At 48.4% G+C, this 288,358-nt stretch overlaps 1 protein-coding gene and 1 non-coding gene across 2 annotated transcripts; both read right to left on the bottom strand.

Moving 5' to 3' along the window:
* Positions 1-55,498: 55,498 nt before the first annotated feature.
* Positions 55,499-268,155, bottom strand: PLXNA2 (plexin A2). Its single transcript, XM_004424854.2, has 32 exons — positions 267,496-268,155; positions 241,555-242,822; positions 236,152-236,334; positions 171,203-171,337; positions 134,308-134,408; positions 130,934-131,057; positions 129,010-129,163; positions 128,293-128,389; positions 125,048-125,162; positions 116,885-117,085; positions 114,798-114,894; positions 111,175-111,365; positions 94,680-94,831; positions 88,023-88,140; positions 85,998-86,134; positions 84,896-85,063; positions 84,656-84,749; positions 80,209-80,448; positions 79,415-79,558; positions 78,897-79,131; positions 76,593-76,735; positions 75,621-75,889; positions 73,632-73,698; positions 73,293-73,439; positions 72,473-72,632; positions 71,983-72,086; positions 67,603-67,702; positions 66,450-66,640; positions 64,882-65,051; positions 62,182-62,394; positions 61,341-61,491; positions 55,499-60,591 (listed from the first exon to the last, which is right to left on the bottom strand). The coding sequence occupies exons 2-32, from the start codon at positions 242,740-242,742 to the stop codon at positions 60,496-60,498; spliced, it is 5,685 nt and encodes a 1,894-aa protein (XP_004424911.2). The 5' UTR covers positions 242,743-242,822; positions 267,496-268,155; the 3' UTR covers positions 55,499-60,495.
* On the bottom strand, positions 113,898-114,001 carry LOC147917783 (U6 spliceosomal RNA). Its single transcript, XR_015549335.1, has one exon. It is a non-coding gene; the product is annotated as a U6 spliceosomal RNA (small nuclear RNA).
* Positions 268,156-288,358: the final 20,203 nt, after the last annotated feature.

Genomic DNA, 288,358 nt, shown 5'->3' with positions numbered 1-288,358 from the left:
ACCTCTGTCATATAGCATAGGCTCTTCTATGCCATAAACCTGCTTCTTTTAGTTACAAGGTTAACAGAGCCAGGCAGCAATTTGGTGAAAGGTACACCGGCCCAGTAATTGGAGCCTAGATGGGCCGGCTCTTACCCATTCATTCACTCACCCCATATTCACGGAGTCCCTATCCTGAGCCCAGAACTGGTTTAGAGGCAGGGGACATAATGTTAACCAGGAGCTAGTGTGCCCTTTCATAGTCTGGGGGGAGAAGGGGACTACGGGACTGCCCTGTGTGGACCACCAGGAACACCGTCTCGGATAGGATGCTATGTGAGAGGCACGGGGAAGGCCCGGAAAGCTTTCTAGAGGCAATGGTATGTACGCCAGGACCTAAAGATAAGGAGTTAGCCAGCCGGCACAGGTTGGGTCTGGCAGAGGCTGGGATCCTGGAGCCGGATGTGCAAGGCCAAGAGACTGGAGAAGAGCTGGAGTAGAAAAGGGGCTACACTGGAGAGTGAGCAGGAGCAGATGATACTGGCGGGCCCTGAGGCCATTTTAAGGAGCTCTGACTTTCTCCCCAAAGCTAGGGAAGCCATTGCAGGGTCCTAAGTGGGGACTGACATGGTCTGATTTGCTCCTCACTGGCAAACTCCGTGACCTTGGACCATGTACTTCCCGTTTTCTCCTCGGTGCCTGGCTGATCCCCCAAGTCCTTTCCTGCTCTGGCCTTGAAACTCTTTAAGGAGAGGAAGAGCAGGTGGTCACAGCCCGTTCCTGGGGCGCTCTGCAAACTGCACGTTCCCAGGGGTCCTTCCCCACGCCCCGGGGCCTCCTGTCAGTGCGATTTCTGAATATAAACGGTCTTGAGATCTCGCTCCAAGCGGACCAGATGGACGAAGGGTGGGCAGAGGAGGGGCTTGGGGCGGTCAGCACGAGAGCGGCCGGCGGCCCAGAAAGCCGCTGGGGATTTAAGGCGCGGCGAGTGCGGCCGCTGCGTTGCCCGCAGCCAGCCGGGAATTAGTCCTAACCCCCCGGCCACAACCGCAGCTCACTGCCTCTTATCGCGTCTCCGGGACCTCAGAGGAAGGCTGCCGGGCCGGGAAGGCTGAAATCCGCCCATTGTTCCCTCCCGGGACGACAGAACTGCAGCTCGGCACAGGCGGCAGCCGGCAGGTCAGGCCGGGCGCGGGGCCAGGGCGGCCTCCGCTGTGCGCAGGCGCAGGCCGAGCCTGCTCCTGGAAGACGGGCGCGGTTGGAGGTTCTGCGGCCCGCGGCTGCCCTCTCGTGGCAGTTGGGCGCCACGGCGTGGTCGCTTCCGCCTAGCCCAGGCCGGCGCTGGCCAGGAGGGGACCGGCAAACCCAGCCCAGGGAGCCCTTTTCCAGCTCCGCGCAGGGCCAGGAGAACCTTGCGTGTTTATTTGGTGGGAGTGGATTACTGGAAAACTAGACGGAAGGTACCCTGTAAACCGGCATGTACTGTATTGTTTGGGAATCAACAGCCTGTCAAGTCAATGTCAGGTGATAGCAGTGCTGGGAACCACCGCCCCTTCCTCCTGGCCTTTGCTGCTCCCTGACCTTGAGCAAGGCACTGAAGGCAAACAACTCTGCTGCGGGGGTAGGGGGAGGAGGCGGCAGGGGAAGCAAGACTTGGAAATCAGAGCTAGCGTGCCCAGCCTACAAATTCCACCACCTGCGTCTCTAAACAGGTGAATTCCAACCCTTTGCCGACCCCACAAAGACATAATATATATGGACTAGTAACACTTCCAGAGAGGATAGCTTTCTACAAGGCGGGACTGAAGGTGGAGGGGTCGCTGGGGACCCACCCGGTCATAACAATGTCTGAAGGTTTAGCTGGGAAGACTGAATCCCCGCTGTGGAATGACGATTATGTGCGCTGGTTGGCTTAGGGAACCACACCACATACAGTTCTCTTTAAATTCTCTTCGCCAGCTGGGTGGGCTGAGCCCTCCCCTAATTCCTGATTCTGAGTTGTCCTTGATCTTCTCGGGTCCACCCTGCTCTTATCTCAAGCAGTCGCTGTGGAATGTGTTTCCTCCACTCTGAGATTTAAAGATGAGTCATGAAAGTCGTCACTGGACTCTGCCCCTGCTCAATGACACCTGTATTTCTAGGGCTGTCTGCTGGGGAATGGCTTCTTTAGGGCGTCTCCTCTTTTTCATGCCCTCCCAGCTCCTGACTCCTTCCCATTAAGGGATATCATCCAGTGCCATTGGAGGGGGTTTTAGTGCCTGGATTTTTGGTGGGAGGCGAACAACTTCAGGAATATCCATTAGAGGATATTTCCTTTCTCTAGCCTCTGAACATTCACCCAGGCTGCAGATACTGGGGTTTTAGTCTATGAACCCACCACAGTTATTCTGCATAGGTCATCAGAGCTCTTGGTGACAGAGGTCACCATAAAGATTTCCTGTGGAGGAAGATGCCAGGGACAGAACATGGGTCTGGAAGGCTCATGACGTGGACTCTGTGTGGTGACACCGATGTTTCATGTTCTTCAAGAAATGTCTAGACTGGGTGACCTCATTGGAAATCTGGCACAAAGCCCTTGTTACACAGAGGGGCAAACTGAGACCCAGAGAGGGGTAGTGACTGGCCCAGGTCATTCAGCAAGCTGGTGGCCAAGCTGGAATTAGATCCCAGGTCTCCTGACATCCAGTTCATTCATTTATTGCACACGTTTGTTGAGGACCTACTATATGCCAGGCACCCTGCTGGGTGCTGGGACACAGCTGTGAACGAAAGGATGGGCCTGCATACAGCTTATATCCTCAGGTGTGTGGGGAGATGGTGGGTAAACAAACAAATTTATTTCATAATGCCATGTAGATAGGGGCACTATGAAGCTTGGTGCTCCGGTTCCTCTGTCTTTGGAGGGAATGGGTTAGAGGCTTTGGAGATGCTCACTCATGTGTTCACTCGCTGAGTAAATATTAGTGATGCCTCACTGTGCGTCGGGTGCTAGGGGAGACACACATATGTAAGAGCAGGACCTGCCTTCAAAAGCATGCCACTCAGTGGGGCAGACAAGACACGCCTCTTAGCATCATCTTTACCTGTACGGCTATAACTTTTATCTTCATTGTTTTCCTCTCCTGATCTCTACCAAAGAGGAGGCTTGTAGAAAACTCTGATTCTGACATGGTGCAAATCCCTTCCCCAAACGGCGTCTCAAATCCAGTCGCTGCTACCGGCTTATTGATGGACAGCATCCAGTGGCCTTGGAGAGGCGGTGGGCAGCCCAGCCACGGCCTGTAATGAGGAGAGACAGCCCAGCATCCGCCCTGCGGTGAGTAATAGAACAAAAAGCTGCCAGTGCCTGAGGTTCAAAGCACAGGAGTGGTAGTGTCTCCGGGTTAAAGAAATCAGCAGAGGGGGCTGGGGCAGAGGGCCTGGGGCAGGCGGCGGACACTGTGGACTTTCTGGGAGGGAAGTCTGGGCTGCAGGGAAACCTTCAGCTGGAGAGAAGATGTCTTACAAGATGCTATCCTGTGGCTCTCTTCTGTGTCTTCCCTGGAGACTGGGGACTCTTCCCTCCATCCCCCCTCTCCACCACCACCGGCCCCAAAGCCTAAAGAGATGGAATGACTGAGGCAGGAGGTGAGGGGGAGAAGAATACTGCACTAGGAGGCAGGAGACACTGGACCCCTTAGCTTAGGCAATGCTGAAGGACTTCCTAGGCCTCAGTCTCTCCTTCTGTAAAATGAGGAGATTGAAATATGGTCATGAGCTGTCTTCTTGCTTTCATAAACTGTATTTTTCTGAAAAGAGGCAGAGAAGATCTATTGCTTAGGGTCCCTGTCCAGTTACTTCTAGGGCAGGCAGAGAGATCGCCATAGCTGTCCTGGGCCCGTCCTCAAACTCAGTCTGCAAACCCTCATTTCTCCGGGGGGCGGGAGGGGGGGGACCAGTAAGAGGGCAGGCAAGAGAACTGTATTATTTATTCCCTCATCCTGCCTGCCAGTGAAGAAACCAGAAGAGTCTTAGAGTCATTTTTTTTGGATGAATTTTTACTGGGATTTTTGCCTTAAAAGAATATTTTAAGATGTTAATATTAATATTTGTGCCTTTAAATATATACGTAGTTCTAGAGTGGAAGACCTTGGTGGTGTGTGCTGCTCTGGGGATCTTTGAAGATGTTTATCTCAGTCAAGAAGACCCCCAGGGCTCTTAACACACTTTGAGAACCACACCCTAACTGCTCCTTGTGAAAGTGTGTGTGCGTGCGTGTGAGTGTTCATGCACGTGTGTGTGTGCATGCGCCCTGAGTCAGCCTGAGTCCTGGGCCTTTTGTCTTTCCTCCTGAGTAAGCCAAAGGAGGAGGTAAGTGTATAATTAGAGGAAGAAATGTGTCAGTCAGGAAATAACTCATTTTACTAGTGGAAAGTTATTAGAAACTCTTCCTTTTTGTGTGAGCACAGGGGCCTGGAGGCAGGTGAAGAATCTGAGAACAGAGTGGGGAGAAAACTAGACAGATAGTAAAGACAGAAACCCCCATGTTTGATATAAACCCAGGACTCACGCACGGAACCCAATGCGCGGGTCCACCCAGACAGAGCACGTAGGCGTGCACACACGCGCACAGCTCCACAAGGGCACTGCACTGTGATGGCAATCTGCACACACATGTACACTGAACATCCTCGCAGATACATTCAGTATAGGGTAGAGACCCAGGGTTATGGGTTGAACTGTGTCACCCAAAATGATACGCTCAAGTTCTAACCCCTGGTACTGGTGAATGTGACCCTATTTGGAAATTGGGTCTTTGTGGTGTAAACAGGTTTAGATGAGGTCATACTGGAGTAGGGGGGTCCGCAATCCAATGTGATTGGTGTCCTTATATGAAGAGGAAAATTAGGACACAGACAGAGGCACAGAGGGCAGACGGCCATGTGAAGATGGACGCAGAGACTGGAGCGATGCTGCCACCAGCCAAGGAACGCCTGGGGCTCCCAGAAGCTGGAGGAAGGAAGGAGGGATCCTTCCCTAGGGAAGGATTGTGGTCCTACAACACCTTAATTTTGCACTTCTAGCTGCAGAACTATGAGAGAATAAATCTCTGTTGTTTTAAACCACTCAATCTGTGCTGCTTTGTCCTAGGAGATGAAGACAACAGATACGTAGACTGTGTGGGGCATGCTCACACCCAGGGTGCACAGGACCTTTGGCACAGGCAGCAAGAGATACTCAGGTCAGATGGACTTCCCCTGCTCCTCTGCTCCCTCCTGGCAGCCTTGGCCTTCTTCCCTCTTGAGCTCATTCCCCTCAGGGGTTTTACACCACCCCCACCATCACCACAGCAGCCCAGATTTATTGTGCGCTTTCCTCTCTGCTGAGCTCTAGTCTAAATGCTTAAGGTTAGTTAACTGAATCTTCACAACAACGCTCGGTGTCATTCCCATTCACAGATGAGGAAACTGAATCACAGAGAAATTGAATAACTTGCCCAGGTAAGTAGGGGCAGAGAACTTGGAATTTGGTATAGATTCTGCTTGCGTCTGCTGCACCTGGGAAATGACCCTTTTCCCAGAGTTCCGTTAAGGACTGTGTCCCAAGTAATGCCTGGACTGTCTGTCGCCTGCTTTATGGGTCATGGGCTGTGATGTCCACAGCTAGGCCTCCTGTCCACTTCCACCTCGGTCTGTTAGACCTACAGTGCGCTGTTTGAAGAAGTGAGAGCAGGACAGGGGCAACGTGGGCTCACAGTGTCCATCACCCTCCTCCTCGACTACTTGTTTTGATTGAGGAATATTTATTCACTGAGGAATATTTTACATACCATAATATGCACACATTTGAAGCGTACAGTTGGATGAGATTTGGCAAATATGTCCAGGAATATAACCACTACTCCGATTACAAAATAGCATTTTCATCACCACAGAAAGTTCCCTTGTGCCCCTTCATAGTCAACTCCCATCGGCAGCCCAGGCGACCCTTGATCCCATTTCTACCACCATATTTTAACTTTGCCTGTTCTCTAACTTCATATACATGGAAATATGTAATATGTACTTTTTTGCATATGTGGCTCCTTTTACTCAGCATAATGTTTTTGAGATTGAGGCTTGTAGTTACACATGCCGACAGTTCATTCTTTTCCTATGGCTGAGTCATATTCCATTGGATGGATGTACTACCGTTTGTTTATCCATCCACCTGTTGATAGACATTTAGGTTGCTTATAGTTTTGGGTACTACAAATAAAGTTGCTGTGGATATTCGCATATTCGTGTGGACATGTGTTTTTATTTCTCTTGGGTAAATGCTTAATAGTTGAATGGCTGTTGTACGTTTAAGCCAGTGGTTGTACTATTTTACGCTCCCACTAGCTACATAAGAGAGTTCTAGTTCCTCCACATCCTCCCCAGTGCTTGGTATTGTCTGTTTTGAATGTTTTAGTTGTTCTATTGGGCATAAAGTGGTATCTCGTTGTGGTTTTAATGTGTATTTCTCTGACAACTAAAGATGTTGGCCATCTTTTAATGTGCTTATTGGACATTTCTAGACCTTCTTTTGTTTTTTTGTTTTTTTTTTGTGAGGAAGATCATCCCTGAGCAAACATCCATGCTAATCCTCCTCTTTTTTGCTGAGGAAGACTGGCTCTGAGCTAACATCTATTGCCAATCCTCGTCCTTTTTTTCCCCCCCAAAGCCCCAGTAGATAGTTGTATGTCATAGTTGCACATTCTAGTTGCTGTATGTGGGACGTGGCCTCAGCATGGCCAGAGAAGCGGTGCGTCGGTGTGCGTCCGGGATCCAAACCCGGGCCGCCAGTAGCAGAGCGCGTGCACTTAACCGCTATGCCATGGGGCCGGCCCTAGACCTTCTTTTGTGATTTAAGTCTTTTGCCAATTTTAAAGTTGAATTCTTTGTTTTCTTGTTAATGAGTTGTAAGAGTTCTTTACATATTCTGGATATGAGTCTTATGTCAGATATATAAATTGTGACTATTGTCTCCCAGTCTGTGGCTTGCCTTTTCATTTTTTAAGACAATGATTTTGAATTCTTTTTCGGGCAGTTGGTAGACGTTCATTTCTTCAGGGTCGGTTACTGAGCTTTATTGTTTCTCTGGTGGGGTCGTGTTTCCCCGATTTTTTGTGGTCCTTGTAGCCTTGCGTTGGTGTCTGTGCATTTGAAGAAGTGGTCACCTCTTCGGGTCTTTGCAGATTGGCTTCAGCAGGGAAAGCCCTTCACTGGTCAGCCCAGCCAGAGATTCTGGGCAGGCCAGTTGGCGAGGACCACAGTTGGTGAGGTGGGTCTGCTCTTGGGGTCCTGAAGGGGACGTGGTGCCAGGGCAGGACACACAATTAAGGAAGTAAACACCACATTTATGTCATCCTTGTCTGTATCTCAACAACCATGGTTGTAAGTCCCCTCGGTCCTCTTTTGGTAGAAGATGGGGTCTGAATAAATGATAACGTAAAGCCAGCTGAAGTTACCAAGCAGAACCTCTCAGACTCTGCAAACTCAAGGAGTCCTGTTTGCTCAGACCTCTAGTCTCTTTTTCTCATCCTGTAATCTGCAGCATATGTGCTATTTTGGCCGTCCCTCCCTCTGAAATCCCCCATAAACCCAAGATCACACTCAGATGCACATAAACACATGGATACCCTCAAACCACCAGACTCCGTATCAGACACCTGAACCAGAAGTTGACGGACACAAAGAAGACCTAGAAGTGGTTGCCCTCCCTGTCCCCAGGGAGTCTGCGATTATTGATGGAGACAAAAGTCATTAGGAAGAGGGTAGGAGAAACCTTACAAAACCAGTAAGGGGAAACACATCTGTCAGCATATGTACAAATAATAATAAGGAAGGGGGGGATTTAATAGAAGAGGGGCATCTGGGGCCTGGAAGGGTCCCACAAAGCAGTAAACCCAACTCCTGTTGAGATTCAGGAGGACACCCCAGCTCCCAATCCTTCCTTGACAAACATTTTGAATTTGTGAGATGAAGTTTGAGGATGTGGTGGAGGTGCTATTTGTAGCCTATATCAATGAGGTTTTGTATGACAGGATCACAACTCATACTACCAAGCAAAAAGGGAATATTTTGGCTCATGTAACTGAAAAGTCTAGAGGGTATGTCTGCTACCAGCATGGCTGGGTTCAGGACTTCCACAGTGTCATCAGGGCTTTGTCTCTCCATGTTGTGGTCAGGTGCTCTCCTCATGGTGAGCATGGTGGCCACCAGTAGCCTAAGGCTCACATGCCACCAGATTAGCAACTCCAGGGACACTAAAGCTTCTTTCCCGATAACTTTGGCAGAAAAGTTCTATGGAAGGATCTGATTGGCTGGGTTTGGGTCACATGACCATCCCTGATCCAGTTACTGTGGCAAAGGGCACAAACTATTCTGGTTGGCCAGGCCAGGCCAGAGTCTTATGCACATCCCTGAAGAAGGGCACCCACAGGCCCATCCAAACTGCTTGGAGTGGATTCCCCCCAGAAAAGAGTTTTTTTTTTTTTTTGAGGAAGATTGGCCCTGTGTTAACATCTGTTGCCAATCTTCCTCTTTTTCTTATTTTTTTTTCACTCCCCAAAGCCCTAGTACATAGTTGTGTATCATAGTTGTAGGATTGTAGCTGTTCTATGTGGGACGCTGCCTCAGCATGGCTTGACGAGCCGTGAGTAGGTCTGCACCCAGGATCCGAAATGGCAAACCCCGGGCTGCCAAAGCAGAACGCGTGAACTTAACTGCTGCGCCACAGGACCAGCCCAGAAGAGAGTTCTTTTACCAGAAGAAGTGGGGAGGTGGGTTCCGGACAGGGAACACCGTAGCAGCCCACTACACAGTCCAAACCCTAACTCCGTGTATGACTATATGAAGCAAATTACTTAACCTAGTTATGCATTAGTTTCCAAAAGAGGAATAACATTCCTGTCATATGTAGTAACTACACATGGATAACATGGGGTCGATGGTCAAGCATACACTCTGAGATAAAAAGGGAGTATGTAGTCTACTCAGATGTTGCCCATGGCACAGACTTTGTGGGAATCTGCAGAGATAGTGGCTCCGCTCCCTGAGCCTCTTTATCTTGGTAACTAACTGAGGTAACAGAGAGCCGTCCGTGGAAAGACAAAGGCACAGAGATCACAAGAAAGAACAAGCAATAAGGGTTCCAATCCTGCCCCTTGTCTCTCCCTGCATGGGGTCCCATGACCCCACGATTGTACCCAGAACTCAAGGATGGGCATCAGGTAGGTTGGCCTTGAGGACACACACTGTGTGGCCTTCTTTCTTCCACCCACTCCCACCCCAGCACAAGTGGCAAATAAGATTACAGGAGCCATGGAAGGCGGCATTCGGAAATTTAAAAGATAAACGCGCACAGGGTAATTGAATAGCATCCTGCTGAAAAACGAGCTCTCAGAGCTTGTAATCAAGACTCTGCTATACCACAGGGGTGCTCCCCTGCCTCCCTTTGCAAACCCAGCAGCATTAACCCTTTGGGGGTTCTGCTAGAGGAAGGCAGGTTTTGTCTTTATTTGAAGACTCACTGGGACAGTCCGATGATGGAGCCAGCCCACTTGAGTGGTAGGTAGGGAGCTCCGTGTCCCTGGCAGTATTCAAGCAGGGGATGGAAGGGAGGGGTGAACCCTCTGATTGCTAAGGGGCCTATCAGCACTGAGATTCTGATTTTACCATTCTGATTTTTTAGACTGAACCGTCAGGTATCTATTGAGAGCGTACTATATCGGCAGCAGCAGGCTCACTACTGCGGGATCAAAACACAAATAAATAATAACAATGCAGCAAACAGTTTATATAGCACTTAGTAGGCACCGAGCATAATTTTAAGTGCTTTTCATATAGGAGCTACTTTGATCCTGACAACAACCATAGGAGTGAGAACCTACTACTGTCCGGATTTTACAGTTGAAGAGACTGAGGCACCGAGTTTAAGTAACTTACCCAAGTTCACACAGCTAGTGAGGAGAGCATGAGATTCAGACCCAGGTGACAGGAGAAAGAATATAATACACATATTGATAACACAGGCCCCACTCGAATTCACTGTCTTGTTGGGGAGAGCAGAGAGTCTGGAGGTTTGAAGACGGAAGTGGGGGTTAATGGATGAGATCCAGAGTTGAAGGACTCTCTGGGCCCATTCTTCAATCCTCTGCCTCCAAGGCCGGGCCTTCTCCAGCCACCCTCGGGCGAGGATGGACGCTGTCCCGTGGAACCATCACTCACAAAAGTGCTGGCAACCCCCACCCATCCAATCCCACATCCCTGTCTCCTTTTTCTCCCTCTCTCTGGTGATTGTAATTATTTGGGAATTTACAGAATAATCCGTCACCAAGTCCTCCAGAACAAATTGAATGTCAGGTTTATAAAACAACCTAATAAAGCAGATGGCATTACCCACTGGTAAATCTCTTCCTCATTTCCTGCCCCACCCCCTCCCCACTTCAGTGTCTCGGAAAGCTGACAGATTATCCATTTACGGGCAGATTAATCCTGAGCAGTATAAACATAGGGAGAAAATTACACTTTCTTGTCTCCATAATTGATAAGAAGGGCGCATTAATCTATAAAACCCAGGGGGAAAGGCCCATCTGTCTGCCCAGGCAGATGTGGGGGTGTCTGGGAAGGAAGGAGACCAGTCCATCTCTCTGTCTGTCTGTCTGTCTGCCTTTTTATCAGAAACCACTTTCCCAGGGGCTGATCTCCTCTCCCTGGCCCTGGCAGCTGGGCACCTGCAACCTTAGACAGCCCCCCTCCTTGTTCACGAGGCACGCAGGGTTCAAGGGCCAACAATTCAGGATTCCAGGCCAGGAGCAGAGGCTCTGCCACCCGCTTTCTTCTTTCCAAAAGCTCCAACAATTGAGAAGTCTATCAGCCTTGCTCTGTGGTGATTCCATAAGTTTGCCTCAGGTGTCCGCTGACGGGCCTTTGAGGAGATTCCAAGAGGAATTTGTTCAATAAGATTTCGATTCAATTTGCTCCCTACTCTCTACTATTGCTTTAAAACTTTTTGCAAATTTACACACTTCCCTCCCCTCCTTTCCCCCTCTTCTGGCACCTTCCCTTGTAGAAGCAGCTGTGAGGCGTTAATTGTCTCCTTGAGACCTGTCAGTGCTGTCAGGAAATGTCACATTGGCCGAATCCTCTCTCTGGGGAGGGATGGGGGTGGAGAGAGGGTTTCTGAGGAGACTGCTCCAGAAATGCCTGTCTCCCTCCCAACTCGGAGATGGACAGTGGAATGGACAACAAACAGCCACCCCCTCACCCCACCCCCAACCCCATTTGAACAGTTTAGGACAGCCTTCTTCTGTCATTGCACCTGAGATGGCTTGAGGTGGGGATGGAGGGAGCGCGGTAGGTGGGGTGGATTTATCTACAGTGGGAGAGAGGATCGAGGGGAAGTCCTGACACATCCCCTTTTGACCAGTACGACCCTGTTGGCCAGTAAGAGCTTGCATGAGAAAAGGAGGAGATAAAAATGAGGATGGGGAGGGAGATAGGCAGAGGAGACAGCCAGAAAACACTGAGAGATCAGGAGAAAGGGAAGATGGGTGATGGCATAAAGGAGAAGTAGAGAAGTCTATGGCAAGAGCTTGTAATGCTTGCCTTCAGGATGGATGGGCATCTCTTATGATCTGGGAATCTCTGTTCCCTTAGCCTCTACTGTGCGAGGCTGTTGGCCTCCAGACAAGTGGGCACATTCCTAGCACATCCCCCCAACTTTGTGTGGAGGTGCACTGTGTGCCGAGAGTTTGAATGAAGAGCAGAAACTTCTCATGGGCATATTGAGCTTCACAAAACACTTCACACCCACCCCCTACACTGCAGACTAGCTTTAGTGAGGCTTCTCCAAAGAGGTGGACTGTGGAAGAAAGGGCCATGGACCGAATTGTAGTCACCCAGAACCACTTCTCTCTGTTGGAAGATGGTGCTCCTAACAAGTGTTCCAGTCTTTGCCTTTGGACTCCGAGCTCTTAGCACAAATGACAGGTGCTACTCCTGGCTGGAGTTTGAGGATGGCGATAACCAGGATTTCCCAGACTGTGTCCCTAGGAGCACTAATGGTGCTTGAGCTGTTCTCTGGGCTCCACAGTTAAATAAATTTGGAAGATACTGGGCTAGCAAAGTTAAACAATGTCATTTCCTCTGTCTCATTTTTGGTATTTTTTACTTTTCTCAACTCTGGCTGATTATTCTCTGCTTCTTTCTGTTTTTTCTTCTCACCCTCCATATTATAAAGCATTGATTGCAGGTTTGATACAACCCCAGTGAAACTGTAAATATTAATTCATTTTGGTTTCATGCTTTCCTTTTTAAAATAAATGGTTAAGTTCTACATATATATTTTTTAATTTGACAATTATAATTTTAAAGGAGAAAAAAATTAGTGACTCTGACCCTAGGGTCATAAAAGCTTGGTGCTAATATTATTCCATTTTCATTTACTAATATTAATAAAAATCATTGCAACATGAATTGTAAAGTAATGATATGTAAATTATCTAGAGAAACCAACAAAGCACTTAATTTTAGCCCCTTAAATGTAGTAATTAACGCTGGATGAACATCTAAGGTTTGGAGGGTTAGTTTTAATAGGTATAAGCTGGGTGATAAAATGAAATTTTTCACTTATTCTGTTTCTAAGAGTCTCAAACTGCTTCAACCAATTAACTTATTACCATCTCCAGAGGCAGCTTTTGTGCCTTTTTAGTGGGGAAAACTGAGTTTCTTCGTTTTGCCGCTGTATCTCCATAAAGTAACAAACCAGAATCAGTCCCTCACATGGGGTCCAAAGAGCAGGCTTTTTTTTTTTTTTTTTTAATTTGCAAAGCCCTTTGTTAGACACCCTCAGAAAATATAGGAAAAGAGAGAAATGCTATTCCTTGCCTTAGAAAGACAAGACAGAGTGAGAAAACGTGTCCCTCCTGAAGACATCATTAAGAACTTCAGAAAACAAAGACAGGCGGTTAAAAAAAAAAAACAACAGGTGATGTGAAGCGGAAGAACACTGGAAGATGAAGAGCTGGGTTCTGCGTGTGTTACGTCTTATGGTTTTGCTCACACTGTCCCCTTTGCCTAGACTGCCTCTCCCATACTCTGTATACCTTCTTAAGTCCATTCCTGGCATCTCCTTCCCTTCACCAACTTGGTAGAACTGACTCCTCCTCTTTTGAGCCCTCAGTGTATCTGCTCCATACTTCTATTAACGTCTGATCGAATTTTTATGTTATTCCATGATGGCAGATTCAAGAGTCAAGAAGCTTAATGAACTCCAAACAAGATAAACACAAAGAAAACCACATCTAGACTCATCATAATCAAAATGGTGAAAATTAAAGCAAAGAAAAACCTTTGAAAGAAGCTAGTGGAAAAATTACACTTTTTTGTAGTAGAATGACTGGATATTTCTCATTAGAAACCCTGAAGGTCAGAAGACAGTAGAACATCATCTTTAAAGTGCTGAAAGAAAAGAACTGTCAACCCAGAATTTCATATCTACCAAAAATATCCTCGAGGTATGAAGTAAAAATTAAGCTATTCTCAGATGAAGGAAAAATAAGAGAACTTGTCACTAGAATACCTGTTCTGTAAGAATTGTTGAAGGAAACTCATCAGCCTGGAGGAAAATGATAACAAAAGAAAATTGAGTCTTGAGGAATCAAGGAAGAGAAACAGAAATGGTAAATGTCTGGCTAAATATAAGACCTTTTTTTTTTTTTTTGCTTTTAAGTTCTTTAAAACACATACGACTATTGAAATCAAAGATTATAAAATTATCTGGTGAAATTTTCAATGTATGAGGATATAATACAAATGACAATGATAACATAAAGTTCATTTAAGAGGAATAGTAAAGGAACTTATATAATTTCAAAGCTTTTACATTTTACTTGAATATTAAAGTATATATACTGTAATCTCTAGAGCAAATACTACAAAGTAATGCAAAGAGATTTAGCCAAAATGCCAATGATAAATTAAAACAGAATACTAAAAATTATTTAAATAATTCCAAAGAAGGCTGGAAAGGGAGGATAGAGGTAAAAAATAGAGAGACAAAATAGAAAACAAATAGTAAAATGGTAGAACAAAATCCAACAATATCAATAATTACATTAAGTGCTAATGGTCTAAATCTTTCAATTAACAGGGAGAGATGGGCAGGGTGGATTAAAAAGCAAGTCCCTACTATATACTGCTTTAAATAAAAAGACTCAGATAGATTGAAAATGAATAGATACTATGCAAATAATAAGCATGAGAAGGCTAGAATGGCTATTTTAAAATCAGATAAAATAGGCTTCAAGATAAAAGGTATCACTAGAGATAAAGAGGGACATTTCATAATGATAAAAGGGACAATTCATTAGGAAGCCATAGCAATTATAAATTTATATGAATCTAATAACACAGTAACTCCAATCTTAGGAATAAAAACAATAAAAAGGAATGAACTTTGATACACAACGTGGATGAATGCCAAATCATTATACCAAATGAAAGAAGCCAGGCAAAAAAAATACATGCTATATACTCCTACACATATATAAATTTTCAGAAAATGCACACTAATCTACAATGACAGAAAAAAGATCAGTGGTTTCATGGAGATGGAGGTGGAGGGAGGGATGGATGGATGTTGCAGAGCACAAAGACGCTTTTGGGAGTGAGGGAAATGTTTGTTAACTTCACTGTGCTGATGGTTTTATTTGTTGTACATTTGTCAAAAAAAGAACAAATTGCACACTTTAAATGTGCCTAGTGTATTTCAGTTATATCTCAGTTATATCTCAATATTTATTTGTATTTATATATAAATATATATTTCAGTTGTATCTCAATAAGATTGGAGAAAAATGAATGCTTAAAAAAAATCATGTACTAACACCTCTAATTCCAATTCAAACTACAGGATTCTTCCTCTCATTTTCCCATTCCTTATGCGTATGTCATTCTTCCACAATGATTCTCCAACAGATTCTCCACCTCCCTGGTTCTCAACAACATCAATATGTTTACCCATTTGCTCATTGCCATAATACATGCAAAATAATTTTGAAATTGCTATACCCATACCACTACCAAAATAATACTATTAAAGTTCAAAATTTCTTTGCAGTTCTTATTTTTAGAATATATGTCACTGAGAATGTACAGTCCAAATACTATGCCCAGAAATTTAGTTGGATTGATTTTTTTTCCTTCTATATAGGAATTTGATATATAGATAGGTTCATTTGTTTCTTTTTATATTCAGTTTTATGGCCTTTCCCCCATGTATGATGATTTAATTTTATTTTTCTTATAGTAAAATATTTACATGGGCCCAAACTCAAAAGTATACAAACAGTACATTTAGAGAAAGAAGTTTCTGTCCCTTTCTTAGTATTTCTTCCTTGTTTCAACTCACTCCCTGCAGGTAACCAATTTCACTAGCTTCTGATTTATCTTTCTTATGTTTCTTTTGCAAAAATGAGTATGTATTCTTATTTCACCTTCTTTATTACAAAAATATAACATACTATCTATGTCTCTTACTCAAAAATATCCTGGAAATCACTTTATATCAATTTATAGAGGTATTTCTCAATTTTATAGGTGCATATTATGCCATTGTATGGATATACAATGACTTATTCTACCAATGACTTATTCTGCTTTGCACATATGCATATAGATTGTTCCCCATATTTTGTTATTATAAATAATACTACAATGAATAACCTTGTGCATATTTTGTTTCATATTTTTGGAGATGGATCTTCAAAGTAATTAATATAAGTAGGATACTGGGCGAAAGGTTAAATGTATATGTAGTTGTGTTAGATATTGCCAAATCCCTTCTGTGGGATTGTACTGTTTTGCCTTCTTACCAGCACTGATTTTGAGGGCCTATTTCCTCATATTCTTGAAATTTTGCTTATTTTGCAGTTGCAAATGGTATCAGTGTAATTTTAATTGGCATTTCTCTTATTCTGATTATCTTTTTGTATATTTAAGGACCCTTTGTATATCTTCTCTCTGTCTCTTTCTTTTCATTTAGTTTCTGTTTGGACTTTTTCCCCCTGATGTTTATGGGTTGTTTACATACTAGGGATATTCGCCCTTTATCTGTGATATGCATTGAAAATATTTTCCAAGTACATGATGTGTCTTTTGACTTTGTTTATGGTGATTTTAGCTATGCAAAATGTTTATTTATGTAGTTGAATTATCTTTTATTGATTTTGGATTTTGAGCCATAATGAGAAATCCCAATCCCAAATTACAAGGTAAGTCCTCTGTTTTCCTCTAATACCTGTATGGTTTCATTGATGCATCGTACATCTCTGATCCATTTGCAATTTATTCTGGAGTGGGATGTGAGGTATAATTCCAATTTTATCCTTTTCCAAATGGTTGTCCAGTTGTCTCATCATCATTTATTTAAAATTACATTTTTTGGCAATGATTTGGGATGCCACCTTTATCATATAATAAATTTCCTTATGAACTTGGGCCTGTTTCTGTACCTTCTAATTTATTTTATTGGTCTGCCTACTAGTGCAGCAGTACTATACTGATTTAATTTTAGAGAGACCCTCTGTGTTTTAATTGGTAAGCTAAACCCCCTTATGTGTATTGTAATATTACTAAAGAGTTATTTCTGCCATATTATTTCATATTTTCCAGTTACTCAACATTCCTTTTGTTTTTTATTTTTTCTCCCCTTATTGTTTTCATTGCATAGATAAATTTTCTTATGCTTATTTAAAAATTGTATCTTCTGTTTTTATTATTATGGTGATTGCCTTTAATTTCAGACCTACGCTTATATTTATTTGCTTGAAAATGTCTAAAATATTTGTTTTGAGGGTTATAAATATGCATTTTCTTTCTTAATCTTTTGTTTGCTTTTTTAGACAACAAAAAGCTTTACTAAGAAATTTGATCATTCTTCCATCAAATTTTTCTTACAGCACTTTCCTGGATTTATTTCTCTTTTTATTTGAGCGTTCTTCCAAGAGAGTTATCAAAACGGGATTTTGTGTGGTAAACCTCATATGCCTGAAGATATCTTAATGGCACTCTTGCATATAAATGACACTTTGGCTGTACATAAAATCCTAGATTCAATGTTCTTTTCCTTTAATACTTTGAAAACATTTCTCTCTGTTTTCCTAAATGCAATGTACTATTGAGAAATCAGATAAAATCTGAGTCTTTACCTTTTTAGATGACTTCTTTTTCTTCCCGGAAACTGTTAGAAATTTTTTTGTCTTCACTTTCTTAATTTCACTAAAATATGTCTAGATGTGGGTTTTTCTTTATTATCCTTCTTGGCACTTTATAAATCCTTTCCATCTGAGGTCTTCCATCTTTCATTCTCATTTCTTCAACTATTTCCTTTCCTCTATTTTTTTCTCACTTCCTTGGAATTTCATTATTTGGATATTAGCACCTCCATTTACTTACAGTGTGTCTTAGATTTCTTTAAAATTTAAAAAATTTTTTATCTTCTGCTGCCTTCCAGGAGAATTCCTCCACATGATCTTCCAGCTTACATATTCTGTCTTCAGGGTTATCCATCCAGCTATTTATCTCTTCTATTTACTTCAATTATCAATCATTTACAATATTTCTATTTGTTTGTTTTTCATAACTTATTCTACCTACTTCATACTTCAATACTGTCTCTTTTGTTGAGAATATTTATTACGCTTATTTTAAACTCTTGTCTCAGTTATTCTGCTTCATGGGACACATGATGTTCAGTTTGTTATCTTTCTTTTAAGGTGGTTTTATTTCTTGAGGTCAAATTATTTTGACCTGTAAACTTACGTTCCCTTGGGGATACAGTTATCCTGTCTGTAATGTGTAGTGGGGGAGGGCCTGAAATCCTACTCTGTTACCTCCTGGTGAATTTAAAGAAGAGGGGATAGGATGAGCTCCAAGGCAGAGGACCCAGGTTTGCAGAAACCCTCTTGATTTGTCCCAGCAACCTGCTGCCCCCTTCGCAATTTAGAGTCCCTTTTAGATGCTGTTCCCTCACTGTGCAACTCCCCTGTCTGGCATTCTCCTTTGAAAGAAGCTGACGTGAGAGGTAGCCTTACCCTTGGTGGATATACCAGCCTTGATGGTTGGAGGGTGAGGGGGGGTGTTGAATGGATGAGTGAACACCCAAGGGCAACTGGAAGCAGCCTTCTGGTCCCATTAGCTCTTATCCAGCAGTGTTAGGATTTCTTGAATACTCTTGGAATCCTGGAGGCCTGGGTTGTGGACGGTGCTTGTTCTAGGTAGATGATGGTCATCTCAAGGTAGCTGTGTGTGTCTACAAGTGTGTGTGTGTGGAGGGGCAGCACAAAACCAGAGCTTTAGAGCCAACCTAACCTTCCACTGAGGCGTCTCCCACTGTATTCCCATTCACCCCCCCACCCATCCCCTCCACACACACAACTGTTCTCAGTTTTTGGGAGCCTTCTGTCTCCTAGGGATTTCTCACAGTTTTGTGTTTAGATCTTCAGATCCATGACTTATTTTCTCTGCTGTAGTTTCTCCAAGATTAATTTTGGGGCAGGGAGCTGGCGGCTTATGATAGTATGCCATTTTTTCAGGAACTGGTGACTCATTCTTTTTGGGTAAATGCTCAGTCTTGGAGATGTCTTCTCCCTCTCTCTGGTCGCCTTTCATTGTGGTAGAGGGTTTACAAGACCTTGTGCTGCCATGGGGAGAAGGATGTCCTGGATTCACACATCATTTCAGATTGCCTGCTCTCTCCTGCAGAATGGCTCAGCTGGGCTGGTGCCTGGCCTGCTGACCCCTGAGGTCCTGTCTGGCTGTTTGTGGCATTGTGCTGGCATCCACTGATAGAGTACATGGTCCAGTATGTCATCCTGGCAGGCCATAAGCGGACAGAGCAGGGACCCAAGGGCATGGCCTCAGGCTCATTGATGTAGCAAGTACCTTCCACAATGGCTGTTCTCGTGCTCTGTGCCAAGCCGGCTGCCTCTGTGCTGGGCTTCTCTTAGACTGAGGCTTCCAGCCTCCCTAAACCTACTCCGTGGAGAGGGCACTGCCGTCCTTCTAATATTCTTGATCTCCGCACATCTATCTAGATATTTCCATTGTGCGTCCTTTAATCAGAACCCATAGAATTTTGTATAAACTTCTGTTACGACCTCTTTCCCTTTGCATCTTAAGTATTTATATTTCTGTCTCCCCAGCGAGAGTGTGGGCTCCCCTAGGGCAGGTAGTGTCTAATATTTTTCCTTGCACTGCTCTGTGTCTGGCTTACAGCTTGACATAAAATAAGCACTGGATAAAAGTGTGTTGAATAAAATCGAATAATACAAGTTAAAAGTGCTTTAAAAGAGGTGTTTGGGGGAGAAAGACATTATGTAAGGTTGGGAGATATGGAAAGTTTTCTTAAAAAGGTGACATCTGAGGGTTTTGACTGATGGAAAGAGAAGAACACTCGAGGTGCAGGGAACATCAGGAGCAAAGGCATAAAGATGGGAAAGCACAGGGTGCTTGTTCCTTTTCTTGAGCTGCTTTGCAAACCCCTTGTGCAGCGCCTTGGTGTAAGTGGTGCTTGGGAATAAACTGCATTGTGTGGAATAAAATTCCTGTCTCCTCCTGCCTCCTAGGAAGGTGAGCCGGGAGTTGGGGATGCCCAGTGGTCATAGAAGACTGTAGATCAGAAAGAAAAGGACCTTTTTTTGGTACCAACACGTCCAAGATTACAGTGTTTCACACTCTGTATTGATCAGTCAGGGTGCCTGTAGGAACTAAATGGCACACCCAGGCAACATGGCAAAGGAGAGTTTAAGGGAGGAGCTATTCACAAAGGTGTGGGCTGTTAAGGAAACCAACAAGGGGTGGTCAGGCACCTCGGGGCCAACAAAGACCCATTCCTAGGCCTTAAGGACAAAGGCAGGAGGAGATACCCTGTGTAAGGGAACTGTGCAACAGGAGCTCTGCTTCCTCTACGGACACTGCCAAACTCTGGGTGTGTACATGTGTACGTACACTTGTATACATGTGTGTACATGTAGGAGGGTGCCAAGCTCTCCAACCTCTTCTCCTCCTGCCCTCTGGTGGCTCCCACCAGTGCCTTCCATTGGCCAAACCCAACCCGAGGCCTTCAGGGGCACAGAGCAAGCTGTGGAAATGTGGAGAGTGGTCTGCAGATGGAGAATATCTAGTGTACACCCATTGTCTCATTAAATTCTCACAACAGCCCAATGAGGATGGCTTTAACTATTAACATCTGTGTATTAGTGTTGAAGAAAACAAAGCCTGAGAAGTTGAGTTTTCTAGGATCAAAAAGCTACTCCAAGAAAGACTTGGGTCTTTACCATCTACAGGAGTAATTGTCCTGTGTATGTGTTAGTGTGTCGGCAGAGGGGGGTGGTGAGGACAGGGGACACACAGCAGATTGGAGCCCCCGTAGGCCACCCTAAAATGGAATCCCTGGAAGGGGCCAGGGGAGGCATTATGGATCTGGGGTTGACATTATGAATGAGGAATTGGACCCTGGGGCGTGGATGCAGAAGGAACACCAGGGCCCCAGGCCCAAGGAGAGGAGACAGTGGTGACGGGGAGCAGTGAGCTAGAGAGGAATTCTCAAACCTTTTGGTCTCAAGAGTCCTTTACCCTCTTAAAAATTATTGAGGACTCCAAAGAGCATCTGTTTATGTGGGTTGTATTTCTAACACAATATTTCCTGTATTAGAAATTAAAACAGAAATTCAAAAATACTATTTTCAATTTATTTAAAAATAAGAGTAATAGAGCTATTACATGTTAACATAAATAACATATTTTTGTGAAAAAATATTTTCCAAAACAAAAAAAAATTTGTGAAAAGAGTGGCATTGTTTTACATTTTTGCAAATCTCTTTAACGTCTGACTGGATCCCATCTGCTTCTGCAATCAGTCTGTTGGGATATGTTGTTTTGGTTGAAAAATGTGAAGAAAATCCAGCCTCATCCAAATATGTGGTTGGAAAAGGTAGGAGTTTTTAATAGTTTCTTCAGATAATTATGGCTATTCATCTTTGATACTACACTAAAACTCAATATATGATAGTTTCTTGAAGGTTATTTGCAAGGTGGAATTTGAAACCATATCAATGAATCTTTTTTTTTTTTGCTGAGGAAGATTCACTAACATCTGTTGCCAATCTTCCTCTTTTTTTTTTTTTTTTGCTTGAGGAAGATTAGCCCTGAGCTAACATTTGTGCCAATCTTTCTCTATGTTGTATGTGGGTCACCACCACAGCATGGCTGATGAGTGGTGTAGGTCCGCGCCTGGGATCCGAACCTGTGAACCTGGGCCACCATAGAGGAGTGCACCGAACTTAACCACTATGCCACGGGGCTGGAGCCTCAATGAATCTTTTATACTCTATTGTATGTATTGTATGAAAATACATTGGTGATTCTTCTACTTCCAATGGCTTTTTTACCCATGCATGATCTTGTAGAATCGTGCATTGGACATTTGAAAAAATATTATTTCATTGAGTTACGTAGATCTTCCAAATTTCATTATACAAAATTAAAAAAAAAAAAATCACCAGATTTGTTACTATCACCACTGACCTCATCAGGGAAGATTTTAAATGTTGAGAAACTATTGAGTTCATGATGGTGAGTACAAATTTTGCAATATCCTCATTTTCAAATGAAAGTCAAATTTAATCATTGACCACAAATCTGTCAATTGTTTTATGTGACAAGCTCACTTTGTTCATTTTCGAGAAAATGTCTACCACAACACAAGTCTGAATAACCAGAGCTTGTCAGTGGTTCTTTCAAATAAAAATTGTGTTCCATGAAAGGAGTAACCAGTTCAGTTCACGACTCAGTCACACAAGTGCTTTTTGCTTGAGACGAGGATTGGGTTTCAGATGCAGCAGTGATGCTTTCTGTGTACTTCCCAGTTAGTCACACAGAATATTAAAAAGATATGTACTCAAGGGTTGAGGTTTAATAAAGTTAATGATTTCTATTGCTTCATAAAGAACATTCATAAGTAAAAGTGGCCTTTTTTTTTAAACTGTGACTGTGTAGTGAGGAAAAAATAAAATAACAATTATTAGTTCAATTTGGTGCTATTATTTTGGTTCATGTGGCTGTCAGCAGTGTTACCCACCATTGCCTTCACACCATTGTGCAAGTGTCAACAGAGGAAAAAGATAAATAATGTCTTCATATTATTATAAAAATATTTTGACCTTGTGGACCCCTAAAAGTCCAGGGAACCCCAGGGGCCCATGGACCACAGTTTAAGTGTCGAGCTAGAGAACCAGGAATAGGTGGTAATGAGGACTGGGAAGGCTTGGCCCCACCTGCTGGAGGAGCTGCTTCCAGCCACTTCCCCACTCCCTTCCCAGGGCTGCCCACCCAGACTGCAGTGTCCCAGGGGCTGGGGGATGGCTGAGGTGGGGTGGTGTATGTGTCAGGGGTGGGGGAATCTGAAGCTTAAGTCACTTTTCCTGGTTAGACGGTGCAGCCTTCGGAGAGTGGGGACTGAAAACCAGGCAGAAATTGTGTGGGCAGCAGTTGCTAAAAGAAGGAGACCCAGAAGGGCCGATGGGTGAGCTGTCTTTTTAGAAGACACTCCAAGGAGAGAACTGGCTCTACGTGTGCTGAGGTGGTGCTGGGCTCGAGCCCTGGTCCCTGCCTGCCTGCCCGGTCCCTCACCACACAGCCTCTTGGAGCCTTTTAGGCTCAAAGTTCTTCCTGCTTTAGGTGCATAGAAGGGGAGAGTTTGCAAATGGGGGAAAAAAAATCTCCCAATCTAGGCTCACAGATCTGAAGAGGAGTCAGGAATTAGTTTTGAGGATCTGGATTTGGTTCTATTTTAGTTTAAAATCCTACATACTTCTTACTTGTGTATGAAGAAGAATCCTCAAATATGCAACCCTACTTGATTCCTAGTCTGATGACTCACAGTTCCCACCTCCAAACTTATGTTTGGCCCATTCCCTTCTGCCTCCCAGCAGAAATTCCTGACACCCTCCTCCTTCACCCCCACGTTAGTCTACTTGCCTCCTCCGCTTTAAACTTGGCTCAAAATTCACCTCCTCCAGAATCTTTCTCCACTGCTCTTGCCCTCCTCTGTAGAAACTTCACTCTCATTCATTTCCACTTCCCTCAGCACTCATAATATGTGAAGCTACCATTTTTGAGCACCAGTATGTGCTAGGTACTGTGCCGAGTACCTTATGTAGGTTGTTTCTAATTTTTACAAGAGGGGTCACTCTTTTTCCAATCTTTCTGCTGGTTCTACCATTGAATCTATCAGCAGGTCCTGTTGATTTTACCTCTAGTACATACCTTTCATCCATTCTCTTCTCTCCATCTCCACACCACCACCCTAATCCAAGAATTTGTTGTCTCCTGCCTACACTACATCACAGCCTCTTTCTAGTCTTCCTCTCAGACCCCATCCCCCTAGAATATAAGCTTCTTGAGGGCAGACCTTGCATGTCGTGTTCAGCACGCTATTGCCAGTGCCCAGCACAATGCCTGACTCATACTATCTGTTCAGTATTTACTTTTGAATAAATGAATGGATAGGAGGAGCAAATAAATGAAGAAATGATAGCCATTTTACCAATGAAGATATTGAGGCTTATTACATAATGTACCCATGATCTCATGATCTCACCATGGGAAGGGGCCATAATGAGATTCCAGCCATGTCTGTGGATCACTAAAGCTTGTGCTCTCTCTACCCTCCCAACTGCCTTGGTGTGAACTCATTTCACACCAGCATCAGATATGCACTGTCCATTTTACCTATGTGAGTTTTTGATCAGCCTAAAGTGATTGTGAACTCGTTGGGGAAGGGAATGATGGCAAATGTTCTCATAAGTCCTTGCACCCGAGGATTGCCCTGGTTTTGAGTTGGGAGAATCAGGTTCCTGAATAGGGTCCACCAGTATTAGTTATGCAGGCCTTTTAATAAGTAATTCCACGTCATGAAACCTAGTTTCCTAATTAGTATATTGGGGATGATAATGTACTTATCTGTCACTCAGCGAAGCCACAGGAAAGCAGAGGGCTATGCCTTGGACTGGGGTGGAGGCAACGGAGTTGGAGAAAAGCTCATGGGTTCTAGATATGTATTGGAGAATGTATCTACATGTATTGGAGAATGTATCTACACATCTAGATATGTATATGTATTCTAGATATGTATTGCAGAATCAACAAGACCCACTAACATAAGGGATGGCTATTATCATCCTGATTGGGGGACAGAGGACTGAGCTGCAGGCCAGGATGAAATGCCTCTTCCACCATTCGCTTTCCCTCTCACACGGGCTGTCACCTCTGTTTCAAGTGTCCATGATGCTGCCACATTCCTGTTTTTGCATCAATAAAGCTTGAAGTCACCTTTTGTCTTCTTTTTGCTCTCTCATCCAGTGTATGCTCCAAGAGCAGCTGCTTCTTCCTGTGTGAGGCCTGTGTGAGGTCTCTCTCTCCTTCTCATTCTCTACTTCTTACTCTGTTGCCTACCATCTCACCTCCACCTCTGTCGGAGCAGTCTCTTCAAGCCTGAAGATCCACCTGCCACTCCCTGCTCAGCCCTGCAAGGGCTCCCCGTTGCCTGTGGATATTCAAACCCCTTAGCTTGGGCTCAGCTCCCCCATCCTAGTCTCCTTTCTGGTCTTAGTGGCCTCTTTCCTCCGCAGTCCCCTACACTTCAGCCAGACTCATTTGCTCACTTCCATCTTCAAAAGGGGCTTTGCTGTCCTTGGAAGTCTTGAAATCTTCACTCTGGAAGAGATCTGAATGAAATCTAATGCAACCTCTCACTCAATTCAGATATCCTTTCTAGAATCATCGCTAATGAAATGGTTTCCTCTAGATTGAAATGGTCTCCACAGGTCCCCTCCTCCAAGGAGGTATGATTTTCTCTTGTGCATTTTGTTTGGTATTTTGCGAACTCCTACCCCCAACTCCTGCCATTCAAGTCCTCCCCTCCCTTCTGGGCCCCACTCAAATTCCACTCCTTCATGCAGCTTGGCCACCCAGCCCAGTGATCTTTCCTCGTTCCCTGCTTCCTTGGCATGGTAGTTAACAATGGGAATGATTTTTAATTATTGTTTTTTTAATCGTGATAAAATACATACGACATAAAATTTACCATCTTAACCATTTTTAAGTGTATAGTTCAGTGGCGTTAAGTACATTCACATTGTTATGCAGTCATCACAACCATCCATCTCTGGAACTTTTTCATCTTCCCAAACTGAAACTTTGTACCCATTACATACTAACTCCCTATCCTCCCAGGCCCTGCAACCACCATTCTATGTTTTGTCTCTGTGGATTTGACTACTCTAGGTACCTCATATAAGAATCACACAGTATTTGTCCTTTTGTGATTGACTTATTCACTTAGCATAATGTCCTCAAGATTCATCCATATTGTACCACGTGTCAGAACTTCCTTTTTAAGCCTGAATAATACAGTATTCCATTGTGTGTGTATACGCCATTTTGTTTATCCACTCATCTTTGGCTGGATGCTTGAGTCGCTTTTAGCTTTTGACTATTGCGAATAAGCAACATGAGTTTTGCATCAGGCAAAGAGTTTAAATCTCAGCTCTGTTAACTTTCTAACTTGGGAAAGATGCCTAACCTCCAGGAGTTTCAGATTTCTTAGATGTACAATGCAATGGCATCCTGTGTCTTTTAGGATTTTTACAGGCAATGAATGAGATAAGGGATGTGATGTTGTTGGTGAGCATACCTGACAACTTGTAAGTGCTCAGAGCATGCTAAGAAGCTACTTGTATTACACAAGTGTCACTTCCCAGTCATTGCTTTGTAGTGTTAGTTCCTTTTTTTAAAAAAATCTAAAACACAGTTCTATCTCCATAACTCATGCTAGAATCTCAGGGGGCAGGAACTTGGACATAAGAGTCACGAAGTCTTTGCTGATTGACTTGGAAGTGGTTGTGAGTGTGAGTGCATAAAAGCGTGAGTGTGTGTGTGTGTGCACTTGGGGTCACTGGGGAGCACAAGAGAAGGTGTGAGGATGTGTGTTGGTGGTGGGCAGGGTCGGCATATAAATATTGCCCCAACTGGCAGCATATGAATCGTAGGAGTAGGGGGGCCCAGGTGGATGCTTGGTGCCCACCTGCCCCCAGCCCCTTGTGGTTCTGCATGCTGCCCCCTCAGCCGGGTTGGAAATGTGTGCGAAGTGCATGAGGGAGCTGGGATTTGGGGAAGAGAGCAGGAGGGCCACTAAAGAGCGTGATCAGTTGCAGATTCTTTGTTCTGTCCAATGGTCCCCCTACCCCCACTCCACACACCCCCAAAAGAGTTGTTTTTTGTGCCAGCCTGGCCTGCCCATTCCTACAGCCCAACAGAAGGACTGTCCCCATTTGGCTTTTGCACACTCTGGAAGTGTGACAACGCAGTTGCCTTCCCAGCGCCTCCCCCTCCCCTGGCCACTTTGCTTTGGCAGGTGTGAAATATTAATTGCCTCACTGGGGACTGGGCTCTTTCTGTCTGTCATGTCTGACCAGAATGTCATTCTCTCTTGCAAATATAATTACCGGGGTGGGGGGAGGGGGTGGAGTGAGGGGGTGGGCTGCGAGGGAGGGAAGGGGAGTGTGTGTGGGAGGGGTGCTGAGAGGGGGCTGGGGCTTTTTTTTCCTAATCGCCTCTCGCCTGTCTGTTAATTAGGAGCCGTGCTTTGCTACATGCTGAGATATTTTGGTTAATTATGAAAGAGAAAAGGACAAATTTGTCACATCTTTTGTTTTCATTCCACCAGTCTCATAGTGACAGCGGTGTGAAGGCTGATGGACTGCTCAGGCAGGCGGCAGTGCCAGATGCTCACACACCCCCCGCGGGGAGAGGCGAGGAGGGGTCCGCAGGGCCAGGAGGCGGGTAGGGGGCGCCCAGGCAGACATGGGCATGGGGCCTGTCTGGGCTGGGTTGCTAGGGGTCAAATGGAAAGATTCAGATTCTTGAATGTGAATGTGAAGCAGATGCCAGAGAGGAGAGCGTTTCTGCAGGAGCTCTGAGCCCACTGAAGAGGGAGAGGGGAGACATTCATTGCTGTGCTGGCCGGTCTGGGGTGTTGGCCTTAAGTAAATGCCTGGTGGGTCAAGGCTGAACTTGCAGTTAGCAATCAGAACAGACAGAAGGCTTGTGGCCCTTCCTAGGGTCTTGAGGAAGTGTGGGGGGGGGCACGTTCATGTTGGAGGGTAGGGCTGAGTATAACACGGTAGAAGGAGGTGTTAGTTCTCTCTGCCACTGTTCACCTGGCTGAGGCCTATTTCAACTCTCAGCTTGTACCTTCTTCCCCTAGACCCGGAGAGGAGCCCCACTTTTGGCTGTATGGCTCACTGAGTTTGTACCGTATGATGGGTAATTTTCTGTGTCAACTCGGCTAAGCTATGGTGCCCAGTTGTTTGTGCAAACACCAGTCTAGATGTTGCTGCAAAGATACTTTTTAGATGTGATTAGTATAGACACAGATTACCTTTCACAATGTGGGTGGGCTTCATCAATCAGTTGAAGGCCATAAGAGCAAAGACAGATTTCCTAAAGAAGAAGAAATTCTGCCTCAAGACTACAACATAGAAATCTCCCCTGAGTTCTCACCTTCTAGCTGCCATACAGATTTCAGACTCAAGACTGCATCAACTTTTATCTGAATTTCCAGCCCACGGGCCTACCCTACAGATTTCAGACTCCCTGCCCCCATAATCACATGAGCCAGTTCTTTAAAATAAATCTCTTTCTCTCTCTCTCGATTATATATATCTATAGATCTATGTAGATAGCTTCTATCGGCTCTGTTTCTCTGGTAAACCCTGACTAACACATACCCCAGTGCAGCCTTTACCTGCACTCTAGTCTTGGACTTGCCTGCTTCCCTGCCCATCTCCTCCACTCATCTGTGAGGATAGAAACTAAACTGGGTCCCGTAACATCCCTGGGCCTGGCATAGGGCTGCCTGTAATAGGCCTGCCTGTGTATTTGTTGCATATTGAATGAGTTCATTTGGGAAACAAGAAAGACCTACATCCCCCAAACCAATCAAATAACCATCCAAGGCAGCACGGGCTGTTCCTGACTTATAAATGGGTTGAGTTGCAAAAATTCAGTTGAGTTAGTTGTCTGAAGCTTTTTCCCATAACAACAAGGATATCAGTGCTGGCAAGGCTCCCGGGCCAGCTGCCAAAAACCTATTTAACCCATAGGATAGATTAAGTACTGTGCATTTGCCATGAAAAATAGTAGAAAACAATACTCCTGCAAGACTAGTAATTAAAAGAGAAATATGAATAAAAATATTGAATAAAAATAGGTGACATTTTTCATTTTGGATATCGGAGTTTGAGGAAAAATGGTTAGAACAGGATGAGCAAGTAGAAAGAGATGTATGGAAAATCTGAATGGCATTTCTGAGTATTTTCAGGGGTTTTAGAAGTCAATGGGACTGAGTCTTTATTTGATCTAATTTCTGCACAAAACTCAGGGTTGTTCCTCCTGTTTCCTGATTGCTATATAATGAGGCCAGCTCTTGATTGGTCTCGATTAAGGTCATTAGTTTGTTCACAGATATAACAAAAAGAGGGAGTAAAGGAATCCTGGGGAGCTTGGGCAAGAGTTAGAGAGAGAGAAAGGCAGCGTAGAACTGATACAGCGTGTACGCGTATGTGGGAATGAGGTGCCTGCGGTGAAATGCACTGAGCCGTGAGCGGTGATGAAAGAGAAGGAATCAGGATGGAGCAGCGGATGCTCCTACTCTGCAGGGTGTGTGGGGAATAGGGAGAAGAGACGCCGAGTAAGCAGTTCCCCATACAGTCACCAGGAGGTGCTATTGTCCTGCTCTGGCTGAGGGCAGGTGGGAGGTGGGGTAGGGTGGGTGGTAGGCAGCCTTTGAGGAGTTTGGTGGCGAAAGTGCGAGGGAGAGTGTAGTGAACGTTCCAAGTTGGGTGTTACTCCTGCAAAGGGACTCTGGTTAGAAAGATTCAAATAAGTGATGCAGACAACAAATGCCCTGAGATCTAGAGGAGGGAGTGTGGACCCGGGGAGAATCCCAGACGAGGTGAGCCTGGACAGGAAGAGCAGGAAGGCAGGGGGCAGCCTTCGTGGCTAAAAGGGCCAGTGTGAGCAAAGTTGCTGAGGCAAGAGGGAGCCCGCTGTATCGAGGAAGAGAAATAACACCAAGGCATTGACTTTGTGAAATCAAGTGACATAAATGGGGATGTTAGGATGGAGGGTTTTTTTGTGGGTGGGGAGAAAAGTGAGATGAGTTGTTTTTTAAAAAACAAAATCTTTTGATTTTGAAATAATCTCAGATTTACAGAAAAGTTGCAAAGAGTGCAGAGTTCCTTGTACCCTTCACCCAGCTTCCCCTGATGTTTACAACTTACACGATCACGGTACATTTCTCAAAACTGAGAAATTAACATTGGCCCAATACTAGTAAGTAAACTATAGACTTTATTCTCATTTCACCAGTTTTCTCACTAATGCTATTTTTCTGTTCCAGGATCCCATTCAGGATACCATGTTACATTTAGTCACCCTTCATCTCCTGCCATCTGTGACGGTTTCTCAACTTACCGTTATTTTTCATGATCTTGACAGTTCTGAGGAGTACTAGTCAGGCATTTAGCAGACTGTCCCCCAATTTGGGTTTGTGTGACATGTTTTCGTGATTTGAGTGAGGTTATGGGTTTTTAGGAAGACTACACAGAGGTGACATGCCTTTCTCATAGACTTATATCAGGAGGCACAAGATCTCAACATGACTTGTTACTGGGGAAGTAAGTCCTTCAAGGCTCTCTCCTTGGGTAGCTTTAGCCTAATGTTATGGAATAATCTAGCATTCCTGCCTACATGTACCTTATTATCCAGATGAACTAGAACAGGCTTCCTGCTCCGGACAAGCTGCACACTTTACCCCCTCTGGGTGATTGCTCATCAGGATTCTCTACTGAAACATCACTATGTTTCCCTTCCCATACTCTGTTTGTTAGAAGTAGGTCACTAAGTCCAGCCCGCACTCAAGGGGTTGGAAATTAAGCTCCACCTTCTGGAGGAAAGAGTAGCAAGGAATTTACGGAGATATGCTAAAACCACCAAGTAAAAATACCCCTTTGGGAGGAGATGCTTTGAAGCTATGCAAGTATCTTATTTTGATGAATTCATCATTGGGTAAGTTGATTTGCTGTAACTACGGGACAGAGGACATATTTAGGTGGGAGATAGAGACACAGGACGAGAGCTCTGGGGGTCCCTAGGACTGGAGATTTGTGTGTGAGAGCCAGAGAAGTTCATTCTTTTGCTTGTGGTCAGTCACCCAGCAACCGGGGCTAGCTGAGTGTTGAGAACCTGGCCAGGGCCCCTACAGACGTGGTCATGGTGATGGGGGAAGTGGTGAGGGTGCAGCGTGGGAGGAGAAAGGAGCAATTAGCATGGGTGCCTAGTAATGAATTTGGGGCCATCTTTTGCAGAGGAGGACTTAGGAACTCAGTCAGCTGTAAGAATTCAGCTTAATTCCTTCAGCAGGAAGGAATGGCCCTTCCTGCTTGGCCCTGGGACGGACAGGAGTGGAGGAGATGTCCCCCAGCTTTGAGGGTCTTACTTCTGAGCTGTGACAGGAACCTGCTTCCCAGCCTGCTCAGGAACTGTTGACAACCTCCTCTTCAGGGCTGCAGCCTGACACAGTCCAGCTTGCTGGCCCGCTGATTCTGGTCAGTTCTTGATCAACCTGCCCTACCCCACCTCCTCCCCAGATTCAGGGAGTCAGTCTACAACTGGGACTCACTCTAGCTTTGCTGGTATGCAGGGAGCAGCAATGCACCATTACAGGAGCCGATGTCCCAGTCTATGTTTTCCTCCACGTCTCAGCTTTAAAGACAGTTGCCCGAATTCGGGAGCTGTTTGTTTCTGCAGAGCTGGGGTTTGGATCGGCCGCAGAGTGTCCCACAGGCTGGTTAGGACCCCCTTTCTCCTTCACTCCGAGTCATCTCTGCCACTGTCCAGCCTTTGAGAGACAGGCTGACATGGTGGGATCCAAGCAGATTACCCCCAAATATCTCCTGGGATTCACCAAGCCTGGCTCCTAATGTCCTGGTTTGACCACTTGTTGCTTCAGCTACACAGCCGATTCTCACTGTGTGTGTATATGTGTGTGTGCATGTGTGCTAAATAAACTGTGCATTGTCTTCACAGCATCTTCAACCTGTCTTTGATTGATCTGATTCCATCGATCTGTGACTTGGCTTCATCTCACCTCTTCCAAAAAGCCTTCCTGGACTAAGTTTACATCAATCTCATTTTAATTTAGCTAGTCTAACCTCAGTTCTATGCTGTCTGTAAGTGCTACTGAGTAGTTTCAAATGTGAACACTCAGACTCCCCATCTAGAGCAGAAGCTCCTTCAGGGTCTCTCCTGCCTCCCCGAGTCTGTACTATTGACAGGTGGACTGAAGGATGAAAATGGAAGGGTGTTTATCTTATATGGTCCCTAATGACTTGTAACTCAGTTCGTTCTCTGGAATGGTTGAAGATCTGGATCAAACTTGCAGGAATCTAGGGTTGTCCTGTCGGTTCCTGTATGTGTGCGGGAGTGGGGGTGGGTGGGGAAAAATGCCTCTTATTCTAACCCTATGGCCAGGCCTCGGTACTGCAGCTTCTCCAATTCCAAAGGAAATTAGCAGGAGGCAGAATTACCCTTCCTCGAAGGGGTTCAAAGAATCCCCCCTACCCTGAGGCAACACTCCCTCCCTCCCCACCTCCTACAGAGAATGCCCAGTACCTAGAATAATGATACCAGGGACAGACATCTCCCATCTGTCAAGAAGGGGAAAAACTCACTGGTTCTACCCAGGTGTTTCATTTTTTTCCTTGCCTCCTTATTTGCATTCAGTAAGGAGGTGACACATTCTAGAACATAACCTCCCTTTTTCATTCCAGGAATCGCACTGTTATTTCTGTGTTTGTGAAAGATAAAGGATTAGCAAGAATGCTTTGCATTAAGGGGCCATTTGTAAATGCTTTATAATTATTTATGAAATTATCTCGCATTTTATAGCATGGGAGATAACTTAAACTGATGTATTAAACATGCACAATCATTATTTTAACAATATTAAATGCACCTCTGTAGAATAATCATTTCATAAATACGAAGGAAGCGTTCAGAAGTGGCACCTTAATTTACTACGTTACAGGATTCGTGACACCCAAATCCACGACCCTTTCTCTTGAAGACAGATGAAGTTTCTTATCTGGCTGCAGCGTTCCTCTCTATTGAAGTGAAAATGAATTCTTAAACTAAAAAATATATTATCGAGGTAATTTTGGCAAGGCGATGAAGCAACGGGAGAGGAGATAAGAAGCAGAATTTCCAGGGACCAGAACAAAGTGGACGAACCTTTATTTTTGCTGGTTTTCGTCTTCCCCACGCCCAGGGTCCTGGAAGAGTCATCTGGTCTCGGGGTACCCTGCAGGGCTCTGGGGAGGAGTTAAGGACTGACTGACGGTAGAGACCGTTACATTACTGCCCTCTAATGCCGGGACTTGGGGGCTGTTTCAAGCAAGAGAAAGTCCAAAATAGAAGATCCATCTTGCACAGCAGTGAGTCTCTGCAGTGAGGGGGAAAATCCAGGAAAGACGTGAAATTTGGCAAATAGAGGTGAGAAGAAAGAGGAGAGAGAAAATACATAAATCCCATTCTATGATTTGTGTGCAGCTAGTCAGTTAATTTTTTAGCCAGGTTCGTGGATCCCTAGCCGTGCGGCTCCGCCTCATTCTGCTAGTGGTGCCCTCTGCCGGTCACTGTGAGAATTTCAACACGACACGGTCGAAGAGGGTGTCCAATACCAGTGAGGACGCGCTTTCCAGGGTCTAGGCCCTGTGCTGTTTTGTGAACATGATCTTATTCAGTTCTCACCACAATCATTGGATGAGAAAACTGAGCCTCGGAGAGTTGAGTGCAGACCCAGCCTCTTAACCGCTGGACTATGCTGAGTCAGCAGGCTAGAGAGCTGACCTTCCGGGGCCCCTTATCCAGCCCAGGCCCAGGGGTGAACGCAAGTCTATTCTGCATTTATAGACCATACTCTAGAGTCATAATGATCCTATCTGGAAGTGCATCTTAGTCTCTAACTTAAATCCAGCAATATCTCAAGTGCGTGTCCTTTGGGGTAGAATGAGTCTTTGGAATTTATATGACTCGTCTAAGATCTAGTCATGGCCCCTGCGTGTTCAAATACTGGAAGTCATGCTGACTCTTCTTTTTCTCTCCCGCCTCATACCCAATCCCCATCAGGAAAATCTGTCAACTTCACCTTCAAAATATGTCCAGAATCCAGCCTCTCCTGGCCACCTCCACCATCACCACCTTGGTCTAGGGCACTGTCATTGCTTATTCGTGCTGTTGCAGCAGCCTCCCAATTGGTCTTCCTGCTCCTCCCCTCCCCCTCTCTCCGCACACAGTCTCTTAACATGGCGGTCAGAGCAAGTCCATTAGAACGTCCTTGCCTCCATCTCACTCCAGGTAAAAGCCAGCTGGCCTCCCAATGAGCTGTAGAACCCTACAAAATTGGCCTCTCTGACCACATTTGCCACTTCTGCCTCCTTTTCTTACTCTTTGCTCACTCTACTCCAGCCCCACAGGCCTCTGTGGAATTCCTTGAATATGCAAGGCAAGCTCTGCCTCTGAACCTTCACACTGGCTGATCCCTCTGTCTGGAATGCCCTTCCCCCAGATATCCTTATAACTTACTCCCTCCCCTCCTTCAAATTTCTGTTCAAATGCTACCTTCTTCATGAGGCCTTCCCCGACTGACCTCTCTAAAATTACAACCCTCTGCCGCTCATCGTCAATCTTCTTTCCATTTTATTTTTCTCCGCCGCACATATTTTCTAGTTCGTTATATAATGGGTTGTTTATTATGGTTACTGTTTGTCTCACCCACTACAGTGTAAGCTCCCTGAGGGCAGGTGTTGTCTGCTTTGTGGTCTGCTTGTTCCCCAGCAATCTGGACAAGCGCCTGGGACATTGCAGGTACTTAACAAATATTGCTGAATTGTTAAATGCACGATGCTGCTCCTTTTGTCCCCAGCTGGTGGCAGGTAGGGTGACTGTCCTGGTTTGCCCAGTACTGACCTGATTTTAGCACTGACAGTCCAGCATCCCGGAAGACCCTAGTCCCCAGCAAATTGGGACGGTTGGTCACCCAAGTGGCAGGCAAGAAGAAGGGACAGCTGTCCTCAGGGGTGAATTAGGCCTTTCCCCCAGTCCAGGGGTCTGGAGAACCTGTCTTGACCCACATCCCTGGAGGATGGGAGAATAGCTCCAGCTCAGAAAAAGACTTTTGAGTTATTGAAATTGCAGCTTATTATTAAGAAGAAAGTGAGTTTCTATGTCCCTGTAAGTGGCCCAGGAGTAGAAAAATGATAGTGTAATGATGTTCCAGTGGAACAATTATTTTCCTGATAAAGTATCACTTTGATTATGCTCTGCCTTCTTACCCCACCTCCTCTGGCTGAGTTTAGTGGCCAATAAATCTTCCCGGAACCTCCCTGACCTGTGGCTGCCGTCTCCACGGGGACTCACAGGCTGGCCTGGTCCTCATCTGCCCCACTGCACCCTGCTTCTCTTCGCTGTGGTTTAGGATGATTAGCCTGGGCCAGAGCCGAGGGCAGAGGTGAGAGGAGAGTGAGGGAGAGAGGGCAGCTCAAAGGCTTGGGGTGTGACCTTGAACCAGAGATGAAGGCCTCGGATGGGGGCTGTGGTGGAAAGATGGAGAGAGGAGCAGGGATCAGAACGAGCTTTCCAAGGCAGCTCCTTAGGATTGTTTGGGCATGAGGCCAAAGGAGAAGGATCCGTTAGAAGGTGAGGATGGGTTTGAAAGAGCAGAAAATCGTAATGGGGTTCATCTGTGCTGCCAGCTGAGGGGGCACATGTGGAGACCTCTTTCTCTCTTTTTAGAACATCTCAGTGTTTACTCAGGTTGTTTGGTCCCTGAGTCTGCCCGTATTAGTCTCCTTGAGCTGCCCTAAGAAAACACCACAGACTGGGGGGCTTAAACAACAGAAATTTATTTCTTACAGTTCTGGAGGCTGGAAGTCCAACATCAAGGTACTGGTTGATTTGGTTTCTGGTGAGAGCTCTCTTTCTGGCTCTCAGAAGGCCTTCTTGCTGTGTCCTTACAAGGCAGAGAGAGAGAGAGAGGGAGAGAGGGAGGGAGAGAGGGAGGGAGAGAGGGAGAGAGAGAGGGAGAGAGAGAGGGAGAGAGAGAGGGAGAGAGAGAGGGAGAGAGGAGGAGGGGCGCAGAGAAGAGAGAGCATGAGCTGGTGTTTCTTCCTCTTCTTATAAAGGGACCAGCCCTATCGGATTAGGGTTCCCCCTTATGACCTCATTTAACCTTTATCACCTCCTCATAGGTCTTATCTCCAAATACAGTCACATTGGGGGTTAGGGCTTCAACATATGAATTTGAGGGGGGTGGGCACAAACGTTCAGTCCATAACATTGCCTAATTGCTCACTTTCAGCCTGAAGATTATATCTTGTCCCCAGATATTTAACTCAGTGGTTCTCAAAGTGTGGTTCTTGGACCAGCAACATCAGCATCACCAGGGAACTACTCAGAAATGCAAATTCTCAGGCCACGCCCCAGACTTTCTCAATCAGGGCCTCCAGCAGTCTGTGTTTTAACAAACCCTCTGTGGAATTCTGATGCAAGGGAGAATTGGAGAACAACTACTGTGAATAAAAACATAAGCATGCCATCTCTGAGAATGATGCCTTGAGATTTTCAAACTTTAGAATCAGAATCACCTGGAGAGCTTATAAAAACACAGATTGCCGGGCCCCACCTGCAGAGTTTCTGATCCGGGGGTTCTGAGGTGAGGCTTGAGGATCTGCATTTCCAGCAAGTTCCCAGGGGCTGCTGCTGCTGGTGGTCTTGGAACCACTGTTTTCAGTGGACTCTCTGGGCACCTTCTGGAAAGCTGTTCTTCTGGCTACGTAGGACCTTCCCTTTGGACCTAGTTCCAAAGTGTTCTCTGTCTCCTTCACTCCAGACTTGACTGATCCCTGCATCCTCAGGTGACGTTGCCTTGGGGTCCTGCTCATCCCCCATGGTCTGGTGTCGAGGGTTGGGGAGTTTGCCGAAGCACCTGCTGCCTCAATATAGGCTCACGCTGGAGACGGAGAGTAGGTCCGAGTAACCGCATGTCTCTGTCTCTGACGGGGCCTCTTTCACCACCTCTATTTCTGGACAGGGCGCCCAAGCCCAGCCTCTGATCTCAGTCCTATTCCCACTGCTGGTGGAGCCTTGCCTTGACTGTGCTTTGATCTCTTTCTCTAGCACCCAGGTCTTGTGCATCACTGGATCCTTGTGTTAATTTCTGCTCCTGAACCTGGAGGCTCAAGCCAGGGCCCTCCTGCTGGTAGCTAGCCTTACTCCTTCCCGAATTTCATGAGTATGGCCTGCGGGGAGGTGATTCCCAGGCACTGAGTTGCCCACGTGTGACTTCCCTCCTCAGGGCCTGGGCCACCAACTGCTGCAGTTCCCTTCACGTACCTCTGTGTCCACACCAGCGCCAGCAATGGTCCTCGTGGGGCTAGCCCCACCCAGTGGGCAGTCCTCCCACCATGAGCCTGCCCACCCAGCTGCCGTCCTTCTTCCAGGCTGGACCATGTCCTGCGATACGACAGGTTCGGGTTGTTCCTGGGGTGATGCTGGCACTTGGAGATGCAGCATTGCTAAATTCCATGATGCTGTGGCCACGGAGGGATGGGCTGAGCTGCTGGCTGGGCACCCCTGTCCTTAGGATTAAGGACAGGTGGTGGGTTTTTACTGCATTGTTATCAATTATAGGGGTCTTTCAGCAATTACTGGCTGGGAATGAGAGGAATGAAGAAGCCTGTGGTTTTTGTCCTAATTTGTTTGGTTTGGGGCTGGACCCCAAGCTCAGGAACCACAGTAATTAGCCCAGCTGCAGAATTGGGCAAACGCAGCACATGGCTGTCGTTGCTCCAAGGGGCTGGGCTGGCACCAGAGCCATTGGCTGTAACAAGGGCTTTTGTCAGCTGAGGGGGCCATGATTGCTGCAGCGGATGTGGAGGGGGCCAGGGCCATGAGTCCCAGCCTCTCCCTCCTGCTCCCTCTTTTGGCTTGTGGAGCTGCCCCATGGCTGAGTCTGGGGGTGAGGGTTAGGGAGGGAGGGAGCCCTGGCTTAGGAGGGCAGAAGAGAAGGGATGGCACAGCCTCTCAGTGGCATGGAGGCTCATTTGATATAGAGGTTGGGGTTTGGTGCTCCCTGAGTGAGAGAATGCAGAGAGAAGGGAGCATGGTAGCCACATGCAAATAGAAGTGGTACATAGGCCTAGAGCTCTGGGGAGGGGGCACCTGCAATTTGCCAAGCCAACCAGAAAATTTAAAAGATGGCTCAACATGCATTCTGGAGCTCTGGTGGGGAGAAGGGTAAGCAAGAGTCAGAGAAGTGAGGGGCCCTGAGACTGCTGAGAGGGGCTCTGTGTCAACTGCTGACAGGGATGGGGCTGGGGGGCGTCTTCCCACGGTGGAGCTCATCAGTTTCATCTGGAAGTGCATTCACAAGGCCTGTCACTGGGGCTCCAAGCTGTGGGAGATGTGGGCACTGGGATACGTCCCACAGATTTCATGGGGGCTCCAGGGCTGCTGGGGGAGCCTTCCCCACCCTGGCTTTGAACTGAGGCATCCAGCAAAGACATGCTCAGCCTCCTGATCCAGAGAAACTGGGAGATAGTAAATGTTTGTTGTTTTAGGCCACTACATTCTGCGGTGGTTTGTTACACAGCAATAGATGACTAACACACCCAGATATCACCAATTCTTGATCTCTGCGATTCCCTCAGACTCGCTCCACTCCCTGTTGTCCCTACTTCCCATTCTTTTTTTTTTTTTTTTTTGTGAGGAAGATCAGCCCTGAGCTAACATCCATGCCAATCCTCCTCTTTTTGCTGAGGAAGACCAGCTCTGAGCTAACATCTATTGCCAATCCTCCTCCTTTTATTCCCCAAAGCCCCGGTAGGTAGTTGCATGTCATAGTTGCACATCCTTCTAGTTGCTGTATGTGGGACACTGCCTCAGCATGGCTGGAGAAGTGGTGTGTCGGTGTGCGCCCGGGATCCGAACTCGGGCCGCCAGCAGCGGAGCACGTGCACCCAACTGCTAAGCCACGGGGCCGGCCCCCCTACTTCCCGTTCTTTAGCTTCCTGACTCTATCCCTGACCCCTGACCTCTTGTTTTTTAGTTTTTTTTTGTGAGGAAGACTAGCCCTGAGCTAACATCCGTTGCCAATCCTCCTTTTTTTGCTGAGGAAGATTGGTGCTGTGCTAACATCCGTGCCCATCTTCTTCTACTTTATATGTGGGACGCCTGCCACAGCATGGCTTGACAAGTGGTGAATGGTCCGCGCCTGGGATCCAAACCTGAGAACCTGAGGCTGCCAAAGAGGAGCACGGGAACTTAACAGCTATGCCCTTGGGCCGGCCCCCTGACCTCTTATTTTGATTCCACGTATTCAGTTCCTTCTCTAGATGCTTGGGTTGATGGTCAGGTCTTGGATCTGATCGTGTGGCTTTAATCTTGGTGCTTCTCTAGATGCAATGTTGCGGATCTGCCTTCTGACTTCACACTTCGTAATCTTCTGTAAGAAACAACCTCCTGATCTCCACCCTGGCCAGGCTTGCCTCTCACCTGCCCCAGGTCTGACCCAGAAGCAGGATCTGAAAATCAGCCAAGTTACTCGAGCAGGAAAGCTCAACCAGACACTCTGGAGAGATTTTCAACGAAAGCTGAAACAACCTCCTTATCACGAGAAAATCCACTGTGTTGTAGCCTTCACCCCATTCTCTTAGAGTCCTATCAATCTGGACTTTCCTGCGTTTGTTAATTGATGGATGGCCAATGGCTGGCTCATTACTTTGTAAAAACAAGATGTTGTTTTCAGATATTTTTCTTTCCTCCCTCTCCCTCCCACCACCAGCACATTTAAGAGCTTTCATTCTTTAAGTATAGTCAGTATTTCATTCATTATTATCATTATTTTTGCAATTTAGACATTAAAATGATTGGGTCTGGGTTCCATTACAGGGCTCTGGTGACTTAGGGTAAATATTCTCTGAGACTGAGAAAGTGTTTGGGTACTTTTTCTCAGTCATTCTGGTCTCATGATAAATCAGAGTAAATAAATCCTGGTCTTAGAGTAAATCAGAGGCCAACCCAAGGTTGGGCATAGAGCTGGAATTCAATTCGTGTTCACTGGATTGCCAATAGATACTGATGACTCACATTAGATTCAGTGTTTCTGTGTGGGTTGGAGGACATCTAGCCTAGGTTGGAAATTGGATATGATCTTCCTCATCTCTTGTCACCAAGGAAATAATATCCTCATAGATGGAAATGCTTGGTAACAAGAGATGAGTGCTTTGCCTATAGAGGATGCATGGTAAATGTTTGCTGAAATGATGAACAAAGATTGTTAACACCCACTGAGGACCGGTCTGGCCACTCTGCCCACTCTCCCTGGATGATTTCATCTATGATCATACTGTAATCATCATCTATGACCTGATAATTCCCAAAGCATTATCTCCAGGCCGTTATCTCTCTTGAAGTTCAGACCCATGTATCTGGCAGCTCACTAGACAATCACCCTTGAAAGTCCCTCGGAAACTGAAAGCTCTTCATGTCCAAAATTGAACTTATTATCTTTCACCCAAAGCTGCTCCTCATCCTCTCTTTCCCATCTTCTGGAATCCCTCCACTTTGCTCAAGCCAGAAAACTAGGGTCAGATGTGGCTCCTCCTTCTTGCTCACACTGTACTTGTGGTCAGTCACTGAATTAATCTCTTGCATATCTCTTGAATGGACTTCTCTCCATCTCCATGGTCACCCTCATATCTTTCCTGCTTTACTCTTTTTTTTTTTTTATTTTTTTTTTTAAAGATTTTATTTATTTTATTTTTTCCCCCCAAAGCCCCAGTAGATAGTTGTATGTCATAGCTGCACATCCTTCTAGTTGCTGTATGTGGGACTCGGCCTCAGGATGGAGGGAGAAGTGGTGCCTCGATGCGCACCCGGGATCCGAACCCGGGCCACCAGCATTGCAGCGCGCGCACTTAACCACCAAGCCACAGGGCCGGCCCTCCTGCTTTACTCTTAACGGGCCCTTTGCTTCCAGGGTGGCCTGTGGCCAGTTCATCTCCACATTCCGGCCAGAGAGATGAGCACAACATGCAGTTCTATTCACATCATCCCTGGTTAAAACCATTCAAAGACTTTTTATCACCCTTGGGTAAACTGCCCAAGCTGTGAGCAGAGGGGTCAAGGCCCCACCTGATCTGATCTGGCCCCACTTCTTTCTGCAGCCTTATCATTTTTTCATTACACACCTTGAATTTTATGTTTCAGGCACAGTGAATACCTTATGGCTATTCTCTCATGCCTTCGAACACAGGATTTCTTTACCTGGGAATCTCCTCCCCCTTGGCTCACCGCTTGGCCTGGGTTTCTTCTCTTTGTCCTTCCAAACTCAGCTTAGATGCCATCCCCCCTGAGAAATCTCCCCTAGCCCCCAAGTCTGTCTTGGCTATTTCCTGGTGTTCTCCTGTTGCACCTTATGCTACTCTGCCATGATAAATACTTACTTGCCCCCTGGAGAGCAGGGATGGCCATTGTGTCCAGTGCCCTGGACAGTTGCCCAGGCCACAGGTGGGGATTAGTAAATAAGTCAAAGAAATCTATTGAGGGAAAATTTCCCACCTTCTAGGTACTAGTACATAGTAAAAACCTCCCACCCGCCCAACACATCCAGCAAGGAAAATTTGTTGGTATAATGTGATGAGCGCTAGACTCAGGGTCCTGAGGCTGCAGGTTCGAATCCTACCTCTGCCTCTTATTAGGGGAAGTTACTGAACATCTAAGCCTCAGCTTGCTCAACTGCAAAGCAGGAACCATAACACATACCAGAGACGGTTGGTGTGAGGATCCCACGAGGCAGTGTTTGCTAAGGCGCCCATCTCAGTAAATGGCTGGCTAGGATGGAGTCATCCCCTTTGTTCCCACAGGAGCCTGTACCCAGGGCAATGAACTTGTGCTTTCAAGAGCAAGGCTGACAGAGCCAACTTGATAAGGGCCCTGGTTGTCGGATATGATAATAATAGTCTAATTTATTAATATAAAGGCCCGCTAATAGAGGCGGCACTTTTAATTAGCCAACATGGCCACGATATTAATTTTTATCCAGAGTTATTTAAATCCGGGAGCCTTCCTCCCCTCTTCTGTTAGCACTTAGCTGGAGGGGGATTGAGAACATTTGTAATTGGATTTCTGTGCAGGACTTAATTATAAGGAGACAATAAAGCCCATGAAAAGCGGCAGGTTCTATACCCGCTGACTATTATTTTCCAGAGACACCCTCAGGCCAATGAATGCACAGATTTATCTAAATTATAATTTTTAAACTTAACAAAGCTTTCCTCCCCCCACCCCCGAAGACTGAGTGGTATCTGCTGGGAGTACAGATTTGCAGGGAGGAGGGAACAGAGGCGGAATGCTTCATTCCTGTAATCAAGTCTTCCGCTCCATGGGCCACTGAGCGACTTCCCCAGGCCCCTCGGGATCTCAGAAGTGTATTTTCTTCCCTTGGCCAAATGGCTTATTAATAGAATTGGCTTATTTATATCTCACCCGGAAAATCCCAAAGTGAGACAGCAACAGGGAGATATCGAGCCTATTAGTTGTTGGGCTTGTTGTCGTGGGGGGAAATCTAGTTATTAATTTACTGCCCTTCACCAGTGGTGGAATCGATTCAGAGGAAACCAAAAGGAAAAGAAGAAGAAGAAGAAGAAGAAGGAAAAAGCCACGTTTCAGACCATCTGGGAAAACTCACAGAGACAAGGCTAAACCATTTATACCTTTAGCAAAGCTGTCTAACCTTAGGAGAGTGGGGAGCCCATGCCTTGTCTGTGGTCAGCCAGGTGTGGTGTGAGCACCAGCATTCACAAAGCGTCTACAGTGGTCCTGCCTGTTTGCATACATCATTGCATTTGACTCTCACAACCACTCTGGGAAATGGGCTTATTTTACCCACTTCACAGAAGAAACGTTGTTCATTCATTCATTCTGCATCTGTTGAATCCCCTTGGGAGAGATGATTGTGGACAAGATAGAGTCCGCCCTCCTGGAGCATACTTTCCAGTTCAGTTGGAGAGACTTGCCCAAGGTTACCAGCCAGCATATATACTTGGCAGGACTAAGATATGAACCTAGGTAGGTTCTGCCGATGCCAAAGATGGAGGAATCACTTTGCCTTCTCCTGAGGGCCAGGTTCTGTGGGTGGCGTGGCCTGCTACAAAGCATATGATGTGAGGGTCCATCTACAGTCCTAGCTGGGCAACCTCAGGGGAGGAAAAGAGGCCACCAACCAGTATAGTTTAGTTTAGGACCTGGAAGAAAAGTGTACGCTGAGATGAGGGCATGGGAGAGTACTTTTGCTTCACCACAAGAGTGATGAGTTCAGGAGTACATGTGTTTTTCTTTAAGAAAAAAAGTTACAAGCATCATTACACTTGTAGAAATTTGGGGGAGGGTGGGAAATGAAATAAGTAAGAAATAAAATAAAATTCACCCACAACCCCACTGCCCTGTTCAGATCGCACTGTAACATATTGTGAACAGTTTTCCAAATCATTAAAAATTCTTTATGGGCACAATTTTAGGTGATAATATAATATTCCATCTTGTGGATATGCTGTAAGTTATTTAACTTTCCAAACCTTGCTGGATATCCAAAAACATGGATGTATTTAATCTGTTTCTACTTATTATTATAAATAAAATTGATGAACATACAGTTATGTGCCACGTAACAACGTTTCAGTCAACAATGAACTGCATATACGACGGTGGTCCTATAAGGTTAGTACCATATAGGCTAGGTGTGCAGTAGGCTATACCATCTAGGTTTGTGTAAATACACTCTATGATGTTCGCACAATGACAAAATCTCCTTAGGATGCATTTCTCAGAACGTGTCCCCGTCGTTAAGCGATGCATGGCTGTATATGTTTGTTCTCACTTTTACTTGCTCAAAATCGCAGTGGAAATATTGCAACAAAGAGAATGAATATTTTATAGACTCTTGAGGCTTATTGCCGTATTGCATTCTAGAAATATCGTACAAATTTCTATCATGCCAGCAGTGTGTGAGTGGCCCATCATTGTACCATACCTTCATCAATACTCTGCATTGACTTTTACAAGTACTTGTTAATTTGATAGGGAAAAAAATGTATTCCATTATTGTGTTTTCTTCACATATATTGATTGCTAGTGAGGTTCAACGTTTCTTTGTATGTTTAAACCACTATTTGTATTTCTTCTGCAAATAGCCTATGCTCGTTCTTTGCACATTTTTCTTTTGGGTTTAGTGGTTTTGTTATGTATAAATGCTATTTTATATTTTAAGAACATTAATTTTTTGATGTTTTTGTTGCCGACATTTTTCTCAGGTTGATTTTGCTGTTTATTTTTACTTTCTATGATGTTTTTTATAGAGATGGTTTGAATTTTTATGCAGCCAAATATATCTATTTTTAATTTGTGATTTTTCCGATTGCTTTTATGCTTAGAAATTCCATCTCCACACTGAGATAGAAATAGTAATCTATACTATTCTAAGTATTTTATGGTTTCATTTTTTTACTTCTGAAATTCATCTTTAATCCATCTGAAATGTTTTGTTCTATGTTATGTGATAAGGATTTAAATAGATTTTTCCCCCTAAATACTTAACCATTTAGCCCAGGATCATGTGTTAAAGAATGCTTTCTTTCCCCTTTGGCTTGGGTGCCACCTTTATCACACACTACATTTCTTTTTTAATGTACAGTAGACTATTCTGACCTGTCTTATTCTGTTCAATCGGTTCTTTCATGATAATCACACTGTTTTAATTATTGTATCTTTATACATTCACATATTTTAAAATATGACATATTCGTATATGAAATGTAGCATTTTATTATCCAGTGGAACAAATCTCCCACAATTATTCTGTTTTTTTAAAAAAAATTGGCTATTCTTGCTCATTTTCCAGATGAATTTTAGAATCACGCTGTCTAGTTCAAGAAAAAAACAATACCATTTGGGACTTTGAAAAGGATTGGAGTCAACATATATCTTAATTCATGAACCATTTGCATCTTTAGACTGTTCAGTCTCACCATGCAGGAAAATGACACGTTCTGGGTTTTTTACCCTTTCCTTTGCTTTTGCAGGTTTAACTCTTTGGTCTAAGTGCAATTCTGATGTGTACCACGAGGTGAGGATCAAAATGGATTCCTTATCAAATAGCCATTTGTCCCAAATCCCAGTTTTTGCATAACTCACACCTTCTTCAATGATTTACGATGCTCTGTTACCATTTATTAAGTCCTTATGTATATATTAGGGTCTGTTTCTAGGCTGTCTAATCCCACTAATCTGTCTATTCGTGTGCTAATGCCACACTATTTTGATTGTTTTCTGGTCTTTTCCAGCACTAGTTGGAAACACCACCCCTTCCAGATGGCTCTTGGAGTCACTGCCTGCTTTCTCCCAAACCGGGATTCGTTTCCGGAATACAGAGTCAGCCCCGTGATCAGATCCTCTAGTCGGAAGATTTTCAGCTCCCCCAGGGACTTGGATGGAACAGTCTGATGCCAGGTTTCAGTTTTTAGGTGAGAAAACACCAAGGCTGGTGGAGACTGAGGCCTGCCCCCTGCCTCAGCTCTTCTCTCAGTACAGCACAGCTAGATGCTGGTTGTGGGAGAGTTCCAGTCTCCAGACTCCCCAGGGAAGAGTGAGGGAGAAAGAGGGGCCAAAACATTTCAGGGAGGTGGTGCAAGATAATAATGCTAGGATAGAAACCTCCTCATGTCTTGAGAGCCTGCTACGTGCCAGGCCTGTGCAAAGGACGTTACATACATTAGTCCAATTTTCGCCAGAACCACTGAAGCTAATACCACATTTCACACATTAGAATACAGCTCAGAGGGAGGAAGAAACACCTAATATCAGCCAGCTACTAAGTGGCAGAGCCTATTTTTCACCCCAGTTGTGTCTAATTCCAAACCCTGAGATTATTCTGAGCTGTGTTGACTCAGCCAGAAGCAGAACTGCAGCCCTTCCCCCAAGGACTCCTCTCATTAGGGAATTTGTCTTCTGGAGAAAATGCTTTAGGCTACTGGAGCTTTGAGGGGTCTCTAACTCCAGCTCTCATGGTAATAGAATCTGGTGATATGAGGTCCAGGGTTTGGAAGCCGGTTGCCTGAGCCAGGGCTCTGTGGTCGCCTCTCTACCTAGGCCACCCTAGGGTCCAGCCATCCTCAGTCGTGGCAGAGGTTCTGCCTGCACGTCCTGCCTTCCCCTCCCTCCCTCTCCCCAGTCTGCTGCTGCCCCCTCCTCCCAGCCAGGCAGGCAAGTTGGCCTTTTTACCTGCTGACTTCCAAGGTTGAGTGTGTATGTGGGAGAGTCTGGTGCCCAGTGAGGATGGGAAGCAGAGTGTGGGGCACAGGGAAGAAGAGGAGAGGGGAAGCTCATTATTTTAAAAAGGATTCTGTGGACCTGGTTTCATTCTGTCTGAAACAATGGCTGAGATGGCTAAAACGGCAATAATTTTAACATAATCAGCCTTCACTTATTGAATCTCTGCTAATAAAAAAGTACAATCTAACTTTGCCTCTAATCTTGGTCAATAAACAGTAAGCAGATGGTTGCCTTTCCACCCATGTAATCCGTGTGTCCTAGGCCTCGGGGAGCCTCCTTTTTGCCTTTGGAAGTTAGTGCATATTCACATATCCATGTGTTAACATAGCTCCCACATTCAGTTTTCACGGCCTATAGCATTCTATCATGTGGATAATCCATAATTTAAAAAAACGTACTTCGAATGCTGTCTGGAAGGGGCAATGCATGAATAGACTGATAGTGAAGGATCTGGTCATGAGAAGATAAAGCACATTTGCGTTTGTGGGGGGATTTTGCTTTTGGGGGGGCATGGGAAATGTAATAGTGAAAACTATTATTCTGAAGCCTTCCTCTGATGCAGGTAGAGCCCTGGGCTAGGAACCTGGGCTCTTGGGTTCTGAGCTTGGCTTTTTCTTTTCTTTACTTTGTGTGTCTTGGTAAGATACTTCCTTCCCTGGTTCTCAGATTTTGCTTGCTCTGTTCTGATAGTCATAGAAATCATGAAACCACAGAGATGGAGGGACAAGGGAGATGACTTCATCTAACCCTCTTATTTTACAGATGAGAAGAAATGAGCCGCGGAGGTCAAGTGACTTGCCCAAGGTCGCAAAGTGAGCTGTTGCCTTTGCAGATGCCACCTCCACCAGCCTCGTGTTCTGGGAATCACATCAGAGACGGAGGGCTGGGCACTCCCTTGGAGAAAGGCCTGGTGAGACCCTTTGTTGTTATTCACGCCAGCCCAGCTTTGAACTTTCGGGGTGTTTTCCCATCTAACGTGCTAACATGTACCTCCTGGACTTCACCTCTCCTCTGGATGCCCAGCAGGGCTGACCTGACCAGGCTCTAAAGGAAGAAGGAGGAGAGGGCCACGAGGCTCCCACTAGAGCCCTGAGGCTGTTCTGTTTCCTTCCAGGACCCTTGCCTCACGTCTCTTGTCTTTTCCATCTGTACGAACCGTCCTTCAGCTGCTCTTGGAACCGGCCAAAGCAGTCTCAGCGTTGCTCTGCTGTGCTGGCAGCCTGGGAATGGTTTGGCTTGTCATAATTCTCTCACCATCTTGCTATATTTCTGTCTCAGTTCACGGAAAGCTCAAAGTGAACCAAGTCACAGGCCCGGGGGCTGGGATAACAGGGGCTGGGTGGGGCCTTGAGGCCCCGGAGATCTGGTCTGATGGGTGAATCCACAGCTAGGACGTCTCTGGTTCCAGTGGAGCTTCCCCTAGGGACACTGTTTTGCTGTGTGGTGGGGACTGGAATGAGACCCCGGGAGCTGGTTTTGTCCATGTAACGTTATCACTGAACAATACCCAGTTGGCGATGTTACTGACGCAGAGATGGAGGAGATCCAGGAAGGATGAGACCAGCTCAAGGCTGAGGAGGAGGGAAGCCTGGGTGTCTGTGGTATGTGGGTCCAAGTCCTTTCCCCTCCCCTACAGGGACCAGAGCAAGGGGTCCCTGAAAGGAGAGATGGGCAGCCTGGAGGGAGTAGGGGTGGAGCGCAGGGGGAAGAGAGAATCCCATCACAGTTTTCCAAGTTCAGAATTTTCTAAAGACTAAGATCAGAGAACATCAGAGGAAGGTTCCTCAAAGGTGGTGTGTTGAACAAGGGCTCGCTGAGCTGGGCTCATTGTCCCATGTCTGTATGGCTGTTTCTTGTGTCTCTGATTAAACACAATTTTAATTCGGTGCAAAGGCACACAGAAGGAGGAGGAAAATGGCAATGGGAGTGTAGGCACAGGGAAGGAGCAGCAGAGGATGCGCTGGTGGGAAGGGCTGGCCTCCAGCCTCCCTAACATCTGGACTCTAGGGCTGTGTGCTGAGTCCCTCCTGTCCAGGGATTCCTGAGATGGTGACGTGGAGTTGTTGCCTCTGGAAGTTCTTCCATGGCCTGGGTGGACCGAGAAATGGAAGGGGTAAAAAGAATAGGAAAGGTGCTAAGTTTAGTCTCCATGTCCACTTGGCATCACAAAAGGTCCTGTGTGTCTTTTTCCCTTTCCTTTCTCTCTTTGTTTTTTAGGGTAGAGATTTGGCCTACTCATCACTCTTCTCCCCAGCTGTCCTGTCTCCAGGTCAACTCTGAAGTAGGAGCCTGGTTCTTGAGCCAGCACAATCCCTTTTCGTTTTTAAGATCTTCTCAACTCTTTGCCAGATGGGGTTTACAATATAACAAACCCCGGGGCAGGTAAAAGCTAAATAAATCTCAAATCATATTGGGTAATCCTGGTCTTCATTCAAGTATAAATGGATTAAGTCCACAATCTCATAGTCTGCTTTTCTCCGTCTTCCCCCTGGGGATCCCTCCCATTCATTCCATCACTCTTTTATCCTGGGATGGGGCTCCCTCCACATCCAGCACCACCTCTAGGCCTCTCCTTTGTCTCTTAGTCTAGCAGAAATCTTGTTGGTCCTCTGTCAGTGGAAAACAAGTGCCTCAAGACTCAGGTGACTTTTGTTATGTTCTTCAGGAATGCTTAAGAATCTCTGCCCCGGGGCTGCCCGGTGGCGCAGAGGTTAAGTGCACACGATCCGCTGTGGCGGCCCCGGGGTTCGCAGTTCGGATCCCGGGCGCGCACCGACGCACCGCTTGTTAAGCCATGCTGTGGCGGCGTCCCATATAAAGTAGAGGAAGATGGGCACAGATGTTAGCTCAGGGCCAATCTTCCTCAAAAAAAAAAAAAAAGAAACTTTGCCCCCATGCTCTATGGATTATTTCCTGATACAGGGATACCAGTGGAGGCTTAAGAGAAAAGAGCTAAGGGTGGGTCTGGGTGAAGGGATGTTTACCCAGGGCAGCTCCTTAAAGGAATGCAGAATGCCCTCTCCTACAGGCTGGAACTCTGTAAAAAGCGCCTGCATACTCCATCAACTCTGGAAATGCTCCAGGCCACTTGTACTGTTGCCTCTTTGTTACTTCACATTTACCCATCCCTATGGTGGTGCCATATTTGGCCCTTGCTCTCCCCATACTTCCTGGGATCTGAGGCTGAGTTTTGCACTTGGATTCCAGTTTGACCATTGGCGTTTCTCTCTACCTGGTCTACAATGCAGCTGTGGGTTGGTGGCACCCCTGTCTGATATGGAGGGTAGCCCCTAGGTGGACCTTAGGGGACCACTGGGTACAACCCAGGGTGGTAGTGGTGGGGGAGACCTGGGCCAGAAGGGGATGCAGAGTGGGTTGGTTCTTGGCTTCCTCTCTCTGTCTCCGCTAGGGTAACTTCACTAGGATCTGGATTCTGTATGAGCAGTTCTTTGATAAAAAGCTGAAAACTACTGATCTTTTCTAAGCCCTTTCAATTTATAAAGGAGAAAGCTAAGATTGAACAAGGAGAAGAGATTTGTCAAGGCCACCCAAAGTGGTTTAGTGGCAGATTAGGGCTTTAGGAGGAGACAGGCCCAATGGCTGGAGCAGGTTCCTGAGGACGTTGACCCAGTGGCAAAACCCATCCCTCCAAACATCTTGTGGATTTTAGCATCTTGGCCCAGCTCTGGCTGGGAGACACTTGAAGGCCCAGGAAGCTTGAGTGCTGCTGTTGCAGGCTGGCTCTGAGCAGTAAGGCCCTTCTACCCCTCTGCTTTGAGTACCGTGTGCCGAAGAGGCGAGGCCGCTTCCCTGAGCCCCAAAGAGCAATGGGCCTTTCTCTGAGGCCACTGACACCACAGCTTGTGAAGATCTGGGGTCAAACTCTGATGAAGTCACTAACCTCTGTATGATTTTGAATTGTTATATAATCACTCTGAGCCTCAGTTTCCTCATCTCAAAAATGGGAGTAAATAATATTTGCTTCCTTAGGCTTTTATAGGAGTCAATTAGATCATGTGTGTGTAGCCCTAACAATAGGAAGTGTACACTAGACACAAGATCGTTGCTGCCAGATGAACATAACAGCCTGGGAAGCTCACAAGATTAGGATGTCAGGCACCAGGTCCTAGACTTTTCCAGGTGCTTAGCACAGAGTATAGCATATAGACGGCTCCCAATAAATATTTGATTAAACAAACAAATGAACAGGGACAGGCTTGTCCTGGAGAAGAATCCCTGTCCAGCTCCCCTACGCATGCATACACTCCCCACATTCTACCTTCCTCCTTAAGGTTGAAGAAGAACTTAGGACCTCATCATCTTGGGGGAAATGGCCAAGAGGAGTGACAGTGGGTGTTTCTGTTCTTGCTCGGCATCCTCACTCTTCTAACAGGGGAATGGAGCTGAAGTGAAAATGAAGGCCCGCCTCTAATGCAGAGGAAGAGGCGGGTTCCTGCAGTCCCTGAAGCTCAACGTTCACTGCCATCAGCTGGGACTTAGCTCCAACAATGGTTTTGTGGCCTTTAAAGTCACTGAAGGGGGCCAGCCCAGTGGCGCAAGGAGTTAAGTGCGCACTCCGCTGCTGCAGCCCGGGGTTCGCCGGTTCGGATCCCGGGCGCGCACCGACGAACTGCTTGGCAAGCCATGCTATGACGCCGTCCCATATAAAGTGGAGGAAGATGGGCATGGATGTTAGCCCAGGGCCAGTCTTCCTCAGCAAAAAAGAGGAGGATTGGCAGATGTTAGCACAGGGCTGATCTCCTCACACACACAAAAAATAAAGTCACTGAGGGTGTCCCAGGTGGAGGTGGAGTGAGGCACTGCGAGGATGGAGAGCTCCTTGTGTATTCTCTGTGTCTGATGCTTCAGGCTCTTCTCCTGTGTGGCTGGGGGCACTTTGAGACACTGCATCAGAATTCCAGGTTGAGCTTTTCAAAGACAGGTCATCAAAGTTTGGAGGACTTGAGGTGACCATCAGGAACTGAGAAATGGAGCCAAACGAAGATGGGACAACCAAGAACAGATGAGACTGGGGAGATGGATCAGGAAGGTTGGATTCTGCATGATTCTTGGGAATTAAACAGCCAAATTTTCTTTTTCTACCCGTTTCTGGTGTATGCTTCTTGGGTGGGCCTCTTGTAAATGGGCTACAATAATACAGACATTTATGAGTTTGGGAGAAAAACCAGAGGAGGAAATGGTTGCCAGTCTTTTCCACTCCTTATTGTTACCCATGATGAGCCCAAGAGTCAGCCCCTCTTCCCTGATCTGGAGCTGGAGCCCTCCCTGTCCCTCCATCATTCCTGTCCTCAAAGACACTCCATTCATCATGGATGTCTGTCCCTTTTCTTCTTGGGTTAGCTAGCAAAGGTTGGGATTTTTCAAAAGCATTATCTACTAGGAAACTAAGGGTGAAAGATGAAAAAGCATCAAAGTGTAGAATGGTGGATGCTAGGGGCTGGGAGGAGGGGAGAATAGGGAGTTATTGCTTAATGAGTACAGTTTCAGTTTTACCAGATGAAAAGAGTTCTGGGGATGGATGGTGGTGATGGTGCACAACAATGTGAATGTATTTAATAACACTGAACTCTAAAGAGTTAAGATGGTAAATTGTATATTGTGTGTATTTTACCACAACAGAAAAAAAACACATCCAAGTGGATGGATTTGCAGATCACATGCATGGAGTTTAGCTTCAGTGTTTGATTTGTCTTTTCCTCACTGTGGTGGTTAATTTTATGTGTCAACTTGTCTAGGCTGTTTGGTCAAACACCAAGACTGGTGTTGCTGCAAAGGTATTTTTTAGATGTGAGTAACATTTCAATCAGTAGACTTTGAGCAAAGCAGATGACCCTCCATAATGTGGGTGGGCCTCATCTAACAGTTGAAGGCATTAAGAGCAAAACTGAGGTTTTCCAAAGAAGAAATTCTGCCTCTAGACCTTTGGACTCAAGACTGCAAGGTCTACTCTTGCTGGAGTCACTAGCCTGTCAGCTTGCCTGCAGATTTCAGACTTGCCAGCCTCCATACCACGTGAGCCAATTCCACAAAGTCTCTCTCTTTCTCTATCTACTCTCCATACATACACACACACACTAACACTCCCTATTGGTCTATTGGTTCTGTTTCTCTGGAAACTCTGAGTAATACACTCACCTGAAACCAGTTGGGGATAGAGATGCCCAGACTTCTCCCCGAGGGGAGGCAGATAAGTCCCCCTCGAAGGTCTGGTGAGCGCTCCGTTCCCTTTCCTACTCTGCTCTCCTGGCTTCCTACTGGGAATCGGCCCTCCTGGGGTCTGTGCCCTCTGCCTCCAGCCCCCTTGCCCTTCTCTGTTGCCCCTGCCCTGGGCCTGTGTACCTGACTTACCCCTGGCTCTCTGAGTGAAGGGGTATCTTTCCTATTAGGTTCCAAGCACTTTTTGGCCCCTAGTCCTGGTCAGGATTTCAGGAAGCCATCTACTGACTTGGCTGAACGGGCTCTGTTTGTGGTGTTAGCACACGGAGATTTGGCCTGATCCACTTTTCTCTGCTACTTTCCATTTTCCTGCAGCATATTTACTGGCTGGTTCATAGCTGGCTCTGCCTTTGGGTGAAGCCTTAATTCCTCTCCCATTTTTCTTGGTCAGCATCCATGTCTAGTCTCCTAAGGGCTTAACTCTCAGGTACCAACTGTCATTTCTGAAACCTATGAGCATTAATTCAGCTTCTTCCCACAGCCAGATAGAGACTCTCATGTCCTCTGCCTGTGGGTCCTGCCTATAAAAGAAGGATGTATGGTTAATTCTCTCTCTCTCTTCTTTACCTATTGTAATATTTATGGAGTCCATTATATACATTATCTTATTTAACCCCTACAAAAACCCTGTTTAATATATGGTATCCCCATTTTATAGATTTGCAAATTGATACACAGAGAAATTATGTAACTTGTCCCAGACACAGCTTGGGAATGGAATTCAGCCCCAGGCCATCTGAATCCAAGGCCTGTGCTCTTAGCCAGGGATACATGACACCTAACAGTTAGAAAGGAACAGGGAGTGAAATAAAGATAAATGAGGCAGAGACATCAAGCGAAGCCAGGAATAAGATGAATATTATAATAACACGCAGCAGAAAGTCCTGCCTCTGTGCTACTGGTGGGCCCCCAATTTGCCTCCAAGCTTCCAGCAGCCAATGCAAACCCAGGTGGGAGCCTCCTCCATCCTTCAGCTCACTTGCTGAGCAGAGAAGTTTGACAAGTCGTGGTGTCACTGTGATCAAGCACAGATTACCAGCAGCACCCATGTCCCTAAATTGTCTCGAGTAGATTATCATACAGGTTTTCCCTCAAATTGAGGGGCCCAGCTCTCTGAGACCCCTGTTGCTGCAGATTGGCAAAATTATTTTGTACTTGTAGTAAAAACGATATGTAAGTTTCACTAAGAAAAGGGGTGAGACTTTCTCTCTTAGAATAATGATTTGGTTTTGACATTAGATTGTAAATTCTGAGAAAGCTGCAACTTTAAGACTTAGCTTCCCCGCCCTTTAGATGTCTAATGGTGCCTAGTCTAGTGTCATGCTCACCACAAGTGATGAATAGGTAGCAATTGTGTTGGACACATATGAGCATTAGTGAATGCTGAGGAGTGCTCCCATAGCACCTGCTTGTCACAAGAGGAAGGATCCGTTTCTGGGAAAGACTTCCCAGTATTAAATGGTTCTAGAGCAAATGAAAGGCAGTGGAGTGCGGTGGAAAGAGCATGCAATCTCAACCCTGGAGTAGCTGGGTGACCTTAAGCAAACTCCTTAACCTCTCTGAGCCTCAGACCATAAAAATGGAATATGCCTGTCATATGAAATTGAGAGGCCTAAAAGAAAGGATGTTCCAATGCCTGGACTATGGTAGGTGGTTCACAAAATTCATTTGTTCGATCATTCCTTTATTCAGATCATTCTTATCGGGCATCTGCTGTTGGCCAGGCGCTCACTGTGCTCTGTCCTGGGGCTGTAACAGTGAACAGGACAGACAGGCGCCTGGTAGATTCCCCCCGCCCCCATCTCTTCCTTCCCTGAGAATGATAGTTCATGTAACAGATATAATAGAAGTGCCCCAAGTCCAAGTTGCTGAGGGGAGAGATGGAGAGAGGCAAGAAGATCAGAGAAACCCGGGGGTGCAAGGACCCCATACAGAGAAATGGCCTCCTCCATCCAGTCCGTGTGGCCCTGCGTCCCAGCCCAGCCGACTCCAGGGGCCCCATCAGGCACTGACAGAGGCCAGTCTCATCTAACTGCCCCCGCCCCACATTATTAACAGGCCTGGAGCTCGCTGGGGCCACATTATTGCTTTTACTGAGAAACGATTATGCCTTTTTTTACTGTGGTAGAACACAGTGCCTTCAGTGCTCTAGGTCTGCATTTAAAAGAGAAGTGAAGGCTGGTTTGTGTTGGTTTGTGCACTCACAAACAAGATCCTCCGTGCAATTGAGAATGATGCACTAATTACATACAGGCCACAGCAACGTGCTCCTCTCCAGGCTCTTCAGGGTGTTGTGTTTGCATTTTTTCTCCCCCTCAGGACCAGCATTTGCATCTCTCCAGTCTCTCAGGGAACGGAGTGTGTGTGTGTGCGTGCGTGCATGCACAAACACCATAAACTCAGAGGCTGTGAAGTTAGGACTGAAAAATCTTCACAGGAATTCTCTCTTTGAATCTACGATAATTCTACCACTTTAGCACACACTGTATTTATTAATATGCACTCGTTTACATGCTTTTGTTTTTCTACTCCAGGCCCAATTCTGACACGTGCTGGCTGTCCATTTAAGACTGACCTAGAGAGCAGGGTCTGTGTCTCCCATCAGGTTGGAGGTACCCTGAAGGCAGGGGCTAGCTCCCCCATCAGACTGGAGGCTCTCCAAGGGCAAGGGCTGTAGCGCATCCTTCAGAAGCCTCTACTCTTTATGTCGGGTGCAAGACTGTGGGCCCATAAAACAATTCCAACCTCATTACCATGAAGGGAATGATCAGCAGTTTACCGGCATGCTCAGTGATGTCTGATGGACAGGTTCTCAACTTATCCTCATCTACTCCCTTTACCAGCTGAGAGTGGAAGCGTCACCCACATGCTTTGGGATACGAGAAAGAAAAATAGAAAAATAAAAGTACAGAAGAAAGGAGGGAGTGTGGCATCCTCAGATCAAACAATCCATTCCCTCCCTCTAACCTCGTTGCGTCTGCACTCCAAGTCAGCCCAATGGCCTTTACTCCTAGGCCAGAGCCCACCCACTCCATCTCCCTGTGCTGGACCTAAAAGCACACACTATCTGACATCTTTCCCTTGATTCATCCTTAATCTCTCAACTGAAAATAAAAGAAAAACAACAAAAAACCCTTCCCTTGGCGTGCTGAGACATTCCTTTTTCAGAATCCTTATGCTTTTCACCACCCTAAAAGGTTCATGAGGACAAGGATCATGCCTTTCTCATTTATTATTTTATGCCCCAGCACTGACCACATACCAGGCTACGGCAGAGGCTGAATAAATGTTTTGTACAAATGAATGAATGTAATTTTCAGAAAGGGCTGGGGGTGGACTCCTTATTCTTCTGAGACCTAATTCACCCTGGGAAAGGGCTTCAACCCAAGCATCTTCACGCTATCAGCCTCTTGTTGGAGAAGAGCTATATTCTGGGGTCTTGGGGCTAGGGGGCAGTGTTCACCTATTGGTACAACCCAGAGCAGAGATTATGTATATGTGTGTGTGTGTGCGCGCGCACGCGCGCGCGTGTGCTCGTGTGTGTTGATGATGATGACTGGACATTAATAAGCTCTGGCTCCAGAGAGAATTCTAGAAGTCCCTCAAAACAACTTAGTTCATCTTCCTGTGAATACCCTGATTCTTAAATATGCCCCTGAAATGTTATTCTGCATATAGGCTGCTGAACAACCAGATTTACTCGAAGATTTAAGATTCTTTTTTATCCAGTAAACTTTATTTATATATAACAACAGTACAAATTGTGTCCTTGGCTTGCAAAATAGGAGTGTTTCATATTTACAATAGGTACACAATAATATATTAGAATAACAAAAAAACCCCATTTTATTGGAACATTTTAAATACTTAATTTTCTTCAGTTTTTATTCCACAACACCTGTAAAAACAACAAAACCAGACAACTATCATTGTATTTTCTTAAAAATATATATATAATACAGATTCCAGTGTGTCAAGAAGAGTGGGTTTGAGTAGGAGAGGTCAGGGGGCGAGGCAGCTGGGCTCAGGTCCCTAGTCTCGTGGTATAAAGAGCTTGTCTCTTCCTCCCCAACACACTCGAGAACATCTGCTCTGATTGGGGGGCACTATTTCCCATTATGCTCTCCACCCGTGATGCCAATAGAGAGAGCAAATAAAGCCAAAGTCAGGGCCTAGACTGAAATCCAGAAGATGCCTCCCATCTTCCTTGAGGCTACAACAGGAGGACCAGGCTGCACTGCAGAAAGGATAGAGCCCGGTCTGAAGGCAGAGCTCCTTTAAGGTGAGGAGAACAAGACATGGGTGTCCATGAAAGGCCGAGAATCTCCAGTTTGCTTATTGGGCTGAGGCTCTGTCTGACAAGCAGTGGTCTTGACCATCTCACAGGACCTCCCTAATACCAAGAGTGAAATTTTATCTTTCATTCATGGGCATTACTGAGCCCCAGGTACTGAAACTTCACTCTTTAGGGAAATCAGGAGAAAGAAAAGAGACAGGGAAGAGAGACTTTGGAGTTATGAAGAGCATGCCGCCATTTTCTCAAAGCTTGTTCCTGAGCCGAGGCATCAAAGGGTCTCAACATCATCTCCCAAGTCTCCCCATGGGATCTGCTCCCATAGCCCCATGTCTATGAGGCTGCTTTGCATTTTCTCACCCACAGAGCCCCCCGAGTTTCGTTTCTTTCCTTTCCATGGCCAGCCCCCAGGAGCCTCACATATGACACAGTGTGGCTGGGAAAAAACGGCCTCCCACAGAGCAACAGTGGGCTCAGTTTTACCGACTGCAGGTTAATGGGGGCAGGTATGGCAACGGGGTGCACCTGGAGATTTATCAGCCAGAGCCTTTCAAACATTCTCTATTTGTTCTGTCCAGACAATTTTTAGTCTAGCACGTCCATCCATTGCTTCTGCTTCAAGCTCGGCAGGGCCAGAGGCCTTGACTGCTATTTCTTGTCCTCATTTGGTAGAAGTGAAGGAAGGTCAGGAGCTCACGCAGCAGGGGAGTGCCACCAGAAGGGACGGGGGCAGTGGAAAGGAGAGAGGCTCTCACTGCTCGAGGAGTGTCCCCAGAATAAAGTAAGGCAGCTGGGTTCCTTGGCCTTCTTCCTTCTTCCAGTCCCCCATGAAACTCATGCCCTCTGCAGGTCAGGGAGGAGAACTATGCCTGCTAAGTTGGTGGCGGGACCAGCAGCCTGAAGAATTAAATTTGCCAGAAGCAGGACCTTCTTGGTCTTGTTCCTTGGTGTTTCTCAGCACCTAGAGCAGTGCCTAGCAAACAGTTGCTGCTCAAGAAGGTTCCCCGAATGAATGAACATAGGAAACAGTTCTCTCCCTTGAGGAAGTCAGCAGCTAGTTCATGCTTTTAATGACTGAACTCTGCAAGGAGGGGGCGCTCTCTGCCGGTGGTGGTGCAGAAATGGTTCTGAGAGATGTGCTGTGGGGAGAAGTAGGAGGGCAAGCACAGAAGCTTGCCAAACCCATGCTGGCTGGAGGGACTTATTCCACCAGGATGGACCTCTTGTCTATCTCCATCTTGTCCATTAGCACTTTCCGTCTTGCCAAGCACACTCTGAGGTCCTTTTCCTTTTCCAGAGAACTGTCTCTTGTGCAGATCAATGAAACAAAGTTAAGCTGGATTGACTTTTGAGAGAGACTTCCCTCCTTGCCTCCCTCCAAGATGGATGGCTTCACGTGGAGGAGGGGCTGACTTTAATACTTATTCCTTATACAAGGTCAAAAGATCTTCAAACTGGATAATAGTGAGGAGAGAGGCCAATCAACTCCCTCTCCTCCCCAGTCCACAGGGCGTGGACTCCATTGGTTCTTGCCACCCTAAAGCCAAGAGTTGGTGGAGGAGGGACAGGTGGGAAGCCAGAAAGCGGACAAGGCTCTACATTTCACCCTCATAGTCTGGCTTTCGTCAAGTTTTCCTTCGTCTTAAATCCTTCCTTAGAGATGCCCATGTGCCACTTCCTTTGCCAGCCCATGTTCCCCAACTATCTCATGGAATCTTGAGAAATTTGGCCAAGCCGCTCATGCCAGCTCTGGCTCCTCTCCACTCTTCTCCTCTCCAATTGCCACCCCCCCAATCATTCTCCATACTCCCCAAAAACCTTCAAGGAAGCATCCCCAGGGGCAGTGAATGGTCACCAAAAGTAGGTGCTGGGAGATGCCTGGGTAGATGCATAGAGGTAAGGGTTGGTTAAGATGCAGTTGAGATGTCTAACTTTCTTTTACTTCTCGGTGGAGCAAAGCCCTGGATGCCAGTCTGAGCAGCAATGTAATCAGAAAATCTTCCTTCAGAGCTCAGAAGTAAGATGAGGGTGGGCTGGAATGTTTGTGGGTGGCACAAAGTCCCCTGCTCACATTCCTCTTGCCAGTATCTCCTCTCCTTTCCTCTCCGTAAACCACGGGCTCTGAGCTGATAAGCTTTGGGTGCTATGAAGAGCAGACGCTTTGGCTTAGTGTAGAAGGCCAGTCATTAGTATTTCTTTCAGGCTATTAGTAGGGCCCAGAGAAACTTTAACAGAAGTGGATTATCAGAAGAAAGTGGCCTTGGCATGGGTGGTTGTGAATTCTAATGAAAACAGCGAGTTTCCTGAGTATTTTGCTGAATGCTTTTCTCTTCCCATTTGTCAGCTGCATTCAGGCAAGAAACTGGAGCTGAAGAGACCAGGCAATGTCTGCTGTATGGTTAGCACAGCGACCCAAAGCCACACGCCAGGGATGGAAGCCAGCCCTCAGAGCTCCCCTTCCCCCAGCCCTTTCCTGGGAATCCAATGTGGTCAGCAGAGCCTTTGGAAATTGGAATGGCTTGGAGGTAAATCAGGGCACAGAGAAACTGGGGCCCAGAGTTAATTATAGAGGAAATGGCCCTGGTCTGGTCTCTCCGGGAACGGCTGGTCCAGTTTCCCAGCACTGCAGCCGCTTGTCAAGTAGAAGGTGGGAAGGGGAGGTTGGTCCTCTCCTGCCTCCTCCCTTCGCCTTTCTCTTGTCCTTCTTCCTCCTCACTCCTGTGCTGCTTGCAGAGAAGTTGGAGCTGGCTGCTTGGATCCTTGCCAGTGTGGGAGGCCTGAAAACTCTGATGGCTGTCCCGGTCACCAAGGTCCTGTGCCAACAGAGCCGCCTTCTGCTGGATAACTCCCAGTGGCTTCCATGGGGCCTCAGGACCAGGGCGTGGAGCTTTGGTCTCTCTGTTTGGAAACTACACTCAGGAGAGTTGGTCATCCATGCTTTTAGGTGTCAGCAGGAGAGAGAGAGAAGGAAAAGAACCCAGTGAATAGCCACCACTTGTCCTTCAAACTCATAAGGACATGGGAGGCAGAAAGAGAGGCAGACGAAAACAGCAACATAGGGATGCCAGTCACATCGACGAGGCAAGTGCTCAGACAGATCAGGAGCTTCCACACCTGGCGAAGGGTTGTCTCCCCTCTCCAGGCCCAAGAGAATGAAAGAGAGAAAGCATATCAATAAATACTGCAGTGTCTTTAACCTATCTTCTTCAAGTATTGCTTGCTGTAAACAGTGTTTGATTTTTGTTTTCTCTTTAATTGTAAGAAACCACTGGCAGATCGGAGTGGAATCCACAGCCAAACACCCAGTCCCCAAATCAGCTCCCAAATGGAACCTCCCAGAGGCCTGGGACACACACCTCCAGGCCCTTTCCCCAGGTGCCTGGTCTATGACAGTGATTGACGTAAGGCAGAGCTGCCCAATGTCCTCAGGGAGGCCAGGAGTCCGGTCTGGGAGAGGCCTCCCTCTCCCCACTTCTGGGAGTAACTTTGGGGAAACCAAAAGGACAAGTACCAAAGATCAGCTTCTCATTCATTGAGGTTTGGGATTAAATAAAACAAAACAAAACAAAAAAAACGTAGCAAAAAGCATTGGTACTCTATAGACACATATCTCCTCTCAAGAGATGAGAATATACAGGGGTGTGGTATGTAAAGCTCGATTGCCAGTCAGCCAGGCTGAGCCACTTGGTGGCTTTGCAATTTGTGCAAAGTTCTGCAGTTTCCATGTTCTTCCTGCTGCTGGGATAATTCCAGGTTTTACTGGCCTCTATTTTTGTGAAGTGTTTGGTGAACTTGTGCTCATTCTTCTTCTCCTCATTTTCTTTTTTTTTTTTTAATTTCAAGGGACAGGAAACAAGCCTTTTCCCTCCAGTTTCTCTCAGCATCTCTTTGTAGGCTTTTTCTGGCATTTGGAAATAGGTGTTACAGGAGGAAGGAGGGATGGGGAGAGAAAGAAGGAAGGGGGACAGAAATCAGAATTCAACAAAAGTTGGACGGGATTAACAGGGAAGCTTTTTGTTTTATTTCTGGTTTTCCTTTTTCTTAAAAAAAATTAAATAAAGTTCTCATTATTTCCCCAATATACATCAAATGAGTTTTCATGCAAAGCAGCAGTCACAGAGGCAGAGCTGGCCCAGCTCGCGCCTCTCAGCTTGAAGAACCACCTTCTCTGCGCCTGCTTCTCTCTCATTCTCGATGTGGATGGATGACGCCCATGGTCTCTCCCTGCAGGAGCTGGCTGTGACAAAACTTGTCTGGCGTGGGGAGAGGGGCCCTCCCCTCTCCCCAGGATGCAGTCTCAGGGGATAGCAAGCTCTGGGGGCTGATCCCCTTCCCTTGTCCTTCCTTCTGAGACTCCCAGTGTGACAGCTCTCATGGGTTCCTCTGCCCAGGAACGTGAGGCTCCATCTCTCAGCTCTCAATGGACATGGCGTTTATGAGCTGTTCCACCTTGTATGCCAGCCGCTGTCGCCGGGCCTGCTCGTCCTGCTCTAGCGCCCTAATGAGCTGAGGAACACAAACAAAGGTGGGGAAGACTTCAGGACTCAGTATAGAAGATGCCATTTTCCAAATCCTTCATCCTTCTACCTTTCCATTCCACCCTAATGAACATAACTTGAAATAATGTAAATAATTATTGAATATATATGTATGCATATGTAATATATATGTATGTGTGTATGTATATATGTATGTATATGTGTGTATATATGTATGTATCTATCTAAAGTATTTATAACAATATTTGGCATATGGGAAGTGCTAGGTAAGTGTTAGCTACTATTATTATTATCACTAATACTATTTTCAGGTCCAGTGCTAACGCACGACTTGTGACTTCTCTGAAGCTGTCCTGTTCAACCCCTATTCATGTTAAGGTCCACCTGTCTATCAGAAATGTAACTGACAGGATCTGCCCAAGTGCAAAGAACAGTCTGATTCATTGTCAGGAAAGAATGAAATTAATCGCACAACACTTGGAATTGAAAAACAATTACATCATTAAAAGTGTTATTTATTGCATTAACAACGAGCGAAAGACAATGAAATGTATAAGAAAGAGTTCAATGAATCAGGAGAGGGTAGGCTGCCTTCTAAAGGAACGGTGAGGATTTTTGAGCTCGTGAGTTTTTGGCTCCATGAATGTTTTCCAGATTCCCCTCTATTGCTGTTCTCTGAGGACTGAGCCAGGCGTTCTGTTTAACCGCCTTGCTCGCCGCGTGTTGGTTTCTGTCTCTTCTAGGGCCCTGTCTTACCTCTTCGCTATACTTGCTGACGTAGGAGTAGATCTCACTGAGGGCACTCAGCATGTTGAACTCCACGGCGTGCAGGCGGGACTGCTCAGCGAGGTAGGCGTTCATGTCCTGGTCACTGATGGCGGGGAGCTTGGCGATGTCTGCGTAGTATCTGCCGGAGAGAGGAGGACAGGCTCCTTGATGGGGACTCAGCAAACATTTGCCTACGCCTACCCTGGTCCCAGGCCCCTCGAGAGCACAGGGGGTCCCCAAGTGCTCCTGCCTCCCTATTTCTCTTCTGATGTGGCTTCCTCTGGCCTCCTGCCTCAAGCTGACGTTAGGGCCTGGAGACTGGTGTTCCCTAAGGCCAGAGTTTCTTCAGGAGATTCCATCTAGCTTAGAGCTCCCAGCTGCAGTGCCCTCTAGGGTGGTTAAAACGCCCAGACTCCTTGTATTCAAATCCCAGCTCTGTTGCCTGCTACCTGTGTGACCTTGGGCAAGTTACTTAGCCTCTCTGTGCTTCAGTTTCCTCATCAGTAAAATGGGGATGATAACACATAAAATGGGGATAATTCACAACTCTGTTGGATGTTTTAATGAGATGATATATATGAAATCTTTATGCCAGTGCTGAGTGCTTAGCATGTGCTCAGTCAAGGGTAATTAGAATGACAATGATCTGACTTCCAAGGGTACAAAGCTGCCCTTCCTCCCCTAGGAAGGAAGTTTGGACAAGGAAGGAGGGGAGCATGAGGTCCTGAAGGTACCACACATGCGGTTTTGAGTCCGCGGTCAGTGAAACCCACAGGCGGGGATGAAGCAGGCAGAAGGGGCATGGGCCTGTCCGGAGGGTGCTACTGACCTCTCCACCCAGCTCTTGTAGCTGGGGATGTCCTTGGCATAGAGAAGCTTGTTTGAGGGGGAGTCCTTGCCCAGCCGGTGCTCTGACGTTGAGCAAGAGTCCATGAAGGTCTGGGCCACCACGGAGAGGCAGGCGTCTGTGATGCTGCCCTTGTGGATGTCAAATACAAACTGTGGGTTCTTGATCACGTTCACCCAGAAGCGCAGAGGGAGGCTGTAGGAGAAGGCAGAGCAGACCCTGAGGGCTGCACCTCCATGCCCCTGATGCTGTCCCTACTATTCCTCCCCTTCTCCGCAAACGCAAATGAAATCACAGAAAACTGGTCCAGCCAGGGCTCTAATTCAGCCTAAGCTGTTCCTGACACTGGGAGAAAAGGAGAGGGACCATTGTACCCCAAGGGGGCCTGACCCTGCTCTCCAACAACTGAGGGGTGGGTGTGGTGGGTTCTGTTCCCTCCCAGCGGTCTTTTCCAAAGGCCTCTGTGCCCCTTGGGAAGCCCAAGCATGGAGGACTGCACAATTTTTCAAGCTTCAAACAAAGCCACCAGGCTCCTAGAGTCCCTGCACCATGCCCGTGGCCATTGTCCGGAAGGATGCCGAGGGCAGCCCCAGGCATTGCCTCAGAGCGGGCACAAAGGGCGCCACCTGTGCTCCCCGCCCAGCCCTGCTGCCGGGAGCCTTTCCCAGGGCTGGCCAGTCCTGGCTGGGCTGAGGAACAGGCTCCCCTGGGGGCAGGTCTTTCACGACTCTCCCCAGGGCCTTCTCGGATCTGGGCAGAGGCAGAGGGAGGAGAGGAGGTGGTTGTTGGCAGGCTGGGAATGACTCACTGGGGCTCAGAGTTTTTCCCACCCCAAGAGAAACTGATCAGTCGTCAGGAGAGTCCCTTCTGCAACCCGGGAATTTATAATCGGAGGAGAATGCGTTTTCTCTGCTCCTTAGGCCATAAGGAGGATAAGCCCATTTACTCCCCTTCAAAACCAGAACAGCTGCTGTTGCTGCCGCCTTTTCCAACTCTGCCTTCTCCACCAGCTGCCTGCAGGGCCTTAACTCTTTGGGCTCCTCTGTGGAGTGTTTGTCCTTCTGGCTGGGGATAACGTTCCAGCAATCCAGCCTCCCCCTCTTCTCCCCTTCTTCATCTTCTCTTGACTCTCAAGGGCCCCAAACTTTCCCAAAGCTCTCATTCATGCCACGTCTTGGGAAAGATCAGCATTACCCACTCCAGTGCCTGCATTATGATTTCTGCTTATCTTGCAAGGTACAGCAGGATCACTCACTTTCCTGTAACCCGGGAGGTGCTGCCTCGGCTGAGAGGTGACTCATCTCTTCCACCCTCCCCTTCCTTGGGCAGCTCTGGGGAGCTTCTAATATTCTCTCCTGGGACATTAGCTATTTGAGGTCTAGATATGGGGACTTTCCCCACCACAACTCCAGGGTAGGGCATTTCTATGACTTGGGTCTGGCCAGTAACAGATGGCACAGGGCAGGGATCATCTAGAACTTTCTCTTGATTTCCCTGAAATTGGCCACTTCCAGTGCTGGGCTGGGGAATCCTCCAAAGCAAAGGAGACAGCCATGGCCCTGCCCTGGGAAGGCAGGTAAAAGGGCTGCCCCGGTGAAGTGCGCTGTGGGCTCCTTGCCCCACGACCCCCAGAGTCTCTCCATTTCACTCCACTGTGATCAAAGCTGCAGACTCAGAGGCCTCGGCAACCACTACACCCCGGAGGAGGAAGGAATATTTGGGGTTGGGGTTGAGTTTTTCCAAAGTGTTTGCTGGTTGCTAGGACTTTTGATTCCTAAATAACAGACGGGGCCCATCTGTGTCGGCTCTGTTTTCTGAGGAGATCGCTGATTCCAGACAGCTGTGTGGGCTGCCTGCCCAGCCCAAATGCCTGGACCTCCTCTCTCCCCTCAGTGTGCTCTTTACTGAAGGAAGGGTTTTGATTCCAGCTCTTGGTCGGGCCCTGTCTGACCTGGAACCCAGCCCTTAGCTTGGTCTGTGGGCCAGGTTCAAAACCCAGGAGAGAAAAGTCTTATGCCAGGGGCCTGTGGGAGCGGCTTCTCCCACTGCTGGGTCTGGCTGTGGTGGTTCCCTTAGGAAAGTCATGCCTGCAGGACATCCTGCCTGGCTTCCTGAGAGCCATGGCGCCCGGGAATAACTTGGCCTAAAGGGATCAAGTTTGCAATGACAGTGGGCTAGAGTCTACAGCAGGTGCGAGCTCTCTCCCCAGCAGTGGCCAACTTCCCCAGGGGACAAAGTTTAACTCAGGGCTTCGCCTGTCTCAGGAAGTATCTTCGATTCCGCTCTGCTCAGAATGCCGACACTGCCTGGCTTTGAAGCTCTGCTGCTAGGTCTCAAACGTGGCTCTTTGTGTGGGTTCCCCCAGCTCCCTTTCCTGAGAACCAGAGGCCTCAGAGTTAGGGAGGAGACGCTTCTTGGGGGAAGGGTCTCAACCCAAAAGTGCAGAGCTCAAGCACGCATCCTGGTGCCGGGCCCTAAGCCAGGCAGGCCCCACTTGGCGCCCGCACCTGGGGACCATGTTGGGTCTGCAGAGCACATGTGCGCTATTTGTCCTAGGAGCCTCAGATTGCCCAGCCATAGCAGAGAACACGCTGCCCATCTCCCTGGTCCCTGCTGGTCCCCACCCCCACAGCTTGCGGCCTCTCTAGGCTACAGCTCCCCCTGGGCTCCCCGAGGGGTTACCAGTTGCTTTTCCAGGTGTGCCGCACATCTGTGTCGTGGATGCTGTGTCTGTCTGCCTGCTCATCCAGGAAATCAAACATGTACTTGATGGCCAGGGGGAGAGCGCTGCCCCGGTGCACAGTGCTGAACAAGGTCTCAAACAAGTCGTCCACGAACTTCTGCAGGGTGCCCTGGTGGGGGGCGGCGGGAGAGTATGAGGTGGAGGGTGGGGGAGGCGGGGGGAGGTGGGCCGGCAGGCAGCAGACGGGCAGACCAGATGGTGCCTTGGACGGATCCTGCCTTGGAAATTTCTCTGCGATGCCAGGCTGTGCAGACAGTGTGGTGGGGGTGGTGAGGGGACTGATGGGGTGTGAGGTGGGGGTGCTGAACAGGCTGCAGATTCCTGGGAAGAATCTCTCCTCCAACCTGCAGCCACATGCTGCATTTATGCTTTGTCCATGCCAGGCGGATGTGGGTGCAGGGTGTTTGATAGGAAGACAACGAGGGCTCGGAGTCCAGGCTTCTCACCGGGAGTGGAGGGGACAGGCTGGTACGAGGGGGTGTCTGAAGAACAAGCTAGGGGACTGGGAGCCTCCTGGCAGGACCATGGAGGTCTGATAAGAAGGTGTTAAGAGGCTTACGATATTGGTGGCCTGGGATAAATAATGTCTGGAGTGGGGGTGCAGGTGAAAGGTCCAGATCCAAGAACACCCCGGCACAGTCCTGACCCACAGGGCCTTGGAGGGTCTCAGGGGCAGGGACAAGGTTGGCTCAGGGTCTCACATTTTATAGGTTCAAGGAACACCTCTGAAGGGAAGGAATATCTCTAACCTTTTCTGGTTTCTCTTTGTTGGTCTCTTATTAGCATATTAGGCAAAGCAAAATTTGAGATGCGTGGTCTGATGGTGTTTTTCTGTGCCATTTCTGGGAGCAAGTCTGAGAGCTGTAATCTGGATGCCACTGTATTAGAATTTCAGCGGCACTTTTGTGGGGTCAGTCGGGGAGAGTATTTGAAATCTGGCCTGGCCTGGCAAAAATATGGGCCGTGTGATCGCCATACTTATAGACATATTTGTTCTCTGCTAGGGAAGCTGGAAGACAGCTTTAGATCACAGCTTCCAGCACTGCCGCTGCTGCACTTCCTTCAGCAGTGGGCGTGGATGGGTTGGGATGGGAAGAGCGCGCCTTCTCTTGGATTATTGGCAGGACCAGGTCTTGGTGCTTTCCCTCCCATTGTGGCCAGAAAGTGGGTAGAAAAGGCAATGATGGTGGAGGCTGCCATATCTGTCCAGCTAACAGCAATAAGAAAACTCCAATATCTTCCTGAGGGGTAAGGGGCCCGGAGGTGAGAGAGCCACTCCTCTGAAGAGTAATGGTGGTCTTGAGGAGTGGGCCAGAAGCAATGATACCGTTATGATTTTTGCCAAAGGGTAGAGAACAGCAGTGGCCTGATCCCCTGAAAAGCCCGCCCCAGGACCTGGACCTACTTGTCTGAATGGGCCCCCTTTGACAGACAGATTCTGTGACCTCCTCCCTGTGCTGTAGGGGGCAGGATGGACCCTCCCTGGGCTGGGCAGAGCAGAGGTTACCTTGGTGGCCAGCAGCCGGGTCAGGTAGATCTCAGACACCATCTTGCTGCCCCGGTCACCCTCCTTCTGGTCCCCATGGTCATGGTTCTTCACCAGATGCCACACCTTGACCCCACTCTCCAGGTCTGGGGTGATCATGGGAGCCCGGGACCGCAGGCTGTCAGGACTGCCTGTGTACCTGAAGGAGGAGTCTGAGGAGAAGGGGGCAGTGGAGGCCTGTAAGCAACTGATTTCATCATCTTTGCTTGTAGAATCCTTCTAGAATCCCTGCCCCGCTTTCAATTAGAAGGGGACCCTGGGACTTCATATTTGGTGGGTCATTTCAGGGATCCTTGGTTAGCATGAGGACAGCCTGAAACCTTTTTATAAAAAGAGGAGTTAGAAATTCTTTGAGCTGGAGAGACCCTTGGGAATTTGGGAGTCCGCCCTCCTCTGATGCTTCCAGCAAAGAATAATCAATAGGTAAAATGTCAACCAGATATTTTCATAGGGGCTTTGATAAAAATCTGGATACTAAGGAGCTGTGAGTAACTCTTAGGAATTAATGGGTCCCTTCTTACTTGGGGCCTAGAATATGGAATTGCCAAGGCCTTTTTGGAGCTTCTGGCCACACTCCTGAGGTATCCTTTAGCTGGACGGCCCAAAGCCTCAGTGCATACACAAAACCAGAGAAAATGGAGTAAGAGAGAGTGAAGTACTGAACCTCATTGCCCAGAGGGCACTGGGGGCTCAGCACTCCTCTGGGGTGGATGGGCTATGATGGCCAATTTATTGCTCGAATTGGGAAGTGTCCCAATTTTTGAGGGTAAAAGGGGGTCACTATTAATAATGCAGCCAGGACAATAGGCATAAACTGGGACTGCGATATATGAACCTCCCCTCCAGTGCCTCCCTGGTTCTGGGCCCCTCAAACTTCTTCCCCAGGGCTATCAAAGGAAGAGCACATGGTGCCACCTGCGCCCACAGCTCTGAGGAGATGGGCTGCTCTGGGAATGACTGGACGAGGGAGGAAGGCAAACAAATGAGCAAAGGCTTTTGACTGGAGGCTGGCAGCAGCAAGGGCTTCCTGCTATCAGAAGGCATGGTGAGGGGTCCCTGGTAGGTCACAGAAGACTCCCCTCTGAGTGGCCCAGACTGCCTTCTTGGTCCTCACCGTATCTGCTGATGGATGTCCGGGAGATGCTGGCAGAGGCAGGGATGTTGTAGGAGGAAGTCTGTTTGGGGACCAGAGCCACCACCGATCTGTCTGACACCTGAGAAGGGTGTAAAAGATAGTGTGGGTGAATGTCAGTGTCTTGGGAAATTGAATAGTCAAGTGTTTCTAGAAGGTTACAGAATAGGTGTGGGGTAGAGCACGAGGAGTTCAGGAATACTAGAAGTAACAATTCCTGCTGTCCAGACTGGTAGCTACTCACCACCTGTGGCTATTGAGCACTTGAAATTTGGTGAGTCCAAACTGAGATGCACGGTAGGTGTCTGAACTGAGATGTACTATAAATGTACAATACACACTGGTTTCAATGACTTAGGATGAATAAAAATAAAACAAACTAGCTCATTAATAATTTTGTTGTTGTTGAGGAAGATTAGCCCTGAGCTAATATTCTTTGCCAATCTTCCTCTTTTTGCTGAGGAAGATTGGCCCTGAGCTAACATTTGTGCCCATAATCCTCTATTTTTTGTATATGGAACAGCCGCCACAGCATGGCTTAAGGAGCGGTGTGTAGGTTTGCGCCTGGGATTCTCACCTGTGAATCCCAGACTGCTGAAGTGGAGTGCGCAAACTTAACCACCACGCTACTGGGCTGGCCCCCACATTATTAATTTTTATATTGATTACATGTTGAAATGACAACTATTTTAGATCAATTGGGTTAAAAAAAATGTTCTTAACACTAATTTCATCAGTTTATTTTTACTTTTTAAATATGGCTAGTAAAAATTTTAAAACTATACCTGTGGCTTGCATTACATTTCTATTGGACAGTGCTGGGCTAGACCCAGCCTCCCTACAACCTTGTGAGTTACATACAATTATTCCCATTTTACAGATGAGGACATTGAAGCATCAAGAAGCTAAGCAACATCCTCAAGTCATATAATTAATACAGGGAAGAGCCAATATTTGTAGCCAGGTCTATTAGGCCCCAGAGCACATGTTCTCCTCATGATATCCTAATTTGAGGTTTTATTTCAAGTCACACTAGTCTGAAGCCCATTTTCCCTGTTGGCTCTGATTTCTTTCTGGCCTGGGTCCTATAATGCCTGGGCCACCTTGAGTTTCACCAACAAGGCAGTTGCTCTTGGGGAGTCAGAGGGAAAGATGGTGTCTTGCCCCGTTCTCTGTGAGGGTACCCAGCACTCAGCCTGGAGGGAAAGGGCTGAGAAATGAGGAGCCATATTGAAGACATTTGGGGCCATTTTGATTTAACATTACCCTCCATCCAATAAAAACGGAGAATCCCCAGAATTGTGGAGATCCAATTAAACCCCTAACGCAGAGGGAATAAAACAGCTATAATAATGTTATGGGCCATAAAACATTCCTATTAAACCATTTTTTATTTTAACAATTTTTATGAACTTTATAAGTTTGATTTATAGCTGTACCAGTCATAAAACCATCTTTCTGGGTCTTAAATTGTCAGTCCCTCTCTCCCACCAAAAAAGAATTAAATGTGGGGAAGTCAAACTATAAATGAACATTAGTGCTAACGAGATTCCCTGATAGCCGGTTTTAGTAGTGGTATTTAATTTCACCCTCCCCATAAATCTGCGGGAGCCAGGGAAGTTTTTTAACATCTCTTTGTTAATTAAGATTATGCAAATTTTCTCCTATAGGGGCTCCAAGGACCTTTGACTCAAGGGAAGGTAAGATAGGGCAATGCTCTGACTTGATGGTACAGAGCTGCCGGGCCCTGCACTCCCCATCATGCCTGGAAGGTGCCAATGCTCCATGGCTTCCCAGCTGGGGCAGCTCCCTGGACAGCCAGCAGTTTGCACCATCAGCACCAGGTCTGGAACTGAGGGGGACCTCTTCCCCTCTGTCTTTTAGGAACTCTCCTTGCTATTGACAGCCTAGAAATGATCCTTTGAAAGCCTGACAGGAGCAGGGGTGTTCACTCCCAGAGGAACAGATTAGGTTATCATTTATGGTTTGTTGTCGCCCAAAGGAAGATTCACAACGTGACTCGAATGACCACAGTTCAACTCAATTCCAGGTTTCATCGCTAAATCTCTCTTGTCCTCAGTTCTCAGAATTTCTTTCTCTCCACAAACAGGTGGTGCAAAGCTGGGTCAAGATGCTTGGCGGGGTCTGATCGTGGCTCTGCCACTTACTAGCTACCAGGCTTCGGGAAAGTTGCTTAACCCTTCTGTGCCTCAGTTGTCTCATTTGTCAATGGGGATAATAACTGTGTCCAGGTTTGCTGAAGGGATTAAAGGAGTGAGGACAGGTAAAGGCTGAGAGCCGCCTGGTGCCCAGTGAGCACTCAGTAAGAAGTGGCATTCGTGTTGCTATTATGAGCATCATCATCACTGTCTCCCAAAGGGAAGAATAATCCCCGTTGTCCCCTGTCACTGAGGGCGAGAGTGTGGAAAGTACCTTGCATGCAGTAAAGCTCAGTAAATATTTGAGGAATGAATGAATACATGAATGATAAATGACACCAGGGAATTAAAGTGCTTTGTCTGATGAGCTCTGAAAGAACAGAATATTCCATTCTTCTGATTGGGAGCCATAGGACGGACAGCCCAGTAACAAGCGTTAGGGCATCACAGACAGAGAAGAAAGGCCCCACTCCTGCCCTTGAGAAACTTAGGATTTGGGGCCATAATGCTATCTCTTTCGCACTTTCTTCTTCAGCTCTAATGGTTCATTACACCTGTGCTACAGGATGCATTAACACTGTGTGAAGTGGACGTGGGGGTGGAATCAACAAGGAGTGATTATAGCTACAGCGGATGTAAGTATACATCCTAGGTGCCCCACCTGTTGATTCTAATCCTTCCAACCACCTTCATAAGTCAGGGTTGTTATCTCCATTTTACAGATGAGGAGCCTGAGGTTCAGAGAGGTTAAAGTCACACCACCAGCAAGTGGGGAAGCAGGGGTTTAAATACAGCTCAAAAAGCCTCTTCTTTTCCTGCTACACCACACTCACTCCACCTGGGGCGGGGGTCCAGTCAGAGTGTCAGCACAGGGAATGTGGGCCAGTAGGGGGGATGGAGCCTGGAGAGGTGCATTTTGGGGTCCCCAAGTGTCCCCTACCAGCTTCCTCTGGGAGCCTCCCAGACAGCTCCTGTTGGCCTTCAGGGCCCCCAGTGGCCTGGTTGATGGTAACTCGGTGCTTGCCAGCCCAGCCTGCCAGCCTCGCTGCACCCTCCCCATGTGAGGCACAGACGTGAGGATGTTACCAATCCGGCAATCCCACAGGGTCTTGCAGCCTGAGGCGCTTCCTCTGGCTGGTTTCATTTCCCTCGGTGTCTCTCATTTCTAGCTTCTATTTTAGTATTTTTCCTGAATCCCAACCAGCCCACCTGTGCTTAATCTTAGGGAGACCTCCAGCCATGAGTGGTTACAGTGGGAGGGAAGGGGAGATGGGAGCAGATACCTCCTGGATCTTCTGCTCTTTTGCTGGGATTTTTTTTGACTGTTCATTCAATGTGTGTGCCAATATGCTAAACATTTTATCTACTATATTTAATCTATTCCACACAACTTTATGGGGCAGGGATCACTATCCACCTCACTTTACAGAGAAGAAGGAAGAGAGCCTAAGTAATTTCCCCAAGGACAGCAGCTAGGAAGTGGCAGAATGTAAGACCTGAAGACGAATCTATCCCATTCCCCTCAACACTCCAAGACAAGTGTAAGCTGCATTAGTAAGAAGCCACAGAGAGAAAGTGGCAGACGCCTGTGGTGGTTGTCCTTGTGGAGGACTTGGCAATACGCAATTGTTCTGCAGGCGTAGAGATGTATAGGATAGAAATGCCTAGCCTTACCCCAGACCAGCTAAGTCAGTTTCTTAGGGTGAGTCTGGGCACTCTTTTTTTTTTTTTTGGCAACATTTTATTATGGAAAATTTTGAACAAGATCATAAGTGTAGAGAAGAGCATAGTCAACCCACGTTCCCATCACCCAGCTTCAACAGTCATCAACTCACGGCCAGTCATCCATACCCCAAGATACTTCCCCACTATGCAGAAACTGAAATATAATAAGGTGCACTTGAAATTTACACAATGTTATAAGCCAATGTGACCTAAATAAAATACTTAAAAAAAAAAGAAATTATTTTATGAGACCACAGAATACTAGGCACTCACGTTTTTGATAAGTACCCTCAGTAATTGTAATCGGTAGCGTGAATCACTGCTTTAGGCTCAGGGAGGAGGAGGAAATAGGAGATAAGAAAACCCCTTTAAGGCCTTTGAGGGCCTTGGAGCAAACCTTAGAGGGAAGGAGACATTCTGGGAGGTCAAAGGTCCTTAGGGCAAAGCCCCTGAGCAAACCGAGAGGCCCCGCCCTCACCTGATAATGCATCAGCGTGTTGAGCCGCTTCCAGTCACCCTCGATCTTGGTGGTGATGTCCTCGTCTTGCAGCACAACTCGGGCGATCCGGCCTTGACGCCACTCTAGGTGGAGGGGGTGGTACAGGTAGCAGTGTGAGGGGGTGGGGGCTGCGAGCCAGGATCACCCCGTCATGCCTCCTCTAGGGACCTGGCAACCCCAGCTCCCTCAAGCTGGTGCAATGATAGCGCTTAAGATGTCTGGGGCTCCATGAGGTCAAGGCAGCTGGGGGAAGTGTGGGCCTCACCAGAGCTGCCACATCTGAGCAGGTAGTGCCCTGGGAGAAGTATTTCAGGTGGCCCCTCACCTGGGCAGGACCCAGTCACGCCCCCAGGAGGGGCTGTATGCCAGGCAGGGCTTCCCATCTTCCCATTCCATTCCACAGCCCAAATGCCCTCCTGGAAACTGCTCGTCCACCCCCTCCCCAACACTCCAAGGCCAGGCCTCCTACCCAAGTCCATGTCAACAGCCCTCGGCCGCTGGGAATAGGGCACGTTCTTGTAGACAGCATCGAGGATCTTCTCCTTGACTTGCGTGATGGTATCACAGTTTAGCACCTTCACTGGGATCTCTGGACTGTTCTCATTGTCAGGGTTAACACAGTTCAGGATCTACAGGTGGCAAGAGAGTGGGAGCAGGATGGGAGTTGAAAGAGCAATTTGAGGGAGAGGGAGTGAGGCCTTGAATCTTCTCTTTCCAAGGCTCGCCCTCCTTACAGGAGAAACAGGGGTGCCTCTCCATGCCTCAGTTTCTCTCACCTTCCTGCTGTCTGCCAAATGACAGCGTGAGTCATTATGCCCACCCCTTCCTTCTCAAAGAACCGGGACTCTACTGTCTAGCTCCTGGATGGCTTAGGGGAGGGTCTGATCCTGGAATGAGGCACCATAGGGGTTTAGAGATGGTTCCAGGTGTATCAAGGGGTGGCCTCACACTTTCCCAAAGCCTCTATATTAGGAATCAACAGCCTCACATTTTTTTACCATAATACTAATTTCCTCATACCTATTGGTAGGTGATCTTTTTTCTCCCCCTAATATTATCTTGGGTAAACTGAGGCAGAGAGAGCTCTTTGGGCCCACCAAATGAGATGGGGAGGGGGAGCCCAGGAGTGTCTGCCTGCCCTTGGTACACTTAGCATGCCCCTTGGACTTGCCCCAGGCCGGTCTCTCAGCCTCTTTATTGACCCCTCAGACTGGCTTTGTGCTCAGAAGGCAAAGTACGGATCAGAGGTAGGAGGTTTGCGCTGTCCCCTGAGCTTCCAGCCTCCTCACCAGGGTCTTGTACTCGATCTGCTGCCGGATGAGCTTGTCCTCGCTCAGGGAGTAGCGGGCCTCGCCTGTGATGGCGTCGATGGGGCCCTTCTCCATCTGCTGCTTGATGGCACAGTAGAGCATGAAGAGTGGCTCCCCCGCACACTCCTGTGGGCACAGGCAGGGCGTGGGGCATGTGGTGGCACCAGCCTCCTTCCTTCCCTCTCCTGACCTTGCTCCTAGGCCCACTTTGCTTTGGAGCACCCTGGCCAGGTAGGTTCCTGTTCCTGAAGGGGATCCCCATGCAGCCCTGATGGCCAGGCACAGAGGAGGAGCCCCCCATCTTACTCCCACTCTTACCTTCAGGAACTTGTGCAGGAGGAAGGCAAACCAATTGGTCAGCATCTTCTCAGCCACAGACTCTGTCCTGGGGAGGCAGAAGGGACGAGGGGCAGTCCTTTACAGAGGGGTCTCAGTGCGGGGCAAGGCTTGTTGTATGGGCCATGACCCAAGAGAACAAGGTACGAAAGAACACAGGGCTGGGAGCCAGGACACCCAGGTCCTAGCCCAACTCTGCTAGTAGCTGGAAGTGTGACCTTGGGCCAGAGGCTTCTTTCTGGGCCTGAATCTCCTGTGGAAATGGAGTAGTACTACAGGTCTGTGGGTAAAGGTGTTGAGCACCCATCCCACAGGGCTGTAAAGGACCCCTTCTCCCTACTCCCTCCTGGCTTCAGGGTGATAAATAGAGTTTCCCTGTCCCTCTGAGATTCCTCGCATGCCTGAATACTCTATTTTCCACGTCCAGAAGGTCCTTGGTACCTGCCCCTCCAAACACTCACAGTCGGACTGCCTGGGTTCAAATCCTGGCTCTGCCATGTACCGGCTGTGTGAGCTTGGGCAAGCTGTTTCACCTCTCTGGGTTAAGTTTCCCCATCTCTAGGTGGGGACAACAATAATAATAATAATATTTATCCCACAGAGTTGTCAGGGTTGAATGAGTTAATATATGTAAAGTGCTAGGAATAGCGCCTGGTACCCATAGCTGTCATCACTGTGGTCACATGGGGTCGTGGATCCCAGCTCCTCAGGTAGAGAGCAGTGTGGGGAAGTGTTTAGCTGACAGGTATCTGCTCCTGCAAGCACCGCCCCTCCCCCACCCCCATCCTGGGCCGCAGATCTGGGGACTTGGGAAGGAACAAAGCGGCTGTGACAGACCCTCAGTGATGGGGATGCCGGAGGGGTGTTTTAACTCCCTGCACGTGGTGCAAATTATATCCTCTGGTTGCAGTAAATCCCAGGCATTTGCCAGGGCGGCTCAGCAATCTGGGTCTGGGAGAGAGTGACAATGGCAGAAGAAATTGTAGCTTTCTCCCCTGGCCCCTCCCAGCATCCTCTCCCTGCATTGTGCCTGAGATTAGCTCTAATTTAAATACAACAGTTCTTAATGAGAGTTTCTAATGCTCAGATTGGCAGGATAGGGGCTCAGTACTCATAAAACAAAGCCGTCCCTTCTCCCTCCTCACCTCACGTGGGACCTGGATGCCTGAGACCTTGCTCAGAGAAGGCAGTGAAACGGAGGTGGCGTATACCAGTCTTTGCTGCCTGAGGAGCTCTGAAGCTGTGCTCAGTTTCCTGGGGCCTCCAGAGACAGTGGACCCAGGGGGTGGATGCCAAGGTCTCCAACCTTCTCCTCTGCCAGGAAAATGGCAACTGGGGAGGGGATGTGTGGTGGACACTGGTGATTCAGATCCAGGCAGCTGGGTGCTGAAGGGACAGGCTGCACTGAATCTCTAGCCCGGCGCTGTCCAACAGGACCTCCAGTGATGACGGAGATGTTTTCTATCTGCGCTGTCCAATATGGCGGCCAATGTGTGGCACCTGAACCCTTGGACTGTGGCTAGTGTGATGGAGGAACTGAATTTTACATTTTATTTCATTTTCATTCATAGCCACATGTGGCTATCCTATTGGACAGTGCAGCTCTAGAGGCACAGGGAGGGAGAGAGAGACTGCGAGACAGGTGTTATTAGTGTCATTTTGTCCATGAGGAAACTAAACAGCAGAGAGGCCATGTCACTGGCCCAAGATCACACAACTAGCAAGTGGCAGAGCTGGGGTTCAAGCCGAGATCCGAGCCGAGGCCTGTGCTCCTCCATCAGGCTTAGCAGCTGCACACCCTGCACAGCTGCCCAGGCTGAAGGAAGATCAGACTGCACTGGGAGACACACGGACAGGGGTCTTTCTGGGGAGGAGCACCCTCTCCTGCTGCCTATGGGACCTGATCTAATGAGGCCTCACAGCCCTGTTCAGATGCCCGCTGCCCGCCCCACGCCCAGCTGCGGGTCAGACCTGCGGAGAAGCAGCTTGGGGTGGTTCTTGTTCTCCAGGTTCTTGTCAATGAGGTCAGAGAGCAGCTGCTTGAGGACGTCGGTGGCGTACTCCAGGCGGCCCTGCAGGCCGGTCATGATGAGCGAGGCCACATTGCCGCGGTCACGCATGGAGAAGCTGCGCTGTAGCTCCAGGGTGCGGATGAAGGTCAGCAGGAACACCTTGTTGTTGATGAGCTGGGCGAAGAGCTTCAGGGCCTTCTCCACGTGCTGCTGCCCGTTGCCCTGCACCTGGGGTGGGGTGATGGGCGCACTGTCAGAGGATGGGCTTTCGGCCTCCTAGCCCGGGCTCTCACTGAGGGCCTTTGCCAGTGGTGACACCAGCAATAGGACCCTCTCCACGACGCCTATATCCACCCCACCCCATTTCTCCCACCCACGATGATGTAGGAATGGCCCGTCTCTGAAGTCTACAGTCTGCTCTGACCTTCCACTGGGTTGGGAGGGTGGGGCTCCAGGCAGAGCCCTCGGAGGGGATGCCGTCCATCTGATTTTCCCAAGAGTACACTAGGAGATGCCCCATCAGACTCACTCCATTTACTAATCTCCCCTTAATCTCCTCCGTCCTGATTTATTATCTTTAGTAAAACAAACCAACAAATGAACAAACAAACCTCACAGAATCATACGTCTTTCCTTAAGCCCCCTTAAATCCATTTGAGAATGAGGCAGAATCTTAGTTAATTAATTCAGTCATTAATTAAAAAATGACAAACAATGAGCCTTCCCCTGGAATCATCCCACAGAGCCCAGGTGCCCCCCTTGGCTGTGATCTTCCTGATCAGGAATATCCCGGTTGTGTTGATGCTGTTGCAAGCTATTTCTCCTCCTCACTCCTGACCTTCCTCCGAGCTGCTGGGCCCCATTGGCATTTCCTAGGAAACCCAGGCCCTGCATCCCTGCTGGGTGGCTGGGTGAGGGCGGCCGGCGTTACCTCCAGCTCCCGCAGCACGGGATGGTCCTCGATGCCAGGGAACAGGACTCGCATCGCATAGGTACGATAGTCCAGGTAGGGGATTCCTGAGCGGTCCAGGTCACTGGTCAGCTCATTGATGTCTGTCTGGAGCTCGGCAAAAGCTGTGAAAGTGCAGTGGATATAGGGAGGCTCAGGAGGGGAACCGGGGCAGGGGAGGGGAGAGATGGGAGAAGAAGCTTGTGAAGGAGGAGCAGGGCCCGGGTGTAGAGACAAGGAGGGTTATAGGGGTGTGTTTACAGAGGGAGTGAGATACCTCCAGGCCCTCTTTCTTAGGTGGTAGGAATATGGGTGATTTCTATATTATTTCCTCCTCTATGCTTATTTATAATTTTGAATTTTCTATGTACTATAAGTGTAATTAAAACAAAGAAAAAGGAAGAACACCATGACTTGGGTCATTCTGTAAAGATATTGCAGATGCTGAAAGCAGGCAAAACAGTGGCCACGGGGATCAAGCAAAGACCAGAACAGGCGGGTTTGCTCCCCTTTTCCAAGAAGGACAATAAATCAGCATACAAAAACCTTGGGGGACAAGGAAAATCAAAATGACCATGAGATGCCACTTCATAGCTATTAGGATGGCTATTACCAAAAATGGAAAACAACAAGTATTGGCAAGGATGTGGAAAAATTGGAACCCTTGTACATTGCTGGTGGGAAAGTAAATTGGTTCAGCTGCTCTAGAAAACAATCTGGTGGTTTCTTTAAAAATTAAACAAAGAATTACCACGTGACTCAGCAATTTCACACCTGGGTATATAACCAAAAGAATTGAAAGCAGGGATTTGAACAGATACTTATACACTCATGTTCCCAGCAGCATTATTCACACCACCAAAAGGTGGAAACAACCCAAATGCCCATTGACAGATGAATGAAGAAACAAAATAAGGTATTTGCATTCAATGGAATGTTATTCAGCCTTAAAAAGGAATGAAATTCTGACACATGCTACAACATGAATGAATCTTGAAGACATGCTAAGTGAAATAAGAAAAAGAGAAATAATGTATAATTCCACTTATATGACGTACCTAGAGTAGTCAAATTCACAGACAGAAAGTAGAATGGTGGTTGCCAAGGGCCAAGGGGAAGTGGGATTGGGGGGTTATTGTTTAATGGGTACAGAGTTTCAGTTGGGGACGGTGAGAAAGTTGGGGATGGTGAGAAAGTTCCAAAGATGGATGGTGGTGATGGTTGCACAATACTGTGAATGTACTTAGAGCTACAGGGCTGGAGGAGGGGAGAGCCCTGGGGTGTAGAGACAGTGAAGGTTAAAACAGTAAATGTTATGTTATGTATATTTTCACACACACACACCACACACACACACACACACACACACACACGAAACTGAGACTAAAACCAAACCCAGCCTTGGGGCGTCCTGACCATCAGGTCCTCGGCCAACAGGGGAGCACCCCTTTGGTGGCAAGCCTGCCTTTTGGTACCTCCTCCCCAGTCCTCCCCAGCCCTGGCACCGGGAGGAGCCGCTGCCCACCTTTCCCCAGCCCAGCTCTTCCCTTTCATCTAGCAGAGGGCTTATTTCTGATCTTGAGGTTTGCAGCAAAAGGAGAAATGTTTTGATTCCTGATTGAGATGTTTACCCAGAGAGCCCACTGGGTCCTCAGCCCGAGGGGACGGCAGGTACACCTGTCACCTTGCGGCTGTGATTGTGTGGGAGATGGAAGAAAACACAATCTCCACTCCCACACACGTCCACAGCCAAGGACGCCAGCAAGCGGTGGCCTTCAGAGAGCTCAGCCTGCAGCACTGATGGAAAACAAACCCTGGGGGAGGGGATAGAGTGGGAGGGGGGTGAGGTGCTCGCCCGCCATTCCTGTTGTTGCAGCTGCTGCTTCCACAGGCTACGAGGGTGGGCGAAGGTGGCCATGCAAGAAACAGGAGCCAGACACTCCCATTTGGGGGATCCAGAGTCTGAGACAACAGGGCTCAGGAGGCTCTGACTGCGGCGAGACTTTGGCCCTGAGAGGAGGAGGAAGGCGGCCAGACTGTGGGATGACTCAGGGCACACGGGGACCAGAACAGTGTGCTCAGGCCTGGGGCCTCACTGTGGGCATCCTTAATAGGACTTCTCTGGCCCTAAGGATAAAGGAAATTCACGGGAAAAGAGAGGTCAAAGTGGAGTGTAATGGCTTGGGGTGGGAGGGATAGAAGTAAAGTTGAGTTGTCTGTAGGGAAGGGGCTAATAAGGCTGGTGAAGAAAGAGGGTCCAGGAAGCGAGGGAGCGCCTCCATTTACCTTCCTTACACTCCAGGGCCACACGGGACTCCAGGTTGTCCATCTGCATCTGGAGCCTTTTGAGAGTGAGGTCGTTTTCCCGGGACTTCCTCTTGTAGGCGATGAGGACGATGATGACGATGATGAGGAGGAGGCTGCCGCCCGCCGCGATGCTGACGATGGCTGGCAGGGTCAGCAAGCTGTCTGAGACGACGCTCACCGAGCCGGGCGAGAACACCATCCCGCCCACGTGAACCTGCGCATTGCACACACACAGACGCTGTAGAACCCTGGCATGCCATCGAAGCCTTACGGTTTCAGGAGGAACATGCGAGACCACAACCACACAGTGCAGGTCTGGATACAAAACAACTTCCTGCTTATTATCTGCCTTTCTTTTCTTGTGTTCCCAACTTCTACTCACTTTAATGCAGGGCATGGAGATGAAGAGACATGGAGGAGGTGGAAGAGAGAGGCTTTCTTTATGACAGCTCACACACACACAGTAAGGAGGGAAGGAAATAATAAGGTTTACTCACCATGACCTTGTGCTGCCCCGTGAGGTTGGGAGGCTCGCAGAGGAGCTGTGTCTCGGACACAGTGACAGCGCACGGCGTCTCTCCAATCAGCACCGTGTAGTTGAGTTTGGCACCTCCAGAGGCAGGCGGGCAGAGGTTTTTGCCCTGTAGATAACAGCAATCTTAATAGGAATGATTGACATGTGCGTGCAGAAGTTAATTGCCTATTTAAAAAGATGAAGGAGACGGGGGAAGGGCAGCAATGCAAAGGCCAACAAATGACCACGGTAAGATTTTGGAGAGGACTTCTAACAGCCATAATTTAGAGAGAGAGAGAGAAAATGGAGGGAAGAGAGAAGGAAAGGGAGGAGGAGACCGGGAAAGAGAGGAAGGGGAGACAGAACACTGATCAAGTGAAAATTTGGGAAGACACATGGGATACGCATGAAAGCAGCGGAGTCACAAAACACTTGGACGGACGGATCGTCCAGGGAACCATGACCTCTTGAAACTGTGTGCCGGTTACGGCGGCCACGGAAGTGGTCAATAAAAGGAAATGGTTACTTCCAACGCACCGCAGGGCTTTTGGGTTCTGAAGCTCACAAGAAAAAACAGAAATATTCTACAGTGTTTCTTGAGAATCCCAAGGCAAGATGTGCCGTTCGATGGGTCAATATCTATAAACAAGCTCCCTTTACAGGGAGCTGACAGCTTTGCGAGTCCACGTGTGTGGAAAGGAGCACAAAACCGGCCAGGGGAGCGGGGGCTCTCACCACCACGGTGCGTGGCAGGCCCTGCTCTCGGCGCATTCCTACCTTCAGAATGATGGGGGATCCCGGCTTTTGATCCAAGACTCCAGTAGGGCTGAGCAGTTCAAAGGTCGGGTTGGGGTAGTAGATGAACTTGGTGTCGTTGTAAATGAGCAAGGACTGGACATTGTTAAAGACGAATCCAAACTCGTCCGGCCGTTCCACAGTGTCCAGGCCAGGCCGGTAGTCCGTGGTCAGAGAGGGTGCCAGGCAGGTTAGGGTGGTGGTGTTCACGACTTTACACACCTGAGAGGCCCAGAGCGCAGCATTCAAACGCTGAGCGAGCGAGGCTGGGGGTCTGTCCCCGCCCCTCCCCCCACCTGCTTTGGCCTGTCGCCATTGGGTGACTTGCTTGTCTTCATTAGATGGTGAGCCCCTTGAGGAAAAGGACTGTGAAAGTTTTTTTGGGGGGGAGTTGCATTTTAACTTCATTCATTCATTCACCAACACTGAGCGCCTACTTTGTGTGAGGCAGGGTGCTAGGAGTTGGGGCCATCTAGTGAAATCGTCACAGTCTAGAGGGGGAGACGACCGAGTCAACAAGCATTACAACATGGTCCTGGCAGACGGCCTGGAGCACAGGAGGGGCACTAGCACTGTAAATGCAGGAATGGATGTGAGAAACGCCCTGGCACAGAAGTACAGGTACCGTGGGAGTGTCTGTGCGTGCACGAACATGTGTGCGTGCCCTGAAGCAGAGTGAGCGTGACTCAGGGAAGAAATGAATGAAATCTAATCTGAAGAATGAGTTGGTGACAAGGAGAGGGAGGCGTGGGGGAAAAGTCCCAGGCAGAAGGGACAGCAGCAAAAGCCTGGGGGGTGAGGGAGCATGGAATGTTTGAGGAAAAGTAGCACAGGAGCAGTGTTGGGGGGGGGGTGTGTGTGTGTGTGTGTGGTGGGGAGCAGGAAGTAGTGCGAGATGTGCACCCTGCCAGCATATTGTAGGTGTTCAGTTAATGTTTATCGAATACATTGATGAATGAAAAGGCTCCTTCCGCTCTTTAAATGTTTTACTCATGATCTCTCTCTTCTCCAACCAAGCGCCCCCTAACTCTGCACGGGGGTATAACCTTGGCATTGACACTGAGGTCATAATGTCCTTTCTTTCTTAGTGAACCCTGGTCTTCCAACTAAAATACTAGCTGGGCTGGCCCCTGCTTAGGATGAGTTGTGTCATGCTCTCCTCCAGTGGTTTAGTTCTGGGGCTGCCCAAGGCTGCAGCTGGACTGAAGAAAGCACTACAGGATTCCCGTAGGGCTTGGGAAGAAAACCTGGCCCCCTACCCCCTCTCCTCCTGGCTCCTGCTCCACATGGCTCGGTTTCGGCTTTGGGAGCCACAGTGTCCCAGTAACAGCCAGGGGCATCTGTGAGAACTCTGCCTGCCCAAGTACACGCTGTCCTGGCGGGTCCACACGTGTTGTGTGTCTGGCCAACATACACAGACACGGGTTTCATGTTCAGAAAACAAGACCGTGTGTGAAATTGCAAAAAAGCTGACACTTGCATAGAGATTGTCAGAGTTCCAAGTCCAAGTCTTAACCCTCCCTTTCCAGAGGGAGTTTAAGAGTTTAAACAAAACAGCTCCCCGAGGGCTTCAGGCCACATTGGAGGTCAGTTCCCATTCCTGCCCTTTTCAGCTCCCACTTCAGCAGCTCCTTATGAACCTAATGTCCCTTTCATGTTCCAGCTGGGGACACTCCGGCATGAGGAAGATGAAGGGTGCTGTCAAAAGGGTAGAGTTGAGCCAGGGAGCCTCCGATCCTGGGCTCTGCAGGGCAGACACCCAGCCTGAGTGCACTCCTCCACTCCCCACCCCCGTCTCTTCCCTGCTCATTCCGGCACCCCTAGTCTGAACTCCTCTATGAATAAGCAAATCACCCAGAACAAGTGGCCTCTGTGTGCTTCCTGCCCCGTGCTGCATCGGCACTTTGTCTGCCAAACATTCCTTTGGGTTTTGCAGCCTTCGCTTCGGCCCTTCTCACTTCTCACTGGGGCTGCTTTAAAACCCAAAGGCAAGGGGTAGCCCCAGTGGGCTGAGGACGTGATGGGGCCCAAGCGGTGCTGTGAGGGCAAAGCGCTTCTTTCCCACCACTCCTAAAAGAGAAGGCATGGGGCGGAATTTATCAGCTTCCCACTGTGGAGCCAGCATGATGGAAAACTACCTGCCCAGGCCTCTCCTCCAGGCCTGCCAGCCTGCAGACTCCAGGCAGGTCACCACTGAGGCTGAGGGCCCTCAACTCTAGAGAGGGAGGAACTACCTCTTAACTCCTTGAAGCACTGAGGTGGCAGAGCAGGGCTGGGGGAAGTGCTGGAGAGACTCCTGCCCAGGGCTGCAAATGCGTCCTGGTGAGGGGAGAGGGCACGCAGGGCCTGAGCCTTCTCAGGCGGATTTCAGGTAGCGGGGAGGCCTTCTCAGCCCAGTCTTCTCTTCAAATGGCTTCCTGGGCACTAATGTTGCAGCTTTTGGAGGTCGACCTTGTCAGTCACGTACTCATTCTCCAAAATGCCCTCTGTACTCTATTAATCGTGTCTTTTATTTCCTGTATTCTGATGCTTTGACATTTGGGGGCTTGCTGACCCTGGAGGGGCTGCCCTTCCCCAGGCCAGCCAGTCCCTAGAGACAGCGAACTTCCCTGCCTGCTAGAGCACGCGCTTCTAATGCAAACCAACCAATCCAGAGCCCATAGCCCCAACCACTTCCTTTCATACTCTGGGCAATGATCCCCCTTCCCTAATCACAGCAAGGCCGGGTACCCAACAACTAGGGACAGCCTCTGGGCCCCTAAAATGATTCAACTTGACCAGTCGCACACCTGCTCACCTTGCTTTGCTAGCTCCTTCCTGTGGAAGCCACAGTAAAGGCTCTTGCCACAGTTTCTCTTTCTCTCTGTGCTTTTTAACCCACTCTGGTGCTTCCCTTTGTGGCCCCCCAGGGCATGGCATGCCCCCTTCTCTTGAATCTGTGAGTAACAAACTACCTTTCCAATGGCACGCATCTCCTGGTCTGTTGGCCTTGCCATACCTGAATAATAATAAAGCCTAAATTTTAAAATATGTACCTAATTTGGGTTTTTTAATTCTTCCTGAGTGTGAGCTTACCATTCCCCTTTGACAAAGGCAGGTGATCTGTGAGCTCCTGGGAACACTCAGCCTTGGTCTGGAAGTGGAGTGGAGCAGCGGCTCTTTCACCCATGATCCAGCTCTACACTTGGGATAAGGAGGCTTATGGTCCTCCTAGTCCAAAGAGCTGTGACCATGGTGGGTCTTGAAGGTGTGATACCGGTGCCCCCATGTCTCTGGCATGATGGGATGTCAAGCCCACTGGCATCTCACATGGTCTAGTTATGAAGAGTCCAGATGTTTGGGATCTAGCTTGGCCCTGCCATCAGCCACTGTTATGATTAGGGGCAAGTCATTACTCCTTTCTGGCCTTAGTTTCCTCAGCTATACAATGAGGGGGTTGGACCAGATGATCCCTGAGACCTTTCCAGATCTAGCCTTCTAGCACGCTGTCATTTTGTCTATTTCTGTGTTTCCTAAGGAAGCCTCAAGCATGCTGGGAATGTGTCAGGGATAAGAGGGTAGATACACCATCCTTCCCATCTCCATCTCAGCCTCATCAATTTCCTGAAGGCCAAAGCAGTAACAACAGTAATTCATATGAAAAATAATGGCCAAAATAGCATCTCCTGGACTATAATTAAGAACAACGTTTCAGAAAATATTGGCTGAAAAGAGTGAGATGGAGCCACTAGAACAAACTAAAAAATTTATAACAGTATATCAGACATTGTGCTCTTATGATCGAGAACTTCCTTAAAATCACAAAAATCCGTAGTCAAAAAAAAATTACACAGCTCTACACAGAGGAGTAAAGTAAAATGTTCAACCTGATAATCTTAGCAACGGGGATGGAATTATCTGCATGTAGTGACTAACGTTTATCAAGTGCCACCCTCAGTGCCAGCCAGCGGCTACATGGTACACATCCACGAGGAGAGTCTTATCATCACCATTTATAGCCGGGGAATGGAGGCTCAGAGAGGTTAAATGACTTGATCATGGTTGTACCCATAACAGATGGTAGGGTCCTGCTTCTAATCCAGAAATGTCTGAATTTGGAGCTAGAATTTCTTCACCCTCCCACATTGCTTCTTAACGGACTTCAAAGTGAATATGGCATAAAACAGGAGCCCTTTTGCTCTGTATCTTTAGCTCAGAAGCCAGTACGTTTATACACTCATTCTATCACCTTCTGACAAGAAATAATTATAATTATAAAAACCATTGAAAGGCTTGCGTATTTGGGGCCATGATTTGGGCTCAGTGTCTTGAACCAACTTTCTTCTCCGGTAGTCAGATGCTCCAGCGCCTAACACAGAGCTCATCACACTGCAAAACACAGACACGTAGCTGTGTTTACCGAGGGCTGGGTGGACCAGCGGTTACTCACATTGACAGATTCTTTGCCATTAAACTTGACTCGGATCCTTGGCTCCTGAATGACATCCAGGTTGAAGCCTGTGATGGTCAGGGGTGTGTGGCCACTGGGAACAAGCAGAGGCTGGATTAGGTAAAGAAACTCTCAAACTGCTACCACCTCAACCCCTGGGGTGCTCTTAGGAGCCACACTTGGGTGAAAGGGACTATGCCATGTGGCAGCCAGGTGCAGTCCTCCCACCCTCCACCTCACCTGGCAATGCTCCACTCTGGCTCGATGCGCTGCACCCGGGGGTCATCGATGTACTCGAACTGCAGGTTGTTATCCACACGGGCTCGGTCGACACTCACGGAAACAGGGACTGGGCCCAGTCCATTGGACGATGGGGGTGAGACACACACGATCTCATTCATTGACCGCCTGGCAGGGAGATAGTGGGACGGTTGTGAAGAAAGGCATGGGCAATAGGGGGCAGCCTCTGGCTTGAAAAGGGGTTTTCCTCTGTCTGAGGGCGTGACCCAGGAGGTGTTCCTGGGTCCTCTACACTCTATACTAGGGAACATGTCCCTCATCAGGGTCCCTCAGTGCCTCCTTTTACCTGAGATCCACCTCTGGTTGGATTAGGGAGAAAATTGCAGGAGGAGATTAGAGAATGTGGGGCAGGGGCAGGGCCCCATGGGCTTTGGGGGAATTCCTCTTTTCTGGATTTTTCTAGAATATGACTATTTTCCCAGTGCTTAGTGTCTGGTCAGTCAGTTAATAAATATCATTGAGCACCTACTATGCAGAGAAGTGAACACACAATCCTTGCCCTTAGGGAGTTTACGGTCCAAGGAGGAGATTATCAGATAATACTGGGCAAGTTGGGTTCGCATTCATGGATTCTTTCAGAATTCTCTCAGGATTCTCTACCTCCCCAGGGCTTCATCGGAGTATCTGACAAATACTGGGTGTTCAATTTTTTATGCACAAGAGACGTCCTGAGGATGAGTCTGTGCGTTTGCTGAGGACCGAGGCCATGCATTCTCTGTGTTTCTAGAAAGTCACCATAGTGGGCACCTCATGAGTGCTGGATCCTGATGGTGACTGGAGAGCTCCTGGGAGCCTTCCTCATCAGTAGTTCTCATAGCCCTCACTTCTAATTATTTTTAAAAGTATCTAGCCCCTATGATACATGAAATATAAATTGACTAGTGGTATATATTTCTCACAGTGACTGGAACGGTGTTTGGGTCCAGGACGTGGCACATAACATGGAGCTGATGGGGCAGGCATATGTGTGAACGTGCACAGGAACATGTGTGCACACACCTCACACATACAGTCTTCTAGTGCTCCTTTGAGCCCATCTCACCCGTAGAACTCGCAGGTCTGGTTGCCCAGGTATACGGCCACGCTGCTCCCAGCCCCCAGGTAATGGCCTGTGATGGTCACCATGGTGCCTCCCGACTCTGGGCCTCGGATGGGGTTGAGTGACAGCACGGAAGGGTTCTTCGGGAGGAAGCAGAGAAATGATCACAGCTCAGGTTTTGCCGAAAGGGATGGACCCACACTAGACTTAACGACAGAAGGAGGGACTGTGTCCTTGCTTGGAGTGGAGATTCTTTTCCTGTTCTTTCTAATCCCAAATGCTCCCTCTGCCTGCCCTGGAGCTGAGATCCTTTCTAAGAAGAGGCTCCGGGCATGTCTGGGGAAGGCAGAAGGGCCACATTTTGGAATTAATTAACTCCCCAGGGAATCCCACGCTCATAACACTGATCGGAAGGCAGAGGTGACACTGACTAATCTATCAATTAGTTTACAAATTGAGAACAATTTGAAAATGCTTCTCTATCTAGAGCCTGTACTGATTTTTTTGGCACAAAATCGATAGGGCTGAATTAAGCGTCCCTGCCTGGATTGGGCCACCAAGAGGCTAAAATCCTCCATTCATGGCCCATGCACATGTCCTTCTCTCCCTCCCTAAGTGTGTGAAGGGCACGGCACGGTGCCCGGCGCAGAGAGCTGTCAGTAAATGTTAGACATGGCTTCTCCAACCTTCATCAGGAGGATGGCCCTTTGTTGGCCAGGACTTTCTAGTAAGCTCACTAAGTTGTAAAATTAAGGCTGAAGCTTAAAAGAAATGTCTGGCCTAAAATGCATCAGGCAGCCGACCTAAATCAGAAAGGAATTGCTTCTGCCTGGAGGGCAGTGGAGTGGAGTAGAAAGTGTAATTAACTGAGCAACTACATAGGTATGAATTCTGGTTCATATTAGCCACTCATTAGTTTCTGGATCACTCTGGGCTTTTGTTTGCTCCTCTGTCAAGAGAGGAGGGTGGGCTAAATTATCTCTTAAAGCCCCTCCCAGCTCTGACATTCTACGGTTTTCTCTCCATCTGTTCTCTCTGTGTTTACTTCTCATACAAGACCCTGTGTAGGAGATGGGGTGGGGTGGCTGCAGGTAGCCGTGGTACTCTCCAATCCGAGAGAGAAGACTAGTGCGAGACAAAAGTGGAGATGCCGGGATAAGAAGGCAGAGACTGGAAAACCTAAAATAAGCAGTAAAATGCTTTAGAGAGAATAGAATTTAGTAGTCTAATGATTTTTCAAAACTCTTAGCAAGGCTGGTTTGACCCCATCTGTGGTGTTAACACTTTTTAAAGAAGAAGTCAATGTGGCAATGTAGGCAAGTGTCAGAAAAGGGACTTTAGGGCCCCAGAAGCAAGTTATTGATTCAGCAGGAATACAGTACCAGCCTTAAAGAAAGCTTTTGTGATTCCACTACCTGTTGCCTCTGTGTGAGGAGATGTTTTCAGGTGAGTGTGTATGAATATGTGCGTGTAACCACACCAACACACGGAGGCAGCTCCCTCGTACACCCCACTCCTGTGGTCCTGCGCACGGACACATGTCTCTGCAGGATTTCAAGTGACTCCTCTAGACTTCCACTTACAATATTCTTGGCAGAAAACAAAGCATGTGGATAAATATAGACCTTTTTAATTAGGTCCCTCAGGCGATCTGTCCTCATTAGGCTGGAATTAGACTAAGATATCACACTGGCGGGACAAAGGGCAGCCCCTCCCCGCCCTGCGTCTGTCTAGGATCCACTTTCTAAGAAAGGCCTGATTTCGCCTTATTTAGAATTCTGACCTGTGGCTCTCTGGGACTCCAAAGTCTCCACAGCACTGTCAGCCACACACGCATTCTAGCCCGGAAAGACAGGCTCGCAAAGAAGTGAGGCCAGAAGTTCCCATTTCTGGTCTCCTACTCAGTCTGCGGGAAGCCTGGAGGTGCCTGGCTTGGCAGGGGGAGTGTGGGAACATCCTGGGAGAGGTCTGGAACAGAAGCTTGCCCTTGCTGGAAGCACGCAGCCTGGCGCTGTACCCCGTACTCACCACAAAGGTGTACTGTTGATGCGACTTGGTCATGAACTCTGGCTTACACTCGCCAATGCACAGGCGCACAGGCCCAGAGGTGGTTCCCACGAGGGCATGGCCCATCTCACAGACGATCCTGAGGAGAGAGCAAACCTTCCTGAGAGGCTTGGCAAGAGCTAGCATCCCTGTCCTCGCTTGCTCACCCAGTCACAGTGAATGACCCATCACAGTCTTGCAATAGTGCTAGACCAAGACTCAGCTTGCTCACACCTAGCTGTGTGACTGTGGGTAAAGTGCTTGCCCTGTCTGGGCTTCAGGCTGTCATCTGTATAGTGAGAAGTTGGACAAGATCATCTCTAAAGCCCCGTCTGCCTCCGAAATACTATGCTGCCTAATTCTCTGAACAAGCCTGTAGTCCCTAGTGCCTCATGCAGTGCCCAGCACGGGGTAGCTGCCCAATATTTGTGGAATAAACCTGTTGTCCAACAGAGATCTAGGGAAGTAATTTAGTGTTCTTTCCTGTGTGACAAGCCAACATTGCAACTCTCCCTGAAAGAGGGAGTGAAAGCTTATTTGCCAAACCAATTCAATTGTGGTTTGTTTCCTGCAGTGAGTTTTAAAAAGGGAATAGATAATCTGGGGAGATAGTGCGAGCCCCAAACAGGAGCTGCCAGCACAATGGAGGAGTGGAGTCCCGAGGCAGGAGGTGACGGGGCGGGGCGGGAGGTGGACGAGTTCATTAGGACAGCAGTTGACACTGGACTCCCACTTAATCAAGAGCAGAGCGCACTTAGCTAGTGGGCGAGGCAGTGAACCGACCCTGGGGGTGGAAGTCACGTCTCACATTAACAGGAGAGCTGGAGGGAAGAGGGGGTGCAGACTTCTCTCTCATGAAGTGCAGATCAATACCCCCAGTGATGACTTCCCTGGTGCCTGAGATAAGTTACAACAAGCACAGTTAGAGCCTGGTTGCCTTAGCCACAGCAGCCTTCTAGAAAGGGTGGGCAGCTGCAGGATATGGGAGGGACTGAAGAAATCAGGCTCTTGGGGGTACCTCTTGTGTGGAATTATAAGGCACGGGGTGGTGGGAAAGGGCCTCACCAGGCTCAGCAAAAAGGAACCAGGGACAGAGGAAAGGATTTTCCTTTCCTCCCAACATCATTTAAGGGTTCAGAGCAGTCTGGTGCCCCTGGTAGGCTTGCTTAGTGGGAGTCAGAAAAACAGACCCCTCTACACTAATCCTCAGTATTATCCTGGCACTGTGGGGAAGATCCGTGTTTAACCGAGCGATGCTTATCTCAACAGCTTCTCTAGGAAGGAAGGTAACTAAACAGAGATTTCATTTCGATGTAATAAAACTTGCATTAAACAAATACACCACACGTTCACACGCGACACGCCACTGATCTCCATCTCCTTCCTAACAGTTAATCCCAAATAAGTACTTTCACTCCTGGTGAATATTTACTTAACATGCAATAACTGTCTTATTATGTTTAGCATATTAGATTCAACAAGAAAGTACCAAATGCACATGGAAGGATATTCCCCCTTTCCTTTCTCTATGAATAAATAAATTAATTATGAACCCAGAGTAAAGAGGATAGTGATGATCAATTAGTATTTTACACGTAACTGTCTCCTTAAACCTCATTAGCAGAGCATTTGAGAAGCTTAATTTAAGGTGCTGTGTGTGGTTATTTCCTTGCTGTTACTGGCTTGGAGTAACGACTCTCTCCTCCTGTTTCCTGGGCCCTAGCGCCTGCCCCTGTTTGGGGTCCCTGCCATCCTGCAAACCACGCCCTGCGACCTCAGGGAGCTTCAGAGAAGAAGCAGTCTGGGGAGAGGATGGCAAGGAAGAGGATGGAGCAGATAAGTCTCTTTCCCTCTCTTCTAACCAGGGCTTTCTTGTCCCTCACTCGCCCCCCTTGGACACTCTGCTGGAGTGATCCTCGAGAAGAAAGGGAAGAAGAAATCACGGCAGGCTTGAGCCATGCAAAGAGGAAATATGAGAACATGTGAAGGTCACGGGCATATTTGTTCCTCCTTGGGCCCTGAGGCCTGTCTAGGAGAGGAGAAGGACTAGAATGGCCCGTTCAGCTGTCCCTGGAGGGAGTGAACAATGGGCTGGGGCCTCTTGGCACATTGTTTTTTCTAGAACACTTTCTTGCTCAGGGTTCACGTTCCAAAAGATAAGTTTTACACATCAAGCACCTGGGAGAAGAGGGATGGATGGGAGGTGGAGGATGCCCACACGTCCAAGGCTGAGTGCCTGCAGCTGGCTCTGAATGCCCCGCCTGGACCGGGATGATACTGGGGACCAGGGGCTAGGCTGCAGTGAGGGCCCAGAGCTGGATCATGGGTTCCCTTCCTCGGCCCTGCAACTGACCCCTCTCTCCACCTGTGGAATGAGGTTCTACTTTTATTTATTTATTTTTTTGTGGGGAAGCTCAGCCCTGAGCTAACATCCGTGCTAATCCTCCTCTTTTTGCTGAGGAAGACTGGCTCTGAGCTAACATCTATTGCCAATCCTCCTCCTTTTTTTTACCCCATAAGCCCCAGTGGATAGTTATATGTCATAGTTGCACATCCTTCTAGTTGCTGTATGTGGGCCGCAGCCTCAGCGTGGCCGGAGAAGCGGTGTGTCGGTGTGCGCCCGGGATCCAAACCCGGGCCGCCAGCAGCGGAGCGCGCGCGCTTAACTGCTAAGCTACGGGGCTGGCCCAAGGTTCTACTTTATCAAGTGCATGGGGAGAGGGGCTGTGGTCAGCAGCGGGCTGTAGAAAAGGGCCTTGGTTGGCAGGTCTGGGAAGTGGGCAAGAGTCCTAAGGAATCAGGAGCAGTGTGGAACTCCAATGACCTCTAACTGTTCCTCCTTTTCATTCCTGGGACCCAGTGCATGCAGGGAAGGATGCAAAGGCATCCTTGGGTGTATGTGTTGTAGGCATTTGTTCTCTGAGCTCAGGGAGATAGGGAGTTAAAGGGAGAAGCAAAGGCAGCTGCAGGGAGTAGAAAGGGTTACATTGAGGAATGAGGGTCAGGCCATAGCAGATTCTGTACCTTAATAATAATAAGAGCAACAATTTACTGAGCTGTGATGGTGGCAGGCACTGTATAAGACAGGATCACGTGTCATCCTCAGGCTCTCCTACAGGGCGGGTCTTATTCTCTCCATTTTATAGGCAATGAAACAGGCTCAGAGATGCTAAGTGGCTTATCTATAGCCACAGTTCTGTAAAGCGGCAGAACCATGATTTAAATCTGGGTCAGCCTGACTCCAAGCTCATACCTTTGACCACTCCACTCTACTGCTCCTAGAATTAACGGAGTGCTCTTTCTGTCTTTTGGGGAGGGGACAGGGTGGATATGGCATGAATGCTGGGGTAGAGTTGTGGTTGTTGATGGGGGTGGAGGGAAGACCTGGCTGGGTTCCTAAGGTTCTGAGAGCTAACCATCTGTGCCCCCTACCTTCCCAGTTGTAGATGACCACAGGCAGCGGTGTGTGCACCACTTCCCCCTCAGGCCTTACAAGTCAGCAAAGCTCCTGTGGTTTGATTTCTGGGGATCACTTGCCTTCCCTGCCTCCTCCTCGTGTCCCTGGTGGCTCTAGGCTCCCTGTGTATTATTAGCAGACAACAGCTAGGGATGCCTAAATTTTCTCCTTGTAAAATGAGAAGTTGGACTAATAGCTTCAACATTTGAAGGCCTGACTCTTCCTAGCTGACAGGAACCTTCTAGAGACACACACACTGGTGCCACTGACAAGCTTTCTAATGGTGGGAGTTGCAGATTCCATAGGGCATATAGTTTACTGCTTCTGACATCCTAAGGATCATAGAAGTGACTATAGAGATCATCTATTTCTATATACCCATTTTTCCAGATGGTATGTTCCATACTCATATCCAGATGAAATATTTCAGGATCAAGGAGCAAAATGACTTACCCAAAGTCACCTCACTCATCAATAGCTGAGCTCTTGGCACCAGCCCAGTGCCCTCGCCCCCATGCTGCACCACCTCCCATAGACTGGCATAGACGGTGCCTTTCTCCCCACAAGTGTGCATCCTTGCGGTGGGGAGCACGTGCACCTAACATCCATCCAGCCATGGCTGAGTTCCCAGGTGCAGCAGATGAGAAGGAGGGGGTCTGAAGACCCAAGCTGAGTCCATCTCACACAGACCCCCTGTCCCAGGAGGGGCTGAGCTGCAGCCTCAACCTGTGTTCCATCACCCAGAAAACGTCCTGTGATGGAATCATCCAGCCCTCCACAGACCTGTGGGGTGCTGATTGCAGGACTAAGCGGTGCCCTTTAACCAACATTAACCTAATTGCTGAGTGATAGATGGCACGGCACAAGCATATGGTGACTCATTACCGTGCCCTCGAATCCTGCCTGCACCCGGGACTCTGCACCGGGCCCGTTTAGCCAAATTCATCTCTCGCAGACATCTGTAACGATTGTGCCTGCTGCTCACTGCCCGGGATGGAGGCTTTAATGATGTTAACAAACTCTGAAACCTCGAGAGCAGTAATGAGCCTGGCACGGCTGGAAACCAGGGCTGCATCCAGCCGAGGTGCAGAGGGTGTGTGCCGCCTCCTGCCTGCCCCATGCCCGAGGAGACAGCAGTGGCGGCTTTCTAGGGTGAACACCAGCCTTGGCAGGGACCCCTCGCGACCATTCCCCTCCCCAGGCTCCTTTCACATCCTCACTTCCGGTTTCTCTGGCACTTTCTTCCCTGTGGCCCTGGGGGAGTGCAGTGCTTTTGATGTCAAAGATAGAACAGTATTTCCTTACATTTCTATGGCACGTTACCGACTCCATTTTCTCATCTTACTGAATTCTCCCCCAAAACCTGTGCAGTAGGAATCATGAGTTCCATTAGGCTGACGAAAGTCTGAGAGATGGAAGTTTGCTAGGATCTCAGGGCTGGTCAGTAGAGGAACCAGGACTCAGAACATCTTTTAATTCCAAATCTTACGAGATTTCCATGTGCAGCTGCCCAAGTGTTTGCACTCTCAGCTCAAAGCCTTACCCCTCGGTCTCCCAAAACCCGTTCCTTTGGAGTCCTGTGGCATCTCACCAAGTTGGAGATTTGGTCTGTGTCCAGAGGCCCAAGGCAGGTCCTTGAGGCCAAGGTAGACTTGGGGTCAGGGAGGCTGAGTGTCTAGCCCAGTCCGGCAGGGTGCTGGGCTCTGTGCAGACCGTCTGACTGTGAGGACCCCTGCAGGCTGTCCTGGCTCTTGTGCCAACAGCATTTATCTCCTCTTCTGGCTCAGAAGCGCTACTTACATCCTTCCTCTTTTCCTCTCCCTCATCTCTTTCTTCCAAGTGTTTCTTCCAAGATTCACTACTTGCAGGGATAAGGCTGTCAGTGAAGGACCAGGTCTGAAGGATCTGAAAGTCTGAAGGATCAGGTCAGCTCCTTCTTCTTCCCTGCTGGGGCTAGCGGGCATCACACCAGCCCTCAAAGTCTGGGAATTCACCCCTCTGACTCTGACCCTGCTCTGGGCCATCCCGGAATCACGGACCCTGACCCTCGAAGCCACATGCTGATGAATCATGGAATTTTCAGGCCACTCTTACCCAGGAATCTTGCGCCATCGCTGTTCCATCTCTGGAAAGAGGCCTGGACTAGGGGTCAGGAGACTTAAGTTCTAAATCAGCCTTGGCCACTTATGCACTGAGTGAACTGGGGAAGTCATTTCACGTCTCTGAGTCTTTTGCTCTCTCCAGGTTAGTAAGATGGTGATAACCATATCTACCTCTCAGAGTCCTTACCAATTAAAAATGAGATAATGACGAGAAAGTGCAAGTGCTGATAACAGGTCGAGTGATGCTATTTTTAGGGTTCCTACTAAAGGCTGGCTCCAGGGAGCAGAGGGAGGACCCAGGCTGACGGGGCTGGAGCTAAGGGGGACAGGCTCCTCGCCCAAGCCATGCTCTTGGTCAGGCTCCTGGTCCCCCTTGCAGAGCTGTGTTCTCAGTGGAATCAGGGTGACTTGACCCGACTTTACATGACAAACCATGCAGAATGATCAGGCTGCTCTTTTCCTTTCCTTCTTTGGAGGACAAGCATCCTTCCTTCTACCCTCCCGCCCCCAGCTTCGTGCCCACCTCCTGCCCACCAACTGCACACTGGCCGCCACTGCCAAACGAACACCCCAAATTGGAACATATGTCACTCCTGGAGCCCCGTTCGCCTCTCCGCCACTACATGCCTATTTTCTAATTTCCAGCTGACATTTCCCTTAGTGAAATAAATGAATTTGCTCCGGCGGAGGCCCTGCTCAGATTAAGCTGCTGTCAGAGCCCCATGAGCCAAACAAATTGTTGCCCGCAGCCCACCTTGTGGGATGCATTCCAATGGGGGCTGGCAGGCGAGGAGCCTGGGCTGGCTGGGAAAGTGGCTCAGTCACGTCAGTGGGCAGGCGAAGACTGAATGAGGGCCAGCATCACGTGGGGAGCCCTGATGCCAGAGGAGCCAGGGCACCGGGAATGGAACAGAACACGACCCTCCAAGAGTGGAGGTGGGATAGGAGAGGGCCCCGGGAAGGCTTCTGGGGGCAGGGTCCCTGGAAGGAGGGAGATGGGAGATGAATCCTGGAAAAGTCCCAGAGAAGGGAGAGGGAGAGTCCCTACTCTGATCTTCCATGGGAGTGAACTGGACTCACTGCTCAGCGATGATGTAATCCCCCGGCAGGGGCGTGCAGGGCACCCCAGCCACCTGCACGTGGTGGGCGATCTCAGAGAAATCCAGACCCAGGTTCACGCCATGGATGGTCACTCGAGTCCCTCCTTCAGGCGGTCCAGACACCGTCAAAATCTGCGGGAGAGAAATGGGATTAGCAAACCCGGTCCCACAGAAGCAGAGGCAGCAGTGCCCTTTCCCCTCCCCCGAGGGAGGCTTGCACTTCGATGGACACCTGGAATCTGGGCGAACTGAGTGTGTTTTCTCCACTTTTTACCTTATCTAGGATCCCAGCATCTTGTTTTACACTACTTCCTTCATTCTTTAGATCATTCATTCATCCATTTATTAAAAAGAAATTATCAGAAAGTACCGGACTCAAGGCAGAAAATCATTGTGTGAGACGCATTTCTAATTTACTAGTTGCCTGATTGTGATCAAGTCACATAATCTCCCTGAACCTCAGTTCTTCTTATTTGTGAAGGGAGATAATCCTCGCTATCAACCTGGCCCTGGAAGCTCCCCAATAGAGGGTGTTTGGGAGCATTTCGTAAACCAGAAAGGGCTTAGTAATGGTGACGTGCTATTATTGCCACTCCTGTGTGCTAGACTCGGTAGGGGTTACAACGATGGATACGACAGGAAATTCACCCTCAAGGAACTTATGGTCAAGGAGGAGGAGATAAAGACGGCCACAAATAAGGTTGGTTCTGGGCACACAGTGATAAGGTAGATTCCGAGGAAAAGCTATGGGACCCCAGAGGAGTCTGAGATTAGGTGCTGCAACAGGGGAGATGATCAAAGACAGAAAGTGTGTTTGACGTTGTTCTGAAAACAAATCCTGTGACACATGCTAGGATCAAGAAGAAATGACTTCAGGATTTTCCAAATTCTGCTAGCTCCCCATTAGCAAAGATCTTTATTTATTCATTTCTAATTCAGTCACCAATGCTGACTGTCTCATTTTGCTTTGACCCAACAGGAAAAGGAACTGCAGAATCCGGTTCTCCCAAGGACCAGGGAATAGATCAGGCTCTCGGAAAAATGCAGCTCTTTGGGATCCAACATATCCCAGTGAATAAGTTTGTACTTTGTGGTCCGTAGTTGTCTGAAGTAGCAGGAAATTAGACGTGAATGCAGTCCTAAGCAGCAGAGGAACACAGAATTTCAGAACTGGAAGGGGGCTTAGAGTATCTTATTCTAAGATCCTTGTACAACTTGTACACACAACCATAAAAAAGTCCAGGGGTCTTTTCACTACACCATAAGAAAGGTGAGACAGGGAGGGAGGGAGAGAGAGGTCAAGGCCAAGAATCTCTCAGATGGGGCCTCTGGGCAGAGCTGCACCTTGGGCTCTTCTGTCCTTGGGCTCTCTCTGGGGAGCCTCCTTTAACTCTGTACGTGCTGGTGGAGTGTCCAGTGCGCAGCAGACTCACTGTGCCCCATGGCACAGATGATAGGTGAGTACAGGTGAAAATTCTGTCGAAGGCTCTGTGTCCCCTAAAGGAGCACTGCTGCCTTCCTGTGATGTGGGCACCATGAGTTCGGCCACCAGCTTGGCCATGAATCCCCAGGCGATAGTGGGCAAAGAAGAGCTGATGATGAGGATGAGGACTGGCGATGTACCTCCTCCCTCACTTCCCAGCTGACTCCTGGGTCTCAGTAAGGTGGCTGCAGAGCCAGCACTAGAACTCAGACCTCCTGACTTCCTATCCTCTTCTGCAGGCCTTATATGGTGCAGCCTCCTTCTCTCCCTGCCAGTCCAGGCCCTGAAATCTCTCATCTGGGGGCTCATTTCACCCAAGTTGCCTTGTCTATGGCTCTGACTCCCTTTTCTGGGAATAAAATATTCCACCTTATGAATAAAAATAAACAAGATTCATGAAATGAATTGATAGAGAGAGTAGAGGGGGCTCAGAGCATCTCTGTGCATTGGGGTGAGTATAGGGGCAGGAAGGACAATTTAGAGAGAAAGGAGCTGGCATGAGGAACCAGTAGCCCCACAGCTTTTCTCTCCCTGGGGACTCTAAAAATAACCAATACTAGATTTTGGTGTTCCACTCTCCCGTGGCACAGTTTCCTCAGGTACCCAGGCCTCCTGGGCTCTGGGAGATGGACCCTTATTAATGAGGAACAGGGAAGGAACTGCTTCCATTCCCCTGCAGGGGAGCACCAGTAGGAGAGAATTTGCTCTGAGTGTCCACCAGGTTCTCTTTCAGTCCACTTGGAACGAGCTCCATCAGCCCTTCCTCCCTCCCCTAGCCACCTGGATGCAAGAACCCACCCACCAAAAGGAACTGACAAAACTGTGGTGATTGGTTCTCTCTCCTCCCCCCAATTTATTTTTAAAAATACATTCTTTTGCTCGCTGCAGTTAATTACAACCTTTCAGAAAAACTGTGAAACGAAATCTTTCTGGAAAGCCTAAAAATATTTCCATCTTGCAGGTAGCATGTGGGGATTGTATTGCGGATGTTCAGTGGTGCTGGCAGCTACCATGGGGTAGCTTCCTCCTGCTAGTAAGTCATTGTAGTGTCCCCTTCAAGGGTCATTGTGACATTCAAGGGTCAGGATCAGAGACATGGTCATGGGCACTGGGGTGGTGTTGTAGGGTCCATTTGTTAGCACAGAGCTGCTCAGCTGCTCAGAAGCATAAGCCAGCTTAGACTGTTTAGAGAAAGACGACCATTTTTTTTTTTTGATTACCAGCAAGTGTTATAATCTTGGCATGAAGACACATGTCAAAGAGATAGGTAGTTTGGGGTGTAGAGACACCAGCCTGATCCCTTCTAACCCAGCTAACAGCTGCTGGAATCCACACCTGGAGAATCAGAGACCTCATGGGTCATTGGAAAGTGCCTGGGGAATGCTGGGTCCACATGGGTCTTCTTTCTCACATGGCACACACTATGTGCTATGCCACCAGCACCGGGAGTAGGTGGAGAAGGAGTTTGGGGGTGAAGGTACTTAGCAGCCACCGTGCCCTGGGGCTTACAAGGGACATAGCTTCTATCTTCCCTGCTTAAAACAAAACTGATGTATAAAAGTCTGTATTTCCAAAACATAGATGAGGTGGTGAGCATTTGATTTGCAAGAGGATTCCCAAGGCCTCCATTAGTGATGACTTCCAGATCTATATCGTTGGCTCAGGCCTCTTTCCTGAGCTCCATATCCATATATCCAATTGCTACTGGACATCTCCGCTTCCACGTGTACATCCCTCAGGCACCTCAAATTTCACCTTGTCTAAAAATGAGCTCTTAATTTTTCCTCCTTCCACCGTCAACCTGATTATCCTCCCAGATTCTCTCTCAAGGTTAATGGAATCACTGTGCACCCAGCCAGGAATCTTTCAAGCATCCTCAACTGCTTCCTTTCTCTCACCGACCATGTATAATAAATATGGTCACCAGGCACCATCAGTTCTTATTCCTAGGTGTCTTTTGAATCTGTGTCCTGCTCTATGTTCCAGAGTAGGTGATAAGCAGGGCTCCATCACCTCTCACCCACACTAATGAAAAGGGCCTCCATGTTCCTCCAGTAGATCTAACTTCCTCATACTGCCAGGGTGACCTTCACGAACGCATACTTGATCAGGTTACTAGTCACTTGCTCTAAGAACCTTTGAGGGCTCTGACCACTGTCAAGGCAAAGTTCCTAATTCTTGCCCTGGCACTTGTCCTTCAGGTTCTGGTCCTTGTTACTTCTTAACCATATCTGCCATCCCATACTACGTCCCCCATGTTCTACCCAGAGACCAGCAGTTTCTGTACATACAGCGCACTTTAAAAATCTCTGTGCCTTTGCACATGTCTTTTGCTCTCCCCAAGCTTAAAAATCAGAGAGAGTCAAGTTGGAGGTCTGGACTCAGAGTGCGAAGGAACAGAGGAAAGTCTCCTGTAGTACACATCCCCTGCCACCTGAGGGCTTGCAGGTGACTCTGAGAATGAGTAAAAGGGCCTTGATGTCTGTGCGATGGCCTAGGGTGGTAAAACCTCAGGCATCCCGCTTTCCTCATTTCTCCCCAGGACTAAGTATGGGAGGAGGCCACAGAGGGGAGGCTTGATGGAAAAGAATTTATTCTCCACAGAGGGAGTGAACAGGATCCTTCAAGACACCACTTCAGACCAGGCAGCTGCAGGGTCCCAGGCCCACCCTGGAGACTGCCCCCAAGGCTCTCTCTCAAAAGAAGCATTAGATTGCAGGGCACCCAGCATAGCATGCACAAAGGTTGGTTCTCTAGGGAGCCAAGTCTGGCCTCTCCATGCGGGTCTATAAAGAGGTAAGTTGAAGGAGTTCCCAGCTACTGCTTGCAAAACTCCATGGAAGCCCTTCTAGATCTGGAAGAAGTTGTGGGGCTTCAGGGGAGGGGAGAGCCAACCTCCTGCAGAGGTGAGGATGAAAGGGCAGGGTGGAGTTATACAGAGTCCCCCATTGACAGAGGGGAGACTGAGATATGGCCGGGATGGTAGCCAGATCCACCTGTCTTGGTTTCCAGTTTCAGATGGCCCTTGGGCTGCTGGGTCCTCTGGAGTCAGGAAGAGAGACCACCTGATGCTCAGGCAGTGTCTGCAGCAGGAAGAGAGTGACCACTGGAGTGCAACAGACTTGAATTTGAATTGCAGCTCTGACACTTATGAGCTATGTGATCTTCAATCTCAGTGTCCTTATCAGAAAAGAGATAACAATGCTTGCCTCCCAGGGATGCTGTGAAGGATAAATAACACAACATTTGGAAAGTCCCTAAAACGATGGTGGCTCAGAGAGCAGGTCTTGATAATCGGTAATTTCCTTCCTTGTGTTCCTCTTGCACCTGTGCTGTCCCAGATCACAGAAACAGGGGAGGGTGGTGTTGGTAGGGAGCCTAGAGATGGTGGGAATCTTCCTATTTATCCGGAAGCAGGACACATGGACCAGGGAACTCATAACTCAGATGCTGGGGTAGAGAGAGCTGCTCATGGGCTGACTGGAGGAAGCCCGAGAGGTGTCCTGCAACCCGAGCTTGGGCAGGGGGTGGCCATGCTGCTCAGGGCAGGGCCTTGGCTGTGGTGGATTCTGGGCCCCGCACAAAAGCATATTCTGAGCCAGACATCACCCTTTCACCCAGAATAATTTGGGAGGACACTGGCCCTGTCTAAAATGGTCTTCATTCTTTCCTCTCTCCTTTCTTGCCATTTCTTTTTCCCCTGGCTATTAGCCATTCTGGGGTAGGCACAGCATTTCACAATAAACTCAATGAATTCTTTCAGGAAAGTAATTCTGAATGAGACACCCACACAAACAATCGGTTTGACAGTTTGGGATGTATGTGAGCGAGTGTGTGTGTGGGGGGTGTGGAGAGGGGGGAAGGGAGCTGAAAACCTGTGAAATCAGCTGGGAAGATCTTTAGATATTGACTAATTTCAGCCCCATGCTTTTGATATTATCCTGTGGACCAGAAATCTATCTAAATTCTCCTCTGTGTGTCTCAGAAATGAGAGCCAGAAGTAGGGGATGAGGGAGAGAGGAGCCCAGAAGCAGCTGCTATTGCTGAGTGGGGGTAAAGGGGATTACTGAGGGTCTCCACTATGTTCTGTGCTGACTCCGCTGTGTGCCCCTCCCCTACCCACCTGCCCAGAGCTCCGGTTCAGCTCTCTTATGTACTATGTGTGCTTTTGGGGAGACAGCTAAGGGTCCCCACGGCTACAGGGTCTAAGCCTAGGTGCATTTGACATGCCGTTCCCTCTGCCTGTCAGGTTTGTCCACTGACAAATGCCTACCCCTCTTTCAGGGCTCTGCTAACAGACACTCCTCAGTGAGGCTTATCTCTGACCTGCTTGGGCAGGCTTCATAGCGCCTTCTCCTACACTCCCACCACCTTTTGTGAACACCCCAAGACAGCAATGGCCACGCTGGACTGTAATGTCTTCTTTCCTCAATAAGACAATAACTATCTTGAGACCTGGACTATCTCGCTTTTGCTTAGCAACCTAATATTTAGCACACTGCCTGGAACAAAGCAGCCATCAATAAATATCCCCAGTTACTGGGAAACGCTGGTCTCAACCAGATTCTAGAACAAACTGAGTTCTTTAATGATGACTGGAAGAATGGAGGTGCCTATGCGTTGCTTGGGAGTGATGTTGTATTTTATCATCAGAATCAAGAAGTTCTTCCTGCAGTCTCTCTTACTGTGATTTGAGCCAATTTCTGGTGTGATTCCTCATCAAATGGAGGACTGAACAGCTGCTTCCTCGTCAAACATCTTTCATACTGAAGACAGCAATTAAGTCACCCCTGGCCTGCGCTTCTGCAATTCTGTTAGCCTTTTGTTGGAAGATCTTGTTTTCTAAACCCTTTGATCATTTCAGATGCTTTATCTTTGGACCCTCAGATTTCCATGCATCCTCTGAGAGTGTAATGACCCAAAGTAGGCTTGTGGCTTGAGCAAAGGCCTGTCTGATGTGCAGTAAGGAGGGCCTGTGTCGATGACTTCCCACAGCTTGTCACACAGGCTGTTAACCAGGCTGGCCTTGGGCAAATCCTAGAGGGAGGGTAAACCCTTGGTGTCCTTCCTGTGTTCTTTTTTCCCTCCCTGGGGTTCTTTCTTTCATTTTAGGCACCTCTCAGCCCGCTATTCTCTCTTCCCTAAAGAAACCTTTATTTGCATCTTAATGGAACATTAAGTTTTGTTACTACCTTACCTTAAGAGTATTGGCTTTTTAACTGGTTGTAGAATAAAAAGTTTGTCTATTGGCAGGATTCAGAAGGAAAATGTGGGAAACAGATTAGGGCAGAGGGCTCAGTCCGGCAGCCCTAAACCCTGCCCCAGCCACAGTCACTAACCATGCCCAGGTATAAAGGTGGCTGGTTCAAGTCCTGGCCAAGGAATTCTTCATCTGGTCATCCTAGGCCAGTAGGATGTGGGAGGAGGCTGGAATGTGCCGATGGTAGAGGACCAACTAGGAGACTCCTGTCTCCTGCTGCGTCCTCTCAAAGCCTCCTGGAGCCTCTGGTTTGGGGAGCCACTTCTCCATCTACTCAGACCCTACCTGCCAGCAGTACAGCCCAAGTGAGCCCTGCCGGGCGCCAGAGCACCCCAGCCAAATCTGTATGCCTGCCAGACTGTGTCATGTTTGTTTTCCACCGTGGGTGCCGTGACCTGGAAAACAGCTGCCGTGATGCTGCACTCACCCTGATTCTTGCAGCCACTAATTGAACAATTTGGAGGGAACTGTGCCACAAAGCCGCCCAAGGGTGAGAGCAGATGCAGCCGATTAATTACAGCTGGGGAGCTCTGAAGGGCTGCACCAGGGAGCAGAGCGGGAGGCGCTGAAGGCCCAGGGGCTTGGCAGCCTGGGGAACACCGGCCTGGCCATTTCTAGGTCTCAGGCAGAGCCTTGGAGGGGTGGAGTTGGGGCCTCCTAGAGGGTAGGGGTTTAAGGGGTCAGAGGAGGACCCCTTCTTGGTGGGAGCCTCATAAAGCCTGGCTCCCATCATGGAGACTCTGTCTTCCTCTGGTTCTATCTCCTGCCTGATAGATGTGGTGGGAGAGAAGAAACAGGGCCTCGGCTCCATGTTATTGAAGATTCTGATAACGATGGCTACCGGTTTTTCATTTATTAAGTACTTATCATGAGCCAGGAATTGTGCCAAGGTCTTAACATATTTTATCCCACTTAGGGCTCAAGCTGTGAGGGAGGTACTATTATTATTTCCATTTTACAGATGGGGAATAGTGTCCCAGAGAGGTTAAGTCACTTGCTCAAGATCACACAGTGAGTGGCAGAGCCCAGCCAGGTCTATCTAACCTGTGCTTTCAGCCTCCACACAACACCGCCTGAGTTGACCTGTCCCGGCAGAGACCCCTAGGTCATCAGCTGTGAAAATTCATGCCCCAGCCTGCTCGTGGGTTCCAGATCTGATCTGCTCAGATTCCCCAGCCTCTCTCCCTTGGCTAAGGCCATAACTTGCTGCTTTCCAAGAAGCTCTGGAGTTGGCTTTGCTGGTCACTGTCATCTCTCTGAACTTCTCAGCTCCCATCCTCCCTGCTCTCTGCCCCTGCCCCAGTGAGCGTCCACAGTCCCCCCTGGGCCGTGCCCCTTTGTCATCTCTTCCTGTGCATGTCCAATCTCCCCAAATGATTCTGGGAGTGGGGACGACTGGCTTTCTCCCCATCTCTGCAGCAGGCTTGATGAAGAGCTTGGTGCCAGCTCTTTTCCCTCCCCCAGTGCTGAGAGTTCTATTTGTCTAAGCGAGCCCAGAAAAGAGATGAAGGATGGTATCCTGGTCAAACGTGGGGCCTCTAGGGTCAAGTAGCTGAGGGTTAACTCATAGTTCTAAAACTTACTAGCAATGTGACTTCAAGAAAGTTATCACATCTCACAGTACCTTGATTTCCTTGTCTGTAAAATGGGGCTAATGATAATAATAGCTTCCACCTCATAAAAGTTGTTGTAAAGTGTCTAAATGAGATAACATACATAGGGTACTCAGCGCAGTGCTAGGTGCCAGGTAAGCATTCACTGAATGTGAGCGATTATTTTTCTCATTACTACTTTATGTTTAAGAAACCCAGTCAGAAACCAGGGTAGCTGAGGTCCAGAGAAAAAGTGGCTATGCTTTTACAAGCGTCCTATGCAGGTGGAGCCTCTGGGTATAGTTCTTGGTGGGGACTGAGGGCAGGGGCAGACAGCCTGACTTGTGGAAGGAAAGTGGCTGGTCCATGGAAATTGCCCAGCACAGCGCTGGCTGCCTCTCTGATGGGCCTGAAGCTCTTGCCATGTCTTTAGCAGGCTCTCAGCACCCTAGCCTGGGTTCTTAAGAGGAGACGAGAGAGACTGATGTCAGAGCCTCCCAGAGCAGCCAAGGGAGGCTGGCTCCCAGAGAAGTTCCTCCGGGATGGAGCATCCCCAAATGATGGTGATGCTTTGTATTAAAAGCTCCTGTTGGGGGCTGGTCCCGTGGCATAGCTGTTAAGTGAGCGCGCTCTGCTGCTGGCGGCCCGGGTTCGGATCCCGGGCGCGCACCAATGCACCACTTGTCAGGCCATGCTGTGGTGGCGTTCCGTATAAAGTGGAAGAAGATGGGCACAGATGTTGGCCCAGGGCCAGTCTTCCTCAGCAAAAAGAGGAGGATTGGTAGACGTTAGCTCAGGACCGATCTTCCTCACACACACACAAAAATAAATAAAAGCTCCTGTGTCTGAGATTGGGATGAGGAGGGTTCTGCCCTGAGCAGCCCGCTAATGAGGACCAGCCAATGAGGACAAGTTGCGGGCATGTAGACAGCTAATCCTCTCCTGACTAATCCATTTAGTCCTTTCCTGTTGCTTAGAATTTTCCTGATTTTAGAGGGCAGTGATGCCAACTTGGTGCCTGCAAATTTTGCTCCCATCCTGGCTCTCGAAGACACCTAGATGCTAGATCCAAGAAGGCAAACTGTCACATTCTTTTCCAGCTTGGTGTGTGTGAGCATGTGTGTGCATGCGGGTGTGCACAGTCTTCACGGTAGGCTAGAGCCCAGCTGATGAGCTCTGCAGGAATCTACTGTATCGGTGGTACCAGCTCTCCTACCCGGCGTGGATCCTCACTGGCTCTGTCTTAGCTGATAGTACATTCAAAACCTAATTGTTATCTCAGCAGAGTAACTCCATTATTCATCCTGACACCATCCCCCGTTAGCTGTTTGTTGCACTGATGTTATATTAATGAGGCCTGCAAATAAATGAACGGGAGATCAGAGTGCCGACTTGTTTCTCAGGAAAGCTGGCTGACTTATTTATTTATTTCCTGGGAACTTTGCAGTGAGTCACGCTGGCCCTAGGCAAGTGGCTTGTGGCCTTTCCCGCAGAGATTTGGTGCAGCCTTACAGATAAATACGTATCAATGTCCAGCTCCTGAAACTGTTTCACAAATGCATTCGCATCTGAGAGAATCCAGGGGGCAAAATCTACTTTAAATTATTGGGTCCAGAGGAGAGCAGGAGGAAGCAAGAGTGAGGGATCATCTCAAACTATCGTATCAACAATTATTTAATCTTGGTTTTGGAGGGCAGTGCACATGGTTTTCTACAACTGGTTTTCTTCCCCAGTTACATGTAGCTAAGATAATGTTAAGGAGAATTTATATTCCCTAAGCATGAACTAGTGAGGTGCTGGGAAGTTACTGAAGCCGAAAAATTTATAAAGTAAAAGCTACAAAGTGGCCAACAGAGAGATAACTGTGAAACCAGTGGCCCTATGGCCTGGCATCAGTGTGGCCTTACTGGGCAATGTGGCAGGTGACTTCAGAAACACACAGGAACATTCTTTGATACTCAAACGGTGGTAGGTTTCAGGTCACTCTCTAAGGATCCAACACTGGGGATTCATCCCTTGCATTGCTAGCCTGCTTTGCCTTTACTTCACCCTGATCTCTGGTCTCACCTGCAGGTGTGAACCACCTGGGCCCCACCCTCTGGGCTGTCCCTTCAGGCTGAGAGGCTTGAGCAGTCAGAGCCACCAGGCTAGGGAATTTCCAACTTTCACATTAACCATCACCCCAGAAACCAACCACATCGAGTCTGGAAGCTTTAAGAAACACACGTAATTAAAGTAACATCTATCCTGGATGGGCAAGAAGTGATCGCCCTAAGCTTAAATGCACCCCAAAATGCTCTTCCTGTCCACACCCCCCCCAACGCATAGGAATAAGTGTGGACCTACATATGTTTAGGAAGACAGGTGAAGGTTATTTTAAGACTCAATACCAGGTATTGTATGTAGCCAATGTTTCCAGTTTTCCGGCATCTCCTGGGACCTTCCAAGAGGATTCTGGTCCTGGGCACAGACACATTTGCTACACTTGGGGTGGGGTAAGGTGGGGAAGTGTATGGCCAGGGAATACCCCTCCAGCCCTCTGACCAAGAGAGGTAGCATGGCGGGGTCGAGAGAGTCTGCACTCTGGAGTCAGAAGGCTCTGGTTTTGAATTTGTTCTGCCACTAACCAGATGTGTGACTCTGGGCAATTTACCTCCCTAAGCACTGTTTCCCCACCTCTTAAATGAAGATAATTATAGCCATCTTGCAGAGTTGTTAGGAGGAGTAGGTATGCAAAGTACACAGATCTAGCACATAGTAGAGTCTTGTTAAAGAAAAGCTATTAAAACTCCCAGAGCTAGGATGTGGCTCTGTTCATGTCCCTGGCCTGAGGTTAGTGTCCTCATTAGGTGTGGAGACCTAGGTCTCTGCTGCAGTCCTCTTTCTAAACAGGAGACAACTGCAAAGGGTATAGATTATTAGTTTCTGTCCTAGGCCCTTTGGAGGCAGCAGAGTGGCCTGCAGGGCAAGCAGTTTCCAGTCTCTTCCAGGCGGCCAATGTTCAAGGACAGGCTGGGGCTCTGAAGTGAGAGGCGGCATCCCCACCCAGGACAAATTTATCCATGTGATAACTTCCACACCTAGCACAGTGCATGGCATACAGTAGTCACTCATTTGAGTGAATTAATTTCCTTAGAACTGCGGCATCTCCTCCTTTTGCTCAGAATGCTCTGTTATGAGTTGAATTTTATTCCCCTCAAATTCATATGTTGAAGTCCTAATTCTCATCACCTCAGAATGTGACCTTATTTGGAGATACAGTCTTTACAGAGGTTAACCAAGTTAAAATAGGACATTGGTGTGGGCCCTAATCCAATATGACGGGGATACTTACTAAAAAGAAAAATTGTGCATTTTCGATGCACACAGGGAGAACACCATGTGGACACGAAGGCAGAGATTGGGGTGATGCTTTTAAATGCCAGAGAACACCAAAGATTGCCACAACCACCAGACGCTGGGAGAGAGGCATGGATCAGATTCTCCTCACAGCCCTCAGAAGGAACCAACCCTGCTGACAACTTGATCTTGGACTTCTAGCCTTCAGAAGTGTAAGACAATAAATTTCTGTTGTTTAAGCCACCCAGTTGGTGGTGCTTTGTAACTACAGTCCTAGCAGACGAATACACTCACTCTGAGTGCAGACTTCTGTCACGTGAGCTCCAAAGCCCCTTGATCCTTCCTCAATTTCTCTTCCCAAGAACATATGCAGTCTCTTTTCCCTTTCTGCTGGATGCTGCCCACTCACAATTTCTCAGAAAATGTTTTCTCTGGGCCTTCGTTTCTAGTGGGTGTTTTGTAATGTCCTCCTCTTTGAGGTCCCAGCAGGTCCTGATGCACATGCTGGGAAGAACAGAAATGTGGTAGGCCAGGCGTCTCATGGCTTTCCAATCCTCTGCACATCCCGTTCGTTCCTGGAGTTGAACAGGTGACACGTGCACAGACGCCCGGGATGACAGCTGGAACAGGAGCAGCCTGGGATGCCTCCCATGGGGGACAGCATCATTATCACACCATGGGCTGGCTGAGAAAGAGCAGACGGTGAGTCCTGAGGGGGTCCTAACCTGAAGTTTATGCAAACTGGGAAATTCGATAGGCTGTAAGCCGTGTCCTACATGAAGCTGCCATAAGAGGTGGGTCTCCAGGGGTGGGCTTGGTTGCCATGGAGACACTGGGGTAAGGATGGGTTAAGGAAGAACACAGCTGTTTATTGAACTAAGCTTGAGCCCATGCCTTTTCCTAAAGAAGACCTTCTTCGAGATTATCTCATTGACTTCCCTGCCCTTCTGGCAGGACGGCACCCATTCCAGTCTTCACTTGTTTCTAGCATTGGAAATTTTGCTGCCTGCAGCAGCCAGGCCATCACAGAATGCTTCTCTCTCACTCCTCAAGAAGGATCTTTGTAGTAAACGGCTTCTGTTTGCACGTGGACTTGCACTGAGGGGGTACACATTTTGAAGATAAGGGCCAGGACAAGGGGGAGGTACATATAAAAGGGCATCGATTCTGATTATTCAGAAAAAGATCTATGCCAATGTCAAGCATTTAGCCAAGAAAGCCGAGGTAAAGAAAATGAGCGGAATCTTCTTAAAAGTTACTTTAACAAATTATACATTATTGATAACAAATACTATGGAAATGAGGTTGTGCCCTTCTCAGTGCATCCTATAGAGAGACCCATGAGGTTGACTCTTCCCATTCCTGGTGATGTTAACTTTGGTCACTTGGTTAAGGTAGTGTCTACTAGGTTTCTTCACTGTAAAGTTACTGTTTTTCTGGTTGTAATTAATAAGTATCTCATGGGAAGATAGCTTGAGATTATGTAAATACCCTATTTCTCATCATATTTTGTATTTTTTTGTGTGAGGAAGATCAGCCCTGAGCTAACATCCATGCTAATCCTCCTCTTTTTGCTGAGGAAGACCGGCTCTGAGCTAACATCTATTGCCAATCCTCCTCCTTTTTTTCCCCCAAAGCCCCAGTAGATAGTTGCACGTCATAGTTGCACATCCTTCTAGTTGCTGTATTTGGGGCGTGGCCTCAGCATGGCTGGACAAGCGGTGCGTCGGTGCGCGCCCGGGATCCGAACCTGGTCCGCCAGTAGTGGAGTGCGTGCACTTAACTGCTAAGCCATGGGGCCGGCCCCTCTCATCATGTTTTCATTCACTAATTTTAGCATTCGTTGACCATTCTTGCCTGAAACAATTATTACTATGAATTTTGCCAAATGGTGATTTTCTATTTCTCTAAGTCCTTCTACAATTATGAGTTGGCATTCTAGTATAAAGAAGAGCTTCCTTTCTCTCCATGAATTGTTTATTTATGTCAATAAGAACCATAGATTCTGATTTTATTCTACTGCTTATAGTCCATTAGTATCATTATTTACTTTCTTGCTCAAATTGCCCCAGATTTGGCTATCAGGCCAAATCAAGTTGGCTTCTGTGCCCTTTAGACATGCACTCTACAGTTTTTTTAGTACTCCTTGCCAAAAATATATAACTTGAATTTAATCATGAGGAAACATCAGACAAATCCAGACTGAGGGATATTCTACAAAATAATTAGCTGGTACTCTTCATCAGTATCAAGGCCATGAGAGACAAAGGAAGATTGAGGATTAAGAGCACTAGGAGACATGACAATGGAATGTCACATGTGATCCTGGATTGGATGCTGGACCAGAAAAAGGACATCAGCGGGACAATTGGCAAAATGTGAACAAGGCCCGTATATAAGATGGCATTATTGTATCAATGTTAATTTCCTGATTTTGATAATTGTACTGTGGTTATGTAAGATGTTAATTTTGGAGAATCTGGGCTAAGGGTATATGAAAGTTCTTTGTACTATTTTTGAACCTTTTTATATGTCTAAAATTATTTCAAAAATGAAAAGTTAAAAAAAATTGAAAATTACTTTTACAGGGAGAGAAGGATAGGCTGGGGGTAAGAGATGCAAAATGAGAGAAAGTATTCCTGACAATAGTGAATAAAACATTCCAGGCCTGGATCCTCCCTCCCACATGTCCCGTCCAGAATGATGTCCCCTGAGTGGCTTGAGACACAGCAAGGATTTGTCTCTCCCCAAAGATGCACTTTCATGTCTCCACAGCCTCAACTTGAAAAACACCAAAAGGAGACCCCACAGCTTGGGGCCTCTGACTCCTGCTGCTGTGTTCACTGGGAAAATCAATTACAGCCTAATTACCTCAGGGGGCTAATTAGCATCGTGTAGCTTGGGTGTCCTCTGTGAACAGAGCAGCCTGTCAGTCCCTGCTCAGTGAGCAGGGGCGGCTGAGGCAGAGGTTTCCCAGGGAGAAGGCTGCCTTCGGGCTGGGAAGGGCCCAGCAGCCAGGGTTGGTGAGGGGCTGATGGAAGTGAGTCCCTGCCTGATTTAAGCCCTCCTGTACCACAGGCACAGAGACATGGAGACTGACAACTGCTGCAGCAAGAAGAATTACAGAACAGAGCAAGTTCTCAGGTCAGCAGTTGCTGGAAATCACTAGAATCAGGGAGAAAGCATGGAGCCCCGGGTGGCTTAGGGAGCTAGCTGTCTGAGGGCAGAGACAGGGCACCACTAGCAGCCCCTGCAAGCACATTCTGAGCAAGATAGAGACACAGGAGAAAGTCAGCAGGCACCATCGCTGGCCACGTCCAAGAGCCAAATGGCATCGAAGAAGCCCAATATTTGAGGGGCAGGGTCTACACTCTCATGCCACTCAGAGGAATGAGGACCTGGATGTAGACGCTCTCCCACAGCACTGCGCTTTCCCTGAGATACGCTGCCACGAGGGCGGACGCCTCTCCCTGGTCTGTATCAGCTAGGAAGGCTGGATATAAATGAGGAGCAAGCACCACTTCTTGTTTTACCTTAATTGGGCAAATCGTAGAGACTTTAAAAATGGTTTTATAATTAAATAAATCTGAGCTCAAACACTGGGTCTGCCATTTATCAGCTGTGTGAACTTGGGCAACTCACTCCATTCCTCTGAGCCCCATTTTCTTCATCTGTAAAATGGCGATGAGAATATTTACTTCCCGTGGTGGTTGTGAGGATTGAATGAGACAGTACCAAGCGCACTAAATACATATTTGCTCCTTCTTCAAATCTGTAGGTTAACAACACTCATTCGCTCTTGAAGGTTTTCTTTTTACTGATCTGAAGCTTCAAAATGATCATAGAAATTTCCAGAATTTCCAGAAATTTCTGAAATGCTCCAGAAATTTCCCAATACTCTGTGACACAGGCGAGAGCCAGAGTTGCTTTCTTTGGCCAGCAGGGAACACGAGGCAGGGAAAGGGACAGTGTATGTGCTCAGGAAAGAGGCAGAAAAGCAGCAGCCCTTCCCTGCTTCCTTACATGTGCGGACCACAGGGGTACCTGCCCGGCCCTTTATTCCTAGTCACCATAAGGAATGTGCAATTAGTTTCAAAGCACAAGTGACAGCCGGTGAATAGGGAGCAGTGAAGAGTGATGAGCACATAATGCAACCAAAGTTAAATACAACTATTCCTCTCCCAGGCCATTCAAAACCTAAGCAGCTGCATGTTCATTCACATCATCTATTCATCTTCCTCTGCAATTTGCTATTCAGGAAACATCATTTTTTTTTCAGGATAATTAATTACCTATTTCTTTCCATTAAAATGCACAAACAGATTGGGACAGAGAGTAAACCCTGAGAAATGGCACGGTGCTAATGTAGCACCTGCCTTTACTTTCTTCCGTTTTCAACGTTGCGACTCTGAGCTAATTGCAGCTCCTGAAATCACATTTCTGCTGAGAAAAGCTAAACCTGCTTTCTGAAATGTTCACCCACTATGCAGCCAATTTCTTGTCCCCACCTGGCTCAGCCAGACTGGCAGGGAGGCTGGGCTGGCTCTGCCTCCCTTGCTGTGTGCATGTGCACACAGACATGCACGCACATTCGTGCATAGGTGTGGGGACATGCTTCTATACACTTGTCACTTACACCTGGACATGGGCCATCGAGACACCCACAGAAGGCTTTATACACCTACACCTTAAATTGCACTCTACGCCAAGAATCCTTCCACAAAGGCTCAACTTGCACTCCCACTGCCCTGGGGTCGGCTCCTGGCCATCCCGTCCCGCTCTGGGAACTTGGGGGACTCACCTCCGTGATTTGGGGGTTGGAGCACTTAACATTGTGGCTGGACCAGTCAAGCCAGGGGCTGGAGGGGCTGGTACAGTGCTGGTGGAGTGTGCACCTGCGCTCGCCGCTGCACCAGCCACACTCAAACTTCCGGTCGGCCTTGAGGCAGAGGCCACAGCTCTCCCGCTGGGCTGCACACTTGTAGAGATGGACTGCAAAGAGAGGGGCAGTCACAGATGGGATTGGAGAGGACTTCTCACAGTTTATCCTCTTCTTGCAGGTGTGACAGAAGCAATCCCCAACCATAGATAGCACCAATGATCATCATTATCATTGCAAGAATAATTGATGGGTAAGTAATAATAAATTGAGCCTCTTAGCAGTCATTTATAGGCACTACAGAAAATATTATTTAAGAGTTTTGGCTCTAGATTGAATCAGATCAGGGCTTTAATTTTGGCTTCACTTCCTGGCAATGTGACAAAGAATTTAACCTCCTTGAACCTTGTTTACCTAATCTATAACATGAGGATAATCATTGTTTTTCATGTTTTTCACTGTGTAAGCACTTAATATGACATGTATATTAAGTGCTTACACAGTGCCTGTAACATATCTGATGTTCTACACATGCTTATTATCTTTTCTTTGAATTTAAACTACAGTCTTCTGCTGCTGCCTCTCTCTCATATGGCCCTTATTGCAAGAGAGAAGGACTAATTTCCCCATTTCAGGTAAAAATGAAGCTCAAAGAGAGATGGAACAACTCTTGGAGCTAACAAGGTTAGTTCCCCAAGCTGGGGTCTGAAACTCCAACTCGCTGGGCTGCTAAGACTGTAGGTCCTGAGAAGAGAGAGGCATCTCGCCTGACATAGGAGGAAATGGCGGGGTCTGGGAGAGGGGTTGGCTTGGGCTTCAAGAAAGAGCTGATAAGAAAACAGGGTTAACACAGTCCTCTTTGCAGTCCCTGTGGATGGAGAGAATGTCCCCAGAGACGACTCACTGGCTACTTAACAGGTCACTTTTGGAGTCTGCACACTCTTTGCCTCTGCTTCGTCTCTTACTGACTTAGAAGCCCTAGACAGGCCAGTCAGCAGAACTGTGTATTGTGAGCCTGAGGCGTAGTCATTGCCTGCTGGTGTTTTGAACTCAGAGTCCCAAGTAGAATTTTTCAGAAGCAGAATACTCAGAAAGTCATTTCTTAACTCTTCTCGTCAAGCAGACATGAGCTTTCAGGACTGGGCGGCTTGCCTCTACGGGTCGTCAGGTACATCCCCAGGGGAGGGGTATTTTTTATTCCTCCATAGGTCCTCATCTGTTCCTCTGCTCTGTCAAGCACCCCTTGTCCCAGCTGCAGGGACTATATTTAAACATCCTCATTTCTATGGCTAGTTAAGGTCCAGGGCAGGACATGGGAATCTTAAAATGAACAACTACACATTGAGCATGTATTAATATGCACAACTGGTCCACATCTAATATCTCATTTGATCCTCATGATGACCCTAGGAGGAGGGCATCCTTTCCCCCATTTCACAGATAAGCAAATGGGGATGTAGAGAGGAGCAGGAATTAGTCTGAGTTCACATAGCTATAAGTGAAAGAGCCAGGATTTGAACCCCCATTTGTTGGATTCTAGAACCCGAGTCCTTGAACACTATGGATCTTTCTACTCAACATAGTGCATAGCTCCAGGAACACTTGGACTCTGAGAGGGAGAAGAAGGTGAAGACGCCGCTGCCCGTGCACTCAAGGAGCTGCTTAAAAGTTGTTGAGTGACACAGGGAGGGTTCTAATGCGACAGCTTGGATGTGGCCGTTTTTCTCTAAGCTCCAGGTGCAAAGGCAACCTCTGGGAACTAAGCCCAGATCCTCGGCAGGGGAAATTTCTCTCTCTTAGCACTGAGAAAATCTGGCCTGGGTATGAGGAGAAGTAGAAAAAAAATCTCCCTGGCTGAGTTTATTTCTCCCAGCCTAAGTAGCATCGATTTTCATGGCAGCATGTGGGACAGGGAGCTGCAGCCCCATAGATGCTGAAGCACATGCAGGCCCTACCGTGGCCTCGGTCTCCCTCTCTGTGCCCAGGGGGTGACCCTCAGGCTGAGGGAGAGGCTTGTGGCCACCCTAGCTACTTGAAATGTGGTGAGACATGGCTCATGGTGGGGGTATGGGGTTCTGGGGGGGAGGAGGCTTCACATCCCATGGTGGCATGAGCCACTGGGAGGACAGTGGTGTGGCTAAGCACGTGAGCTCTGAAATTAGACTGTCTTGGTTCAAATCCCAGCTCTTATCTGACTCGGTCCATTTCTTTCTTCTTCTTTTTTTTTTTAGCTTTATTGAGGTAAAATTGTAAGATATTTAAAGTGCACATCATGATGATTTGACATATGTATACACAGTGAAAGAATTCCTCCCATCTGGTTAATAGATCCATCCATATATATATATTTCTTTATATAAATATATGTATATATATATATATTGGTGAGAACATTTAAGTTCTACTCTCTCAGCAAATTTCAATTATATAATCCAGTGTTATCAACTATAGTCACCACATTTTACATTAGATCTTCAGGGCTTATTCATCTTATAGCTGCAAGTTTGTACCCTTTTACCAACCTCTCCCTATTTCCCCCACCGCCACCCCCTGGCAACCTCTTTTCTCCTTTCTGTTTCTATGAGTTTGACCTTTTTTTTTCTTTCAGATTTCACATTTTAGTGATACCATGCAGTATCTGTCTTAAAAACACGGTATGCTTTGTGAATTTGCATGTCATCCTTGCACAGGGCCCGTGCTAACCTCTGCATCGTCCCAATTTTAGCATACGTGCTGCCAAGGCGAGCACTCTCGGTCCATTTCTTAACCTCTTTGGGCCTGAGTTTCCTTATCTATAAAATGAGAATAATACTAGTACACACCTCTCAGGGCTGTTGTGATGATTAAGGAAACTAATCTCCAATAAATCACTCAGGGAGTGCTACCCCCAGTGAGCGCTCATCACATTGGAGAAACTTTTGTCACTCTTGAGAGCAGGGTGGAATCTTGGTATTTGCTGTACTGAGGGTAGCGCCTACCTGGCACATAGAGGAGCTCCACAGGGGTTTGTAGGATGACGAATAAAGGTGGCCCTCATGGAGCGCCCCTCCAGCATCAGCCCAGCTCCTTCCTGAGCTTCCTTGCAACCTTGTGCGCTTGAGTCAGCATGCTGGTCCCACCCACCCACCTCAGGACCAGGGGAGCAGCCTGCAAAGCCTTCTTTGTGCAGTCACGGGGCCAAGGACTGGGGAACCAGAACGTGAGTGGAAAAAATGTCTCCATTTCCAGGGCAACTGGCAGGACATTCCTGCCTGCTGCTCTCCTAGGTCAGGTTCCACAGACACTTCAAAGTCTCAGGGAGCCAAAGAAAAATGCAATGAGCCAGCAGCTGCCCGGTGGATGCTCTGGTTGTAATAAAACAGGGTTCCCAATAGGGCTCCTTTGATGGTTCCAAATGTTGCTTTAGGATCCTCTGAAGAGTTCCGCTGACAGAGGGAGCGTGTTATTCATGGCACAGCAGCCGGCTGCCGGCTCTGATCCCTCCAGCCCCAGTCCTTCCCGGGGTCGAGAAAAGATCAAAACTCTTCCCGGAAGTAGCCGCTTACCTTTCAGGTCCTGAGGGTTGTCGATGATGAAATTACCATTCCACACCACAGCGAAGTCCACGGCCAAGCTGCTGATGTCCATCCCGTCGTACTGGTACTGCGGGGAGAAGGGCAGAGGCACATGGCTCGTGAGGCTCTATCACAGGGGGTCAGGGATGCTGCTGGCATCTCAGGGGACCAGGACCACAGCAGGAAAGAAACCACGGACCCTGGTTCCCTCTGGACCAAGAAAGGAGCAGGCAGAATCAGAGGAATCCCATGTGCTATTCAAATTTTCCCTGAGGCACCCTCCCCCTGACTCCCAGTCACTAATGCCAACAGGATCCAGCCCAAACCCCTTAGCTTGGCATTCAGTGCCTTCCATTACCCAATCCAAACTTACATTCCCAACCTTCCCTTCCACTGCCCTCCTACAGAAATCTTTGAATCCACCTGCCTCCAAACACACCTGCCCAAGGCCCTCTCTGTGCCTCCGCTCAATTCACATCTCATAAGGAATGCCTCCCTCTCCCTACAGCCCCCATCCTTCAATTCATCTGTATTCTTTTAGTCCAGCTCAGACTCACCTTCCCCAGGTATCTTCTCTGACAGCAGGGCCAGCCCTCCCTCAACCTCTCTGTCCCCTGGCGTTGCCAATTTCTGTCTTGAACTCTGCACTTCCCGGGAGCTGCTTTGCATCTTCTCATGTGCAAGTCTAGTCTCTCTAGAGTGTCCATGCACTGCTCTGTAAACCCCACAGAGCCTTGAGCAGAGCATGTGCGTAACAAACAGCGGTGGAGCTGTTGGTTGGCCTGGCCATGAGGTGATCCTTTTTTATCTTTTTTTCCTTGAGGAAGATGGTCCCTGAGCCAACATCTGTGCCAATCTTCCTCTACTTTGCATGTATGATGAGCAGTGTGTAGGTCTGCGCCTGGGATCCGAACCCACAAACCCCAGGCTGCTGAAGTGGAGTGCACCAACTTAACCACTACACCACATGGCTGGCCCCAGGGGGTGGTCCTTTCTTTCTGCACGTGAGCTTTCCTTTGGTCAACAGTCCACTAGGGAAAGTGCCCACAGCTTTCTGGGCACAGATCTGATCAGCACTACCATGAAAGGCCTCCAGCTGTGGCCAGGAATTGACCCTCTCTCCCATGCTGATCCCACGGAGGACTTTTAAGCCCTTCACACTCTTCAGAAACAGCCCCTCTCATGGCCCAGCCCCTGCGCCTCTGTGAAGGAGACCTCTGGGAATCCCCTCCGTGGGGACTGCCCCAGCCCTGCCCACTTAGCTCTCAGGGCATGTCACTGTCAGCCTTCTTGCCCCCAGCCCTTCCTGCTGCCTTCCTCTCTTTGTTGTGTTCCATTTCTTTCTCATCCCACCTTCCCCTGGCGCTTGGCGGCCTTCCACCAATTACAAATTCTATCAAGCGCCTGTGACCTGGGAATCTGACAGCTCCCTGATAAGAGGCCCAGATTCTCTTTATCTCTCCCTGGCGAATTAGCTTCCCTCAACACCTTTGTCACGTCACCCCCACCCCCCATCTCCAGCTGACCCCCCACAGTCAGAGACAGGGAGTTGGCAGATGAAAAGATCTTCTCTGGGCTAGTATTATAATTAAACACCTCGTGCTTCTGTCTGGCATTCTGGATGGGTTTAACCCTCACTGCTCTTGAAAATCCCTGCTTCCTCCTCCTCCTCCCTTCCCACCTCCCCTCATCCCATTCCACTTCCTGCTGGTCTCTCTCACAGCCATCCTCCAACATAGCGCCCTCCGTTTATCCACTCGCTGGGGCAGGGGTTGCGGTGGAGTCACTCACTTTGGCTGAAGTTTCACTGAAAGCCAAGAGCTGCTCTTTAAACTCAGAAAGGGCACAAAGCTCTCCACTTCTGCCATTAGGGTCCTCACACATTCCACCTCCTCGGATACCATTAACCTGCTCTGCTCTGGCTGAGGGGTCCGGGGTGCTTGCATGTTCCTTGGGGATGTGGGGTCAGCCCTCGGACCCAGAAGGTTCTGGAAGCTGGGGCAGACCAGGTGGAGGCCTTGGCATGGGCATGAGAGAAAGCCTTGCTCCAGGCAGGGCTGGAGCCCGAGTCCTCTTACCGAGCTGTTCTGGCACTGGACACTGGAGCTGTTGAAGCGCAGGGCGGGGACCCGGTGGACGGTCCCCTGGATGTTGAAGACGCACTCATAGCCTCGCTGGCCAGACTGAGGCTGCGGCAGGTTTCGAGCCTTAAGGGTGATTGGCTTTACCTCCCCGACTGGTATCAGGATCTCCTCTGTGGGCACCAGCTGGGGACAGTCCTGAGGGAGCAAGCAGAGAGGTTCCCTCTGTCCTCGGCTCACACCGTCCTGCTCAGTGGATCCAGGGCAGAGGACAGGGCCCTGATGCCAGGCCTGACCCTCCTGTATCCAGGCATTTTGCACCCACAGAAGGACGCACCTCATTTAAGGGGCACGTGGAGTCAGCAGGGAAAACGAAATCTATCTCTGAGCTCCCGGGGCTTTGATATTCTCATCCCCATCCCACAACTTGTCCTGTATCTGGCATGCATGTTACCATTTAGGAATTAATTTTCAAGCACCAGTGTGGCAGGCTGTGGATTTTATCTCCTGAGACACAGGATAAAAGAGGCACCACACGTCCCTGTGCCCAACCGGGAACCCCCACCTCTCGGTTTCATCGGTCCCCCGGCCCCAGCTCCTCTTCCCTGGCATTGTCCCCGCCCGAGGCGTTCTGTTATCGGAGGCCTCAGCTTCCCAGCTCCGACTGAGCCCGCCTTTCCAGGAGGTGGATCAAGCCCTCCCAGCAACGCTCTAAACACTTGCTCTGGCTTTTTATCTCATTTCATTACCAGGCCCTGCGTGAATGCCATGTTGCTTAGGAAAACAAAACTGAAAAAATAAAGTCTTGGTGGGGAGGGGCTATGGGAAGGACCACGAGAGAGAGAGGAAGCGAGAGAGCGAGATTGATTTTCCTCAATTCTTTTCCTAGATGTTGCTTCTCCCCTGCAGGTCAAATTACCACCTCCCCACAGCTCCAATCCCCTGCCCTCTTTCTCCCTCTCCAGGGAAGACAGAGCCCAGTAGCCTCTGGCAGTGAGGACGAGGCAGTCACCTCCACATGCAATCATTTCCTGCCTCCAGGGATCAAGTAAGGAAATTCTTGAGGGAGACGCCTCTCTCCGCATCCCCTACTCCTCTGCGGTGGTTCTGAGGGAGCATCTGGGAATGTGTGGGGTTGACGTTGCTACTCTGCAGAGGGCGCTGCTGGCGTTTAGTGCAGGGGGCCGGGACTACTGAACTTCCTGCAACGTATGGGCCAGTCTTGGACAATCAGTTGTCCCTCTCCTCATGCTGCAGGCGGTCCCATGCTGGTAAGAAGCCTTAAGTGACACAGTCAATACTGAGCAATGGACAGCCTTGGATGGGGAACTGGGACAGTGATTGTCTTACTCAGAGTGTGGGCCTAGGCAGTTGCTTCTTTTCTCTGGGCCTTGTGCAAGTCCTTCACTGTCTGGCCCCTGCCCACATCTTACCCTGAGGCTCTTGCACATCATCGTATTCAGATTAGTTCTGAGGGGCCACCTCCCGTGGACCTCTGGTCCTTTGAAGATGCTTTCCTCTCTGCCAGAAACACTCACTGCTACCCGCCCTTCCACGCCATCTTCCTCCTTGCCCCTGCCTCAGTGCCTCTTCAGCCGATCGTCTCTTAATTACCCTTCAAACTCAGCTCAGCATCTCCTTCTTTGGAAAGCTGTCTCTGACCTTTTCCCCGCACTGGCCTTCAAAAGGGGTTATGGATATTCTCCCATGATCGCATTCGGCCCTGAGAACTGTGATTTCTTGTTGACTTGTCTTTCCTCACTGGTCTGTGAGCTTTGAGGATTAGGCTGCATCTTATTCCCCTCTGTATCCCCAGTCTTTATCCCAGTTCCTGACATGTAGGGGACACTTGGTCATTGCTTGTGGGAAGGTAAATGGAAAATAGGAAAACAAAGCAACAGATGAAAAGATCTTAAACTTTCCCGCTAGCTTTAACTTTCTAGATTCTTTAGAGATGAGGATAAAGCTCTGCCTTCTGGACATTAAGGGACTTGAAGAGGAGTTTGATTCCCAAAGCTGGGGGTGGAAATGGTCATTGTTTCTGGAGTCACCTGATCACTAAATTGGCGTGTCCGTATCTATTAAGGAAACCTGAGGATTTATGAAGAGCTGGGTCCAGGAGAAATTTCCCACAGAAACCTGTCTAGGAGGGCCTGGATGAATCTCTGGGGTCACTGGTGCTGTCCCTCACCTGTAGGCCAACTGCATGTGAAGACACCAAGCAGGCAAGATTTCCACAAGAGACGGGATCATGAGGCAACCCCCGAACAGGTGGGTTCCTGTTTAGAAGCCACTCACTCAAGCTGCCAACCCATAACCTGCTCTTTACTGCACTTTTACTTTCATTCCCTGTGGGCACTCTTGACAGTCTTTCATATATTTATAGCCAAGGAAAAAAATGAACACCACTTTAGGAAAACCCAGGCATGTCACGGGAAGAGAGATGCTACTTTCCGTTAGTGGCTAAAAAATCCCCATTGAGTCTGATAAATTAGAATCTTAATTTAGACTAGAAATAAGGCTAGGGTATAATGAGCTGCATGTGTGTGTACCTGTAAGAGAGAGAGAATAGATTTTTCAGACTCAGAGCTAGTTGATATATTGTAAATGATGACCAGTTGCTTTTCAAGTCTAATGAGCTCAGAGAACAAATTCAAATTTCAGTAGCAGAGTCTTAAAGATGTGCTTTTGCAAGTATGATGTCTTGGGTTAGTAAACAAGACTGTAGAATCCTTTTAACTTTGACAAAAAAAATATATATATATATGTATGTGTATGCACACAAATACACAAACACACACACAGATGCACATACACACACACCACACCCTCATCTTTTTGGCTGGGCTAAGTCTGTCAGTCTGGAGGTTGGAGAATCATAAGTAGACTTTATAAATACTCTTATGAGTTGGTTTGTTTTAAAGATTTCTAAAGTGTTAGAAAAATTTCCCGTGATCTGCTCTTTCAGACTTAATTTAAGGGCAATGATTAGGGGCTTCCCAAATGCCTACATAGGCTCCAAGATTGCCCCAGTAGAAAAGGATGTCTTATGCTTTGCTTGTTTTTCTGGCTATTCCTCTCAGGCCAAATAGGGCAGAACTCTTCCTTGTATTCTCCAGGGCAAAGGAAAGAAGTGGTCAGCGCCCAGGTACACCATCTCCTTCTTGGGAAATGGGAAGATACAGACCCTTTGAGTTGTGACATGGTTCTGGTGAACAGGTTAACGAGGGAGCAGCAAGTCTTGGGTGGAAATGGCAGTGGTGAGGGCTGAGGGCAGGTGTAGGAAAGCCAGCAGACCGGAAAACTGCCAAGTTGTTGGAACTTCAATGCCTCTGGGGCTTGAGGAAGGTAATGCGTTTCATCAGATACAGTGAGGCCACTTCCAACCTGTTTGCTTCTGTGAGTACATACACACACACACACAGAGGCATACACACGTGCGTACACACACACACAGAGTTCCTGTCCTAAGATCAAGAGAGCAAATAATCATGCCATGGTTTTTCCGCAGAACGTGAAGACTGTTGTGAACATCGTTAAAATACCCATTGCTCCTGCTGATCCTCCGGTCTTCTGACCAGCTCTTAGGTCATCTTACTCCTCCCTCTGTCTCTAGGCCAACTGGCAGCAGGATCCCCTCCTGAGCAGCAATGTGAGTTTCAATCAAGATGAACAGATGTCCTATTTGGGAATATCCCAGGGGAGTGGGGAGGCTGGGGAGGAGGAGACACAGCTGCTGGGAGGGCAGGCCCCCGGCACAGGAGCCCTGAGAGTCTTCAGCCGCATCGCCCACTCTGTTTAGCTGTGCTTCAGCAGCTTTCAGCACTGGGGACGCTTCAGCCCTCTGAAACGACTTCTGCCATGTGGAAATGGCATTATCTTCACCCACTGGACTTCAAAGTGAGACAGCAGCCAGCATCCTGGGAAGCTAATCCGATTTATTTGGTTCTATCTTACCCCTGGGACAGGGCGTAAAGAAGATATTTATGTATCTACATCTCACTAGGCCTGGTTTAGCCATGGCGGGAGATGAGCTTTTAAAGCTGAAAGCCACACATACTCCTGTGCACACTCGCTTGCTAACACCATGTCACAGCTTGATCCGGCCCAGGGAGGTAGAGATCGTGGGGACCCTATTAGAAATCTGCTGTGCTCTGAGTAGAGGCAAGGTCTGGCTCACTGCCTTAATAGAGCTCAAGAGATGGCTCAATTGAAATTCAGTTTCCTCATCTATAAAATGGGGCCAATAATACCTGACGACCCTAGATGGCATGAAAGAGGGATATGAAAGTATGTTCTAAGGGGTAATAAACTGGATTAACAATGTTAATATTATTATTGCATATTTGTCGTGTGTGTGTGTGTATGTACATGCAGGATCAGAGGACTTCAACTCATTCAGAGCCAGCTTGGGGACATTGAATCATGACTTCTGCATTTATTTGCTGATTACAGGAAAATTGTTTAACTTACCTAAACCTCAGTTTATTCATCTATAATAGAATCCACTTCATAGAGTAGTTAAGGGTAAATGAGATTATATATATATATATATATATATATATATATATAATGTTACATATGTAATAAGTCCTCAATAATCTTCACTATTAATATTTTTATTTTTGAATTGCATTCATTCTTTGTTGTCAGGCTTAAGCATGGACTTGGTCCATCAGCCTTCTGGAAAGAAGTAGGCAGGTTTACCTCATGTGCTGGCAGTCTTTGTATCTGGAAGTGGCACTACCGACCCATGTTCCACAGGCAGTTTCTCCATCTGTGGAGATGGATTTGTGCTGGTCCCTCCCACACCCTGAACCCTCACGACCAAGAGCAAAGGGCCAGAAGATTGAGGTCAGGCCGGCAAGCGTGCCTCTGGCCATGAGACAAACAAGCTAACCGGCCCTGATTTTCCGTAGAAAGCACACTGTACTCAGCTTTTTTGGATGCCTGAGTTCTCTGTAGCCTTGGGCAAAAAACCTAAATTTTTAGCATCTTTGTTACTACATATGTCAAATAGGAATTATGTGAAACTGCAGGTCTGTTGCGAGACTCAATTGAGATGCCATATGTCAGTGGTTCTCAATCTTTAGCCTAATCTGGGCTGGGGCCCAAGAATTTGCATTTCTAACAAGTTCCCAGGTGATGCTGATGCTGCTGGTCCCCCCGCCCCCCACACTTGGAGAACTCCTGTCACGTGTGAGAGAATTGCAAATGGGTGATACGTTAATGTTGCTATATATAAATCAAAGGAGCTAATCAGTTACATATTGTTTCTAGGAAAAAGATAGACATAAAATTTTGATTCAAAGTTAGGGGGCCCTTAACTGGAAGTGTAAGATAGATATTCCAGGAAGCCCAAAGAGGCGCCTAAGGGATTTCCAGTCCCCAAAAGAACCTGATGGCATCAGGTAGGACTCCTAAGAGACTAAGGGGACCCTCACTCAAGCTAGACATGTGCACCTTTGCTGTTCCCCACATTTGCAGGAATGGGGCTCACCGAAATGGGGCTTTGTACAGAAGGGAGCAGGGCCTGGGAGCAATTTGCTGAGAAGGGATGCGTGGGTGGCTGTGGCTGAGAGCTAAAGTAATATTCCTAGAAGCTGGGGAAGCGGCCCTAGCAACCTCGCTGGGAACCTGCACCCTATTTCCTTTCCTGAGAAAAGTCAGGAGCTGGATGGAATCTGGGCTTCCCTCACTGCCCTCCAGAGGGAGAGCCAACCCTTGGAGCTGTGCCAGGGACCGGCGCACATTAGCAGAAAGAGAGCGGCAGTGGGCCCATTCCAGCTCTGGGGAGATGGGGAGGTGAGGGAGATGAGGCACCTCTCTCACCCCAGGAACAGACACGAAGGGGAGGCACTGAAACTTAAAGGAGATGGGAAGCCTCTGGGTTTACCCCTGGGCTCTTTCCGTGTTAATTTAATCCTGAGTCGCGGGGCTGCAATAGCCCTTCTCAGGCCCAGCTCTCTGGAACGCTTGAATCTCTCATCCTAGGCTGAGAGGGAACTGTGTTCCAGAGACTTCTAATGGGTGTGAGGGAGGCCAGCATGTTTCCACTTAGCTATCTGGGGCTCAGCCCTCCTGGCCTCAACACCGGGCAGAGTTTATTTGTCTTACTCTGTACACACTCCTCCTGCCCGCACTCCAGCTGCGGATTGGGTGGCTTTCAGGCTTGGCTTCGGGTTTCTCTGCCCGAGGGGGAGCCCCGAGGAGAAAATGAAGCAGCTGCTCTTTCTTGTCTAGATCTGCACTTCACCCTCTGTGTTCTGCGGTCTGCCTCCATTTATTGTAGTAAGGAACTTAGAAGTTTAGAAGTGGCCAATGCGAAGGTCAGTTTCTGAGACCATTTATCATGATCTTGCACTGCCCAGCCTTTGCCTCTGAGCAGCCCGGCACGTGGCTTCTCTTCCTGGCCCACCTTCGCCATCCTTCTGTTGACTCCCAAGCTGGGTTAACCATCCCCCATTCCATACCCTCAGCTCTTGGGCCCCTTCCTCTGAGTGAGAAGATTGGCCTGAAAGCAGTGCCATCCTCTTCTAGAATCCCAGGGCTTGGATTAATTTCCAGTGTCCACTAGGACCAGTGTAGTGTTTTCAGGTCAGCTACATCAAAGCATGCCAACTGGCTGGAGGAAAATCCTTTTCTGAAACGTTCTCAGGGCACTAGATAACTGGTTCCACCATGCTGAGGCAAGTGTGGATGGGTCTGTCTTAAATACTACCTGTGGGCCCCATCTACATTTCTCTCTTTCAAGACAGGCACATTCCATTTTTCTGGCTGAATACAATATATATAGTTTAAGAAACTAAGAAGAGTTCAAGGCCATGGGTATGTGTTTGGGAAGCCTTTCAAGGCCTACTTTCGTATTTTATTTTTTTAAATTTTTTATCTTTATTGAGGTATAATAGACAAATAAAATAGTAAGATATTTAAGGTGTACATTGTGTTGATTTGATATATGTATATCAAGGCCTACTTCCTTGTGTTTATCCGTGGAAGCAACCAGCACTTCTATCAAGATTAGGAGACACAAGAGACTCTATTTCTTGAAATCTTAGACAAGTAACAAGATCTAAGGAACCCCTCCTATCAAAGGCATTTGGGTAAAGTGGTCGTTGGTTCATCCATTCTTTCATGCATGCATTCGACAAACATTCACTGAATATGGTACGGAGGATTTAAAGATAAGACATAGCCCTTGCCTTGAAGGAGACTGTAGTCTACTGCAAGAGGGAGATATGCACAGAAAGGCTATAGTAGTATATGCAAATGCTATACTGTCACTTACTTACATTTGTGGATTTTCTAGAAGGTGGAACAATAGGGGAATGTGTATATATGCATATGTGCGTTTGTATGCATACATAAGGTCTCTATAGTTGTTCAAACCCAACCGATTGGCTACCCTGGGGCATGAAAAACATTAGACACAAGAAAGGGAGACCGACAAGCAGGCTTCATTGTCTTAAGGCATGCTCTGAACATGTAAAAGTCGACCTCTATGAAAAATCATTGGATGGAATATTCAATGGAACGATAAGCAATTTGATATCTCACTGCATTGATAACAAAGGTGAGTCAGGCCTTAGGGATGGAGCATTGACTAGATAATAAAATGGGACTTTTAGCAAGGCCTGGTTCTTTCTACCAGCTGAATTTCTCTCTCTTTCTATAAGGCCACCCACTCAGTCATACATCAGAGTCAAAGAATCACTGAATTTTATACTTGGAAGAGAGGTTGGCATGAAAAAATGGTTGAGAGTGAATGTTCTATTGAACTAGACTATGTCTGCAGCCAAGCAAAGGGCTTAGACTCAAAGAATAAATGCCGTTCACCACACTCTTCTAGACCATAGAGTCTGTTTGGTTGGATACGTTTCCTCTTAGCTTTCCATTTCAACTCCCAGTTCCCCTCAAGCTTTTGAATGCATAGAGTCTTAGGAGTCTAGTAGATACAGCACCATTCTCCGCCTTTGGGGTATTTGCTACCACTTTTTAAAGCTTTATAATAACAGGGTTTCCAACATGTAGAATCTTTGGGAAGAGGATCAACATGGTCCAGGGTAAGAAGACAGCCAAGCCATTGGACTGACCATCTGAAGGGGGAGGTCCACTCAGATTCACTGGGAACACTGCCATGCCCAGGTGAGCCCTGCTTACCTCTGAGATATTGATCCGGCCTTCCTGGAAGGAGCAGGTGGTGGGGTCATGAGTGCAGAGGTTGCGGTACTTGCACCAATGGCAGCGGAAGGCGCTGTTGACACAAGACAGGCACCTGCAAGGACAGAGACAGTAAGAGGCAAAGAGGAGGGAGCAGAGAAGGAAGGTCAGGGTACCAGGTAGCCCAGCTGTCATGATGGAAGTCTGTTACCCTAGTCTCACTCTCACGAGTGTAGATTGGTGGGGCATCCCTCAGCACTGAGAATTGTCGATTCTCCATCCACGACATTCATGGGACCAGAAAATTGAAAAAAAAATGAGTCCAGAGCGGGAATAATGCAACTTATATAGTGGTGGTATGCTATAGCTGGCCTATACCAGCTTGTGAGAGCTGATTATTTATAGTTTCACCAATTTTGCAAGCAGGTTGACATGATGTTGGTAGCTTGAAATTGGCCATGGAGGGAGTATTTACACCACTGAAATTGGCAAATGCTACATACTAGGTTTTTTCCAATGGCTGGTAGTTAAACATTTACCAACATACCACCACTTATATGACAAAATAGCTAAAAGAGCACTGGGATAGAAATTAGATCTAATTCCAGTGTTGCCTCTGCCACTGCTACTAGGATCACTCAAGCGAGTCACTTCACCTTCTAAATCGGAATTTCTTCACCTGTCTGAAATAAAACTTTCCTCTCTACTCCACAGAGTTGTTTAGTGTCAAATGAGATAATGTTTAGGAAATGGTTTTGAAAAGTACAACGCTAAATGTGAGTATTATTTTCAAGTGCTTAAATTACCTGTTATTTCAAGCTCTTAAATCATATTTGAGTGTTAATAATTGGTTCATATCACCTGTGTTACTAGGCTTTGGGAGAGGAAACAGCATTAAATGGTAACTCTGTCCCACTCTCCAAGTAGCCAGGCACAGGTAGCAATAGGCTATGTGTGTGGCTCATGCCTTTCTTGCCAGGATGAGTGCTTCTTTCCCTCTGGTCTTACCTGGAGCCTGTGTATATTATTTTGGCTCTGTGTGTGTGATCAGATCATTATAATGGAAATGGGTTTTGTAGGTGGGGTTGGTCTTCCTGCTCCTTTGCTAGCTCCCCTAGTCTAGCCTTTCACAACTAGACTAACCTGAAAGGGTCAGGGCCAGGTCTGCAATCTGGCGCCACCTGGTGGGCATTCTGATTACATTTGGGCAGATGGGGCTGGATCCAAGGGTCATTGGCTAATATGCCACAGGGTATTGGGTGCATCTGCCCATCTACACTTCATCTTCCTCATGCTGATCATTTTTGTTCCCTTCTGGAAATCCCCAAAGTTATTTCATTTCTGAGCTTAGGCTAGATTGACTGGTTCTTGCTAACTTATGATTCATCAATTAAGTAATGAAAATGGACCAAGGATGATGAGATGGGGTTCAAGACCTGGCTCTTCCACTGGCTAATGTTGTGACCTTCGCTGTAGCACTTATCCTCTGTAGGCCTCAGTTTACCATATTAAAAAGACACGATTGAACTTGATTCTGTGATTTTTAATATGAATGCCAGGAATAGAGAGGGTAAGATAGCGTTTGGCAATAAAATGGATTTTTTCCTGCTGAAATTTGCTGCCTGTGACAGCATCTCTGTTGCCATAGCAATCCATGGTTGAAAGTGGTGACATCACACTGGATTGCCATGGAGATGAGGATGCTCTCCCAAACAATGGATTCCATCACTACTGTGTTGGAGTTTGAGAAGGAGGTTGGGAAGTTCTCTCTCCAAGATGCCTGTATTTCCCAAAACAGGGTTAGCTGGGATTGGGATGCAGTGGTTACTGAGCAATTTTGTCCATTTCAGCTTCAGCCACATAATGCTCTGCCCTGGCACCCCCCAGGCCATTTTTACCACTTGTTCTGTCTTTCTCTGCACATCTACTGATTTGTCCCAATGGGGCTCAGCTCTGTCTCCTTCCTTAACTACTGTGGAGACCTAGAACTCCAGCAGATGATGCCAATCATGAAAATCAAGATCAGGGAAGGGGAGACTAAGGAATACTGGCTCATCTATCTATTTTAATGGCCAAAGATTCCTTTAGAGTTTAGCTGCAAACAGACTATCCCCACATGGATTGCTGAGCCCATCGTGCCCACAGCCTGGACCCTACAGACTTGATGCCACTGGGGTTTGCCCATTACGTAGAGCTCAGTTTGTTCTTGTCCTGGGCAATGGGAAGGATGGGTCCATAGAATATTCCCAGTTACTGCTCCCTCTGCAATGGAGCTGTTGCTTGATCTCTCTCCTTGTGAATGTCTGGGGTCACTGGTCCTATGGCCTTCATGTAGCCCTATTATAGAGACCTGTGTTTCTCTCTTTCTAAATCAAACAGTGATGAGTTTCCAGATGGTATGGAAGGAGTCTCAGTTTCTCTTTCAGAGAGGATCAGCAGAAACTTACTATGGGTCTCTCTCTCCTCTACTCTTGGTCTTGCTTGTTACTTATGAAATGCTCCCAGCTTCCTGCACAGCTGTAGGATCTCACAGCTTGTGGGCACCCATCGGTAAACATTCCACTGCTGGAGATGGCTGGTGAGGTCAGCTGGGCTGGACTCAAGGCCCTCAGGAGGCTGGTGGTTTGGTCTGGTTTCCCCTTCCTCCTTATAAATTAATTTGAAGGCTGGGTTTGGACAATGGTGGAGTTAGAGCCTCCTCGCCCCGTCCCAGCTGGTCCTTCCCCTGTGTGCTGGGTGAGGCTACTATCCCCCTCCCTGCCCTTCTCTGGGGTAACTGTATCCACAGCTGATTCTCTTGTCTCTGAGTCCTTCCTTATTTGGTCATGGATGAGGTGCCTGAACTCCACTCACTGTCAATTTCTATGTTCAAAGACACCACCAATTACTCTAAAATGGAGCACTTTTCTTATGGGTTCCCAGGCCATGACCTTTGTCTTTACTTCAAACCCTCTTTTTACTGTCTTAGCTTGAGAGCTGAGGGTAGGTGTGATGGGGGTTGGGGGGGTGGGCAAGGGAGACTGAATGGGATCAGAGGCTACGGAGAGTGAATGCCATTAAGTTTAAATAACTGAATAAACTGAACAGAACCGGAAAGTAACATTCATGGAGAGCTTCCTCTGTTCCAGACAACGTGCCAAGCCCCACAGGGAGACTGTGAGGTAAAAACAACATAATTCCTGTCCTAAAGGAGCTCAGAGAAACCCTACACCCATCTCGGACAGGACTTTCTGATAAGTGCTTACAGTTGGTGGGCGCTACAGTTGTAGAACTTGAACTCGGTGCTGACAAATATCTTCCCTGTCTCCTTGGATCTCAGCTGCAGCTCTAGCCCAAACCAGTCTGGAAACAAGAAAAAAAATGAGAGGTAGTGACAACCTAGGGGCCCAGGGGAAAGCCTGAGAGATCCCCACTCCAGGGCTCTCTTGGGGCATAGATGGTAGATGGAACCTGCCTGAGTCCTCTCCTTCTAAGGGCATCCCTTTTGTCCTGTTGATTACCAGGCCAGCACTGAGACCCAGACACCCCACACCTCCACTTAGGGGAGAAGTAATGAATCAGATCCCACAGAGCCCCTTGCCTTGGTCAGGCATGTTCAGTTACTGAAAGACTTTCATAAATATTAGGCCAGAACCCCTCAAGCCCCCAGTTCTGGGGAGAGAACCCCACTGAAAACCAATGGCTAAAGCCACTGCCATTCCTAGAAGGAAAGGGAAGTCTGGAAAAACTCTTTGCAGCCTTAACCCAAATGGGAGCAAGGGATTTCCCTCCTTCTGAATTTCGCTTTGGGACATGATGGTTTGCTTTAAATTACATAAACCCATATTAGTGTCTGGCATAAGGAGACTTGGTCAGGCAACTTCTGTGCTGGGACTTGCCACCCCCATATCCTGCGACTTCTACTCTTGCCACCTTGGTATGGCAGCCCTTAGCATGTGACTCTCATGGCAGACACTTCTTACCTTGTTCCAGAGGGATGACAGGGACATCCTTGGCCCCAGGTGAGATGCAGATGACTTGGCTCCCGGACACCTGTCCCTCCACCTCTGTCAGGTTCCCAAAGGCACAGGCGATGCCCGCAGACAGATCAGGAGCATCACTCACAATCAGGCTGAGCTGTGGGAGGGGCAAAGGGATGATCCTATAGAAAGAGCCCTCTGGGCTCAGGAGACCTGGGTCCCAGGCTTGGCCCTGCCCTTACCTGCTAGCTCACTCATCTCCCTTGACCTCATGTATAAAGGAGGACATTGGTGTAGGTGATTTTCCGGCTTAGAAACTGAACAATTACTGTAGTGCTGCCAGGGGTGTGCAGGGTCAATGGTCTTCATTAATAATAGTATTAATTTATTTTTTAGTCTTGTCCAGCAACAGAAAGTACTGGGGGATGGAGGAGGGGCACTAGGGGAAATGTACCAAAATCCATCTCAGATCCTGCTCACTTGGACATGAAACCATGCAAACTTGAAAGCAAGTCATGAGCTGAGCCCTTCACAAATAAGCCTTAGCCTTGGGTCATGGCAGAATAAGTGTCACCAATTTGGAGGGTTACCAGGAGTTCACCAAGTTGGTGGAATATAGCTAGCTCCTCACCATGGCTGTCATTCAGGGGCTGCTTATCAAGGTGATGGGTTTCCTGGAGTTTCTGCTTCTCTGTCCCTTCCGGGGTCTCTGCTCCCTGACAGTTCCCCTGGAGTAGGGCAGTCGCTTCACGAGGCGCCTAAGTGGACACCCATGGCTCGGATGATGTCTGCTGTTCCCTATGGGTTCCAATGATCTAGGCCAGTGGTTTCCAGCCTTTTCAAGTATGAACACCCACCCTCCTTTGATTGGTAAAAATATCACAGATTGTCAGAAGAATCTGTTGATTGAGAAAGTATTTAATGGCAAAATGCTGCTCTGAATTCAGTGGAAATGAGTTTGTACCCAATTACTACAATATAGCATCTAAGGGGTATTTAAAACAATAGGTAGGAAATGTGACTGGCTCCCTCTGGCAGTAGGGAGTGCCCAGAAGGGTTCATGGTGACAACACCCCTGTGGCCTCCACGTGGGAGCCATGCTGTAGGTAGGTCTCCCTTTGTCTTCCTACCCACACCTGGCGGTATTTATTGCAGTGGATTTCTCAGTCACAATGGTATCACCTAGCCTTGCCATACATTTGTTTGCAGCTGAATCTCTGCCCCAGTTTCGTTTCCATGGGGCTGAGAGACTTAGGTACAAACTCTGCTGTTTGTTCCCTCAGCTCCATGGGAGCCAAAACCTCCCGGTGGGGATGAATGAACGGAAATCTTGGAAGGTTCATTAACTAATTAACATTCGTGAATGCTCATAAAACCTTCAGAATAAAATAATTGTGCAGGGCCTGAGGACATGAAATATTTTGGGTCGCACCTCGACAGGTGGTTAAAGGCTATTTTATTCTCTTTAATATTCTCTTTAAGCACACACTGTGAATTAAGTCTCAGTCTCTCTGTCTCTGAATTTTTCGATGTCTGTCTCTCTCTCTCTCTCACACACACACACACACACACACACACACACACACAAAGGCAACCCTCAGGTTTCTGTGAGAGACTGTATCAAGTGGAGGATTATAAATAGAGCATATACCAAAGGATGTGTTATGTGGCATTGGATTGCATTATGTTGTAGATGTTTGTTACTAAATACAAAACGTAGATTTACAAAACAGATCAATAAGTAATGAATTTGCAAGGACTATGGAGAATATGCCATTTACAATAAGAGTTACCATAGGTTTTCTATAAATACAAAGTTTCCTTGGAGTATTTAAAGTATGATCCATTTACAGATACTTGTGCAAGTGTTAAAGGAACACATCCACAGATGTGCCCCCCGCCACCATCCCCCTGATGGGTTACTTACCAGCCGGTTGTGCTCAGACACTGAGATGCTGCTGGGATGCACCTCAAGGCTCATGCACTGGCTGATGCTGGCAGCAAATCGATTAGGTTCCCAGGCCCGTTGGCACTTGTCCCTGCGGGAGCACCTGCCACAGACACAGATTCGCAAGAGGTCAGGCCTGGGAGACCCATCTGTTTGGCTGCATCGTCCCCTTGGGGTAAGTAAGAGGGGTTTGCTGCTCTGGGGCCTGTGGCTTGTCTTCTCATTACGACTTTCATTTATCCCAGAGGGCCTGAGTGACTCCCGGATGGTCTCTATTGCAGTTAAAGACAGACTAAGAGGAAGTAGGATTAACCGCCAACACGAGAGATGCAGTTTAGACATAAAGAATAGTTCTTGATAGATATAGTCTTTATGGGATGCTCCATGAGCAAGGGAGGGAAATTTGGGGAACATGAAAAATAGCACACGAGAGGCTAAGAACATGAACTTTGGGGCCAGACTGCCTGGGTTCTAACCCTAGACCTATTGTCTGCTAGCTGTGGCCCCTTGGGCAAGTTACTTAATCTCTCCATGCCTCAGTTTCCCCAATTGTAAAATGGTGAGGATAAGGATAATACTCTACCTCATAGGGTCGGTGTAGGGATTAAATGAGTTAGTGCTTAGAAAATGTCCTGTTAGCCCTCACAATAATAATATAGTGATGATGATTAATACAATTATTAATATTATTATTTTCCTCCAGGGACATTTAAAAATCTGAACAGGGTCTTAGCTGGGTGGGAACAGCATGCATGTGATCCTGTGGCTGGATTAATGGCTCTTTGAAGGCAGGGACCATGTTTTATTCATTGAGGTATTCTACCTGTCACATGGTATATTTTAAATAAATGTTTGTGGTGTGAAATAAGGCCTGGAGACAGAGACAGACAAGAAGTCACAGCCAGGGTTGCCTCTGTCAGAAGGCTCGTGTGGCCGTTTATCCTGACATCTTCATCTCTGGCTCTAGGCTCCTCTGCCCATGGCGGCAGGTGGGCACGGTGACACCTGCACGCGGGAACGTCTGGTCACCACCTATGTCACACAGGAACACGCTCCAGGGCTGCTGCTTCTCCAAACCAAATAGCCACCCGACACAACAAGATTCCACAGTCAGGCAGTGATTCCCACCGGGACTCCCCCCAGGCCCCGCCCTCTCTTCCTTTCCAGGCACATAATGGATCTAAATATGAATGCTGTCAAAGAAAAGAATTATTGAGGTTTAAGTGAATCCTTAAGATAGCTCTAAAGTGAGCTCTTGACTGGAGCCTTTATCTCATTGACTCACTGAAATGGCTCTTTTTTATCATACTATTTATGGCAACAGCCCTAACAGAGATAAATAGCCTCGGAGACAATAACACACTTGCAAGAGCAAGGCATACAGAGGAGACAAGAAGGTTTCAAATCCCCCCAGACCACAGGCTCTTTAGCAATCTCCCTCAGCCCTCTGCTTCCATTAAAGTCCAGCATGTGGGCCTGAGAGCTGGAGGTGGGCCCAGCGACTCAGTCCGCTTACCAAGGCGAGCTGGTGGTGGCAGATGGGAGGGCACTGCCGGTGGGACTGCTGGAGATGAGAATGGCCAGAAGAGCAGAAACCTCCAGGTATAGACAGGAAAAAGCTTGTTCCTCATGCACTCTTGGCAGGCAGAGTAGCTAGAAGGAGAGGTGTGCCCTGGCACGTAGGAAGGATTCTCTGAAGATAGGTAAGGAGTTTAGAGGACAGAGGAAATCTGAGACTATCCTGATGTCCCTTGGTCATTCTAGTAGCCACAGCTGACCTAGACCAGGGGGATGACAGGGGTGGTCTGGGGCCACCGGGAGACCCGGGCATTGTGGGTAGATTTGTAGGCACTCACTGGTACAAGTTGGGGAATGTGATGTCCTTACTGTTGAATAAATAATAATCCTCGTCTATAATTGTGGTGTGTTCTACATGTGAGAAGTGCCCCTGGCGCGGAAGCTGGGAGGGCAGGGTAGGAAGGAGCAGGGAGTGGGTGGCACAGCTGGACATGCCCACTGCACAATGAGGTCAGGTAGCCCAGGACACTTTGTACGGAGCTGGGGGTTCTTTGGAGGAAGAAATCCTCTGAAGGAGAGAGCCTGCTGGCCGGCAGGTCAGCCTTACTGAAGGGAACCCATTTTTAGCCACCTTTGCCATTCCTGGGGCACAACAAGGGTGGCATCAGCATCTTTACCACTTGTCGGATCTAAATGGTGATTCACTGTCTGGGTCTCTGGTGAGAGCATTTTTTGCAAAACTTTTTGAGGAGTCTCTTACCTCTAAACCCTAGCAGGGAACCCAGCATTTGTGGGCTCAAATCCAGTCCGGATTTTGCATCTGTGAGGCGCCTGCTTCCCTCCCTCCCTCTATAGCCCTCCCAACACCTGCTGCAGAGGCTGGAAGCCAAGAGCTATTGTGCGGGGACCCTGAACTCTGGCCCTCCGCCTCCGCCTCCACCCCAAACCCGGCACATTTCATGGAGATGCTTTGCTGGCTGGCACCAAGCCATGGAGTTTCCAACTCCATTGGGGAGCAGAATTCCTAGCCAGCTCCTGCCTTTCGAGTTTTCACCCTTTTCTCTCCCTCTGGGACTCTTTGAATTAGGAAGTTTAAGTGTAATTTTGCATTTCTATTGAGCTGGTATTCAATAGCCAGTATGTATCTCAATAGGGATGTGAGGCCAGTTGGAGTGAGATGCGGACTTCTTGGAATCATGAATTAATGAGGCCAGAAGGGTCCTCCCAAGGGTTCAGAGTCCATAATAATTATTTTGATTTGTGTAGCCTATTCTGGGCTTCCTTATTTCCAAAGCATTTATTATTTCATTGAATCTTCACAATTCACCTGCGAGGTAGGCATGATCCCTATTTGGCGATGGGGAAATGGAGGCCCAGAGTTGTTAGTGGACCACCCACAGTCACACAGCAGCTAACTGGAGCCCAAACCTCTCAACTCTAGCGCACTGCCATCTGCATGCTCACGGTAGGAGGCACCTAGTCGGGCTGTACCGAGGAGGTTCTTGGGAAACCTAGAGATTCTACAGCTTCCCTGTGAGTCCTTCCAACACCACTACCCTTCCCAGGACTGACAAGGTAGACTTCAGAGAGACTGGGAGGGCAGAATTTGGAAGTGAAATGAGACAGAGAAGCAAAGGCCCTGCACTTGGAAAGAATGCCCAGCCGTGCCTCTTCCCCTTCCTGCCCTCAGCACTCTGACCACGATTAGAATTACTGCTCAGCAGAGGGAAATTCCTCTCTGCCTGCAAACCAACCTTACATCCCTCATCAACACTCCCAGGAAAGTACCTGGTCTTCTGCGTTCCAGGCCCTTTTTTGGAACATCCCAAACTTACATGTTGTGCAGGGCACACCAGCCACAGTGAGGGTCCCCTGAGCTCAGGCACTCCCCACAAGTCGTGTACTGTTCGCATGATTCCACAGGGACCCTGGTGATCTGGCAGAGAGAGGAAAGAGAGCACATTTAGATCAGGTAGTGACACCTCCCAGATCTGTGTTCAGACCCACGTATATCAACCTACACTTGCACTGTTACCACCCCTAAAGAGGTGACACTGGGGGGTAAATCGGTGGCCTCAATGTTCTCATCTGTTTGCCTGGCACACGGCAGGGACAACTAAGCAGAATGTGTTTCTGAGGTGGCAGACCCAAGGCTTCCTGCCTTTACCAGAGGTGGAAGCAAATCCTCCAGTCTTGCTGCCTGCGCCCAAGTCCTCGTGAGAGCTGGGCATGCTCCGGACAAGTGCTGAAAAATGGTTAACACTGTTGAAAGGCTATTGAGTGCCACCAACTCGTCTCTCAAGAGGTTTCAGCTGGGCTTGGGCTGAGACATCCTGCCTGCACAGAAAACATTTAAAAAGGGAGAGAAAGAGAATCTTTTCCTATCAAATAATATTCATCATATGCCACAGTCTCTTTACAGCTAACCAAACATACCACCTGGATCCAATTACCCCATTCTCTGATGCCTGCATTCAGTTTCTCTAGTAAATCTCCCATCCTTTGAAAAGTCTGGCTAAATGGGAACATCTACAGGGATGAGCTGCCTGTCTGATTCTGTCTTGCTGGGGAAAGGAGGAATTTGCAGATCAAGCTCCTGCCCCCCAGCGAAGGTACCCCTGTGCAAACTCCTCCTAGCTTCCCGGTGGGGCCCGGCAGGGACTTGAGCTGGGCCTGTTCGGACATTACTCATCCCTACCTGCCCAGCATGTGTGACGTTAAGGTCAGGCAAGGGGGTCAGAAGATTGAAGTCCTCCATTTGATATGTCCTAGGTATCTGTGGCTGGCTGGGGCAGGAGGCTGCTGGGCTGCAAAAACATTTGCTGGGCTGGGAATGGGGTTCTCATTTGCTAGGGCATAGAGGTCCCCCACCTACTGGATGTGTGAACTCAAGTGAAAACACAACCTGTGGTCCAGCAGCACAGTGTTCTGCCTCTGGCAGGGGGACAAAGGACCTGACGGAGACGCCTTCACAGCATCCTCCTGAGAGGCTCGGGTTGGAGTCTAACACCGCTCATCCAGCAAATGCTTATCAGATGTCACTATGCAGAGGCTCCGGTGCAACACGATAGAGAAACAGCAGCAAACAAGACACAGATCCTGCCTCCGCAGAGCTCACAGTCCAGTGGGAGTTGGTAATTACAAACCGAAAGCTGCTCCACATTGTGCTGAACACTCGTTGCATGGGGTGGGTGTGTGCCCTGGGGGGCCTTGGGAGCTTAGAGGAGGGGCACCCAATGCAACCTGTCTGGGGGAAGGGGCCAGCGGAGTCAGGGTAAGAGTGGGCCTGATGCAGAGACCTGGAAGGCCATTCCAAGTTGAGAGATGACCATGAGCAAAAGTAATCATGGACAAGTTCAGTACAACTCAAGTGTAGGGTGTACACTGGATGGGGCGGGGTGGGATATAAGCGGGGGCTGGATGACGAAAGGTCTATACACCAGCCCCAGGAGCCTTCTTTTTCTCTATTGGGTGCCCCTTCCCCACTCTTATCACATCATAACACTTATTCCCTATTAAAAGGCTTTTCTATAGGTGAGTGACATGATCAGCTTTAAGCACCCTTAACCTCCCTTTAATAATAAAAATATGAAATACAGCAAGGATAAGTGTAAAATCTTGCAATGTGTAATAAACTCGAGTGTTTGCATTGACTCTCCATTCGATATGACCTGACAGGGTGATGTAATAGTAAAGGTCTGCTTTGATCTTGGGCTGCACAGATAGACAGAGTGTCAGGATTGAGAGACGCTGCCCTACACTGGGGAGTCCCCAGCTCAGGTCTCTGCAACCTGCCCCAAGAGGGGTGCTCCTCAACCAGAGATCCTTTCCAGGAGGGTGGTCACAATGGAATGGGACACAGATGTGGCTTCTGAGGTACAGCTGATGGACCTGGGATGTTTATTTAGCTCAAAGAAGACAAATCTCAAGGTGGCCATGGAAGCTGTTTTCCAATGTTTACAGGTCAGCAGTGTGGCTGCAGTAAGACTCATGGGTGAAAAGTTTCAGGAAAGCTCAACAGAAGAAAGTCAAGCTTGTCCAATAATGCAATAGACCTTGCTTCCAGAAGGAATTCCCATCAGTGGGATGCAGAGTCAAAGTGACATGTGTGTGGGAGGCTGTGGAAGGTATTTCTGCCCTCAGAGGAAGGCTGCATTCGTCTTTCCCGTTCTGACATTCAGGAGTCTATTTCCTACAGTTTACCTAACTCCTTCCTGAGACTGTTTACGATTTCTGTGCTGAACAACTTGTACAGTGAAAAGATAACATCCAGCCATCACCACCAGCCACTGATATCACATCGCCTTAGGAGCAACCCTTGACCCCTGACTCATGGCTTCTGATTCCTACCAGAAGCACCTTTCTGACAGGTGCCTGCCAGACTCTCCTGGGTCGGGAACTCTCAGCCCTGCAAGATATCTGTGACCTCTGCCGCCCGGTTGGCTTCTGCTAGCCCCCTCCAACCCATCCTCTGAGGCCTGAGAGCAGAGGCCCAGTGCCCGGCCTCCCTTTCTTGGATTTCGGGCTCCGTGTGAGTGATGTCTGCATCTGGCTGGAAATTAAAACAACTGTCTGCATTGCATTCGGCCTGTCTGTCAAAACACAGCCCGGCTCTCAGCAGCTGGGAAAGGCGGCCCTGAATGGGAGCAGTGTCTCCAGCAACAAAGCCCACTTTCACGCCAAGTGCCACGGAGATAGTGAGAACCCTGTTCTTCTCCAAACATGAAACCAATAGCACAACTATTTTTCCTGTTTCCTGGGCCCTCCTGGTGGGATTTTTTTTTTTTTTTAATGCACTGTGTTGAAGAGCAAAGTGAAACAGGAAACTTATGGGGAGGGGGGCATCTAAAACTTGAATTATTCTCTCCTCAAAGATCTAATAGACATATATAAACCAGAGGAAAGAAATGCCACAGGGACTGGGAGGAGACCCTCAAGGTCAGATGTTTCCATAGGCTCTCTGTCTTTCCTATATTCATGTGTTCCTATATTCATTCATCAACCAATATTCATTGATCACATCCTACATACAGGCCAGTGCTGGGCACTTCAGGAGAATAAAAACAACAGCGGCATTAAAACAGCCATCACCTTCAAGTTGCAAACAGACTGACAATAAAAACAAGAGTGATGTGTGTTCTAAGAGAGGTATTGAAAGAGGGCTGAGGGAATTCAGAGCAACGAGAAAATACTTCTATGTCTGTGCTGTTCAGTGTGATAGCCACTAGCCCTTGTGGCCATGAGCATCTGAAATATGGCTAGTCCCAACTGAGATGTGCTGTAAGGACACAGTACACACTGGAATTTGAAGATTTAGGATGGAGAAAAAGAATGTAAAATATCACAGTAATAATTTTTATTGACATGTTGAAAAGAAAAATTTAGCAAATATTGGGCTCAATAAAATCTATTATTAATTTTAACTGTTTATTCTTACTTTTTAAAATATGGCTGCTAGAAAAGTTAAAATTACACATGTAGCCCGCATTTGTGGCTCACATTTTATTTCTATGGGAGAGTGCTGCTCTAGATGGGAGTCCCAAGAAGGCTTTATGAGGGACATGGCATGTGTCTGGGTCTTCAGGGGTGAATAATATTTACACAGATGAAGAGTGTTCCAGGTGGAAAGAACCACATGAGCAAACAGAGGAAAGCAGAGTTTCTTTAGAAAACCTTACATGAGGGCAAGAGAGTGATGGGTATAAATCTGGAACAGCAGGTTTGGCTTAACTTATGAAGGACTGAGACCATAGAGCTGGAATATATGAAATCTCTAAGCTCTCCAGCCTGTCACTCCTTGGCCAAAAGAATGTCCTCTATAAAGAGGTGGCCCTGTGGCTCTCAAGGAGCAATGGCTCTCAATGCGTGGTCCTCAAACTAGCACCCTTGGCATTACCTGTGAGCTTATGAGACATGAAAATCCAGAGTCCACTGAGTCAGAAACTCTGGGACAGGGCCCTGGAAATGGTTCTAACAAGCTCTCCAGCTGATTCTTATGCATGTTTGAGAACCAGTGATATAGATGACCTCCTTGGGGAAGTCTTTTTAAATGTCAGGCCCTAGGGCCAGGAAGAAATGGAATAAAACTCTGCCTTGGGGCTATGGAAGGAACTAGACTGATTTTGAGGGAGGAGGGTAGTGGGAGGTACTCTGGGGACTGCTTTATGCCCAGGAGAAATTGGTTCTAATAATTCTGAGTCTATGAAGGCTGGAAAGGATCAAGTTCAAGGCTCCAGAGTCAGGGGCCACTTCACTTTGCACCCCAGGTGACAGGCAAGCACTTGCTCTAGGACCTGGTGGGGTGGGGTGGGATGGGGTGGGGATGGGAGCTGTCTCGGGAAGCTGGAGAAGGAAAAAGAGCTTTCTCCTGGAGAGTGTCCACCGCGTCAGGCGGCACTCTTGTCAGGGCTGACTCAGAGTTTAATGGGACACTATGGCACTTTAATTAGAGTTTGTTTATTATGATTGCATTTTAATTATGCCTGAGGCTCCCCCACCCCCTCCACTCTGAGTGCTGGGATCTGAGGGTGGCTGGGTTGGCAAATGAGTGTGGCGAAGAGAAGTCTACAGTCGAGGACGCCCTTCTCCTGACTCCCTCCACAGCCTTCTCCCAGGGACCATGGAGCTGCTAGGGACTGGACTCCAGCCTCATGCTCTGCATTCTTTTCTGCTTGATCTATGTCTTGTAATTACACCTCTAATGAATATAACTGTCCTATTAAGTCATTTACTAAGGAATACTCTTAATTAAAGGTGACTCATACTGCATTCTTGGCTCCTCTGGCCCCGGGGCCCTGTGTCTCTAGTGCCTTCCTTGGCCTGATTCAGTGGAGTTGGAGATTTTACGTGGGAAGGGCTCAGCAGGGGTGTGCAGAGTTTGAGGGGGTTCTCCCCTCCACCCACCCTCTCTCCTTTCAGCACACTGGGTAGCCCACAGGGTAGGAGGCCTAGCACAGCTAGGGACAAGATATCAGGTTATTATTGGCTGTGGGGACAAGTCACTGAGGCAGCTGCTGGAACCAGCCTCATTCCTGAAGATCTGAAGAACATTGGACCATCGAGAGTGAGGCCAGGAAAGGCTATGTGGCCCTGGTAGTTACTATCATCCTGGACAGAGGCCCTGGACAGTTACTACCATCAGATGCAAACACATGACTCTCCAGAGAGAAGAGCTCCCCAATGGGGGAGTGAGCAACAGGAACCCTTTGGCGAGTGAACTTGGGGGCAGAGAATCAATGATACATCTCTGCCAGCCCGTGTGGACACCTGGAAGGAGCTACATGGTTCTGAGGACCTGTATGGGTCTACTGGAGAAACACTTGAGTTGCAAGCAGAACAAACATAGGATTCTGACAATAGATTGTACCTGGGTCCCATGCAGTCCTTATTTACTGAGCATTTATGTTGTGTTAAGCTCTCTGTTAGGCATTGGGGGACATTCTCTGCCCTCTTGGAGCCCATGATTTGGTTGAGGACAAAACCAAGGAAACAGTTTATCTCAATACAGTGGGATGGATGCCACAGTAGAGGCATAATCAAGAGACAGTCGTGGCTCAAAGGACGGAGAGCAGGGGTTCCCCTCAGGGAGCTTTGGCGTGGGCACTCTGCTCAAGAGGCCTGCAGGATTCCTTTGCAATTGTGCAAGAGAGAGACACGGAGAAAGGAAGGAATAAGGGAAAGCTGTTCCCTAGACTGGCGGGGTCCCTTGGGGACTGAGCATTTAATCCCCTGCTTCCCCGGAATCTGCTCCCCCCCTGCCAGATGGTACACCTGTCCCCACACGTGTCCCCTGCCTCCTGACACAAGGAAAGATACAGAGGCCTTCTCAGTGGCTGAGAGCCAGGTGGCGGGGGTGGGAGGTGACACACACAGCCTGGTTGGAGCATGCAGTTGGCCTGATCAACAGCCTTCTGGTTCCCAGGGCCTGGGGCAGAGCACAAAGCAGCTGAAACACAACTGGCTCCCCAAACCTCTTTCCTTTCCTCTTGGTGATCCCTCTCTACCACCCCACCCTCTTTCCCCTTGGAGTTTGCAGGGTCTCAGACCCACTTTCTCCTCTTTTCTCCAATCCAAACCTGTTTTCAAGGGAAGATCTGATGCTCATTTACATACACAGCTGCGGGCAGACTGAAGGGAGGCCTGGCCAGGGCTAGTGTGTGGACTGAGGTCCGTGGCACAATCACAACAATAGTGAGAGGGCCTCAGCATTTTCTAAATGCTTTCACACACATTACCTCATTTGTTCTGCACAACTCCTCAGGGAGGAGGAGAGGATAGATATTGTTATCTATTAGGAGTTCCATTTGATGCACCAGAAATAGAGGTCCCCAAAGGGCTGGCTTAACCCTGGGCTTGGTCTCCCAGTGAATGGCGAAGTGGCTGGCTGAAGGCGAGTCCTCCATCGCCCGTGATGGTGATATGCTTTAAGGGATCTTTTTCAGGGTGAGGAGGGAAAGGAGGTTCAGGGGTCAGTTCCAGGAGACAGAGGCTGAGGCCAGATCAGAGCAGGGCTCGGGAGGCAGGAAGTAACCTGAGGGCAGGTGAGGCTTTCGCTTCTCTGACTCCACAGCTCTTAGTAGCTGGCTGGTGCCCAGCAGTTACTTGAGGCAATGGATGGGTGGGTGGAGTCTCTCTTCACAGGCTTACCCTAAATCCTGCCAGCCCTGTGGTGAACAGGTGCAGTCAGCATCGAGAGGCCTGAGAGACTAGGGCTCTGTCCTTCCCTTTACACCCGGTGGGCCAGGGTTCAGAGTCCTCACAGGGAGAGGAGCAAGAGCAGATGGTCAGGGAGGCCCAGCCCAGCCCCAGCCCTGGCCTGAATCTCTCAGGCACTGAAGCCAAAGTGGACCCTCCAGGGATGGGCCAGGCTCCCCTGGCTCCTGATGTGCCTCGTAGAACATCCCCTTTGGCTCAGCAAATCTCTACCGAGAAATACCCACATTCTCTCTTCTCTCCTTTACAGAGAAAGAGCTGACGGTCTACTGGATGCCTGAAGCAGCATCTTAATCTAAATCTCCTTTGCTGAGAATGGGTGGGGGTGGGGGATGTTGAAACAGCAAGGAGATCTCCTCCTTGGATCTGCTCCCCACGGATGGGGGGATGAAGTGACGGGGACTGAGGTCACCTGCTGATGGCTGGTATGCTCCTGGCTGGTACCACCTTGCTCTGAGCTGGGTAGTTGACTGAGCTTGTCGAACAGAATAGAGCAGCAGGAACAGTAATAATAACAGCGGCCATTTATCCAGCACCTACTGCATGCCAGGCACTTTATGTGTATTATCTCATTTAATCCTTATGCCAACCTTGCAGAGGAGGTATTCTTAGGCTCACTATACTTATTAGAAAACTGAGTCTCAAGTTAAAATAAACTGCCCAAGGCGACATGCCTTACAGGTGGCAGAAACAGAATGGGAGTCCAGGTTTGTCTGACTCCCAGGCTGAGGTAGAAACAGAGGCAGCACTGAAGAGGGCAAGCCCCCTCTCCTGGGGCTGGCAGTCAGGGTCACCTTTCTTTCTTCTAGATACCAGGTGCCAGCCGCAGTGCCTGGGCAGCTATTGGACCCTGCAATTCTGTTCAGCTGCCTGACCACTGCATACCTCTTAGCTCATTTACTCTCCTCTGTTTGCTCACAGCGATTCAGCTGGTGAATCCAGAGCCAGACAACAAAAGGGGTGATAGCAGAGGGGCAAGAGGGAGAAGGCTGGTGAGGGTGGAAGACGCCCGGCTGGATTTTTTTTCAAGCCAGCCAGGACCAGAACATAGTGGAAGCAGCTCTGAGTAGGCTCCACATTTTCCATCCTGAGCCTCCAGGATGTCCCGGAGCCCTCAGTGAGCACGGCTTGGGTAGTGGAGGGGTACAGGCTTTCTGTCCTGGTCTCGCCAAGTGTTAGCTGTGTAGCCTTGGGCAAGCCGGTTAACCTCTTCAAGCCTCCATTTTTTTAATCTTTAAAATGGAGACAACAATACTTGTCTCACCCATCTCACCCGCTCATTAGGGAGCAGAGCACCTCCAAGCTCACATTTTCTTCTTTTTATAGTTTTTTTTTTTTTCTGAGGAAGATCAGCCCTGAGCTAACACCCGTGCTAATCCTCCTCTTTTTGCTGAGGAAGACCGGCTCTGAGCTAACATCTATTGCCAATCCTCCTTCTTTTTTTTCCCCAAAGCCCCAGTAGATAGTTGTATGTCATAGTTGCACATCCTTCTAGTTGCTGTATGTGGGACGCGGCCTCAGCATGGCCGGAGAAGCGGTGCGTGGGTGCGCGCCCGGGATCCGAACCCCAGGCTGCCAGTAGCTGAGCGCGCGCACTTAACCGCTAAGACACGGGGCCGGCCCCAAGCTCACATTTTCATCTTCTGTCTTTCCTTCGAATCAACTTCCCAGTAATTAATGTGAAGAACTCATTATCATTTGTTCCCAGTGTTAGATCCAGTTCTTTAAAAATCAATAGTCATGTGTGAGATCCCCTCAAATCCTCATAAAGTAAACACCAACCCAGCCCCCTGCCCATCCTCTGAGCTGTGAAAGTCACATGATCGATATCATTAAGAAAAGGCAGGCACAAACCCCCAGAAAACCAGCTGGAGGTTCTGCAGCCTGTGATTGCAACTAAAGCAACATGCAACCTTCTGACCAGGAGCTGACCCTGGGGCTGTCTCCTAAGAACTCCTGACTATCTGGAGACCTGAGGGGGGAGCGGAGTTCAAAGAGAAAATCTATTTTTAATGACTTGGGGGAGAAGAGTGGAGTGGCTGAGTAATTCGGAGTAATTAAAGCTATCTATCACTCAGAGAGTGGAATCCAAAATTGGTTGAACTTTTCAATGACATTTTTTCCTCCTCATTCATAAAACCCAGCAGAGGGTCATGCAGGAGTCAGAGGGGAGAGGACAATGGGAAAAGAAACTTCTGGCCCCAAACAGTGGAAGTCATCCTTTTGATGAATGCTAGGGCAATGGCCCCTCCTGAATTCTTTTTTCAGGGAGAGGCCATATTTTGGACCGGTTACGAAGGTGGACTTTGAAGGAGACAGTCCTCAGTTTCAAATCCAGCGCCTATGCTTATCAGCTATACTACATTTAGTAAGTTGTCAGACCTCTTGGAGCCTCAGTTTCCTCCTCTGTAAAATGGCGACAATAATGATATCAACTTCACAAGGTTGTTTTGAGGCTTAAGTGACATCTGTACACAAAGAACCTTGCACACAGTTGGTGCTTAATAGTGGTAGTTATCATGCTCAGTCTCTTTATGCAGACCCCACTGAAGGTGGCAGTGTTTGCACGGGAAAGCTGCAGAGGCCCTTGCCCAGGCTCTGCACTTGTGTGTTGGGTGACCTTGAGCAAGCCACCTAGCCTCTTTGGGCTGAGACTGCTGATCCATCATATGGGGAGAATTATGTCTGCCCTTTGCAGGAAAAGCAGCATGGCTACTCAAACTATTGTCCTTATTAATGACATAATCCCTACTGGAAGCTGGGTGTACTGAAACTCAGGGTCCTTGGCTGAAAGAAGCCAAATTCAGCTTAGTCTCCTAAGGATGAAGGTAAAACTTGAGCAAGGAAAAAGTATAGAGGATAGGAAACCGAAGAGGCAAAGCAGATATTCTAAATACCATACCAGATTTTCTCAGTCAGGACTCCCGGGCCAGAAATGCTAGGGAGGTGGAAGTAGGGCCCTTTCTAGTTCTGTTTTTTGGAAGGATCTACAAAGAAGCAGAGATGCTGATACTATGTTGTCTCCATGACAACTGTGGATTTATTCAGTTAGGGAAAGCAGGTGGGATAGGAAACGGGGGATGAGAGGATTTGGGAAATAAGGCCTAAGAAATAACTAAAACAGATCTCTCACCTGGGAACCAGATGCCTGGGATTAGCCAGGTCCCACAAAGATCCCTATAGAGTCGACATCAACTCATCTGCCCCAGGAGGGGAAAAGTGGTGATGTCAGGGGATAGAGCAACCAGGCAGTGATGCCCCTTTACCCACCATTTCCATTCATTCATTCCACACTTCTATTTGCCCAGTGAGGCAAATAGATGCACAGAGCCCAAGTCTAGCCTTACCACATGGACCTTCATCTTATTTAAGAGCTGAGTATCTGCCTAATAGGCCCTGATCTCTGGGCCCCACCCCTCAACTTCTGGTCCCCCCACCTTCCAGTCACCAGAAGAGCAAGGCAAGAGGGTTTGGAGGTCCAGTTAATCTCGAATTCTCTTTGAAGCATCTATGGTCCATAAGCTTAGGAAGGTGAGGTTTGGGGTGGGAATCATCAGGACCAAGAAGAGGCTGGTCAGAGATCCGGGGTAAGAACATCTTTGCTGTTGTCTAGGTAGAAGGTGGAGGTTAACTTTAGTGTTGTTTGAGATGAGGACTCAGGGAATCCTTCTATGAGAGGGAAAGTCAGGCCTCAGAACACCACTGTTCCTGAAGGGGACCACAGGGGCAGAGTTCCTGGTATTGCCTCCCAACCAAGCTCAGGTTTCTGCCTCCTGGTGCCAGACTGCACTTCACGCTCTGATGTTGGCACTCACGGTTATTCATACAAGCTTGTAGGTTCTCAGGGACTCCTTGTGTGCTAATTTTCCATCTTTGATACTTTCCCTGGAATCTGCTTCTGGGGTTACCAAGGGACCCCAGGTTGAAGTCCCCAGGTTATCTTGATATAGGGGGAGTGATCCTACCAAATGATATAAGATGCAACTAGATTTGGTCAAGGCCAACCCCCCAGGTCCTTCATCAGTAAACTTCTTCAGTAAACGGCTGCGTACGTAAGAAAGCACCGGGCTGGCTCAGCTCTATACATAGGTGCTAGATCTGAGATTGGCCTTCACCTCTCTGACTGAGCTGTTGTATAATTCTGAGTCAGCAAGAAGCCACTGGAGCTTCATATTGTGAAACAGAATTCTGGTTTCCAGTGGACCCCATGGAGTGCATCTTCGTAGCCATCTCTCAACTTTCCTTTCTAACTAACTGAGACATGGCCATCTTCTCCTCCCTGACACATCAGATCTGAAAATACTCTCTCTGATTTTTCTTAGTATGCTAAGCGGCTAGCTGCCTCGTGAAGGACAGAGCAGTTTCTTGTCACCCACAGCTTCCTAGGACAAGTTAGTACGTGAGTGGCTGAGAGTGTGTGTGTGTGTGAGAGAGAGAGAGAGAGAGGGGGAGAGAGAGATAGAGTATAAAACTATGTGTTAAATTTCTGCCTAAGGGAACAAAAAGAGTCTCCTATACTTATATTAAAAAATTTTAATTTCCTTTCTATATAGAGCTCATTTATTCATTCATGTCATTCATTCATTTATGGAACCTTCGCAAGGCGGTGATGTGCGAGGCAGGAAGGCTTCTATGCTTGGCCAGATCCTGTGCCTCTGTGCTGCTTTGGGAACCTGGATAGACTGGCCAGTTGGATAAAGATCATTCCACGGAGGCAGCAAGGATTGCACAGCCACAGTGCTCTGTACCCGGGGGCTAGTCCGTATGGGTTGATTGGCCCGGCTTTGTGAATCTGCATTCCTGTAGACTTGATTTATAACCAAGTAGACCTGCATATGGTTGAAATACACTTGGCACTTATAATTTTTTCATTTGCTTGTTTATTCATTCATTCACTCATTCATTAGTCCATCCAGGTGTGAACCCTTCATTCCTTCATCTAGTCACTTGTTCAACAGACCAGGTATCAAGTCTTGTACTGTGGTGGTAAAAATAGGAGTTAGTCCAGGCCCTATAGCGCCCTCAAGAAGCATATCCTCTGGTGGGTAAGCTAGAAAGTCAAAAATGTCATACAAGAGGTTCCAAGCTGGGAGTGATTACTTCTGGCTGAAGGGACCAGGAAGGTGTCATCTTTTGTGGCAGGCCTTGAAAACCTGGTGACATTTTGATCGGCAGGCATACAGGAAGGACATTCTATGAGGAGATAAGATCATGAGCAAAGAACAAACATAGAAAGGTGCATGGAGAAGTCCAGGAATGGGTATGTATCAGGGCAAGTTTGCTGAGAAGAAAAGTGATTTGAGGGAACATCATAGAAGGTCAGGGTGGTGGAAACAGAACAGAACGGAGAAAAAGGAGAAGTTCTGCATTTCCTCTTTCATGATGTGTCCCATGTCCGTTCCTGTCATTACACTCCTGTGGCCTCCCTCCCCAGCCGCATGCCCACGTCCTCACAGCAGGATGGTGGCTGATGGCCTCACTGCGTTTCCTTCTGTTCTTTCCATACTAGATGTGTTCTGCACACTCTCATTTTTCCTCTTCTTCAAAAAGGTTAAGGGGTAAAGGTGAGGGTGGGCCCTAGAGTCAGACTGCCTGGGTCAAATCCCAGCCCCTTGGCTTAGGAAATCTGTGACCTTAGGCATATTCCTCAGCTCTGAGCTTCACTTGCTGATTTGTAGATGATGATGATAGCACATGCTTATATGAGACTTACTATCTGCAGATGAGGAAGAAATAGGCGCAGAGAGTCTTAGTGAATCATTTAAAGTCACATAGCCAGTAAGCCGTAGAGCTGGGATTCGAACCTAGGCAGGCTGGCTGCAGAACTCAGGCTCTTAACTTCTACACTAAATTGCCTCTTAGGCATGAAGGATGGCACAGGGTTAGAAAATGCTTAGCTTAATGTCTGGAATATAGCTGTTAGTTATTGTTAATACATATATATTAAGCACCTGCTATATATTCTGTGCAGGCATGGAGTTCAAGGGGTGAACAGACATGGCCCTGACCCTAAAGTACTCACAGCATTGTCAGGAAGATAGACAAACTTCCCAAATTATCATGAAATATTAGTGCTATGATCGAGATGTGGTATAGGTACAAGAGCAAAGGGGAAGGGCAGATCAGGGAAGGCTTCCAAGAGGCAGTGTTTTGTAATGATGGCCTCAGTTAAAAAACCAAAGTAATACCACCACTCCTCAATTCAAAAACAAGAAGAAACTGCCTCTTGGTGAAGTTTATAGCCCAAACACCCCAGTCTGATGCTTCCCCACCCAGGCTGACATTTCTACTCTCAACCCCTCCTGTTAGCACGAACCCTTTGCTCCTGGCAGGCCAGCCTGCACTCACGCTCTACACAATTCTGCCTCCCTAACTGTGCTCACACATCCCTGCTAATCAGAATGTCCTCACCTCTCCTGCTCACGTGCAAATCCCTGGGCTCTCCTTCCTCCATGAACCCTTCCTTGACCAACCTCTGTGACCTCTCTCTCCAAGTCTAGAATCCAACTCCCCGCCCAACCAGCAGGACTCTAACACACTTTTTAAACTCCTCTTAGGTCTCTATCTTTTTAGGTTACTCATAAGGCTCTGCTTTTTATTTCTTCATATGAGATATCCTTGTACGCTGCAACTTCAGTTTCTTACACAAAATAGGTCTATAAATACCTGCTGAGAAGCTAATCGCACTTGCCTAGTGATCCAGGTTTTATTTTAAGCTCCTTAAGTAAATGTACTAAGAACTATGCGAAGAAAGATCTCTAGGTATAGCTGAGGCCCTGGCATTCTGCTGGGATCCATTAGGCAACGTGAGGGCTTTTGGTTTTTTTTTTTTTTTTTTAAATAGACAATGTTGATAACTCAGCAGACGTGTGTGGTGTCATGGAAGGGACACGATTGTTCATGTTAGGAGAACATGGCTCAGCTTTACCATGTACTCAACTGTGCTGGGTAAACCACGTAACCTCTCTGAGCCTCAGTTTCTACATTTGTAAATATTACTGGAAATATTATTGTCAAAATTAAAGCATCCATAAGGCACTGAGATACAATGAATGCTGCATGCTAAAGTAAGGTGGTGGACTGTCATGCAAGTTTTCAGAGCAGATTCTTAAGATCCAAGTTCATGATTCTTCTGCCCTTTACTCTGGGTCCCCGACCCAGATCAATGCAATGAAAGGGTCGAAGGAATGAAAAAGAGGGGATTTTGTGAGATGTTTGGAGAAAGTTCTTGGAACATTGTAACCTAGCTACCCTTCAACAGGACCACTTGGAAAGCTTGAGATGCATGCCGTGGACTGCAGGGCACAGAGTGAACAGGAAAATCCAGAAGGCAGGAAATCCAGAGGGTTGGCTGGCCAGCTCTTAGGCGACAGAGTGAAGGCAGGGCCTTGGAAAGTCACTGAGCCCCTCCCCGTGATGGTGGCAGGCCGAGGATGTGTGAGTGCTTCCCTGCATCAAATCCAGATGTGGACTCAGTAAGGAGAGCTGGCCTGGCAGCATTTTAAGACCTGTTCAAGAGGACCCCCTGGAGGTGGGGTTGGGACCCTACTGGGAGCATCTGCGTGGCTGGGTATCAGGCCTGAGGGGACAGTACCAGGACAAGAGGAAGCACCACCTGCCTGATGGGAGCTAGAGCCAGAGAAGCTCAGCAGAGGGGGGTCCAGGGGCCCACGGAGGACCCAGCCCTGAAAGAGTCAGAAACGTCAGCCAGCTCGGAGAGCATGAGGCTCTCTTGTGACAATTCCAGTTCAAGTGAGAAAGGACCTCTCTGACCCTTCCCCTGCCCTTCCTCTGAAGTGGTCAGTAACAACAGCCCAAGTGGAGAAAGATAAAGGAGAAAAGAGAAGAAACACGCCTCCCACCCCTCATGGCTGCAGGTGGGGAGGGTACAGTAGGTCCTGGGGGAGGGGAAAGATCTGAGCGTCAGTCAAGAGCAGAGTTTTACATCTGGTCTGGAACCAGACATTATAATTTTGAATTGAGACTGCGTTTGAGACTTGAAGGACTTTCATCATGCAAGAGTGAGCTGTTGAGCTACACAGCATGCCAGAGACGTAGGCCAAGGGATTGTGGGACGCGAAATAAAGCTGCGTGTTGATTCCATCTCCCAGCACACTGTTGGGGCCCGAGAATGCTACGGATTGCCCTTCCTGACTCGCATGCCGTCAGGAGGGTCTCATGAAGTGAGAGCCACAACATTGCATTGTGCAGGATCAGGTTTATTGCACAAGTCTGGTCTATCTTACTTACTGATCACTTGCCTTTTTGAAAAAAGAAAACTCTGGAACTCAACTCTCAGATAATTCAGCAGACCATTCTTTCTGAAATCCTGGTGTCCTTCTAGGGAGTGAACAGGTGTGAGGTCTCTTTTTCAACTCAAGCGGCTCGTGGGTCAAAAGAATTTGAGAACTACCACACTGGGAAGCCTCTTGACCCGTTTGCCTCTGCCTTCCAGGAGATGCCAGCGTGGTCATTAAATATGACATCCAGAGCTGGTCTAATGAAGACAAGCGTGTCATGAGGAACTGGCTCCTGGTTAGAAGCCCTCTGGGTGTCCTGCCTCCCCCAGCCCTGCCTGAGCAAGCAGCGGGACTGGAGCTTTGCAGCCTCCCCTGGCCTGGAGGGTGGTGGCGGGGACTGTTCAAATCTTTACCTTCCTCACTGCTTTCTCGTCCTGGCCTCCTTCAATGTTGGCCTCAGATGTATCCAATGTCACAGAGCCTCTGGGGATAGAGAGGTGTGGAGGGGAACGTGGCGAGACAGAAGAGAGACAAAAGATTCTTTTCGTTTTTTTTTTTAGCAGGTGTTTAGGAAGTCAATTAGAGCAAATAATCACCGAGTTGTCTGAGTCTCTATTTTATTTGGTGCATGCCAGGTCTGCTGGAAAAAAGGGGAATTTTAAATAATTTTGGAGTTATAACTGATGTAATTAGGTGCTCAGTGAACACTTAGCATCGAGCTGTGCTTATTAAAATTACTGTTTTAATCAGAACGTTGCTGGAGAATCATTAATAATACAATGGCTTGGTTCCCTGGAACTCTAATTAGACCTGGACTTCTACCCACCTGAGCGTAATCGGGCTCCGTCTGGATCCGCACCACGGGTGATACATTACCATTTCAGGGCATGTGGGGATGGAGCGTCAATACCGCTATTTAGATACTGCCTGAATGCTTTATTTTGGAGTGTGGGAGTGTGTTGGGGGGCACGCGGGCACCGATGCTGAAAGGTGGGGATGGAAGTGAAGTGGGTCAGCCAAGGGCCTGGGGTTGAAGGTCTTCAGAAAGGAAAGGCAGGAGATACTTTTTCTGGCTGCTGTGGGCTAGACATGCCTTATACATTGTTCTGCAGGAGAATAACCAAGCCAGAATGTCACAGACCCAGCTAAGGGCCATGTCCCAGGATGCACTGCCTTCGCATGGGCCAGCTCCTCATCCAAACCAAACACACATCCGGAGGGGGACAGCTTTAGTCCCTACCAAGCCACTGCACATCAGGAATCCAATGGATCATTCACTCAGTCAAAACTAAAGGTTAATCTGGTGAAGAGCAAGGACCACTTCTTAATTTCCCTGTCCCGCGCTTTGTGTCACCCTAGAGAGAGACCATGAGAGGGGCTGAGTTTTTCTAGAACTTTCTAATCCTTAGGGACATTTTGTGGGTCACTAGGTCCAGAACTGAAGGGAGGCTGAGTGGCTGTGTTTGGATCCCCCCGAGACCCCTGGCTGAGCTGGTGTTTGGGGAGAGGGGTCGATGCCCTGGCCCATGGCCCTGAGCACAGAACTGCAGTTTCTCTGCTCCTTCAGCTGGTGGCTCAGTGTGTCAACAGCACTGATTTAGCCCCCACTGGGGCAGAATCCTGGGATAGATGTCACAGGGGTGGCCCAAAGCAAAGGAGATGGAAACACGCTCTCTGCCCTCATAGAGCTTGCTAACTAGCTGGAAGGACATAACAAAGATGCGAAAAAAAAGATTTAGGACACTTAAAAGGCAGATACTGAGATGTGAAAATTAAGCTGGAGCCAGACGAGGGCATGTGGAGTTAAGTGGTGATCAGAGTGCGATGGGATTAATCAGAGACAGAGTAAAGGCCTCTGAAGGAGGACCGTGGGGGCCAGACTTCATCTGCTGAGGCCTGGGGAAGGGAAGGCTGCACCCTTTGTGTCCCTCATTAAGCATTCTTCTGGCTGCTACTGGAGGCCTTGAGACAACAGGATCGAGTTCCCTGTCTGGGCAACCTCCAGCCAGTATAGCACTTTTGTGCAACTTTAAAAAGGCCCCCCCTCTACGTGCATGGCTTGGCAAGATGAGGGAGGACTCGGTTTCAGCCTCCACTTGCCCCTTAGTCAGATGCCTTTGTGCAGTACACAACCTGAACCACCATATCTGATGGCCCTGATGCCCAAAGTCTCTAGGGAAATAGGGAGTTAAAATGTGTGGTGTGGGTCTCCTGGAGTTCCAGCCTAGCTGAGCCAGAGACAGAATATTTTTAAGTGCTAAACATAATGCCTCTTACAAGCCCTGTGGGGAGTTGCGGGGTCCAGAGAAGGTGAGAGTTGAGTGTGGGTTGATGAGCAGGGAAGGCTCCATAGAGGGTGGGACTTGAGGAGGGGTGGGGGGGAACGTCATAAGCCAAAGCAGAGAGAATGAGTTTTGGGGTGTGCTCTGGGGACAGCGAAGGATGCAATAAAGGATGTCTCCGTTCAGATTTCTTTTCTTACTGATTCCTTGAGAGTAGGCATTTTAAATAAGAATCAAAAAAAGAAAACAACTCTAGGCCTCTCTCAAGGAAGCATAGCCCAGTGGAAGAATTTTTCTATAAACCAACAACTCCAGGAGGGAGGGAGATTTCCATCACAGAGGGACTCCAAGTAGAGGCTCAAGGTCCATGATGAGTGAGAGGAACCCCCACCAACTCCCAAGATGATCTCAGGGGACACAGCCTGGCAGGCTCCTTAGGTCTTCCTGAATTCTCTACAACCTCTCATCCCAGGGGGATCTATACACATAGAAGGGGGCGGGGGGAAGACCCCCTGTGCTTTGGAAACGAATGGTTAGGCCCTAACTCAAGAATTTTTGTGCTTCTGAAAAAAGAATACTATGAACGATAGCCCCCTGACATACACACATGCCCCATCACTCCACAAACACATGCTCTTATACAAACACATTCATGAACACAAACACACATTCATACCATACACTCACATTCCACACCAACACGCTGACACCACACACACTTCACACATACTCACATCACACGCTCACACTGATATTCCGTACACATATACATGTCACACACACTCACAACACACAGACGTTCCTAACACACTCATCGCCTCCTCCCACCCCCGCCTGCATCCAATTGTGAGAAGAAAAGAGCCATCAGGAGCTGTCTCCCTCTGGCTTGTAGTGAGGAAGGATTAGGGCTGCCCAAGATTAAACAGAGAAGTTAAAAATGACAAACAGACTTCTAAACAGGATTAGAGACTTAATGAAAACCATAATGAATGGAACAGCCACATAGATATCACCCATAAATGGCCATAAATATCAGACCAACAGATGAGATCTTAGACTGCAGTTTGGAACCCCAACAAATTACTTCTATTATAATTCATCAATAAATAACCAAGCCCAGCCTCATATTTAAGGTCTTATCATGCTTCAGAAAATAGGCTCTGAGGCCAGACAGACCTGGGTTTGAATTCTGGTTTTGCCCCTGACAAGCTGGGGCATGTTACTGAGAAGAGTCTCAGTTTATTCATCTATAAAATGTGTACAATTATCCCCCTAATAGGGATGTTGTGGAGATTAAATTAAGTCCCGGACAGCTCTAATAATAATTATTATAATACTCGTAGTTTATTACTACAGTTACGATTAATTTTCACTGTTATCTCTTGTTTCCTCCCCTTTCAGCTTCCTGGGGTCAAGGAAAGCCCAATGGCTGGTGGGATCAGTAGGGGGAGAAGGAAAAAGAAGGGAGATAGAAGGAATAAGAAAGAGCAGAAGAGCGAGGCAGGAGAAGAGCAGAGAGAAGACAGGAAAAGGAAGAGAAAACGAGAAGGAGAGCAGACCCCTCGGATAATGCATGCTGGCCTCCTCCCTCGGGGGTTGGCCAGGCCTTCTTGGGTGGTGGTTACCAGGAGAAGGAGATGTTACGGAGCAGCCACACAATTATGGCCCAGCCTTCCTAAGACTTTATTTATTTATTTTTTTGTGAGGAAGATCAGCCCTGAGCTAACATCCATGCCAATCCTCCTCTTTTTGCTGAGGAAGACTGGCCCTGGGCTAACATCTGTGCCCATCTTCCTCCACTTTATACGGGACACTGCCACAGCATGGCCTGACGAGCGGTGTATTGGTGCGCGCCCGGGATCCGAACCTGGGGTGCCAGCAGCGGAGCACGTGCACTTAACCGCTATGCCACGGGACTGGTCCCCCTAAGTTTTTTTAAATAACAGCTTTATTGAGATATAATTCACATATCATAAAATTCACCCACTTAAAGTGTGCAATTCAATGGTTTTTAGTATATTCACAGAGTTGTGCAATCATTGCCACAATTAATTTCAGAATGTTTTCCTCACTCCCTAAAAGAAACTCTATATCCATTAGCAGTCACTCCCCATTCTCCCTGCCACCCACTATGCCCCCGCCAACTGCTCCAGCCCTAGGCAACCACCAATTGACCTTCTGTCTCTATGGATTTGCCTATTCTGGACATTTCATATAAACGGAAGCATACAACACGTGGTCTTTTCTGGTTGGTTTCTTTCACTTAGCATTATGTTTTCAAGGTTCATCCACATTGTAGCATGTATTAGTAACTTCCCAAATTTCTTAATTCAAAGCCAAGAAGGTAAAGGAACAGAGCTTAATATACCCACACATAACCAAGCGTCATAATGGAAACTGTCCCATTGTTTGCCCCAAGAAATCTCACTGGAGCAAGGTTAGTCACTAAGTTATAGATCTAGAGATCAGGCAGATGGAGTCTTCATTTTGGGGGAAACCAGAATGCAGTGAAATGACACATTTTTTCGAGTGTGTGCTTTTTGCACCCTCCATACGCTTCTCACGAACAAAGGAAAACAAAACAGGTTCCAAATATAAGAGTCTCTTGTCTATGGTTTTACGATTTAGATTTAATGGTAAGAGACAAATGAGAGTCTCTTGGTATTCTGTCCATATGTCTCTCTCTTACCTCTTAAAAGTGACAATTCCCAAATCTATTTTTACAATGTAAAAGAATGCCTCTCCTCTAATGGTTATCTGTCATTGTTTACGTTTAAAGTAATTTTATACATTAAGACTGTAGCCTTCGGAGGCAGGAAAGCGACACCTCTGGGCCAAAGGCAGTCGCTGAAGTAGGAGGGGTTTATAATCTGTATTGAAAAGGACTAGGCTCTTCATTGGACTCAGGAACCATCAATCACCTTAGTTTTATAACTGAAGTGAGATGTGTCCCTTAGGGCAGCCATCCTGAGAGCTTCAGGAATGATACGGTATCTATTCTGTCCAGTTGACCCCAGAGACAGAAAATATTTAAAGACTGAACTGTGTGTGCAGCTTTGCTCTCTGTGCTGATGCCTACCATCATTACCCCAAGGCCACTAGATGCTAGTCTAGGGCCACAGGTAAAGAAATTGAACTTCATGCAAAATAGAACCAGATGTACCACTGACTAATACTGATGCATCAGGCAAGCTCAACTAAAGAGGGCTATGTGAGGCCTTCTTTCTTTCCTACAAATTCCAATATTGACTTAGCTTGAATTACAGGGAGTGGAAATTGTCCACAGCCAGGCCAAGATAGTGCCACAAGCTACATTGTCCTTAGATGCCAGGCATGGTGGCTGCAGTCGTGGCCACAGCTAGGGAACCAGGGAAGAACTCCGATAATGAGGAATGACCGTGAAGATCAGGTATGATACTTCCTATCTGGGCTATTCAGTGACGAGTCTCTCCCGTGATCTTAGCAGATACGGTGAGAGTCGCAGAACCAAATCCGTTTTTAGAACTAAATTCATCTGAAAATGGAACAATAACTATACCAAATGGCCTGTCGTGTAGGGCCCTATTTCATGAAATAAAATGATGCAATGTTGCCACTCTAAAAAGGTCAAGCATTGTTTATGAACAATGCCCAAAGAATCCCATTAAATCCCAGAGCATGAGGACAGTACAAACGAATATCACACATGTGAAGTGATCTGCATACCAGGGAGGTCTGCCCTGGGAGCAGACTAGCAGTTTGGGTCTCCTGTGCCTACTGCCCAGAAGTCCCCACGCTCCTTGGAGGGCTATTGTTCATTGCATCTAGCATAGACGAGGCACTGGTCAGATTCACCCAGCTGTAGAGTTCCTTCTTCTGTTGGAATTTACTCTTTAGCACATCTTTGGCAAACAAATATATGATCCCAGGTGAGGGAAACAGGGTTCTGGAAAAAGTGAGGTGACTAGCATTTTCTCCATTAATCTGGGCATGCTCCAGTTTGCACTATGAGTATAAATTTGCATGCAGAATTCCAGAGGCCCCAACTCTAAGAATATTAGATAAAATAAAATTAATTCTTGTAATCCTCTGTGATCATATTCAAACCCAATATTCTCAGCTTGGCACACAGAATAGGTTTGCCTGCCTGCTTTGCTCTGTGCTTTCCTATTAAAATTATTTCCTCAAACACTGATTGAGTTCTGGCTGTACAGTCGGCACTAGCAGTGGATGGGGTACCTCTGACCCACATCCGGTGCCCTAGTAGCTTAGAGCCTAATGGCGAAGGCACCAAATACACAGATATTCACCAGAAATGCGGTTTTTACCATTAAGTTAAAGAAGCTCAGGGAGCTGACTTCATGCTGATTGGGATGGTTTTGAGTTCTGTTGGGGGCACGAGGAGCAAGACACATGCAGGTGGCAGCAAGATGCTCTTGTCTTTCTACAAGTTCAAAACACCTGCAAGGTTCTTTAGCCTGTAGTCTGTTTCCCCTCCTTCGAGGGAGGTTGTTAATGAGAGAGACAGCTCCTTGAGATGAGATGGCTCAAGGCTGAGCCCAGCAGGCCTCAGAGACATGGGGAAGGCCCAGGATTCTGGATAATCGCCGGGTGGGCCTGGGACAGTGAGCATGGCCAGGCCACGGCAGACAGCACGATGCCAGCTTAGCCTGCAGAAATCTGCTGGGCCCCGGGAAGCAATCTTGACACCAAGCGGTGCTGGCTTGGTTCTTTCTGGCTCCTCCACAAGCTAAAGCTTTCCTGTGGTTCTGGAGATGGGATCAATCGTGGAATACGTGGGCTTTCTCTTCTCGAAGGAATCAGACTCCCTGCGTACCAGTCTCCAGCAGTTACTGAGCTAACGACTGCCAGGGCTCGACCAGGACAATTACAGATCTTTTTAAAAAGCTACTGCTTCTTGAGTGTTTGCTGTGTGCCGGCCACCGTGCTCAGTGCTCTACAGACATCACCTCGTTTAAACTCTGCAACAACCTGATGATGAAGCACAATCTATCATTACCAACAATTTTTCTAAAAGGAAACTGTGGGCTTAACGAGATTAGATAATTTGGCAAAGGTCAATTTAGTGAGACGTGGAGCCAGGATTCCAGACATGCTTAACAGAGCCTGCCCATCCCCCATGCTGTCGGGCCTCCCGACAGCAAGCAAGCGCGTAACATGGAACGCATTCAGAATCTGTGGCATCCCCTTGCGTGCCCTGCCTTCCTGGGGAGGCTCTGCTTTTGCTCTCTCCTCTGCTCCTCCCCTCCCCTCCTTGTCTCCAGAGCACTCCTGGAAGGAAGCTCATGAGAGGAGATGAAGGCACACTGTGTCCTGGGCCCAGGGACAGGTGACCTTTCCAATTCAGCACCTTTATAAATCTTACCTAATGAAGTTAAGGGGAGAAAAGAATTAATGAATAAATGAAGGTTAAATCACTCCCTGTAGAAAATTGATGCTGACAGCGAGGGCCAAGAAGAGAGCTTGGAAAGCAGGGAGCTGACTTACCCAAGAGGCTTTTAAAATTCCTTTCCCCAAATTCAAAGGGAGGCCAATTCTGAGACGGGCCACAAAGGCTTTGGGAAGTCCAAGGCAGACGGCCTGAAGGCGATGGAGTAAGAAGCCATATTCTACCTTGGACAATTTTTTCTGGAAGCTGATATGTGTATCATACCCATATGTGTGCGTGAGCACACACTCACACACACACAGACATGGTGCATACCCGATTAACTCCTGTGGCCAATCAAGATATGGGTAGTTTGGGTCTGCCTGGCTCATTCCTGGCCTCTCGGGACCTCTGTGGTATATCTTCTTGTCAGCACCTACTCGTTAGCCATCTCTGTCTCCTTGTCACCACTATTGTTGTCACCACCCCCACGCCCTCCGGGGCTGCACACCTCAGACCAATTGGCTCCAAGGGGCTGTCAGTGAACACATGGCTGGGCTCAGGGAGGAAGGAGAAAGCAAAGCAGAAATAGCTGCTGGCCATGGCAGGCTAGCCAGGCCAGGAGGCCGTGCAGGGAGGGGTAGAGGTTGAGGGGAAATGGATGAAAAGAGAAGCCCATGGTAAAGCTCCAAGGGCAAACTCTGGGATGAGGGGCTGGGAGAAACACACGCTCTTCTGGGCAATGCTGCTGACTCACTGAGCAACTCTGGGGCAGGTCAGTTGCTGGCCTAAATCTCAGTTTAGCTCCTCAGTGAAATGGGCACAGATGAAGAGGCCTGAAGAAGAAGATCAGCAGCAGAAATCCTCCCTGGCAGGAAGATCCAGCAGGAGAGATCAATAATTCTGGTTCTTCCTCCTCTCTGTGTCCACAGGTTTTTAAGAATCTGGTCATGAAGACAGGGAGGCTCAGAGGGACCAGCGTAGCTTGCCCATCTTGCAGTGTGATGGGGCCTGGGAGGCAGGGAGCCAGCGCTGGGCAATGTTGGGGGCGGGCTGGAGAGGGGGGAGGCAGAGAGACCCAGAGCCCAGAGCTGACTAGATCAACCAGTAAATAAAAGGTCACAATGATTTTTCCAGGCACCCAGGGAGAAGCAGACAGAGAGCTCTGCTGACGGCAGGAGCTGACAATTGGCAAATGAGCCTCTGCAGTTATCTGTTTCCCTTCCTTATTCTTGTCTCACAAGACAGAGGCTAGAAATAGATGCAACTGGCAGATGACTTAAGGATGAAAAATGAGCAACATGTTAGTGGTGGGGGGCTCAGCGGCAGTGCAACAGGGAGCTCCTGAGAGAACAGAGAGAAGGACCAGGGCTTAGCAGGAGCCATTTCTGGGTTTGGCTCATGCTCTGTCCCAGGCACTTTGCAGAGATTAGTCATTTAATGGTCTCAGCAACCCTATTAGGCAGGGTTATTGTTATCCCCACTTTACAGAAGAGAAAACTGAGGTTTAGAGAGGATAAGCCAGGCCCTACTGAAGAGCGGCAGAGCCAAGATTTGAATATGGCTCTGCCCCCAAGGATGAGCTCCTCACACTATCCTATGATGTCTCCTTTCTGTATGTTCTCCTTCTTGTCTCCCTCCTTTTGAGCTCCTAGTAAGGGCCAAACACTGTACGATCTCTTGGGGAGACAGAAGCAGCCCAGAGAGGCAAGGTCTCTGCCACCAAGAAATGTTGCAATGACCAAATGAATGAACAAAACGGGTTCACTATGTCTCTTTTCCTCTTCCTATGAACCTGAGATGGACGGAGGTTTCCTCGCTGTACAGAGAAGTGGCTGTCCTGGGCGGGATGGGCCTGATCTGAAGGGCTACCACAGTGGGCTCTGCCCAGCCCTGGCATCCCTTTTCTTGACTGTGCTGCTTAGATCCATGGCCTGCCCAGGGGGCCTGCTGGTGGGCTTGTGCCAGAGAAGGAGAAGCACGGGGAGCCAGGTGCATGCTTGTTTTCTCCCACGTCCTATGTTGTAGCAGCAGGAGCTGGCGGAGGCTGAAGCGCTTCTCTTTGGGCCCAGGCTCCTCTCATCCTGGTAAGGGTAGGTGGGTTGAGCCTACCTGAAGGCTGGTCCCCTGTGTGCTATGGATATTCTTCAAAGGTTGATGCCTCCTAATCCTTGCCTTCAGCCCCAACAATATCAAATCTGGGGGAATATTCCCTAAATATGCCAAACTCTTCATGCCTCCATGCTTTCCCTTCACTTAAGAAATGCTCCTTTGCTTTTTATTCCACTTGGTGAATCCCTCCCCTTTCAGGAATTCACCTAGGGCATCGCCTCCTCCAGGAAGCCTTCCTTGACTCACAGGCTTTTTCAGGTAGCATCCTCTCACATATTCCCCACACTCTGCATACTGTATTGTAATAGTGTTTTCCTGGTGTACATGTGATTTTGTGAGGATGAGCTCTGGGCGCACAACAGGTCCTCAAAGATTGTTTGATGAATTACTCAGTGGCTGAGTGGTTAACTAAGACATTTTCTCAGCTCTGTTCATTTTTCTCTTTCCAATCTTCCCTCTGCCTGACTCTCATCTCTGCCCATCTCCCTCTTCTCATCATTAAATATTACTTAAGGGACAGAGGCTGAACCCAGACTGTTTGCTAAGCCACCAGCAGCTGATGACACAGCCATTTCTCCCTCCACCTGGTGCAAATTTCAAACCCCAACCTGTTTGCAGAGATGAGGAGTGGGGATAACCTGGAGGGCGAGTGACAAAGGTTACTCCATGCAGAGTGGCAAAGGCTCAGGGAATTTAGCTATGTGGCCTGTGGCATGCAAACTCAGAAGTGGAGAACGTGGCTGAGATGCTGGGGCCCTGAGCTGGGCAGGCTACAGAAAGATCAAAGGGCCAGCTGGAAAAATGCAGCCAAGCGGGGCTCTGAAAACAGAGCAAGCCCTGAGGAGAAGGAGCCCGGACCTGCTCTTCCCCCAGCGAGCACAACCCTGCCCTGTTGCATGAAGGAGCTGTGTTAGAGCGGATCTCCTTCTACACCCCCAGAACACACAGGAACGCCTGCTCTCCTCTCACTCACCGCCCACACACCCCTGTCCTCAGAAGCACACGCACACCCAGACCTGGGTCAGCCTCCAAGTGCCGTGCACACAGCCACTGTTGGAAACATATTCATGGCCAGAAGGAATGCACCAAATGTCACAGCCACAGGGGGCATTCAAATACATTTTATCACTGGGGAAACTGAGGCTCCAGGCGGCCTTAACTCAGATGCACTGGTGGGACTATAGGATGTTTTACCAATGGCAGAATCCTAACTTACCAACTCCCCACCCCTCTGCCGTCCCTCCACCTCCCTCCCCCCAACTCCCCAGCAGCTCCAAGTTGGATTCTTAATTTTGTCCCTGGGACCAGTCCCCAGAGAAAAACCTTGTCTGAGGGCAGCATGTGTAAGCAGCTGGCCAGAACTCACAGGCAGTGAGGAAAAGCCCCCCCAATATTTCAAACCAGCACAGCTGGTCACTTCTGGCTGAGGAGCTCAGAGGACTTTCTCTGGAGAAATCGATCCATGGTCAGCTTCCCGCCTCATGGGAACCCTGTGTTCATGGAGCTTCTCCTGGATAAAAGGCCTGAGCCATTTGTGTGAGAAACCAGCTGAAGTGGAGACCAACTCCTTTCCCTTCCTGCAGGGGTACCCAGGACCCTTACCCACACAGGAAGGAGCCTCATCAAGTCACCTATGCCCCACACCCACCTCCCCACCTGCTCTGGGGGAGACGATGTAGTACATCACCTCAGAACTTCAATCGTGCTTCCTTCCAAGGGTTCGCTGACTGCCCCGTCCTCCCTCCCCCTTCCCTGACACCTGGTGCATCTCTCGGCACCTCTGAAGCTGTATCTTCACATCACAGCAACTGTCCTAGTCATCAGTGGATGGAAATAACTTTTCACGACGGCTCCTCTGATGTTGCCATCTTTTGTGTTGATCAAAACAACAAAACGAATCAGACTCTCGGCTTCTGATTGAAGCCTAATTGGAAATCCAAAGTGGCACTAACTGTTATGGTCTAAATAAAACACATTCAATTACAGAAACTCAACACAGAGAGCGCGAGGGGGAGCTCCGGGAAGGAGCTAAAAAGCAGGCTGCAGAGTTCTGGGGCGTCACCACAGGCCCCTGCATTTGGCTGGATAAGACTCAAGATGGCGAGCACAGAAAGCTTTCCAGAGCCTAAGAACCCCTGGTTAAGGGCCAGCGGTTGAGCCAATACCGGTTTGCCTGGTTCACACTTGGAGCTGCACCGGGGAGGCTGAACTGGGGCCTTGGTGCAAGGCCTCTCACGTGCTCTGCACTCGCCCTCCTTGCAAAGGTTTTCCTTTGCCCGACAGGCTGAGCTGTGGATGGAGGTAGAGATGCAGAGGAGTCATGACATCACCCACTGGGGTCCCCGGATAAGCCTTCTCAGTGGTGGAGAGAAGGCGGGCGGGGCAGGAGCTTTGCAACTTTGCAACCAACAGACATGCACCTCAACCCTAGCTCTGCCTCCTAAGAGTCCTATGAACGGCCTGGCTCAGGTCACTTAACCTTGCTGAGCCTTCCTCATGTGTCAGATGGGGGCGATCACACCTGTCTTTCGAGGTTGTCGTAGGAGTCAAGATAATGCTCGTGAGGCGCCTGGCCTGCTGCACAGGATAAACAGCAGCAGTAACTTCCTCAGGCACTGTGCTCTCTCTCCCTCCACTCTCACCACCAGAGACACATCCTGTGACTGTTCATGTAAGGCCCAGGGCAGTGCTCACTTCCCTTTACTTGTGTTTTAAACAAAACAGTGCACTGCTCCGGTCTCTTTGGGGGTGTCAAATGAGGAGATGTGAGTCTGTGTTGGTCTCCTGGAGCCTTGAAAGCTGCCTCTGAGCCCGTTCCTGAATTTGGAGCCGGAGGAGAGGGAGCAGGAGGGGAGGTGCCTGCTGCACCACGCGGCAGCCAGGGGGCGCCGTCTCAGGAAGCAGGAGGAGTGGATTTGGCTTCAGAAGTGTGGGGTTGAAGGGCCAGCCCTGCTGTTTGCCAGCTTGGTGGCCCCAGGCAAATTACTTAGCCAGATAGAATTTCAGTTTTCTTATCGGTAAAAAACGCCAGGACAATACTACTTATCTCATGGGATTGTTGGATTAGCTGGGGTCATGTTTGTAAATTAAAACAAGAAAAACACGAACTAAATGTTAGTTAGATTTCAACACATCTTAAATAAAGTAGAGCTCAGAGGTGAGGCAGGGGAGTTAAGTTTCTTTTTTAGGTGTGGCTCTATGCAGAGCACGATCTGCAGGGCTTGGCCTGGTGATTATACACCAGGGCACAACTGTAAAAATATAATTACTACTACCAACATTTACTAAGCAGGTAATAATATGTGCCAGGGACTTTTCTGAGTGCTTTTTATGTATTAATTTGTTTAATTTAACCCTCAAGCAGATGTCATAATTATGCCCATTTTACAGATAAGGAAACTGAAGAACAGAGAGGTAAAGCAACTTGCCCAAGGTCACACAGCAATAAATGGTGGAGTCAGGCAGGCAGAGTCTAGAGCTCACGTTCTTCATGGGGCAGGAAACTGTCTATCATCGATCACTATCTGCTTCTTCACACTCTGGCTTGGTAGACCCCCCCTTCTCCCTCAGATCTCCAGTCCTCATCTAAAAAATAAAGGTCTGCTCTTCACTAGATAATCTCTGAGGCTCAACTAGCTCTGGATTGCTGTGTCGGGGACAGGGTGAGTCCTCTGAGTGACCCCAAGTATGGAGGGACAAGGATAGGTCTCTCCCTGGTTGGTATAAGTTACTTCAATCATGGAGCAAGCTGTATAGCTCTGCTATGGCACTGCTCACTTTATATTGTAATTTATCTATACATTATTCTTTCCCTCCAGAATGTGACCTCCCTGAGGGCAGGGATTCTATTTTATTTATCTCTACACAAAAGCACATTTAGCAGTGCTGTTGTTGCACTGAAAAGAGCAGAAAGAAATCAAAAGGTAGCTATCTTTGGGGCAGCCTATTTCTAAGATCTTTGCTGGAATACTACTTAGATAGACTGCCCTATCTATATCTGCATATGCAAATGACTTGTCAGTGGACAGCTCTATGCATTATACACGGTACACACTTAACGGTCTGTTGAATGAATGAGTGGATGTATGCAAATGAGATGCAAATCTTTCCCTATTTTAATTTGACCCTTGGGAACATCTTCAGGGACTCTCTTGGGCCCAGGTTGTTTTTAACTTTTTTTAATTGAAAGTCTTTACACACAACTAGTTTTCTTTCTTTGCCTATGCTGAGAGAAGCATTGTTGAGTTGGGAAAAGAATGCGGGGCTGGATCACGTTAATTAGGATTAATTCTGGTTCTTCTGGCAATTCAGACGATGACTGGGGCCAGTGAGTCCTCTCTCTGAGCATGAGTTTCCTCATCTTTAAAATAAGGGGAGAGTTTCCTTCTGGTATTGGGGCACTAAAATTCTCATCTCTCAGTCATAGGATCTTCATTCTGGGCCGTCAGAGTGTCAGCATTCAGCAATACCTAACTAGACAGAGAAATCAAATCCATTGCCAAGGATTAGAGAAAGTCTCCAGCCCCCCTGCCCATTTGGAGAAATGAGTTAGTTTGGCACCCATTCTCCCAGCTTGGGCATTGTGTTCAATCATTTCTTTCCAAAGGATTTTAAAATAAGAGGCTGGAGTTTTCTCTCTTAAATACAACAAGCCAAGCGTCTGATTAATAGGGTGGGTTTGCATTTCCTTTCCCTCATGTGAAAATATTTATAAAAAATGCTCCAATGAGACTGTTAATAGCCAGAGAATCAGCTCCGTGTCAGCCTCTTTGTTCCTTGACATTTGAAATGGGGGGAGAAAAGAGGAAAAAATCAAAACTCAGGCTTGAGGTGGTTACTATTCCTATGCCTCCTCCCCAAGGAGGCAGGATTCCGCCCCTCCTTTGGGAAAGGCCCTGAGATGAGTGCTTTCAGCTCCTCGGCCACACTGGGGTCCTGCATCCTTAACCAGAAACACATGTGCATCAAAGGCTCGGACTGAAAGTGACACATTTGAAAACAAAAGTACAGCAGAAATTCGCTTATCCTCACTTTCCTAATCCGCAAACTCTGTAATTCTCCCCAAAGTCCCTCAGGCTCTCCTCCAGCTCCTGCATCTCACATTCCCTCCTCCCCCGTGGCTCAGCCCAGGCCTCCCAGCCCAGGCAGAAGGGAGGGCTCCTGTTACTGAGACTTCCACCGCCTTGTAAAAATACACCTTGGCACGCTCTGCCTGCGCCCTGGGAAGCCTTATCGCCTGGACTAAACAAATGTGCACAATCAAAATAATAGCCTGAGATGTCAAAATAAATGAGCAGGGAACATCTGGAAGTGTGGTGCCCCACATTTTTTCTTTCCCTTCTCCAAGTCTTTAGATGCCTCAGGGGCTTGGCACTTCAGTAGCTGTGGCCACAGGTAGGAGACTTAATACCTTTGTGTCACAATCGGCCCTTTGAAAATGCTTCTTATTTTGGGTCCTAGGTCCAGGTTTGTAGTTGACAGGCCTTCCACCCCAAACCAAGGAAATCAAAATTAGTTCTCTGGTAAAGCAGGTGGGACACTGCTGGGATGGCACGCTAGAGGGGTCTGGGCTGTCATTCCATCCCTCCTCCCCGCCCTGCACAAGGTCTTAAACCAATGAAAGGAGCTGGGGGGTGGGGGTGTCTCCCCAGCACTTGAGACCTTCAGAGAAGGGTGGCTTCACCATCTTTTCCAAATAATCTTTGTTTCTAATAACTCCATGCCAAAGTTCTTCCTGCCCCAACTCTCTTAAATTACTTGGTTAAAAAGTCAGTTTCCTGTAATCCACGGGGGTGAAGTCCCATTGTCCTGCTAACAGAAGGTGGATCACGAGGAGGACCACCTTCTGAGTGGGCTGATGCAATATTGCCACAGAGAGACCGCCCAGGAGAACACTTTAAAGCCACACGCCACTGTCTGGGCACTCTCCAGGCAGTGTGATCCTGCTCTTGACGGACTCCCTCAGAGGCTTCTCAGAAGCACTTTCAGAGCCCCCAGACCTTTGAGGGCCTCATTTAGGACTCAACGCAACCTTCAGCAAATCCACAGCAACCTTTAAAGCTACTGGCATTTCCTGTGAGTTTTGGAAAATCAAACCAGTTCTGATAACTCTGGACTTGGGTGTTGCATGATGCTGAAAGGGCAGCTAACCTGCATGGTGCTCTGTGAGCCTCCTATTTCCCATCTGGGGTCAGGATGGGTGATCTCTGAAGTCCTTACCAGCTCTGATGCTCTGTGGTTCATGACCCTGGGAGACAAGAAACCATGTATTTATCTTCCCTGAGCCTTGTTTCTCAAAGTCTGCTCATGGGCACATGCATCAGAATCATCTGGGGTGACTGGCAATAGAGAAGTGAAGAGGCAGGTAGAAGAGAGAACCATGTGACTTCTAAGCCTAAGTCATAAAAAAGGCAATAATATTTTTACCTTATTTGTGGGAATACTCACTCTCAGACCGCTTAGCTGTCATGTCTGCCACGAGCTGCCATGCTCAAGAAGTCTGACTATCTTGAGGCCACCATGTTGTGAGGAAGCCCAAGACACATGGAGAGGCCTTGTTTAAGGCACTCTGGTCAATAGTCCCAGCTGATTCCAGACTTCTAGTTCCCAGTTGCTAGACATGTGAGAGGAGAAGTTTCCAAATGATTCTAGCCCCTAGTCATTCTAGTCACCTCGATCCATTCATGTCATCCCAGCAGAGGCTCCAGATGTTGTAGAGAAGAGAAAAGCCCTCTCTTGGTGCAGCCTGTCTGAATTCCTGGCTTACACAGTTTGTGAGCATAATAAAAATGGTTGTTTTATGCCGCTAAATTTTGAAGTGGTTTGCTACATAGCCATAAATAACCAGAATAGTGTGCTGACTACTGACACACATAAGGGCATTCAAAACCAGGGTCTGAGTGCCCACTACCTGGAGAATGGCGGCCTCATCTTTTGCAATGAGCTTGAGACTTGGTTTACTCACCTGGAGAGGCCAGAAATGAAAAGTCCCATGGATAGCCCCTTTCTGGCCAAGTGTCTGCACATGCAGCCAGATAGGGTCCTCAAGGCTTGGGGGATGACCAGGGCTCAGGGTCCCCCTCCCTTCTGTCCACAGACGCCTGCAATACCAGCCTCCTGTGCCTCACACATGGCCCCAGGGCTGCCTCCACATGTATCGAGGGGAGCAGGACTGTTTAGTCTGCTGGGCACATTCCTGGATTTTAAAAATAAATAGCAGATTATGAGCAACTCAGCCTGACGCTGTCATTCAGCCAGCCCAGAGGCTTCTGTGGTGTCCCTTGGCAGAGAGCAGCAGGAATGGCAGGTTGGAGGTGTTTGCCTGAGACTGGGATCTCTGTCTCAGCCATAATTTACAATGGAGATGATTCTAGTGCTCTCTGATCCCAGAAGTTCTAATACTACTACTACTAACAATACGATAATGATAATAATCACTACCACTTATTGAAAGCACTGACTATGTCTCACACAGTGCTAGGTAATTTATGTATATTCTCTCAATCCTCACAACAGTAAGCATTATTAGGCCTATTGTACAGATGAAGAAACTGAGGTTTAGAGAAGAGAAATAACTTTCTCAAAGCCATATGCCTAGTAAGTGGCTATGGATTGAGTGGAGGTTGGTCTGACTCCCATGCTCCAGCTCTTGATCACTATGCTATAGTGCCTCTCCAGGCCTTGAAATAGACAGCAGCATCCCATGCCCCCACCCACCCTAACACACACACTCCCCATCGCCAGCCTTTTTGCTGTTCCCAAGGCCCTTTCCAGCCTGCACGGAGCCATTCGCCACTGTGACTCCCTTTTTCCATTTCACCCTTCGCTGGATCATTTTATGCCTCTATTCCCTCTGCTAATTCAAACTAATTAAAGTATAAAATAGAATAATTGCTTCCATCCCCATATTCTTTTCCCATCTACCCTGAATACTGAGCTATATTCCCTTACTGGGAGTGGCCAGCCTGACAAGTTGGGTGGAAACTGGGGCTATCAAGTTTCTTTTCATCTTGTTGCTTGGCTTTTCACTTGGCTCATAGCTTGATTTTCCCCGGACTCGCTGTCTGACTTCCATTAGACACTGAGGATATGGGAGCGACTTGTACTCACGCCCACAACATCTGTCGGTCGACTCGCTGTTGAGGAAGCTGGGGCCGGCTTTCTAGGGAAGAGCCAGGCATCCTATCAGTGGAGCACCTGGGCAATTAGCAGGATTGGGGAGCCAGTTCCCAAATTTTCCCCTGGGACTGGCCAGCCTGAGCTCTATTAAAGTATATTAACATCGACTTGTTAGGCAGTGGCACTAACGACCCAACACTTCTTACTAGTCTTATTTCTTAATTACTTTTAATTAACTGAGAGAGAAACAGAGAGAGAGTGCCCATGAGTTATATTGGATTGGTCTAGCTCTATGGGGAGACGAAAACCTCTCTAGGCAGAATTAGAGACAAGGGACTTGGCCCTACTGTCAGATGGCATCAAGGATACAACAGGTGCCATGATTTGGGAGCGGGGGAGGGGGACAGAGAGACAAGAGTTGGGGACAAGGTGAAGACAAGGATGAGAGTAGGCTGCCTGGAGATTTATTGTAAAGTAATGGGAAACCCCATTGCCATGAGGTCTTATAAGGTCTTAGGTCTTTTAGAGAACTTCAAAGTCTTAAATCACTGCCTCAAAACAGGAATACACTTATCCATGACCAGCCAGCATTTCTACTCTCTCTACAGTGTTCACCTTCAGGGAAGAAGTTTGTATGAGCACACATAGCCTCATAAAACTCTCATTCAGAAAGTTCTTCTTTTGGTCTAACCTCAAGACTGTCTACTGTGCTACTGGAGATGGAGAAGAGTCCAGATCCCAAGATCTTAGCCAAGTCTCTTTAAGACCTGAAAGAGACTCTAGAGTTAGATTTATTACCTCCATCTTTAAAGGTGAGGAGTTAAGGGTCTAGGTCACCCAGCTAGTTAGAGGTGGGCCAGGACTAGAACATAGGCCGCCTGGCTCAGCCTGAGGCCCCCGGGCGGTGCCACACTGCTGCTTACCTTCTTCCTAATCACCACTCGTAGTCGCTACCCTCCCAAGTAACGGAATCGTAATGGCTGAGAGCTGGAAGGGGCCACAGAGAATCTGAAGGATGAGTATCTGTGTGGCGTGTGAGGCAGCGTGAAAGAAATTCCTCATTTATTATCTCCACTGAGCCTCACGTTGACCCTTGTGAAACACACTGAGGTGAAGTGACTTGTCTGAGGCCATCCGGATATCAGATGTTGAGATGGGACCCGAATCAGGACTTCGGACTGCAGAGACAATCCTATTACCCAATGCAATTCCTCTATGTTAAAAGAGAGGAAACGGAAGCTGTGAGAGGGCCATACTTCTGGCTATAGCAAAAGCTGGACTAGAACCCAGATCATCTGACTTCATTTTCATTGATTGTTCTCTTGCCACACATTCAACTGTTTCCTTGAAGAGGTCTGAGCTGTCTATGAAGACTCTGTCCTCACAGGTGCTCAGCCTCAGACAGACGGCCCCCCTGAGCTCTTCCCGGCCCTCGTCTCTGGACCCAGCTCCTGGTGAAACCACCTGGCTACCTATTTCTACACGATTTACGGCTCTCCAGGTGACAGGCCTCAGAGCTCCACCACAAATCTCCCTTAGATTTTGCCTGCTGATCACAGCTCTACCAGGCACAGAGAGCTCCCTCAACTATCTCACTTTGACTAATATCTCGATACAGCCCCGTGGCATTAAACTCAAATTCTTCCTATATCTGCTCAGCATGACTGGCTACTCCTAAACCCCTCTGTTTGGTGCAGATGGACAAGAATTGGGCAGCTGAGGCAGAAGATAAAGACGAAGGAGAGGATATTTAGATATAAGCTATGTGGACACTTGGTTTAGCCAGAGCTAATGCTCTTAGAGGCGACATCAGATACGGTTTCAAGAGGTCATTATATTCCCTGAAGGCCACTCATGAGCCTCCAGTCCTGACCCAGGCCCTCTACTTTGGCTACATTTTGAATGCAATTTCAGAAAGCATCCCATTTGAGGAAAAGCATGCAGCCAAAATATGTGCCTTGGCATTTTCTCAGTTCCACTAAGGTCTCATTGGTCAGTTCTGTTTGCTATTTCTGCTTTTCCAATTCACTGGGTTGAGAGAAGTCAGGAAAGAGCTTTTTCCCAGAGTTACCTGCCTGGTCCTCAGCCACACGTAATGTCTTTTGAAAATATCATGTATAATGTGTGTCTCTTTGATCCCTCTGATCATCCATTTATCCACCTATCTAGGTTGCCATCTATCCATCTCTCCTATCTGTATATATTCCTGCAGAAGTGTCTGGAATGGTACTCACCAAATGTTAAGAGGGTGTTACATTTTGGGTAGTGGGGTTTGTAGACTAGTTCTATTTACTTTTCTGTGTGTATTGTTTGAATTTGTATGCTAAGCATCTACTATTTTTGTTTAAAAAATAACCTTTGTCTATAAACAAAGGAAAATAGGAAGAAAAAGCAGAGCATTTACAGACTACAGGCTAATGTTACAGATAATCTGGGTATGTGTCTCTCTCCCTCGTTAGATTGTAAGCAACCTAAGGGTAGTGACCAAGTCCCATTCATTTTGATGTTTTCCCAGCATGCTGTTCCCAATAACTATGTGCCCTGAAATGGGTGTTTTTAGGACCCAGCGATGTTTTATTGAATGATAGGTCAGTGTTTATTTCCAAGACTGTCTTACCTATTCCAGGTTAGGCAAAGCCTCCTCCAGCTCTACCAAATTCCCATCTGGACCTGTTTATGCCTCAACCGCAGGGGCCACACAAGAGAAGGTAAAAAGACAGGTGGGTTCAAGAGGATCTGGATGCAATTTGCATGCAATTAGCATATGATTTGTGTCATCTCTTCTCAAGAAGTAATTCTCAAGTTAGAGCTGCGTCACTGCTTCCCTTATGTTGTCATGTGCCCATTCTGTCCTCCCTCTACTCATCCCTCGTCCCCGGATTCAGAATTCTTCATTCAAAAAGAAAGGAGCGAAAGAGACCTCTGGGCAGGGTGATGCTGATCAAAGACACCTGGAATCTTAGCAGATTATTTTGAGAATGACATATGAGCTAGGAGGCACCTCGTGAACGCTTGCTGGGAAGTCAGTGTCCTCAGCACCAGGACAGATTCACAATCCTTTTTCTCCTTCTTTGGCCTTTATCTTACTTACCACGTTGAGGTCAATGCCAAGACCGCTGCTCCTGCTGAACAACTGGAGACTCACTGACTGAATGGGAGGAACTAGCCTTTCTGAAGGTCTTGGCTTTGCTTTCTGCATCTCCACTGATTTGGTGAATCCTGTTTTCCCTGCTTCTTCCTCTTCCCCTTCACCACGGCTCTCCCTGCATTTGCCTTCTCTCTGCTCACACGTATTCAAAGTAAATAGAGTCCAGAGGAATAACTCTCCATCTGAGAGGGTGGGGAACGTGCTCAGTTGTTACCCAGCAGAGGGTAGACGCTTCTTTCTCAGGGTTCCCCATCTCTGAGGGCAGTCCTTCAGCTTCCCAGACCTGGCCGGCTTCTACCTTGCACCAGTCTAAGACTCAGGCCAAGATTTTTATCTCCTTCTGGAGCCCTATCTTGGGTCCGTCTCTCCCAGGATTGAGCCCAGCCTGGAGGCCTGGATTATTTACACCTCTTTGGCTCCCTTGAGCTGCAGACTCTGTGGGCCCTGGAGCAGTAAATCTACCTTCTAATCACACCCAGCTGCTCCATGCAGTCTGGCCCATTCTTGCGGGGCTGTTCATCATGCACTGAGACAGGGTCTGTGGCCCAGAGAGAGGCCTCCGGGAAGTGGCTGGCCTCAGTTACTTCTCTCTGGCTCCCCCAAAAGCCTCCAGGAACTCTGCCTCTCCCAGAACACCCAAGCAGCAAGCCCAGAGCTCTCTCTTATTAGATGGAACAGCTTCTGAACAAAGGTCACAGGTTATTAGGTCCTCCTGGGCTTTGAAAAGGAGGGATTGGTGTCGGTAGTTACCTGTCTCTCAGACATGGTGTACAGGTAGCGCTGATCGATGGAGAAGGCCATGTCCCGGAGGATGGGGCTCCCGTCTTTGAGCACAGAGACCATCTCGTACTGAACCCCGCCATGGGGGGGCCCATCGGCTCGAATCTGCGAAAGAAACAAGGGTGTCCTCAGCATCTGTACTCAGCAGTCCCCTGTGGGTTAGCTGCCTCAGCCTAGAGCAGATCATTTACAGAAGATAATCCCCCCATCCTGCCCCCATTGCCACCCTCAACCAGGCTAGGTTGCAGGGAAGATAGAGGTGCTCCTAAGTTCAAACAGCCCAGTTTCCACCATGAGGAATCCTTTCCCAAACGGTCTGAGCGTGCTGGGTCTGGGCTTCCTGATGAGTTTATTTGTATGTGCCTATATGCCCTTAGATGTGATTCTGAATATCCCTATGTGGTTATTCTTGTGTGTGTCTACATATATTTACAGCACAGTGATGAGTGTGTGTGCAAGTGAGTGTGTGCTTATGCATACTTATCTGTCTTTGGGTTAGGAGAGTCAACATTTGCACACAGTGTTTCTGCCTTAGGCAGGTAAGGAGAATGGTGGGACAATCACATAAACCATCAAAAAGCTGGTCATCAAGAGATTCAAGGTTTTAGGATCTGAGGAAGGTCTTTCTGCCCCCAGACATATCCACCGAATGTGTTCAAATCCACCCAGTGATTTTGGTGAGCCAGGGATCCTGGCTCAGTCTCTCAGAGCCCATCTCAGGATAATAAGTCAGAAAGGACCTGATGCCATCTGGTCCAGAGCTTCCCAGCCCTGGCTGCACATCAGAATCATCTGAGGAGGTTAAAAAAATATGGATGCCAGGGCTGGATCCATTCATCAGAATCTCTGTGCCTAGGGCCTAGGCATCTTCTCTGGGTAGCAAAGCTCTCCAGGTGAATCTAATGAGCGGCCAGGGTCTAGACACACTGATGTGGCCCAGTGGTTCTCAAACCAGCGTGCCCTGAGGTCACCTGGGGGGCTTGGTAAACCACTTTGCTGGGCCCACCCCCAGAGTTTCTGGTTCAGTAGGAATGAGGCCTGAGAATTTTCATTTCTAACAAATTCCCAGGTGATATGGATGCTGCTGGTCCGGGGGTTTGAGAAACGCTAATCTAAGCTAACCTCTATATAGAATACTGAGACTCCACACAGAGAGAGGTCCCTAAGGTCATACAAAAAGTTAGTGGCTGGGAGTCCTTGGTTTGAACGTGTCCTCACCCCCAGGTTTCTTGTTCCCAGCACAGCAGCTGACTGTTGATCAACATTCCCTACCCTGGCTCCTTTTCTTTGCCCTCTGCCTATCTGAAACCCCTCTAGCTCAAGCCTCACTTCCCCATGAAGCCTTCCCCAATCTCTCCACCACACTAATTTCTCCTCGCCCTGATGGCTTTTTTCCTACCAGACATTGTGTCCTAGGATTATAATCAATTGATTTGCTCATTGTATATGTACTAGCTAACATGTATTGACCACCTACTTAAGTGGTTCTATAATTGCTTCACATGTGTGGAAGTTCGTCAACATTTTGAAGGCAGGGATGTGTATTCTATTTCTTGTATAACCCTCTGAGGACTAGAACAGGGCTGGGAACATAGCTGGTGATGGATAAAAGGGAATGCTTGAGAAATGCTTGTTGAAAGGACATGAACTATGGACCAGCCGATGAAGTATCGTGGACTCTTTAGTGCTAAATCAAAGTGAGGTCAAAAGACATTTTCTCTGAAAGATTTTAAGATTAAGGCTTCCCCTTCCTATTCCCTTTGATTTCTCTCTTGTACTTCTAACCATCTCCTTCCCTCTGCCCACTTCTCCCATCCTACTGAGAGCTCCTGAGAGCAAAGACCATGACTTATTCATCCCAAAGGCCAAGCTTGGTGGCTGATGCCACAATGAACATTTAAGGATGGAAAAATGGATGCATTTTCAGTTCCCATGGGCCAGGGAGGGAGGGTCAAGAGCGCTATTTATTGCAGACTTGGGGGACTAGGACCAGTGCTTCCATTCATATTTGTCTACCCTCCTGAGAATCTGCATACTTGAGGGGCCTGATCCTGGGCACAGTCTGCACCTGTTGGGTTGGGCTACACTGGAGTGGGTGGGAAGCAAACCACGAGCCCATTGTGGGGTGGGGAACTGTGGCCTTGGAGTTCCTAGTGGCAGAAATAGCAGACTCCTGCCTGAGGCCCTGTGTCTAGACCTCAGAGGTGGGAACAGTGGGGCTGGGCCTAGAGGCAGGGATACCATGTCCTCACCCGCTTTGGTGAGTGACTTGGGGGACTCTGGGCTTGAAGATGAGGTGACCTCAATGGAACCAAAGAAACTCTCAGCCATTCCTACCCCAGTAACTCTCCTTGTGGGTTGGATTCTCCTCTCTCCCCTAAGCTCCTCTTTTGCCTTTATTCTGCCTAGCTAGGGGCTTCCTGCTGTTCAAAGCTGTTGCCTTGGCAACTGTCACCAAAGCCCCTCCTTCCAGGGGAGGGGTCAAGGGGCCATTTACCTCATTCTCATAGGGTAGAGGAAGACTCTGGGGTCAGAGATGATGTTGTGGGGCTGAGGCTACTATCCTCCACCGGCACGGGGGAGCAAATCTGATTATGGATTCAAGCAGAGGGAAGAACAAGGGTCTCTATTTTGGAAAATGCACCACAATTAAAAGCGTTCCCCTTAATATTCAAAGCAGCATTCTCTCTTACATGGACAGATCCCAAATTTCCATGAGGTTCTTCCAGAAATGTAGTAGCTTTTGATCACAAAAGTTCTCAGCTATTGCAGGAGGTAGAGGGAAGGCATGATAGTCATGACTTCTGGTTGGCTTGACCTCAGTTTTCTGTCTCCGTAAAATGGGGAGTAGAGGCTCGGCTTCTTCCTCGGCAGGGGAAATGTCCCATGCCTCTTACCACCCTCCCTGTGACAGCTGCTCCTTTCCAAGGAGATTAAAGTCTCAAGACACTGACTCAGCCCCAGGAGCTGCAGAACCAGCCCCTCCCTCAGGCCCGGCCCAGGATCTCCCTGCCTGCGGAGGCTGGTTAACCCTCTGCCACGCACAGCAGCCTCCCAACCCATGAGCCTGGGCATTTGCCTGGATCCCTGGCAAGTCCTGGACACAAAGTCAGAAGGAGGAAAGCCACAAGTCTGGCCCTCCCTCTGTGGTCCCTGGGACTAAATGGTACCCATCACCAGGTTGGAGCTGGAAGTGAACCAAATACAACTTATCATCACACACTCTGCTGCCTCCCAGTTAGGACCAATCTCAGCCATTCACTCTTTCCTGAATCAGAGACCTTAGCAGGATTTTTTTTCCGTCTGCAACCCCAATCTTTTAATAAATCAGTTGAAGCCAGCATCAAACCTACCTAACTCTCAAATGGTAGAGCTAAAACCAAACCAGAAGAGAAAATGTTCTTGGTATTGAACCTGAACTAAGCTATCCTATTTCATTCAGTCTAAATCCCTCGAGAGAGAAGCATTATTGCCCAGGAAGTCCGCGCCTGCCCACTTACTCCCTTGGCCCATGCTCTCTGCCTCGAGCTTTTGTAGCCCTCCAGGATACTTACAGGAGGGCAGAGAAGATGGAGAATAGGGCCAGGAGGCCAGGGGGTCAAGGGGAATGAGGTGGGGGCAGGGCTAGCAGGCAGAAGGCAGGGGAGGCCGCTGGGCAGCAGAGACCCTTCCCCTCCCTAATTCCCTTTGCTCGTTCCGGGCAACACTCCGAGGTGGGCGGAGTATAGGTCTGGGACTCAGGCTTCCCGGGTTTCCGGTCTGACTCTGTTCTCACCTGGGCTTGATTTCTCCCTAATGGTACACTTTCAGATCAGTCATCTCATCACCCTGAGCCTCAGTTTTCCTCTCTGAAGCATGGGAAGAAGCAATCTGCTCAGTGCCTATCACAGGCGAATCACAGACTTGTAAAAACTGCTGGACCTGCAAGGGCTTTGGTGCCCATCTCCTCTGAGCTCCTCCCTTCAAGGCACACAGCTAGTCGTGGTGGAACTGGGGCTCAAACGGGCTCCCCAGCCAGTGTGGTCCAGAGGAAAGTACATGGCTGACGGAGACTGTGGACAGGGAGAAGGGTCCTACTAGGGAGAAGGGTTCAAGCACACGATTTCCCAGATTCTTCTGTCTTGGATAGAAAGGTTTGAGTTTCAAAGTTCTCCTCCACCCTTGCCAGACATACGATGGTGGTGGTGAGAGGGCTGTCAGAGAGTCACAAACAAAGGTGGGATTTTAAAATCCAACTGATTGAGCCTATTCTGTGGTGTCCCACAAAGTGACAGTTCTCTTCAGCTGTTAAGCTTGTGTTTCCAGGGCCAGGTTTCAATGATTACAAGGACACAATAAACTGAAATAGGTCATGAAGCCAGCCCAAGAGAAGGGCATTATTAGACCGAGCTGCACAGGTCCTGACGTCCAACAGGTAGGGGACAGGGCAGAGGAGGGAGGTGACATTGATGGGTGGAATTGAGTCATTTGAACATGTCTTTCTAGTTGGGCTCCTCTGCTCCTGGGAGGGCTGGACCTCAGCAGACATGCAGAAGCTCCTGGCACCATTTTGCTTGGACAAAGCTCAGAAGATATGATAAGAAGGACAGTGTGCTACAGTGGAGGGTGACAGTCTTTACTGAGACCAGCAAATGACACAATGTGGGTAAACTGTTACACAAGGAGATTTAGGCTCGATCTAGTAAGAATTCCTGTTGTGGGGAGCCCTGACTGCAGAATGAGTGACCACAGGAGGCTGTAACCTCCTTCTCAAGAGGGTTCTGTACATGAGATAACCTTTCTTCATGGTTATATGTGGTCCTTCCTGAAGGTGGTAGGATGGACATGGTAAATTTTCAAAGGGCCCCATTCACCCAAAGAATTTAATAATAGCTACCACTTCTATCGCTTTTACAATGTGCCAGGTACTGTGGAAAGTACTTAACCAACATTAACTCATTTCATCCTTACAAGAACCCCTGAGGCAAATACTATTATAATTTCCATTTTACAGATAGGAAATTTGAGACATGGAGACTTAGGTGACTTTCCCAAGATCGCACAGCCAAAGGATGGTAGCACTGGGATTCCCACATGGATCCTGATTTCTCAGCTACTCTGTGACTCTCTTAAGAGAGGATAACGATAGGCAAGTCCAGCTGTTCACTGCAACTGAGAACAGAGCAGATGGGTAGACTGAAAGTGCAAATTCTCTCTTCATCCACTCCTCCTCCTTTAGATCCCAAGGCCAAAGTGGGACAATTACCTACTTCCTGGAGACAACAATAAACTCAGAATCTAATTTTGGGGGACCTCGCTTGGAGGCTAAAAGTCAGTTTATCAGGGCTGGCTTTGGGGCAGGATTATGTGAGGTGAGATCCAGGGAAGATGTACTGTCTGGTCCTCCAGGTAGGAGAGACCTCTCTGAAATGAGAATGAACAAGTAATCTTATTAGTAGCTCTCCTTTAAATCACAGCTAGGTCTGTACAGAAATTAATGCCAGCCTCTTTACTTGAACATCCAATTCAAATCAGCATAACCAATTAACTAGCTTACCTGCATGTCTCTCTAAACTCGTTTTCTTGTGCACGTATTTCTTCTCTAGTTAGCCCTAAATTATGGAGTGCTTGATTGGGATTTGGCACTCTAATATCACTTTATTATTAGTAGTAGTAGTAGTATTTTTTCTTTTTTTGCAAGAGCTGCTGCAGAGCAATAGAACTGGGAATCTTCTTCTTGGGCCTCTCAGTAGGAAACAGATTGGTTTGCGAGGCATGACCACGCAGAGGGAACCACTGGTTCGTGTCTGGAGGGCTGGGATCTAATCCCAACTTTCTCATTAATTGGCTATGTGACTTCAGGCAAGTGACTTCACTTGTTTGTGTAATAGTTTCCGTAGCTGCCAAATAAGGGTGGTAACTCCTGTCCTCACTAGCTCGGAAAGGATGTTGTGAGAATGAAATGAGTTATTAGCTATGAATTTCAGTATTGTCCAATACTCATCGAGTACATGCCTACCGCGAGCCAGGCCTCTGCTAAGAGCGGGGGACACTGGGAGGAAGGATCCCCTTAGGAGGCCGGAGGAATGGGGTAATGGACAATCCAAGCTGTCTTCACAAACACACGGGCCACCCCTTGTGAGAGGAGGTTTGCCCGGGGAAACCAGGGAGGCCAACACGGAGGGCAAGGCTGCACCTCACCCAGACTGAGGAAGGTCCTGTGTGGGGGCTTCCTGGAGGAGGGGATACCTAAACTGAAAAGCAAGAGTGGAAATTGAGTTCTTTGGCAAATTTAAAGTGTGATGTAAGTATAAAAGTGTTATTGTTATGTCTGAGCCCAGATTTCTTGGAAACTTGGTCTCTCAGACCTGAGCATTCAGAGAGGGTGAGGCCTTTGACATGCAGTTACTGAGGGCTCAGCAACAATTTCATCAGCTCTTGGTACCTTTTCTCCCAAAATTCACTTAGGAAGGGGTTTTATTACTTGATTTTATCTCTGCCTCAGGACTCTGGGCTTGCATGGTGAATGAATGTGTGCGTGTGTCTATGTATATGTGTGTTCGTGTGTGTGTGTGCATGTGTACATATGTGTGTGTATCTGCATGTGTGTACGTGTGTGCACATGTGTACGTGCGTTTGTGTGCGTGTGTGTGTTCACATGTTTAGACCTTTAAAGAGGGGAAAGGTGGAGAAGGCCTGGTGCTGCTCAGACTGAACTCGGGAGTGAGTTAATGAGCAAGTGTATCTGCAGCTGTGCATTTCGGGCTGCGAGAGAGACGATTCATGCTGAAGTTTATTTTTGTAGAGCTTCATGACCCGAATTATTTATAGATTGAAGTCGTTGGTAAATTCAGCCTCTGAGGTTCTTCCTTCTTCTACCCTGCGCATGCGTGCACACACACACGTGCACACACACACAAAGGAGCAGCAGCAACTTCCAGGGTGCTTCTGGCTTGCCCCCCACCCCCTACCCCACCCCCTGGAGCTGTGCAAATGTTAACTAACCATGCAGAGTCACAGCCCAGCAGGCCGAGGCTCCTGGAGCACAGCTGGGAGCCTGGCCCTAAATGCTCTGATAATCGGAGAGGGACACAGAAGCCTGGATAACTTGGCCTGGGGGTTGCACTGAGACAGGAGAGGAGAGGCAGAGGGGAGACAAGGCAAAGTTCCCTCCTGTCCGTGAAAAGGAAGGAGGCCACTAAGACATGCTAAACTTTGAACATTCGGGCTGCTCCCACCCTTGCATACGCACACACAGACACCCTCCCACACACATGCAGATGCTTCCAGCACTGGTCCCCAGTGAGTTGTCGGTCAATCACCAGGGCTGACACTGGAGATTGACATTTCCATGTACAATTATTTCTATTTCTGTGCATATTAGGAAGCTGCCCTAGATATTAATCCGGGGGTGGACGGGCTAGCAATGGGGTGCACGGGGCTAGAGGGTCCTGGATTTCAGAAGGCCGTGGAGGGCTTTCTCCTGGAATGCGGGGAGCAGGTCCCAAGAGGAACCACTTATTCTCTGGACTTCTGCATCTTGGAACAGTCTGAGAATGAAGAGCCTGGCTCATAAGGATAGGGGAAGCAGTGAACGTTTACTGAGCACTTAGTATGAGTAAGGTAAGTTTTCAGTGGTTAGGTTGGGGAGGTTGGCTAGAGTGGGAGTCTCTTTTTCTATCGTGGCTTCTCTGCTCCTCATCAGCCGGGGGTAGACGGCCAAGCAATCACGGATCCATGCTGCCCATAGAACCGAGAGGAGCAGCCTCTGCTTCACGCCTTCCTGTGGTTTGACAAACCGCACTTCCAAGGGCATCAACTCCCCCATCCCGGAAAGGGGCCTCTCCCTTTCCGACTCAGGGGAGAGTGACATCAAGACCTAGAAGCAAAAGAATCCAATCTCTTGGTTCTACCGGTCAGGGAGGGCTTTGAGCTCCAAGGCCCAGAAAGGGATGAGAGCTTAGAGAGGTGAATGACGTTGGGCAGTTCCGGAGCACAGGGGTCTGGCCTTAGACCAGCTCCACCTGTCAACGCTGCTCCTGCTCAAGACTTGATCGGGTCAGGAGGCTCCGGGAACAAGATGAAGCTGCCAGGGGCAGAGGAAGCACTTGATTGTTCTGGGAAACAATAAGATAAACACAGCGAGGGACAACAGAGGTATCAAGCAGCCTCAGATGAAATCAAATCGCACGGCATCAAAGCAATAACTCACAGGGAGTGCATGGAATTGGGGGGAGCCAAGGGGGTGGGAGGAGGAATTAATAATGAGTAATAAGCAACCTCTGCCAAATCGAGATCTCTGTTCACCCAAAGCTCTAGCGATTGGGGGGCTCTCAGACTCTCCACGCAAGGTGCTGCACACAGGTTACTTGCCCGGGGATGCCCTAGCTGTTTCAGGAGAGAATCTAACCTCTTAGGCTTTTTGAACTGAGCATGACTTAGAACCACCCTTCAGGGTCCATGTGAAGGGTGGTGCAGCCTTCCTCACTAAGCTCTGGAATGGGGTGTGGTGAGAATTAGGCCTGTTGACACACAGGTTAACCACCTTGGAAATGCCCCATCCCGCTCCCAGGGAGGGAGTAGGCAAAGGAAATGAGAACTTTCTGGGACTGGATATACATCGGTCTTTTGAATCACTTATCTCCCTTTATCAATTTAGTTCAATATATTAATTGAACGTGTTTTGAGCATGTTAATAACCAGTGTGCAAAAAGTTGGAGATATGAACATGAATAATCTTGAAGACTCTAGGAGGTAGGCCTCCCTGTTTCATAGAACAAGAAATGTTAAGTGTTTAGAACAAGATTGCACAGTTAGTAAGTAGCAGAGCAAGGCTCACTGGGTCTGCTTGACTCCAAGGCTGGGCTCTGTCTCTTTCATTCTGCCTCCCTCTGGGGCCTTGGTTTTCCCCTAGTCAAACAAGAGGACAATGCCTGCATTGGGACTAAAAATTACATCTAAAAAGTGCTGGGTGCCCCTGGAGATAAGTCCTGGGGAACAAAATAGATCATATGGCTGTCTCCTCCATGTGACAAAGAAGGCCACCTGCAGTCTGGAAAAGGAGCCAAGGGTGGGGCGTGAGGAGGGTTATTACCCTCTTTAATTAACTCATTCTTTTCAATGGCGGAAAATTGCCCTGCATTTTATAATCTGGAACAGTAATCTCTTGCTTTCATTAACACCGAGGATGGCATTTTGGGCTGTAAGGATGGGAAGGGAGGTCTAGATTTGTGAGCACAGCTCCCTGACACTGGGCTTCTGCCTGAATACAGGAGACTCCCTGAGATTTTTTTTTTTTTAATTTTTATTTATTTATTTTTTTTCCCCAAAGCCCCGGTAGATAGTTGTATGTCATAGCTGCACATCCTTCTAGTTGCTGTATGTGGGACGCGGCCTCAGCATGGCCGGAGAAGCGGTGCGTCGGTGTGTGCCCAGGATCTGAACCCGGGCCGCCAGCAGCGGAGCGCGCGCACTTAACTGCTAAGCCACGGGGCCGGCCCTCCCTGAGATTTAAAAGGACACGTCATTGAAACAATGCATGCGGCATGGGTACACCAGGGTCGGAAAATGTGCCGTAACCGAGAGAAACGGAGACCACCTCCATGTCACTGTATTTCTCTTCTCATTGCTAACAGGCTAGGCCTGATTCTTCATTGCCTCTTATCTGTGCCACTGCAGTAACCTGAGAAATCTCCCTACCTCCAGCATATTCCTGCTCTAATCTGTTCTACCAAACACTGCCAGATTAATCTTTTTAAAACACTTATTTGATCCTGCCTTTTCTGTATGCAAAATCCTTAAATTTCAGGTGTTTGTAATTTTCTTTCTCTTGCTTATCTCGGTCCCCTAATTTTTTTTATGATGAACATACACTACTTTTGGAATATGAAAAAAAATAAATCATTGCATGCACACATGCACACACACACACAACACCTTTAATTGCCCCCATTGATAATTTAGAAAAGTTCACATTCTTCAATTTGTCATTCAAGGGTCTAGCTAACAGGGCCTTCTCATCATTTTCCAATTGTGTCTCTAGGTTTTTGGTCTTGCCTTTGCTTGATAACTTATGCTACCTCCTAGATCCTAATCATTCTTCAAGGCCAACCTAAATGCCACCTCCTCCATGAAGCCTGTCCTGATCCCTCCTTTGAACTCCCATAGCACCTAGTGTGTCTCTTGGCACAGTTACTTGTGAACACATGCAGTTATCTTTCCTAGGATTGTAAGTTTCTAGAAAACAGACACCATGTTTTGTACAGCTTCATATGCCTTACTGCATTTGGTACTACATGATGTACATAGTAACACAAGCTAAGGGAATGAAGGAATCTCTGTTGCTGAACTGGGCAGGAGTGGAAGATTAGTCATAGCTCACATTTATTTAACCTCTATTATTGTTAGACATCTCGCTAAGGGCTTTAGACACATTTTCTCATTCAATCATCACAACAACTCTATTATTCCCATGTTATAGATGAGGAAACTGAGGCACAGAGGGGTGAGGTAACTTCCTCAAGGTCACAGAGCTGGTAGGCAGAAGAGCCAGAATCTCAACTCTGTTAGGCCTTCACTTTTCTAGGCCTCTGTTTTCCCATCTCTAGAAAAGAATGGGTAGAGAGAGGAAATCGTGCTGCACACAGCCCCCTGCCCTCCACCAAATCTTCTGGAATCCGGTACATAAACACACTATACACATTTGCTTCTGTCGAGATGATCTTTTTGGCTCCCCAACGAACTGGTAAGAGCTCTTGGAAGGAAAGTACTATACAGACACTCAAGGAGCTGCTATGAAGAGAACTCCAGGGCCACTAAGCTGGAGCTCCGCTGGCTCCAAGGAGATGGAAAGCGGCGGTTAAGGTGGTGACTAGGTGGTCAGAGTTGGGACCTGAGAAACACTGTCAGAGGAGAAGGGACGGGAGTTGAGGCCAGAACGTCTGCATCCCCTGAAATCTTGAGCAGTAGCCAGGTAGCCAGCGCAGGCGGTTGACCGGTATGTCTGACTTCCCGGCAGAGCCCAAGGGCAGAACAGACAGCTGGGGGAGGGTCTAGCTCTTTTAAAAGATTCTGTTTGAATAGCTGTTGTCTTCACACCTTTCCCCATCTCCCTTCCCAGGAGAGGGACTTTAATAATGAGCTACTTCATGACAACAGACCCCTAATTAACTCATTGCTATTCTTCTGGGGCCAGATCATTCTAATCAAGGTAGGGTGAGGTGGGGGCTGGTGAGCGAGGATTGTCTGATCCAATCTGACCTGCCATTGACTCTAGCTCCACTCCTGACATCACTGCTCTGAGACCCTCCGGTCACCTTGTTCTCTTTGGCTGGACACCTGCTTCTCCTCAATGCTTACCCTCTCCTTGTGCTGACGCCCCACAGCTGCCGGGCACAGTGCCAGCACACAGACCCTGCTGGTGGCTGGGTACAACAGTACAGCAGGTGCCGGGTTCTCACCAGGGAGGGTGAAGGAGGGAAGCGGGGCTTGGCCAGACGAGGAGCAAACTTCTAATGCTTTTTCTCCGAGCATTAGCAGAATATCCAGTGGTATCAACGGTCAGCAATGTGCAGTCCCTGTTCTTCTTCTCCACCCTCCCCACATCCTCCAACCTCTGAGAGGTTTCCACTACCCAGGATGCTATGTGTTCCTGGACCCTGGGCTGCCACACATCACCGCACCCGAGGAGTGGCTGCATTTCTGCAGCCGACGGAATTCTTTGTATGAGGATGTGAGCAGATGACAGGGACCAGGACCGCAGGGAACTATTCTAGGGACAATGTGGAACAAAATAACCTAAAAAATGCCCCATGAAGCCAGATCACTCTCGGAGATGACGGAAATTAAGGAGCACACAGGTCTCGTCTCAGGCAGCTTCTTCATAGGTTTTTCAGTTTCCTTTCTAGATCTTTCAAGCCCCACACTTCAATCTTCTCTTCTGATAGGTGTTGACTGTTCAGTCAGGGCTGATGTTTTAACTCGCTGGGGTAGAGGCCACACAGGGGCACTCGGCCAAGCAGTTAATTCTCACTTTCCTCATCTGCAAAACTGGGAAAAACAATGCTGCCTACTCGACAAGGCTGTGGTGGGAACAAATTAGATAGGGAACAGGAAGGCATTTGGGACACTGGAAAGGGCTGCATGGAGGTGAAGAATTTTTGATTGACTTACTTTTGATACAGAGACTTGGGTGGGACCAGGCTGAGGAGGAAAACTGGGCAGGGAGGGAATTCTTCAGGGGCCCACTGGGGCAATTGGTCACCCCCACCGTCTGTCCTTTCCAAGGGAGCAGGCTGGGGGAAGAGGAGAAGGAGAAGAAGGGGGAGAAGGAGGATGGAGGGGACAAGGAGGAGAAGGGGGATGGGGAGGAGGAGGAGAAGGAAGGGGAGAAGAAGGATGGAGGGGAGGAGGAGGAGAAGGGGGTGGGGAGGAGGAGGAGGGGAGGAGGAGGAGGAGGAGGGAGCTGTAGGAGTGCGGAGCAGGAGCCCTTTGCATTGTGGGAGTTTGCAGCCTGCTTTTGAAGGCAGCCTCTCTGAGTGAGAAGGAATGGTTTTGCTAGGGTCTCCACAGGACCTGTGCTGGGGACACAGAGGGCTGAGGCCACTGGGGCCGAAAGGATGGCAGCCTTCTAATTCAGACCCTTTTTACTTGGTGAAAAAGAGAAGAGTGAGGGGGAGGCTCCAGGCTTTTCCCCATAGAGAAAAGGCCGCTTGGGGCAAACCTCCCCACTTCTAATCTGCTCCTCAGAAAGAGCTAGAAGGAGCTGCAGCTTAGCTTTTGTGTAAAGTACTAAAGCAGCCCCCTCTTCTGCCTCTCCCACACCCCCACTCCTCTGTATTTTTTTCTCTTAAAAGAGCGTTCCCCCTCTCCAGGGACTGGAATCATTAACTGAACAGCACTTTGCCGCTCGTAGGTTTTGACAATTTGGCAGTGAGCTGGAAAGTACCAGAGAAACTGCAAAGAAGCAGAGCGGGAGACAGTGGGCAAAGGGGTGTGTCTGAAGGACCAGCCTGGTGTGTGCTGGCCCCTGGCCCAACACCTGGATGCTCTGGATCTGCCTCTCTTCCCGTCCAGCTCTGCGTCTCAAGAGTGTTCTGGGTCCCCAGCTGTCAGGGAGGTGGGGTGGGGTGGGAGGGGAGCGTCACATGGCTTCCTGTCCTTACCCCTTTCTGCTGTCGCCTGGAGGCTGGCTGACATCCAATCTGGATGAAGGATACCTCAAGGAGAGGCAGAAGTTTGTGCCCCTCACCCTACCTGACACCTGAACTTCCCATGACAAGCAGAGGAGGGGCACCTGAGGGTTGAGGTGTGGGTAGACTATGGCGCTGGGCAAGGAAGAGTGGACCTAAACAACGACCTTACAGGGCAGCGAACTCCAAGTCCTGGGCATTTCCAAAGAGGAAAGAAAACAGGTGAGAGAAAGGAGGGTCGTGGATTTCCCAGTCAAGTTGTGATAGAAACAGAGCAAAGAGAGAGAAAATTCTGGGGCTCCCTGAGAGAGAAACTATGGTTGGAACATCTGCAGAATTGGCTTTGATACTCCCAACCATTAGGAAGTGATGGCCTTGAGGGGATTTCTCGGAAGGGGCAATGGGTCCCCATCTGCCCTGGCGAGGATCAGAGAATTTCTGAGTCTCCTTGCCTTGCTCACGGCTCTTCCCCCCACACTAGGAATCTAGCCTTATTTAGTAATCTTAGAACGGAGTAGAGTTAGCACTTATTGAGCACGTACTACGTTCTGGATGGGGCACCAGGTGCCTTACACAAAATTTCTACTCGAATCCCCAAAACCCATTTCACTGAAGAAAGTGGGGCTCAGAGAGGTTGGGTAACTTGCCTTAGGTAATGCAGCCAGTAAATGGTAGAGAGAGATTGGAACCTGGGTCAGTTTGATTACACAATCTTTTTTTTTGAGGAAGATTGGCCCTGAGCTAACATCTGTTGCCAATCGTTCTCTTTTTCTTTTTTCTCTCCAAAGCCCCAGTACATAGTTGTATATCCTAGTTGTAGGTCCTTCTAGTTCTTCTATGTGGGATGCCGCCTCAGCACGGCTTGATGAGTGGTGAGTAGGTCCGCACCCAGGATCCGAACCGGCAAACCCTGGGCCGCCAAAGCGGAACGCATGAACTTAACTGCTTTGCCACCAGGCCGGCCTCGATTACGCAATCTTTTATTAAGCCACATGCTTCCCAAAAATGCATTCACTTTTGTCTTGTTTATGATGTTAACATCTTACTGTCTATCATTCTAAACTCTTATTTTTCTGTCTGAGCCCCTATAGAAGTGCCAACAAAAATGATAAATTCCCAAATGTAGACGCTGAATCTACATAGTTCATTTTATTCAACTTTTAGCAGAATGCCAAGCACAATGGGGTGCTTAAAAAATTGCATTCTAACCTTGAGTCAAGTTGGAACTCCAGAAAGCCACAAACTTGGACCACAAAAACTTAACTAGCAAGCTTCACTTTCCTTAATGGCTCATCTACTTCCTTTTTATTCTTGGCTACTCCATGAGAGTAATTCATTGAGTGTTCATTGTTACATGGATGTCAGAGCCTTGGCACTTTAGTGGGAGTTAATATAAGAAATTGCCACATAAAAGACACCTCTGATTTTGACGTCAAACTTTTGTCCTGGTTTCTGTACAAAGTCTCACATGATAAATCACTTACAGAATGTAACGTCTGGGAATTGTCTCTCCTGAAAAACAGGTATACTTCCTTCTATCATAGTAAGGATTTCTAGTTCTTCCCATTTCCCTTTTTGATTTGGCTGCTAGGATACTCAGGCCAAATCTGATTTTGGGTCTTGGTGCCTATATTGGCTTTATTGTTAGCATATTTATTTCCACTCCTCTTTTGTGGCTTGGATTTTCTAGTTCCATGTGAGTTTTCATTATATATGTTTGCCAAATCTTTTATTATAAGTCACCTAATTCCTTCTGTGGAAAGAAGTGGGATATTAATACATAAAAATAATTATACCCACACACTAATATACTTTGTATGCACCGTATGAATTTGCACTCCGATGTATGCTGCCTTGACACTGGATGCTCATATTCTTTGTCTCTGTGGGTAGGAACTGGCCAGCGGGTGTTTCTGAGTGAGGGCTTGGACTGTTCCCAGGATGGTTTAAGTATATTTGAGGCATTGGAAGAGAGGCAAGAGGTGGGGATATACCACTCAAAACTTAGAGCCTGAGTTCAATTTGCCTTCTGCTGGGCTAATAAAAATCCATAGATCAGTTATGGGTCTGGCCTATAATAATGCTCCCTACCTATTTGTAAAATGGAAGAATGAATTCATAAATTAATGAATGAATGCTTCTCTGAGCCAAGAGATTCTTCTCATAGGAGAGAAGGCAAGGACTGTTTGGCAGGAAGCCCCATCTTCAGGTCACAGAGGAGACTCAAGATCACTGGGAGCCCAGTGGAGTCCAAGCTCCCCACCCCATCCTTGTCCCCTGCCGGGCTGAGAGCCTTCGTCACCTGCACTGTGTGTGACAAAACGTGGTCAGTGTGCTGGACACTAGAAGAGGGAAAGTGGGGAGAGGGAGAAGAGGAAGGCAGGAGGGGGCCTGCTTCTGCTGCCTTTCTGCTCCTCCCCCCTCGGAAGCGGAAGCGGCAGAAATGTTGACCCACGAGAACTGTGTGGAGAGAGAGGGGCGTCTAAGCATGCGTCTGTCTGTTTTCACTAGCAATCTCCTTTTAACTCCCACTTGCGCATCTCTTTCTCCCTCTCTTCCTAGTGTTTCTCCTGTCAATTCCTGTTTTTCTGTGTGTCTGTTATCTCTCTTTGTCTTTCTCTGTGCTGTCTCTCTGCTTCTCTCCCTGTTTCTCTCTCTAACACCCACCCACCCACCCACCCACACAAACACACACACACACACACCCCTCTCTTGGATCCCTCCTTCTACCCTCATCTCACAGACTCTAGAGACAGTCAAGAGCAGAAGACACCAGCCCAGAGCACAGGGCACTCCCACCTCCCTAAGTGACCTGTGTCCAAACCTGGACTTCAGTTCTAATCCCAGTGGCCTTGCCAACATCAGTCGGGCTAATTTTTTCCTGCAATTAAAAGGGAACCCCCCCACTCCACCTCTAATCTCAGATAATTAGCTCTCTGATTGCTAGTGCTGGGCAGGAAACCTCGTGTTTGGAGAGGGATTTTGGACAGACGGATTAGGCAAACACTATGCAGGAAGCTGCACTGGGTAACAGGCTGTTCTCAAAGTTTGTTGTTAAAAAAGATTTGCAGTGGGCAAAGGGCCTGGTTTCCTCCAGGTGGTCTGAGCTGCCTCTGACCCTCTCGGGTTCTCTCACAAATGGGTTAACTTTTCCCAGCTTTCAGGATCCTCCCCATAGCAGCTCTGTGCAGCACAGCAGGGGGAGGTATTCCCAGGGAGGGTACCCCTTCCTGCTCACAGAGGGGAGTATGCATGTCTCCACACGAGAGGGAAGAGAGCCCCACAGGTACCCACCCTCAAAGGCTGGAGGGGTGGTGGTAAAAGGTTAATAAAACATGGTGGGTGACAACAAGACCGCCACGACTCCTACTGACTCAGGGAGTAGGGATATATGCCAGGAAAATGGGGAAATAAATCCTTCTCCCACAGGCTTTGGGGAGGACTCTGCAGAGTAGCAGCTGATAGGGGCCTGGGGTCAGAGTTCCCCAGCTGAGGCTGGCACTTATTGATGTAATTGGCACTGCATTACCATCTGCTCTGCAGAGACGGTGGTAATGACATTTTGTGTTTTGTTTCTGTCATCTAAAATTTCCTTCCATGATCCTTATGATCATCCTGCAAGGGTAGGTATTTTATTATAGAAGAGGAAACTGAGTCCCTGAGAAGGCAAATGACTCCCTCAAGGTCACAAAGCAAACCACCGTGGCAGAGCTGAGGGTAGAGCACAAGGTCCCAGCCAGCTGGTTGTCCCTGTTCTTTGCACAACCCCATGTCTTCCAGCTCCAGGATCCTTCCGTCGCCAGAGTTTGGGCATTTAAGATATTGGAGTGATGGGAGATGTGTGACCAGATATCCGAGGAGATTTAGGACTCTGACAGCCAAGGGCTGGTGGACTCCTCCGTGAAGATTCTGAAAGCCCAATGCTACCTTGATGCCCATCCAGACTTCTTCCTGACATGGAATGCGGCCGGCATTCTCAGGGCCTCTGAATAACCTTGGTACGGCTAGAACTCTGAGGCTTCTTCCCCTTTCTTCTGCACTACTCGGAGACATAAGATTAGCTCTCTCTGGTTCTGAGGGGAAAGGGCGTGGGGGACCTATGCTTCCAGAGCTGGGAGGAGCAGCAGGGACCTGTGGGCTGGCACCTGGGGATTTGCCCAGCCTGCTTCCCCACTGTGGCTCCACCAATGAGCTCAGGGCGTGGGGGAGGGAGGCAGGCTGTGGATGGATTCCAGATGGGCTATCAGGTTTGCCCACAGTCGACACGGAGGCTCCTGTGGTCTCAGCAGCTCCCTCAGCTCTGATTCAGCTGCACAGCAAAAACACCCGCTATGGAACGCCGGTGAAACCCAACCCGCCCCTCCCACCAGCCTCCCCCACACTCCCTCTGCACCAGAGATAGTGCGTTTCTTCTCTGCCCTTCTCTCCTTCATTAGTACAACCCCACCCCCACAAGTAGAAAGGGTTAGGCTGGGAATTTGATTGATGGCTGGGCCCCAGCTCTGGATCTCTGACCTATTTCCCCCTGGGAAGTAGCTGTATAAGGTTCTGGGTTCGAGTTCTGGATATTTGAGAAGAAGGTGCCTGCATGGGGAGCCCGGGGGTCGAGGGCAGAAAGTCCTTGTGTCCTTCTGATTGCCAGATCTGTCTAGCTGGCTCTGACCCAGGCATGAGAGGGAAGAAGGGAGAACCAAGAACTAGGCAGAACAAGGCAGCCAGATATCTGACATCACCCAGCATTGCACCACTGCACGGCTTCCAGAAGGACAACGCATCTCATTCAATCCAGCCAACAGGCCAGAGGAAAGGAAAGCCTTTTGTCCCCATCCTACAGTTGAATAGACTTGGGCTCTGGGAGGTTTACAGCAAAGATTGGATTTTGGTCTCCTGAATCTGGCTGCAAACATTTTTGAAGACCTACTATGTGCCAAGAATAGTGTGTATGCTTTGTGCATATGGAAACAAACGCAACACAGGTCATGCCACAGAAGCCAGTGCTATTTTCCTTATGTCACATAATTAATAGATTAATTATTCTCATAGATGGCCCACAGGGTCTCATTATATAATAGACTTTCACATGTCCTCACCCATTCATGGCTGTTTAAACAAGATCAAGTTCATTTCTGCCTTGTAGAAAGAAGAAGAAAGTATTGCCAGTGGCATGAGAGGATTATATCAGGATTTTGTGCCTGGTGAAATGTACCTCAGTTTCCCTTTTGGTATCAAGGTTATGCTTTAGGTGATTTGATTTTGAAGTTTCTAGAACCTTCCAACTCAGCCTCTTCCACCCAGGGCTGGCACTCTTCATCTCTCAGGTCTGCCTTGGGTTGTCTGTTAATGACTGGCAGGCTGGAGGTGATGCTGCCCTGGCAGGGTTGATTAGTTGGGCTGAAATTTGCATTCTGCTTCAGAAAACCAGTTTGGGCTCTGGCTGGCAGCAAGCAGCAGGGCTCCAGCTTCAATAGAGAATGCCCCGGAGGCCAGGCATTTGAATTAACCACAGAAGCCTTTTCTCCCCCTTCCTTCCACTTCCTCAAGCCCCTTCCTCACCTCTCCCCTCACACCAGAAGGCTGGTTAACTGCAGCAAAGGGCTCTCTGAACATGCTTGCGAAGAAAAGGCTCTTTTTTTGGCTTCTTCAAAGAAGATGTGAAGCTCCCTCCAGCCTCTCTGGAGAATCAGCGAGGGAACAGGCTGTCTCAAAATGTCATTAAAACATCTCTCAAATTAAAAACAGTCCTGGAATGCAACTTCACTGGAGAGTGGTTCCGCGATAGACAGTGGTGGTCTTCTACTACCTGAGAGCTTGGACAAGTGTCAAAGGGCCTGGCCCAGCTCAGGTCCCTGGTTCTTATCCTGTGATGCCTGAGTGACCTTGCATGAGACACTTAGCCTCTCTGAGCCCCAGTCTCACCCTTATTAATAAAAAACAAATAAAATTATCTTTCTCCTCCTTCCCTAATTTCCGAGAGAAGTGGACCCGTTATTCTCAGAGATAAGGTCTCGGTGCTCATCACATGCCATCTTCTGAGCCGCCCTCCCCTGCCTTTCCTCTCCCCACAGTCATGGTGCTATTTTAAGTTGAGGCTTCCAGCCAAAATCCGTACTTTATTAATTATGCGTCAACTACGCTGTGTAATGTTTAATGCATTTTCCAGATTGTATCAAATCCACAGTGGAGGGAGGAGACAGACTGTGGCCCGGGTTCCTGGCAGGGCGAGTGCTGGTTGTGGGTGGGGATCAGGGGCCAGCCTCTGTCTGCCTGGACTTGGTCTCTCTCTGCCCTGGAGTCTCTGTAAGGCTGAGCCCCAAACCAGCGCACAGCTCCCTATTTAAAGAACACACAACACCCTGACTGGAAGGTAGGAAATCCTGCCTCGTGAGGAAGGGCCAAAGGGCTGAGGACAGCTGAGACCCATTAGCAGAGAGGGTAGAGGCTGAAGGGTGGTTTGAAAGTGGGGCTCAATGATATGCCAAGGGAAGGCTGGAGAGGACACCAGAAAGGAGATAGAAATAGCATTTGCACTGGAGCAGGAGAGATGAGAGTTAGACCCAGGTATGACACCCCTGATTGCTAGGTTTCTAGCACTGTTGCTGACTGGCTGTGTGATTTGAGCAAGTCCTTCAGCTCATCTGGGCCTCAGTTTACTGATCTGTAAAATCGGCATTTACTCAAGATGATCTCTGAGGTCCTTCCTAGTTTGAGCCTTTTGTGCTTCCTTCTGGGAGAAGTTACGAGAGGAGACCACGGGGAGAAGCAAAATCTCTTTGGGGGACGATGAGGTCTGTGTGCTTCTTGACCTCAAGGACTTCACAATCAGGCTAGGAGACCAGGCATCAACAACAAATGAAAGAAAAATAATAGCAAGCAGGCACTGTTCTGTGTGCTTTAAGAACATTAACTACCCAAGACAGTCCTTGAGATAGGCACTACGATTAGCCCCATGTTTTGCTGATGACAAAAGTAAGGCACAGAGAAGTTACGTAACTTGTCCAAAGTCTCACTGCTAGAAAATGGCCAGACCAGGTTTTGAACCTACACAGTCCCACTCTGAAGTCTGTGACACTCACCACTGTGCACACTGCCTCGGGGAAAGGAATTTTTTTTTTTTTTGTGAGGAAGATCAGCCCTGAGCTAACATCCCTGCTAATCCTCCTCTTTTTGTTGAGGAAGACTGGCTCTGAGCTAACATCTATTGCCAATCTTCCTCCTTTTTTTTCCCCAAAGCCCCAGTAGATAGTTGTATGTCATAGTTGCACATCCTTCTAGTTGCTGTATGTGGGACGCGGCCTCAGCATGGCCGGACAAGCGGTGCGTCGGTGCGCGCCCGGGATCCGAACCCCGGGCCGCCAGTAGCGGAGTGCGCGCACTTAACCGCTAAGCCACGGGGCCGGCCCTAGGGGAAAGGAATACAAATAACTCACATACAGGGCCAGTGCTGCTAAGTGCTGGAGCCAACGACAAGGACGATGGGCTTATAAAGGGAACAACCCAGTCAGAAAGGACAAATCTAGGAAGGCTTCACTGAGGAGGTAGGATCGGCGTTGAGCCTCAAGTGAAGGGTAGGGAGGTGGAGACGTGGCAGGAACTGCTTGAGCTAAAGGCACAGCCATGGACTGAGAAGGGGCACTTAGGGAAGAGCGAGGGGACCAGCAGAGCTGGAACCAAGGGTGAGCGTAGCAGAGGTGGTGTGGGGAAGGGTGCAGGGAGAGATGAAGCGATCCTGGTGGCGGGATGCCAGGGCCTGGCTCTGGAGTTGAGCTCCATCTGAAAAGCTGTGGGGAGCTGGTAAAGGGTTATGGAGTGTGGACACTAACTTGAGTGCAGGAGCCAGCACAAGTTCAGGAAGAGACTGTCGAGGGCTGGAGTAAGGGAGGTCAGGTGGGGCACCTGGATGAGACCAAGAACTGACTGTGGGATGAGGGCGAGGGAGGAGAAATGAGGACGGTGCCCGGAGGGGTGTGGGAGGGGTGTGGGGCGGGGCTCTAATCTGTGCACACCAGGGTGAAACAGGCTGGTGAAGCATTTACAACCCTGCTTGCATATCACTTCCCCAGGGAAGCCTTTTCCAACCCCCCACCCCCAATAGCTTTGCTCCCCTATTACAGGTTCTCACCTGCTTATGGGACCTTGGACATCTCTTTAACACTGGCCACCACTGTAACAAGCAGTGACTGGTGCAGTCACTCGCTGATGTCCTTTTTCCCATCTCCCTGTGCTTAGTTCTGTCCTGTGTCCCAGTGCCTGACACAGCACAGGCACGTGGATGCTCAGGAAATACTCGCTCAGTGAACTTAGCCCTGCCTCTGGGCCAGATGCCCTTCTCCTACCCTTGGAGGTCAGCGTCGCAGCTTCTCATCGCCTTTCCCCAGGGTCTGGGCCTACCCATGGAGCGCAGGGCGGGAGATGTATTCGTGTGTTCACCTGTCCACTCTCCCCACACTGATGGGTTCTGACACTTCCATACAGTGTTGCTGGGTGGCAATAATGAACAGTTTAGCATGGAAATTGGCCTTAGCAGGAGGGGGCTGGTGTATGTATGTGTGATTAGAGAGCATTTGGCTAGGGGACACCTTCAGCCCGGCAAGCTCCAGCTGAAGAGATCTTTGGCTTCCCTGCCCCAGCCTGCCCCTCCCAGCCGATCCTCCTCTGCCCCTTCTGTGCTCTCCCTGACTCCTCTGCTCCATCACGACCAAGATGACCGACCTGAGGAGGGTAAGAGGGAAGAGCCAAGATTTCTGTCCCCCAGTTCCCAGAATCCTTTTCAGGACTCTGGAGATCCTGTTCCCCTGCTCCTATCTCCAAGAGGTAAGAGATTGCAAGGGGGGGCCTTCCTCCCCACCCCACAATAGGTGTACCACCAGTTACCACTTGGTGGTGTCTTCCTTTGAGGGCCAGTTCCAGACACTTTCTAAGAAATACTTTCTCCCAAATCCCTGCAGGATTTTAAAGGAAAAGGGAAGACAAGAGCATCTGATCCTCGCTCTCAGAATTGGGATAATTTGGCTCCTCAACAAGCAAGGGCAGGGACCATCTTTGTAAACTCTGAAGAAAGGGGAATGCAAACTCCTTTCAGGGCCTGCACTGGAGCTTCCTTCACCTGGGCCCCAGAGCCAGCCCGCCTCACCCTCAGTGTCCCTCTGCTGGCAGTGGCTCCACTGGGGGAGGGGCGGAGGGAGATCCTCAGGACATACTTAGCAGGCAAAGCCTGACACTAGCGGCACTAATGGATTCTGTTATCTTGCAGGGACCCTTGTCTGCAGATCGGCAAAGCGGAAGGAGGTGGCAGGTTAAAAACACTCTGTTAGCAAAGAGCGTTAGGCGGGGGCCGTGCCCTGGAATTACAGTGATGAGAAGCCTCTGGACAGGAAGCCAGGAATGGAACCCACGGTGCCAGCCCCTCAGCTTCTATTATGCCTCCAATTTGAATTTGCCAATTTTGAATTTGAATTTGCCCAGGAGCGTGGAGATGGAGGGACTCATTGTGCCGCTTCTATAAGGTCTGGACAGCCACATAGTAGGTGGGACTACTTGCAGTCACCTAGCCCTCTCTGCTTGGGGTGGTGGGTGCCGAAGATCTGATTCATTTTATAGCGCACATTCTCTCACCCAGGAAAAGGAACCAAGTAATGGATGGGAGGGAATAATAATACCCTACATTTATAGAATGTTTTTATTGCTTCCGAAGTGTTTTCACGTACAATACCTCATTGCAGCCTCACCACTTGCCCACGAGGTGAGAATTATTATCCCAATTTTATATATGGGGAAACAAGGCTCTGAGAGTTTATGAGACTTGCCCAAGGTCATGTACCTGGGAAGTGGCAGAGTGTGGACTTGAATGAGGGTTTTCTGATTTCCTGCCCATGTCTCATCTTGTATCTTCTACTCTCTCAGAGTTTTGGCTCCTCTGAATCCTCCTACCAGGGAAAAACCTGTGGAGCCCTCCCTAACAGCCCTCATTCCATTTCATTTGTCTTAAAAACCCACAAGCCCAGCTGCCTCTACTAGTCCCAGGGCTGGTCTAGCACTGGGCTGGTCTTGGGGCCATTTGTCTTCACTCCCTCAGGACCTGGAGGGAAGCTTGCAGCTGGGGCGTCCCTTCCTCAGCTCAGAGCTGCAGAGTCCCAGGACTGAGAGGAGCCCCCCGCTTCCAGGTGAGAGTTCACCCTCTTTGTGGGCCAGGGGATCTGGGTCTCATATCTTGGCCGAAGAGAACAAATGTTCTACAGTTTCCATTGGCAAACTGATTCAGTGCTTACTACACTCCTTCCTCCCTCCTGCTCAGAAAGTCCCCTCTAAGGGTTAATGTCCTGCTACTGCTGAGGGCTATTTATTCTGTGCAGATAAACTGAGGGTTACTTCCCATGAGAGGGCAGGACCCATCTCCAGTGGTCCAAGGAGAGAGGACTCTGAAAAGGGACCCCATCCCCATCACCCCAAGGAAGGGCAGATTACATTTCTCACATTTAACACATGGCGTGGAAAGAAAATCAACCCAAAATAGTGAGATTTTGGAAGAGAGAGAAACGAAATCTCAACTGACTGGGAACTCCCACAGAAACACCAGCAGCTGGTCACCTGAGCTCCACTCCCAGTCTCCCCTTCCCTCGGTGAGGTCTCTGGCTTCAGCAGCTGCCCTAAGAGCTGGTATTAGGCTGGCTGGAAGTCAAGCAGCCAGTGCTCAGCACTGCTGGAACCCTCAACAGGTTCTGCCCACTGAGGGGCGAGCAGGGATTCCAAAAGACCAAGACAACCTGATCACCCACCTGCAGGGACTTCCTGAAGATCTCATGAGGACAGAATGCATGACTTCAAACATTGCTCCAATGCCTACTGTGCAGAGAACGGGGCTGGGCCCAGAAAGCTGGCTGTGATCTGGGCCTGGCCCCCAGCAGCTTGTACTGGGAAGGAGCAATACAGATAACTCCAAGGCTGAATGACAATGCACACGGAGTCATTTGGAAAATGTTCCGGAAGTCCAAAAGAATGAGAGATAAAGTCCACAAGGTAGGGGGTGAAGAAAGGAAAATCAACAAATGTGCAAAGTACTACAGTAATGAGATTTGCAAAGAACACAAAATGAGGGCGTCATGCATTGACATGATGATTAACCAAAGGCAGGAAGGAGCGTGGAGCTAGAGGAGGGGAGGCACACGTTGGCAGGAACTCAGGAGAAAGGGCCTCTCCCCTTTTAGATTCTCAGTGGATGGATTGCTAACCTCTGGCTTCAGTTCCTCGCAGGCACCTTGGGTGGCTCACTCACAGCACTCTTCCCTCGTGCTCGCCCCCAACCACTCAGTTCCCAGTATAATGGGAATCCGTGCAACTCAGCACCTGTCTGCACCTGGGGCTGGGAAAGGGTGAGGGAGTTCCCAAAATAGAGAGTGGAGCTCGGAGCTGCGTTGGAATGTCAGCTTGCCGATTCCCTGAGTCTCTAGGTCGCTGGGGACTGGCATTAACCAGACAAAGGAAATCCACACGTAATTTCCAAGCGTCACTTCCTTATGTCAGCGCCGAGTTTTAACCCTCGTGGCTCACGAAATCTTTGACCACAGTTCCTATTGGGGACTGCCCTGACTGTTGAGAATTTCATAGAGCTTCTGGAAGAAAAAACTCAGAGGAAGAGAGGAACAGGAAGGGAGAGGAGGACACCAGGAAAATACGTGGTGTCCTCTCCCCCACGCCCGCCTCCCAGCAAAGTGAGACACTAATGCATTAATTAACTAAGTAGTTTTGAATGCACTCCATTGCACCTCATTGTCTGCAGCTGCTATTCCCTGGAGGCGCCATAATATACTCAGTGCACGCTATATAATTAAATATCAACACATGTGGCCCCTGCCCAGTGCTGGGATGCGTGTTTACTTGTGTTAATGAGAATTGGAATGGCCTCACTGATGAGAGGCCCATAGAGGTAGGAGGGGGTGAGGCACATGTCTGCATGAAGTTGAGGTGCGTACGCCCAGTCCCCCTCTCTTCTCGCTTCCCCACCACCTGTCCCCTACATCCTGCCCCCAGAAGGGCATCTCAGGACCCCTGGCGGAAGCTTCTTGCCAGACCCCAGGCCAAAGTGCCATCAGCTTCCCGCTTCTCTAATGCGAGTCAGAGTCAGCCGCAGCAGCCCGCACGTGGTGCATAATGACTATGTTTTTGCTTAATACAAATTGTGGTGATTTAGCAGCCCAAATACCAATTCCCTACTGAGATCCCCATCATTGAAACCCCACACACATACACAGACAGACACAGCAGACGCAAACACAGCACCTGCGTGCTGCCCCGTCCCCGCTTACCCCCACAATCCATCACAGAAACACTCTTTGACTTTGGGGGCCCAGCATTATTAATGCTGAGATGGGTGACAAGGTGAACTTGCCACATGGATGCAGCCTGATGGACCCGAAAGGGCAGGGCCTTAGATTCAGAAGGCCTGGGTTCAAATCCTGGTGTTGCTACTTACTGGTTATGAAAGCCTAGGCAAGTGGCCATTTAGGAGGGCACTTGGAGCTTTGGTTTTCTTATATGGAAAGTGGGCACAAAGACACCCACATCACAGGTGAGGTTAGAAGGTGTCATTTATGAGGAATGTTAGTGCTCCTCTCCCTTTCCTCTCCTCTCTTCACACATAGCCATGTCTGGATGAGGAGCGGAGGCATCTGTGCAGAGGAGGGAATGGACGATAGGGGTGAACAGTACCTCACACTCAGATTTCAGTTTATGGCACATTCATTTAAATTTAAAATGGGTCACTAGAATGCAAGAGGCTCTAATCTGTTTTGTTCACTGATGTATCCCTAACCCCTAGAATTGTGACCAATAGATAGCAGTTGCTCAGGAAATACTTACTGAATAAATAAATGATTGACATACTTTTATTGAATCCTCATAACAACCCCATGTGTTGGAGTATATTGCCACATTTTGCTGGAGAATAAATAGGCTCAGAGAGGTTGAGTGCCTTGCCCAAGGCACGACAGCTAGGATTTTTTATCCTCGGATAAAAACTCAGGTGTCTGACCCAAGTGCTCTTTCTGGTGCCTTCAGTGACCTCTAAATGCTTGGGGAGTTGCTAATTTTTGAAACGGGGAAAATAAAGAGAGAAAGAAGATAAAGTATGAGTGGTTTTAAAGAATGATAGGCATTGCTCTTGAGAGACTAGTGGGCCCCAACACCGTTCGCAATTGGCAGTCTGTGGCCAGGTTATGGTATCCCAGTAAGTCTCAGTTTCAACCAGGACACGAGACCATGGAAAGAGGACGTCTCAGCAGACACAAGAGGTGGGACCTCTGCGAAGCAGAAGGCTGGACTCCTCCAGGATTGTGGACTCAAGACTCCACACCCAAGTTCATTTAAAAAAAATATCATGCCCCTTCAGCGGTTTCGTACAAGGCTGAGCTAATCATCAGCGCATCTTGTACTCTTTAGCATGAACTCCCTAGAGAGGGTCCTTACTGTCCTCTCTCAGGTCTGCGGATGCTCCCAGACCAAGTTACCGGACGTGGAACAGCTGGGCTGGGGTAAAGGCAAGCCCCCCACCGTACTGTGCTCCTCGTATGCTACAGAGAAAGACAGAGGAAAGAAGCGACTGAACTGTGAGAGTCATGGGCAGACGGGAGCAACAGGCCACATGCTCCAGACCCAGACATGACACATACTAAAAAACTGATAAATAATTGCAGATTAACGGCGTGACGACAAGACACAGGGAGAGTTCAGATGGGTTACGCACGATCAGCAAAGTCTTGGACCATCAGCCTTGTGTGTTGGCAGAACTTTTAACTCATCATGAATATTTCTCTGTCTCCCACAGTGGACTGGATGTTGCAGAGACCCAGCCCCAGGGCAGATTGGTGCTCTGTCCAAAAGTATGTTTGGGGTACATCTGGCCTTGTCTAGAAATAAGCCAGAGCCTGTTTCCTAGAAAATATGCTTTAGAGTGACCCCAGCCTTGTGAGCAAGCAGGCAATGGGCTTGGAGCATCAACGAGTTAAGAGACTCGGACTTGGACTTGAAGATTACATTGGGGTTCACATGGGCAAAATCTGGAGAAGCCCAGAGGAATGGAAAACAGATTTGAGGCAGGGTTTGGGGGATGGGAGAGGAAGAAGAACACGAAAGAGCATTCTCAACAGGTGAGACAAGGACTTCAGTCAGCAGAGGAGAGAACAAAACCCACAATGCCAAGAAAACTGGATTCTAGCCCTGGTTTTGGCACAAATGGAGTGTGGCTTTGAGCAAGTCACTTCCCTTTTACGGTCTTGAGTTTCTTTACCCCCCAAAATGAAGGGCTTAGGCTGGATGAACTCTAAAATCTTTACTATTTTAAAAAATTCTAAAATTCCAAACTTATTACTCCCTCCCCAAACGTCTGGATTTTTCTGGTCACCGCCAACCACGGAAGCCAGGATCTCCAAGGACTTTTCCAGCTAGGTGTGGGGTGCCCTGTGCATCCCTCATTAGATATTCACCACCTCTTCTCACTCCCCGGCCCCCCTGCATTTTCCCATATGCAGATGGCTTTGTTTTCCAAACCTGATAGATGCTGACAGGTATATTGTCTCAGCATCACCAGACTGCCAGAGGCTGCTCAAGTCAAATTATTTTCTTTCCCTTAATAACTTGGAGGATTTTTTTCTCTTAAAAGGCAAAAAAATAGAGGTCTCTTTTTTTTATGTCTCTTTTTTACCTTAAAGAGACAGAATGTCATTTATCTTCCTCTTTAGCCCAAAGTCAAATGAAAGGAATGCTAAACAAAGACCAGCCTGCCTTGGAGCAGTCATTTGTGACTAGAGGCTGGGGAGAATGGGGATGCGCCCTGGGGACCATCTCCAGAGACTGGTGATTGACAGGCTGAGGGGAAGCGGGAGTGGGTGGGATCTTAACCGCAGCCAGGAGGAGAGGCACAGCCACCTACAGAGGCGGGGGAGCAGAAGGCCCTGTGGGGTTGGGTGCCTGCCAGATCGGGGGTTAAGGGGCTGGCCTGTCGGCAAGAGCCATCTGTAGGGGTGCTTTGAAAGGGGCTAGTTCAGCCAAGCACAAGAAGATGGAACAAATCTGGTGTGGTCAAAGTCGAACAGCGTTCAGGATATGATTCTGTGACCCCAAAATTATTTTAGTCTTCAGAATAGGCCTCAACGCTGACGAAAATTGCCTTCTACTCTAATAATCTGTATTGTTTTTCATGAACAATTAACCATGATGGGGTGATCCACCAATCAACAAGTTCTTTAAGGTCCCCCTGAGTGATAAATATCTTAGCAGTATAAAGAGAAATAAAATACAGTCCTGGCTCTCAAGAATCCCAGGAACTGATGCAGAGGACAAGACAAGGAAAGAAAAATAAAAGGGAGCAATGTCGGGGGATGGGAGAGGAAGAAGGACACGAAAGAGCATTCTCAACAGGTGAGACAAGGACTTCAGTCAGCAGAGGAGAGAACAAAACCCACAATGCCAAGAAAACTGGATTCTAGCCCTGGTTTTGGCACAAATGGAGTGTGGCTTTGAGCAAATCACTTCCCTTTTACGGTCTTGAGTATCAGCAAATGCCTGATACAGACGATGGTCATGCCTGGAATTCAGGGATCAGTTGGGGCCGAGGCGGGAAGGCTTCCTGGAGGAGGTGTCATTGGCAGTGGTGCTATAATAGGTGGAACCATTTCACTAAGGGCTGCAGTCTGACTGCAAGATGGAACAAGGGGACACAGATTAAAGGTAAGTAGCTTTGACAAACTTGGAAAGAGACAAATTGTCCATACTAAAGAAGAGTAGTGAGGGTGGTGGAAGTAGGGGGCTGCCCACAACTTGAGCCTAAGGGTCAATAAGATTTAAGTCCTCTGGGAATGGGGTGGGGTGCTTTCCATCAGACTTGGTGGTAATCACAATCATAATCATCGCTAACTTTTTTTGAATGCTTACTCTGGCCAACACTATTCTAAATGTTTTACATGCACCATCTCATTTCATCTTCAAAGTAAAATGATGAGGTAGTTCCCCATTTTAGAGGTGAGAGACGCGAGGAGGCACGGCGAGTTTAAGAAACTTGCCTAAATTACCTCATCTACTCTCTAAACTCAGATTTCTTTAACTATTAAATGATGATGATAGTAGCTCCTCCCGAATAGGATTATGTTGTGAGGATTAAATGGGAAAATGCATGCGATGCACTTAGCGCAGAGCCTGGTACATGGCAGGTGCTTCATAAATATTCGCGTGAGCATCAGGATCATGGCTCTGAGGGAGAGATGCACATCATGTTTGCACACCTATGTGAAAGCCACTGCTCTGGGCCTCTGTTAACTCATGGAGAAACATTTTTTTGGCTGGAGGAAGTACAATTGGAAAGGGAGGTGGGGTCATATTATGAAAGGCCTGGGATGCTTGGATTTTGCCTTGTGAAAGGGAATGTTCAGTTCTCCCCTCTATTTCTGGCTCTCTACTTTGCCACTGCCTTAAAAGCAATCCTAAGTACCTGCAACTTACTGCTGCCCCCTTTTCTTCCATTTCTGATGCCTCTGCCTGCTAGATATGCCCACAGCACTGTCCACGTCTGCAGCTGACACCCAGGGCTCGCAAGGGTCTGATTTCAGCCTGGGCAGGCTGAGCAGAGCACATGCCCTGACACTTATCTCACCACCAGGGAGCTGGGCTTCTGAGTTCCTGGGTGGCAACTGCCCCCAAGGAAGCTGTCTTCTCTTCCTAAAACATTCTGGAGGGCAAACGGAGCTGATCTCCTCGTGTCCTGGGAGAGTGCTGAGTCCACTGTCTGTCTGTGCACAACGGGGTGCTGGGCGGGCTCTGGCCTTACCTGGGATTCCCGTTAGGAGTCTGCACACAGCTGCTGTTTGTGGTCAGGGGACACTTTCTCGTGCAGCAGGGGAGAGAGGAGTAACTGTTGCTTTGGGGCTGGCTGGCTGCAGAAGATGGGTCACTCCAGCACCTCCTAAAGAATGTGGCCAATCAGCCCGATGCCATGGAAAGAGCTCAGGCCTAGAAGGGAGAAGATTAACAGCTGGGTGACCTCGAACACGTCCCTGCCCTGTCTGGGCTGGAACTGCCTCACCGGCATATCTGAAGGCAGCGGAGGGCAGTAGTGGAGAGCGAAGCCTGCAGCCCTTCTTAGGTTTGGCTCCTGGCTGTACCACTACGGAGTTGCATAATCTGGGGCAAGGTATTTAACCTCCATGAGCCGAATTTCCTCATTTGTAAAATGGGTTGGTGCAGGATTATGAATTAATACATATACAGCACTTAGAACATAACCTGGCCCAGGAAACATTAGGTATATTTATTAGTATTACTGCTGCCACCACCACTGCACTGAGGGTGTGGACTAGTGAGCCTTTTTAAGGGCTCTGAAAAGTCTGTGGTTCTATTTCCCTGCACTGTGAGCACCGTTTAGCTTGAGACTTAACTAGCATTTGCTGAGTGCTTACTACATGTGAATATATTATTGTATTTAATCCTCGTAACAAGTCCTATGAGTCCCAGGTTATTATGCTAATTAAGAAATGACAAAATCAAAGCTCAGAGAATTTAAGTGAAGTTCTCAGGGTCACATAGCTAACACATGGCAGAGCCGGGATTCGCACACAGTCCCACCCAGTCCTCTTTCCACTCTAATCTGTCTGTAATGGGACAAAGGATCGGTCCTTTGATACCAAGCTGTCATCTGGCCAAGATTTTGGGCCAAGGCTCTGGTTCCAGGCAGATCCAGTTCTGGGCCTAAGTGTGTATGCTGAGCCCGTCTCAAGGGTGGGTGGGGGATTTGCCAATGAAAATGTTACCAGCTGAACCAGCATTAGCCAGCCATATTGGGGCTGAGATTGAAGGGAAACTAAAATTAATCCTCTCATTACTGGCCTGACCTGCAGAGGGATGGGCAGCACTAGCCAGGATGAAGAACTCCCATTAACATCTGCTGCTACAGTCTGCTCGACTTTCATTTCCTCTATCCCGCCTGGGAATGCTGCACAGGCACCGGGATGCCAAGATGTGATGTGTGTATGTACACACACCCACACGCAGGCACACACTCACACCAGGGACAGAATTCGGGGCCTGAGGATGCAGATCCTTGGAAAGAAGAGAAATTAGTGACATATGTGGGTCTTCTCCCTATGCCGAGCCCCTCTGAGGAGGGTACTGGGTCAAAGGCCAGAGTCTGGGAGTCGTGAGGAGATTGGTCTCTGCAAATGTGTCTAGGGCTTGCTTGGTAATGGCAGGGCCCTGCCACTGACTGGCCTCAGCTCCTGTCCGTGAGAGGGGCTTCTGAATGTAGGAAGAAGGGGAGTAGGGACTTGATAAGGCCTGGTGGCCTACGGTTGTGTAGGGGGCTGGGGGTGGGGAGAGAAGAGAGAACTCTTCTGAGAGCCTGTGTTCTTGTTCTATTCTTGCAGAGGCACCTGGGGGAGGCAAGGAGGAACACAGAAGGTAGAGTCATAAGGAGACTCAGCGGGTGGGGGTGGGAGGACGTAAGGGCTGCTGAGGGAGGGAAGAAGGCATTGTCAAACTCTCTAGATGGTCATCAGCCAGATGTGGAGACCATATGGAGAAGCTGGGCTGGGGGCGGGGGTGGGGAGAAGAAGAGGACAAAATGAGGGGAGGATGGCTGGGAAGGGCATCAGAGGCAGGTAAAGAAGGCTGCTCACCTAAATTGGTCGGCCGAGTGATGCCATCAGAGGGAGAAGTGGGACGTGTTCCCAGGCCTCCTGCTAAGCTGGTTGGTATGCCAGGACCGCAGGGACTGTCAGGTCCTCCTGCTGGAGGCTCTGCCCAGTTCCTCCTCTTTAAGTCTCCACCATGACTCGAGCTCCACAGTACCCCCCTTCCCTGCACTAGCCCTTCTGCCTCCTCTTCTCCTTTACACCCCCAAGTCCACTGCTGCAAAGTGACAACATTCCCAAGACTGCAGTAGCGAACACAGGAGAAATCCCCTCAAGGAAATGAGTTGGTATTTCCTGGTCTCCCTCAATGTCTCTGGGACGCAAAATTGAATTTCACCCCTGGTGCTGGGAACTCTCTGGCCAGGCCTGGGCAATTGCCGTCTTTGGGGGAGCTGGCTCAGCTGGGAGTCAGCTGTGGTTGGAACTTTGCACACTGGCAACTCTGTGGGAGCTCCCAGACCCCTCAGAAAACAGAACTCAACAGCACATCCATCGGCCCTCCAGCAGTGAGCAGATTGGCTGATCCTGCAGAAATCTTTGGGAGGAGGTGTGTGATGAGTGAAGTGGAACACGTGGAGACCCTTCACCTGAAGAAGACTCCAAAACTAGACTGAAGGAGAATGGGAAGGAAGCCTAAGGGGTGACTGTGGGGTGGCACATCATGCACCCTAAGGGGTGGCATAGTGGGGATGTGCTAGGTCAAGAACAAAGTGTGGGTCTTCCACCCAGGGCCACTCACGCCAGCTCAGCATCCGACAGTGAAATGTGGACTCCATTATGGACTATAGCCCATTGCTGGGCAAGTGGAGCTGCTCCTTCTGGGGAGAGGTGCCTCCTTTCTCCCCCACTGGATCCCCCAGGGCTGGTATGGCTGCCACCCTGGAGTCCTCTAAATGGGAGACACAAAGGCTCCAGCACCCAAGTAGGAAAGGATAGAGGCTACCTGGCCTAAAGGAAGAGAAAGAGGTAAATGACCTCTGAAAGATCCTATTAGGGTGAACAAGGCCTACCTTTGCCTGTATCCCTTAAAATTCTAGGCAGCCTGGTGAGGTTTATATCCTCTGCTGGGTGGTCTTGGGCCAGCTGGCTCCACACCAGTAGTCACTGCTCTCCTGGGGAATGGGCTGGAACTCTGGAAAGGTTATCCATAGTCCCAGCAGGGAATGGAGCTACAACCTGAGGCCCCGGAGGCAGAGGTCAGGCTGGAGAAAGGGTATAAGAAAGGCGAGTCTTCCTAAGAGAGTGCCCAAGAAAACCTGACAGCCCAAGACAGAAGACCCTACAGTTTAAAAGATAGTTAAAAAGTGCCTAGGGACTCATTGGATGGGTAAAGGGTTGGACACGGGTTGGCCTCCCATTGAGTGGTATCTCAGAGTTTTGTTTGAAGTGAATTGATGGCTTAATTCTGTTCCCATCTGAAGCAACCAGGCTTGTGTACCCTCTTTCTACCTCCTATTTGGTGTTTTACAGTTTACAAAATGCTTTCAAAGTCAGGTTTGATTTAAGGTCACAAAAAATCTGTTGAATAAATGGGTGGGGACTTATTGCCATTTCACAGGTGAGGAAATGGAGGTTGAAGGATGTTGCTTCTAGCATTAGTTCCCATCAGCATTTCCAATCAGACGATAAGAGCCCAGTGAGATAGATCTTGCAAAGCCTTTTAAATGCAGTGGAGATGGGCACTGCAGAGGGGGTCCAAATGGCCTGTAATGAACTCTGGGCCCATTCATTTCCATGGGTGTGGGTAGGAGGGAGGGCTGTGACCCCTATAGTTCTCGAATTCTGTGTGTATCCATGTGTACTTTTACTTGCCAGAGCAGGAGACTTGGTCAACCCAAGTGTGGGCTTTGAGGCTATATAGCAACATGACTTGGGGTCATGGAGAATAAGACCCAAAGATGGGGAGTGACAAGGTCAGAATTAGGTTGATACAGATTGGAAAAGCCTTGAGAAGAATGACAAAGATCAACTAGAAAAAACCCCAAGGTGGGAAACAGATAATCAAGGGATGTTGTCCAGGTAGATAGAAAATGCCAGAGAAAGAGTGATTTTACTCAGGGGAATGTAAGTGACTGAGGAAGAAGGGGGAGGTTAGCTCTTGGTGTGTCTGCCTTGTAGCCCCTGCTGGATCAAAGGCTAAAACCTGGAGTTATCTTTCACAATTACACATCTGATTACGTCCTTGACTTGCTCAAAGACCTTAAATGGCTCCCCCTTGCTTACCTAAGTCCAGCCCGTGATCATGCCATTCATGATGGCTTACCACCTGGCCCCAGCCTGCATCTGCGATGGCTTACCCTCTCTGCCTATTCCCGTCCTCTAGAGCCCTGGGCTCCTTGAGCACCGAGCCACTCAGAGTCTCCTGTGCTCGCTGTGCTCGCGTACACAGTGTCCTTCTTTGCACAGACTGTTTTGGCTACTGCTGGGGAGGGGCCTTTAGCCTCTTGTCTAGCTCAGAACTCCTTCTTATATTTATAAAGCTGAGCTCGAATGCCCACTCTTCTTTGATGCCTTCTCCAACTTTCCCAGGCCAAGTCATTCATTCTCTCTGCTTTAGGCGCTCAGCAGGTGGTATATGTTTCTGCCTTGGTACTTGGTACATATCCTATGGCATTCCATTTGTTAATACGAGACAAAATGTGACATTCATCTGTGTATTCTTCCTACCTAACCCATTCAGAGTCCAGCATAGTGCCTAACTTAGACACTCAGAGAGTCAAGGATTGGTTAAGAGTACAGATTCTAGAACCAGGCTGCCTGGTTTGAATCCCTGCTCTGCCTCTGATTAACTGTATAACCTTAACTTCTCTGTGCCTCAGTTGCCTCATTTGGAAAATGGGGATAATAATTACAGATAGGATCATTATGAAGATTAAAAGAGTTAATATATGCAAAGCTCTAGGACAGTGGCACTTAGTAAGCACTACATAAGGGTTTACTACAATGATTATTATCTTTTGAATGAATAAACAACATGGAATTAGCAAGCTGGTCACATTTTTCCTTAGTCACCTCAGAAGAACTCATAAAGAGTGTACGGGTAGAAATAAAGTTATGATGACATGAAACATGGAATTACAGCCAGCAAAAGCCTGATTGATGGGCTGTAGAACCAGACCAGTGGTTCTCAAAGTGTGGTCCTCAGACCAGCAGCGTAAGCCCCACTTGGAACTTGTTAGAAATGCAAATTCTCAGGTCTCACCCCAGCCCAGGGCTACTGAATCAGAAACCCTGGGGGTGGGGCCCAGCAGTGTTTGAACAAGCTCTCGGGTGATTCTGATACACACTGCTCAAGTCTGAGGACCACTGGGCCAGACTTTGCCCATCTCTTATTACCTGGGTACAGTATATGCCCTGCGATTTCAAACCTGCTATTGCAGAACAAGTCTGGGGCCTTACCCTGAGGACTGCAGCAAATATTAGGGAGAAAACACCCCTGTTGATAGCAGATGATCTGCATGGTCTCTGCTATGCAGTAGGAACTCACCAAGTGTCAGTTGCTATCCTCTTTCCTCCTTTCCTTGCAAACAAGTGGTACTAGAAGGATGAAAGAGAAAAAGCCATGTTCCCAGGGCTGCTTTTGGAGGAGAATCCCTGAGCTTTTTGTAGTAGCGAGGAGGGGAGAGCTAGAGCACAGAATTGTGGGAGCCTTGCTTTGAGAATGAGTGCTCACAATGTGCACCCTGGGTGCCCATTCTCTCATGGGCGTGGGGACAGTGTCCACAGGGACATTGCCACTCTCCGCTGAGCCTGAAGCTCAGCTAGAGGAACAGGTGGGGAAGAATGAAGGAGGAGGGCTTGGCTGGGGTCCAGTGTTCCCGACAAAGGTTTACATGGTGAGTCAGGCTGGCCCCAGCCCCCTCCTGAGGAAGGCCTGAAATGCCAAAAGAAGGAATAAATCCTCAGGGGGTGGGGATGGGGGTGCTGCCCGCCTCCGCCTTCTCTCCAAGGGCTCCTTATGAGTGAGAGCCAGCAGCACTCCCTTACCTCACACTGCACCTGGGCCCTCCACCCCCCTAACTGGGAACCCAATTTGGAGGGTATTGAATGAGGCACAGTGCAAACACCTGTATCCATGAGGATGGGAGGAGAAGGGGAGTTCAAGTGACTCACCCCTTAAATACACCCAATTTAGGATGATTTAGGGCAGTGGTTTGCAAAGCGTGGTCTCCAGACCAAGAGCATCAGCGTCCTCTGGGAACTTGCAAAATCAGCATCAGGGCAATGCACATTTTCAGGCCCCATCCCATATCCATTAAATCCAAACTGTACAGGTGGGGCCCAGCAATCTTTGTTGTAACAATTTTGCAGGGGATGCTGATGTGTGCCCAAGTTTGAGAACCACTGGTTTAGGGCATGGGTTGAAGTCTTTCTTGTTTGGAAGAAGAGGGACATGTGCTACCCCACAGCAAAGGGCCCTCCCCCTTGCCCTGGCATCTAACCCTGACACACAGCGTCCCCACAAGCATGAAGGCTTGTTGGGCCTGGGCCAGGGAAAGTCTCTAGTGACAGGACGGGAGAGGCCCTGTGGGTGGTAAAGGGGGAGGAGAGAGGCGGGGAGGCTGCCACAACTCTTTCTCTTAACATGAAAGCCCAGAGGAGGCCTAAGCCCCACTGCCATTGAAACTGGTAAATTACAGGATGATGATGGTGATATTACCAATAATGATGATAATAGCACCAATAACGTGAGGTCAGACAGGCACTTTCCCGGCTTCGGTCAGGGGTAAGGTTGCAGTTTTGGTGCATTTGCTTCTGCTTTAGAGAAAACCCTGGAACCCAGCCAGCTCCACTTCCACGCCAGGGGGTGTAGCCAGGGCTCCTAGCCCTGTGTCCTCCCTTCCTTCTGCTGGATCCTCCCTCCAGTCAGTCAACTCCTCCCTCCTGGCTCTGGGGTCTGTCTGGGCAGGTGAGGGGCTGGGGAGACAGCCAAGAGGCAGGCAGTACCCGCCTTCCACCCCCACCGGCCCATCCGTGGGTATTCATTCACAGACTAGATGCCAGCCCTGGAAGTCAGGAGATAGCCCTGAGGAAGGCAGCAGGAGAGGTTCACCCTGGACGCTGCATGCATTGAGAGATGAGGGCCCCGGGGCTCTGCTGGCCTCCACGTCTCTCAGGTAAGCCACAAAGAGAAACTGGAGGCAGAAACCATGCACGTTGGGTAGGAGGCTTCAGCATATCCATAAATACGTGGAGCTAGAGTCTCTCCTCAGAGATCTCTCTTCCCTCCCTTTGCCCAGAGGGACAAGACGGAGTGGAGCTTCAGAATCTCAAGGAGAGGAAAGGTCGTGTGGTAGCATTCTCCTTCCACAATACACCCCGCCACCCGCCCAACCCATCTCTCTTATTCTTCAAGATTTCCCAGGATGAAATATTTCCCCAAACGCTACAGCGTTTCTAGGAGGATCAAAGGGAACAACCACATACCCAACCCCTCCATCTCTCCCGTCTGGCTGCCTGCCGCCCCGCCCCCACGCTGGGCTTCAAACACCAGAGGAAATTAGCACGAGGCCCCCTGTCATCGCAGGCAGTGACTTGTGAACATGTGCTTAGGTTGTTTCTCCTCCACTACAAGAGGTTTGGGGCAGCTCACTGGGGGCTTGTATTTTTCTTTTTTTTAAAGAACTGCGTGTATGTTAAAGTCATTAAGGTTTGAAAAGGGGGTGGTGGGTAGAGGAGTAAAGGCTGTTATATGGGAAGAGAAGAAAAATGACCTGTCTTCAGGCTGTCAACAGAGGAAACGCCTCTGCATCGGGGAGTGGGAGAGGGGCTTGGCTCAGGGGCCTAAGAGGCACCTCTGCACCCAGATGGCTGGGGGCAGGATGAGGGCAGGGAAAAGGGTTTATCACTCAGTCCGTGCCTTGGCCATGGCAGTGGCTGTGGCTGCCTAGGAGTGGACTGTCACCAGGTATGTGTTAGAGAGCCACCAACAGAGAAGAGAGCTGAGAAAGAGAACAGAAAAGAGCTAACATGGACCAAGTACTTCCTACGTATCAGGCAGTGTGCTGTGTGTTCTGCATCTACTTTTACAGTGAATCCACATGCATGTGGGGAGGCACTATTATTATCCCCATTTTACTGATGAGGATACTGAGGGTCACAGTGGTTAAGTGCTTTGCCTGAAGTCACACAGTTAGCAGGTGGTGGACACAGGATACCATGGCCTGAGTATTTTTGGAGACACTGCTCTGGTTAAGACCAGCTCATTGTATGGAATTCCTGCCCCTCAGGAACTATTATTTGTATTTGCTGCTGCTGCCCTCTCCCAACCCAAAGCAGCCAAGGGGAGCTGGGGCAGAGGACACTAAGCTGGGCGTGTGGGAAAGAGAGTGGGGGCATCATGGGCAAGAATCGCAACAGCTATGTCCCTGGGCAGCTCAAGCTTTTGGTGTCTCCCTTCTGCCCAGGTTTGAGAAGAGATGATGGGGGCTGGCTCTTCTGGAACCCCAAACTCCCAGCCGTCCAAGCCCTCTAGCACTCAGCAGGAAAACTCTAACGTCCAGGCCCTGAGCCTGCGACTCTTCCTTCCTTTCAGACCTGCATTTGCCTGCACAGGAGACAGATTTCCACGGGTGGTTCTCTGGAGCAACATGGTGATGTTGAGGGCGATGAGGAGCATCACAGAAGCTCCATCCTGGCTGGGGCTCTGAGGACCCTCCCATCCACCCTCTTGACTGAGCCTTCCTCATCCTGAGCAGCCCCCTCAAAGAGAGGCTGCTGCCTTTCCAGGCACTTTTGTCACCTCACCAGGCTGAGAAGAGAGGTTGCAGGGGTGACGCAGGGTATGGCTGTGTCTGTTATCTAATCCTCCCCCAGGTAGCTGGACCCTGGAGGGTGTGTCCCGGTTCCCCAGAGCATGTGCTCCAAATCACCGCTCAAGTGACAGCTTTTGCTTTCTGTGTTAGAGAATTTCTGGAAGGATGAAAGTCCGATCCCACTGGCTGCTCCACAGGCCTTCTTTGCCAAAACATACTGTGAAAGGACCCCTGACCTCCACCTCATACTTTCTCCGCTCCACCTCCCGTCAGCCCTGTTTGCTTCCCTCCTCCCCAGAGAGTGGCAGACAGCTCAGTAATTTAGGGATCACTGGCAGGAAAGGTGCAGAGGTCAGGAGTCAGTGAAGGGCTGGGAGGGGAATGTCACCCTCACTCTCTGGCAGGACCCCCTCCTCCAGAGCCCACCTCATCCCACCATCTGTAGACCAGGCCCCCGTGGGCCTGGGAAGGTAGAGACAGGGTCTGGGGACGGGAAGTGGTGGCGTGCAGATAGATAGGAGGAGAACGTGTGTTTTTAAACCATGCCCTGAAAAATAACTTTCGAGATGCAAATGTACCCCTCTCACTTGCTTATTGGGACATTTTGCTAGGAAAGATCATGCTGCAATCCCCTGAGAACTCAGCCGATTTAGGAAGTTCTTTCTATTATCTCACTTCAACTGCCCTCTGCTCTAGCTGCTACACAAACAGAGGCTAACTTACTTAATATCCTTCCTCTCTCTCACTGGCCTGTTCAGTCTAGCTCAGCTCACCTCCAAAGCGCAGAACATGAGGCATTGAGTGACTCAAACTAGTTCAGGAAGATGAGGAGCTGGACCACAAGAGGATTTCACTGCAATTCCATAGCTGCTAAAAGTACCCTCCTTAGCCCACACGAGTGGAGTTTTCTGGAAATTACATTCATGGAATGTTAGCTCTAGAAGGGCCTTACAGTGCAATCTCCTCATTTTGCAGATAGGGAAACTGAGGTGTATCCACCATCATTTTGCTGGTTGGTAGCAAAATGAGGGCTCTTCTGCTGTCCTCTGCAGTATGAGAAAGGAAAGGGGCTTGAAGGGCTGCCTGACAGCTGAGCAGAGCTGTGGAAGGAATTTGCACCCAGTTTCCCTGGGTCCTCGCCCACCTTAGGAGGGGCAGCTCAGTCTGTCTCTGAGGAAAATCTGGCTGCTGGGCGGCCCAGTGAATTAATGCAACTTTGCAGGGTGGTCACCTCCCTGGCCGGGGGAGCCAGCAGAGGCCGAGGGGCCTGGATCAGAAAAGGAACACTTCCTCCCCACCCGGTTTTCTCCACATGTGGAATCCAGCCGGGGCTGCCAACCTCCCGGTCCAGAAAGACACCTTGTCCTCTCTTCCTCCTGCATACGGGGAGGAACTGGGAAGGCTGAAGTCAGGAAAGAAGGTGGAATTTATTCAGTCTGGGATAGGGAGTGAAAGCTCTTCTGGGGCTCCCTCCCCCTCCAAGGGTGAGGTCAGAAGAATAAAGGTCACAGATGGACCTGCCATGGTATGGGAGAGGCACATGTGTTCTTGTGTGTACGGGAGGGCTGGGGGATGGGGGCGCCGGGGTTTGATGACTCAGAAAGGGGAGAAGGCACCGATGGCTTACAAACCAGACAAGGTTCATCCTGAATCCGGAGGGAGGGCAGAGAGGGCACTATGAAGTCACTTTCTTGAATGTCACTCACATTTCCTTTCACCCTCACTCTGCCTTCCTGTCTCTTTTTTTCCTCTTTCCCCCTTAACCTTCCTCAGCAGGGAAGGGGGACCAGAGGGAGCCGGAAAAGAGGTCTGCAGGGCCTCTCTGACTCTGCTGACCATCAGCCGCCATGAGCTGTTGCTGACAGAAAAGAAATGAAGGGGCAGAGATGGAGGGAGAGCAGATGTCTGCAGCTGCAGGACCACTCTGCAGTGTGCCCCCACCCCCACTGCCTCCTGGGGTCCCTGCTGGGGATGGGGAGCCAGGGCCAGGTGCCATGGAGGGTGGTTCTCGGCGGGAGGGCTGGGCCCCTCTCCTGCTTACTTCATCCCTCAGCTTCTTTTGCCTGGGGAACGGATCATAGAAGGAGGTCTGTCTGGTGTTTAGGCTGAGAATTTGGCTCACTCTGGGGCAGATGGAAAATAAACTGCACTGTGTCATCTTACAAAACTGCCCCTTTGCAAACAAGACTGAGAGTCGGAGGATTCTCCTTAAGGCTTTAAAGTTGTCCTCAACTTCTAAGTTGTTTCTACTTCCTATTCTAGAACTGCACCATCCAGTACAGTAGCCACTAGTCACAGGTAGCTATTTAAATTTAAATTAATTAAAATTAAGTAAAATCAGAAATTCATTTCCCCAAGCACACTAACACATCTCAATCTCTCAATAGCCACTTGTGGCTAGTGGCTACTGTATTGGATGATACAGATATAAAAAGTTTCCATCATCACAGAAAGTTATTTTGGACAGTGCTGTTCTAGAAAGTTCTTACTTGAGTCTAACTTTCATTCTCAATTTCTCCAGATGCTCACACACTAGCCTGCTTCTTAGGAATGAGGGAATGACTGGCCCTAAGGATGGGCGTGTGGTGGGGTGAGGGGCGGAGGGGAGGGAGGTGTAAGAATGTCTATTATGTTTTTTTTGCCAACCTGTATGCTACTTTAGGCCTTGAGTCTCGTTGCTAGTACTAAGCTATTCAGTTTGCCTGGGGAGGAGGGCGCGGCTGTCTGTAGCAGAGGAGGAATTCAGGTAGAAGCTACAGCCAAATGGGTTTTGCAATAATATCCTGCCTCCCATCCCCACCACTGCTTCAGAAACATCAAGGAAGGTATAGCAAGGGCAATCCTAGATAAGGTGGGTGTAGTGTAGTCAGTAGCCTAACTTACTCATCACACCATGGAGCCTCCACTGGGGCAGGCAGAGACAGGGATGGGGATGGGGGACACAGGCTGGGATGAGGCAAGTGGTTATGCTTCAGTCAATTTTGAAAGTTGTTCACATGATGGAGATGGTATGAGAGATGCAGGGTCAGATACTGGGCACGCCCAGCTAAGCCTCCCACCCAACTCCCTCATGGGCCTGGCTGCTTTACCCACTCCAGGAGGTCCCTTGATGGAGAGAAGTCAGGAAGAGCACATGCACGCATGCATACACACACACACCACACAAGCATGCACACACAACACACACAAATACATACATACATATACACCACAAACACACACACTCCACATGCACACCATACATGCATGCACACACACACATACATACATATACACCACATTCACACACGCCACACTCCACATGCACACCATGCATACAGACACATACATACACACACCATACACACATACCATATACTGCCCACCACACGTGCACACACACACCGCACGTGCATGCATGCACACAGACACACACAAACATCACACACACACACCACACTCTCACCCCACATGTACACACATACATGCACACACACACCACAGACATAGACACATACATACATATACACCATACACACACCACATCCCCCATACCACACATGCACACATGTGTGCGCACACACACCATGCACACACATACCACACACGCCTCACATGTACACACATACCACACATGCATGCACATACACACACCACACACATACATACCACACACAAACACATACATACACACACATACACCATGTAGTTCCAGGGAGATTTCCGGAAAGAATCTTTAGCACAATTTCTCAGTAAGCCTCAGCTATTCTCCCAGGCTCCAAGGGGGCCAGCAGATGGTCCCAGCTAAGCAGCCAAGCCGCTCAATGCCTCTAAAATCAGAGTCTGGGTCCCTCCAAGGCCAATTAAGCTTTGTTCCTACAGGTGGAAAGCAAAGGAATTCAGAGCCATTCCTTCCCTTCTTCGGGCATCAAGCCCTCAAACCTCCCTCCTCCCCCTTGGCATCCCTGCACTTTCTCATATGGACTCCTTGCCTCTCACATTCTGCTCTGAAGATTAGGTTACTCAGGGATCACAGACTCCCAGAAATATTTCATTCCAAGATGTCCTCTAGACTGTGGGGACCTGCCTGAACAGTTCAAAGGAAAATTCTGGGCTGAGAGGCATGGCCTCCATTAGGGAGCCTCTCTCAGTCCAGGAGATGGGGCCCCTGGGGATGAAGGCCAAGGATCCTCGTACCTTCCGTGATGCTATTTCCTTCTCCCAAGGGCCCGAAAGAGCTGCAGGGAGATCCTGGTGCTCCACTCTCCTTCCAGAAGCACCTCCTCCTCCCTGCAGAGCTAATTGGCATGACTGGCATAAATATATCCATATATCTCCCTATAAATATACATATCCTTAGCTATATATATCTTTTCTTCTAAAGACTTGGCAAAAATTCCCTGGAAGCCTTTTCCACGACACAATAGAAAACCAGCGGAGTCATCAGTTCCATCGTTCCCACAAATTCCACCCCGGTTGACCTTTGAAAGCTCCCTTGAACCCTGCTTCCAGTAACTCAACCCCTCCAGCCCTTACCAGCCCCAACTCTGTGGCAACCACAAAATACAACTCGGTTTCCTGAAGCTGCCGCTTTATTCCTTGTTGGCCTCTGTCTGAAAGCAGAAAAATCCATTGCTTTTGACCTATCATCTTAAAAAAATAATAGGCTTTTATCTGAGCTCCAGCTGGCTGCAGGAGGAAATTAGCTGGGCAGCGGGATCCCATGGCACTTAGGGACAGTGTGGGCAAAGACAGATGCTGGTGGTTTCCAAGTGGGCTAGACCTCTGTGGGCAGTATGGTGGGGCCCGCTGAGGAGGCATCTGTGAAGGCTTAGCAACCACTGGGGCAGTAAGCAAAGATGTGGCAGGTCTCCTTGTGATGGCTCCTTGGATAAACAGGCGAAACTGCAGGGTGCAGGCACAGAGCTGGAAAAGCCACCCAGGTAATGACTTTCTGAGGGAATTATCATTAGGCTCAGGTTCTGAGAACACTATCTTCATCACCCTGCATCAGGATTTGTTGGAAGGGCGCCCAGGAAGGGAGGAGGGAAAGGCTGGCTCTTCCGTCTCTCTACTGTTAAAGGCATGGGTGGGTGGAAACAGGCCCTGTGACTTTTCTTTGAGGTATCAAGATCCTAGCCACATGATGACACCATATTTAATCCTCAAACAGGTTTTCTTTTCTTGATTTTCAAAGTGGGGGTTGGAAGAGGAGATGCATAGGTAGAGAGTGGAAAATGCAAAGGAAGGACTAGGAGAATCAACAGAGAAATGCAGAAAATGTAATTTGGCAAAAAAGCAAAAAACAAAAAGCCCCAAACCCACAAGTCCACCTCCTATAGGTTTTCTTGTTCAGTCTTCTTTATTTTTCAAGTTGGGTTGTTATCCTTGCAACAGAGAATGCCAGCAGGTGTTGCTGGCAGCTGTTTAATGACAGTGTCAAGAATGTCTTTCAGGAAGGTAGGCTCGGAGGCAGGAGGCGGTGATGGAGAAAATGGGATGAGGGAGGAGTAGGTGGCCCTACATCTGCAGAGAGGTAGCTAAGGACTGGAGTGCTGCCCTGGGAATTGCAATGTTATTTTGTATAAAATTTTTCTTGTAGGAAGTAAGGGGGGAGGGACAAGAGACATATTTCAGTGTTTTGCAGGCCTAAGAATTTTGAGCTGGAATTACGAGCAGCTCACTGTGTCTCTGGGCAAATATCTTAGCTCCTCTACTCTGCATCTCCACTTTCTTCTTATTGTTAGTGACTGTCATGAGGATTAAATAAAAGGACCTGGAGTCCCTTGGAGAGGGATCCCAGCAGACCCCAGGGGTGATTAGCTCTGCAATTATTCCACATCTGGAAAAGGTAACGGCTTTCAGACTGGCAGGGGCGTGTCACAGACCAGCAAGAGGAAGACGTTTTTGTTACCTAGCTGATCTCAGTTCCACAGTGTGTGAGAGACACTGGGAGGCTGGATTTGGAAGGGAGTGGAGCAGTAGTGACAGGGACTTCACAGCGAGGGCATTCCTCAGGAACACTCGGAATCTGAAACTCTTCTCTGCTCTGTGCTGACAGCCTAGTTCCCTACCACTGACCTCGTGAAGCAGACCTGAAGACCTCTCATGTCAAAAATCTTCCTCGGAGAGAGCAGGACAGCCAGAGCTGCGGCAAGTTGTCTTCAGAGTACTCTGCCCTCCCTGAACTGTTGCTCCCCTTCCTGTTGGGACAATGACCAAGATCTTGTGAAAGTTCCTGGCCTTCTTTTCCTCCACCTGCAGGGCATCACCAAGCCATGTATTTCTGGGATAGAACCTGCAGGTGTCTGGGTCTCTCTCTAGGGATTTGCTCAATTTATGTTTGTTTGTTTTTTTTAATGGGGTGGTGGTGGTATTTTAACCTACCATCACAAATGTAACATATGTAATTGATGGAAGGAGGACATAGGCTTTGGGGCAGCAGTTAAAGCACCTCCCCATTTGTCTGATCCCCTGGAAAAAGCCAACCTGGAAGGAAGTGCATACGGGCTAGCATTTCTCAAGGACTCACTCTTGGCCATGCACCGTGCTAAAAGATGAACATACCTGACCTCATTTAATTTTCAAAGCAGCCTTCAAGGTAGGTATCATCATTCTCATTTCGCAGATGAAGAAACCAAATCTCAATAAGGTTAACTAATGTTCCCAATTTCGTCTACCTCGTAGATGGCAAAGATAGGACTTGAACCCAGATGGTCTGATTCCACAGTCTATATTTTTCCCATTACGCAGGCTGCCCCTGTCCAAACAGCCTACCAGGCAAGAACTCCAAATAAAATACCACACCTCCTACAGTCTGCACTAAATCAGCACCAGGAAAAGCTGGAGGCTGGCGGAGAGCAGATCTTTATCAAGACACTTCAGGAGCAGGAGAAATATCTCTGCCCTTCTCCCAGCCAAAGGTTGGCTGTGTTTGCAAGATGAGAAACATTTTGCGGGGAGAGAAAAGAGGGAGCAATCTCAAGCTAAAATCACCACCCACACCAAAATAAACCTGAAGGCAAACTGGGGCCTCAAGGATTTTGTTCAATTTCTTGTATGTGTGTTTGTGACTCTGTGAGTATGTGTAGGGGAGAGGGAAAGAAGTCGGCGGGAAAGGAGAAAGAATATCATTTTTCATACCCAGTGGCATTTATCAACTGCAGTCCCCTTCCAAAATTTATGCTTCTCCTTCACTTACTTATTTCAACACTCTTTCCTGACATTGTGCAGAGAGCTAGCATAGTCTAATGGATGAGCACAGACTTTAAGGCCGGCAGACCTGGGTTTGCTCTCCAAATCCACCACCTACTGAGTTGTCCAATAAATCCATATTACATGAATGAATGGGAAATAATTTAACCTCCCTGAGCCTTAGTTTTCTCATCTGGAAAGATAAATAGTCATAGTACCTGCGTTGCAGGAGGATTAAATGAAGTAAAGTGCTTAGCATGATGGTTGGCACATAGTTGATGCTCAATAAATGTTTGTTGCTTTGATCAGTTTCTCAACCTCAGCATTATTGACATTTGGGTGGGATAATTCTTTGTTGTTGGGGCTGTTCTGTGCATTGTAGAATGTTTAGTACCATCCCTGGTCTCTATCCACTAGATGCCAGTATCACCTCCTGTCTCAGACTTAACAATCAAAAATGTCTCCAGAATACCTCGAAAAATTAAAAATAGAAATACCCTATGATCCAGCTATCCCACTACTGGGTGTTTATCCAAAGGACTTGAAATCAACAATCCAAAGAGGCTTATACACCCCTATGTTCACTGCAGCATTATTCACTATAGCCAAGACATGGAAGCAACCCAAGTGTCCAACAACAGATGATTGGATAAAGATGTGGTATATATATACAATGGAATACTACGTAGTCATAAAAAAAGACAAAATCGTCCCATTTGCAACAACATGGATGGACCTGGAGGGTATTATGTTAAGTGAAATAAGCCAGACAGACAAAGACAGACATTGTATGACCTCTCTCATATGTGGAATATAAACTAACACACAGACAGAGAGAACAGTTTGGTGGTTACTAGGGGAGAGGGAGGTGGGAGGTGGGCACAAGGGGTGAAGGGGCGCATTTATATGGTGACTGACAAATAGTAACGTACAACTGGAATCTCACAATGTTATAAACTATTATGACATCAATAAAAAAATATTTTCAGAAAAAAAAAAGTCTCCCGACGTTGCCAGATGTCCACAGAATTGCCCCAGTTGAGAAATATTGGCTTAATGTAATTAATAGAGATATTAGCAACAAGTGATGTATTTGAAAGCACGAGTGAGTGAGTGAATGTATGAATGGACACACTAAGTAATGGCATAGTTCTGCATCTTCAAACCCTTGGTGGCAGGAGGAGTACAGTCTTCTAAGTTCTGGACTTTAGATGGTTGATGGAATCACAGAGGGGGTGGGGAAGGGCACCACCCGGCCCACCTTGGTGTCTCTGCTGCCAGCTTTCTTTTGGTGCAGACCTGGCATCTGCTGGGGTTTGCAGATGGAGCACTGACAGGTAAGTGAGGCCGTGAGCTAAGTGAGGCTGAAGGAATTTTCCCCTCTGGGAGAGGGCAGTCTGAAAGGGATTTGCCTGCAGCAATGATGGCTTGAATTTCTGTGTAGGAGATGTGATTGCTGGATCATGTGCTCTCTCCAAAGAACCTCATCCTTTGCCCATGGCCAGCCACAGACACTGGTAGGAACCCCACCTTACTTGGAACATAGCACACACCTGAACGCCTCTTTTGACTCACATCAAGAAGATGCCTTATGACTGGGGCCGAGAGGTGGCTCCTGTCCTAGGATTTCTCCTTTCCTTCCCCCTCCCCACTTTCCCCCTCTCCTTTCTTCCCTTTTAAACATTGGTTGGTATTCTAGGCACAGAAATGATAAACGCAGCTTCTATCCTAAAGTTGCTGAGTGTATGGAGGGACAGAGAAAAGAAAAAGGGCAGTTACAACATATATAATAATAATAGGTAACATTTACTGAGCACTTATTCTATTTTGGACACTGATCTATGTGCTTTACATGTATGCACTCATTTACATGTCCCTCACAACAAGCCTGTGAGCGGAAACTATTATCATTTCCAGTTTGCAGACAAAGAAACAGGCACAGTGAGGCAAAGTGACTCACACTGTCACCCAGATATTAAGGGGCAGAATTAGGAGTGGAATCCAGGACTCTTTGGCTCTTCTCAAACACTGTGCTCTTCTGCTCTGACAGCCATGTGATGGGGTGCTATGAAGCACACAAAGGGGGACTTCCTGGAGGAGGTGATGCCACAGCATCTTGAATATGAGGTTTTAGCTGAGCTAGGGGAAGGGAGAAGTATTCCTAGTCTGAGAGAACAACACACACAAAGTCCATCCGAGGGGGGAAGGAGCATGGAAACGCATCAAGTTTCCATGGGGCAATTCTTATCCTCCCCGTGTGGACTCCCCTCCCCTGGCCTCATGGCTGGGTAGGGCCCACCCAGCTGACAGGACTCCTACCTTCTGGCCTGGTCTGGTTCTCCGGACACTCACTCAGAGCCACCTATTTGGCCTCCTCTCCCAGCCTGTGCTGTCTGATTTGGCTTTACAACCAAGACTGTGGCCTCTACTCCGTCTCCCGCAGGTGTAGTCCTCAACGTCCCACTCCTCCCCCGTGCCTGATCTATTCCCCCTGCCTCGTCCTCTGGCTCACCTCTTGGCCATAATCTGGGTTCTTTCAGCCTTGCCTTGTTCTGCTGCCACTGACCCGAGGTTTGGGGGTGGGAGTTTGTGTGTGTTGTATATATGTGAGTGAGTGTGTGTGTGTATGTGTATGTGTATGGCAGGTGGTGAGCATGGCGTATGTATGCCTGTTACAAGGGGTACACACCAAGTGATGGTCAGGCAGGCGCAACATTTCATCATCTGTCATTTGAACCTGATTTTCTTAACAACGAAAAAATAATACTCATAACCCTGATACACATAAAATAGATGAAAGCAAGATGCTCTGACTGAAAGAGAATGGAACTGGGAGATTGAAGTGGTCACCCTAGAGTTCAAAGGCACACTGACTAAAACGATTAGACAAAGAGTCTTCACATTTTAGGGCCACAGACAGCTTTGAGAATCTGATGAAAGCAATGGGCTCTCTACACAAAAATTATAGACATACAAATGTTTGCATAATATTTTTTTGTGGTAGAACATGGACCCCTTAAATCCTGGAAGACAGGTTAAAAATCCTGTGCATCCAACTTCTGTCATATCCTCCTACTGCGTCTCCCTGCCCCTCTGACTTCGCCGGGGAGAACTGTAAGATGTGGGCAGCTGCAGCACAGCAAATGATGAAACCCAGACCGCCCCAACATTGCTTCGTTTGCTCCAAGAGAGCAGAGGCCCAGGCTTTGGAAAGCACAACCTTCTTGTGCTCAAATTTCTATGACAGGGGCATTGATGATAACATTGCTCCTACACAACCAGCCCTAGGGGGCCTGGGTGTCAGAGATGATTTGTGCCTCAGTTTCCACACTAGCTGAATGCTAGCGAGCTCACATATCTAGGCTACGATCAGAATGGACAAAGGATGGGCATCCACGTTCCAATCTCAGTGTCATTGCTGGGTGATGCTGGGCAAATCCCTGACTCCTCAGGGCCAGTATCCTTATCCATAGGATCACAGCCCATGGGGTAGCTAGGATTACTCTGATGAGCTCAAAAGGGGTGACATATACATGAAAGCTCTTCATACACCTCAAACCACTAAACAAATTTAAGGGTGTTGTATTCTTGGCATTCAGAGACTGACGGGGAGAATTGTACCAGGAGAGTTGCCATCTGGACTGGAAACCAGAGAGAATAATGGAGATCACTTTTACTTAAAAGGGGCAAATCGAGGCCCAAGATATAAAATGATTTGTCCAGGGTCATCCATCAGTAAGTCCTGGAAGTGGCAGAGGCAGCTCAAAGCTTAGAGCACTTAGCTCTGGATAATCCTAGCAACCCCAGTGGCCCTGGAGTCATTTGCTCCCTTGTCTGAGGCTCCCGTCCCTTGGCCAAGGAAAGAGACCCTGGGAACAGCCTCTTGCAACAGCCCCCCTGCTCCTGTATGCTCAGGTTGGGGCCCATGTCTGCTACAAGATGCAAATCACTTCCAAGTTGGCAGTGATGGGAAGATGAGGAGATTCTTTGTAGGGTCTGCCTGCTGTTAATGAGCTGATCTGGGGGAAAAGACGGAGTGGAAATGAACAATCACTACCCAGAGTCGCCAGAGCACTGGTACAGCCCGCCCCATGCATGTGTTTTATGCAGCGCTAAGGCTGCTGCTGCCTGGGGCCCGCAGGCAGGTTTATGAGATTAAAGCCCAGTGCCCAATAAATAATTTAGCAGCTTACTGCAAAAAAATATACACGCAGTATAATAGCTACTATCTCCAGCAGTCTGATGTGTACATACATTTTAAATGCACATCACTTTCATCTACATGTTTCCATTTGATGTGGAGTCCAAAACCAAATAAGGAGGAGGAAAAAAAACCATCACCTCCACACTGTGTCTATGTCCTGCCACTAAGATGGGGTTGATGAGAAAGAAAACTCTTCGATGCACTAATTATTCCGGGCTTTGCTGGCTGCCCTTCTCCACTTCCCACCCCCCTCTACCTTTGCTCTAGTCCTTGTTTTTGGTTGCCGTTTGTGTGTGTAGGAAGAATCTGAAATCTCCACTAGACCAATTATTCATTCAGAATTTGGTTTTCTTCTCCCAGGGGTGCCTTTTATGGAGCAAAGCTGGCTACAGATTCTGTCTCCTACAGCGCACAAGTGACTTTCTTGTGGGTGCAGCTCCAAAGCTGAAATAAATAAACACCATTGCAGTGGCCACAAGAATGTTGGCTGAAGTTTTAATGAGCCAGAAGTAGTGGTGATTGATTGGAAAGCCTTGGTCTTGGGCATGAGGGGGGGAAGAGTATTGGAGAGGGAAGAAGGAAGGGGTGGAGGTGGATGTCCCAGGAAGAGAGGGTGGGAGATGGCAGACAAACTTGCAAGAAGTTGCTCCAAGATCTAGAAGCCTCAATGGGAGATGAGTGGCACATAGTAATCTATGTAGCAACATGAACTGGCAGGAGAAAACGAGGCCAAAGGGAACCATCCTCTCCTTATTGGAAAGTTTACTGGTTCTGATCACAGTTAAGGGACAAGTGGCTTCAGTGGGGGAGACGGGCATGAGGGAGAGTGGTAGGATTTCCCTCTAGTTTTTGCAGAAATCTGGGAGAGTGGCATGCACTTCTGCACCAGCCCCTTGACTCTCCTTCTGTGGGAAGCATCTACCCTAGACCTGCCAGCCACTGGGCTTATACAGACCCCACCAAGCTTACCCCAGCCCCCTACTTTGTGTACCTCCTTGGCCTTGGATGCATTTCCTGCCAGTGGCTATGGTTTATCTCCCGTTGTTTATGGCCTGAGACAGGCTGCCTACAAATAGCTCCCCAAAGAGTGGGGAAATGCAAGCATCTGCCATTCTGTGAAGCTCTTTCCAGAAATGAAAAGGACAGTCATAAAATGTTGCATGGGAGGGGGATGGAGGGTGGGTAACATGCATCATAAAAAGCGTAATGGACTAATGCTAATACACAGACTGGCTGCAGCCCAGGGGTGTCTGCTGAGCTCAGACATAAATATTGGGGAGGCACCAAGGAGACAGAATTTTTATTTCTTTGATTTGATGGTGGGGAGAGGTTGGGCATAATTTTTCCTCTATTTCTCTGACTGTGGCCATTCTTCTGGGGATACCACCAATCTGTCTGAGACTGAAGCTACTCAATGTTTTACGGCTTCCAGAATAGTCAGACTCTTGGAAAGACTGGAGGTGCAGGAGGATTTGTGGGTGCATCACATTGCCTCATAGGGTGAGTCAGTTTTGGGTTTTGTTTGTATCATCCAAGATCTTGCAAGTGACAAGAGAACAGAATGGCGTGAGAATAATCACGTTGAATGTGTGCTTGCATGCATATAGAGTAACTATGTTCCTGCCCAACATCAGGCTAATTTTCAATATTAAAGGGACTGATTTAATGTTCTCTACTTAGTGATAACCAAATCAAAAGCAACCCCAACAATAACCCAACAAGGATCTCCATCCCCTCTCAACTTCAGGTAAGAAGAGTAAAATACTTGTTTGTTAATTAATGAAAAATTCGGGTACTTGAGGACTCGACCACATACATTGTTTTCTAGGGTTTTATATGGAAAAGTACCTACATTCTCTGGTTAACGTTGGCCACTGGCCAGCTGCTACCTATCCACACGTTTGCCTTTAAGTGTGAACTTACATGGAATGGGTAAATGTACAGCATGTTGGGGGCAGGAGGCAGAAGTGAATAAAAATACTGTATAAAAAGAGCCTCCATTTTGGGTTATGCTAAGATGTTCTTGCCTGTTCTTCATACCCTTGAAGCACTCAGCACCTATGGGTTGTGGTGGAGCTCTGGGCCCTGCACTCAAGGAAGGATTCAATCCACCTAAGACCCGGCACTACTTGAGAATTAAGGGACCCTGGAGCCTTCAGTGGGGTGAGAAGCCCCTGTTCAGCCTTTTAGTGTATGGTGAGAAAAAGACTGGAGACAATTGGAATTCATGTTCCTGTTCACTACTTGTTTGAGAGGAGTTAATTTTCTGTGTGCTGACCCTGAGAATGGGTGGAAAATAAAGTGGCATTCTTCTGAACGCGATGCGTACCAAGAGCTATCACTTTCTTCTTCTGTATCTGGTATATGTGAGAGGAGAAAGAGAAAGGGGGGTGAGAAATGTCATTAGGTGTAGCAGACCTGTGATAAGCAATTTAGATATTTCTTTAACCTTATCATGATCTTTATTAAGTAGATATTATTATCTCCTTTTTAAAGGTGAGAACTCTCAATTCTGAGTTTCCAAGAGGTTAAGTAACATAGCCAGGGTCACAAACTTAATAAATACTAGAGTTAGGACTTGAACTCAAACCACTGTCTTCTCACAATGACTTAAAAAATGAAAGTAAAAAAATCAATAAATGCCGGTTTGGAGGAAAAATTTTCAGTCTGAAGGTCAAAAGAGCAGGGACTAATGCATCCCTTATGCCAACTGGTGCATATTATGATTCCAAGTGACAAGGGAGGGGTCACCACATGTGCTATTGTTGGAAAAGGATTGGCGAGCCCTTGTGTGCATGATGACACGTGACTATTCAGACTGAGAGTGAATGCAGCAGCTAGAGTCTCCAGTGTTGAACTGGGGGCCTGATCACAATAAAAGACTGGGCTCCTCGTGGACTAAATACGCTGCAAACTTACCTGGAAAAGCATCTCAACATGAGAGAGAGCTCATCTTTTCCCACCATGTGCAGCAGCGGGTTCTTTTATGTGCGAGGTTAACTGGTACTCTGTGGCCCAGGGAGCTCTCTGGTGGGGGACCCTTGAAATCAGTTGTGAGTGGGGGTCTTGTCCAATCATCCTTCTGGAAATGAGTCCCAACCGGGCCTAGCAATAGGAGTTTGGCTCAGCCCCTTTTAACCAAGCTTAGGGCATAAAGAAATGTTCCTCTTCCCTTAGTTGGCTCATAGCCACCCTAAAGTCTGAGAAAGAAATCACCACAGTATCTAGTCTCTTAGCCTAAACCGACTAGTACTAGGTTAGACCAAGGAAGACCTTCCTGACTGTGAGCTGTCTGAGGCTTGACCATGAGCGACCAACATTGGCTCTGGAATATCCTTTCCTAAAGACTTTAAAGAGTGGGAGAGATACCTAATTGCTGCCCACGGCACCGGGCAGGAGAGAACCTTCCCTCCAGCCTTACCTTTACTTGCAGGTATTTCAGTAAAGGCCCAATACAAATACAGAACGTATAATTTTCACATCATTCTTGGCAAATCCCAGGTGCACCCCATTAGCAGAGTTCCAAGGATGCCATTTTCTATCAAGAAAAAGACATGCTGCATGGTAGTGCTTAGCTCAGGGCCCTATTAATAGCAATCCTAATTATATGGCTGCAAATTTAATTCATAGCAATGATTAGTGTCAGAATCAAAGGCATCAGGCATCAATATTGATGGAATTGCATAAGTCCCATAAACAGAGAACAAGCATTCGGACCCATCCCCCCAGCAGTGGTTTGCTGTTAACTATTGCATTAATGTCTCTTCCAATTTTGCCAGATCAAAATGACTCCATTTCTCAACGTCCTCCTCCCCCTAAAACCTTTGCCCAGCCTGCTCTGAATGGGTATGACTGGCAGACAAAAGATCCCAGACAGCATCTTTGAAGAAGAGCCTGGGGCTCCAAGAGATGCTCGGGTGACGGGCCCCAGCCCCACGCTTTACACAGTGGCTCTTGGCCTTGTCAGCAACACTCCTTTGTCTCCCCGTCAGAAAGCTCACAGCAAACAATGATGCCCGGAGAACGGGGAGTCAGCTGGGAACTGTGTGTGGCACAAAAGGCTGCCACCCCATCCATTGTGGCCTGGGCTGAGATGGGTGGGGAGGGGGAGGAGGAGGCCGAGGGGAGTGACACAAGGCAGCGTGTGCCGAGGTGACAGCTGCCATGTCCAGGGTTTCCAGGGCATTTTCTCTTGAAAGAGTGCAAAGTGTTAGTCCTTCCACTCTTCTCTTGTGCATTTCTCTCTCTCTTTTTTTTTTTTTTATTGAGGTCACATTGGTTTATAACATTATATAAATTTCAAGGGTGCATCATTATGTTTCAACTTCTGTATAGATTACATCACCTCATGCCTGTAAGAATGGCTATTATTAAAAAGATAAGAAATAACAAGTGTTGGAGAGGACGTGGAGAAAAGGGAACCCTCGTACACTGCTGGTCTGCTGGTGGGAATGTAAATTGGTGCAGCCACTATGGAAAACAGTACGGAGATTCCTCAAAAAAATTCAAAGTAGAAATACCATATGATCCAGCTATTCCACTTCCGGGTATTTATCCAAAGAAGAGAAAAACACTAATTCATGCATCTTCTTGCAGGTCTCTGTAGGGTAGGTGGTGGGTTACAGATGGACAAACAGAATCTTAGAGAAGTCCAATAGAGTGCTAAAAGCCAGTGGTTAAAAGCAAAGGTCTGGAGTCAGAGAAATCTGGATTCAAATTCCAGCTCTCTACTTAGTAGCAATGTGACTTTGTCAAGTTATTTAACTTTGTTGAGCCTCAGTTTGCTCACGTGGAAAATGGACATAATATTAATACTTACCTGAAAAGGGTATGATGAGGCTTCACTGAAAAAAACCCACTTAGCTCAGGGCTTAGCATATAGTAAGTGCTTAATTTATAATAACCCCCCTCCCTCAAAAAAAGTAGTGTGTCTCGAGAGAGGACTAACATGGAAGACTTGAGATTCCCAATTCAGTGTTCTGATTTGTCAGAACTTCTTAGCCCTATGGCAAGCGTTCTTTTTGGTTAAGTAAGCTCCTTGGTGGCCAGGCTCTAGTAAGATCCCCAAGACACACAGAGTGAGGGCTTAGGGATGCTGGTCACCCAGAGCAAGCCTGCATGGTCAGACCTGGGGTAGGAAGCTAAGCTAGACTCCTGCCTGGCGGAGAATGATCCCCAGACCAATTTTAGGTTCTGATTAGGGAATGATTGCATGCTAGGGAGAGGTGGAGGTTAGTCTGATGTTTTTTGCAGTGGGAACGTTCTTCCATATGATATAGAGAGAGGGGCTCAAAAATTGGAATCTAAAATCCTGGATCTTAGCCCTGGGGCTAAGAACCTGGGTGATTTTGAGCAGATCACTTAACCTTTCCAGGCCTCAGCTGTCTTACCCATAAAATAGAACAATAAACATCTCACCTGCCCAAAGTCTGTAGGCTGGACTGGTTTTCTGAGGTCCTTTCTAGCTATAAAATCAGGGGAAGATTCCTGATCTTTCGTGATGGAGTCCACGTTCTCCCCGGGGGTCCTGACCCCTCTGCAGGGCCCCAACTCCACGGCCTCTCCCCCTTCCTTGGTGCGCTCTCACCCATCCCTGAACAGGAAAGCGTGAGAATTCCTGATTTGTCACTAAAGTCTGTGGATGCCATTGCTCTTTCCAGGTTAGGCGGGGACACCCAGCTGGTGGAGTCACCTTTAAAGTAGAAAATCAGAATGCAGTATAGGAGAGCAATGGCTGACTGGGACAACCCTAGTGGCACCAGCTCCTAAACTTCTGCCCAACTTTGGAGTCTAGAAAACTTTCTGGAGGCTGAGGCCAGGAGAGGGATAGAATCCCAGGAAGAGACTTCAAAGGACAGAATCTCAGGTTGACCTTCACCACCTTGTATCTCCATATATTTCCTGCTTCCCTGGACAGAAGGACACATGATAACAAGAAGGAAAGAGAAGTTTCGGTAGCCTCAAGCTTTTAGCTCCATCGTCCTGGATTATACAAGCGACCTAGGTGTATGCTGGCCCCATCTGCACCTGAAATATTTGTAGCTCTGGTTCCAGTTCCCACATCTTCCCTCAATGGACCCTGTGACCCCAAGCAAGTCCATAATCTCTCTGAATTTCAGTATGATCATCTGCAACAGAGCAGAGAAATATCCCGACCATTCCTGTTCATCAGAAAATGTCATGGGGGGCCGGCCTGGTGGTGCAGGTGGTTAAGTGCGCGTGCTCCGCTGTGGCGGCCTGGGGTTTGCCAGTTCAGATCCCGGGCACGCACCAACGCACTGCTTGTGAAGCCATGCTGTGGCGGCGTCCCATATAAAGTAGAGGAAGATGGGCATGGATGTTGGCCCAGGGCCAGTCTTCCTCAGCAAAAAGCGGCGGATTGGCAGATGTTAGCTCAGGGCTGATCTTCCTCACAAAAAATAAATAAATAAATAAACAAATAAATAAATAAATAAAATGTTATGGGATTAATGAGGTAATAGAAACCAAGGGAATCCAGGCCCTCTGAAGAAAAGCATGGTTATAGCATAGGAGTGGCTGTAGTAATACTAGTGAGACTCACACTCGTAACATTAGTGCTAATAGCAGCAATGGCTGCCATTTATTAGGCACCTACTATGCACTGGGTTCTGTGTTAGGTACTTTACATCCCCTGTGTCTGGTGGGCATAGCAATCTTGCAAGGCAGCATTAGTGGACCAGTTGAGGAAATTGAGGTCCCCCCAAAATCACACAGTTAACCTGAGGCAGACCTGTGCAGCAGGAGGATGTTATGGTTGGCTTGAGAGCATGCAAAGGGCAGAGAATGGTCCTGTTTTAGTTAATTCTGCAAAGCTGCAAGAGTGGAACCGCCACTTCCTCCAGCCCTGCCCTGGGGAGGGGTCAGCACATATTGTTTGGTGATATGGGACTCGGAAACCTCTCACTGGTGACTAATGCAGCTGGATGGCAATGTCCAGCGGGATTAGATTAGTTCGGCTCAGCTGGTCTAGTCTTCTAAGTATTTTTTCCCATGACTCAGAGCTGGGGGCAGGGGGCAGGATTCTCTTCCTCCATCTGAACTTGCAAACATGTCACTAAAAAGGAGGCTGATCTGACAGCTCCACTTCCCCAGGGAGCCAGAGTAGAAGTGGGCTTTGGGGGAAGCCTCAAAGATGTTAGTAACAATAATGGAGAGCACTTTTGTGCCAAGCACTATAGTTAAGTACTTTTCATACTTGATTTCATTTAGTCCTTACAACTAAACGCAAAGTGTTTATTCCTACCCCACTCCATGGAAGAAAAAAATTGAGGCTCACAAGTTAAGAAACAATAGTAGTAACATTTAAGTGCATATATGTTCCGGCTCAGCACCACGCTGTACATGAATTATTTCATTATGCTCTATTTTTTCCATTAGCACTTATTATCTCCTAAACATACTATATATATTGCGCTTAATTATGTTTTCTTGGTCTGTCTTCCCACATTAAGATATAACCTTCATTAGAGCAGGCATTTTTCACAGTTCTGTTGACTACTGTATGCCCAGCAAATGGCACATAGTGGGTATTCGATAAATTTTCATGCAGTGATGATTTTATTTAATCCTTGTTAGAATCTCATGAGGCAGGTACTATAATTGTCTCCATTTTACAGATGAGGAAACAAGCTCAGAGGTCCCACAGCTAGTGGATTGGTGTCAGGACTGCATCCTGAGCTCAAATGTTCTTTGTTATGCAAATAGGTTCCCACTCGAAGGCAGAGGAATGGACCAGGTGGTCTTTGGAGGTCCCTTCCAACCCTGAGATATATGTCCACGCTCTGTATCCACAGGCAGGCAAGGCTCAAGGATGTGCATCTATGTGGTTTGTATTTTCCTAAAGAGGAGAGCTCTGTAAACATTAGCACCATGGCCACTTGAAAATTTTGCACAGCCTACGTGGGTCACGTGGATTCTGTGAGCCTGAAGCATAACCCCCTCCCCCAGCCCCGAAACACTGTTCCCTGTGCTGCACCTGTCCCATGATAAAGCCTTGCGCTCTAGGCACTGCCTCTTGGATTGCAAAGCAGCCTGCTGAACACACAGCCTGATGTCTCATCCAGGGACTGCCGGAGATTGAAGCGTATAAGGCGCTGCACAAAAGGTGCAAAAATGAATGAATCTTTAGTTTCTTCCCTTTCAGAATGGCTGGGAGATCAGCGCCTCCTCCCGGGGGTCAGCTGGGGCTCCGGATAGAAACCCACTCCCTCTCTCCACACCTGTCATGGTCAAGCAGGGGGATGTGGTGGCCGGGGGCAGGGGTGTGGGGGGATTCTGTAAATATGCCTCCTTCCTTGTGCCAACCAAATGCTGCCTTTCCCAGCTTTCAGAAGACCAGTTCTCGGGACCCAAGAGGCCTATAAAACAACAAAACAAACAGCGACTTTGGCGGCAGGAGCCTGGGCAGGGAGCCAAACTCATTACTAGAGATGTGGTGGTGAGCTCTGAGCCACCACCTCACCTCTTCCATGCAGGCTCTGGGGAACGGGAGAGGGGGCCTGCTCCCCACTATCCCAGCCCCCAGCACTGCTGAGATGCCCCAGGGAAGTTGGGGCATCAGGTCAGCGGTCACTGACCTAGAAGAGCCGCTAGGTCTCCTAGAATTGGACCCGCAGCCCCGGCTGTTTACTTGATCCAGGGTTCACATTGAGAGACGAGTGAATCATTTCCACTCAGAGGAATGAGTGGCTATTGTTTGGTAGGGCTGGCACAGACAGAAAGGCATGTTTCTCAGCTTTTCATCCAACTTAGCCTCCTGTCCGCCAAGACAACCCCACCCATGAGGGAGCCAAGTAACAGATTAGGAACTTCTGTGTGTTTTGAGAGGAAGTATAAATGCCAATGTCAATATTGCCAATGGAGGGGCCATATCACTTTGGGCAAGATACCCAATATCTCTGTGGCTCAGTCTTTCACATCTGTGAAACGGGGCAGAGAGGCAGGGAGCAATCACCATACTTAGTTGAAGTATCTGAGGAAGATGGAAAGGACCATCGAAAAGTATCTCAGAAATAATCAGTGTTATCAAACAACTGAGCAATGACCCCAGGGCCTGAGAGAGTTAATACTTTGGTGCTCCTGATGGATTCTTCCCAGTGCTTAAGCTCACAGTTTTCCTGGCTTTGCTTAGTAAACTGTTTGTGAGATTATAAAGAGAAGAATAGGATTGGGATGTCAGGGCTTCCTGTGGGCTGCGGACTGGAGACCTTGGGTTGGTATGTCCCTAAGGGAAAGGCAGAAAGAATTTTCCTCAAGAATGTCACAGGCATTTTAGTGGCCACGGTTAGCTAATGGGAAAGAAGGTGGTGCCAAAAGAGGCCAGGGCCCTCCTCAGAACTTGAAAAGGACTAAGTCGCTGTGGATTTGCAAACATGTCCAGGAGTCCTGTAAACAGAGGGCTGGCGGGTGCGGGCGGTGGTGACCTGGGCCTTTGTACCTGCCTCTCTGCTGTAGGCAAGCCTACATCTGATCCAGGTGAGGCAGATGGCTGTCCACACCATTCTAGCGATGTCCAGGCAACAGTGTAAACGCTGTCCCTTCTTCCACCCCAGTCAACATTTCTGAAAGTACCACTCCACCCTCTCCCAAATGCTGTTAACCAGAAAACAGACTCCTTTCCTGTTACCCACCAGCGGTTCTCTTGTTTTCTTGACTGCTCATCCCACCGCCACTGCAACCCTCCCCCACCTCCTCCCCCTCTAGCCTATCCAACTCATCCTAACTTCCTTCCTTTGCAAACTAGCCACGTCAACAGGAGTCACTCTTGGTGTCTGGTTCTATTCCAGTCAATGCAAATAGGTGTCTGGCATGGAGTAGGTACCCGAGAAATTTCAGATAAATTTAATGAACACCTAATGTGTGAGAGATGTTGGATCTGGCAGTGGGGATGAGTGACATAAATACGAAAAAGAGGTTCCCTGTCCTTTGGGGTCTGTGACTCTCAAGAGAAGTGGACACATTAGCAGCTGCTCCCATGTCAGATGCTGTCGGAGCAAAACTACATGCTGTATGGGGTCTGAGGAGGGTGCTACTCTCAATGGTAGAGGAGATGTCAGCAGCCCTTAAGCAGGAGGTGAGGCTTCCAGTGGGGACAGAGAACAGAGGACCCACGACTCCCGCTGCTGTAAGGCCCCAGGCAGAGGGGCTAGAGGAGGCCTGCAGGGTCATAAAGCCAGGGCTGAGGCAGCAGTTGAGCAGCTGCAAATGGAAGGATGGAACCAGAGGGACTTTTCCCCGAACGCTAAGAGTCCTTCCTCCCATGTCCTGCTGTCTTCTGCCTTCTCAGCTTGGCCCTTTCCCTCCTGCGCGCATGACTTGCGCTTGGATTGCCCCCTGGACTCCTCCCTTCAACCTGGGAAGTCCTATGAGATGAGCTTGCAGTTTCTGTTCCCACTGCTCTCCCTCCATCTGCTTTGGTATTAGCTCCTAGCATCTCTTATCTGGACTCCCACAGCCCGCTCTTAGCCAGGAGGAATGTCATCACTGTCCACCGTGCCAGCCCCAGAACACCCTGCTTCCCGCCCCTACATCTTGCCCCACGCCTGCCTGCCCTCATCATCTTGGCCATGCCTTGCCCCATCTGCGCCAAGTATCTCCTCCTTGACCCTGAGGGGCTTTCTGCTATGCTCTGAGGGCAAGCGCGAATCCAGACATGACTTCAAAGCCCACACGCAGAGTGCCTTGGCCTCCCTCTTTGCTCCTCTTCTCTGCCACTGCCTGCCCACTCTTACCACCCACTCCTACAGAAGGAGTTAGAGAAATAGTGGCAGCATAATGGAAAAGGTCATGGGGTGGGTGCAGGAAGCCCCGCTCAGCTTCCTTCATCAGTGACCACCCAGTCTCTGCTTGAATATTTCCACTGACTGGGAGCTCATTCCCTCTTGAGTCAACTCTTTCCATTATGGGACAGTTTGGCTGCAAGAAACTTCTTCCTTGTATTAAGTGGAAAGCTACTTTACTGTGACTCCTATCCAGTGGCCCCACTCTGCCCTCTGGGGCCACACCAAATAAGTCTAATTCATCTCCCACAGCTTAATGGCGAAGCACGCCGACTGTGAACAGATGACCGAGGTTCGAATCCTGGCTCTGCCGCTTACTTGCCATGTGGCCTTGGAGACATTTCTTTACCTTTCTTGGCCTCTATTTCCTCATCTGTAGAACGGAAGTGTAACAACACCTACCTCATAGAGTTATATAAAGACTAAATGAGTTAATAGATATAAAGCTCTTAGAATAACACCTGACCCATAATAAATGCTCCACAAATTATATTATCTGAAGAAAGCTGTTTTGTCTCCTGCTTTATTCTTCTTTCCTTGGGTTAACATCCTTTTAAAAATATTCTTCACGTAGTGTGACTCCTACATCCTTCCAGCTCTTGTTTATCTCGCACTTTCGTTGGACTAACACTGCCTTACAATGTTATCTCCAATTTAAAGAGGAGTTACCACTTCTCACGACCTGGAAATTGTTCTATTAGTGTGGTGAAGACTAATTAACTTTGGTAAAGCCGCATCACACAGTTGGCTCATGTCGACCTTGCGGGCAGCACAAATCCCAAGATCCTTCTCACTTGGTTCTCTTAGAGCCTGGATCCTCACAGTGCTCTATCTACCTCCACCTTCCACCTCGCCAGGTCCTCCAAGCACCTCTGTGCACTCCAGACCCTCCCTGCATGTGCTTTGCATCTTCTCAATGTGGCACCTGAGGTCTAGAATGCCCTTCTCTCTCACCCCCAACTCATCAGTTTATCTGTCTCATTCAGTCTTTAAGCAAATCCTGGTACTCTTCCTCCTTGATAAGACTTTCCAGGTTAATCACATTATAGCAGCTGGTTTCTCTGAGATTGTTCCATCCTTGTGGTGAATCTGCCTGTCTTCTTATCGTGTAACACACTGACCCCTAGCCTACGCAAGTCTTACACATCTTGCTTTTGAGGTCTTGTCCTTATTCTGCCTGTTCCTCCTGCATGTTTGTGGCTCAGACAGCAGTGGCCACGTCTGCAATGTTCTCCATGTGTCTAGCAGAGAATAGTGTATGAGCATGTATGTGACACAGCACATAACGGTCATGCCACTTCTAGTGAGTCTCTGCATCCTCTAAACTTCCCCTCTCAGGGACATCCTGTTCCTACAGGCTACAGTGGATGAGGGCTGGACAGTCTGACAGACGCCTGTCAGGCAGGGAAGAAGTGAGCAGTTCTGACGCACCCTGCTTCCCTCCCCTCTCCAAACTCTTAGCTAGTTTTTTTCTTCATTTTCCTTCCTGTGTTGAAAGAGCTATGGGGGCCTGGACCATGGTAGAGTTTCCTGGGGACATTCCATAAATTCCTCATGGACTGTTTCTCTAGAGAGAGTGGGGGCACGTGGGTGGGTAAAGGGGAGGCCAGCAGGAGCCCGGGTATGAGTATCAGGTGCCTCAAAGGAGTGTGGGTGGAAAGGAAGGGCGAATTGCACAGAGGAGAAGGAAGGGTATTATGAGCTCATAGAAACAGCCACAGAAAGGCCAAGTAAAGAGTGAGAAAGAGCAGCCAACTTGCAGGTTGGAACAAGCTGTGGGCGGCCACGCCCCTAGCCTTGCCCTTGAACCCGCTAACTTGTCTCCACAGCGACTTGTCTGCCAGGGTTCTGACAGGGCCAAGAGAACTTGGCTAACTCAGGTGTGTGGCTTGGAAAAATCCCCCTGGCAGCCCCTGTTTGTGCTGCACAAGATGCAGAGAGAAATGGGGAAGGTCAGCACAAAGGTTGCTCAGAGTCTGGCTGGGTCATTCTTCCTTTATTCTGTCCTCATCCCTCCATTCAGCAAACATTAATTCCTTCACTCAGATCTAGGACCCAAGAGAGTGGAGGCACTAGCCCCTGGCTGACCTCTGTAGCAAGCCTGGACCTGATGATTGTTCTCAGCCTCCATCCTCCAGCTCCGTGGTTGCTTCTTCGGGGTGCCAAATTGAATGTTAGGGCAAGAAGCAACTTGTCCTAGTCTCTATGCTTGGGAAAGTCATTCTCCTTCTCTGGGCCTCAGTTTCCCTGCAGAATAATGAGGGTATTGGGCCAGATGATCTCTAAGGTTCCTCAGAGAGTGGTTCTATTTTCCAAAACAGTTTTGGGGCCTATCCCATATGTGAACACTTGGTGAAAGGATTGGGCAAGAAGAAGGAAATAAATATGAATAAATATGAAAAATTCATTAAAAAATATGAATAAGTCCCCACAAATAAAGGAAACAAATATGACCTCTGCCTTTAATAGAGCTTTCAAGAGAATAAAGAAGACAGAGTCACAGAATATCCAGAACAGTGATTGAAGATGCAGGAAGGATAGAGGGAGGTGCTGAGCACCAGCCTAGTTGTGGCTACTGCTGGCTCCCAGAAAGCCTTTGTGCAATTTAGAAACAGGTGATCTCTATGGGCAGATGAATTAGTAAGAGGAGCCCCTCCGGGTGGACGTTTGTACCCTAGGGTACATGGCTTGACAAGGAGAGCTAATGCTGGATTTCAACTCCCACAAGCCCCTTGGCCCAATGTCCCTATGCAAGGCACAATCTATCCAACTGTATCGGTAACCCTGGCTGAGAGCAGGGAAGTAGCCAGCCTCAGGGGTCCAAGTTGAACCCTGTCCTTGTAGAATATGCCACTTTCAAATCCTGGTGGAATCTCATAAGGTGACTCCTTCCCTCCCCCACTGGGAAAGCAAATTCAGGGACCACACTCATCCTCTCTTCCATGTGCCTAAAAGCACAAGACTGTGGACCCAGGTAGAGTAGAGGGCACAGGACAGGAACACATAGGAACCTCTCCATAGAGGCGGGAAAGGGTTAAAGGGCTTTGGTATCATGAGAATCAGAAGAGGTCTGGAAGGTTCAGCATCTCCACATAAACCCAGACCAGTTTTTCTCACCTCCTCTGGCAGCAACTCAGAACAAGCAGAACACGGAGATTCTTCCCCAGGCTCCCTCTCTGCCACCCTCCTTCCACACTCCCAAACAACATCTCTCCCGAGGCTCTAAATGGATTAGGAGGAAAGAGCTACAGGGGGGATGTCAACATCAAAGGGTGAGATTCAGTGAGGTCTTGCATGTGCCTTGATCCACAGGTGGTGGGACTGGGGCACGATGGCAGGAGGGTAAGCTTGGGAAAAGGGATTAGCTGGGACCGGAAAGAATGTGGCTGCTGTAATCCCACATAATGAACCAGATTGTGCTCCGTCTCTGCACCCTAAGCACTAGACAAGCAGGTACAAGCTGTTGGCTTCGGCCTGCCGCACAAGAGGCCTCCAGTGCCGCCAGCCCCAGATAGCCTGTGCCCTCTAGCTGGCAGAGGTGCCCAGGGCAGGCACGGGATTAGATGTCTACTCCCTCCTGGCAGCTCAGGTTTTGGAGGGTGGGGTGGAGGGGAGGGGAAGAGCCTGTGATTGCAGGAAGAGGAAAGATAGCAGAATGGCACCATATGCCATCAGAGAGCAGCACCATCATTTGCCCGGGTTCTTAGCAGTGGGATCCATAATCTGCTTCAACCAGCTGCTTTGAATTCAACAAAGACTTTTGACCAGGACAATCAACTCCACAAGGCTGTTCAGAGGGATGTGTGATGTGGGTGATTCATAATATAGATAATCAAAAAATCAGTTGTACTTGATTTGGAGATAACGAGTGATTTTTTTTCCTCCCTTAGGCAGATGCACCTTCCTAATTCCTTGAAGTTTGGGCAATATTGAAATGTTTGCATTCCCTAAACGCTCAGTGACTAATGGCTGGGGGAAGCAGCTAGAAGATAAGCCACAAAATTACCCCCTACCTACCCCCCCATTCTACACCTCCCCAAGAAAATTAAGAGTTGCCTATAGTTAAATGTCCACCAACAGCTCCCTTCCAGAAGGGGCTCTCAGCTGAGGAGCTGAACGGCAACGGGGCATCTGGGCTCACAGACTCTTACCTTTTTCAGCTTGCCGCTTTTAGTCCCCACGAAAACCACGCTGTAGCCATTGTAAACGTAGGAGGCCACCGAGGTCATGCGGTCCCGGCTGGTGGTGTACAGGGTCAGGCCCTCCACTGGAGTTGAGCCTCCAAGTGGCTGGTTGATGTCCAGTCCACAGAAGTTGTCATCGATGGGGACCGGCTGGAGGGAAGGGGAGGGAATTGGGGTGAAGAGCAGCGAAGGCATGGCAGAGTCACTCTACACTGCCCACCCCCAACCACCAACCCTAGGACACCAGGCCACTGAGAGGTACAGACATGGGGTTATGGGGCACAACTCAAGCTGCAAACAGAAATGTCTCACCAGCTGACCCACGAATCCCACACTGGCTCCTGTGAAACCAGACCAAAGAACCAGCAGCCTGCCTCAGACTCACCTTCAGTCACCCATTCACTTTTCTGCTAAGAGATCCAGGGGCAATTTGTAAGGCTGATTGCTTGAACTCATTTTCTGATCATTTTAATGTCCCTGTGGACCATGCCATTCTGTGGTGATCTTTCTATTTAGACAACAGAGTTTCAATCTAGAGGCAACACTATAGGATTTCTACCAGCCTGGAAAGGGTTTCTTGTTTGTTCCTTGGGCTGCAAGGTCTGCCTTTGGGCATAGGAATTTTAAGCCATTCAGTTATTCACCACATCCTATACTGGGGAGACATTAAAAAGGGTCATCATAATATTGAGCAGGGCCTTATACTTTGGAATCTACATAATCTACATAAACCTCAGTTTCTTCATTTGTCATACTACCTGCCCGTCTTTCTGAGAGAATTACTGAGGAGCAAATGAAATGATGCATGCAAAAGAGTTTCGTTGCATGGCACCATGGTTTCCACTATTAAACATTATAGGTCCTCAACAATGTTCATGTACATACAAATAAAAGAGAATTCTGGAGGTGATGGCCTTCCTATTACCAGGCTTTTGAAGGGAGTGGTGGTGTGCCTGTACAGAGAGTATCTTTCAGGAGAGACTGGGGCACTCTTGAAAGATGATCACGTTGAGCAAATGAAAACATCGCTGGACAAAAAGTAGGAAGACCTGAATTGAAGCCTCTGCTCTACCGCTAAGTGGCTGTGTCAACTTGGACCCAGTAACATCTTCTTTCAGGGCTGTTAAACGGGATGTTAAATTGATTATTTCTAAGATCTCATTCAGTTTAAAAGAAAAAAAAGACTATCCTTCCTGAGGACGCGAGCTGCGGAGGGCTTGTGTCTCTGCACAGTGCCTATCCTGGGGCTGGCCATGACAGGTCCTCTGAAACCCTCCAGTTGATTGCACAACATGGAATTCTGTAGGCAAAGGCTGCAGACTCTGGGCCAGAAAGAGCCCTGAGTCCTGTGGCAGCTGCTCCTTCTGGGTCTAGAAAGGCATCCCAGAGGAGGAAGGAAATGACTATTGTGGGAAGCATAGAAAACATGGGGGAGAAACCTGGAACCTGTTCCCTTCAACCTCCTCCTCACCCTGACCAGGGAAGAGCGGGTTGACGCATCACTCCCTGACAGCCTCATTTCCTTGGAATAACGGGTTTATGAGCTAGGGCATGTGATTTTTTGTAAACCAGGGACTACCCTTCCATTCCCGTCTCAGATCCAAAGGGAACAGAGACTCGTATCTTGTGATTCCTTGGTGTTTTGTAAAGAGCTGCTGCTCCTGTTACTGGTAGGAATGGTAGTGAGGCCCTTGTATGCGTGTGTGCGTGTTGTGTGTGTGTGTATTCTTTAGGAAGAGGAACTTGTTTTAGGTTAAGGATAACCTTGAACTCTGGATAATATGGAGCCCCACACAGCAAAAGGTATAAGCTTCTCAGGAAGGGTGGGAAGCACTGGTATGCTGGAGCCAGCTCATGAGGGATGACTGTACATCTCTGCACTCTGCATTAAAAGCGACATCACGTTGGTGGCTTAAAATCATCCATTGTGGGAGTATTTACACCATGAAAATTGGCAAATGCTTCTAATCAAGGCTCCCCACCTGCCACCACCACTGCCTGCATATAGCCATTTGTTTAATATTTACCAGCAAATCACGGGAGCCAATGATGGAAATTGCAGGCTTCCTACAAAGGCAGGTCAGAGGAATCAGATACCACTTTTTACATTGTCTACTTCTCTCTCTCATCTCTACACTATAGGCAGCAGGTACCCTGGTAAGACTGAGGAAAACGAGACTGTAGTCCTGTCTGTACCACTATCTAGCCATGTGACCTTGATATGTCATGTACCTTCTCTGAGTCTGAATTTTCTCATCTGTAAAGTGAAAGGATTGGACCAAGCAATCGTCAAGCTTCTTTTCAGCTCTGAAAGTCCTTGACTTCATGACTTCAATTTCTTTCCCACTTTCTCCAGGAGCTGGTAAAGATGCAGAGTCTGGGCACAGGCGTAGCTCAAACCAGGTTCTGAGTAATGATGACAGGAGCAAAAAACTTGCCAGTGATTGTGGATTTCTCTACATCCTTCTTGACTCTAGAATCTCCAGATTGTAAAGGAAATGGCTTGTTCTGATCCTAAGCCCCTGGGGTTGGCTGGCCTTTCTTTCTTCTCTGCCTTATCAGATATTCCCAAACACCTGATGCCTCTTTACTTTTGCTCAAATAGTAAGAGCTTGGAGTGTGGCTTTCCTTAGAAGCAGCATAGCTACACAGAAAGAGCTTGGACTTAGAAGTCATATGGACTAAACTGAATTCCCACCCCTGCTTTGTCATTTATAGTTGTATGGATTTAAGCAGTTTATTTAGTTTTTGTGAGTCTTTGTTTTACCATGTTTTTCCATTTGTCAAATAGGGATGATAACCTTTGTTTTATAGGATCATACTGAGGATCAAGTGAGATAACACTCACATTGCCCAGCATAGCCTTTAGGACATAGCTGCTATTCAGTGAGTGATATTCCTTTCCTCATCCCTTTTCTGGAGGCAGAGCTTAAATCCTTTATCTGTGAGTTCCACATCAGTCCAGAGATCATGTTAAAATTAAGCCCTGGGACCACAATGTCTCTGGGTCCCCAGGTCTGGGACTCCTTGAATTATAAGGATTTTAAGAGGCCTCTCTTGTTGTAACCCTCCTACCCGCTGTCAAGGCTGCACCAGATGAGCGTGAAGCTCAAGGGCTGGCGGGGGTGGCAGTGAGGGGCTGTTCTCTCTGAATTCCTGGTCCTACCTGCTGTCACCTCTCTCCCAGTGCCTGTGCTGGTCTTTGGTCACTAGCCCGGGCTTGTCTCTCTGCAAACCACTGGAGCCAGAGAAGGGTGTCGGCTTCCTCTTCTCTCTGGCTCAGAAGCAGGCAGGAATCAGCAGTTTCCTCCTGACAAGGTCCCCTCTGGGCAATGGGAACCGCGGACTCTGTAAGTGAGTTAACTCTTGCGTTTCCTCTCCACTTCTCCTGATTGGTTGTGGCCACAGGTTATAGAATTTCAGTGCTATAAAGAACTCTGGAAATTATCTAGTTCAACCTCCTCATTTTATAAAAGTTAAACAACAGCAAACAACTGGTTCTTTATTATGATGATTAATATTAATAATTATAGCTGCCATTTATTGAATGCTTATTATGTGCCAGGTATTGTGCTAAGCATTTTACATACATTTTTCTATTTGATCCTCATAATAACCATAAAAGAGGGCACTATTATCTCTGTTTTAAAAATGAAAAAATTATAGCTCAGACCATGGACATAATGTGTCCAAAGTCACATAGTTTTAAGTGGTAGAACTGATTTTTAAATACATATCTGCTGATTTCAAAGCCTACTGTCTTAACCGCTATCCTATCATACCAAGCAAATGATGGTAGGAACAAAAGCAGAGCTCGGGCATGATCTGTTTTCCTGCTTTAAGCAGTGGTTTTTGGTCCCAATGGCAGGCACCTTTAATTTAGGGTACTCAGAGGGCAGCCATATGGGCCCCTTGGTGTCAGATTTTTCCCCAGGCTGCAGATCCAGAGTCCGAAGCAATTTGCACAGAAATCTATCTGAGCACTTGCCACATGGCATAACAGTTAACTAATAATGGTAAACCTAACATGCCAGGCATGGTGCTAATCTTGCCATATATTATCTCATCTGATCATCCCATGAAGTAGGCATTATGATTCCCATTTCACAGACGATAATGTAGAGATGTTAAGTTACTTCTGAAGCCAGGAAGCAGCACAGATGGAATCTCAACTTTGTCTCTGATGCCCAAACTCTTACCTACTACATTAAATTGACAGCTATTTTTCTCTCTCTCTCTCCTCCACTAGATTATGAGATATGTGAGAGTAGTGATCATGTCTTTTTATATTTGCATCCCCAGTGCCCAGTAGAGTGCTGGGCACTCAGAATATCTTCAATACTCTCTTATAAATGGATGGAGGGATGAGTGGATGGAGGGGTGATGGATGGATAGAGGGAGAGATGAATGGATGGACGGAGAGATGGGTAGACGGATGGATGGAGTGATGGAGTGATGGATAGATGAGTGGATCATGGTGACCACTTAGATGGCAGCATCTTGCTACTCACAGGATGATGCTCATTACAAATTTTCTTGACTCTGCTGTCCTCAGGTCTGGATCCTGAGCTACCCTTCCTCTCTTCTTTTCCCTTTGCCCAGACTCCTGATTCTTCTTCTCCAGTTGTCATTCTGTCAGTTAAGCTAGACTCCCTTCCTTCTCCTCCTACATATCCACTTGCCTACTCCATCCCCTGACTTGGCTTCACAGTGGCCTAGAAGGCCCCACATGTACATGATCTGGTCCCCGTGACCTGTGACTGGCCTCTTCTCTTACCATTCTTTCTCCCACATGCTCTGAGCTGGCTATGATGATCTCTCTGCCATTCCTCACACACGCCAGGCATGCCCTGAATTCTTTGCACTTGCTGCTCCCTTTCTCTGGACTGCTTTCCCAGATACCCTCGTGGCTCCTTTCCTTAACTTCCTCAGTCTTTGCTCAATGAATCAATCCTCTTGGGTACTAACTCTCCCCCTTCCCAGCTTTATTTTTCTCTACAGCAACTGTCACCATTTGAAAGACGACCTGTTTTATGTATTTATTGTCTTGCCTCACTAATGAAATCTCCATGAGGGCAGGGAGCTTCACTGTATGGTTCCCACTGAAGCCAACAGAGCCTATAACAATGCCTGGTGTGTAGGAACTTAATATATATATTTGGAATGACTCAATGGATCAACAAACATGCCCCAAGTGTCTGGTATATGCCAGACTCTCTGTTATTGGTTACCCCCTAATAACGTGAGCCTGAAAGCCTCTCTCATTTCAGGCCTGTGGTGGTCTGGGAGCAGGGTGTGCAATGGGGCACCGGCAGGAAAGCCAGAGCCCGAATCTCGGATCAGGCGTAGAGCGAGGTGAGTCCTCCTTACCGCCTTGGTGCACTGGACGTCTTTCCCCAGCAGCCAGTTGAGCTCCAGGTTGCCCTCGCCCTGGTAGCAGGACTGCAGGCGCTCCTTGATCTGCAAGTTGATGGCCCGGATGGGGAAGGCACAGAGGGCAGAATCATCTGGCGGGTGGTGATATTGCTTCTGCCCTTTGGAGAAGATGGCGAAGAGCACGTCATCCTGGCTGCTGATATTGAAGGCCTGGGCCAGGGAGTCCCCGGGCTTGGCGAGGTAAGCAGCCTGCAGGAGGCGGTATTCCACCCCAGCCCGAGTGCAGCCGAAGGGCAGGGACACGTAGGAGTGGAACTTGGGGTCATCCTTGCAGAGACGTACGATGCGTGAGGTGTAGAAGAGGTCTCCAGCAGAGTTGATGGCCACGCCCTCAGGGGTCTCGGGCTGGACAGTGAGGAAGTAGACGAAGCCTCCGCTGGCGAAGCCGTAGATGTAGAAGATGTCAAAGTGGGAGACCAGGGCCAGGGTGTCGGAGGGGATCTTGATGAGGGAGGAGACGAAATCGCTATGTAGCTCATAGTCGAGCATGGCGGAAGACTCGGGGTCACGGGGCAGCTTCCGACTGGACAGAGTCGGGAAGTAATCCTGCTTTCCATCCACGGCGGTGCCGATGAAGAGCTTGCCATCCTCACCCTCGGAGCGCACGATCACCCCGTACATTGTACCCGTCTTGTTGACGCTGGACAGGTAGTGTTCCTTCTTGTGGGACGGCTCCACCAGGATGAAGAGGTCGTCCAACCGCAGCAGCTTGCAGACCCCCTGGTAGAGGCTGCCGCAGGCCAGCAGGCGGTTCTCAGAGTAGTCGATGATGAGCAGCTTGTTGACATTGTTGGTGAGGGTCAGCACCTCGCTGCAGGGCTGCACGATGAGGGGTGGGTAACAAGACTTGTTGTCCTCTTCCGGCCCTGTCTTGTGAGCCACCTGGATGGTCAGGTTGCCCGTCAGCTTGTACACTCGGTTGATGGCCCCCACATACACCGCCCCCGTCCCTCGGTGTACGGTCAAGTGGTTGAAGGTCCAGTCACGGTTCTCAGAGTGGAAAGTGCTGAACTGAGGCATGCCGGCTGCCCGGGGGGCCAGCAGCACCCAGACCACTGAGAGCAGGACCATAGACCAGCTGTCAACCTCTGCGGCCCGTGGCCAGGGCCTCCACTGTTCCATTCTGAGTGGGGCGAGGACGAGGAGACAGATCCTCTGAGCTCTCACCTACTCCACCTTCCTGGATTGTCCCTCACATGGTTCTGGAAAACACAAGGCAGAGTGGTCAGATGAGAAATAAGTCCTGGGAGGAGTGAATAGGATTGCTTGACTCAGGGTCCCAATCCTGGCTTGCTCTGTGAGTCCTTTCCTTCTATATTTCAGTTTTTCTATTTTTAACGTACTTTCTCCCTCCTCGAGATGTTCAGGGAATCCTATTATCTATTTTGGTCTCCAGCCTTTACGCTGTAAAATGCCTTTTTTTCACTTTATAAAGCATCTCTATTTCTGTCCTCTTAAGACATCATTTTTTATCTCTCAGAGAGGTTAAAAGGCTGTTTAAGTTCACCCAGCCAGTCGATCCTGTTGTCGGACAAAAGCTGGTCTTCCCTACCCAGTTGTCATGTCTGTCCTCTCCCAGTCAAGTGGAAATCTCTCCTGTTTTTAAAAGCTTGTCAGGAAGGCCATCTCCCAGGCTCTCCCCGTCAACTGCTCCCAGAGTCTGATAACACAAATACAATTCCTTCTTACTTCAAACTCCATCCCCTCACGCTGCTGCGTTTCCTTACTTTCTCAGGCTCCGTCCTCCACAGGGAAGGAGAAGGGCTGTCACCCTGAATAACAGTGCCTCTTGCTGCCCCTCAGCCTTGTCCTCTCCAGGAAGAAGAATCCCTGATCATTAGCTGTTAAAACTGGTTAGAAAAATGAAATGCGCTGTGGCCAGTAGGACCAGGATTCCCACTCGTGCCATTCAGGAGCCTGCAAAGCCCCAGGGAGATGGGTGGACAACCCCCCTTGCTTCCCGGGCACAGGAGGATGCCAGCCACTGCCTCCCCAGTGAGCGGGCCGCCAGGTCCTGGGGGAAATTGCTTCAACTTCTGCTTCTTTGCAGGTGGAGCACAGGGGGAGCCAGCCTCCTTGCTAAAGGGGACGGGGACTGGCTATCCAACTCCTCTAAACACGGGGAGGAGCAAAGGGAGACACGTTGACGGTCAGTCTTGTTCCAGCCACTGCTGTGGCCTCGGGACTCTTTCAGGATCCGTGAAGTCAACCCCGGGGCCTCAGCCTGCCCTGCCTGAAGCCCAGTCAGTCTCCAGTCCTGACTCCTTTGCTCCTTCCCCTCCCTCCAGACCCCCAGGCTCTGCAGCTTTCCATATTCCGAGGAAGCTGGCCAGAGGGGCAAGGTGGGGCTCCTGGGAGAGCTTCTGGAGACTCCTGGGCAGGGGGTGGGAGAGTGGAGCCTGACCATCACTCTAACAGCACTGCTCCTGATTCATATGGAGAGGGACAGTGGTGGCAGCAGGCAGCAGCAGCAGGAGGGGGCAGTGAGCTGTCTAGCAGAGAAAGCTTTTCTCCAGCTGGACAGATTGTCCGGCAGCCTTCTCAGACAAGTCCAGACAGAACTCTGGGCACACGAGCCGGCAGGGGTGGAAACACCCAAGCCAAGGATGAAGAATTTGCTCCAAGGCAGCTTAGGAGGGTCCTGCCTCCTTCCACCCCGCCCCACCCCCACCCCACCCCCCCATCTGGCTGGACAGGGTGAGAATTAGAACAGATGCCACTTTGGGCAGCCCCACGGTTTTTGCTCTGTATCTTTAGTAACTCTCCTTCCTCCTCCTCAACTCTGCATCCTAGGCCTGACAGCCACCACGGTGCCAGAGGTGGCCCCACCTGACTGCTCTCCTCCAACCAGGCTCCACTGGGGTGTTCTGGGTGATTCATGAGGCCCCAGGCTTCCTTGGAAAGAGGAAGGCAATGGCAGCATGAGGCCCAGGCTGACCTCAGAGACTCGGACACAGCCCTTCCGGCCCCACGCGCACACCGGCAAAGCCTCCCGACAGACAGAGCTTTCGGTTTGAAAACCAGAGGTTATTTTTAGCTGTGTCCTGGGGCCGGTAGCAGGACGTGAATTCCTCAAGAGGAGCTGTGGAAAGGAAATAACAGAATCCTCACATTCCCCAGCTGCATAGGGAACTGCAAGAGGCCATTCTGTGCACGCCCCTGTCTCTGGGTAGGAAAGCTCCTTTGGCCTCAGGTGGAGGGCAGTGTGTCCCATGAGGGGCTGTGAGGAGGATTATAATTGTAACCTCACTGCTCTTGGGGTTTTGCCTTTTAGAAAGTGCTCTCTAAGACCCTGTGGCAGTGAGTTTGTGGAGTACACTCCTGCCTTCTCCATAACATACACGCACACGTGTTCAGCCCGTAGGTGGAGGCAGAAGGCCTTGGTAGCAAAGATAACACCAAAGGACACAGGGTGAGGTTAAGATCAGCTATCTCATCTCTCTGCCCCATCTTCTCCAGAGACACAGTTTACATAGTGAGTGGCTTTTGTTATTAGGTAGAATTCGGGAACAAATTTGGGACCTTGGGCAAGTCAAGTCTCATCTCCCTTTCTGGCAGAATGGGGGTGACTACAGTATCTACCTCTCAGGTTGTCATCAGAGTAAATAAGATAATGCAGGGAAACGTCTTAGCACGGTGGCTGGCACACGGAACGCTCAACTTATGCTAGTTGTTAGTATTATCATTGAAGCCACCGCAGGAGACCACACTCCTGCCAGAGTTCCTGACTTCTCTTTTTGCTCATATTCTGTCTTTCCAAGGGAATGAACATTGTGTGCAGACCTTTGATCCCGAGCCCTCCCTGACTCTGTGAAGGGGCTCATCCTGGGAAGCATGTGTCAGGGGAAAGGCACTAGATCCAAGGTGATCTTCTCTATTATACTACTGCACAAGTCCCAACATAGCCTCTCTGCAGCCTGCAGGGAGGCTGGTGGAGGTGCAGGATCCTGAGAGTTGAACTATGAATGGGAAAATTGGCCTGGCGGCTAGAAGGCATGAAGTCATGGGGCAAGAGGAAGAGTGGGGGACACAGGAGCCCTGGATTCAAATCCTGCCTATGTCATCCATGAGTTATATGGCTTTAGATTAGTCTAGCATCTTCCTGAACCTACTTCTTGATCTTAAAATAAAGGGTTTTTGAATTAACCGATTTGTAAGATTTCTCCTTTCAGATGAAATGATACCTTGAGGCTTGCTTCCTTCAGCTTCTACAGTCTGTGATTGCGATAGCAGCTGAGGTCCTTCTGTCCTACCTGGTAAGACTGGTTAGGCCAGGAGTTCTCAACAGACCACTACAGGTGGGCTGTTTTCCTTTCACTCCTCAACCAGTGTCTGCTCTGGAACAGACTGCCCCTGGTGACCAGCCAAGTGAATTCATCCCATGGGGCTCAAAGGTCACCCATCTGGGAGTAGCAGGTGCTGGTGCCGTGGAGTCAAGAGAAGGCATGGTCTCCTAAAGTATAGCAGTGGCAGGGAAGGCTCACACTCCACCTTGGGAGTGTGGCTTTCACAAGGACAACTGACTTCAACAGCAAGTTGATAGCCTCCGTCTTTCCATGCCAAGACTGATGTTACCATGTGGCTGTTCCAAAGCAGGGCCCAGCTGACAAGGATCAAGTCTCCCACCCAAGTTCAGAGGAAAGGGGAAGAGCACCCACCTTTGTACCTTTGATGAGAGGCAGTGTGGTGTAATGGTTAAACGCATGAGCTCTGAATTTAGATGTATGCTTGGATTCAAACAGAGCGGATAGCTCTGTAAACTTGGTCAAGGTACTTAGCTATTCTGTGATGCTGTCTTACTATCTATATAAAACGGGATTAGTACTAGCATCTACCTCATAGGATCATTATGATGAAATCAGTTAACACATATAAAGCACTTAGAACAGTGCCTGGCACATTTTAAGTGTTTGAGATACATCAGCCTTTATTCATAGTAATTTATTTGTCAATATTTCCAGCTCTTCACCTCCATCCATTCCTTGATCTGTCTCGGAATGAATTTTCCATCCTCAATTTGGTAGAAGCCAGTAAACACGGGCCTATGACTTTTTACACCTAGCATTTCCTCCTAACCCCAATTTTCTGCGAATGTCAACCTCAGGAGTTTTCTCTTAATAGTGATGCCTCCTTTTTTCTGTCACATCTCCTCTCTCTGTCTAGTTTGTAAAGTCACTTTGTCACATGCATTGTCAAGAGCCAAAAGTTGCCTACTCTCTGTTTTCTTCCCAGCCTCCCTCTCCCCCACTCCAAGTCTCAAACCAGAACACGTTGCTCTGGGACACTCGCCCTAGCAGTGGAGCTAGGCACGACAGCTTACTCAGAGTACTCCCGATGCTAAGGAGGGGCCACGCTTGCCTCTTTGGGAAGCAAGTGTCACTAAATATTTTGTTTGGAGGGCCTGATGACACCATCTTCCCGATCAGGATTCAGGAGGCAGGTGTTGGTGACAGCCAGTGAAGGCATCTAATACCTTCCTGATCAGCTGCTGCAGGCGTCAGTGGCAGAGCAGGGAGGAAATGACAATCAAGCATCTCCAGTTCAGCTCAGTGCGGGATTCTCTCCTCCCTCTGTTGCCTTTTTCAGGAGACCTGGGAGCACATGCCTCTATGCTTTCACTTGCCCGCCCTCATTGCAAAAGGAGCTGGTAGGAAGAAGAGTCAGAGTCAAGATATGATTTTGCCAAATTGAGTCCAAGTTCATGATAGTAGATCTCACACCCTGGGACCCATCTGTAGCTCCACCACCACTATCTCCATTCTATCATCACTGTCACCACCTCCATCACCACCACCTGCACCATCATTACCAGCACCATTCTGGCTATGATGTTTTTTATAACAATAACAGTAAAAGGTGATTATTATTACGACTGCACCTACTAGGTGGCTCACACAGCCAGGATCCTGAGGACCCAGATGGTGACAGAGAAAAGGCAAGCATGGCAACGAGGGCTGTGATGTCAGAGGAGTTAGCAGCTGCTCCCGGGATTCACCCCAACCTCCTTCCTCCCCCATGGCAGAAGGAAGCCCGTCCTCTCGCTCAGCTCTCCTTTCTAATTAGTAGCGCCTTTAAAGCAGGAATTCAGGGCCAGTGCTGAAGGTGATCATAAGATTACTCCAATCCACTACTTTTTTTTAAGGTGAAAAAAATTAAAGCTTATAGAAAGAGACGAATTGTCCACGGTGACCCAAAATGAGTCAGGGACAAGCTGCAATCAGAACCTAGACCTTGTCACAAAAAGTTTAGTGCTTCCTCCATTGTAGGTGAAAGGGTCCTGGGAGTCAACTATATTCTGCCTCGAGGCTGCCCTGTTTGGGGGAAAAAAGGTGCCTTTTGATCACGGTGGCCCAACGATGGGCAGAAATGAGCCTAGCACTGGGCCTGGATATGGAGGTGGTAGGATTAAGGGGCAGGGGTTGTGAAAGAGACACTGCCAGAATGTCACCCTTCAGTGTTGGGGATAATGACCTCCTCTGACCTGCTCTAGGCCCAGGCAGGCCCAGGCAGCTGTCACACCCAAGAATGGCACCTACATTGTGACTTGGGAGCTATGGTAACCCATGCCATATCCCTCTGGGCTATAGATAACCACATAGACAGGTCAGGTTTAGCCTAAACACAGGAAGCTTCTTCCCAAAGAGTTAGAAATGCAGCAGAATGGACTAAAGTGAGTTATTAAGCGGGGGCATACTGCCAAGAAGACTATGGAATTTTCTGACATTGAATTTTCCCAACAGCTGTCTAGGAATAAGTTTACCCAGAGGCAGGGGATTGGTCCCAATGACCTCAGAAGGTTCCTTTTGGTTTAAGATTTCTATGAATTAAAGCCCATGAGGATAAAATGTCTAAATCTGAGATTCTGGGGCCTCCGCTTGTCCCCTGTGGGTGGAATGATCCTGAAGGACCGTCATAACGTCATTTGCGCGGCTGTACATGCAAACATTCCAAGCGTCACCCTGTCTAACACCGACCTCAGAGGTAGTCCAGGCACGTCGGGGAGCCCAAGGTGAGCGAGAGGGCGAAGGCAAAAGCCCCGGGTAATGCCGACAGCTGAAAGGCCTCAATTAGAGTGAAAGGAGTTATCTGGTATTTAAATAATTATTAGATTGAAGGAATAATCATAGGTTTGAGCTGATTTTTTCCCCACTGTCACCCTTGATGGCGTCTATAATATTATTATTCAAATGCCCATGATTCTCATTGAGAAGAGCCCATGAGAGAGAGGGGGAGAGGGGTGGTGAGCAGGGAGGGGGTGAGAGAGAGACTCATTTAATCTCCATGTGACAGGGCTGCAGGAGGTACGATTAGTCTTTTTCTTATTTCAGCTGTCACTCATGCACAGACACCGAAGATTGTTATTAGCGTATTTTATGCACACGATTTAAAGGGAAAGGGGGGGGCGTGGGGAGAGGGAGAATTTCCTACAGAAAATAACAGGACCAAAGGAACAATTTAGATGTCACTGCTATACCAGCTGCGTTTGCTTCATTAATCGAATGTCATTTTTTCCCCAGACTCTGTGCAGTTATGTGAAGCTAAGTGGCTACATCTCACCCCAGAGCGAGAGAGGGAAAGTGAGGTGAGACAGAGGAGGAAAACGGGACTCTGCCTACCATGCCTTCTTGGCATCTTCCCTTAGAAGGTGAAATAGGTGATACTGTGGCCCCCTCCCAGTGTGTGTCAACCCAACTTTTGGTGACAATGTCTATCCAGTCACCTTCTCTCACTATAAGGGAGATGCCGGGGAGTGGCCCGGTGGCGTAGCAGTTGAGTGTGCGCACTCTGCTTCCGTGGCCCCACGGTTCGCAGGTTCGGATCCTAGCTGTGCACCGACGCATGGCTTGTCAAGCCATGCTGTGGTGGCGTCCCATATAAAGTAGAGGAAGACGGGCATGGATGTTAGCCCAGGGCCAATCCTCCTCAGCAAAAAAGAGGAGAATTGGCATCAGATGTTAGCTCAGGGCTGATCTTTCTCACAAAAAAAAAAAAAGAAGGGAGATCCCTGACTTGTCATTATATGTGATTCCTTTCACAGGTGGATAAACCAGAGCCAATCTCCAATGACCAAGGAGTAACAGAAGGAAATTCGGGGAGGCTGGGACATTCCTGATCAGCAGTAAGGGAAGAACTCATATTCCAGGTGGTGAGGCAGTGCGGGGCTGCACGATGGGAGCTGTGTGTGGCTCTCTGCTCTGGCAAAGGGAGGGAGCAAGGCCCTTTGATCCCATGTGACTGCCTGACAGTGATGGACTCTCTACCTCTCAGATGGCACAGTGGGCAGATGCAGGGTGACAGGGTGAAGAGCAGGGACTGGGTCCTGGCGAGAAAGGCAAGATGGCAGGTGTTAAGGATTGAATCGTGTACCCCCAAAATTCATATGTTGAAGCCCTACCCCCTAGTACCTCTGCATGTGACTGTGTTTGGAGACAGGGCCTTTATAGAGGTAATTAAGTTAAAATGAGGTCATTAGGGTGGGCCCTAATCCAACTGATTGGTGTCCTTATAAAAAGGGGACATTTGGACACAGAGACAGACAGGCACAGAATGAAGATGACTGAAGAGACAGGGAGAAGATGGTCATCTAAAAGCCCAGGAGAGAGGCCTGGAACAGATCCTTCCTTCATGGCCCTCAGAAGGAACCAACCCTGCGGACACCTTGACTCCTGGCCTCCAGAACCGTGAGGCAATACATTTCTGTTGTTTAAGCCCCCCAGTCTGTGGAACTTCTTTACAGCAGCCCTAGCACACTAATATGGCAGGGAGGAATAAGGTACTCTAACATCTTGGCTTAGGAATTGTTCTTTTAAAGAAAAGGGGCGTGTGTGTATGCACCCACAAGCACCCATGTTTGAACAAGCTATCACAAGGCAAGACATTAGACAAAAGGTCTCTTAACATCTCTGTGAGAACTGAAGGCAGCACAACTCGCTTCCTCTTTCACCCAGCTGAAAGCAGTGGCCCAGAGAACTCACTTGCTCTGCCTCTCCCAGCTTCGTCCCCGGTGGGGTTAGAATTGGGATTGGCCCATCTCTCACTTCTCGGGGTTTTCCTGCAAAATGGTTCCTTACCTTTTTGGTTCCCCTGCCCTCTTCTGCTCCTTCCCAGAAGAGTCGGTGTGTCACTTGCCAGACCCCAAGAATCCTATGGGATATTTTGTGACTCCCAGCCAGTGAGTGATCTTCTTCCATTCCTACCCCAGCTCCTTTTCTGGCCTGTCCCAGGACCATTGCCTTTTCACTCCTGGGAGGGTTTTTCTGTTGGTTTTCTTCCCAGGTCTCCCAGTGGGCTCTAATCGAGCCCTGGAAACCGTACCAGCTCTCCCAGGGCCTTAGCAAAACATCCAGTGTTTGTCCTTTCCTCTCACAGGCTATAAAAGTTTGGAGTTGTCTCTCTGAATTATGAAGGGCTCCAAAGACATGCACTTATTTGAGGGGTTGCGGAGGGGAGGGGGATCGGCTCCTTTCTGGGGCACTGGCTGGGCTGGCTTTGCAAAGTCAAAACAAGATTCATTACCCTGGGGCCGGGAGCAGGGAGATACACCACCTGACCCTGCAGACCTGCCCCATATGTCATGGGCCTGTCAGAAATCTCCCAGAATTCCCTTTATTATCTAAAGGTCGCCACCCGGGCAGCGCTGAGAGAGCCCACGGTATAAACTAAACTAAAAGAGCAATCAATTTCAAGCAGCTGCCTTCCCTGCCGCCCCTCCCCTTCCCCCTTCCGTGGGCTCTGCCCTCTTCAACCCCCTCTGGGGGTGGGCTAGGGAGAAGCACTGCCTTGCCACGGCCACCTCACCCCTGGGACAGAAAGAATTTCTGGAGCAGCAGGCCCTGGGAGTGCGCCTGCCCCTTGAACTACGGGGGACTCAGAAAGGTCACCCCACTTCTCCCCTGACTCTAAACTGGACCCTGCTTACACAATCCTAGTAGTGGGACTGCTGTTCTGGTAGGTATTATGGGATTAAAGGACAGGAAGAGGAATTCTCAAGCTCCTTCCAAAGGCAGGTAAGGGAATAAAAGTGGGGATACGGCTTTGCTAACTCGAGCCCAAATTCCTGTTGGGAGGCCTCATACCCTAAGGGCCATGAATAGCATAACAACAGCAACACCCATTTGTTTTCTACAACAAAAATAATAAAGAAGAGCAGCTCTTATTATTATTTCTTAACAACCTGCTACGTGGCACACTGTGCTAGATTCTTTGCATATCAATGGCTAATTTTGTGATTACCTTGCAAGATGGGTATTATTCTCCCCATCTCACAATGAGAAAATGGAATCTCAGGAAGGCTGAATAACTAGACTGGTATCATTCTGCTAGGAAGCAGAACTTTCTGATACCCATGCTTTCCCCACTATTCCACATTCCTAGATATTTTAAATTTATTTTTCAAGCAAACCCTCTTATGGCTGGTCTGTGAAGACTCACTCGAATGTTAAGTAAGACTTGGTGAGTACTTTATTTTAAAGGTCAAAACTTGAGGCTCCCATTTTATTTTGATAATGGAGCAGGGCTGGGGGTGGGGGTGGTGTGGGTTGTAGTTACCTGTTACAAGGTGGAGTTCAGGGGTGTTTTGTGGCAAGAGGTTTGCTAGCCAGCAGTCACCTTTCAGAGAAATTCCAAACAACCTTTCCAAGGATCCTGGAGATGTTTCTCCTGCCTTTTCACCCCATCCTTACTGTACACAGAAGAGCCAGAGACTCTTTGAGGTAGAAATGGGGAGGACAGCAGGCCACAGGGTAAAAAGTGCCCAATTAAATGGTTAAATAAATTACAGTTACTCCACATAATGGCATATTATGCCGCCATTAACCGTAATGTTTTCAAAGAATAATGACACAGTTCCAATGCACAGCAGTGGGAGGGAAAGGGAGGGAAAAAACGGGGGGAAGAAAAAAATCCAAACAAAACACCAGGCATTCATTTCAGCTCTCAAGCAGTGGACTGGCCCTAAAACCCCACTTACTTTCCCCAGAAACTGTCCACATCTTTCTCCTCTTGAAGAAAAATTTTAATGGCCCCTAGGAGTCCCAGGGTGAGAGTACTTCCTGTTTCTCTTGCAGACCCTCCTGCCTTTCTGCCCCCAGTGGCTCCCAAGGCCAGCCTCTAAGTGCTTTAGGGACTTCATCCTTTGCATCACGGACAGTGGCCATTAGTGCCAGAACAAGGTGCATTTTTTAACACTGTCCATTTCCAGAAGTCAGGGTTCCCCAAAGTTCAGAAGAGTGGGCCTCTTTACCAGCAAGCCTGGTATTGCTTCCCTGAAAATGGTGCATGTAAGACAGTCACAGAGACCATCCATTGAGAGGGACCCTGGTGAAAGCCACTGGCAGCTAAAATCCAGCCATAGATATCCTGCCAGGTGTGGCCTTGTACTGCTTCATTTCTTGTGCCTTAGACTCCTTGTCTAACTTTGCCAGGCACAGGGCCAGAGTGTGACATCCACCTACAGAAACACCTTCTGTTGTTCAGATAGACTCAAGGCTGAACTGTTAAGCACCCAAGTTCAAGTCCTTCCCAAGCTGGCCCTTCTGTCTTTCTCCAGCCTCCCTTCCCACCTCTCCTAGAGTGACTCCACTCCCAACAAACTGGTTCATTTGTTGAGTCCCCAGAACACCTTGCACAGTTTCACCTCTGTGGTCCCCTCTTCCCCCTGTGTGGAACGCCCATTTCCACTTTCTTCTTTCCATCCAAACCTTGTCCATCCTTCAAAGCCTCGTGAAGCCTCTAGGACCTCCCCACCCCCACCCCATCTCTCCTCCAAAGTCAATTAACTGCTATTTTTAGCACATGCTGCATGGCAGTGTGGGTCTCTTTTTTTATGTGACTATGTCCTATCTTCCCATTGAATTAGAGGCTCTTTGAGGGCAGGAACAATACCTCGTGCTCTTCAGCATCCTGTGCAGAGCTAGTGCGATGAGTACTGTACTTAGACTGAACGATGGGGAGCAAGGGCGAGAGGAGATGGGGATGCTCATTTGCTTTTCTCATCTACTAGTCCGCCCTAAGACATGGTTTAAACTAACACACTTGGCTTAATGATTTGTCATAATTGATCTTTTGGAGGTAGTGAAGAAAGGAGTAAACCGATTGGGAAGAATCCTGGCTGTTGTTCATCTTGAACCCACTGGGCGAAGAGCAAATGTCATTGGTTTGGTGGATGAGATGGGGAGAAGGATGGAGAAGAATGAGAAGATACCAGCTCTGCCTTTGAAGAATGCACAATGCAGATGGCTTGTGCAGGAAAAGTCTTGGCAGGAGAACTCCAAAGCCACAAATCATATAATATCATAGATCACATAAAAAGCATTTAGTAATAAATGGCCAATTGGCAACTTAAAGTGATCAAGAGCAGAGTGGGGTGGGGTGAGATTCCCCTAGGAATGTTTCAGAACAGGCTCATCTACAAGGTCAGACTCACTATGGTGTGCCAGGCAGCAGGTACGGAGAAAAGGCTATGAGCTTTGGAGACAGACCTGGGTTCCAGTCTTGCTGTATCACTTCCTAGTTCAGTGACCTTGAACATGTTGTTTAACTTTTCAGAACTTCAGTTTCCTAAGCTGTAAAAGGACACCTCACAGGATTGTGGCGAGAATCAATGAGCTAATGGATGTGAAAGTGTTTTGTAAACTCTCCAGCTTTGAATAAACACGAATTACTCTTGTTTCTGTTTTTGGAGACACACTGGACAAGGGCATCATCTCCTTGGCAGTGCCGGCTGCCCTGTATGATGGCGAGAACGCTGAAGGCTCTGCTTCAGCCAAGTGAGGGGTGACTCTCATGCACCAGAACATGGTGACCCAGCTCCCGAGATCCTGGCCTCTTGGAAGGAACTGGGTGCTGCTGGGCCCTGGTAGCCATTCTCCCCAGTCCCCTCGGCCCCAGGCTGTCCAGATCACCCCCCACCTCCTCTCATAGCCTTGAGGGTGATTTAAGGGCCACTTCTGCTGCTCTTGGTGATTCATGCCGGTACACTTGGCAGGAAAGAGGGAGGAAAGAGGAAAGTTGGCCCATTGGAGGAGGAGGAGGAGACGATGCCGAGGATGGTTCCCGTGGCTGGAGCTCCACATTCTTGGGGCTCTTGCCATCCTGGGTCTAGCCAGCATGTCGGATGAAATTCCCCTTCCTTATCTTCCCCTGCCTCTCCTCCTCTCCGGTGCTTTTCTGAACCGACAGCCAGCCTTCAAATAAAAAGCTGTAATTCCTTTTTATGAGGAAGCTTCTTAAGCAGGCTGTGTCCCCACCCTGTACCTTCCCACCTTCCGTCTCTATTATTTTTCTCTCTTTGTCTGAGACTCTGAGCTCTTGCAGAAAAGATCCCGAGCTGTCAAGCAGCCTCTCTTAAGTAACAGGCACGTTCGCACGCGCACACACACTGAGCAGGGGAAGTGCTGTGGAGCCGGATGAAAGAGACACGCGGAGACTGCGGGGTGGATAGCATTCTGGACAGAGGTCTGTGCCAAAATGCACAGGCACTCGGCCTGAGGGACCCTTAACACCCAGAGTGGCATCAGCCCCTCGGTGGTGAGCGGACAGGAGAGAAGAGACTTTTGAGGCCCTTGCAGCCTTATCAGCTCCAGGCGTCTAGGACCCCAGTCCCACTGTGAGGGAAAGTGAAGGGCACAACTATCAGAGAGGCTCCCAGCACAAGGAGAAGAATGTGCTGGAGGGGAAGCAGGGGGGAACGGCAGGCCGGTGCAGCATGGGGGGACCTGGGGCCGGAGATGAAAAGAACTCCCTGAGTGAGAATCTGGCCCCCGATGATGAATGGGGTGTGAGAGAGGAGCTTGGAAAAGGGTAAACAGCTAGGAGGGAGGGAGGGGTGAGGAGAAAGAATGTTGAGGTCAAAGAGCAAAGAAAATGCTCCTGGAGTGATTGATTCAAGATCCAACATGTTGCACACCCGGATGGGTGCACATGTGCACACAGATGTGCTCGGCCACGGCCTCCCCTCCCACGCCCCTGCCAAGGTGGGAGCAAGTCTGCTTTTCTCCCAGACCCATTCTGTGCCCTCTGGACAGCTTTTCTTCAGATGTTTTGTTCTGAGGCCCCAAGGGACCCCACTGTAACATAAACGAGCATTTGTGCAGTGATTTCATAGTTCACTAAGAATTTCACGTACATTATCCATTAACGTACCCCTCACGCAGACCTATGAGAGACAGCAGCATCAGCAGCAGCGTTTCACAGGTGAGAAGACTTAACCATATTCGAGGTGAAATATTTTGGTGAAGGTACCAGATGCAGAGGAAAGGCTTGAACTTGGGGCTCTCAGAGTTAAACATGTCACCCTGCTGCTCTGCTGCCTGGAGTTGTAGATGCCACCAACTGACACCTTCAAGGAGAGATCACTCCCTCCAGAGATCATCCTCTGCCTTCAGGTAGGGGAGACTCTGCCATACTCGGGGTACACTGTTAGCACTCTTCTGGAATGGCGGTCAACTCAGACCTGAGTTCTTGGGGACCCCCTGTGAAAGAGGAAAAGGCCTGGCTGGGAGCTTCTGGTCATCCACCAAATGACATTTGGCTCTCTCCCAGCCCTGGCTGGAGGGAAGCACGGCTGAGGAGGGGCTGAGGACTGGAGACAGCCTCAGGGGCTGGCGCAGGTGGTGGCAGATGGAAAGGGTCCAGAAGCAGGACTTTGCAGGGAGGGAGGCTGGGGTGCCAACGTCCCCTCCCCACCCAACCTGCTATTATATGTGGTGCAGAAAACTAGCTGCTGACTCCCCCTCTGAAGACCAGGACATTTCCACAGTCCCTGCAGCCAGACCGAGAGGAGAGCACAGGCAGCTCCTACCTGCCCCTGACTTCTCTCCCCACCCATCTCCTCCCAGCTCTCTACCCGGGCCCTGGGCCCTGCTGCGCTTCAATTCTCAACCCTGGCAGATCACTGATTAATTCAGGGCTGTTTAATAACCCTTCTATTTCAATGAAACAAGCTGTCTTGTTTTCTTTATTTTTAACACCGACTTTCGTTTCTTTGCTAAGCATCTTACTGTCATTTAAATTTCTCTGTCTCCAACCAAGCTGATAATAGACTGGAGTGAGCAGCTGCTTCCGTCCTGTTTATGACAATGATGAGAAGTTAGAGCTGTGCAGGCAGAGAGCTGACCAAGTCTCGGTTCAGAGGGGTCTGTCCCTGCTTGTAGAGGGAGTGCTCATTTTAACGTGATTAGGAGAATTCTGGCTCCAGGAGAGAGCAGGGCTTATCCCAGCCTAGCCTTCCTGGCACCTTGCTTTGGAGGGGTTTCGTGGGGGTGAAGGTGTGAGAACCAGCTCTATTTACTATGGAATTAAGGCCAGCAGCTGCGGGTCCTCACGGACTTGACACTCAACTTCACTCCTCAACAGCGTCTTTTCCTCTGTTGAATTTACCAGGCAGCAAACGGGAAGACTCAAGGTTAGAGGATTTGGACGTGGGTGGGGATCTCAGCCATCACCTACTACACCTTTCTGCTCCACACAGGCATCCCTTCTTGAGACCTGGTCATCACCTTCCAACTCGGCTTGAATTCCCCACATGATGTAGAGCTCATTCCCTCCCTAGATAGCTCCTTCTGGGGCTGGATGGCTCTAGTTAATCTCTCTCTCTTCTGTCCTCCTGCAATACTTATATTTAACTTGTATGGCCATTATTTGTGCGCATTCCCTTTCTCCTTTGGCACACTGTAACTCCTCAAGAGCCAGGATGGTGACTTGCCTTCTTCCCATAATACTTGGCACATAGTTGATATTCAATAAATGTTTGTTCAATCAAATTAAACCATTTGTGCCAATTTCAATCTCCTTGTAAGTATTGTACCTTTCTCCTACCTGGGCAGGTGCCTGGTGAAGCTTCCTGTTTTTCTCTACCTGGACAAGTGTTCTGCCTCTTCCTGTCCTTAGGCCAGAAATGGCTGCTTCCGCAGGAGCCAGGGCCCCACTTTGTCCTCCAGGTCCCCAGGGACTACACAGCTGGTGGAAAGCTTGGCCAACAAAGCTGGGGGCATGCAGGGGAAGCCAATCAGGTGGCCTGGACCGGGTCATCTAGATCCCAATTCTGCCTCTCATTCTCTCCGGGTTCGTCTGAGAAAGCTCCCAGGTGCATGGTGCACAAACCCTGGCTGGCCGGACACTACCCGCCTCTCGCTCCCCGGCAGCCTCCCAGCCGCACAGTCTGCAGGCAGCTGCTCGGGTCATTGTCTCACCCTCTTCAAGTTGTGAATGCTGAGTCTATAGAGACGGAAACACAAACAGTGCCCACTGTGCCTCTCGGGGAGGGTGGGGGGAGCTCGGCCTTGCCCCAGCCATTGACTGTGCAAATAGCAAGGCTTGCTGGGGATGGAGGAAAGCTGGTTGGAGCTATTTAAGAGAGGGGGTCTTTCTACACCACACCTCCTAGCGCCATGGGGAGGCAGTCGGTGTGTCCTAAGGGCCAGAAGAGTGGCCGAGAAGGGAAGAGGTCAGTTCTCAGGGAATACTGCTTCACCGTGAGGTGCTTGCCTGCTCAAACCTAGGAGAGAGAGAGACGGGGGAGGTCGCTGGGTACCACCTGTCCAGCTGGAGAACAAGAGACTGGAAAGAGAAGGTGGCTAAGTGGGCGAATCAAGAGAGTGTGCTGGGCTAGGCTGGGGCACACAAACCCCTCAAATGCAGAGCCTCGAATGGCCACTTGCTGTGTGACTTGGGGCAATCCACTCATCCCGTGTGCACTTGGGTTTCAAATTTGTTATGTGGACCTAGGTAAAAGCTGCTATTACTCAGAAACATTTCCCAAGTATTCTACGCATAACACCTCCTTTTGTAATTCTGTTTTCTTGATAATTTGGAGAATAAAGTCGAGGCACCTTGTCACACTCATTTTCCACAGCTGGCTCTAGAACAGTGCTGTCGAATGCACAGGGCTCTCTCCTCTCAGAGCCACCTTCCCACGCTCTGCACTTCCAACAAGGGACAGGGCCCCTTGTGCTTCAGCTGGGAGGGCCATGCAGGAGCTTCTGGGGCTAGCAGAAGAAGCTGATGTGTCTCCGCAGACATCCTGCTATGTTCTGACTAATGATCAGTGCTGGCCAAAGATCCAATCCCTGAGCCCCAGGTCACGCTGGGGCTCAGGGGCCCAGCTCCTGCTAATACTCTTCCTGCTGTGTCTGGCCCATTCATACTCATGCTCCGAGGAGCTCTCTCTGCAGGAGAGATGCAAGCCTTATTGCAGGCAGGCAGCCAGAGGCACAGTGAGATCTGCCCCTTCCCCTACCATAGGAGGTTGTCTCCCAGAAAAATGCCAGCTTACCAGTTCTACAACAGTATCGTTCACGTCTACTCTTAGACCTGAAGGCATCAAAACCCCAAGGGTAGCAAGTTCAGAATTCAAATTCCAGCCCCACTGGTTAAATGCTAACCATGAGCCACGCACGTGGCCCCGATGCGAGATCACCTTTGCTTTCCTCTCAGTTTCCAGTCTCCACTGAGTCTTCAGCCTTTTATCTATTTTTATATACAAAAACCTTCAGCACACAGATTTTCTTTAAATAAAATCTTATTTTTCTCAGAAAATTCCAAACAAATTCAGAGAGAGGGAAGAAGAATGTCCCTAGCTCTGCTTTATTCCTGCTCTAAATTTTAGAACAGTTTTGCACATTTGCAACAATTGTCATTTTCCCGAATCCCCTCACACCATCTTCCTATGCCTGGCTCCAGAAACAAAGGCAAATAAGGGCGCCCGAGGAGTCATGAAAAGCATTCATTCCCACTGTACAGATGGAGAAACTGAGGTGCAGGGTAAGGGGCAAGAGCCAGCTCTCCCAGAGTGTCTCGCGGCTCCTCCTCTCATCTCCCTCCGGTGACCAGGGAGCAAATGGAGGATGAGCACTGGCCGGCAGGTGAGAAATCTTTTAGGAAGAGGGAAGAGCTACAAGTGTGAAGGAAGGCCCTTTGTTCCCGTGTGTCAGGACCCCATTCTGACACCCGTCTCTTCCTGACCATCTGTTCTGATGCCCCTCAGTAGGGCCTGAACCTCCCACACGAAGGTGCCGGGTGTGGCTTCCCAGATTCACAGGGAGTTCAGATCATTTTCTCTAAGTCTCTCACAGCTGGGTCCTTGGGCCCAGAAAGCCGAAGAAGGCTTCACATCCTGGGGGTCACTCAGAGTGGGGCAATAGACTTGAATTTTGTTAATTCCCGGATAAACCTCAGGGGGGTGTTTGCCTAGCAGAAACCCTGGGGACGTGGGTTTAATTCCACAGAGTCCAGGGACTTGTCAGGAAGGTCTAGGCGGCTGGGGTGAGGGTTGGGGGCCAGTCTTGTCAGTGGACTGTGAAACCCTGACCGCCTCTTTCCTGGAAAACACCACCACCTGCCAACGTGGAGTGGGGACCAGGGACCCGGTAGAACTTGCTGACCCAGGAGAGGACTCTCCTGTCTGGGGACAGGGAAGGAGCCTGGTCTTCCTGTCTGGCTTGGCCAGACGACCCCAAAGTTCAGAAAATAGGCTCTTCCCCCTCAGGTATCTCTGTTGCTCAGGAGAAAAAAATGGGAAGCCCGGGGAGCAGTCAGGGGAGGTGGGAGGTCAGAGGCCAACGTAATATTTACCCAGCCCAGCCGAGGCCTTTCGCTTTTATGAAGCAGGAAACCACTTCAAAGCGGCAACGTCCCCTTTGCCTCTTCTGTCTGCCCACTGGTCCTCCTGCCTGGATGGGGCAGGCAGGGCTTTTTCACCCACCCCTTCCTCTCCCCCTGAACCTTCTGCCCTCTCTCCCTTAAAGGGAGGAGCCCTCTGCTCTGCCTCCCGCTGAGAGAGGTTCAATGACTTGTCCATAGTTGCAGAGCAATGACAACACCTGGGTTCTGCTGACATTATGAGCCTGTCTTATCCCCGGCTTTCTCATTTTTACTCGGACAGTGAGTCGTCTGCCACACAGGACGTGGGGGAGGCACTGGAGTTACAGTTCCTCATCCCAAGACCCCATTCCACCACCAGAGCAGAAAGCAGAAACTGAGGGTAGAAGGCCCTGGAGACTAGAGTCTAGTGGTTCTTCACATTGAGGGGGGAAGGTCATAAACGCCTTCTCTTCCGAAATATACATATATATGTATTTCTCCCCCCACACATTTCTTGAAAGCATAGACTTGCAAGAGTTTCAAAGTCTTCTTAAAGCCCAAGTATGCACCTAGTTCTGTCCATCCCAGGACAGGGGTCCCCCCACCCCAGTCTTGATTTGAACACTTCAAGATGCAGGAAGACCACTACCTTCCATTATAGGATTAGAGCCAGTTTTTACATTGAATTGAAATCTGCCTCCTTCTAACCTCTCTCCCTTTAATCCTCCTCTGCCTTCTTTCTGGAGAGAAATGGTTCCTTCTCCAGGCAGCAAACATGGCAGAGACGGCTGGTGGAGTAGGCTCTCCTGCTCAGCCAAGGTGTAGGGGTAAAATCCAAATTTTTTTCTCCAGTCCGATCTATTTAATGAATTCATTCAGATAAGAGTGGGTGAGTTAACAGCAGGGTGCTGGACACTTAAATGTGAATACAGATGAGTAATAACATGGTTCCTGATGAACCACACTGACAGTCCACGCTGCCAGCTCTAGGGGACTGGAAAGGAATGCAATTTACATAGAATACAACATGAAAGCCCCTCGGGAGTGTGCGATGTGATGCTCCTGCTCTAGGATGTTGACAATAGAAAACCCGTTCAGTGTTGTTAGCTTAAAATCCGGAGGAGAACGAGGGAAAAAATGGTTGAGGGTAGATCTGAGAGGTTGAAGAATGCGAGAGCATTAGATAGTCATTCTTGACAGGCAACTGTGACATTCTCAGGCAACTGAGTCTCCTGGAAATCTATACCTTCCACTGACTAGAGCAAAAGCTTCCAGAAGCTTCCGTGCCTTCATTTCCTCTGACCTCCCAGTACACAGTTAACTCCATTCTGCTTACACTAAAGTTCTTTGAGGGTACCTGGCTTATGTAATTCTCCCTCCTCCCAGGATTCTGTAAGTTTCTTGAAGGGAGGATCTACTGCGTGTTCATCTCTGTACCAGGAGCACTCCCAGCACTACATAAGTGATCGATTTCTATTTGTTTAAACTTAAATGGATTCCAATTCCTGCTTTTGGGGTCTTCCTATTTGGCTCAGTGCAAGGGCAAGAAGTGTGGTGTAACAACTCAAATGTGAAGATTGAAGTTGGAGGGGGTGTTGAGTTCTTCCTCACTCCTCTTTTTTCTATCCCTCCATATCCAAGCAAGAAACTAGGGTGGGAAAGGAGCCTGTTTAAATACAAAAAGAGAAAGCCTGGGAGTTGAATTCCCCAGACAGCGCAGAGAAGCACTGGAGGTGCCTCTGTCAGAAGCTGCTGTCCTCTCTCTCGAAGCTTCAGAGGAAACGTGTGTGTTGGAGGGGCACAGAGGAGAGAGGTTCATCCACCGGCTATTCAGTCTGAGCCCCAGGATCCCTCCCCCTTTTCCTTCTCGAAGACAAGTTGAACTTTCCAAGGGCAACTCCACTGCCTTTTATCTCTCATACTGAAAGTAATTTTAGCCAAGGAAAAGCAGGATTAAACTTTCATAACATGATACATTCATCTTGTTTTTCTTTTTTCTTTTCTCTCTCCTCCCTTCCCTCCCTGCTTGACCCCAGGTACATCTGAGACAAAGGGAAGCCCATATTAAATATCAGAGGATGGTCTCAGATCTGAAAAGATGCTACTTTCTGGCCCCCTGCCCTTCCTAAAACTTCAATATTTTTCCATATCCCTGTTAGTTATTATCTCCTCAGATGAGAAAAGCCTCTGGACTCTGCTCTCTCTCCATATTGTCCTCTGCTAAAATGAAAGGGGGAATTATAATTCAGAGAAAGGTTCCCACAGAGAAAATGAAGACAAAGATGGAATCGGTGATAACAACACTGACATGCGTTGAGTTCCTGAAAGGTCTTTTTAAAAAAGTCTCCTCAGGAGCAGTTTTGCCACCACCTGAGAGGGTTTCAAAAATCCGCATTTAGGGAGCTGGAAGAAGGGAAGGCATGTGAAGGCGCCTTGGGGATGAGCCAAAAACTCGTATTGCTGATAAAGAAAGGCAAGAGCTCTTGGCGGGCCAGCCAGCCAGCCGACTGGACTGCCTGCTAACTGGAGAATGCACCGCCCCCCGCCCCCCGCCCCCCGCCCCCCGCCCCCAGACGCATCCTGTCGGGACAGGCCTCTCCCTGAGCTGCTCGCACAACCCGGGCACCTCCGCTTAATGCTGCAGGCGCCTCTCCCCCTCCCCTGCAACCAGACGGGGCCCAGAGGTCCCACTGGCAACAGGACCCTACCAGTTGTGGTCTCCGGGTAGTGACAGCTGGGAGTTTCTAATATATCTCATCTATTTTTTTCTTCCCCCCCCCCCAAAAGAGCACAAAAGCCACTGTTGAGGGCCAAGCCTGGTTTTCAAGAGTCCCCTCTAGTGGAGGTAACTTGCTACTTCAGCTTCCCAACTCAGCCCACACAGAGCCTGCCCTTGTCTGGGATGACTGAGAGGAGCCCCCTTCTGCCTGGACTGGTCTTTCCCCCTCCTTGCCGTGTTTGCTCTGGGCTCTATGCACTCCATGCACACTGTCAGTCTCTCTGTCTTTATCTTCCTTTTCTTTCCCCCTTGCCTCTCTCCATTTATCTCTGACTGTTTCCACATCTTGACTTGAATCTGTCCACGTGTGCCTTCGCTCCTGCATCTCGGTCTGTATCTCTGGTCCATCTGCTGGTTTTTTCTGAAGTTCAGGATGCCAGGTGTGACAAGCTGGAAATGCTTTGACAAGACCATGGATCAAATGCCCTAATCTCAGAAGGCCAAAACAGACCCAAACCAGATCACAGGGAGAAACACGAGGACAATCAAGCGTTCCTGGAGGCATAGAACTTTGGCAAAAACTGCCTCCCCATCTCCACCCTCCAAGCACACTTGGGCCTCGTGAGTTGATCTATATGTCTGAAGCAGTCCATAACTGTGCTTGGAGCTCCTGCTTTGAAGTCCTATGTGACACCAGCTCGCTCCCCTCAGTTAATGCTCCCCACCACCCCGCCTGCTTCCCAGTCTCTGACATGCACCCTGCCATGCAAACAACCTGCGGCAATGCCTGGGTGAAGGGACAGCTGGCAGGGGGTGGGAAGAGGGTGCAGGTGCCAGGGAAGAGGGAGAGAAAAGGTGAGTGGGGGCCAGGACTGAGGCTGGGGCTGAAGGCCATGAGGGGAGACAGAGCAAATGTTCTGTTGGGGCGAGAGGGGAACACCTGCTGGTCCTCTGGGTTTCCGAGAGATATCCTTCCACCCAAGCGGGAGATATGGCCAGGGAAGGGCAGGGGGTTAATGGCTAACCAACTGCGGGAGCAGGGAATTTGCCTTTCAGCTCTCACCCTCCCTTTCTCCTCTCCCATTACACTCTTACCCAGTAGGGACCCTGCTCCCCAACAAAGAACTTTCTCGCCTCTCTTGCTGACCTCAAATTCCAGATGGAACAGTGTGGAGCTAGATAAAGAGGTTCCATATGCCCCAATGCCAGGGAATGGGGCCCTAGAGAGCCTGAGAGCTAAGCCGAGGAGAAAGGGGGTGTCCTGTTCTTACCATACATCCCTCCCAGGCCCTTGGGACCAGCTGTTTGACCCCGGGAGGAACAGCCTCTCTCTCTCTCACCATGGGGCTCACCTTCAGAAATGACCGAAGAAGAAGTGAACGCACACCCACCCCTCATTTACTCTAATCAGGCATGAAGTCTTTGTACCTAAGGGAAAAAACTGTTTCCCATAAGGGAATCAGTTCCATTCATCATTGTTTGAACTGAGCATATGTGAAGGGGAGAAACAGAATATTCACATATAGTGAATTGATAAAAGACTGCCCCCCTGGGGAGGGTGGTAGTGATGGAGGGCAGGGGGTGTGCACATGAGCTATAAAAGGACAGTACCTCCAAGCCTGCTTCCACTAGTTTCCCTGCGGACGGTCCTGAATTATTTGCAGTTAACAGACTGTAACACAATGCTCCGGTCTCTTTATGATCAGAGTGGGGGTAGGGGTGGGGGTGGGGGGCTCGGCTTGGCGCTCCTTGCCTCTCCATTTGCCATAATGGACAGAAGTATATTGGGCCCCATTCTGTGTGTGTGGAGACAGCTGTGTGGCAATGTAGGGAGACAGCTGGGGGCTGGGGGCAGTGTTGCTGCTGGAGACCACACTAAACCCCATATCTCGGGGAGACTGCTGTAGAAAAGGAGGCAGGATAGAGATTATAAAACCCCCAAACAGTGACAACTCCAGCACCATAAATATTTCATAGTACCTGAACTGGCGTGTTTAAGCTGCTGCCAGCTGCTGCCTTGTATATTTAACTGTGTCACTGGTTTTGCCTCCCGCTCGTGTGCTTTCTTGTAACATGCCCATGAAATAAAGATTAGCGAACTCATCAGAAGTATCTGTAAACGGGAAAGGGGCCTAGGAGAGATGTAGCTCTTCTTTGAGGGTTTTCTTTTCAACCTCATTTTAAGCACAGACTCGAGTGCAACAGATGGTGAACTTTTACATCCACACCTGCAGCTTTTGATGGTCAAGAGAGTTGGAGCATGAACGTTCTCTGGTGCTTTGGGGACACGGGTGGGTATTCAGGCCGGCTCTGAAAGGAGGTCACCAACTTTGTAATGACATGGTTTCTTTCAGGGGATGGACATGCCACAGTACCATCTATTCTTCATTTAGACTTGGGCTGAAAGCCCAACCAGCCCCTCTGCCCTGCTGCAGGCTGCGAGGTACCCTCATCCTTATGTGCGGTCAAAGAGAAGGGCCAGGTGGGATCCCCTGGCCAGACTCGTGGTCCCCGGGCAGAGGAGACCTTCTGGCACTTTACCACTTCGGATCCTGCTGCTCCTCAGCAGCATCTCCACTGCACATCGCTCCAAATGTCACTTCCATTTAACTGCTTTGCAAGCCAATTTGCCCCATCCTAATGCAATTTGCTGAGGACAGTGAGGGAGCAGAGAGGGCAGTCTGCACTGCCTTCTCTTTATCAGCGGGTCTCTGGAGAGGGTTGGCTAGGGGACAGAGGGGAACAGCTCTTTTGGGTAATGCTGACAGTGAAAGCAAGTTCCGGGATGAGGAAGGGTCGAGATGAAAGGCAGAGATGCCAGGTGGAAGAAGGGAAAAGAAAAACAACCTCGCTAGGGTATCTTGACAGATTGCTCTCTCAGTTTCCTTGGTTCCCTACCCTCTCTCCTCACCACCACCCCCCCCCCCGCACCCCCCAGGCCAAGGAGGAGAGATCGCAGGTAATTAATTCAAATGGTGCTATGTGAGGTGAGGGGGAAGTTAATGAATTCTTCTCTCTTCTTGCCAGGAGGTCAGAGGAGAGAGGGCTACTAGAAACTCCAGGAGCTTTCTGGGGTGATTGCACAAAAGTTGTGCATTTCAATGAGGAATAGCTGAATTCCTCCAGCCAGAGCTATCTCTTCCCCAGGCTCTGTCACTCTGTTGAAGGCCCCAGAATCCAAAGCCTGCCCAGAGGGAAGAGTGAAGTTTCAAGGTCTGGGAAAGAAGCCCAGCAAGACAGGAGCCCGCTATTATGTAGGAGGGGGAGAGCTGAACCCCAGTCCTGCTCCCAAAATGTCCAGCCCAGCCCTGATATTCATCTGAGTCTGCTGCTCATAAACCTTGTCCACTGTGCTTGTGAATACAAGGACCGGGATGAGTGGGTCCCAAAATTTCTGTGGGTTCCTCCAAGCTGCTGGACCCCCAAGCCACTGCCTCAAGCAGCCCCACTCCCTCAAACTGGTCCTGTTGTTATGTCCCTCGGATACCCACTACTGGTATGCCACTATTAGCCTAGGATCTTAGATTCCAACAGGAGACCTGATTGGATTTCCATTGCCCACCCAACGGGGCTCTCATTTCTAGACTCTGAACTGACCCAGAACCCCAAGTCTTTTACCCAGCTCCCCCCTCCCTACTATCTCCATCACTCAGAGCTGTTCCAGTAAGTAGCTCCTCTTAGAGCAAGGGTCATGCCAAACAGGTGGACATTTGTCAGGGACCTGGAATGGCAGTTTCTGGTGACTCTGTCCTTGCCCATCCAGACTGTGATTAACATTTACAGACACTACCTGTGGGATGGATAAAAAGAGCTAGAATTTTCTGAGATCCCCACATCACTTGTGGGGGGGGGCGGGCAAGAAGGAGCACACGGAGGGAAATATTCTCAAATGGTTAACAAGTAGCCTCTCAGAGTTTAGGCAAGCTCCTACTTCAGCCCCCAACCCTCTGGTGCTGCTCAAACCAAGGGATGGTCCTGATGGGTGCTTCATCACGAGGCAGCACAGAGGGGGTCGAGGGGCACTTATCCCCATTCAGTGCCTTGGAGTTGCTCCCCGAGCCTCACGGACCCCGCGCAAATGATGCATTCCCCCTTCGATTCCCAAGTCCCCTGATCGGAAGGAACAGCCAGCAGCCGCCAGGGACTCCAGCACCCAAGTGAACGCCCCCAAATCGAGCACTGGCCACTGTGGCCTTGGGCTCTCTTGCTCATGCTACCGAGGCCCGCTTTGGGCTCCAGCTGTCGGGACAGCCCCACCACCCCTGTGCTCCCCAAAGCCGCAGAGTGCCGGCAGGTGCGCGGTGCAGGCGCGCCGCGGAGCGCCGTCGCCAGCAGCCGGTGGCTGGGAAGCCGGTGCCGGCTGGGAAGCCCGGGGCGGGAGGCAGCGGCTCGGAGTCCGCTCGCACGCGCGCGCGCCGCGTTCCGGCCCGCGAAAGTGGCCGAACCCGCGCGGGGACTCGCCCGCCGCAGCCGAGCCCGGGGGCCTGGGCCCGGGACCCCAGAGAGGCGGGCGCGGGAGGAGCCGCCGCGGGGTGTGCGCGCGACTGGGGAGAGGGCGGAGGGCGCCGCCGACTTACCCAGCTCGGCGACGTCGGTCTGTTCTTCCGTCCCCGGTCTGTCCGCCTCGGCCGGCGGCGGCTGCCGAGGGCGGCGCGCTGCCCCCTCGCTGCCCGCAGCTCGAAATCACGGGGACGACCAAAGCCACATGGAGTCCAAATTCATTAAAATCCACGTCAAGCCACCAGCCACTTATCTGTATTCCTGAAGTGGCCCCTTGGTCTCCGGTCCGCGCGCCCCTCCGTCCTCCGTCGCCCCGCAGCAGCCCCACCGGGCGCTGTCGCCGGCTCGCGGGGGGAACCCGGAGGCGCCGAGGGGGCGTGTGGGGGTGGCTGGCGGTGTCTCTCCTTGGGAAGCAGCAGAGCCCCGGCTGTCTTCAGATTTTTCCAGCGCGACTTTCCGGGCTCCTCTGACATCAGCAATCCCGGCGCTTCCTTCCCTTCTTGCTCCCCGGTTCGTTCACAGTCCCATTTCCTCCGGGAACCTGGCTTGCGAGATCTATTTCGAGGTTTGCCTCGCTCGCTCCCGCGCTCGCGCTCCCCGCCGCTCCCCAGCTCTCGGGGTCTCTCTCTGGATCGCTCGCCCTTCCGGCTGAAAAATTCCCAGCAACTGCGCTCAGCCGCCCTCCCGCTCCAGCCTGGCGCGGACGCCGCTCCGCCCGGCAGCTCCGGCTCCCGCGGTGGCGGCGGCGGCGGCGGCGGCGGAGCCCTCAGCGCCGGCCTCCCTATATTACCATGCAGCTCATTATCATAGAGGCCGCGCGCGTTAACCCCCTCCCTGCCGGCCGCGTCCGCCCGGGCCCGGGCCGCGCCCGCCGCTGGCACCGCCCGCCGCAGCCAGCCCCCTGCCCCCTCCCCCGCCCGCCCAGACTTCCTCCTCCCCGAGCTGTCAACAAAGGAGGATAGGGTTTGGCATCGGGAGGCCACCCCGCTGCCCGCCCTGCGCGCAGCTCAGCCTGGACCCACTGGCCACTTTAAGTGGCCAAGGGGGCAACGAAATCCTGCCAGGGCCTGAGGATTCCGGTCGAGGCCTTGCGAGCCCCGCTGGCTTAGCCCCGGGGGCGGGGAGCTCAGGACGCAGGCAGAGTGGGTGAGGGCAGTGGGGACGTGGGCTCCCCCTCCCTTAGCATCACCTGTCACCGCGCACATCCTGCACACTTCCCTCTTCATCTTTAATTTGAGTGAGGGGTGAGTGGGGAGGAACCAGCCCTGCCTGATGAGCTTGAGAAGGGGGTCTTGGAATTTGCAGGAGCAAATTTTCTTTGCTCGTGAATTTCAAAAAGCCAACAAGCTGTCAAATGAGTTTTGAAGTTGTTGTTGTTGTTATTTTTATAATACAAAGATAAGCCTTGCTCTGAATCTCAAGCTTCCAGCCCTGTTAGGGATCCTGGGCACCTGGCAAGCCTGGGGCACCAGACAGGAGCTTTCTATATCCAGACCAAGGGAGGCTGCCTGGCAGGGGAATCAGAGAGGTGGCGGTAAGATAACTTATTTTAATAACCTAAGGTGAGAGAGGTTTCCTGATGGCAATGCCTCGGTGCCTTTACGACCATTGATTCGGTGCCATCTAGAGTCTCAGGATCTCCGCAGCCTCTGGACGCAGCTTTCCGAAAGGGGCCTGCAAACTAGACACCAGCGAGTTCGCAGGATCTGCGTAGTCCATGCTCGCGATTAGAGCACACGCGAGTTGACTCAACACGTCTAAGTATTCTGCTAAACTCCCTCTACTGCCCTCTCGTGGCCACAGTCTTCAGTGGTATAAGTAGAAAAAAATTCACTCCTGAAACCCTCAAGGGAGTCACATGAAATTCTCAGAGCAGTAGGGGCCTTTAAAAAATAAGGAATTTAAACTCACCGGTCATCTTGCACAATCATCCATTAAGTACAGGAATGGGAAAAATCTAGGCTTTACTTCACCTACAGAAATTAGCTAAGTCTTCAAAAGTTCTTTCTTCATTGTAATTAGCTGAAATTTGTCTCCCTGTGACTTTCACTGGTTATCCCTGGTGTCCTGTGGAGCCACAAAGAGTCTGTCTAAGCTGTCTTCCCTCATCCAAACCTGTTCTTTTCTCTGAACTTCTTTAGCATTTATTGTTGGCACCCCTCCAGGCAATTATCACAGGTTACCCTATATTATTATTTGTCTTTATAAATAGATCTTATCTCCCCATTCAGAAAGTCTAGTCTACCTTCTTATCTCTGGGTAGATGGAATCTAAACCACAATTTATTAAGGAAGATGACTTGAAGAACATGCTAGAAGCTTTTGTAACAAATTTCTCCCATTTGTTTGATACATGGAGCATGGGTCTGGCCAGCTACACCTGAGGCAGTCAGTGTTAGGGTTGGAAACATCTAGTTGATAAAGTTGGAAGCTGAAAATTAGGGACTTTCGGTTCTACATCAAGAGTTGTGTGACCCTGGGAGAGGTCACACCTCTGCTCCCTGCCTCAATTTAATCATGTCTTGGGAAGATTATAATACAATTTAAATAATTTTCTAATACCACTTCTCCCACCTGTGGTCCAGAAATAAAGCCTACAATGAAGAGTGAGGAGGGATAAAATGAAACAGACTCCTCCATTCACCTCATCCTTCGCTCCCAGCCTCCCCGGCCCTTCCCAAATAAAGGGAGAGAAAAAGAGAGGGAGGAAGAGAGAGAGAAGACAGACAGCATGACACAATGTCACCCAGTTTCCACATTGCCACTGAACAGGGTCCCAGATCTGAGTCCTGTGAGGTTATGGGAGTGCCCATGCTCACCATAACAATGGGAAGAACACTAACCTGGTCTACTGGAATGTACCCTGGATGAAGTTCCCTTAACATCACTGGGCCTCGGTTTGTCCATCTGTAAGACGAGAATTTCTACTTTCAATCTTCAGACAGTTGAGGAAATTAAAACAGATATATGTAAAAATGTTAAAAGAATTAATAGTATCATTAAAGTGGAAAGATTTGTTCACGTTTTTAGTCCTAAGAGACTAGAACAAATATGGATCTTACTAGTTAAGCCCATAATTGTAACAATGTATCTTCAGAATAAAAAAAGAACAACTCAGGTTTATAGTTTGTATTTAGATATAACATCCTCTGAGGCAATGGCAATATACATGAGCCTTTGGTCTTCAATAATCACAAATAACCATATCCTTTTGATCACTGCGTAGTCATTCATTCCACAAATATTATTTATTAGGAGCAAATTTATTAGATTTCTTCCTTTAATGGAATGGTATACAGTACAGGATTATCTCTTCCACACATATTTTTTAAGAAATCGTACCAATAATTCAATAGATTCCATACCCTCAGACCTGTCTGTGTCTTTCTGGGACTTGAGTTTTCTGGTATCTATCTGGCCTTTGATGTCTTCTTTCTCATCCAGCTGATGTCAAACAGCCCCTGGGGACTCATCAAGTCTTTGCCAGTGCCTTGCAGTCCATCCTCATTTCCATCAGGAGGGATGGCCACAGCCCAGCACAGTTCTGGGCAAATCATGGGTATTTAATAAATATTTATCAAATGAATGAATGAATGGATGGATGGATGGATGGATGGGTATGTGTTTGTCTTATGCCAAACCCTCATTTTTGGAAAATCCTAGCAAGCTCAACAGAGTTCTCCTCCACCCCAACCCACCCACCTGCAACAGTCATAGTACTCCTGGAACCTTACCCTTGCATGGTTCTCTGTGGCTACTGCATTGTCATCCCTGGCCCCAGGCCTCTTCTTTGCTTGTCACTAGATGAGTGACTTGGGAAAGAGGTAAGAGAAGTAGGAGAGGACAAGGCAACAGCACTCTAGATTGAGCTGAATTTTTCTTGGGAGAAAGGAGTATTTTTCTGGCGGAGGCGAGTCTGGCTGAGCAGGGCTCCTCAGGCCCTTGAAAGCGAGCCTTAGACTTCGGGAAAATAAGCCCAAATAGGCAACTGGCCGAGCCCCAGGGGAAGTCTTCTCTTTGTCACAGCAGCAGCTCCAGCCCCACAAATAGATGCCAGTACGGTAGCCCCTCAGATCACAGGAGGTATTTTTGGTCCTGGAAGCCAGCCACACTTTGGCAGGCTTTCAGCACGAAGTCTGCTCCTTTCAGAGGTGGGGGGTGGCAAGCCCTCAGTGGTTAGCATGGGAATGCTGCCTGCGAGTGTGCGCGCGCATACGTTTAGGGAGCCTTGAGTTGGATGGGGGCTGGGCTTGGGAGGCTGTGTGCCTGGACCTGTGGTTGGGAGGCGAGTGGGTGCCTGTCCACCAATGTCAGCTGTGGGTGATCTTTGGGCAGTCTATGTCTGTTACCAGGCTTGCATCTGGATCCTAAAGCTGAAACCACTGATACCACGACCAACTCGATCTATCTCTGCCCTGAGATGCGTGTCATCTTTCACTTGCCGGGACCCTGGACTTTCATATTGTAAGGCAGGGACACGTTCTCCTTGTGGGTGGGCCCTTCTGTGCTGTACCTCACCTTCACCCAGCAGGCGCTGTCAGGCAGCCTCCGTGCAGAAGCAGCAGCCCTCTCTACCGCCCACCTCGTTGGGAACAAGAGGATTGGTCTGACCGCCAGACTGGAGTGTGTGGGCCAAGTCCCATGAATGGAAGAGGAGGCGGCTGAGATGCCAGAGTGGCTGGTCTCAGGCCGGGCATTGGGGACAAGGGCCCAGCACACAGCAACAGAGCACCTGCTCCAGGATTCCCAGCACGGTTCATGAAGATGTCACCCTCCACTGTCCTCCCCTCCCATCCCCTCACAAATCCCATTTGCCTGTGTACTTCTAACAGTAGCAAGCCTGTTAAGGCTCCAAATCAAACAAAGGGGGAGTTCACTCCTTTCTTGCTAACCTTCTCACAAGTGGAGCTGGTGTCCCTGTATACCTTGCCCTCTTTCCCTAACCCTCTCTCCCTCTGTCCATCCATCTAGAATGTTGCTCTGTGAGGAGAATATTCTCTGTGAGGCCCAGCCAACTGCAGCCTTAAACCTACTGAAACAGGTCCCCGGAACAATTTGCAAGAATCCTGCAAGGTAAGAACGTTGCAGGACAAGGAGTGAGCGTGGACTACTGGCTTCAGGCATGGACAGTGAGGGTGAGGTGGAGGCCTCAGCTCGGGATCCTGACTTCTGCTGCTGCTCCGTGCCTGGCACTGAAGGTCTGAGAAAGGGCCCTCTTCCCTTATTGTTTTTAAGAGATTCCAAAAATGGAGACACTACGTATTTGGTCATGTAATCCCTGGCTAAGCCTCTTGGTGCCTCAGTTTCCTCATCTATAAAGTGGAAATAATATCCCTGGCCCTACATATTCTGCTTCACAAGAATCAAACAAGATACTGGCTGTGAATCAGAAAGTATTATACTAATGCATGGGGATGTTGTCTTAAAATCTAGAAGTTTCTTCCAGATCCAAGCCTACTTCTTGACTGCTATAACTACAATTCTACAGTTCATTCTCTTAGTTTTCAAGGGAAAACTCCTGGGCTCATTAGAAATACCCCTCTGCTTTTGGGGTGACAGCATGATCTCCCATCACTTCGAGGTCCTTCCTTTTCTCCCATGCCTCCACTGGAAAATGCTACAGACCAAAATAGATTCTGTCTAGTTACCTTCCCATATGGAATCGCAAAGCACATCCATGCTGGAGTTGGCACTCATTGCTAGGCAGTCCACATAGGTACCCATGCTCTCTCAGGCAGGCAGAGAAGATGGGGAGTGGCTGAGGTGCCACGGAGAACACCCCTTGATTGTACAGGAATTAGAACAGCACTGACCCCCATTGCCTGAGATGTATTATGAAGACGCACTTTTGGGGTCCTTCCCTGCTCAGCCGCCCCCACCTGCCAGGAAGCCCTGTACCAACCTCCTTGGCTTTGATGACCCAGCCTGGTTCTGATGACAATTTCTCTCAGAGAATCAGTTGGAGCTGGGCTTTCTGAGGATTCAGTGTCTTGTGGGCAGGCACACTCAGGGCCTTCTGGGCTGAGAATGAGTAAGACTGGACAAAGCCAGTGCAATTTATCCCTTTGAGATCGAAACTCTCAGAACCAATTGGAAGTGATCATTTTGTCCAGATTTCTTCAATTAGACAAAATGATACCTTCCCTTCAGTTGCTTATTGTTATCATTATCTAATGGTAAGTGCTGAGATGTACTGGGTGTCCACCCTGTTTCAGTTGCAGTGCTTGGCCGTTTACCTATGTGATGCCTCATCCTCAAAAGTCTAATCTTACCGGGTAAGTATTATCACCCCATTTCACAGATGCAGAAACTGATGATCATCAGAAAGTCAAGATATTGGTCCCATGGTCACCCAGGTAGTAGGTGGTGTGGTCAGGATTTGAACCCGGGTTTATCTGACATCAGTTTTCTCTATGCCAGGAAGCAGGAGGCACTGGGCTTCATCCCTCTTCTTCGCACTCAACCAGCCAGCGACCCGGAGCCCCTGCAGCAGGACGGCTCCTACAGACTCATCACAAATCCAGCAAAACATCGCTGGCTTCAGTTCTACTGAGGGTCGGGAGTGTCATTTTCTCTTACAAAGGAGAGCATGTTGCAATTGTTATCACGATTATTACAAACAATCACTCTAATGAGCTCAATTCTCCCCTATTTTGCAGGGTGCGCGTGTTTAACAATGAGAGTTGGCCCAGAGGAAAGAAGTTGCCAACACATGCAAATGTCCACTAGCTTATGTCACCTCTGCCCCCCACGATGCCACCTACGTGGCCACGCCTGCCTATCAAAATAATGGGATAATTGGGTGCAGCGTGTGGTGCGCCCACCCCTCAGCGAGAGCATGCCAGTCGGTCTCTGTGGGAACCCACAGGGAGGAGGGTGAGCAACACACCACTGTCTGCCTTCTCCTTGATTGCATCTGTGCCCTACAAACCCCAACAGAATTGAACTTACATATCTTCTTAATTAGGGGAGAAAGGAAGACAAGAATGATAGCAGAAGAATTTCTTCCTGCCTCTGACTGCAAACTCTTCAGGGACAGAACATTAAGCTCTCCCTCTGCCTGCCCCCAGCCTCCGACTTCTCTTTCCTGACTGATATCTGGAGTACCCAACACAGTGCCAGGCCCTCCCTGGGACTGGAGCCCACGTGTGATGAGAGTGATGAACAGGGGCTGGTTGGAAAAGCTAGACTCGGCCCCGGGGCCTGTCTCCGGTCTGCTGTGAGGCAGTGCAGAGCAACGGTTGGGGCAGTATTCGAGGCCTCAAGCCAGACAGGTGGGGGCTGGTCCAGGGCCCTGTGGGGGCGGAGGTGGGTGGGGCCTTGCCCTGAGAGGAGGCTGGCAGAGGATAAAGTCCGTCGCGCCATGCAGAAATAAATAAACACACTGATTCAGTGAGTCCAATACCCTGACATACAGGTGCAAACCCCAGTGCTTGCTTTAATGCTGCAAATTTAGAGCAGGGTGTGAACTACTAAGGTCTAAAAAGAAAAATCCAGAAATGGCACAAGCTCCTGGCAGGCAGGAATCAGCTGCATCATCACCCACGTCATGAAACAATTAATAGCCAACGGAAAACAACACTTTAACGTTGTTTTCTGTATTCCGAGTTTTGAATTCCTAGAAAGAAAGGTCCATACTTCCCCTCCTCATCAGTTTAATATTAAGTTCACAATTGTTCATTTTGCGAAATACTCGTATGCTGGATGTTCTGGGTAGTGATGAGATGGGAAGGAAAGATCAACACGAGTAATTCTGTGTTTCTATCCTCTTTCTCTGTGGGGTCACAGCACCATTTTTCTGGAATGGCTTCTATTCACTCAGAATCAACATTCCAATGAGAAGACTGCTAAGTCCATTAAAAAACAGAGGTTGGAAAACCCCCTCTTGGGTGTCAGGAGACCTGGGTTCTAATCCTGCTTCTGCTGTTCTCTGGCCTGGCACAAGTCCCCTCCCCAATTTGGTGCTGGTTCCCTAACTGTAAAAAGCAGAATTAGGCTCTGTGCGCCCGTCTCTCCTAGCACTGCCCACTGTCGTCACTCCAACTCTCTCCTTGGAGAATGGAGGAAGGACGCTGGGCACAAAAAGCCTTCTCGCAATGGCTAAGAAAGCCTGGTGCCTAAAAAATTGACGAGGGAGTGCAATACAGGGACAGAGCCTAGAAATAGGATTTTGCCTTTGAATTGTCTCAAGTTGGATGATTTTTCTCTCTGCCTACCTTTGATAAACTCTTCAGTTCAGGGCTCTGGTGTTACGAATCTTTCTGAGTCATGGGTGGCTCCAGCCCCTTCCATTCATGCAGCTGACAACATTTCCTGATGTTTCAAAGGCCGAAAGTATGGGAAGTTGGGGTATCGTGATTTACCTTCTCTCTTCTTCCCCTACCTACCTTGCTCTCCAGCCTCCTGTCTTGTGGAATCCCTATTTTGCGTTGTTCCACAAGGTCCCGGGGTGACAGCAAATCCCAGTTCTGGCTACCGCCCAGGACGTGGGAGCCCCAGCTCCTGGCCTCCTCGAGAGAAGCCGGAGAACAGAAAGCCTTCTGTGGTCTCTCGGGGACATCACCCCCCCTGGTGGAACGACGGGGAACTTTCCTGGCTTCAGAAAAGCTGGGCACTGCGGTTACCTCTCCTCTGCAGTTTTCAGTGTGGCTAATAATTATTACCTTGTGTTAATCACGACAATGGAAGGATTGCAGCCCGTTATTTTGAAATGATCGGCTCCATTCAATGACTACTTATGACAGCAAAGGGGAAACATCAGCTCCGGGGAGCCCCCATGTAAATGGGGAGTGGAAGGAAAGATCAGGAATAATGGAACGTGTATTTAGTTCCATTTTCCTCCCTAAGAGGGCCCTGTCAGAGTAATTTCCCCTTCCATGCACTATACCTCTCCATTATTTACAATATCTTCCTGGGAGAATAAAACAACCCTGGACCCCTCCTCCCCATCTCCCCCTCCCCGCCCCCCTCCCCCTCCCCGCCCCCCATCAATTGTGTCTCTTTCTGGAGTTTGGCAAACACAGCTACTTCCTCCCGCTGTGCTTTCACTGGAGCTGCAATGAATGTGGCTCTAGTTATTTTTTTCCCTTAATCATTCTTTTTCTTTTTTGCTGGAGAGCATTTTCACGAAGCACAATCACAGAGGAACAGAATGTCCTGATGTTTGGGTGAGCAGTATGGATTTCTTTTCTTTTTTCTTCCCTTGAATAAAAATAACACCCCATAACCATAATATCAGAGGACTTACAGGCCGTTTTCCCAGGCATTTAATAATCTTGCCCAACCCTCTGTGTTCAGTCTTATTTCTAACAACTGCTACGCACCCACCCCAGCCATACTTGTTCCCTCTCGGTGCCTTGAAATCGCTAAGCTCATTTGATCCCCTGAGCTTCTGCTCACGTTATTCCTGCAGTCTGGAATGTGTCATTCCCCTTCCTCACTTCCCCCAGCCATCCAATGCCTGAACAATCTTTAGGACCTTCTCAAGATCCATCTCTTTTATATCTTTTCCAACCTTTGCTAAGGGCGCTTTATGCTCAGACAGTGTTTAAGAATTTATAAACTTGTTCCTACCCATTGTAAGCTTGGCATAGAGAATTCACTTAATAAATGTTTACTGAATTACTTTCACTAATGGAACCTGCCATTGTTTACCCATTTCAGAGATGATAAAGGTAAGGATGTTCAGAGAGGTTAAGTAATGTGTAGATCACATGTCCAGTAAGTGGCAGAGAAGATACTGGAACTCAGGTGTTTTAATTCCACATCCAGGATCCTTTCCATTCTGCTCTGCTGCATTCCTACTGCAGTCCCCTCTGACCTCTCCTATTACTCATCAGTGTGCTTAACTTCAGCACTTCATTTTTCTCATCAGATTGCAAATTCCTCATGGGCAGGGACCATGGCTTATGTTTTTCTTGTACCTTACATTGGAGGTGAAAGTTGTTTATCAATCTCCCATAACCACTTCACCCCAACTTTTCTCCAGTCTGTCAAAAACTGGCTAAACATCATGGGACCAAATTTTGGAAAGTGTGAGTTCTGATGCTGGGGTCTCCTGTGGATCAGCATTGGCCAACAGCCATGTTCTATGTTCCTCTCTAAGGCTGACACCAGAAGCCGTCCGGCTCTGCGCTCTTGATCTGAGTCTCTCTTTCATACAGGAACATAATGACACGGGAATGTCAGGAGGCCAAATGTCTCCTCCTTTGTGACATTAGAGATGCTTTCAGTTTCATTGCTGCCAGTTCTACCATCAGGGACAGCCACCAACACCTCCAGCCTTGTTTAAACAAGGCACTGTCCTCTCTTCCCTGTTGACTGATGAGCTCAGAAAAGACCCTTTGACAGAAGAATGTGTCAAATTGCTTTCCAATTTCTACATCCACCTCATCCCGGGACCTATGAATCACCTCTGTGCTTTTGATGAGCTTCAAAAGTCAAAGTAACGCTTGTTTCTCTTAATGTAATAATATTTAACAGTTAATATTAATAACTATTGTAATAGTATGTATAGCAAGTTACCATTGGCAAAGTTTTCATGTACATTAGAAGCAGGTAGATATATACTAAAAAGATTGCTGGGTTCAACTGCACTTGCTAAGAGCATAGATTCCAGAGTGGGTTTGATTCTTGGCTCTGCTACTGATTCCTCTGGGGTCTCAGTCAAGTTACTTAACCTCTCACTAACTTCAGCCTCCTTAATGGTAAAACAGCAGAAGAATGCGGACATCACAGAGTTGTTATGGGAATTAAACGAGAGTCTTGTAAACCAGAGTCTGGCACAAGAAAAACTGCTACTTACAGGGCAGTTACTCTGTGCCAGCCTCTGTTTGTCACAAACTGGTGGTGCGGCCCTGGGGAAGTTAGGTAGCATCATTTTCCTCCTCTGTAAGGTGAGAAGCATTGAATCCTGGAACATTTTGGTCTGTAGAACAACATAGAAAGATAGGAAGTGGGTCCCTGTTTTCAAATGTGGAAACTGAGGTTTGGGGGGTTAGGTGCTTTCCCCAAGGGGTTGCAGCTGATAAATGGAGATGCAGCTGATAAATGGAGAAGCCAGGATCAAAACAAGGTCTGCTGAGTCTAGGTCTGTGCACTCTTCATGGACATGTGTGGGCTCTCCCACAAGTCTCTGGATGATTCCTTGTCCTTTGAGCTTATGCCTTCTATATTTTTGGCTGTGGTTTCCCTAGAGGAGGACACCCGTGTCGTTCGCCTCTGAGAACCGTGGTGTTGCTTCAGAACCGTCTGTCTCAGGTAACTCAGTCTAGGAGAACACAGTGACCTTGAGACTGAGCCCACTCTGCTTTGTTTCCCCTCCTCCTCCTCCCCCCACTGCCCTGGGAGATTTTGCCTCTAATGGCATTAGTGTGTGCCGTCTGCGATGTTGATTGGATTATCTTAATTGTTTGGGATTGAATGGCACTCCTGAGTCAGGAATCCCACTTGACAGCCCTTGGGGACTGGGGTCTGGTTCCTGTCCCCTAGAGCAAGCACAAAGTATGCAGTTGTTTTCATGAGGAGGAGGAGAAAGGGAGTGCACGTGTGAGAGAATTTCCTAGTATGACAAAATCTGACCCTTTCTTGAGCAAAAGAGTCCAATTGAGGCTCTCTCTGCAGGGCCTACGATGGCTGTCACGTTTCCCCACTTCTCATTTACACCCAGGCTTCCCTCTCTCTTATGATAAGACTGTGTGGAAATTAGGCCAGAAAGATATTTCTGTATAAACTCCCAGCAAAGAAACTCCCACAAATTGAGGGCTGTAGCCTATTGCAATTGGAAGAGACCCTCCAGGCATTGAGTCTTACCCTGTATTCATTTCCTAAGGCTGCCATAACAAAGGACCACAAACTGGGTGACTTCTTAAAACGACGGATATTGTCTCACAATGTTGGAGGCTAGAAGTCAGAATCAAGGTTTCAGCAGGGCCCTGCTCCCTCTGAAGCCTCCAGGGAAGAATCCTTGCCTCTTCCAGCTTCTGTATGTTGTCCACAATCCTTGGCATTCCTTAGTCTGTAGCTGCAATACTCCAATTTCTGCTTGTCTTCACATAGCCCTCTTCCCTCTGTGTGTGTGTGTGTGTGTGTGTGTGTGTGTGTCCGTGTGCATGTGTTCACATGGCCTTCTCATAAGGACACCAGTCATTGGATTTGGGCCCACTCTAATCCAGTATGACCTCATCTTAACTTGATTACATCTACCAAGACCTTATTTCCAAATAAGGTCACATTCAGGGGTACTAGGGGTTAGGACTTGAACATATTTTTGGAGGGGACACAATTCAACCTCACTACACCCTCTATAAAAATATCTCCTACATCGACTCGGTAAGCAGTCATTCTATATCTCTTTGTATCCATCCAATGATAAGGCATTTACCACTTTATAACTTTTAAGAGGTCTAGAATATACTACTAATACTCTTGGTACCTGTTATAGTTTTACAGTACTTTTAGCCTGGAACATTCTTAAATTCTAGCCTAAATTTTCCTTTTGAACCTAATCCAGTCAAAGCAATGATTTCTCCAACAGCCTTGGGCAAAAGGCTTTTCTCTGCTACCTTTTATCCAATGGCAATATAGTGGGCAGCTGGGAGGCTCCCATCCCACATCGCAGATTTGTGTGCATCCCAGTGAGAGAAAGAGACCCAAAATTATCACAATAAAATACTCATGATTAGCATCCCCATAGGACTCTTGCTTTCAAAGCCCTTCAGCCCCCTTCTCTGGCATACATTCAAGTTCACCAGCATGCTTGCCCACCCCCTCTGGTTTCCTTCACCCCACATCACCTCAACCTTATGGTCTGAATAGATTTTTTGCCTTGCCTCACAATGTGGGAGCCAGGGAGGCCAGAGTGAGCCCTGGGAGTACATTGAGACCAGCGATTGTATTTGTGTTTGTGCATGTGTGTGCATGTGTGTGTGTGTGTGTGTGTGTGTGCGTATGCTGCCTGTGATTGAAAAAGATCTGTTGGGTTTAATTGATGCATTCGATTACCATGATGACTCCCTCCCTGGAGCTTTCCAAAATAGCCAGATGTACCAAGTGGACCACCTCCAGTTTCTGCCTTTGGTTCAAACTGCGGGCAGGGGACAGGCAATGGTGAGGATTATGTAGGCCGGCACAATGGAAGGATAACCTAAGCCTTGTTTCTATAGAGCTCAGCCGCCACCTCTTTCCACCAGGACACCAATTAGACTATCTCTGGCCTATGGAGCCCTGGGGATAGAAGTGAAAAGGCAGACTTGGAGGAAGCCAACTGTGCCACTACTTCTGGAGGCCCCCTGCTCGTGGACATCCCTGCCACCCACTGCCTCTTTTCACTGCTAGATGATCAAGAAAAATCAAATGAGAGAGCTCTTTTAGAGTTATGGTAGGAGGAGGAGATAATCTTTTCTCAGCCCACTCCCCCCACTTCCTCTTAGCTCACATGGGGTGTAACTTCCCGGACACAGGTCTGGCATGGCTTTCGTCACTAAAGCTTAGACACATGGAGTAGGGTCTGATTCTTGTCTTCTACACAGTTGCAGACATGTGATATTAGTCCCTTTGGCTGAGATTAGATGTCAACAACTCTAATTTAGCTTCATTCACACCACAAGGCATCAATGCATTGGCTGTGAGCTGTGATGGTTTGAGAATGGGTGAGATCGCTGAAGCAGCAGGGGAAGTAAAAAGCCTGCCATCAACCAGGAAGGCAGAAGACTTGGATTCTAGTCCTAGTGCTGCCTTGAACTGCCTTTCTGACCCAGGCCACAGTTTTCTCACCTTAGGGATTGAATTAGATCCCTACAATCCCTTCTGGCTTTCAAATCCTGCCTGGGGATGGAAACGCCCTTGGATGGATGAGAAGATTTGTATCATCTCTGCCCTCGGGCAATCCTAGGATTGGTAAAGGGAAGCAGCTGTTTTGCTAACGATGACAGAGCTCTGGGCCAGAAGATCACAAAGCCAGTTTCATCCTAGGTGTTGACAAACTGTGTGACCTCAAAAAGTAATTAACCTTTATATGCAACCAATTCTCTTTCAAAGGCATAAACCCACCCTCCACAGTTCTTCAAGTTTTCTCTGAAGAAAATCATCAGGGTAAATTAAGTGACTAGGTAAGTTTTCCTTTTGGCTTTGCTGACACAGACTTGCACCATCTCAAACAGCAGAGGGAGAATCTATTAAGAAGCATCCCTTGCAAGGTCTTGTTTGTGCTCTATTGAGGCATTTATACCGAGTGGCTGTTGCTCAATGGCTCTCAAACTGTTTGTATAAAAGAGTCACGCTTTATTGTTTAATTCAGATTCTTGGTGATCATGTTTCGAGATTCTGATTCACTGGGTCTTGGGTCGAACTTGGTAACCTGTACTTTTACAAAAGCTGATACAGCTGTATGGGTAATTTGAATGCTTATCCAGGGCTAAGAGGCACTGATTTATGCATCCAATTCAACAAAGTTTCATTGATGCTGGCACTGTATGGAATATAAAACAATATGTAAGGTTGGTCTGGTCTTGGCTCTCTAGAAAATTCTAGCAACTTTTGCTACCAAGGGAGGCAGATGTGAATGCAATGGACTGTAATCAGGTAAAACCAATTAGAATAGAGAAGTGAACAATCAGAATGGGGACAACCTGTAAACAATTAGTGTGACCAAACTAGTATACTGTCAGGCTGTAATTAATTTCATGAGTACTCTATTCCTAGTGGTGAGGCCTCAGAGGAGTAACATTGGAACTGAGCTTTGAAGAATGAGGACACAGATATATCTTTGTATTTGCCTAGATTAAAGTAACTACAGATGGATAGACCAATGAAGGATAAATCATAAAAATAACATCTTTACCTTCAGAAGAAGAGAGGGAATAGAGTGGAGGAGACCATGATAGGCACTAGACTTCTTTGAATATACCATGTTTTATAGATTTGCCTTTGGAAGTATGTAAATATTTTTACATAATTTTAAAACAAAATACAAAAAAGCAATTCCTAAAAATTTAAAAAGAAAAAATGAAAGAGAACTCAAATGTATATCTGGTTGGAGCATAACCACACCAAGAAAGTATTTCAAGTGACTTTAAAAAATAAGTGTCTATTTTTTATATCCCTAGTGGGATATGCTCTAAGAACAAAAAGAACTACAAAATGAAAAAAAACTTTAAGCTATTTTTAGCAATCATATTGTTGGTGGTAGAGTTGGTATCGTTGTTCCGAGTTGGCATCATTACTCCGAAGCTGTAGAGTACTTGAAGTTGTATGTTGTATACATATACTGTTTTATGTGTATGTGTTGTATGTGAGTAAATACATGAATGTCATAGAGAACATGGATCTTTATTATGGGAGAAAAAAGACGTGAGATCAAGGAGGTGAAGAAAAGCCTCCATTTGTATGGTTCTGCATTTGTATTGAAAATATCATTATGAACTTGTGATCTATATTATCTTTTAATGTTTACTGGCTCTATTGAGAAAGCCTAAAAATAATGAACAATTCAGTAGCATGGAGCATCCCCAGTTCCCAGATTATGTTTTCTAAATACCATTTTCTGTTAAAAGGTAATAAGATTTCTTGAAGAAACGTCTGATTCCAGATCCAGAGCAGGAAATATACAAGATGAGCCTGGAAAACCTTGTCATGTCAGAAAGCAAACCAAATATCAAACACTTCTAGTGTCGTGTCAAAAGGACTCAGGAGCCTACTAGAACAGATTCTCACTGACTGGAGATGGGATGGTTTAAGCACCAGAAAGGATAATAACTGCAAAGGATTGAAATTTACGACAAATATATTCACATCTGTGAGTTCATTATGATACCTCTATTGATCATTGAAGGAACAATCTCATTATTTTTAAATTAAAAATAAAAGGAAAAAATCAAGCATTTGTCCTCCTACTCATATTTAATCTGTATTTCAGGGCTATCAAATAGATGAGGAGATTTTATGAGGTTTCTCTTTATAAAAGTATTACAGCTAACAAAAAAAGAAGGAATCATAGAATTAGGATGTCACCATTTTGCAGCCCCTAATTAGGGTTGCCAGATTTAGCAAATAAAAACATAGAACCCCTAGTTAAATATAAATTTCAGATAAAAAATAACTGCTTAGTATAAGTATATTTGGGATATACTCACACTAAACAATCATTTGTTGTTTACCTGAAATTCAAATGTAACTGGACATCCTGTACTTTATCTGGCAACCTGACCGTGAGTTAATAAATCTAGACAGTGATCATTGATACTGTTAACATCACAATAAAAGAACCAACCAGACATTGTGAACCTCCTGAGAGAAATACATACTACAACCCATGAGGTAGTCTTGTCAAATTATTGAACCTGAATCAGTCAAGCCTGCAGATCTAACTACCAATTTACAGGAAATACAGAGGGACAAAGGAACATGTTAAATGACGTACAATCAGCAAAATCCAGAGTGTCAGAAACATTATACAACAAATGATCTAATCTCATGACTAAAAAGTTGCAAGGGGAAAAACAGTAAAACAGAAAAATTGAAGAGGGGAACCTAAAAATTAAAAGATACTTAAGAAAGGTATCAACCAATTGCAATGTGTGGACCCTTTTTCATATCATTTCCAAAAGAGAGAGAGAAAATGACAGAGAGAGAGAAACATATAAAAGACGATAATTGATATTTGGTATTTTGGCATTATTTTTATGTTTTTGGGAGAGTGTGATAACGCTATTATGGTTATTAATTTTTTAGAGAGTCCTCCTTTTTATTGATACATGCTGAAATATTTAAAGATTAAATATGGTTTGCTTCAAAATAATCAGGGGTGGGAGTGAAGTGGGTAGAGTGAAGATAAAGCTAGAATGACCATGTGTTGATCATTGTTGAAGCTAGGTGAGGCAATCATTATGCTATTTTGATATATACGGGCTCCTTATGCTGATATTTATGCTTTTGTATATATACAAAATTATTTATAATAAAAAGTTTTAAAAAATGATCTCTGTTGGTTGATTTGGTGGAATAGCAATATTCTAGGTGCTTAACGCGTATTAGCTCATTTTAATCTCACAAACACCAAATGAGGTAGGTTTTATCTTTATTCCTATTTTACAGGTGAGGAACTGAGGCACAGATAGGTCAGGTAGGTTGCCCAAGGTCACGTAGGCGTTAATGGTGGAGCCAGGATTTGAACTCAGGGAGTCTGCTCCAGGCAGTCTAAGCCCACGATCTTAACTACCAGTCATCTCCCAAGCTGGCAAAGTAGGTTCATCTGCATTGTCATCTGGTTACCACTTGAGATGATGTGGCGCTGTGCAGTCCTGCATCTCATGCTGTGCTGTTTGCAGGGACTCTTTTGTCATTGGGGGTGTACGCTGTTGTGCAGGCATTCCAGCATGAGATGGGTGATCTGACTACATGTGCTCTCAGGTCATGCCTAGTTATGAGATTCCGTGATTCTAAGTAGTTTTCTTCTCCACTGAAGTGAATGTCCTGAGGATGTGATGTGGCAATACTTCACCTCCAGGAACTATGCAGGCCACTAGGAGAGAAATCAGTAACCCAGGATGAGGCAGCACAGGGCAGAGAATTCACAGAGCCTGGAATTCCTTGTGAAGGGCCTTTCTCTCCCTTACCAGGCCCCTGTTCTGCAGATCGCATAACAGATCTCCCCTGTTTGGAGATCGCATACCCCCTCCAGGTCTGATATTGGTTTGAATATTTGCAAAATGTTTTCATCAGCTTCTGGGCATAAACAGGGTTCCTTTCATGAGGACCCACTCCACTCCCCAAGGAGAGAGTGCCTAGAAATGCTCTGTTTTCCAAAACTGCAATTCCTTAAAGTTGGACCAAACCCTCCCCAAACTGTAATCTTGCAAGAGCTGGAGTTTGAATGTCTCCCCCTGAAGAATGCAACTAAATTTCTATATACCCCAGGTCTTCCCTTTCATTTCACAGCCTTTTCTCTTTTGCCTCACAAACCTCTTTCAGTAGAATGATTTGGGGGTCACACTCAGAGGAACCGGACAGGTGGCTTCAAAGGGCAACACAGCAGGGCTCTGAAGTTGTTACAGGTGCACTGGCTTTATCAGTTTACAGGAAGGAAAGATGGGTTCATGCACAAGTCTGCTTTTTTCAACTTGAGGATAATCTCATAGATTGGCTGACACGTATATACTATTTTTCATAATTCAGAACTATCTTTGGAGCTGCCAACAGTCAATTCCAACTCTCTATTTGGATAAGATGGAGGTTTCAAAGGAAAGTTTTCCTTGGCAAAACGTATGTCTTGGCTCAAACTGTCCAATGATGAAAATACCCAAGACCAAAGGCAAAGCAGGGCTGCTTCCAATTACTGGGGTTGAGCTCGCTGGGAATAGGCCTCATGACATGCCTTGGATTGGGAACAGACAGTGTTTCAATTGGCAAGCCAGGGGAAAAAGAAAGAGATAATTTCTCTATTTGGTGGACTTTCCCAATTATGGAAAGGTAATTCAAGTCTTTGGTGATTTTGGAAGTCTTCCCACTGGAAAATTCCCATTGATTTTTGATATTTGACTTATTCTGGAGCATTGAGAGCGGTCTGGAAGGAGCAGAGTCTAAGTTGTTTGGGGACTTGAGAGGAATTTTCAGGCCAGCGGCAGTGGCAGAAGTGTTGCCTGGGACTTGCTGAATGCCTCAGAAGCAAGCCCTGGCTTTTCATGTGAGTTGAACTCATTACTAACAAAAGAGGAGCAGCCCCAGTTGCTGGCAAAGAGCAAGTCAGAAATCTCTTCAAGCCAAGAACCCAACGAAGCTTAAGTAAAGTCAATAGAAAATGAACTCCAAAGGGAGGAGGGTGAGGAAGAACAATATTTTCCTCTTTTTTGGATGGCAAGCCCATATAATTTTTTTGCTTTGCTAATGATCCTCAGTCACCGATAAGGAAGCTGATGCTCTCTGTACAGACAACTCATTTCATGAAGGTCAAAGAGGGTAGGCCTTGCCCTTTGATCCTTGACACCACTCCGCACTCCCTTCTTGTTTTTTTTTTAATTTATTTTTTTATTTTTTTCCCCCAAAGCCCCAGTAGATAGTTGTATGTCATAGCTGCACATCCTTCTAGTTGCTGTATGTGGGATGCGGCCTCAGCATGGCCAGACAAGCAGGGCATCCGTGTGCGCCCGGGATCCGAACCCGGGCCGCCAGCAGTGGAGCACACGCACCCAACCACTACGCCATGGGGCCGGCCCCGCACTCCCTTCTGAACGTCACAATTGCTGAGACATTTGGATGGAGAAAAAATGAGAAAGCTTTGATTAAAATAAGCAGTTCCCATTTTTTAAAGTTTTATTTCTTCTCTTAATTTGCAAACAGCTGCATGTGACTCAGCAGCTGCACATGGCCCTCTTCCCACCCCGGTCCACTTCTCCTTCAAAAATGAGACTGGTCTAGACCTGTGGGTCTTCTAATTACCATCTGTCTGACCCTGGGCAGGCCTCAGCCATCTCAGTCATAGAGAAGGGATTCAATGCTTTAGTGCTCTGGAGCTCTTTTTCCCAGGGGTAAAAGTATATCAAATGAGCAAACGAATCGTCATCTTGAATGAAATCTAACATACACCTTTGTTAGACACAGTACATACTAGAACATAATTCCCCTGATGCCCCTGCAAATGGAAAATGTCCAGGTGAGTTGACTTGACCATCATGAGCTGTATGGCTTAGTTATCAGTGTGATCACAGTTCCCAGCTCTGCTCTTGGAGCAGTGGCCACTTAATCAATATTCCCAATGAAGATCTCATCATAGCGTCTGCCATCTTGATGAGAAAATGGAAGGGGCCTTCTGTCTGTCCCTTTCCAGAGACCAGAATTCCATGCAGAGGGAGGTGTGGGAGGGCAGCAGATCACCAATGCAGAGAGTTTCTGGAATCCATCTTACCATGACAGCCCCACCCACCGCACTCCCTCCTTCACCTACCTTCCCCAGCCAGCCTCAGGCTTTCTGTAGCAGGAGGGGGAAAGTGTCTGTGAGGGATCAAACACTAGCAGGGCTGACCAACTTCAAATTTAATTTCCTGAAAGGACACAAAAAACAGCAGCGTCGTGGTGACAGAGTACTCCTCCTGAGCAAGATCCCTAAGGCTATGGTCCTTTTGATATAGATGGGAGGGTGACAGAGCAGGTCAGGCTCCTCTTGACTGCAGCTTGAAGAGCTTACCCATCCCAACAGCACTGTCCATTCCTTCCTCTCTATCTCCCTCATCCCAGGCAAGACTCAGAAGCCAAAGGCATCTTCCATGGCTCTTCACCTTTCTCCTTACTCTCCTTCTCTAGGTCCCAGCCACCTGAAGTCTTTGAACATGCTTGATTGGGACTTGCTCACTCCCACTTAGGGAACTTAGCAAGGTTGATGTCCACATTTGGAATGTCCTTGCCATCCCATTTTCCAAAGCATGCCCTTCCCCTGTTCTACAGTCTGGCTCTATTTCATTTCCTTCTGAAGCTCAGATCACTCTTTAACATCTGCATCCTTATTACGGCTAAATTTCTTATAACATCATAAAAAGTCAGAGCCTCGAGTGGCCTTGGAGATCACTCAACTGTCTCATGGTCCTTTGGGGAAACTGAGATCCATATGGGGAAGGAACTCGTACAACAACTCAATGAGGGAGTGGTAGAGCCCTGCTTACAACTCAGGGTTTGCACCCTCTGACCCAGGGCTCTTTCTTCCGTATGAACTTGTCTTGCTTCTCCTTTTCGTGCAGTTGACCCATCTTCCCCATGAATCTCTAAGCTTTCTGAGGGCAGTGACCTCTCTTTCTCCTTTTAGTGCCTACCGCAGCCAATACTTCACACTTTGAGCACATGATATATACTTAGAAACCATCTACATTATTTCATTCCATCCTCATACAGATACTCTCCCGCAGCAGCAGAGATATAATTGATCCCGTTAACAGATGATAAAACTTGGATACAGAGA

This window comes from Ceratotherium simum, chromosome 2 (genome assembly GCF_057802395.1).
Source record: "Ceratotherium simum simum isolate JZ-2026a chromosome 2, ASM5780239v1, whole genome shotgun sequence".
NCBI classification, from domain to species: domain Eukaryota; kingdom Metazoa; phylum Chordata; class Mammalia; order Perissodactyla; family Rhinocerotidae; genus Ceratotherium; species Ceratotherium simum.
The sequence above is the reverse complement of the archived record's forward strand: the minus strand, read 5'-3'. Positions and strand labels throughout refer to the sequence as shown.

Excerpts from the sequence above, each read along its gene's own strand:
- PLXNA2 (XM_004424854.2), bottom strand. The coding sequence starts at position 242,742 with ATGGAACAGTGGAGGCCCTGGCCACGGGCCGCAGAGGTTGACAGCTGG. Across the intron at positions 111,366-114,797 it reads CAACCCTCAGGACCTGAAAG|TCCATCTCTACAAGTGTGCA; the intron begins GTAAGCGGCTAC and ends CTCTCTTTGCAG. Across the intron at positions 60,592-61,340 it reads TCAGCAAGTATAGCGAAGAG|CTCATTAGGGCGCTAGAGCA; the intron begins GTAAGACAGGGC and ends TGTGTTCCTCAG.